The sequence below is a fragment of the Bubalus bubalis genome, chromosome 16 (genome assembly GCF_019923935.1).
Source record: "Bubalus bubalis isolate 160015118507 breed Murrah chromosome 16, NDDB_SH_1, whole genome shotgun sequence".
In the NCBI taxonomy this organism is placed as follows: Eukaryota; Metazoa; Chordata; class Mammalia; order Artiodactyla; family Bovidae; genus Bubalus; species Bubalus bubalis.
The window spans coordinates 52,322,645-52,611,002 of record NC_059172.1 but is presented as its reverse complement, the minus strand read 5'-3'; the positions used below and the strand labels follow the sequence as shown (position 1 = coordinate 52,611,002).

At 42.2% G+C, this 288,358-nt stretch overlaps 1 long non-coding RNA gene and 2 other non-coding genes across 4 annotated transcripts; 1 reads left to right on the top strand and 2 right to left on the bottom strand.

The window, feature by feature from the left end:
* Positions 1–44,594: 44,594 nt before the first annotated feature.
* Positions 44,595–44,666, bottom strand: TRNAC-ACA. The gene has a single exon. It is a non-coding gene; the product is annotated as a tRNA-Cys (tRNA).
* Positions 44,667–113,269: 68,603 nt separating this feature from the next.
* LOC112579768 lies at positions 113,270–113,376 on the top strand. The gene has a single exon (XR_003104102.1). It is a non-coding gene; the product is annotated as a U6 spliceosomal RNA (small nuclear RNA).
* Positions 113,377–129,548: 16,172 nt separating this feature from the next.
* LOC102414077 lies at positions 129,549–239,388 on the bottom strand. Of its 2 annotated transcripts, none has more exons than XR_006545362.2 (3): positions 238,595–239,386; positions 157,058–157,174; positions 129,549–132,304 (listed from the first exon to the last, which is right to left on the bottom strand). It is a non-coding gene; the product is annotated as an uncharacterized LOC102414077 (long non-coding RNA). The 2 variants fall into 2 exon arrangements; XR_006545363.2 differs by lacking the exon at positions 129,549–132,304 and adding an exon at positions 152,403–155,442 and having other exon boundaries at positions 238,595–239,388.
* Between the last annotated feature and the right edge of the window lie 48,970 nt (positions 239,389–288,358).

The window sequence follows — 288,358 nt, the reverse complement described above, 5'->3', positions numbered from 1 at the left end:
CTCTTTGCAAGCCCTGGACTATTGCCTGTCAGGCTCCTCTGACCATGGAATTTTCCAGGCAAGAATACTGGACTGGGTTGCTACTTCCTACTCCATTAGGTGTTAATAAATCTTTGCAAATTTGGAAGAGTCATTCATACTGAATTCTTTGTAAAATTTCAGCACTATTATAGACATAAGAAACTTTTAAAATCTCAATTAGAGAGGCTAGGTGACATTTGATGGAGTTAAATAGTATAGCAGACAAAGATCCAGAGTATATAACAAATGCCGAGGAATGATTGGTTAAGTACACTGAAAAATAAGAAATCATATTAACTTAAAATTCAAAGTTAACTCTGTCCTATAAATAGCATTGTCTTCCCATGAAGATAAATCCATTTATTAATTTAGAAATGCAAATAAGAAACCCTTTCAAAATTAAATATCAGTTCCCCCACTCTCCCCAAACTCTGGTGCTGAAGGGTGAATTGCTTTATCAAACACCATTCTTGGAATAATAATTTTTTCTGTTAAAAAAAAAATCTAAACTGTATCCTGGTGTTATAGCTTCATGAATATATTTTGATAATGAGAATTTGAGAATTTTAATAGAACAAGTTCATTTTATACCCATTTTCTCTATACCCTCATGCAGCAATGACTACTGAATATATATTTTAGACTCTAAAATTTAGAGTCTTTCTGAGGAAAACCTGAAGTTATTTTACTTTCTGCAGTTTCCTGTAAAATATCTAGTCCACTCTGAGCGAGTCCCAAGGGAATAATTAATAGCTACAGAACCATTCATTCATGAACATAGAAGAAGGGAAAAACACTGAATTTCATCATCCTGTAAAATATTTAATATCCTGTTTCTTGTGGCCAGTGTCCAGGGGCTTTGGGCTTTCCACTAGAATATTTTCTAGCCAGGTGAATCAAAGAATCATATCCCAGATGGTATGGGGAGGGAAGAGGGAGGAGGGTTCAGGATGGGGAACACATGTATACCTGTGGCGGATTCATTTTGATATTTGGCAAAACTAATACAATTATGTAAAGTTTAAAAATAAAATAAAATTTAAAAAAATAAATAAATTAAAAAAAAAGAAACTTTGAAAAGATGGACTACTTTGCATAATCTTTATTCTTAGGGTAATGGGTTTTTAAAACCCCCTTAAAAGAAATGACCTGATAGTCACCTACTGGTCACCCTGCAGTCCTAACATTGTTCCTATAGAGGGAATTTAGACTGCTCAGCATCCCCTGGATTCATGAATGTACTACCGGTCCCACTGGTAGCACACTTAATAGCAGGTTAAAGGGATGAAGTATAGAGATGTGATTTTGCCTTTATAAAACCTAAGCACTTACTCAGGGAAGGTTCAGGTTTAATTTGCTAGCAGCCTATCCATTCTAAGTCAACCACTTCAAAGGGGTATGTAAAACCAACCAAATAGATTATTTGCTTATAGGTAGATAAAGGCCTTGGGCAAACAATTATACATGCTACACACCAACGGGGACAGACTTCTTCTTTGGGGTATAATGTTCCATCCTTCTAGAATAAAGCTCGGATTTCTTGCCAGGCTGGAAGTCCAGATCTACAAACTGCCTTCCTCAATGCTTTGCAGAGCAAACACAAAGGAAACAGGCACAGACAACACCCTCGGGCTGTAGCATTTGCAGAGCTTGGTATTCTTTAAACAACGTCCATCTATATCTGGGCCTTCCTAATTCTGACATACAAAATTTCATTTGATAGAAGAAAGAGCTCTATCTACCCCTGAACTGTGTGGCTCTTAGGAGAAGACAGCATTTAGTGGAGGGGGGGCAGCGGTGGGAAGTATCCATTTGAACATCAAACTTTTTGCTGATGCTAACTCAGTAACTAACTACTTCATATTGACTGTTTTTGTTAAACAAGGCTTCAATATATATATATATATATATATATATATATATATATATATATCTATCTTAAGGGGATATATATATATATCTTGCCTGGAAAATCCCATGGATGGAGGAGCCTGGTAGGCCGCAGTCCATGGGGTCACTAAGAGTCGGACATTACTGAGCAACTTCACTCACATTTCACTTTCATGCATTGAAGAAGGAAATGGCAACCCACTCTAGTGTTCTTGCCTGGAGAATCCCATGGACAGAGGAGCCTGGTGGGCTGCCGTCTATGGGGTCGCACAGAGTCGGACACGACTGAAGCGACGCAGCAGCAGCAGCATATATATATCTTAAGGGGATTCTTGGTGCTATGTTTGACCAAAAGGGAATGCAAAAGTTTTAGAGTCATCCAAATCTGATCAACTTTTCACCCTGGGTTCTGTTTACAGACTCTTCAGCTCACATTGTTGGAATGAGACAAATATAGCCAGTTTTGCTTTGATCTGGAGTCAGTTTGGCTTTCCAATCCTGGCACAATGGTGACATTTAAGAGACAAAGGGATAAAATTATTTTCATTCCAGCCTTTTAAACATGGTGAAGAGTTATAAAACAGCTCTGGACAAATATGAAGCTGGACCTAAATGGGCCATTTCTTTTTTATAAAACAATTCTTTTTCTTACATGATTGGTCCCAAAGTATAAACAGTTAGGCACATTCAGGAACCTCGTTAATTTTATTTTTAAAGATAAAGACTGATTTGATGGCACTTGGAGCACGATGGGAGAAGAAGAACTTCTGTAAGGTAGAACCCAAAGCAGGGTGAAACTGGTCTTGTACAAAGTCTCTGTCACCTTCCAAAAGAGATCATGATAACTTTGAAAGCAATCAGGCAGGCTCATAGAAAACAAAACAAACCCTTATATATGTGTCTACTCACCGCTCAACAGTAAATCGTCTGAGTCACCCCAGTTTCTGCTGCCTCGCCTGCAAGCCCAGGTTCTTTGTTTGACAGCTTGAGAGGAGTTTGAAGACAGAAGGGATTGAGGATAACCCTATAGACTGATCACTGAAGAGCCTCATCCATTTGGGGACAAAAGGCCTCCTTCCTCCTCATCGGCCCCTCTTCCCATGTCTACCCCTCATAGCGGAAACTAAGGGAGAGGGAGGCAGAATCGAGGAATTGGGAGGGATTTGGATGGCAGACAAGCCGAGCCCGGGGTCTGTGAGATCGCCCACAGACACATACCTATAGACACAAGCTTGTGTGCGCTACCACCACAAGTTCGGATCTACGGGTTTGTGGCAACAGGCCTCAGCATCTTCTCTCGTGTGGGGGTCTGACATGTCTGAAAATGAAACGTTAACATCGTTAGTCCAACCAAAGACTCTGCCATTCCATCCTGTCGTGCCAGAAATGGAAAGACTTCGTCCTGCTCTTAAGAGGGCAAAAGTCGAGCAGCATCTTCTGTGTTCTCCCCCATACACTTCCCTCTCTTTTCCCTTTCCCTCACAGACACAATGGGCTTTGGGGTCAATCTCATCATTTTCCTGTTTCATATTATGGAAGGCTCATTCATTCAGACCTTAACACACAAACTGAACACAGTGACACATGGATAGCAGAATAAAGAAAAGTCTTTCAGTTATGGGGAGAGAAAGAGAGAAACACAGGCGAGCCCAAATGCAAGTTCATTCTTTCAAATACCTGTAATTACATGAAAAAAAGGGTGAAATTTTCCTTTCCTATGTGCTTTCCAGCAAACAGAAGTAGTAAACTTGCAAGCACCGCCAATAGGCTTGTAAGTATTTTCTGAAAATTATGCGACAAGATGTCCAGTTCTATTAATTCGGAAGATTCCTCTTCAGGAAAAGTTTATATTTCACCTTCACCCCACCCCCATTATTGGTCCAAACACCAACACTGAGCAAGTTTAGGCATACTTTCTAAAATCCGAACCAGAAAAGAAATTGTACAGAGGCTCCCTGCATAACTGTTCCAGGTTGTGGGAAGGAATATATTTCTAAGGACTTCTTATAAAAGGGTTTTGTCAGCGTAACATTCTTTCTTCAAAACCAATGTTCTACAAGTAAGAATGGGGCAGCCAAGACAATGATCTTTCATTAATGGCTCCTTTCGTGAATTTTATTGAGGCTATAGTCTTAAGCAAGGAGTATTTCAAGGACAAAGGATGGAAAGCAAAATCACCTCTCTTCTGAGAAGTTGGGAAAAACATATGCCTCCATCTCTTTGTAGGACCTAAAAAGAGATCTTTTCAATTTTTGTCAGCAATGTCTATAGATTTTGGTTCTCAAAGAAAAAAAATAGAACTTTGCCTTGATATATGAACATTTATTCCTATCTCAAGAATGTGGGAAGCTCTCCTAATAACAAAAAAGACAGATGAATTTGGGAATTATGCAGAGAAAAGAGGAGGCCCCTAGGCACACAATTTAAAAGGTAAAAGCAGGAAACCAACAGAGGGTCAAACAGGGATGAAGAGGCAACCATTCATAGACACTTCGTTGTCTGCCTGTTTAATCGTGGTGGAGCCGCGGGCATGACTGTGAAGGTTGCCAAGACGGGAGAATTTAGTCGCAGCTCCGTGGCTTGACTTTTAGATCCAAAGAAACAACAATCCCAAGTGGAAGCAAGCAGGATCCAAACCAGTCACTTCAAAAATGGTTTGGACTTTCTGTTATTTTAAAATGTTCATTTCCTTTATAAAATAAAAGATTTTAAAATAAACGCCAAGCCGCTTATTTTCCTTTGATCTCCCTGACAAGGGCATGGGGCCAAAGGTATTTGAGGATGGGCACTTTGAACACCGCTAAGGATGGCTGGAACGGGTGTGACACTGGAGCTCTTATTAAAATAAAAAGGAATAGGCTTAGGCTCGCAAAGTGATGAGAACGAATTGTTGTTATCATTTGTTAAAAATATAGCATGCAATACTCGTCAGCGATGGATGAAGATCTGTCAAAGTATTGCACTGAGTCATCCAAGAACTAATCACCTTTGTAAATGTTAGTTGTTAGTTTCAACTGGGGGCTTCTGTCTTTTTTTTTTGGAAAATATAGGACAGAGAAAAGTTATTTATTCCAAAGGCTTTGCAGTGTTAACTTTCAAATAATCTAGAGTTCTACTTTTAAAAAGTAAAAGAGAAATCAGAAGATGCTTAGGTTGCAGAAAAAAAAGAAAGTCAAATACCGATCAAGTAGAAGAATGGTTTATTTGGGAAGAGACATTTTCCTCCCAATATTAATTGAATACCTCCTTCAAGAACCTTCTTTGTGTTGAGCAGAAAAATAAGGGCTCTTTTCAGAGCAAAGTTTGGCCTGCTTTCTTAAGCAAGAATCTGCGGGGCTCTCAGAGATAGCAACAATTAAGTTGGGAAATGCAGGCTAATAGTTAAAAACAATGGTAAATGCAGGGTAAGGTAATTCATCAAGTAAATACATCATTTGTGTTATTAAACATATTTAAGTGGCACAAAGTCCTTCAACAGCATCGAAAACAATCTACTTATATCATGATAGCTGGGCTCAAATCTTTGTCACTGGACCTGCGTAAGCACAGTTTTATAAAATTCCAGACATATAAGATCACTCATCTAGGACTAAAGTTAAAACATCAACCATTATGCAATTATTATGTTACAAGGCATCAATTATTACGCAATTTTTAGAAGCCGTATCTTCCAGGAATTCAGAGCATACACTAGGCTTTTTGGAAGCAATCTTCCAAGAGTTCTAAGTACAATTACTGGAGATAGCCACAGAGTTTCAGAATGACACCTGATGGTTTCAAATGAGTTTTGCCTAAATTGTTGTCAAAAGAAATAAGCACTATTAAATAATAACTTTCAAAATATTTTTCTGAACTCCAAAGAACTGAACATTCTTTTCATTGAATATTATAAAGCTGGTTGCTATTGTCAGAAAAACAAAGCTTAAAATGCAGTTAATCTTCATAATTAAATCATTCAAGCATACTCTAAAAACTTGTAATAACTTGAGAAAATGGAAGGTTTGGGAGAAATTTTAGAAAAATGTAGTTACCTGAACAAAAGGAGCTTCTTATGAATCCAATGTTTTAACCCTGTTGCCATCTTGCTAGGCCAGCATCTTCAAACCATTCACCCGCGTCTGGAAAATAAAATTATTTTAAAAGGATCAAGATTCTTTGCTTGGTTTGTGGTTGGTTTCTTTTTGTCACCCAACTCTTTTACAAAGCTGAACTAGAATTAATGCCAAAATGAAAGTAAAAAGGAACACCAAAGACTGAAATAAAAGTAACTCTAGAAAAACACTGGGCTGCGTTATGTCTTCTTCATTTCCAGAACTACACATGATAGAAAGGTTCTGCAAATAAGTCACTTTCATATTTTTCCTGGAATTTCCCTGGCTACCGATGAAGCTTGAGAATGATTTTACCAGAAAAATGATCAAATAGAAATGGGACGTCTCAGAATACTCCCAAATTCTGATGTTTTATACCAAACTGCTCATTTGCTAAACATGATTAAGAGATAGTCTATCAATAATTAAGCACAGTTAAGGTATAATCAAGTTGGGCAATCATTACCTGGCATGATGTGGTGTCACTGAGACATCATTTTAACTTTTTGATTCTGAAATGATTCAGGAGTCATTATTTCTCTCTGCTGATGGGGCCGCTAAAATAGAAAAATATCTGATTGTGGTGGCTTCAGGAGTCTGTCCCCCTCCACCCCAGCAGGATTCTTGGCTTCCATTCCAACAGTTTTTCATTGGCCAGGTTTTAGATGCAGGGTTTGCTTTTCCTTCGTTGTTCCTTTACTAAAGGAAGGAAAACTCACTGAGCAGCTGCTTGTAAAAGGGAAAATGTACTTGAGTTTTGCCTGGCTGTGGACTTGAACACCAAATTCATGGTGATGTCAGCAGAATGACAGAAATGACCGACAGAAAGATTCCCTGCCCTCCACCCTCCTTCTGTTTAGGAGGGATCTCTCAAACAGAATCTTAGCAGATCTCCTTTGTCCTGGCGGAAAAGAGCAATTCAGCTGAAAAGAAAGAGCAATTTCAACCTGTTATGAAAGAAAGAGAGGGAGGGAGGGAGAGAGGAAGGAGACAAAGAGACAGAAAAAGAGAGAGAATTAGAAAGTGAGAGATGGAGAAAGAAGGAAGGGAGGGAGAGAAGGAGGAGGAAGAAACAGAGAAGGAGGAAGGGCAGGAGAAAGAGAGAGGGGGGAAGAAAGGTGGGGAGAGAGAGAGAGAAAGAGAGAGAGAGAGCTCAAGTCTACCCTTGGCATTAACTCAATGTAAGGAAGCAGGAGAGACAGCTACTCTTGGTCTCCCCGTGGCTTTCCAGTTCTCCTGATGTCTTTTCTCTCACCCTCTGCAGCCCTGGCTCTTTGTAGAAAGATCCAATCATCTCAACAAAAGAGGTGCATCCAGCAAGTGCTGCTCCAAGAGTAATTCGTGGGTGTCCCGTGTCCCAGCACCTTTTCTCCACCTGCAATCTGGCCACCAGGACACCAGCCTCCATGGTGGGAGTACCCCACGCAGAAGCTTCCGGCACCCCAGCCAGCCAGCTTAGGTAGAAGGAATCCTTGTCTCCTCAGGAAAAACTGACCAGAAAGGGAGGGAGGAGACTGGCAAAGCAACGCCATGGTTTTCACGTTCCTTTCGGGCAAAGGGAAAATTAGGAATTGCTATTTATAACCTTCCTACCAAACGCTTCCTGTATTAAAAAAAAAAAAAAAAAAAGAATATTTTAGGTACAATGCAAAATGAAAGTGTGGCTAGGTCAGCTAAGGAACAAAGACGTGAAAAATGGCGTGATAGGATAAAATAGATCGGACTAAAACAAAAGATGCCCTCAGATTATTGGAGTAGTGGACTTTTTTGGCAGCAAGGGGAGGGATCATTTAAAAACAATCTTAAGCCCACTAAGTGTTCATTTACAACAGATGTATAACAGGGACCAACTACTGAAGAGTGAGAAGTTGGAAGCAAATTTGCGTTTGACACACCCGAGGAAACAAAAGGGAGAGAGCCTGCCAGTAACAAGTTGTTTCGTGTGCAGCTGGCTGAGGAGAACGCTTTCACTTTTGAAAGCATTAGGTTTGCTCAGGATGGCAATTTCTCTTCCTCTTTAAAATGCAAGTAAGGATGCCAGCCTACAACTTCCTTTCTAGCTCTAGGTTAATAAAGCCAAAAGGCTTTTACAAGAATTAAAAATTTAAAAAACAGAGAAGACCCTGATTCTGGTATGGAAACATGAAGACATATTTTAAAAAATAATAATCAGATGTCTGTCATTTCTTGGGTATAAATGAATTATCTGCTGCACAAAGCTTTCTATATGCCAGGCTACTCTAACACACTTGCACGTTCAAAGCTACGTTTTGCTTTTGAGAAAGCAGACCACAATTGGATTAGAAAGTTACAAATTAAGTAGGGGTACAGGGCGGCTAGGGCAGGGGGAGACTGAAGTTTAGAGCACTTGGATGCTTCAAGAAAGGAGATAGGCGATAGGTAAAGAGTCAGTATTCCCTAGAACCTTGGCTGTAAAACAAGGAGATTCTTGTTTTGGGAAAAGTACAGAAAAGCCTGGAACCTCCACAGTGATGCTTACAAAGAGAAGAGACCAGCAGACACAAGAAACTAAGTTTAGCTGCAACAGGGACCTCTGCCGTACTCCAGGGCAGAGATGCCTCCAGGGGAGCCCCCAGCCTTCTCTCTGCACTGCACCCCAGGAGAGCTTAGTTTTTCTCATCCAGGACTCTTCACATCTACTGATCCCCACATTTCTCTCTTCTTTTGGAACAACAAAAATCAACCAAATATAATAGGATTTTATACAGTCTCCATCAAATTGAAGTTTGGAAAAAAAAAAAAAATTGCATCTGTATTACCTCAACTTTTCCCAAAATCAATCTGGTTTTGCCTTCTGGCCCTTGATCTACCCCCCCAACACACTCTTTCTCTCTCCTCCAAGCCTTTCTCTTTGCCCCCCTTACCCTTCCTCCTTCTTCTGTCTCTCTCTCTTTTTCTCTCTCTCTCTCACACACACACAGATACACAGACACACACACACACTGCTGCCTGGTCCAATCTGGTGCCTACTTAACAACAACAGAATGACAAGCAACATCTGTTTGTAAAAAAGCCAGAATCAAACCTTAACGGTTTTTTGGCTAGGATTCTTTTTTTTTTTCCTTATGTCCCCTGACTCTAAAAGGAGAAGGGTCAAGAAGAAGAAATATGAAGATTTATATTCAACACTGGCTCCAACGAGGCAGCAATCATACTTCCCGAGAGTTATTTCCAGGTAAAGCGCTTGTAGGGAAAACCACTGCAGTATTTATGGTCGTCTCCCCTGAAGCAAGCCTGGGTCACATAAAATCCAACATATCAGATTCCTAAAAGGCAGGGTTTTTTTCTCACAGCTTTATATTCATCTTCTAGTTAGAATTCCAGGATCTTGTATGTGTGTGTGTGTGTGTGTGTGTGTGTGTGTTGGGAGGTGACGAAAGACAGAAAGGGAAATGAACAAGACAGAAAAATTTTTTAAAAATAGTTGAGATGGAAGGAGTGGTGCTGTTTCTCCCTTAGTTTACAACATGCTGGTGTGTAAGCAGGCACATGTACACAGATGCCACACACGAGAGCAGGCACCAGGAGCGGGGGCTGCGGCAGAAACCCGCACAGCTGTGGCCATCAGAAACTGGTCCCATCCTCCCCCCACGGAGATGGAGACGAGAATTTCTGGAAAGCTACCAACAGTCCACAGAGTCACAAAACAGAGGATCAGAGCTACCTCGATGGGGGAGGAGGCGGGCGGCCAGGCGCTGCTGGTGAAGGAGAGAAAGGCTCTGCTCACCAACTCAAGGATTTCACCCTCAGGGAAGGGGAAGGGTGGTGGGGGGGTGGGTACTCAGAAACTCCACTCCCCTTTCACTCAGGGTTTGGAAGAAACCCACACACATTAAGGGAAAAATAAATTCAGACAAGTTGCTAAGGAGACTTGTGTAAACTCCAAGCACAGACATATTTCTTGGCCTTTCCCCCTGCACTCCATCTTGTATTCTGATCACGCTGCTCTGCGGCAACGTTGCACCAACCTTCTGCATTAATCTTGGCCTTCGCCGCGCACACTGGCAAAGCACACTGGTTGTATATATCATCATTTTTCAAGCTTAACAAGTGAAAAGGGTACGTGTGTGTGTGTGTGTGTGTGTGTGTGTGTGAGTAGTTGGAGGCAGAGAGTGGGTGGGGTAACTCAATTTGGAATTTTAAAAACATAGGTGTTGAACAAAGAAGAGTATTTACACTGTGTGTTTTGGGAGTGTGGGGAAAAGGGTAGGTAAAGCACCTAACTCTGGAAATTTCCCTTTGCCTGTGATTTCCATCCTCTCTCCACTCAGCTGGCCCTTTCCCACTGCCCACTCCCATCCCCAGTTAAAAGCCTGTATCTCGTGGCAGGGGTAAGCAGTGCCTGCATCACTGCAGACACGCAGAAGGGGCCCAGGCTTCTGCAGGAAAGAACGCATTCCCCAGCAGGGAACCCTGGTCCCTGCTTCCCTGCTCAGGAGGGCGTCCCGGAGAGATCAGCTTTTCAAAAACTAACTGGAACGATTCATGAAACCTCTACACCAAGCCTGTTTAGATTCTAAACCAGTTAGCATTTCAGAGGACAGACTCTGGCCCAATACCCATGCTCTGGAGCAGAGACCTTCTCCCACCCATAACGACACATCTTCGGCAGCAGCCAATAGATGTCAACATTTGATTTAGGGGAAAATTAACATTTTCTTTCAGGACAGAGATGTTTGTACTGTTGAAGCCAATATTTTCCTTTCTCAGTCTCCTGTATTAGAAATTTGAAAATCTTCTCTAGGACCTCGAAAGGGGAGAAAATAAATAGCCTAAATCATTGCTCAGGGTGCTAGGACATACCACAGTCAGGTCTGTGTGCCTGTGTGTGTGTGTATGTGTGTGTGCACGTTCTGGCCTCACTGTCACGAGATTAGGATGACACACACCAGAGAGCTGGAAGGGGCATATGTTGGACCCTTCCCAAATGAGAGAAATTCACAGCATCTGCCCACCAGCCACGAGAAAGGAGCTCCAGTAAGGGGCAACCAACCAGGCCTGCTGCTGTGTTCGTCACAATTCTCAGGAGAGGCCACAGGACAAGGGATTGCTAAGGGGATGGGAAAAGTTTCTGTGTTCAGTGCACAGGGCTGAGTGTGTGCCTTCATGCTCCAAGAAGGCTACATGGCTTCCTTCTCTCCCCTTTGCCAACCTGTATTTGGTTTTCACACTTCAAAGCTAAAGCAAGCTGTGCTGCCTCAGTTGAAATAAGACAGCCAGGCAACCCTGGAGCTAGCAAGATGGAAGGTTTGCTCCTGCCACTTGCAGAGAGAGACAGAGCCCCCCAACCAGCGCTGCCAGCCCATCCTTTACAACCGACCGCATGCGAGCAAGCCCTGCGTTTTAGGGAAGGGGAGATCCTTGGTGTCCTTTCTGACCTTTTCCCTACAAGGCACATCCTCAGATGTTTTGTGGCACTGAGCCATCGTGACTCAATCAACATGAAAAATGAACCTGGAGGGAAAGGAACAGGGTGGGCCTCTCCCAGTGGGCAACTGGGCAATTGCCCTGTGACCTGCTTGGCCTGGGGGCAGGGGAGTGTCACCTGCATTTTTTCATTCGTTCAGGAAGCTGCAGTAGCCCAGACCCCAGGAAATCCAGCTTTGTCGCTTGTTGGCTATTTGTCCTGCCTGCCAGGACTCAGAGGACTGTCTCGCCCTAATGTGAAGACACATTTGCCAGGACACTGCGATCCTAGAGCATCAACAAGAAGAAGAACTAATTTACAAAATCAATGCGACAACCAGTCCTGCGATGGAGGATCCTCTTCTGTCTAGATTGCCAAAATAGTGCTTTTCCTTTATAAGTTGGCTTACTGCTTTCTCAAATTCCCCCAAGAACAGAAAACACATTAGATACCTCTCATTTCAGCACCACCTGCCTTCCTCCAACCCTTCCAGTCCTTTGTGGAAAAAGGGAAAGATATCAGTAAACAAATGATCAACACAGCCAGGCTAGTCTGGAAGAAAGGTTATATCAGATGCACATGAAGCTGATTCAGATAGCATTCAGATTTTTAAAATATGGTTTTTTACGTCATCTTGGAAAATCTTTAAGGAGTCTGTTCTTTGAGAGGCAGAAAGAAAAACAGCCATGTTAACAGTGGCTGGCAAGCTAAAAGGCTGCCTAAAGACACATCTCAAAGTATAAAGTAATAAACTTAACATGGGTATAGGTACATGTTCATGTGTTCATATATAAACATACACATACCTATATACATACATATATATATGCGTATATACATATAGGCATACACACACACACATTTGCCCTCCAAATCTCCCACTTCTAGCCCTGAAGTCAAAGACCACATCTTTTTCACATTTTGCAAACTGACCTTCCCTTAGTCTACCCTGAAACTCAGTCTCATACCCCGCATGCAAGGTAAGGAAAAGAATGTTTGGCCTCTCCATCATATATGAGTTAAAGCCTCAAACTGCAAAATGCTTTACACATCAGTAAGTCTAGTTGGTATTGTCACTCCATATCATGGCAGAGAGCCGACAAAAAGGAAAGTTAAGTGTCTTCCCAAAGCTCATATATTATTGTAATGACAGCATCAGAAGATTCTCTAGGGCCCTAAACTAGCGAGAGGGTCGTGGGTCAGACTGAAGGAATTTTATGCTGTCCCTTCTCTCATTCTGCTTTGTTAGTCAGGCACTTGTATCACCTATAATCCCCCAATACAGGAGACCCTGGCCACATGTACTCCTGCAGTCGCCATCTTGATCAACACCAAAGACTAAGCCACCAAAAGTTCATAGTGGGGTTTAATGTCAGAGGTCAACTAAGGTTGAGAAAGGTCTCCAGCAGCCTGTTCTAGTCAAGCCAGTCCAACTGTGTGGTCCTATAACTCTGGCCAGGAGTGACAGATAACAGGTCTCAGGTTCCTGATTCTGCAAAATGGTTTTAGCCCATCTACACCGAGACTGAAGTCAATCTATCCACCACCCAGTGTGATTATTAGTGCTTGTTGAACTTCTATTTGTTTTCACACATGGGGCAGGATTGAGGAGAGGATGAGCTCAAGATTTGAAGAGTGGGCATCAAATGTACAGTGTCCTTGTGAAAAATGTTGACATGTTTTCTATATATTACCAAGGCAGGTGGTCATTAAAGAATAACTGTGAAAGTTCTAGGGTCTCTCAGGAGAATTCAAGATGGTTAAGATGCTTTTCTTGGGTAGGATTAATATCCATAATATAATCACATCTCTATGTTTCCTTCTCACATAAATAATTTATTTCTGACATTTAATATGGACCAGACATCACCTCATGGATGGCTCATAAAAGCATGATCATATTTCCTATTTCTTTCGGTGTGATATTTTTGGGGTGGCAGACAAGAATGGGTGGGGTAAATGGAAAGTTGAGTCTTGAATCCCATCTAAATGATTGGTAAACAGAAAAGGCTGGCAAGCGCCACAGATAGAGTCCAAAATCCCTTCTTGAAACATTTTAATGATGCCATGAAAAACTCAATATGCCACTTTTTTCTCTTACAAATGAAACTGCTTATGCCAACACAGACTGACTGGTAGAGGGTGTCTGGAGTACACACTGAGAGGGAGTCCGAAATCCTGCTTGATCTCAGCAGAAAAGAGTTTTTACGAGGGTAAGTTATCCATGCCATGGGAGAAGGAGGTGGATGATGAAACACACACTATGTATTTGCCACTCCTGACTGAGCCCCTAATCCTCTTGCATCCGCATTTCCTTGTCTTCCTCATGACAATGGGAGGAGTTATTCAGCAACCTCTATGAGACCAAGTTTTGAATTTCTGTAAAGTTTGTTATTATTATATTATTTCTGGACACTCTAGCTAATAAAGAAAGAAGTTCATGTTGAATTTCTATCCTGTATGTAATAGGTCTTACATATTTTATTCACACATTCAAAGTTACTAGAATAAGGTAGAAAAAAAAATGGCAAAACAGTTCCCATCCTCCACCCCCAATCACTGTGAGATACAAACCTCCTGACAAGTAAGTCTGCCGAAGACAAGGAAAATCATGACAAAGAAAAATTTCTGTGCAGACTGGGATGCCAAATCTATTTATCTTAATTTAGTTCTCCTCAAAAGTTACATGAGATGATGCATTTTGTAAGAAAGACCTCTCTCTGGGCAATGCAGCTGGTCCTGACTGGCATTACCATTTCTCCTGGGAAGCTTGGAAGGTTCCTAGTGCTAGGTGAGGACAAGTGGGGACAAGGATAAGACAATGATGAGATATGGTTATTTCCATCCTACCTTGTTGACTTTGCCAAGCTCCCTGCTGCTAGGACATTAGACATCTGTGATGAAACAGGACCTGAAATCAGGAGACTTGCCCTTTCTCCAGGACACTCAGCCACAGACAGAGTTCACAGACATGCTTAGCCCCTGAGGAGGCGCCATCATTGTAAACAAGGTCTCACTGTGTTTCATAGGTTCACTAACGGATGTCTATCCCTTCAAGAAGGCGAAACTTCTATGGTCCAAGTCGTTAAACTAAAAGTCACTTTCCAGAAATAGAAGTCTAAGGGGACCATAGTAGAGACTGTCACTCCTACTGATCTAGCTTTCTCTTTCAAACTTAACATTGTGGGCTATTAAATCCACCTTTCCAAGAAGCAGGGTGGGAATTTCCCATAGGGCAATTAAGTATTGATTCCAACCTGTGGGGAGCCAACTTTATTTTCACATTTCTGAGATGTGACAGAGGACATTTTCCTAGTCTCAACTCCGGGAACTCAGCCTCACAGCCTGTAAAAGTGGAGATCTTCCAGCCATGGGAGAGAGGTCATTGATCCTTTTTTGACTGAGCAACACAGACTCAGGGGTCCTCCCAAAGTCAGGCCATTACCTAGTCCATCACTCTGTCTCCATGGAGGACCACAGATGGGCTCGCTAAGTTCCTCCCCGCTTCAATACATTTGGCAAATTGACACAAAGGGTCAGGGCTGCCAGATGTTTTTCAGTGACCTGTGCACACGCAGTGAGGGATTAAGATCAAGTCACTGATGAGTTTTCCTTGTGGACCTGGAGCCCCAGCAAAAGTGGTGACCATAACAGTCAGGAGCCTCTTACCTTTGAGATCGGAATTTTCAAGGAGACCGAGAGGCTTGACCTCCAAAGGGAAGGCCCGGTTGGAGCTCAGAAATAAAATACAATAAAAACTCTGTCTGGGCCAGGTTTACACAGGATCCCCCGGGTAATGGAAAATTACGAGAAATTCCATCCGGGAGTTCAGCTGAGCATCTCGACGTCGGTTTGTGCACATCTGTAAGTCCTATTAGTGCTTATGAGATCGACATGCCTGTGGGTTGATTTGGAACTGCAGTTATGCCAAAGGAGCCATGAGGATCTGAGTGCGAGCATATGGCTTCCTCTACCCCCTGCTCCTTGCAGGGATGAGAGTAGGGGAGCACGAGATCCCGGGAACCCCTTGTCCTAAACAATCCCCCCAACCCTGGGCAGGAGCGTAAGGGTGCATCTCCCAGCCTCTGCTCAGTTCCCGTGAGTCTGTGCATAGAAATGTTGGTATGCTGCTGCTGAAACCCAGGGCTGGATTTTCTTCTTAGCTTGCTCACAGCCCCTCTAGATCCATGGCAGACAAAGGCACCACCAAATCCTCACTAAGCGAACATAAAAGCCCTGAGAAAGAGAAATGCTGGCTCCCTAACTGCCTTTCTTACAACATATGGCCTAATGCTAATGCTAATATGATGAAAGTCCTGCTTAAACATCTTAGCCAAGGGCTCCAACATGGCCTGGCTCCACTGTGCTTATTCTTTTTCTCGGTTAGATCTCTGCCTTTACTAGAGTCCCACTTCCCTGCACACACATACCTCACAAATGGGCTGTGCCAGATGGACTCTTAATCACAGTAATCAGCTGGGAAATTAAATGTTAGAAAATCCAGCTAGTCTCCTGAATTTTCCCACTCGAGATGAGGGCCTGAGCTACTGCAATGCCCCATAGGAAAACCACGCTGACTTTTCAAGGAAGGTCAATGTGACAGGCCCAGGGTGGGCTTTAGGCTTTGTGGCCCTTTCTGGGTTTTTCTTAGAGAACTACAGTTCACGTCAGTTTTGCCTGGGTTCAGATGGCTGCTATTAATACTTGTTATTTACAGAACACACACCTTGGAGGAACTCAAAACATTTACAGAAATTAACCAAGCTTTGCACCATCCCTGACAAGTAGGCAGGGACTAGACAGTACTTCCTTCATCTCAGAGAAAGAAACAGAGTTATTAAGAGGGCACGTTTCTTTGCCACACCACATAGACAAGACCCCACAGCCCACTCATTTCCAGGGCTCTGCTGAAGCTGCCAAATGAGGTGGGTGTTTGTTTATACTATGCTCACTAGCTTATTATTCTAGTATTTTTCTCAAGCACATTCACATAATCGTGCTGCAAGATTCCAGTGTGCAAATACCATGACTTTTTTTGGTGAATCTCCATACAGTGTGTATTGTAGGTTTCCTTTAGTAGGTGATCAATACATATGACTGACTGGTTTGCAATAAACCTGTACCTCCTTCTAGACTGGCTTTTCTCCCTCTGCCCAGAAGACTCTTAAATTCTGCTCAAACGTTATTCCCCAGATGACCCCGAGGCTCTATCAGTAGCTAGGTTTTAGGAGCCTTATAGTACCACCTCAGAGAAGGCAATGGCAACCCACTCCAGTACTCTTGCCTGGAAAATCCCATGGATGGAGGAGCCTGGTAGGCTGCAGTCCATGGGGTCGCTAAGAGTTGGAGATGACCGGGCGACTTCACTTTCACTTTTCACTTTCATGCACTGAAGGAGGAAATGGCAACCCACTCCAGTGTTCTTGCCTGGAGAATCCCAGGGACGGTGGGGCCGGGTGGGCTGCCATCTATGGGCTCACACAGAGTCGGACACGATTGAAGCGACTTAGCAGCAGCAGCATAGTACCACCTCGTCCAGCACTCACACCATTCTTCCATAATCATTAAAAGGTGTAATAGTGAAAAGAAAGTAACTCTGTGGTCTTTGAGACATACAAGCCTCAGTTTGAATCCTAATTCTGCTATTGTGAGACCTTGGACAAGTTACCCAACTTCCCTCATCTGTAAGATAGGGATAACATGACTTAGTTTAGAGTCTATTGTGACACTATTTGTAACAGGAGGCAATAGAAACAATTTAGTATCCATCAATAGAGGAATGGTTAAATATATGATGGTATGTCAATACTGTAGCTACTATAAAGATTAGTATATATAAGGAATAAAGAGAAATACTTGAAAGACATATTAAGGGTAAAGAACAGGTTTCAGAGAATATGCATGATTCTATATATATATATGAACAACTCCCAACTCAGTTTCTTATTACGGATAGGCTTACCTAAAGGTAAGGCATGAGCTAACTTCTATGAAGCATGAATAAACAACGGAAATAGTAGCTATGACTTCTGCTATAGATGGTTTCCTTGGAGGTGGAGCTGTGTTTTAATCTTTACAACTCTAGCGCCTGGCACATCAGAGGGGCTGATGGATTGAGTGAAAGAAAACTACTCAATGAGTGATGCTTTCAGGAATTCACTGTTGAGTCAGGAAAGAAGAGCCCTAATGTGAGTCACCAACAGTTTCATGTCTTATTTGGATTTTTTTTTTTTTAAATGTGGGAAGGCAGCCTACTCCTCTGGGAAGAAATTGGTCTGAGAGTCATAAGGCCTAGATTCCAGAGTCATGTTTCTTAAAGTGTGGTCTCAGGACCACCAGCTGCCAAATCACCCAACAGGCTTATTAATCATACAGATTTCTGGGCCCCACCCTTGATCTGAATCAGATTCCCTGAGATTGTGATTCAGGAATCTGTATTGTAACAATTTCCTTTTTATGTATAGATAAAAAAAATGATAAAGTCTGAGAATAATTGCTTCAGATCCTATCACGCCTTCCTTTTTGACTTTGGGCAAACCACTAACCTTTCCAGAACTCAACTCCTTCTGTACAGTGCAGAGGTTGCATGGCAAAGTCTTCTTGAAGTTGTAGAACTCTATGACCACGAATGATCCAATTCCCTGCCTTAAGGCAGTCCCGTCCGTCAGCCATATAAGATGGACTCTTCAGACCTGGTGTGAGCTGCCTTTGGGTCCCCAGGCTGGCATATGGATACTTTCAAATTCAGAAGTTGCTTATATTATTCATTCTTGTACCTTATATTCTTTAATTACTAAAACAAACTGGCAAGGACAGTCTCTCAGCATTGGTTCTTAATGATCAAAATTTACAATTTCTGAATCTTAATATATTTGTGTTAGAACTGTAATATATTAACATAATGCAATTACTGTAAGAATTAATATAACAAACACATATAAAAACACACACACGAGAAAGGGAAGCTGGTATAAAGACCCTGGAACAGATGCTAAAGCCAACGTTAGGAAATATTACTGAAGAGAGCCAAGAGAATATCTCTCTAGCCCTGGGTATGGATGGAAGAAGAGGAATGTGTCCAGTCATTTTCATGGAAATTGAAAGCCAAGAGCACAGATGGCTGAGTTGAAGAGGGACCCTCTAGCATGTTCTGTGGGTAGCAGGCCAAGATACGGCAAGTGATAGCATCCTCCAAGAAACCCCAAAGGTCTGTAGAAGACAAAATCCAAGACCAAATTAACCCCTCCTCAGTCTTCAGAGAGAGAAGGGCTTCTCTGAGTCATCAAGAAATGGCTCTACGTCTTAAAAAGGACATTCTGGAAGACAGTTTTGCTGAAGGCAATGTTGGAAGTCAGTGAACCTGGATGTAGGCTTTCTGCCTACATGCATCCTAAGTCGCTTCAGTCATGTCTGACTCTTTGTGACCCCAGGGATTGTAGCCCACCAGGCTCCTCCGTCCATGGGATTCTCCAGGCAAGAATACTGGAGTGGGCTGCCATGCCCTCCTCCAGGGGATCTTCCTGACCCAGAGATCAAGCCTGTGTCTCTTAGGTCTCCTGCCCTGGCAGGTGGGTTCATTGCACCACCGCCACCGGGGAAACCTGTCTGTGTTCTCTGCCCTCTTTATGAGTGCTATTGTCTGAGTTACTCAGAGCCCCAGAAGCCTTGCCTGTAAAATGGGGTTAATAAGATTTAGTCCATAAAGTTATTGGGAGAATTGAATGAAATAATACATGTAAAGTGCCTACCCCTGTGTCCAAGGCACATCAAGCGTGAGGTCAATGTTTAAAAGAAACCACTTTTCCTCAAGTGACAGCACAGAGGCCAACTGTCCTTTGAGCCTCTCTTGCCTTCCTCATAGGAGCCTGATAGCGTGTTGACTATTCTTTACCACTAGCGCCACCTGGGAAGCCCAGACACCAAATAAATATGCACTAAATGAACACAAGATCTAATGTTCCCAGCCATCGTAACAGAAACAGACTTAAAATTTTGTTTAAATGGTTGATAGTGTATGGATAGGAGAGATGGCTAAATGTGAAAATTCTCTGGAAATCTTAGGTCAGAGTTAAGTCACCTGGAAATGAGCTAGTCTCCAATAATTTAGACTGCTGGAGTTAGACATTTTTCACATTTCTATTTTTTTTAATTCACATTCTATCACCTCGAATGTATCAAGCTCCTTCCTGAAAACATTTCTAAGGGAAAAAGTTAAAATTCCTGAGTTCAAAGCTCCCATCTTTGGACCCCAAAAAGGGAAGGAGAAGAAACCCTTAGATTTGGTTGCTTTCTTCCCATTCCCATCCATTTCTCCTCACCTTTACTTTTCTTCTCATTCACCCTTAATTTCATTTTCAGATATGAGTCAGACACTTGTCTTCTGGCCTGCACCTTCCTAGAAGCAAGTTTCACACTTTGCATTGCCATGTGCCCAACCCTGGCATAGCATTGAGCACACAGAAGTACAGAAAAAATATCTGTTATGTAAATTACATACTGGCTAAAGGTATCAAGGAGATCTGTAACAGGGAGAAAAATTCATTGCTTTACCTCTATGAGATATCCTAGCCATTTCTACTGAACTCCATCATTTGCTATTACTAGGCATATATTATCCTATACATTTCATGTCTTTGTTCACTACCCCCATGAGCTGTGAGAGTCTTAAGATCAGAATAAAGTTCTCCTCTTCTGCATCCTCCCCCAAACAGCCACTTCAAGGCTCTGCTCTCAGTGGCTGGTGATTCATCAAGTATGGCTGCCTGACTCAGAACCAACATAATCAGTACTACCCACTCTGGACCTTCCAAGGAAGTAGGGACCATGTCTCACTCGTGCTGACATAGAGCCCAGTGCCTGACACATCAAAGACTCTCAATAAATATTGACTGAGGAAGGCAGAGAGGGAGTAAGAATGAATGATACTGAAGAGGGAAAAAACCCAAAGGATTCAGTGAAGCCAAACACGCAGCAAAATAAACTAACCTGTCTATTCATTCTATCTTACATTCGTTCAACAAACATTTACTGAATGTCTGGTTTGTGCTAGCCATGTACTTGGCACCAGTGACTTGCACATGAATTATATTTCAGTGGGAAAACAGGTCTAGATGGAACGTCCACTCTAGAGGTGAAGATGGATGGCATACCAGGGGTTGCATGTCTGTTTGTGTTGCCAATGGGCAAGGAGAGGTGCAGAGGAGGCGTGAAGGAGGTGGGGGTCATCAGGGAGAGGCCAGGAAACAGGAGACCAAAGACCAGACAACAAAATTCATCTTGCCCTGAAACGAGGAACTTCATGTAAAGACAAATGGGTTCCGGACGTTAGGCACTCTTTAAACCGATGGCTTAGCATGATGGCAAACCCTGGTACAGCAAGCAGACATCTTTATATACAGTGACGTGGACATGCGTCCAGCCAAGAAGCCCCAACGTTCCCATTTGACTGACTGATTTGACAGACTCAAATGCCTGAGCTCAAGTGTGGGCTGACCTCCTTGACCTTGGCATTAGCACATGAGCTGTTTGGGGATGTTTTAACAAGTACTGGGAAGTGGTAAGCTTTTGTTTCTCCTGATTTTCACAGAGATATCTATTAACTTACACCTGGCATTCAGTGTGCTATTCTGCACCAGGAAGCCGAACTCAGTGGAAGAAGAGTGTCAGGGAGAGAGGATGAGGAGGAAGGAATTTGAGAAATTAGCAGGGTGGGAGCATAGGTACTTCAACATTTAATGAAGCTACTTGAATAAGGAACCCAGAAATGGGTAATAATATTGAGTTAGAGTAAATTCAAACTCAAGTGCAATGACTCCAAACATCAACATGGGTTAAGAGGAAAACCAAAGTGCTCTGGTATGTGGTCACACAGTCTGACCTGTCTATCTGTGACTATCAAGCCATTCCCCTTCTACTTAATCACCTCCCACGACCATCTTGACCTGCCTAACACTGGAAGTGCAATCATAGACCCTGATCTCCACATCTGTGAGATGGAACCTTTGCTGTTGTATGAATAGGAAGGAGACTTACACTCACATAGGTGGGTATACAAATGAGTGAAGCTCTGTGTGGGTCTGTATAGAGAAGGAATTCAAGGAAGTAAAATGATAAATCTCCAAGTTGAATGCTCTTTATCACCAAGCTAGTCTTTGCACGCAATTTCCTGGGATTTTCTATCTGTTCTAAGGAGTTCTATGGAGAACCACAGAGGTTTGACAGCCAAGGTTTCTTTTCCTTCCTTTTTCTTCTTCTTTTTTTAAAATTTTGCCTGTGCTGGGTCTTCACTATGGCCTGTGGGCTTAGTTCTCCCTCAGCATGTGGGATCTTAGCTTCTCAACCAAGGATGGAACCCTCATCCCCTGTGCTGGCAGGGCAGATTCTTAACTACTGGACCACTAGGGAAGTGCCAACAGCCAAGGGTTTCAAATCCCATCTCACCACTTAGGTGGCAGCTCTGAATAAGTTAGTTCCTCATACTCATTTTTCTTCATCTAAAACTCACTGAATTGACGAGTACATACAATTCCTTAGCTCTTATAGGTGCCCAACAAATGCTGATTACTTTTTCTCATTCCCTAATAGAAATATAAGGCAAGGATCAATGCCTTGTTTGCTTAGATGTTTTGTAAGACACACACACATGCACACAACACATGGCATGTATGCTCAGCTGTGTCTGACTCTCTGCAACCTCATGGACTACAGTCCACCAGGCTCCTCTGTCCATGAAATTTTCCAGGCAAGAATACTGGGGCAGACTGCCATTTCTTCCTCCAGGGGATCTTTCTGACCCAGGGATGGAACTCACATCTCTGCATTTTCTGCATTGGCAGGAGGCAGATTCTTTACCACTGCACCACCTGGTAAGCCCTTGACGAGGATTAAAGAGCGGCATCAGTGGTGAAATGGGAAAACACACCTGAGATACGGTACTGACTATCAAAGGTGAAGACAGGGCTTAGGGTCGCAATAAAAGAAAGAAGAAAGAAAGACATGGTTCACTTGAGGGATGATTTCTTTATATTTCATTACTTTTTACTCTCTTGGCCTCCCAGTTTCTATGCTTCTCCCACCACTGGCTTCTGGATGCCAATGCCACAGACGTGAGTATGCCTCATGGGAAAACTGGAGACTGGAGGGAGCTCTTCTGGCCACATGCCCACCTTTCCCCAAACTTCCCAGGTGAGTCTGCCCCCTGGGACGGGATGCTCCAGAGACTTGTTGCTGAATGTGCTGCTGCACTTACATGGTATGAGCCCTCAGTCAGGCAGGCCAGTGCCATTCTGATGCTACTGGTTAGTTCTCTTATGAAAGGTAAGACTGACAGAAAGAGGAAAGAGAACACACCCACAAGACTGCAGAAAGCTCCTTCTGAATGGGTGTAACAGCAAAACTCACTGCTAACACACTAAATGGCAACTCACACTCACTCAACAGCCTCACACCCATCTTCTCTAAAATTTCTATCTGTCATAGGAAAGAGGTGCACAAGACACTTTCTTTTAATGGTTTATCAGTCAGCTGGGCTACAGAAATAAACGTCCATAAAGATATTATACAGAAACTACTGCCTTCTCCTTACTCAGTTAAGTTCAGTCATTCAGTCATGGACTGCAGCACACCAGGCCTCCCTGTCCATCACCAACTCCCGGAGCTTGCTCAAACTCATGTCCATCGAGTCGATAATGCCATCCAGCCATCTTATTCTCTGTTGTCCCCCTCTCCTCCTGCTTTCAATCTTTCCCAGCATTAGGGTCTTTTCCAATGAGTCAGTTCTTCACATCAAGTGGCCAAAGTATTGGAGATTAAGCATCAGTCCTTCCAATGTATATTCAGGACTGAATTCCTTTAGGATGGACTGGTTTGATCTCCTTGCAGTCCAAGGGACTCTCAAGAGTCTTCTCCAATAACACAGTTCAAAAGCATCAATTCTTCCTTTGATGTTCAGTTTTCTTTATGATACAACTCTCACATCCATACATGACTACTGGAAAAACCATAGCTTTGACTAGAAGGACCTTTGTTGGCAAAGTAATATCTCTGCTTTTTAATATGTTGTCTAGGTTGGTCATAGCTTTTCTTCCAAGGAGCAAGTAAGTGTCTTTTAATTTCATGGCTGCAGGCACCATCCACAGTAATTTTGGAGTCCAGAAAAATAAAGTCTGTCATTGTTTTCACTGTTTTCCCATCTATCTTCCATGAAGTGATGGGACCAGATGGCATCTTAGTTTTTTGAATGTTGAGTTTTAGGCCTACTTTTTCACTCTTCTCTTTCACTTTCATCTAGAGGCTCTTTAGTTCTTCTTCACCTTCTGCCGTAAGGGTGATGTCATCTGCATATCTGAGGTTATTGATATTTCTCCTGGCAATCTTGATTCCAGCTCATATTTCATACAGCTGGCATTTCACATTGTGTGCTCTACATATAACTTAAATAAGCAGGGTGACAACATACAGCATTGACATACTCCTTTCCCAATTTGGAACCAGTCTCTTGTTCAATGTCCAGTTCTAACTGTTGTTTATTGACCTGCATACAGATTTCTCAGGAAGCAGATAAGGTGGTCTGGTATTCCCATCTCTTTAAGAATTTTCCAGTTAGTTGTGATCCACAGAGTCAAAGACTTTAGTGTAGTCAATGAAGCAGAAGTAGACTTTTTCGGAATTCCCTTGTTTTTTCTATGATCCAACGTATGTTGGCAATTTGATCTCTGGTTCCTTTGCCTTTTCTAAATCCAGCCTGAACATATGGAAGTTCTTGGTTCATGTACTGTTAAAGCCTAGCTTGGAAAATTTTGAGCATTATTTGCTAGTGTGTAAAATGTGTATAGTTGTGTGGTAGTTTGAACATTCTTTGGCATTGCCTTTCTTTGGGATTGGAATGATATAAATATAAAATAAATAAGTTATACATATTATCGGAGAAGGCAATGGCACCCCACTCCAGTACTCTTGCCTGGAAAATCCCATGGACGGAGGAGCCTGGAAGGCTGCAGTCCATGGGGTCTCTAGGAGTCGGACATGACTGGGCGACTTCACTTTCACTTTTCACTTTCATGCATTGGAGAAGGAAATGGCAACCCGCTCCAGTGTTCTTGCCTGGAAAATCCCAGGGACGGTGGAGCCTGGTGGGCTGCCATCTATGGGGTCGCACAGAGTCGGACACGACTGAAGCGACTTAGCAGCAGTAGCAGCAGCATACATATTATAATAGAAATATAATATGAATCCATCCAAAAAATATTTATTAAGTAACTCCTGTGAACTAGGCAATGAGCTAGACCAACAAAAATGCATATATGCAGAAGGAATTTTTACACATTCTTGAGTAGTACTTATTGGTATAGTTGAGATACAGATCTCATGCATACAAAGTGAAGTCTGCTGTCTTCCAGGGCATCACATTTAGCTCTCATGATATTTACATAAACATAGTTTTTTCACTCTGTGCATTTGCTTTTCAAAAACTTTTTTTGACCAATATCAAAAAATTGTAATCTCTAGTATTAAAAAAAAAATCAGATCAGATCAGTCGCTCAGTCGTGTCCGACTCTTTGTGATCCCATGAATCGCAGCACACCAGGCCTCCCTGTCCGTCACCAACTCCCGGAGTTCACTCAGACTCACGTCCATCGAGTCAGTGATGCCATCCAGCCATCTCATCCTCTGTCGTCCCCTTCTCCTCCTGCCCCCAATCCCTCCCAGCATCAGAGTCTTTGCCAATGAGTCAACTCTTCGCATGAGGTGGCCAAAGTACTGGAGTTTCAGCTTTAGCATCATTCCTTCCAAAGAAATCCCAGGGCTGCTCTCCTTCACAATGGACTGGTTGGATCTCCTTGCAGTCCAAGGGACTCTCAAGAGTCTTCTCCAACACCACAATTCAAAAGCATCAATTCTTTGGCGCTCAGCCTTCTTCACAGTCCAACTCTCACATCCATACATGACCACAGGAAAAACCACAGCCTTGACTAGACGAACCTTTGCTGGCAAAGTAATGTCTCTGCTTTTGAATATGCTATCTAGGTTGGTCATAACTTTCCTTCCAAGGAGTAAGCGTCTTTTAATTTCATGGCTGCAGTCACCATCTGTAGTGATTTTGGAGCCCAGAAAAATAAAGTCTGACACTGTTTCCACCGTTTCCCCATCTATTTCCCATGAAGTGGTGGGACCGGATGCCATGATCTTCGTTTTCTGAATGTTGAGCTTTAAGCCCACTTTTTCACTCTCCACTTTCACTTCCATCAAGAGGCTTTTTAGTTCCTCTTCACTTTCTGCCATAAGGGTGGTGTCATCTGCATATCTGAGGTTATTGATATTTCTCCCGGCAATCTTGATTCCAGCTTGTGTTCCCCAATTAGGATGATTTTATGCTTGCTATAGAAATACAGATTTTTTTTAAAAAAGAGATGCTGAGACTAGATATTGTTGGCCTCAGATCCCGAATAGGAAAGCAGCACCTGATACCAGGACGATACGCATGTATGCTAAGTCGCTTCAGTCTTGTCCAACTCTTAGTGACCCTATAGACCACAGCCCTCCATGCTCCTCAGTCCATGGGATCCTCCAGGCAAGAATACTGGAGTGAGTTGCCATGTCCTCCTCCAGGGGATCTTCCCGACCCAGGGATCGAACCCATGTCTCTTATGGCTGTACTGGCAGGCAGGTTCTTTACCACTAGCACTACCTGGCAAGGCAAGTGTCCTCAAATAGAATCATTTTCCCCATAATTCCCACGGTGAGTCATGTTTGTGGGGGTCTTTAGAGACAAAGAATGGGAAGATGAGGGTGGATGAGAGAATGACTAGTGAAAGAACTAATGTTCTCATGCATACATCTCTTGCTTTTTGTTTGTTAAGATTTTCTGTTTCATTCATTCAGCAAACATCGAGCAGTACTTACTATGTGCTAGGAGATGAAGTAAGTGATTGCACATGATGTAAGGTAAGGAAAAGCGTCCCCTGCTAAAATATACATCATATACCCCTTTTGAAGAATTGTTAAAATTCATAAAATATGATTTTTCTAAAGATACTAACAAATGTAAAACGGGATTCCAGGGGTCTAATGCCTTTTTTTGCCCATAAGAGGTGGATTAGAGGATTGGAATGTGACATCTCTTAAGAGTGGTCCGTAGATCCTGCTGATGCTTATCAGGACTGTGAAATGCAGCTAATGACTCAGCGATTAGACAAACCCAGGAGATACCTTTTAAAATGGAGCAAGGTAGAAGACACATGGGATTGGGCACCACACCCCGTGCTCTAGAGATACGAATTCCACTTGACTCTTAACCACTGCTGCTGCTGCTGCTAAGTCGCTTCAGTCGCGTCCGACTCTGTGCGACCCCAGAGACGGCAGCCCACCAGGCTCCCCCGTCCCTGGGATTCTCCAGGCAAGAACACTGGAGTGGGCTGCCATTTCCTTCTCCAATGCATGAAAGTGAAAAGTGAAAGTGAAGACGCTCAGTCGTATCCAACTCTTCGCGACCCCATGGACTGCAGCCCACCAGGCTCCTCCGTCCATGGGCTTTTCCAGGCAAGAGTACTGGAGTGGGGTGCCACTGCCTTCTCCGTAACCACTGCTAGCCACTGTTGATTGAAAAGTAAACAAATGCCAGGTACAACACAAGATTTATATTGAATATATCCCTCCCTCAAATCCCACAATAGCATAACAAGGGAGGTGAAATTTTCCCCATTGAGTAAACAAGGATGTGAGGCACACAGAGGTGGAATTTCTAAGCACGCAGAGTCAGGAAACGTATAGCCAGGGTCTAAGCCAAAATCGAGGCTATCTGACTCCAAAGTTTGCCTGATGTTTCTAACCTCTGACCAAGTTCCATCTAAAATCCAAAGTTGGAAATTCAGTTAGAAGAAAACAAGAGATGCTTCCTTCATCTACAATAGTGACTCTTACTACTTGCTAGATCTCAGACTTCTATAATAATTTTATGAACACTGCTGTCCCTAGAAAGAGGTGTGTATGTTTACAATTGATGTGCATATACACATTTTAGGAGGATTTCTAGAGTCCTTAAAACAAAGGCTAAGAACCTGTGCCCTAAGAGTTGCAGGACCCAATAGGGATGTAGTGAGTAAAAATACCTCCTTGGCCAAACCAACAAATGCTATAGTATCATATAAGCAATTCCTTACAAACACAGAATTCACCCTGAATAACAGTTAACCATGACACAGACCTCATGTTATATTCACAAAGAACACAGATTAGCCGATTCTTGTTGGACTTTTGAGTAGGAGTGAGTCAGAGGAGTGTCTAAGGGAGCAGGAAAGAATGTTGCTAGAATGAATGTCAACCATACAGTTGGGCTGAGCCCCTTGGTCATGACCTTGAGGCTCAAGGAATTGGCGCAGGCAGTTCTGAACTGAGTAGCCATTTCACAGACAGCCCACAGCCCGGCAGGACACCACTCTCTAACTCTGCCATCATGACACTGCCATCTGCAGCAAGCGAGCTGAGATGTCTCAAGACCAAATTTATCACGCCCGAGATTCCATCCTTACATAAGAATCACCTGTCGCTGGTGCATAAATTTTAGCACCTAGCTGAGCCAAGGGTAATCAAGATTTAAAAGAAAGAGGCTGAATAAATATCAAGCAGATTTCCTCTCTGTGAGGCTGAGTTTTGAAAAAACCTTTGTGCCCTCATATGCCTCTCAAAGGAGACTGCCATTTTTCTACTTTCCGTCTGCCTTACTACTGTTGAGGGAAGGATGCTCTAAGAGCCATAGGCAATCTGTCTTCTTGGAGGTTCTGCTCAAGCTATGACCTCGGTTTGTTCCAACTTATGTCTGTCTTCACAAGTTTCAGCTTGCTCTCATCATCAGCTAAATTAACCATAAAGCAGAGCCTTGACTCACATTATCGAAGCCTGAAAGTAATCCGTACTAGCCTGGAGCTATGCATCACTGTTTCCAAGCGTGCAGACTTAAGAAGAAATGCAGGAGAGGCCCTTAAATTTATATAGCACTTTGGGTAATCTAGAAAATTCCTTCAGCTTCAGACCTTGAAGAGGAGGTTCAAGTGTGTTGTCTGAAAGCTAACAAAATGCCCCTGGAAGTGACAGAGGAAGTAGAGCGACGTAGGAGTATTGGCATTGGAATAACAATGAATGGTAGGACAGGGCACAAGGAGCAGGGGAGACTCCTGGACTTAAAAGGGGCCCAGGGACTTCCCTGGTGGTCCAGTGGTTGAGAATCCACCTTCCAATGCAGGGGACTCAGGCTCAATCCTTGGTCAGGGAACTAAGATTCCACATGCCGTGTTCCACATTCCACATTCCATAAGCCCTCACCGGGCAACTACTGAGCCTACCCGCTCTGGAGCCCGTTCTCCACAACAGGAGAAGCCCCTGCAAGCTGCAACTAGAGAAAGCCTGCACGCCGAAACAAAGACCCAGCATAGCCAAAATAAAAAATAAAATAAAAAATTTAAAGGGCCAAGAAAATTCCCTATAGCTCGATTTGGTGAAATTAGGAAAACTTAAATTAGGATTAACAAATATCTGGGAAGGTTTGAATCTGTGACCTGGGGGGCAGATCTCCCCTCCTCTGGGTTTCCATTTGTAAAATGTAGGAATAGGATGAAGGCTTCTTCCTGCGTAAGCATGTCGTGATGGAAGGTAGAAGAAAAGGCCTTTGAAGCCAACAGAATTACTCCTCTGTCCAGGGAAATATAAACAACAATAACTCCATCAGCCTTCAGCTCTGCTTTTGAATGAGTTCTTTGCTTCTGTCTGAGAGGCAAAGTAGTTCATTCCTTGGGGAAAAGTTGAATGTGGAATGGTAGACCATGCCCTTTTCACTCCAGTTTCATTATGTTATTTTGAATTATTATTAATACACAGAACACTCAATATAAGCTAACAAGATTTTACTAAGTGTCTGACATGTACCCAAGACTGCCATAGGCCCTCTGGGGTAGATAAAGAAAAACTTGGTGACATGTTCAGGGTCTTCGAGTATCTTAACATTTTCTTAGAGGTTTATATGTTTCATTTTATTTATTTGCTTGTTCACTTTTTTATGGCCATGCCGCATGGCATGAGGGACCTTCGCTCCCCAACCAGGGACGGAACCTGTGCCCTGTATAGTGGAAGCACAGCCCTAACCACTGGAACACCAGGGAATTCCTTACATGTTCCATTTTCAAAGCCAAGCAGAAAACAAGCCATTATGTTTTAAAAGTCTAACTTCTAAGATAAATATTACTTTTTTCTATTAATGTAAGCAATTGAGTTTGACTGAACTTGTTTTTATGCTTTTACTAATACATATTATTTATGTATTATTACATGTAATAATACATGTATTATTTATCTTGCTATTCATGTCTACAAGAAGCCTCACTTATAGATCTTACATTGGCTTAAATTCTGGTTGGATGCCTCTAGGTCAAACACAAATAAGAGTGTTTGAATTACCAAGCAAATGCATACTTGTACATTTTGAAGTTCCACTCAAAGAAATCTAAATGAATCATTTGAATCATTTAGGGAAACTACTCTAATTCCTGAGTGTGCACTTAGCCTAATATTTTTGCACATCTTTGAACACTGATGCTGCCTCAGTTAATGGACTATCATCCTTTGTTGTCTTATTTCTTTTTTGGATAGCAAATAGATGGTCAGTTATGTCATCTTCCCCAGACTATCTTGTTTTCCTTTGAAGACAAATCACTAATCCATTTATTGCAAATGGTAATCCTCTCAAAAATATGCCTTGGGTGCAAAACAGAACTTTTCAGGCAGTAAAAATGTTTCAAAGGAGGTCTTTCCAATGCAAATTATTTTTGTCATGACTTGAAAGTAATTTTCCGAACTGTTTTGTATGAATATGCCTTTGTATACTTTCAATTACATATATTTAAACATGTAAGAATGATGTAAAATGGCATATCCGTTAGTGGAACTTGCCAGTCACATTATATATTTCTAAGCAGTTTATTTAAAAATGTACCAAGAATTAAAGTATACTCTTACTTAAGAAATGATACATTGTATTACCAATTTTTTTTCTTCCAACAACCCCTAGCACTATTTTGGGAACTTAGGTGTTAAGAACTGGGTTGCCTATACTCCTTAGTCCATGAAATGATAAAGCACCTTTATGCCCACTGCCTTTATTGTGAGCCCCCTAAGATGTTCAGGGTGACCAACCACCCCAGTCTCCTTGGGGCTGAGGAAGTTCCTGAGACGTGGCGCTTGCCATGGGAAGGTCCCAGGAAGTGGGAAACTGGTGGATCATCCTGTGGATGTTATAACCCCTCTTCAAATTGCAGAAACTGAGGCACAGAGAAGCAGACTGCTCTGTCCACTTGCCCAGCAAACTAGAAGCAGATGTGGGACTCAGTCTCTGCATTCCAACAAGAGAACATTCACAACTAGGCGAATCCTGCTATTTCCTCTATACCTTACTTCTGCCTGGAACTGTAAGAAAACCAGCGTCATCTTTCATCTTTTTGTGTGCTACCATTCCAAAAGTGCTAGGATGAAATAGTGGGTACTAGCGAAGAGGGTCTTTTGTCAAAATCCCATATTATTTGGGAGAAACAGCATTGCAGCTTTGTGTTTTAAAGAGAATGACAGACAGACTGAGAAATTATGATGATCTTAAGAAGTTAAGAGGGGAGGAAATATTAGTATAATATCTAATTATATTATATAGTACTGTGTATCCCACCAACTACCTCTTGAGATCCCCAACTATCTCCGGTCCTGACTGGGTCATATGTGTAATTTCATGAAACAAATCAACTTAAAGGACTCTTAGAAAAAATGACCAGGTAGCCAGCTTTTGAATTGTAACACTGTAATAGCTAATACTGACTGAGGGCTGACTGTGTGCTAGGTGTGACGCTTAGAGCTTTGCATGAATTCAATCAATCCAGCCTCACAATAATCCCAAGAAGGAGCCACTAATATTCCCACTTTACAGATAAGAAAAATGAGGCTGAGAAAGGTCAGGTGATTCATCCAACATCACACAGCTGATAAAGGTTGGAGCTTGTATTTAAACGCAGGCAGTGTGACCCTGGAAGAACTGCTTTTAGCATCCACTATATCACTTTTAATAAAAGCATTAAACAGCACAGCTCCCAATGTCCAATCAATAAGACAGCTCTTTGTTAGGACAGACCTAAAACTAGCTGGACCACATATTCCTCAGATATACAGTAAGTACATTGGTCTAAAAACATGAGGCTTTCTGGTCATAGTTATTAAAGGATCTGAAGGAAGAGATTTAATCTATTGATTAATTCCACAGTAAGATAAATTGTCCTGCCAAGCTCCTGCTATTTATTCAGGACCCCTATTTCTCCTTCTGGAAATGTAAATAATACGTCCCGGGCTTCTGTGAGAAATGACTGGGTAAAACAATGGGCAAGCACCATGCAAGCTGTAAAGCGCTGTGCACAATTCTCCCGTATGTTAAGGAGCTTCCAAAATAGCAATTCCTTCCAATGCCCTTGCAAAGCAAATGAGACACAGCTGCTAGAATGCACTGCAAAGAGACAGAAATCCAGCTCTTTAAAACTTTCAAGGGGGGAAACACACACCATAAAATTACCCTGAAGATAAATTTTACAAGAAGCTCAGAAGTGTCATCAAGTTTTTCCGAGGTTAATTCTTAAAGAGTGCCAACGTCGCAAAGATCAAGCAAGCAGTTCTTCCATAGAAACCTGGGGAAAACGCTGCTTAATGACACTTGCATAATAGTTAGCAATATAAATTGTACTCACATGATGAGCAGAAGTGAGGAAGCCAAGTTAACGGGCTCTTCTGAGTCTTTTCCAAAGACAAGTCTGTAGGGGAAATAAAGGGAAGACTTGTTCTAAACCAAACAAAAGGAAGAATTCAAAAAAAAGAAAAAAGATTTACATTTTGTGTCTTTGGACTCTACAGATCAGTGATTTCCATACACTGTCTTTTTCTGGTAATAAAAATCAATCTACTAGTATGGTTTTTTTTAAAAAAAAGGAAAGTTAGAAGGATGAGGTGTTGGTAGAATGCTGTGAAGCGTTGAGCACTTGCCAAGGGGCTCCAACAATTAAACAATTTTGTTGAAAAAACTAATACAATCGGCATTCCCTGTAATCTCAGAACAAGATGGCACCACTAAAGAAGATGTCCAACAATACATTTGGGGGGCTATGATTTGATGGAAGGTGCTTGGGGGTGGGGAGAATTCAGGGATGAGTCATAGACTCCTAAAATGAAGTGGACTAAAGCTGGAGGCAACTGGGTTGAGTCTCTGCCCTTTTCCCTTTTTCTCTCCTTCTCTCAAGGGATTTCAGCCCTTCTGCAATCAGCCAAAAGGAACAAGTGAGCTGGCCTCTAGGCAGTGAGAAACTGTCAAAAAAGTGAAATCAAGTTTCACTTGTAATATAAAATATATACACTGTATAAACAAGTCTTGAGATGGGGAGGAGGAAAGACTTTCCCAGGACCCTCTCACCTGTAAGACTCATTCCTGCTGAATCCTGTCTCTGTTATAAAATGATGTACCAAGGTAGAAGGGTACCTAGGTTATCCAATTTGGAGGCTAAACAGAATTTTAAGTTCTTTGGGGAAAAAGAAAATCATGATTCCTCTTAGTAATTAATTTCTATCTTTGCATACCCTGTTAGCCACTAACTTTTGTGCAAAAACTAGTTTAAGTTGCTCTAACATGATCTTTGTGGACAAGGACAAGTGATTTAGTTTTGCCTATTGAAAAATATGCATCCTGCATATATTTTCACGTAGGTATTCTCATACTAAACTCCTAATGAAAACCCAGAAGTTTTCCTGTCCCTTCCCAAATGAGAACTTCTCATCCCCCACCAAGTTATAGAAAGGAAAAAAAAAAAAAAAAACAAAAACATTTTGATGTCCTGGTATCATTTTTCCTATCTCAGGTGCCCCAGTACAGACTGAGTAGAGAGTTTATAACTTCATATCTTAAAAATACGGAATTATGCACTTGAAATTTGTGGAAAGTAGATCATATGTGTTCTCAGTAGACACACACACAAGAGTTAACTATGTAAGGTGATGGCTGTTAATTGCCTTGAATTTGGTAATCATTTCACAATGTATATGTGCATCAAATCATCACGTTATACACTTTAAATATACACAGCTTTATTTGTCAGTTGCTGCTGCTAAGTCACTTCGGTCGTGTCCGACTCTGTGCGACCCCATAGATGGCAGCCCATCAGGCTCCCCCATCCCTGGGATTCTCCAGGCAAGAACACTGGAGTGGGTTGCCATTTCCTTCTCCAGTTAGTCCTCCATACAAATGGAAAAATAAATAAAAATCAATAGCTCCAAAAAAAAAGAATAAACAAAAAAAATTAGAAGGTTTAATAGCTAGAGATTTGACATTTCCTTACTAACTTCCCCCACACACACCACAAAATGTTGGTGTTGATTACTTTTTTGTTTTGGATTAAACTCTGGTGGCTCAGATGGTAAAGAATATGCCTGTAATGCAGGAGACCCAGGTTGGATTCCTGGGTCAGGAAGATCCCCTGGAGAAGGATATGGGAACCCACTCCAATATTCTTGCCTGGAGAATTCCATGGACAGAGGAACCTGGTGGTCTGCAGTCCACAGCATCACAAAGAGCTGGACATAGCTGAGTGACTAACACTTTCACTTTTCACTTTCAGGTGTAAAACACTGTATTTCACACATTCATTATCAAATGAATTTACAGAATTTACATAATATTCATGAACATAATTTTGTAAGTTACTCTGCCAGCAAAACTATTCCTCCTTCCTTAACAAATAGAGCTGCTCAGTGTTAATCAACAATTACCATGAAAAATTCTCCTTTGTTGTTAAAACCAAGATACCACCATTTGGTTCCTCTTGAACAAAGAAATTTATTGTTCTACCAGATTTTCTTTTGTTCTGAATAGAAAAAATTTTAAACTTGGTTGGATATTCTTTTGGGGTTTCTCATTCTTTCAATTTCAGTATTCCTCTTGGAAGAGAAAGGGAATGTTCTCTTTTTCATCAACCAGACCGATACTAGTTTGAGTATGAAATGCAGCCATGTCCAAATAAACTATGTTATAGCTTTCAGGAATGGGGGGAGCTTTTTCCCTCAGGGGACAGAAGGTGAGATTTTTCTTTTGTCTTTAACCATTTAATAATTTTAATTTCCCTGATGGCTCAGTTGGTAAAGCATCCACCTGCAATGCAGGAGACCCTGGTTCAATTCCTGTGTCAGGAAGATCTGCTGGAGAAGGGATAGGCTACCTACTCTAGTATTCTGGCCTAGAGAATTCCATGGACTGTATAGTCCATGGGGTGGCAAAGAGTCGGACACGACTGAGCGACTTTAAAAAAATTAATAACAGAGAGTAAACACTCCTTTTTTTTTTGGCCATACCTATGCTTACAGAACTTCTTGGATAGCGGATAGAACCTGGGCCCCCTGGGAAGCACCGAGTTTTAACCCTGGACCACCAAGGGAAGTCCTTGTTTTGGAACCATTTTTACATACACGTTTGGAAGTGTGTATGCTTCCAACTGAAGGCCATGAGATAGCAAAGTAAGCTGCCTCCTTGATTCTGATCTAGCTAGCAATAGGCACCTGGATTTCAGTTGGGTTTAGATGAACTATGCAATAACTTATATAGTAAGACTGGGAACTTAGGAATCAAACCACACTGTGATTTTGGTGGATTTTGCTCTTTTGGGAGCAGTTTAGTCGGTGAAGGCAATGGAACCCCACTCCAGTACTCTTGCCTGGAAAATCCCATGGACAGAGCAGCCTGTTTAGTAGGTGGGGTCAGTCTTTTAATTTACTTAAAATTTTACAGGGAGTTTTCCTGTGATAGCACTGAGTCATGTCTCCTCAATTGGTTCATCCTCACTAATATACCTTATGGTACAGGTCTATCATAAGGACCAAATAAAATGTATACGTTAGATGCTGCCTATAGTGCCCGTGGGCTTCCCTGGTGGCTCCAACGGTAAAGAATCTGTCCGCAATGAGGTAGACCCAGGTTCAATGCCTGGGTCAGAAGATACCCTGGAGAAGGGCATGGCAACCCACTGCAGCATTCTCGCCTGAAGAATTCCCATGGCACAGGAGCCTGGCAGGCTGTAGCCCACGAGGCCGCAAAGAGTTGCACACAACTGAGCGACCAAGCACACACAGCGCCTGGGACATAAAAGCTGAATGGCTGCTTCTTGAGCACTTGACCCCTATATGGTTCCATTGCTAAACACTTTTTCTTAATAATGTTCTTAATAATGTTAGGTTCTTAATAATGTTAGGCTACTATAATATTTTGTCATCCTCTTCCTGACCTCCCCCTGGAAAAAGAAGAAAAGCCACAGCTACATTTTGATATTTGGCAAAACTAATACAATTATGTAAAGTTTAAAAATAAAATAAAATTAAAAAAAAATAACAGTCAATTAGGGAACTGGGATATATACATTATTGATACTGTGTATAAAATAGTTTACTAATGAGAACCTACTATATAGCACAGGGAACTCTACTCAGTGTGGTAGAGTTGACCTAAATGAGAAGGAATTTCAAAAAAGAGGGGATATATAGAAACATATAGCTGATTCACTTTGCTGTACAGCAGAAACTAACACAACATTATAAAGCAACTATACTCTAATAAAAAGTAACAAACAAAAAAAACTGCAGCCAATACCTACAAAATGTAAAATGGGCCACACTGATAAGGCGGTAGAGATCATCCATAATGCTGATATGGAGAGCAAGAGATCATTGTGAAGGAAGTCTCATGGAAATTTCCTACCCACATACACCATCTGAAAAAAATGTTACAGATATTCATGCACACTGAACTGGCAAATAAAAATTTCTATACAAATAGCCCTAATTTTAAATCAATGTGAAGGTTAGCACAGCAACAAAGAATGCCTGCGCTTCAGACAGAGGCAGTCTCCAGGAGAAGAAGAGCCCCTACGTGAAAAGATATTACGTCTCTATTCAAAAACCTCAGTCAGTTCAGTTCATTTAGAAAAAGCCCCCAAAAGAAACATTTATAGCATACTTTTCATATTGTGTTTGGCTTTGCTTTATTTTCTGAACAAATATGTGTGGAAGCATATATGTGGGCTTTATTTTCTTTTGAATCCTTTTTGGTATTTTATGAGATAATGTTGGCTCTTTCCTTATGGAGAAAACTGAAACAATCAAAAGGGATTTTACCCAGTCTCAATACCACACTTGCCACCCCATCAGCACTACTCCCCCTAAAAATGCCTGTTACCACTGATGAAAATACCTGCTTTCCTGGACACCAAATCTTCTACCTGGATCTTAGGTATTATCACTGTTTGCCAACCCAATGAAACTGCTTAAGGAACCCTCTCTAGCTTGCCTAAAACATTAATCTGTCCCTCTTTACTGGATCATTTCCAGCAGCACACAATCATATTGTTGACTCTCCCAACCCCACACAAACACAAACACCACCACCGCCAAAACACCCTTAGCTGGACCCCACTTTCCTCACCTGCTTCCCGCCCATTTCTCTGCTTTCTTTGGCAGGAGCTTCAAAAGTTGTCTTTCTTCACCATTTCCAATTCTTCTACCATTCTCCCTTATGCTACTTAGACTAGACTTTAACCATCACCACTCCACCGAGCGTGTCCTTGTCACAGTTCTTCAGTTGTGAAACTCAACAGTAAGTTTGGAGTTTTCATCTCATTTGACCTATCTGCAGCATTTAACTCTATTTTTAAATCCCTTCTAACTGGTACATTTCCTTCTCTTGGCTTTTTAGGACACCATCCACTCCCAGTTTGTCTACTTGGATTGTCAGTCATTCTCAATCTCTCCTTCACTTGATAATCCCATTCAGCCTCACAACTTTCAATGCCATTATACTGGTGACCCCATCTTTAACCCAAACACATGCCACATACTCTCATAAGCCCCACATGTGCATAAGCAACAACCAACTCGACATCTCCCATCAGGTATCTAATGGTCATTTCAAACTCAGTATGCCCAAGTCAAGATCCCAACATTCCCCATAAACTTGATCTTCCTATAGCTTTTTACCTCTCAACTGACAGCAATTTCATCTTTGTAGCTTCCCAGGTCAAAACCTTAGTTTTTCTTCCTTTGACAGTCTTCATCCAATCTATCATGAAATCCAATTCAACTTCAGTTTCAAAATACACAGAGTACTGAACTGCTTCTCGCCATCTCTGCTGCTGCTGCTGCTGCTGCTAAGTTGCTTCAGTCGTGTCTGACTCTGTGCGACCCCATAGACAGCAGCCCACCAGGCTCCCCTGTCCCTGGGATTCTCCAGGCAAGAACACTGGAGTGGGTTGCCATTTCCCTCTCCAATGCATGAAAGTGAAAAATGAAAGTGAAGTCGTTCAGTCGTGTCCGACTCTTAGCGACCCCATGGACTGAAGCCCACAAGGCTCCTCCATCCATGGGATTTTCCAGGCAAGAGTACTGGAGTGGGGTGCCATTGCCTTCTCCGCTCACCATCTCTAGTGATCAATAAACCCATGGCCCAAGCCAGATCATCTCTTGCTATACATACTGCATAACCCTGTAATTGGCCTCTTAGCTCCTTCCTAGTCCTACTCACTATATTCTAAACACAACATCTGATCAGGTCCTTTTTTGAAAGTCAACATTTTGCAGTGACTCTTATTTCACTCAGATTAAAGCTAACATCTTTTTCAGTGACCTACCAGGCCTTATATGGTCTTGACCTTACCTCAATGTCACCTCTCCTATCTACCCCTATTTCCCCTCACACATTTGACTTCAGCCCCACTGCCCTCTTTGCTTTTCCTTAAATATGCCTGACATGCTCCTGCCCCTTGGCCTTCACACGGGCCATTCTTTCTTTCTGTCTAGGATACTCTTCCCTGGATAAATACATGCTTATAGTCCTATCTGTCTCAGGTCTTGGCTTACATGGCCCCTCTATTTAAAAATGCAGTGCACACACAACCCTCTGGGGCCAGTCCCTGAAGTCCTGAACCTCACTACTCTGCTTTATTTTCCTCCCTTCCACAGCATCTACTACCAGGAACTTAATATAGTGCTTTATGTATTAAGTTCACTGTCAGCCTCAGCTAGAATGTAGTGTCTGCAAGGGCAGGAATTTGAACAGATCTAGGTCATGTCTTTTCCTAAACATCTGATTTAAAATAGTGCCGGTGTATGTAGTCACTCAGTGGGTATCATATTGAATTGCAGTGCATTGGATGAAATAGGCTTCCAGTAAGAAAAAGAAATCCTGAATTGATAACATCATGTCTATAGGAAATAAGTGCTCAGCTTAAAATAGCTTGATAGAGAATTGTTGTCCAGGAACATGGTCCATTTTCTGGGAAAGAGAGTATGGAACCAAAAATGACAACCTGGGGAAAAAATGGAGACATGTCTTCCCTCTTTTGCTTTTAAAGATTCAGGTAATCTATTTTCAGATGACTCAAGAAGGAATTTGGAAAAGACCACATCAGTGTGTTCTAAAAAGTCATGAAGGAACTCGAAGTTTAACTTAAAAAAAAAAATCTGGCTGTAAGTTCACCATAGTTCTATTCAGACACTCTGACCCATGGATGTCCACCTAGGGTTTGTGCCATTGATAGCTATCTAGTCCCATTTTATTAAAGTGAAGTGAAGTCGCTCAGTCGTGTCCGACTCTTTGCGACCTCATGGACGGTAGCCTACCAGGCTCCTCCCCTCCATGGGATTCTCCAGGCAAGAGTACTAGAGTGGGTTGCCATTTCCTTCTCCAGGGGATCTTCCCGACCCAGGGATCGAACCCAGGTCTCCCTCATTCCAGGCAGATCCTTTAAGCTCTGAGCCACCAGGGAAGCCCAGCAATGCATGAGTATTTGCTTGTACCAGCCTTGACAATCATAAGGGAGATCAGCAAACACAGCAAGCTCAGTGTGAGGTCCTTGGGCCTGCAGCATTAGCAACACCAGGAAAGTTGTTAGAATTGCAAATTCTTGAGACCCATCCCACCTTAAATCTACTCTGTCAGAAACTTTGATGACAGTGCCCAACCACCTGTGAATTAACAACTCCTCAGATAATTATACGGTCTATTTTAGACATTTGCGGAAAGCTTTGGTTTAAGAAACATGGAGGAAACAAAATGAGAGACATCATAATTGTTCACCTGCAAGTTTACAAAGATATTTTTTATTTTTATTATTTTTTTTTCTTGCTTGGCCAGAGCTCCAAGCCCATATCTCCTTTGTTAGAAAGTGGGTTCCCCTATCTAGCAGGATGTTACATGGGATCCCTTGTTGGAGGATTAAATACTCTGTAATCCTTTGACTCATGACCCTGTGGTTCTGCAGGTAGGAAAGTTACCTGACTTTATGTCTGTTTATTTCTGTCTATTCCTGTGAGGATGTACCTCTGGCCTTTTTTTTTTATTTTTAAACCTGAAACACTGTATTAGTTTTGCCAAACATCAAAACGAATCCGCCACAGGTATACATACGCTCCCCATCCTGAACCCTCCTTCCTCCTCCCTCCCCATACCATCCCTCTGGGTCGTCCCAGTGCACCAGCCCCAAGCATCCAGTATCGTGCATCGAACCTGGACTGGCAACTCGTTTCATACATGATATTACACGTTTCAATGCCATTCTCCCAAATCTTCCCACCCTCTCCCTCTCCAACAGAGTCCATAAGACTGTTCTATACATCAGTGTCTCTTTTGCTATCTCGTACACAGGGTTATTGTTACCATCTTTCTAAATTCCATATATATGTGTTAGTACACTGTATTGGTGTTTTTCTTTCTGGCTTACTTCACTCTGTATAATAGGCTCCAGTTTCATCCACCTCATTACAAGTCAACATTAGAATACAGATTTCCTTCATTGATAAATGCAATACACTCCTAGGTCATCCAGCACCCAACACTAACATTTATGAAATACTCTTTCTGGGCATTCTGCTTCAGATTAACGAGAAAGTAGAATACTCACATATTCCAGGGGCCTAATTTAATGATTTCACAATGCTCTGAGCTACTTGGCTCTTAGCTCTTCCTGTTAAGCTTTATGAACCCAGATTGCAGCAAGCCATTTTTCAAATTAGCTTCAAGCTGACAATTTCATTTCAACAGTAAAGACGACCGCAATGGAATGTGAATTAAAGGGAAAAATAGATATTGAGGGTTGGAGAAATTTGTCAAAAATGACATACTAATTACAAATATTAATCCACAAGTAGGTCACCAAGAGTCCTTTTGCTTTGATCATTTGCTTGATAGAGGATTATGACACAGAGACCATCAGTTTGTAAAGTATTTATTTAAAGAATAGAACCCTGCCTGGTCTGTGAAATCCAAAACCAATATTCTGTAAAGTCCAAGTTCCTGTAACTCTCACATTCTCATTAGTTCTTTAAAAATAGATACATATCCCATTTTTCTGGATGATATAACAAAGCTCAGTGACCTATCCAAGGGTACACTGTTATGGACAAAGTCAAGACTAAGTCTTAGATGTCTGGATTTTCTTACAGATGCCAATTAAACATAAGAAATATGTGTTAAGTACCTGCTCTGTGCCAGACCATGGATAAGGGGAAGGCAATATAAAAATTTCTGACATAGTCCCTGCCATTAAAGAGCTCAATTCAAGAAACCCTGTCTCTTTGATCATTTAATACCCACCTTTGTAAGTTCTGGGCTTCCCTGGTGGCTCAGCTGGTAAAGAATCTGCCTGCAGTGTGGGAGACCTGGGTTCAATCCTTGGGTTGGGAAGATCCCCTAGAGAAGGGAATGGCTACCCACTCCAGTATTCTGGTCTGTAGAATTCCATGCACTGTATAGTCAATGGGGTTGCAAAGAGTCGGACACGACTGAGCGACTTTCACTTGGTATCTTCTAGCAAAGTCAATGGAATGGTAAAGATGGTTTATGTCAACACTAGAGAAATCTTGGACCAGCAACTGACTGAATCATGAGGTGTCCCAACACCTTACAGCAACCACACACTATTCAACCAAGGCACCATGTACATCTTGATGAAGGGTTTAAAAGTGCCCTGTCCTGTCCCATTAATAGTTCATGCCCAGAACAAAATAGGGACATACTATGTTGGAAAAAAAAATGATAAGCTTGCAGAAAGGCAGTGGGAATTGGAGTTCTAGGTCAGAGAAGATGGAAAGCTATCTATGAAGAAATCACATTTTACAATGAAAAAATAACATGATGCTCAGATATACCTTCAAACAAAGACATGTTAGAAGTGGTATATTCTCCTTCCATTATGTGTTTCATTATCTGAGGATAAGGTTGAGTTTGGGGGGTCTATATTTTTCAAAACACTACCAGTCCTGCTTAGAAAATGTTCAGATCAACTCAAGAAACTCATGTGACTGAGACTTGGAGACCTAAGTTCAGGTCTCCATTTTACCTCTGACTGGCTTTATAACTAAAAGGAAGATTTTTTTGTGTGGGGGGGATGGGGAATGAAAATAAGAGAACCTCAGATAATTTTTGAGGAACTTAAAGCTTTCCATAAAATATTAGAAGCTATACAAATATGAGGCCATATTTATGCATTCAGTCAATATTTATTCAAGCAGTTGTGATGCACTCTGAGTGGCACTAGGTCCTAGGGGTACCCAGGCAGATATAACAAGTGTTGGCATTTTTAATTCTAGTATTAGAATATCTGAAGAACACCCTCAGAACAGTAACCCAAAATGACACAAAGGAGGGAAAAAATTAGACGTTAAGACAATTTTTTAAATGAGTTGAGACTGCTTAAATAGAAAAATAAAAACACTAAGGGGTTAAGTGATAATTACCTTTAAAAAAGTTTACAATCTCATTTTAAGATGAACTTAGGCTAGACAATATGAAAGATAAAAAAGAAGAGTTGGCTTCGAATTATAGCAAAAAAAGAGGGGAGGTTTTGGAGAAGAGATTAGGAAGAGAGAACTTTTCTGGAACCCTGGAGCTAGCTATTGAATTCCTTTGCTGCTCTGCTTAAGATATTTTGGAAGTGATTAGCTAATTCTTTCTCAATGGGTTTAAAGATGTGACTAAAAGTGGGGTGATGGAATAGCCTTTTTTTTTTTTTTTTTTTGGAGTTCCACTTCTAAAGCTCTGTGAATGGTAACTAGGTGGATTAAAAGTCTGTTTTCTTCCATCTCCCTTATTTGGCTGATCTGTCTTCTTCCAGATTTGGAAACTCATAGACATCGCTATGAAATGTATCACAGACCGTGACTCAGTACGAAAAGGACAAGTGTATAAACTGCCTTACCAGTGAAAAATCCTTTGCTGTCCTCCCTGTCCTTTTTTTGGGACAAGACTTCAGTTTTTTCTCTCTGATTCATATCCTGGGGAAATCAAATCACAAAATGGCTATATTCAATAAAAAATATCTCCAACTCACCACACTTGCAGAATGTAAATTCTTTTTAATCCAGATGTTCATGATCTCTACCCACCCTCAAAAAAAAAAAAAAAAAGCCCTTTCTTTAGAAGACTTTGGTGCCATTTAAGAGAGAAAAGGGACTTCCCAAGTGACTCAGTGGTAAAGAATCTGCCTGTCAATGTAGGAGATGTGGGTTCAATCCCTGGGCCAGGAAGATCCCCTGGAGAAGGAAATGGCAACCCACTCCAGTATTCTTGCTTGAAAAATCCAATGGACAGAGGAGCCTGGCGGCCCATAGTACATAGGGTAGCAAAGAATCAGACATGACTAAAGTGACTTAGCATGCATGTGGGCTCCAACCTTTATGTTCTAGACACAGAGATAGTAAGCCCAAAAGAGGAGCTGATATCCTCATTCACATTCAGCTTCACATAAAGTATATTTAAAGCAATTCAGATGTACAGAGCACTACATATGAGACTCTGAAGATAATGTGAAACATATAAACATATTGTACCTACCATCAATAAACTCTAAATTCTAGTTGGCAGAGAAAACACATATATGAATGGACTAAGATCAGTTACAAAACAGAGGTGAAATGATATCCTATAAACTGAATAAATTCTGAACCCGTGCAGGGAAAGCAGTGATAGGAGGAGAAAGTTGATCAATGAAAGCACAGAAGAGAAACAAAATGAAGCACGTGATGAATGGAGTGGATCCCATTTCCATTATCTTCCTGTTTTGTTGATAGAAAGAAAAGATACTTTGGGGAGCCTATGGAGAGAAAACACAAACTTAGCACTTAGTAAAAAGGTTTCATTAAAGATATGGCTTATGATCACAGAACCATGGAAAGACTGAAGGATAGAAAAGGATTTTTCTGTGATTATAGCTAAAACTACTAGTTATTACTCTTTGCCTTGGAGGGTTCCATCGAATACTAACCATAATAGTTATAAATCAAACCCATTCATATTCTCTACAAAAAAAAAAGAAGGGCAGAGGGGAGGGAAGAAAGTCAATTTCAAGATTTTCAAGGGAACTTCCATGAGATCTATCCAGTCTAACAAAAAAGAAGAAAAAAAAATTTTCTGAATTAATCTTGGAAATAAGAGCTTTACGGGATGAAGGGACTAGAATGCCAATTGCTGGTTTCAGCTCCCCTCCCTGCAAACCGCTGTTGAAAAGAATCTTTGGAATGGTAGCAAGTATTCCCTGTTGACAAAGTTGTATCTAAGCTCTATTCAACTTTTCTCCAATCTAAGACATAGACTTCAGCCTTTAACGGGAAGATTCACTGAAGCTTCTCTGAGAATAGCATTTTCCAAACTGTACTAAAGAGGAACAAGAAGTATACAAGATGCTAATGAATATTACTAAATAAAACAGTACTACAGTCAAGTAACTTTGGGAAAGCTGAGTTCAATATTTTTTTTGCAGCCTTAGATACAAGCATGTATATTCTGTATCTTCATTGGGGACATACTCAGAATTTCTCAAACTGATTTGACCTTAGAATACCCTTTTATTTTGTGGAACTTGTAATCCTATCTCATAGGTCTAGTATTCCAAAAAGGAGCCACGTACTCTTTCCTTATGTAAGTTTTAGAAAGAAAGAAAGAAAGTGAAGTCGCTCGGCCGTGTCCGACTCTTTGCGGACCCGTGGACTGTAGCCTACCATGCTCCTCTGTCCATGGGGATTTTCCAGGCAAGAGTACTGGAGTGGGTTGCCATTTCCTTCTCCAGAGGATCTTCCCAATCCAGGGATCGAACCTGGGTCTCCTGCATTGTAGGCAGACGCTTTACCAACTGAGCCACCAGGGAAGTCCAAGTTTTAGAAAGGCGAGGTTAACTGAATAGAAGGTGGAGAAATAAAACTACCCGCTGGCCATGGCTTTGACCTTATGCCTGAGAGTGATGAGCCTTTACTTTCATGGTCTCTGGGTTCATCACTGAAGTGACAGTCTCTAATGCCTCGTTCTATGATTTTCAGGGCCACCCTCACAGCAACATGAAGGAGCGTTAGAATTACTCTCTCCTACAATCATCAGATCAGGGTTGGCTTTGGTGGTGAACTTAGGACACAAAGCAGGGGTTTCTTTCCATGCTGTGGTGGCTAAGAGCTCTGGAAAACTGAAGGAGCGCATGGAGTGAAAGATTTGGTAAAGAATCTGCCTGCAATGCAGGAGACCCTGGTTCGATCGCTGGGTCAGGAAGATCCCCTGGAAAAGGAAATGGCAACCCACTCCAGTATTCTCGCCTAGAGAATCCCATGGACAGAGGAGCCGGGCAGGCCACAGTCCACGGAGGCGCAAAGATTCGGACACAACTAAGTGACTCAGAGAGAGAGAGAGAGAGAGTTATGCCTAAACCGCTGGACAACTAAAATTTAGGGTTTCATCCTAGTCTCTGACATATACTCAAAGGTTCCACGTGCAGATTCCTTTAGTGGAGCCTGTTCTGTACCTACTGGCTGTACTTCCCTGCCTTCAGACCCTAAGATAGATTCGCCCAGAATAAATGGATCACACTCTTTCAGATCTTCTAGATAAGTGTAACTCCTTAAAATGCCATCATTATTTATGATGACTGAAAGAAGAGGAAACAGAGGCACCAAAGGGAAGGTTTCATCTCTTAGAGAAATACAGTTAGAAGGGGTCCCTAGGTAAACCTTCTGTCTACAGGAATATAGCTCACTTGGTAGAGAGAACACTTTACAGTCACTACATCCAAATGACTTAATTCCTACTCTATCACATGGCCAGCTGAGTCAGACTGCCCTATCCTCAGAGTCAGAAATGTATGAAATGCCAGTCAACTCATTAACATGTGATTCATTTTGCAATGACATTAACCACAATGTTTAGCCAGCAAGTAAAATTAACATAACTCTCAATGTGAATATTCTATCTTTCCATGTAACTGCATTTATTCATTTTTCATATTTCCAAATACTCTTGTCAATTAAGAACGCTCTGTTGTAACAAAAAACAGATTTAAAGAATAGCAAGTTTGTACTGTGCTTTATGGTTTATAAAGTACTTTCATTTGTGTGTCTTATTTTATCCTCAGTATAACTCTGAGAGATGAATCTGAGCATCTTCACTTTGTGATACAGAAATTAGAGATTTGAGGTATTACCACCAAACTCATAGCTGGCAGAGTGAGACTGAAACGCAGCCTGATTTCAGATTTAGCACTGTCGACTCCCCACGAAGTGACTCGGTTCCCACGCGTCCTGAAAGTAAAAGTGTTAGTTGCTCCGTCATGTCCGACTCTTTGTGACCCCATGGACTGGAGCCTGCCAGGCTTCTCTGTCCATAGGGATTCTCCAGGCAAGAATACTGGAGTGGGTTGCCATGTGCCCCTCCAGGGGGTCTTCCCAACCAAGGATCAAACCCAGGTCTCCCACATTCCAGGTGGATTCTTTACCATCTGAGCCACCAGGGAGGCCCAAGAGTCCTTCTCCAGGGGATCTTCCTGACCCAGGAGTCCTGAAGGATGACTCTTATAAGTTCATGATAATCTCACTTTTTTCTATACTCCTTGTGCAAAAATAAAATTAGTACTTTGTTGGAAACTGTCCAATTCTTCAATAATTTCGTGTATGTCTGCCTTATCTGTCCCACTCAAACATAAAGCCTGTGATTACACTGTACTTTCAGGGATCCCTGAAGAATGTCCCCTCCCTCTAGACTGTACAACCACATTCAATCCTATGCCACAGAACCCTGCACAGATCCGGGATAGGCCCTTTATACCTCTCGGAAACTCTCCCTGGCCTTCTCCACCCCCGTCCTCACTTAGGAAGGAGCCCCCCCTGTGTGCCCTGTGCTCCTACGGAGCAGTGTGGACATGCGTGGGGGACTCACACCGCCTCACTATACTCCAAGTGTCTGTTTATCATATGTTTCCCACTTGACCTTGATCCTCTTGAGAACAGCAATCTTGGGTTCCTTCTCTTTTGACCTCCCAGAACCTAATACACAGTAGGCTGTCAATCACTAATAAATAAATAATCTAATAAACAAAGTAACACAAAATGAATCAAGGCAGTTGGGGCCTTTGAGGAGCTCCCAGTCTCATGGGGAAGAGAAACCTATCAACAGACCACAGCAGGCAACATGAGGAGTCGTCCTTTCGAGGTACAGATGGGTTCAAGGCGCTCTGGGAACAGAGATAGGGAGGGGTGTTGCTACCCAGACAGTTAACCTCAGAGACAATGAAGCTGGGCAGAAGCTTCAAGAAGAGCAGAAGGGGCCCAGTCAACACGTGTGGAGCTGAGAGGAACATGGGTGACAAACGGGATGGCAGGCTTTCCAGGGGCTCCAGTTTGGGGCTGTACAGCAGCTCCTTCTCTGGGGGAGCTGCCCCTCTCTCCAACCAACCTCGTGGTTGGACTAGCAGCTGCCAGGCACATTAGTTTGTTCCCCTGGCCCAGAAGACTTCCCAGAGATTTTGCAAATTTCTTTGGGCTCACCAAGGAAGTAGATTTGAGAGAACAGAGCTGACTGAAGAGAGAAGTCAAGGACAAGTTGGAGGAAGGGTGTCTGGAAAGGGTTTGAATCCCTGGCTCGGGTTTTTTTCTGGAGTTTGAGAGACCCTTGACTTGGCTGAGGTTTGTCTTTCTACCTCAACTCAGTCGAGCCGGGTTTCTGTCACCTGCAAACACAAGAATCTGGATCGACACTCAGACCTTATGAAAATAGCCCAAAACATGCAGAATTAGGGGCCAAGTAGCTCCTTGATATTTTATTTCTCAGATGGGCCTTTTTCCAGCATCGAGTTCAACCTCCATATTTAAAGATGGGGACACAGGCTTGCACACTTTCCCCAAAGTCAGCCATCCAGCTCAACGCAGAAGCTGAATTCTCTCCCAGAGCAGAGTCACATCCACACAGACTGCTGCGTTGTTGCCACATGCTGGGCAATTAGCCTCAAGGTAAGAAGTGGTCACAGGGTTCATATTTGGTGAAAATATCAAAACGGACAAGGAGTTCATGACACGACTGTAAACTGATGCCATTATTGTTAAATTCTACACATATAAGTTAAATATAATTAATATATAAATAATTCTAATATAGTTAATTCTAATTATAGGATATAATTAATTCTATAAATATAAATTTTGTTTAGTTTTATAAATAGCCCCTGGCATACACCTGCCCTTGAGGTAGATGAGTATTTTGAGACAAGGCACACTCCTTGACCTCAAGCAGTTCACCAAGTAGAATGAGGAGTTGTACAGCTAACCAGAGCTCACAGACCCACAAATTAGCCATCTGGGAGAATATGTACTTGTTACTTTTGCAAGTGCTGGTAAATCTCCTTTGAACTAGTTATGAGCCAAACAAAAATGTCACCTCATCATTTCACAGCTGCATTGAAATTCATTTTCAATCAAAAATGGTATCATTCTGCTGGACCAACTGGATACAGCACTTGGTTTATAGAAAATGCGAAATAGCCTCCAAGACAACCATTTCCTCCCTCTAAGTATATTCAAAAGAATATGCTATAGGTTCTGAGGTCTAGTGTAGACTAGGAGGTTCAAAGATGTTTTGCCTGAGGCTAGGCAGTATCACTGCCCTGAAGGGAACTATACTATTCAGGATGGGCAGATTCTTATGTATTGTTAAAATAATGACTTCTAGAATTTATATTAAATTTCCAGACAGGCACATATCTGCCTGGAGGCAGATGCCAGTAACACCTAAGTCACCTTGAGTCCCTTCCAACTCTGTGATTCTGCAGCTGCTTATACTGGATTTCTCCAGGTCTGTGATGGGCTGAAGAGCTATTTCTGTCCTAGTTCTTTCCCTTATATAGGTCAAATCCCATTCCAATGAGTACCATAACAATAACCACCTCATGGCCGGGTTATTTTAGACAACCTGATAAAATGAGAATCAAGCGTGACCTCCAAGCCAGAGTTGGCTGTGACAGAATTTGACCTGGATATTTAAGCAAGGAGGCAGCCAGTGTCTTCAGTTTTAATGTTCATGGCACTGGGCTGCTACAGGACAGTCAGACAGAGGTACAGAAAAATCATCTGGGAGTTCAAACCGCAGAACTCGGATCCCTGAAAAAAGTGACCCCAGTTGCCCAATAGGCACCGCAAAATCAGAAAGTCTGGGGACTCAATGGCACAAGTTTCCATGTGAGAAGAGTCTCCATTTTCTGTTAACTCCAGCCAAAGAGTACCAGGGCAACTTGCGCATCCCATTTCAGGTCTCTAAATAAGCCCTCTTGTCATACTGGGTACTCCTAAACCTGAGCATTCTCTCTCTATTCTTTACTAGTAGGGGAAGATCCATGCTTCTTTCTGACCATGTTCTTTCTATGAACGCAATGCAAGCTCCCCGCCTCTGTAATGTTCCTTTTGCTGCTGCTGTTGTTGTTGAGTTGTCATGTCTGACTCTTTTGGTGCCCCCAGGCTCCTCTGTCCATGGGATTTCCCAGGCAAGAATACTAGTGTGGGTTGCCTTTTGCTTCTCCAGGGGATCTTACCGACCTACGGATCGAACCCGTGTCTCCTGCATCTCCTGCACTGGCAGGTGAATTCTCTACCACTGAGCCACCAGGGAAGCCCGTAATGTTCCTCTATAAGTAAATTCCCTGAGGACAGCAATGTGTTTGGCTCCCAGCTCTATTTAACATCTGAGTTGTCTTGCTGGAAAGTAAGCACTGCAAAAGCCGGAAATCTCATGCTCATAACAATGCTTGGCATATGTGTGTGTGCCTAGTCACTCAGTTGTATCTGATTCTTTGTGACTCCATGGACTGCAGCCTGCCAGGCTTCCTCTGCCCATGGGATTCTCCAGGCAAGAATACTGGCATATAGTAAGTCCTCGATAATTCATTTGCTGAATGAATGCATGAATGAATGATGAACAGGGCAGGACCCAATCCCAAGGCTGCTCCTCCTTTCCCAGAGCAGTTATGGGTCTTTCCTCTGACCTTTTTGTACTGTTTGTATCTCTATGATAACACACATGTTACACCTGTTTTCCTAGCTAAACTGGAAAATATTTTATGGAAGGAACTATGTTTTATAACTCCATGTCTTTGTGTCTAAAACAGTAAGAGTTCACTCAATATTTATTGCTTCAATGAGCGAAAAGAATGAATAAAAATGTTTCTCTTGTAACAATGAACACCAAGGATTTATGATTTAACATCATACCTCACATTCTGCCTGGACTCCAGAGCTTTCCAGAGTGAAGAAGCCGTGAGTCACTGGGCTTGGCGGGGAGGGGTGTTTGTTTGTGGAGGACTTGTTTCCCGACCTCGATGAATCACATGTATAATCACCCCAACTGCATCCTGTCTGGGGAAGTAACCAAAACCCCTATTTCTGGCCCCAATGGCTTTTTGGTTTTATGAGTAAATGCCACTGGCATGCCATTAAATAAATGCCCTTGGAAAGCCCTCAGCCAATGCTGTAACCTATGACAGCCAGGTTGTAGAGGAGCATTCCTGCAAATATAGCACAAGACAAAGGAGTTATGTTATTCACCTTGCCTGGATCACTGCTCTAGCTGCTAACTGATGGCCTTCCATGCAAGTTCTTTTCAAACATCTGTTACACTCTTTCCATAAATCACAGGTATGACCATGTAATTCTCCTGCAGAAAAATATGTGATGGTTCTCATCATCTATAGAATAGAGACCAAGCTTTTAAATCTGCAACTCCCTTTTAGATTCTGACTCTGACCTATTCTACCGGGCATACCTTCCTGGACACCCACATAACCATATGCTCCAAACAGGACAAAAGACTTCCTGATCACGCACAAATCCTATACTTTGCTCTATGACTTTGCTCCCTTTGTTTCTTCCTAGCATGCCCAACACGTTCCTTTTCCAAATGTCTAAAACTTACATACTCTTTAAGTCCCACCAAACGCCACCTCCTCCACAGTATCATCAGTGATTACTCAATAAGGAAGACAATGTCTTCTTGAGCATGTGCAGATTTTATCTCTGCTCCCTTTGCCTTAATTACAGTAAGTCCCCTACAACACGAATGAGTTCCATTCCAAGAGCATGTTCATAAGTCCAATTTGTCCATAGGGCAAACAAAGTTAGCCTAGGTACCCAACTAACACAATTGGCTACATAGTACTGTGCTGCAATACACAAATAATGTATAAAAAAACAAATGAACACATGAAAAATAAACATTTTTAATCTTGTAGTACAGTATCTTGGAAAGTACAGTACAATAGCTGGCTCTTCTTAGTAGTACCAGCTACATCAACGTTGCTTTTCTGTTTGCTTTTGGACACACTGGGCTTGAAATGAAGATGTTGTACTGCTATACTCTATACACTACTGCATGGTAAAGTACACAAGAGCACAACCACTCGCAGAGGATGCACACACGTGGCAATGTAAATCAGAAACGTGAACTCTCACATGATTAGATATGAGAATGCACATTTGCACCTTTGAAAGTTCACAAACTTAAAGGCTCCTATGTAGGAGGCTTACTGTATAGACACATATGTGTGGGTTCATTTCTCTAACAAATCATTTCCTGAAGAATATCCGAATCTTAGTCAATGTGATACTCTTTCAGCTCCTAGTGGTGCCTGCCAGAGAGGACACTCCAAATAAACACTGTTGAGCAGAAAAGCTGAATTAGATCAATTGTTTAAATCCTTATCTTTTCAATATCAGAAAAACAAACAACCCAATCAAAAAGTTGGCAGAAGACCTAATAGACATTTCTCCAAAGACTACAGATGGTCAACAAACACATGAAAAATGTTCATCATCTTTCATTATTCAGTTCAGTTAAGTTCAGTCGCTCAGTTGTGTCCGACTCTTTGCGACCCCATGAATCCCAGCACGCCAGGCCTCCCTGTCCATCACCAACTCCAGGAGTTCACTCAGACTCACGTCCATTGAGTCAGTGATGCCATCCAGCCATCTCATCCTCTGTCGTCCCCTTCTCCTCCTGCCCCCAATCCCTCCCAGCATCAGAGTCTTTGCCAATGAGTCAACTCTTCACATGAGGTGGCCAAAGTACTGGAGTTTCAGCTTTAGCATCAGTCCTTCCAATGAACACCCAGGACTGATCTCCTTTAGAATGGACTGATTGGATCTCCTTGCAGTCCAAGGGACTCTCAAGAGTCTTCTCCAACACCACAGTTCAAAAGCATCAATTCTTCAGCACTCAGCTTTCTTCACAGTCCAACTCTCACACCCATACATGACCACTGGAAAAACCATAGTCTTGACTAGACGGACCTTTGTTGGCAAAGTAATGTCTCTGCTTTTCAATATGCTATCTAGGTTGGTCATAACTTTTCTTCCAAGGAGTAAGTGTTTTTTAATTTCATGGCTGCAATCACCATCTGCAGTGATTTTGGAGCCCCCAAAAATAAAGTCTGACACCGTTTCCACTGTTTCCCCATCTAATTTCTTTATTAGAGAAATACAAATCAAAACTACAATGAGGCATCACCTCACACCAGTCAGAATGGCCATCACCAAAAAATCTACAACCAATAAATGCTGGAGAGGATGTGCAAAAAAGGGAACCATCTTTCACAGTTGCTGGGAATGTAAGTTGATGCATCCACTATGGAGAACCGTATGGAGATTTCTTTAAAAAAAACTAGGAATAAAACTACCATATGATCCAGCAATCCCACTACTGGGCATATACCCTGAGAAAATCATAATTGGAAAAGGCACATATACCCCAATGTTCATCACAGCGCTATTTACAATAGCTAAGACCAATTAAAATTGCCAACATCCACTGGATCATCGAAAAAGCAAGAGAGTTCCAGAAAAACATCTATTTCTGCTTTATTGACTACGCCAAAGCCTTTGACTGTGTGGATCACAATACACTGTGGAAAATTCTGAAAGAGATGGGAATACCAGACCACCTGACCTGCCTCTTGAGAAATTTGTATGCAGGTCAGGAAGCAACAGTTAGAACTGGACATGGAACAACAGACTGGTTCCAAATAAGAAAAGGAGTACGTCAAGGCTGTATATTGTCACCCTGCTTATTTAACTTCTATGCAGAGTACATCATGAGAAACACTGGGCTGGAAGAAGCACAAGCTGGAATCAAGATTGCCGGGAGAAATATCAATAACCTCAGATATGCAGATGACACCACCCTTATGGCAGAAAGTGAAGAGGAACTAAAAAGCCTTTTAATGAAAGTGAAAGAGGAGAGTGAAAAAGTTGGCTTAAAGCTCAACATTCAGAAAACAAAGATTATGGCATTTGGTCCCATCACTTCATGAGAAATGAAGTCTCCATCCTGAAGGAGAACAGTTCTGGGTATTCATTGGAGGGACTGATGCTGAAACTCCAATATTTTGGCCACCTCATGCAAAGAGTTGACTCTTTGCAAAAGACCCTTATGCTGGGAGGGATTGGGGGCAGGAGGAGAAGGGGACGACAGAGGATGAGATGGCTGGATGGCATCACTGACTCGATGGACCTGAGTCTGGGTGAACTCCGGGAGTTGGTAATGGACAGGGAGGCCTGGCGTGCTTCGATTCATGGGGTGGCAAAGAGTCAGACACGACTGAGTGACTGAACTGAACTGAACTGAAGACATGGAAGCCACCTAGATGTCCGTTGACAGTTGAATGGATAAAGAAGCTGCAGTACATATATACAATGGAATATTACTCAGCCATAAAAGGGATGAATTTGAGTCAATCTTACTGAGGTGAATGAACCTAGAGCCTGTTACACAGAGTGCAGTAAGTCAGGAAGAGAAAAACAAATATCATATAATAAAATATATATGGAATCTAGGTAAATGGTACTGATGAAGCTATTAGCAGGTTTCTGGAACATAGAGAACAGACTTCTGGACACATCAGGGGAAGGAGAAGGTGGGACAAATTCAGTGCTACAGAGAGAGTAGCACTGAAATATACATTACCATAAGCAAAATAGATAGCTCGTGAGACGTATAACACAGGGAGCTCAACCTGTAATAATCTAGAGGGGTGGGATGGGGTAAGGGGTAGGAGAGAGGCTCAAGAGGGAGCGGACATGTGTATACTTATGGATGATTCATCTTGTTGTATGGCAGAAACCAACACAACACTATAAAGTAATTATCCTCCAATTAAAAAAAAAATCCAAGACACACCCCCCCCCACCAAAAAAAAAATCCTTATCTTTGACTCAGAATCTTCAGGAAAGGTTTGACTTGGAATTTTTTTACTTTCATCTCTTTTGCTTTATACCTTATCTCCTTTCTAAGAAAATATAAGATTAAGAAAATCTTTGGTCTCTGCAAAGAACTTATTTTAGATCCACAGATCTCAAAGGCAAGATCCCAGCCTTCCTGCCTCCCATTCCCAGCACCTGTGGTCCACCTTGCTAGTATGCAGAATAAGCTCGGGGGAGAAAATATAATTTTGACCATAAACCAAGGAAAATAAAAAAAAATAATTGAGAGGTATCTGCCATTTCAAAAAGCGAACTTTACAAAAGATAGCGTATTCCACCAAGACTGCTGTTCCTGGCTGTTTCAGAATATCAGCACCCCAAGGGCCAATTTCAAGGCAGACACATTCCTTCAGTGTGGATAAGCGAGAGTTGGCGCAATAAAGCTTAGCTTTGTTTGACTGCAAAGCACTTTCCTCTCCTTTTTGTTTATTGGTACCATTCTGGACAGAGGAGCCTGACGGGCTATGATCCATGGGGTTGCAAAGAGTTGGACACAACTAAGCAACTGATACTTTCACTTCTTCCACATTCTGATTACGAGAATAGGGACATAGAATTGGAACAAGGTTAAAGTCAACCAGGTCAAGGTCAGATAAAGAAGGAACAGAATGTGAAGAATTTTGCTTCCTCAACCGTCTTTCAGCAGCAAGCACTTCTGGGGAGATGAAAAAGATGCATGGCCATCACTTCAGCCTGAGAGCCACCTCCATGGACCACTTCCCTCCAGGCTGCCATGAGGGCAGAGGCCAAGTCCCACCCACACCACATAATGGCTGGATGACCGCAGGAAAGTCTGCAATCTCTCATCCGCTAAGTTGCAAAATAATGCTGTCAGACTATAAACTGTAAAGCGCTGCTTCAATATTACTTGTTGGTATACATTCAGATAACTGCTTTTTTTTTTTTTTTTTTCATCATCCTGCACCTGGAGTTGGCAAACTTTTTCTGTAAAGGGCCAAATAAATATTTTAGGCTTTGTGGGCCATATGGCATCTACTGCAACTGTTCAGTTCTGAGTTGATAGCAGGAGAGCAACCACGGATAATATGCAAATGAACGGATGTGCTTTACTCCAATAAAACTTTATCTCAAAAACAGGTGGTGGACTGGATTTGGCTGATGGGCCATATTTGCAAATCCCAGGCCTGCATCCTTGAAGGAAATGGAACACCAGAGGTAGACAGAGGGGCTAAAATCTTTCCCAGTGCTAAGAACGATACTGTCAGTTTTTGTGAGCAACTGTCCTGAGACTCACATCTCTTTCAGTACTTTTTGAAATCAGAGTTTTAGTTGTGTGTATTCCCATTACCGTCTTCATCAACATCATTTTGTACCTAACTGAGAAATATTAGGGATTCCCAGGTGCTGCTAGTGGTAATGAACCTACCTGCCAATGCAGGAGACATAAGAGATATAAGTTTGGTCCCTGAGTTTGGAAGATCCTTTGGAGGAGGGCATGGCAACCCACTCCAATACTCCTGCTTGAAGAATCCCATGAACAGAAGAGTCTGGTGGGCTACCCTCCTTGGAGTTGCACAGAGTAGGACACAAATGAAGGGACCTAGCACAAGAAATATTACTGAGACCAGGCATAAAGGAACCCTAGCTTTCTACACCTACCACTTGACCACACTCTCTTCTAGGAAAGACAGCTCTGATTATTGTTAAAGAAAATATCAATCATACTTGTGGTGAAAGGTCGCTACATTTTTTTTTTTAACAAATTGGTCCTTTGAGCAAGATGAATTTTAATGGATTGGTTTATTAACCTAAAGGTTGAACTAGGCTGAGAGTAACTGAATGATTTGCTCATAATTAGTATTATTTATAATTATTTTACTTGGGAAAAAATATCACCTAAAATGTCAGGATGTTTTTTAATTGCTTCAAATGAGATTCAAAATAATTGACTTTGCAAATGTATTTAAAAAAACATTTAAAATTATCTGAAGCTGCTGAGAGTCTGTCTGGAAGAGGCAAGATATTGATATTCATTACTAGGAACAGGGCAGAAATTGATCCATGATTTTTTTTTAACCACGTGAATTGTGTATTGCGGTCACTCTGGGACTCTAAAGGAGCTGGAATGCTTGATAGGGTTTCTGTTCATTCCTCTTGCCCATTAAATCTGCTAAGTAAGTATGTTGCATCAATGTCAGTGTATGTCTTTTGCTCAAATATATCTTTGTGTATATTTTGTACTTAAAAAGGGAGTAAGTACATGCTTGAAAATAGAAGGAATATGTATGTGTTTGGTGGTTTTAGAAAAATACAGTCTATGCACACACTGCATGTATACATCTGATTTGTATGGGATACCAGTTTTTTGAAAGTAAGTGTATCACTTAGCATCTCTGTAAATATTTGACTCATCAGCCAATTGGTGGAGATGAAGAGGAGAGTACATTAACATCCAGGAAAAGATAGCTTTTAAAATAAAGTTACGAAAGGCAGGTAAATCCCTATTGAAAAACCTGCAGAATAGCAATGGTAATACCTTATAATGAGGTCACACTGTAGAGTTACAGACTTTTGTGGGGTCCAGGTATGATCTTAAGAGTGCCTTACATCTATCTTGGGTATCCCTACACGAAGGAGTACAGAAAGGAAGGGGAGCAGTGACTCCACCTGACAGATGCGGAAGAGATGGCTCAGTGAAATCAAAGGATTTGTCCTGGTCTACACTGCCTTCCTCGTACACCACATCATCTGGAAAACCCCAGGAAAGAGTGAATGTGTCCACAGGTATCAAAGCCAAGCTCGGCAGCCTTCATAGGTTGCTTGAACCAGCCTGACTCAGAATGCAGAACCCAACCTCCCATGTGAGGCATTTCTGTGAATAACAAGCAGACTGGAAAGAACGTTGTCAGGGAATATGATGATGGGATTATAAAAACAACCTCTTATTTGCTTCTTCCAAGTGTATTTGGTCTGATCATGTGCCTAAGGTATGGTATGACATTGACCCGGGCAGCACAGTGTCCAGGACACAGACAAATCACTTGTCCAGGGAGCCAAGCAGACACCATCAATCATTATCCGTGTGTTTGAAAAATAGAAAAATGCAGCCGAAGCTGCGAAAAGGAACATTTGAAGGTGGCTGGAAGCGAAAGAACACAAAGTTTCCCACTTATCTGTCAAAGATATACATATACACAGATACACATACGCACTTAGACACACACACACATGTTCACACAGGTTCTTTCAAAGCCCAGCAGGAAAATACCCCACTGAGAGTAGGAAGGGTACATTCACTGATTAATTACTATTAATGCCATCTCTTATTTAGCTAGCAATTATAATCTATTAAGAGCATTTATTCACATTATCGTACTTACTCAATCCTCAGAAAAATCCTATAAGGCTCATCAGTAATATATTATATTATTATCTCCCTTTATAGACAAGGAAAACGAAGACGCTGAGGTTCCTTGCTTAAGTGAATCTCACTAAGTGGCAGAATGAGAACTTGCCTCCTAGTCATTCTCGAGAGTAACTGTGGGCATTGGAAGCACAGAGGGAAAGCCCGAGACGGTGGTTCTAGGTGGAGAGAACCTGATCACACCATCAGGCGACGAATCCTCGGTTTAGGTAGAAAAGCCGGAGTAGGTGTGGCTCGATGACACACAACCCAAATGGTTAGAGAGACTCCCAGGTACACCTACTCACTTTGAAATTTCTCGTGCAACTGAGCCTTCGCTCTCAAACTCCCGGCCTCTGATGTCCTATAAAGTTTCTAGGGCAGCTGAGCTGGAACCAACTTCAAATAAAGTCTCTGAGTCAGCCCCCAAACCCTCCCTCTCCGGCTCCAAGGTCACCCTTTGGCATCATTTTTCTTCTGCACTCTTTTGGGGCTCCTCCCTCACTCTCCCTCAACCTCCCAGGTCCTGTCTGCACTGCTCGTCCCCCATCCCTCCTGTCCGTCCACTTTTCCCACCATCAGGGGCTCTGGGCCCCGGGCGCCCCTCTGTCAACCCCTCCCAGGTACCTACCTGGGCTTTGCAGCCCCAGGCGCATCTCAGCTGCCCCTCAGCTTCCACCGTTCTCTGTCTGAAGCTGCCTGATGCCGTCTGCCTCCATCCAGGGCCTGGGAGCCATGAAAGTCTTTAAGTTCTTTGTTACTTTTCCTCCTTAGCTGATGATGCTAGGTAAAGAACAAGAAACCAGGAAAGATGGCAGATCAGCTGTGGTTCTCACCCGCAGCCTCCAAAAGTGTCAGCTCAGGCCCCCACATTACAACAAAGGAATCTAACAGTTGGGTTCGGGGAAAATCAGCTAGAGGACAGGAGGAGAAAACTTCAGCGCTTCCCAAATTCCGCTGCCCTCCAGGGGCTCCCCCTTGTGGAAGATGCAGGGCATGGCAAGGCGGTACCCAGCCAGGCCAGGGCCTCCCAGAGGAGCAGGGAGAGGTGTGCACACACCCCAGGGGCGTGCCCCTGCCCGGGGCTGTGGAGACCCGTTCCAGCCACAAATAACAGTCCCAGCGTGAGCTGCAGGGTCGAGGTCCTCCGTAATTGACCAGAGAAACAGTCTGGGGAGACAGAGTTCCCAGTGTCTGGGGGTCTCTGATCCAGGTGAGTACGGCATGAGTCATGAGCTTGCACAGTTTATGCTCTGTGTGGACCTGGTGATCGGCCACCACTTGCCTCTGTTTCATGTCCAATTCCCTCACTGGCCCTAACGGATCATAAAGTCGGATATTCACATGGGGCTCTTCTGGGGAGAGGGGCGTGATGTCCGCCATCTGGGGAGAGGAGGATGGTCCAGACTCCTGGACTCGCACCAGTGTTGACACCTGGCCTTTTTGGAGTCCTGGCAACTTCCTGCTTCCCACCTTGATGGAAACAGACTGTTATGTTCAAACAGTGTCTTTCTCTGGAGAGATTCCATCTCATTCATTCCCACCTACCCTGGCAGTAGTGAAAGTGAAAGCATTAGTCTCTCAGTCTTGTCCGACACTTTTGCGACCCCATGGACTGTAGCCTGCCAGGCTCCTCTGTCCATGGGATTCTACAGGCAAGAATACTGGAGTGGGTTGCCATTCCCTTCTCCAGGGAATTCCTTCTTCTTCCTGACCCAGGGTTAGAACCCAGGTCTCCAGCATTGCAAGCAGACTCAATCATCCAAGCCACCAGGGAAGCCCCACCCTGGCAGGCAAGGAGGAAATCAAATATACCACTCTATCTGCAAACAGAATCGGAGGATCACGCACCCAAGAAAGGGATCCAGTGCCCTAGACAAGCCACTGGTGGAGTTAAGGGCCCGAGTCTCCCAGCTTCCTTGCCCTTCCCCCATTTAGACTGTGCTCAATCCCTGGAGATATGGGGATGGGGGGCGGGGGGTACTCCCAGACCTTCCTTGGTGCAGGGCAATAAGCTGTACCCTGAAGGAGTATTGATATTGATCGACTGGGCAATCATGAGGACAGTGTGCTGGGTGTGACACAGACAGGAGATGCAGAGCAAGCCTGCCGGAAAGACTGCATCATTATGTGATCATATCAGAGGCAGAGGATGCTCAAACGAGCATCCCAGTGGGCCTGCTGGGATGCTCGTTATCTGCTAGAACAGAGTAAGGAAACTACAGAATGACAACAGTTCCCGACCAGAGTTCACATGCCACCACCTGCTTGGAGACACACTGTCTCATTTCACCCTCATACCATTTCTGAGATGGAGTTGGGTTAGCCCCATCTTACAGATGAAGAAACTGAGTTCAGAGTGGTTAAGTGCCCATAAAATAAGTGACCACGATAGGGATCAAACCTAAATCTAGTTCAGCCTGGAGCTCTTTCCACCATATCGTATTGCCTCCATGACTCTTCTGGCTGTCCTGGCCAGGGGACTGGGGCCACCGCATACTACTTTCAGCAAGCCAAAACTCAGGCCAGTCCCCACTGATCTCTATTGAAACTCCACTACCTCCCTGATGTCGGTAGCAGCTCTGTGCTGAATCACGTGGAAAGACTGAACTGGGAGTAAAAATAGTAGACTTGGGGGTTCAGGAGGGAGGGGAAACATGTATGCCTATGGCTGATTCATGTTGATGTATGGTGGTTGTTGTTCAGTAGACAAGTCATGTCCGACTCGTTGTGACTCCATGGACTGCAGCATGCCAGCCTTCCCTGTCCTTCACTATCTCTCAGAGTTTGCTTAAACTCATGTCCATTAAAGTCAATGATGCCATCCAGCCATCTCATTCTCTGTTGCTCTCTTCTCCTCCTGCACTCTATCTTTCCCAGCATCAGGGTCTTTTCCAATGAGTCAGCTCTTCACATTGGGTGGCCAAAGTATTAGAGCTTCCAATTTTAGCATCAGTACTTCAATATTCAGGGTTGATTTCCTTTAGGATTGACTGATTTGATCTCCTTGCAGTCCAAGGGACTCTCAAGAGTCTTCTCCAACACCACAATTGGAAAGCATCAATTCTTCAGTGCTCAGCCTTCTTTATGGTCCACCTCTCACATCCATACATGACTACTGGAGAAAGAACAGCTTTGACTATAGGGACCTTTGTCAGCAAAGTGATGTTTCTGCTTTTTAAGAGACCATCACAATATTGTAAAGTAATTATCCTCCAATAAAAATAAGAAAATAAAAATTAAAAAATAAAAGTAAATGGCTTCTTCACTGGCTCCTTCTCCATAAGCAACCTTGACACTATAGGACTGAAGACAAAAACACACAAACACCCTGGACAAAAGAAAATGAAATGATGTGATGAAGGAGAAATGTCAACTCATAATACAGACTCATTAAATATTTCTCAGACCTATACTGGGCTCTGGACCGAATACAAAAAAGGCAACCAACCTTGAAGATGCTTCTTGTTGTTCAGTTGCCCAGTCGTGTCTGACTCTTTGTGAGCCCATGGACTGCAGCACACCAGGCCTCCCTGGTGTGAAGATGCTTACACATTGTTATAAACTGAAGTCAAGTAAAAAAAAAAAAAAACAGCACTACAAATTTGGAGAATTCATGGAAAGCTGCAAAAGCAAAACAAAAGATTCCTTTTCATGTAACTGGATCTCAACCTGAGGACCTTCAGTGACAGGTCTGCTATGAAGGATGGAATAAGAATCCAGAAATACTTCCGAAGGAGGAAATAACAGAGGGCCTGCAGCATGTGAAGGACACAGGGTCAGGAGCAGAACTGGGAAAACGACGGGGGTGGGAGGGAGACTCTCATTCCCCTTTGGGCTAGTCGGAGCATCCCCTTCTGCTCTGGACCCCCCAGCAGGCAAAATCAAGCACACTGATAACAGAACAGCCATAGTATAGAAGAGACCAGCAGTAATCTCAGGAGGATGCTGGAAAAGTGGAAATGTTTTTGCAGGTGAAGATACAACTCTGTACAGGAATTAACCGCCATCTTCGACTATCCAAATGGCTCTCAGGTAGAAAGTGATGGGATTTGCTCTAGGTTTGAGGGAATACGGTGGAACCAATGGGGAGAAACTCCAAAGAGAATGCTTTTGACTCACAAAAGAAAAATATTCTGCTACTTCAATCCAAAAGTAAAAGGATCTGCTCTGTCTGGAGAAGATCAGGAGGGTTCTGTTGTTGGAAGTTCCTTGGTCAAAGGATGGGCCCAGGCAGGAAGACCTCCTGGACAGAAATAACCCCAGGCATCCCTCTAGCTCTGAGAGTGTTGGGGTCTCTGAAAAACCTGACTGCCAAAAGGAGAAAGGACAAAAGAAATGCAGGAAATTCTCCCATAGAGCATGTAACTCCTATTGAGGGATCTCACACCCTAATATATTCAGTGATCACCTAAATCAAAAATGTGCTTAAGTCTTATCCTCTCTTCCTTGAACAGAATCATTTATTTCACTCTTTCAGGTAATTCCAATATTTAAGTACTTCCCAGGTGAGGCAAATACCATTGAGTACAGTGCAAAACACAAAGGAGAAGGCCACGTTGCCATACGCTCATCAGGTTATGGAGACTCTCAGGTTTTAAGAGAGATGTTTAGAAGCAGCTTGTCAAAGACCCACCGCCTCCACCCCCAACTCTACATGTCTGAATTTCTTCCTTATCTTCTCTGTTTGAGTGTTGCCTAATCTCTATTTGAAGGCTGCCTCCAAAGTTAATTTCATTGTTGGCCATTCTAATGGGGAAATGAACAAAAATATACACATGTAAAATGCATCAGTAAGACATAGAAACAAAGGAAAAGAAAATTGTTATGCATTATGTCAGAGTGTAAAGACAGAACCTAAAATTAATAAGGATTATAAAAAGCCAGATTATGGTAAATTTTAACAATATCACCTCCTATGCAAATAAATGTATTTACGAAACAGAAATACACCCACAGACAGAAAACAAACTTATGGTTACCAAAGGGGAAATTGTGGGGGAGGGGGATAAATTAGGAGGATGCAATTAATACATTATATATAAAATAGACAACCAAAAAGGACCTACTGTATAGCACACGGAACTATCTCAATATTTCACAATAACCTGTAATGGAAAAGAATCTGAAAAAGGACAGATATGTAGAACTGAAACACTAGCTATAACTTGAAATTAACCCAACATTGTAAATCCACTGTACTTCCATTCAAAAAATGAAAAACATAAAATAAAACTACCACCTCCAGTGTGAGTGTGTTATGACAGGCAGTGCTGATAAAAAGCATAGGTGAAATTGTTGCCTGTCATGGTATCTTCTGAGTGTAAGACTTCCTGCGCCAGGTGGGAAGAGGGAAGAATAGGGGCGCGAGAAATTAAAAAGGTGAAGCTTGCTAACAAAGAAGAAAGCAAGGTATGGGACTTTGAGAGATGCTTGTATGTGGTTTGTGTGTGGCTTGCTTGTATGATGAGGGCTGGGGCAGAGTCGTAAAATGAGGGCAAAGCTGGTGGGGGTGGCAGACGAGAGACACGATGCATTAAAGAACTGACCTCTGACTGAGAGGACAGAGGGCTTAAGTAGAGGAGGGGAAAAGACACAGAGTTTAAGGTTGGAGGAAAAGGGAGAGACAAGAGACCAATAAGAGAATTCAGAGGTAGGGAGAAGTGAGGAGAGACCCTCAAGGGAGGTCCAAGATGCCGGGGATGTTTCCAAAATCATCCTGGGTCTCGAGAGATGATGAGAGGTGGGTATAAGGGTAAATGTTGAGGGGTGTAGTAGGAACAAAGCCCTGAAAGATCTCCTGAGTGCAAAGAAGCAGAGAGGAAGCCAGACTCATCATAAGACTTAAGTTTCTTCCTGGCTGCAAAAGATTGTTAATCCATCAGAAAGATCTGAATCCGTCAGGTGTTGACTGAACACCTCCTATATGCTCACACATGTGACAGAAATAGAAATACAGGTGTTAGCCAAAAAAAAAAAAAAATCATGCTAAAGAATGTCCCGTAGTAATCTTAATTACCATCTGTCAACTAACAACCACTGATTTAGTGACAGCTACAGCTGGGGACCATGGTCAGCACAAGGTATACAGTTGGCTCATCAGGCCTATGGACTTCGAGATCACAAAGTTGGAGCGGGGGCAGGTGGCAGCCAAATGTAAAACGTCTACCAAGAAGTATAGGGGGATTTGAGAAAGTTAAAGTGTTAGTCGCCTGACTCTTTGGCAACCCCAAAGACTGTAGCTCACCAGGTTCCTCCGTCCATGGAATTCTCTAGGCAAGAATGCTGAAGTGGATTGCCATTCCTTTCTCCAGGGACTCTTCCTGACCCAGGGATCGAACCTGGGTCTTCTGCATTGCAGGCAGATTCTGTACTGTTTGAGCCATATGATGATGTACAAAATACGGTCTGTGCTCTTTTTACATTTTTAACAAAAAAAGAGATGCGAGGGGCCACCAGAAGCAGGCGGAGTCAGGTCATGGCAGGGTTCTTCCTGGCCTCAGAAGAGCTGAGAGCACCCCTGGCAACTGCTCAGGGTCCAGGGCAAGGTGGCAGATGCCGAGCCCAACAGAGGACCACTGGGGCACCAGGGAGGAGCTGGACTAGGTAAGAAATGGGGCTCTGCTCCTTGGGGAGATCAGGAGGTTCAGGGTGGAAGGAGGAAGCCATCCGCCCAAGCTCCTTGCACTCTGGATCCCACTCACCCTGCCTGATGAGGTATCACCTCACCATCATGTGGCCTCCGCCCATGGCTCAGTGAGAAAACCATCTCTAAGGAGCCTCTCCGATTTCCTGAATGTTCTGTCCGCCTTGCTTTTCCTGCTTGGGTTCACAGATGAGCCCATCACCCTCAACGCCTGTTTCGGGGAAGCGTTTGCATTTTCCTTGGCAAAGGTGCAGCTTGCTGAATTCTTTTAGGCCAGGCCAGTCACAACAAGCCCCTAAATTGCTGAGCCAGGCAGTTTCTTTGGGGATCTGCTTACATTCCCTCCCTGAAAAGGGCAGGGGCCCACCCCATGCAGTCTCTGCGCGCAGAATGCACACGCTCCACGTTTAAGGTGGTAGAGGCATGGGAGGCCTCGACCAAAGATGGGACGAGGTGCAACTGATTTTCATTTTGGTTTTACCTTGCTTGATTGGGTTTCATTCCACTTAAGAGGATGGACCAGATGGCTCAGAGTCAGCTCCCCTGAAGACTGTCTTGAGAAAGGACTAGGGAAGCTTTTAGTGCAAGCCCCATGGGATCCCAAGTTGGCAGAAGAATTCTTGTGTGTCAATACCCTCTCTCATTCCCGAGCTTCCACTCAGTTTAGGGTTCAATACTGCAGTTCCATTCTTGTCAGCTGTGGCTTTGGGAGGAAGATGAAGTCAGTCTATACATTGCTTGATTTTTCTTTATTATTTTTTTAATAATCATAGAGGGATGTTTGGGTAGAAATAATTCAATTCCATAAGGGATTACCCCAAAGTTTTGGGGTTTTTTTTCCTGATTTGGAAATTGTTACATTTGATGACTTTTCAATCAGCTTACTTTCCCATTTATTTTCTATCATGTGAACATTAGAAAGCGAAATGTTCCCCAGGTGTCCCTGAATGAGGGGAAAACCTTGAGGAGTATCTTCATGGGAGCCTGTCAAGCAGTCGCACAGCCAGTTTGGAATTAAAAATTATCTGTGAATAATTCACAAAGCATGTAATCCATGTGCAGATCATTGAGAACTGACTGTCTCTGAGAGGTGCCTGCAAGATTAGCCAGATAGCCCTGCAACAAGAAGAAGAAGATGATCACAGAATTGCATCCTCAATTCTTGGCATCAGTATATGGATAAAAAAGGTAACAGAGGTGTAGGTTCACGGTCAGAGTCTGAGGGTATTATTCAGATGGAAAAACAGAGTCTCTTGAAAAGTAAGATTTGGACACATTCTCACAGGAAAAGATGACCCATATGTATCCAGAAATACCTAGAGCAGTCATTCAGTACTGAGCTCTCCTACTCAGATGGAGTAGAGTTCCAGGATCCAACTTGTCATTTTCATTCTAAAGAAATCAAGGCAAGTCTCATTTGTAGATGGATAAATACCTTCTAGGGAACTTAGGTGGCTTCAACAAGTTTATCAAAAAACCTGGCATTATGAGCAGGAGGCTTGATACTTAAAACCCTCCTAGGAATGGGTTCATCCAAAGCACACCGCACTGTCTGACCCAGAAGCTTTCTAGCAATTTCCAGCCGCAGTGGGAATATGACAGGCAGAAGTAAACCCATGTCCATGCTTTGGAGGGAAATTCACAAACTGAAGGTTACCTGACCTAACAACATGGAAGCTTGGTTTTCCTATATTAGCTAATGAAGAGTAGATACTGACATTTCTAGCCAAGGGTGGTGGGGGGAGATACCTTAGGCTAAAAGCAGCCTCAATGTGGGAAGTCAAATGAAGTTGTGAGAAGAGTCAAATTTCTTGCTCTTAACTAATACAGCTGGATCCTTCAGAGATGCTCATCTTCAGGGGATTTCATAGGTCCTTGGCCAGAGACCAACCTGGATCCTAAGAGGAAACCCCCTGGGCTTTTTGTTTTTAAAGAAAGAGCTTTAGTCATCTGGGCTTTGCTTACTGAAAGAATATTCTTTCTTGTTCTGGAGTCAGGGTAAAGAATGTGGTGCCGGGTTATCTGAGAGGCCGGCAGGGAGATGCCATTGAGACAAGCCCAGCGGTCCCACACTGAACTCTTTCATCTTGAAGGCATATAGGATGCCATCTTCACCACCCTTCCCCATGCCCGCTGCCTTCAGGCTGCACGATAGCAATGAACACAGAACCCAACTGCCACTCATTTCCCATTTCAGCATTAAGGCCAAGGAAATCTGGTACCAGAGCCTTGGAATTATGAGTTGGAAAATGGTAACAAGCAGAGTGAACGTGTGAAGTCACTCACAACACTGAATGTCACACAGTGCTACTGGTCCTGCAGGATACTGCTATGGCACTTTCTGCTAAAAAACAAAAATGTTTCCCTCTCAGTTCTTTGAAGAATTCTCCCTGCTTCTGCATGCAGAGAGCCCTAGTAACTCACAGTAACCTGAGGGTCAGAGAGCATCACCTTTAAGAGTGGGGCCACAGCAATGGCAATGGAGTCATATGATCCCACTCACCCTATGTCAAGGCCATGGTTTACCCATAATGATAGGTTATAGGGGTAAGTTTACAAAGCAAATCGGCCACTGCTCCTCTCTCCCTGTTTCTCAGCAAGAAAAGTGCAGAAAGTTCAGTTACTCCCACTGGCCACTGGACAAATGCCCAAGTGCTCCCCGGGGAAATGGCATAGCGACTGTGTCACGGTGACTGTTCCTCCCTCCCAAGCCCCTCCTTCCTGGCTGCTTAGTTGCCAAGCTCTGTCCATTCTTTCTCCCTCTACTTCTTGAATCAGTCCTTTTCTTTGATTCTTGCTGCCATCATCCTTGGTCGACGGTCTCATTTTTTCTCTGCTGGACTTCTCCTCTGTCTTCCCATTTAGTTTCCCAATAACAGCTTCTACCAGCTGCAATGCATTTTACACATGCTCTCAGTTGAGTCTTCCTGATACGTGCCTCTCTGTTCACTCTTGGTGATGCTCTGTTGCCTACTGCTCACAGTCCAAACATGGTGATTCTGCACTGCTTACCAACCAAAATCCAACGGATGAAGGGACAGCTTTATTCATAGAGAGGAAACTGTCCAGAGACTCACATGTCACCCTATGAATAAAGGACTGAGACCCAGAAAGTTGCTCAAGCTTCAGTAGCTCATGTACTAGTGGTAAATTTCATTTGTCCTATTTCAATGGGTTTCTCTCCTCTACATCCGCCTTGTCACAATTAGAAAGTCCTTTCCTGTGTCTATCCTGAATTATGCCTCAAGCTCTTGAATTCTGCTCACTTTAACACTACTACATCTTTAAATAGTGAGTCCCATTCTCAGGAATGAGATGAGCACAGTAAAAAAACGAACAAAGGACTACTAAGAAAAACACTACAGAATGACCACAGCTTGAGTGGAGAAGATCTGGAACAGAATGGGGAGCTCATGGGCAACTGTGACTCTTGTTTGTTTGATACCCTGCATTTCAGGGCCACAAATGTCCACAGACTATTCTCTTGACTTTGAGGGGGATTTCTTTGCCATGCTTATGCTTCAGTTACTGAGAACACAAGTATTTATTATGTATCACCACAATTAGACCATAATGATACTCCATGGTGATGGGAATGGCTTCATGGAGAAATATATTTGGGTAAAGATCCTTGGGCATCAGAGCAATGCATAAAGATCATAGAAAGCAACTTGGAGAATAATGCATACAAAAATGACTCAGTTACTTCACACATCTTGACAGTATTGTCATTTCTGGGGCTGAATGCAACAGTGGCTAGGAGTGGATATCAACTCTTCACAGTGGGGGAAAGAGGGGAACACACCATATCACACACAATTGTGAAGATTCCAATTCTATACAGCTTCTTGTTATGTGTGAAAGATGGACATACAGGAATCTCCCTCTCCATAAGGCCTCTGACCCTTGCATTTCCCTTTTCCCAGAAGTAGCATGTACTGCAATAAGAGCCTAGGGGTGAAGAGTAATTTTTTCTTTAAAAAAAAAAAAGAGAGAGAGAGAGAGAGAAAATGAAGAAAAGAAACAAGCAAATACAGACTCTAAAGGACAATCTATTGTGCCTGATTATCAGTATACTGTGATACACGACTGGGAAGTTCTTCTCAAGATCTAAACTGCATTCTTTCTGCTCTTTTTGTCTGTTTGACCATAGATGGCTCTAGCCTCTCTGCCAGTACAGAAATACTCACAGCGCTTTCCAGCTGGCCATCTGGCTCAGCTAACAGGATTGTTCTAAAATCCATGGCTCTAATGTCTGTGCCTGAAAAGGGCCACTGAGCTTTGCTCCCTAAGATTGCCCTGGACCACATCACTCAAGCTAGGCAGCCCTGCCAGACGCGCGTGGATACAGATGGCGCCATGACCACTGCTTCTATCTACTAAGAAAAGAGTCAAAGCCAAATTGGTGCCTGAACTTCAGCCCACCCGGAGAGCACTGAAGGTTCGGCCACCTGGGATTAGGGTCTATCCCCTCATGAGAGCAGGACTCTTGGCCACAGCAGAGGGTCTCCCCGAAGCCAATCCTGGGCTCTAGTTTTCAGTCGTGTTTGCCTCACAAAACCATGTTATTTCCTGAGAGTGAGGGTAGGGCTCTTTAGCAAAACAATATGGAAAAATCTCAATTTTTTCCTTATACGTCCCTGTGTGTGTGTGTTAGTCGCTCAGTCATGTCTGACTCTTTTCGACCCCATGGACTGCAGCCTGCTAGGCTTCTCTGTCTATGGGATTCTCCAGGCAAAAATACTGGAGTGGATTGCCATTTCCTTTTGCAGAGGATCTTCCTGACCCAGGAGTTGAGCCCTGGTCTCCTGCAGCGCAGGCAGTTCTTTACCATTTGAGCTATAGGGAAGTCCCTAGCTTCTTCTATCTCAAAAAATAAAATGCTACTCTTGACTTTATTTTTAAAAAGAGAACAAAGGGGTGACAGTATAAACAAGATGAGACTTGAGAAAGCCCTTTTGCCAGAACCAGGCTTTGCTTACTTTTAGCTTTCCCTGAGGCAGCCGGCCCCCTGGAGCCTGGTGATTGCTCAAGGGGCCAAGCAAGAAGCGGCCTTAGGACTTTCATGTCTGGTGAGTGATGTCCTGAAGGCCATTCAATCTGTGTTCAGAATCACCAGGGTAAGTTCCTTAACATTCCTGACCTTGGTTTCCTCACCTGTGAAATGGGGATAATAATGGGGACATATCTCACGGGATTGTTGAGAAGACTTAACTCAATGGGATAAAACCTTTATTAACACAATGCCTGGCACCTAAGGTGGGACCATTTAATTGCCCTCTTGGTATTAATATTAGTAGAGTCACCTCTGAGGGCAAAATATTTAGCAAAGAGAGAGAGTGGAAAAGAGAGCTCCAGGAAGGGACCAAGGCACCACCGTTCCCATGGCCCTGGCCATGACCCCACTGTGCAGGGGTGAAGAACATTCTCCCATTCACCCGGGCCCCAGCTCGCTCCCAGATAACAGAATAGGCCAGCGGCAAAATAAAGACCTGCCTCCCACAAGATGGGCAGTGCGCCGAGCGGCGCCTGGACCCAGAGGAGATATCTCGGTCCAGCATTTCGATCGGGGCTCTGCCCAGCCAGCTCCTGGGGTGCACACAAAGACCCATTCAGGAGTTCTGAGAGTGAGCAGATGAGCGGAGGGGCCCTGGCAGGGGGTGGAGAGGCGATACAGCGCCTGGCACGGACCCTGTGGGGCCGCCTCGGGCGAGTGGGCGTGGAGGGCTCGGGTCCACAGCCGGGGCGGCACTCTTTGTCCTCCCTCATATGAGCCTGCAGACACCAGCTGCCATGGCTGGGGCTGAGTGACCTCCCTGGAGGAGGCTGGGAACCCCCACCCCCACCATGCCAGTCCCGTAAGCCGGGTATCCAGTGGAAACGGGCCATTACTAACTGGCCTGCCATTTCAAAAGCACTTCTTTCTGGGAAAAATGCCTCTCAGAGGTTCCCACCCTGGGGAAGTACTAGCTGCAGCACTGAAGTGACAGACAAGAGGCTAAATTAACACATGGCAGCCACCCATTATTCCCCAGGACTGAGGAAGTGGCTTCATGGTCGTCAGTCTCAGTTTTCCCATCTGTACAATGGGGCCTGGTAAAATAATCTGTTGGAATTCAAAGGGTAGCTGTTTAAATGAACTAATTTACAAAACACAAGAGAGTCACAGAAGTAAAGAAACTTAAGATGAAAAGAAGCTTAAGGTTACCAAGGTGGAAAGGGGCGGGGAGGAATAAATTGAGGGACTGAGACTGACATAAACACACCATTATATACAAAGTAGACAACTTAAAGAACCTACTATATAACACAAGGAATGCTAGTCAATACTTTGTAATGATCTCTATGGAAAAAGAATATTAAAAAAGTGGATATATGTATAACTGGCTCACTTTGCTGTATAACTGAAACTAACACAACATTGTAAATCAACTGTACTCCAGTAAAAATTAATTTAAAACACACGCACAAAGACCAAGGAGTAGCTGTTGAGAGAGCTCCTAGGTAGCAGCCTGTCCATTCTCGCCAATCCAGCAGGCAGGCTGTGGCCCCCTGGATCGCATGGAGAATGCCCACTCTAGGGCTCCTGTCTGCACAGCTCTGTGTGCAGCCCCCAGAGATGTCAAATCTGATGCATTCAGAGTGTACCAGCTCTGCAGTGCTCAGGATTTTGAAACACGGAGGCTGCTTAAAGGATCATGACACGTGGAGAAAATAAAATTCCCTCCTTTACCTTTACCATTCTAAAATTATGAAAGGCTATCCCAATAATGGAACAGAAAACTGAGCACTCTTTTGCCACCAGGGTTGTAAGACATTTCCTATGAGACAATACTGTTCTGCAAATGACTCAACTCAGAAGGACTGAAGGTATTTTCTGTGATCTACGGATGGTTCTACATCAATTAATCCAACTATTCACCTTTTTTAAAATGCACTGATTCCATTTTTCACTGAGATATCTCTCATCCAGTGGTAAAACACAGTACATATACCACCTCTTCCAGGAATCCCTGGCTATATAGCTTGAATCAGTGCCCCTTCATCATGCTCCCACAATGCCCCTGGCACACCTCTCTTGTGGCACTTAGGAAATGATTTGAAATTGTCTGCTTACATGTCTCAGTTTTCTCTGTGGTCAGGAATTATGTGTTACCAACCTTCTAGCACAGTGTTGGCAACATGTAAGAACTTAATAAACGTTTATTGAACTCAGTGGATGTGTATCTAGATTGCTGGCGTAAACCTCCATTCATAATTTATAAGAGTCTCCTGTAACCTTTGCTCTCGGGAAGTTCTATCTCTTATCTAATCCAACTCTCCCCTGCACACACATGTTGCTACTTTTTCTAACCTCAGCTGGAGACAACAGCTGGGGACCATCCTCATCCTTATCAGAGTACTAACAGAAATCACAGTTATCACTCATCACTTCTTTCTACCAAGTCAGACTTTTCTTTTTTCAGGTTTAAACCAGGAACGAACTATCAGAATCTCACATCTGACAGTTTTTACTTTAAATAGGAGAATAGAGAAGGACTTTTAAGAAGGATTTTGGCTGGAGAGAATCTGTGCGTTTCAACAAGCTTCTGGGAATCACCTACTATGTGCCAGGCTGTGTGAGAGAGAATAAACACTTGCCAAAGTCCTGACCATCAAGAGATCTGTAACCTAGAATAGGGAATAAATAGCAGCATTCCACTTTCTTTGGGGTGCCTTGATTAGAATTACCAAGTTTTGTGAGGATATAAGAAAGTCCAGAGTGGCTACAAACAAAACAAACAAAAAAAATGTTTCTGGTTCCTGAGCAGCTTGAGAGAAAACTAGTGGCTAAGTTAAGGAACACATTGGGGACAGGCTGGTGAGCCCATGAAAGGATCAGTACCCTGGGTGTGTTGATATTGTCACAGACATCCATTTGCATTTTCACCACTGGGCAGAGGCTGGCATCCACTGACCACATATTCAGCAAGCTGGCAGGAGCCCCTGATCACCAACCAACCCCCACACTGGCAGCCTCCTTTCTCCTGGCCATGGAGCTCAGGGTCTGCGTGACTTAGGGCAAGTCATCTGGGGACATTTGGGATTCTGATTGGGTGAGCCAGTGGAGGCAGCACAGATAAGACCAGGACAGAAATCTGGCAGCCTAAGTAACATCTGCTTGGGCTGTGGTTTTGGCTCTGGCTCCTGTGGGGAGCCTGGGACTGGAGCCCGGAAGGCTGCATTTGGAGCAGGTTACAGCAGGTGGCGCAGGAGAGCAGAAGCTAACCCTCTGTGGGGCCCAAAGAAAGCATGGGATTAACTCGACCCCAAAGAGGTGCAAGGGCCAAGAAAGGCCAAGCCGACCAGGCTCTCTGCATGGTGCCAAAAAAAGGGAGATTGTACAGATGGAACATACAGCCAGATATGGGCATTTCTCAGGTAAAGGTAAACCAACAGAGGTGCTCAGAGGTCTGAGTAAAATCCTTGAGTAGTCAGCACTTTTAGCAAATACGTAAAAGAAAGAGGAAAACAACATACAATATTAACTGAGGGGACAAGATAAACACTGCTAGAGTTGAAAAACTCAAACCACTCTGAACCCTTAGACTCTGAACCTTAGATGGGTAAAGTATAATTTCCCCAACAACCTTTCCCCACCACCAACAAAGCAAAACAGAACAAAACCACAACCCACTTAATTTGGTTGGTGAAGCTCTGGAAAGCAACATTTCCAAACATACACACAAAAAGGACATTTATTCCCATTTTAAAGCTGCTAGACGAAGCCACTTTCTCCACCTTCTTATCTCTGGGGGTCAATCGCTCAGTCATGTCTGACTCTTTATGACCCCATGGACTGTAGTCCACCAGTGTCCTTCTGTCCATGGGACTCTCTAGGCAAGAATACTGGAGTGGGTTGCCATTTGTCCTTCCATCCATGGGACTCTTTAGGCAAGAATACTGGAGTGGGTTTCCATTTTCCTTCTCTGACACAGGATCTTTCTGACACAGGGATCGAACCTGGGTCATATGCATTGCAGGCAGATTCTTTACTATCTGAGCCACAGGGAAGCCCACTATTGCTGGGTGAGTTACCCCTAAATCATACAGCTATGGGAAGAATATGGTGGAAAAGTCCTCCCATAGACACCTGAGGTTTCTCAGTTTCTCTGCCCCTAAGGGCAGAAAGCGTGGACCTGCTTGTTTAATTATGCAGCACCATAACTTGAAGAACTGTAATGGGGAAGTTCTAAATAGGAGGGGGGGATAAAATTGTCACATACATCGGTGTAGGACAGTCTCTCTCCTCTGAGACAGAACATTCAAAAGCAGTAGACTGTTGAGACAAGCAACAGAGAATTGACCTTCTATATTGAAGCAGTGTGGGTTAGCTTGGGGATAAGTCTTAGGGAATGCAAGGAATTTTACTTATTTTTCCATTTGGTTTAGTTTCATGCTGTTAATTTCTCTCGTGGGGAAGCAATCCTAGATATTTAAGGTCTGATGTTTTATAAATCAGTTCTCTGTGTTTATTTAACTACATGGACATATATGAAAAATTTTGCATTGAGAAACAAAATATTTGATGTATTTGTTCTTAATCTTTTGCAAAAAGCAGGGTCTGTTCTGCTGGGTTTACTGCTCAACTAGAGCAGTAGATGAGTCTGTTCTATAACCTGCCCCTTGTAACTTGATGGGGCCATAGCACAGACATCTCAATAGCAGAAAGCATAAGAGCTCAGCGACTTGTTGTTGTTGTTCAGTCACTAAGTTGTGTCCAACTCTTTACAACCCCATGCCAGGCTTCCCTGTCCTTCACTATCTCCCTGAGTTTGCTCAAACTCATGTCCATTGAGTCAGTGATGTCATCCAACCACCTCATCTTCTGTCACCCTCTTCTCCTCCTGCCCTTAATCTTTCCCAGCAGCAGTGTCTTTTCCAAGGAGTCAACTCTTCGTGTCAGGTGGCCGAAGTATTGGAACTTCAGCATCAGTCCTTCCAAAGAATATTCAGGGTTGATTTCCTTTCGGATTGACTGGTCTGATCTCCTTACTGTCCAAGGGACTCTCAAGAGTCTTATCCAGTAGCACAATTTCGAAAGCATCAATTCTTTGGCACTCAGCTCAGCAATTAGGCTTCATCAAATGGCCATGAGAACACAGAGGAAAGGAGATGAATTCCTTTGGGTGGGACCAGAAAGGCTTCATGGAGACAGATATTGGAGCTATTTTACCCTCTGTGCCTTGGACTTGCTTTGTTCTGCCTGGAATGTCCTTTATCAGCTCCCACCATCTTCCTTTTGTGAGTAATTTTTCACCTTCTTCAAGAATCAATAAAGATCCCATCTGAAGCCCTTCCCTAACCAGCACCTTGTGTCCTGTACAAATCTCATTCAAAGTACATGACATAGAAATGATGCTGCTGTCCTCGTCCCCGATAAAATCTCCTTGCTGTGCGGCAGACTTCTGCCCTTCTACTTCTTCATGTTTTCCCAGATCCCTTTCCCATCAACTCTGAAGTAGTGTTGCCAGATAAAAACAGAAGACCCAATTAAATTTAAATTTCAGATAAACAACAATTTTTAGTAGAAGTATATCCCCAATATTGTGTTGCTGCTATAGTTGCTAAATATAGCAGCCCCATTCCTGAGACCCCTGAGTTCATGACTGTACCCCTCTCCCCATCCCCTTGTGATGGGGGTTGGGGGTGAGCATTCAAAGTTGCAAGTGTACTTGCTCAGCATGACCTCTCTCCCCAGCCTACCTTCCAGAAGAAAGCAGGTACCCCTTGCACACTCACCTCTAGAATATTGGAAGAGTAAGGTCAACTTCAGACCCATTTTGTGTTTTTCACCTGTACTGACTGGATGTATTTATTCAATAGAAACGAAGTTTAAGTGTTTGTTCACTATAAAAACACTTGCTCAGTTGTTTTTAAGTAGGAGGGTTATCACTTGCTCTTCATTTAAATGTGCGTTCATGAACTGTATGAATTCTCTGACACTTTGAAATCTATTAAGTCCATGTTGACTTTCCAAGTATGGCCAATTGGATGTAGTGATATATATACCTTTTCCGTCTCTGTGCCTCTTTCAACCCATTCTGTCCTGGAAGAAGCAGGAAGATACAACTGGCAAAGTATGAACCTGCAGAAACACAGCCAACCCCATCATACCATGTCCATCACTGTGAAATTTCAAGTTCAACATGCCCTCTTTATTCCACTATTTTAGCAAATGGAACTTTTAAAAGCAAAAATAGCAACATCTTGGATTTCTCCAACAAAACCTTTCCACCAAGATTAACATTCTTTCCACTGACACTCCCATCTCCCAGGGAGAAAAACTGCAACAAGAATAATTTATGGCAGTGTTGCCCTACCTTTTCTGACGTCACCACACACAGGAAGTTATAACAACTATATAACTGGGATACATTGGAAAGACATCAGGAGATTCTATTTGAGACTTAGTAATAAAATTAATTAAATTTCATTATTTATGTTTTAAATTAGAAAATGTTACAGACGATATTAAATATGGACTTTCATAAACTCTCCCAGTAAAATAAATCATTTTCTTTCTAGAAACATCTAACATCTGCTTGTAAAATGTAATAACTAGGGAATTCCCTGGTGGTATACCAGTGCTTAGGACTCTGCGCTTTCACTGACAAGGGTCCAGGTTCAATCCCTGGTTGGGAACCATGATTCCACAAGCCTCGCAGTGCAGCCAAAAACAAAACAAAATTGCAAAGATTAAAATCACAAATGCCTCCTATGTCACAAAACAAAATATAAGAGCAAATGAAATTAGAAAAAAATCTAACATTTTATAGGACAAACAAAGCAAAGAACATCACTGATGGTTAAAAAAAAGTCATGACTAAAAACTAATCAAATCAGGACATTTTAACAGAATAATTAGAGGAAAATCAACTGTACTGAATAGCTTCGGACACAGTATGGGTGGTGGGGGTAGGAGGGGGCAGTGATTGCTATTCATAGAGTTTCAGACACCTAAATAGTCATTATAGAAGTCAGGAAGTTTACAGATGAAGCCATACAATGAATGCTCAAACAAACAGAATGAAAAATCTCTAAATAGTTAACAAAACTACTTTTAAATATTTTCCCACAATAAGAAATTTTCAACCATCTATATCTTGGGCAAATGCCTATAAACCATGCCAGCCACCCTGAGCCTGCCCACAGTGCCCCTGAGAACCTCCGCCTTAGAGAATGAAATCATTTTGATTCATTTCTAGCCCCCCATACAAAGGCAAAGTCAAGATGAACAGATACCAAAGAAGAGAAACAGTTTTGTCTTTTAACCAAAATAATATCTTCGTCAAATATTAAGGATTATGGAACACTGAAGTTCCCCTCAGAGGACCTAGGAGTTACCTTCCTTCCTTCAACAGCCTTGATACGTGCAAAGCACCAGTGAACCATTCCACTCCATCATATATCTGAAGCCACGTGAAATGCCAACACTGGCACAACCACTACAGAGAGAAAAACAATGCAAAAATCTCGGTCCTGTTTGGACGAGCTTACTTTGTGGAGACTGAGACCAACACGTAAACAGAGTACAAGATTCACTTCAGTTCAGTTCAGCCATGTCCAACTCTTTGTGACCCCATGGACTACAGCACACCAGGTTTCCCTGTCCATCACCAATTTCTGGAGCTCGTTCAAACTCATGTCCATTGAGTCAGTGATGCCGTCCAACCATCTCATCCTCTGTCATCCCCTTCTTCTGACTTCAATCTTTTCCGGCATCAGGATCTTTTCCAAAGAGTCAGCTCTTCGTAGCAGGTGGCCAAAGTATTGGACCTTCAGCATCAGTCCTTTCAATGAATATTCAGGATTGATTTCCTTTAGGATTGACTGGTTTGATCTCCTTATTGTCCAAGGGACTCTCAAGAGTCTTCTCCAACACCACAGTTCAAAAGCATCAATTCTTTGGTGCTCAGATTTCTTTACAGTCCAACTCTCACATCCATATATGACTACTGGAAAAAACATAGCTTTGACTAGACAGACCTTTGTCAATAAAGTAGTGTCTCTGCTTTTCAATATGCTGTCTAGGTTGGTCACAGCTTTTCTTCAAAGGAGCAAGCATCTTTGAATTTCATGGCTGCAGTCACCATCTGCAGTGATTTTGGAGCCCAAGAAAATAAAGCCTGTCACTGTTTCCAGTGTTTCCCCATCTATTTGCCATGAAATGATGGGACTGGATGCCATGAGCTTAGTTTTCTGAATGTTGAGCTTTAAGCCAACTTTTTCACTCTCCTCTTTCACGTTCATCAGGAGGCTCTTTAGTTCCTCTTTGCTTTAGGCCGTAAGGGTGGTATCATCTGCATATCTGAGGTTATTGATATTTCAGCAGTGGCCACAGGACTGCTTCATTTTGTACTCCAAGACCAAACTTGCCTGTTATTCCAGGTATCTCTTGACTTCCTACTTTTGCATTCCAGTCCCTTATAATGAAAAGGACATCTTTTTTTTGGTGTTAGTTCTAGAAGGTCTAAAATTAGACCTTCTAAGTCTTCAAGAACCATTCAACTTCAGCTTCTTTGGAATTAGTTGGTTAAGGCATAGACTTAAGATTCTTGTGATATTGAATGGTTTGCCTGGAAACAAATAGAGATCTTTCTGTCATTTTTGAGATTGCACCCAAAACTGCATTTTGGACCTTGTTGACTATGAGGACTACTCCATTTCCTCTAAGGGATTCTTGCCCACAGTAGTAGATATAATGGTCATCTGAATTACATTCACCCATTCCAGTCCATTTTAGTTCACTGATTTCCAAAATGTTGATGTTCACTCTTGCCATCTCCTGACTGACTACTTCCAATAAACTGTGGAAAATTCTGAAAGAGATGGGAATACCAGACCACCAGACCTGCCTCTTGAGAAACCTATATGCAGGTCAGGAAGCAACAGTTAGAACTGGACATGGAACAACAGACTGGTTCCAAATAGGAAAAGGAGTACGTCAAGGCTGTATGTTGTCACCCTGCTTATTTAACTTCTACGCAGAGTACATCATGAGAAACGCTGGGCTGGAAGAAGCACAAGCTGGAATCAAGATTGCCGAGAGAAATATCAATAACCTCAGATGTGCAGATGACACCACTCTTATGGCAGAAAATGAAGAAAAACTAAAAATCCTCTTGATGAAAGTGAAAGAGGAGAGTGAAAAGTTGGCTTAAAGCTCAACATTCAGAAAACGAAGATCATGGCATCTGGTCCCATCACTTCATGGGAAATGGATGGGGAAACAGTGGAAACAGTGTCAGACTTTATTTTTCTGGGCTCCAAAATCACTGCAGATGGTGACTGCAGCCATGAAATTAAAAGACACTTGCTCCTTGGAAGAAAAGCTATGACCAACCTAGATAGCATATTCAAAAGCAGAGACATTACTTTGCCAACAAAGGTCCATCTAGTCAAGGCTATGGTTTTTCCAGTGGTCATGTATGGATGTGAGAGTTGGACTGTGAAGAAAGTTGAGCGCTGAAGAATTGATGCTTTTGAACTGTGGTGTTGGAGAAGACTCTTGAGAGTCCCTTGGACTGCAAGGAGATCCAACCAGTCCATTCTAAAGGAGATCAGCCCTGGGTGTTCTTTGGAAGGACTGATGCTAAAGCTGAAACTCCAGTACTTTGGCCACCTCATGCGAAGAGTTGACTCATTGGCAAAGACTCTGATGCTGGGAGGGATTGGGGGCAGGAGGAAAAGGGGACGACAGAGGATGAGATGGTTGGATGGCATCACTGACTCGATGGACGTGAGTCTGGGTGAACTCCGGAGTTGGTGATGGACAGGGAGGCCCGGCGTGCTGCGATTCATGGGATCGCAAAGAGTCAGACAGACTGAGCAACTGAACTGAACTGAACTGAACTGAATTTACCTTGATTCATGGATCTAACATTGCAGGTTTCTATGCAATATTGCTTTTCACAGCATCAGACTTTACTCCCATCACCAGTCACATCCACAACTGGGTGTTGTTTTTGCTTTGGCTCAGCCTCTACCTTCTTTCTGGAGCTATTTCTCTACTTCTCTCCAGGAGCACACTGGGCACCTACTGACCTGGGGAGTTCGTTTTTCAGTGTCAGATCTTTTTGCCTCTTCATACTGTTCACGGGGTTCTCAAGGCAAGAATATGGAAGTGGTTTGCCATTCCCTTCTCCAGTGGACCACAGTTTGTCAGAACTCTCCACCGTGACCCATCAGTCTCAGGTGGCCCCACACATCATGGCTCATAGTTTCATTGAGTCAAACAAGGCTGTGGTCCGAATGATCAGTTTGGTTAGTTTTCTGTAACTGTGGTTTCCATTCTGTCTGTCCTCTGATGGATAAGGATAAGAGGCTTGTGGAAACTTCCTGATGAGAGAGAATGGCTGTGGGGGAATCTGGGTCTTGCTCTGAAGAGCATGGCCATGCTCAGTAAATCTTTAACCAATTATCTATTGATGGGTGGGGCTGTGTTCCTTCCCTGGTAGGGGTAATGGTGGTAATGGCAGCCCCCTTCAAAAGGGTTTTTAACAGGACTGTTGTATTCAGTGCCCCTGACCCCACAGCAAGCCACTGTTAATCTACGCCTCCGCCAAAGACTCCTGGACACTCATAGGCAAGTCCGGTTCAGTCTCTTGTGGAGTCAGGGCTCCTTTCTCCCAGGTCCTGGTACTGTTCTGTCTGTTCCCCCAGTCCTGTGGAGGTTCTGCAGTCAAATCCCACCGGCCTTCAAATTCCCTGGGGTTCTCAGATCCTTTGTTGGATCCCCAGGTTGGGAAATCTGTTGTGGGCCTTAGAACAGTGTGAGAACTTCTTTGACATAACTGTTCTCCAGTTTGTGGGCTGTCTGCTCGGTGGCTCTAAGGTGGGGCTCACACACTACGCCTCCCAGGCGTCGACTAAAAAGGACGCACAACTTGAAAGTTGCAAGCTAAGTTTTATTTGGGGCAAAATAAGGACTGCAGCCCGGGAGGCAGCATCTCAGATAGCTGCCACTCCAAAACGGCAGTGGGGGAAGGCCAATATATAAGGTTTTGGTGAAGAGGGGGTTCAGTATCATTAAGCACTCATTTTACGAAAGGTTTTTGTTAGTCATGAGGATCTGATGTCACCATGAAAGGATTTAGTGCTTCTCTAGATATGAGGAGATGCAAGGAGTGAGATCATAAAATCTGTTCCTAAAAACATCCAACTATCTAAAGACCTGTCTCACCAGATTCCCTGGAGCACAGAGTGCCTCCCTCTACCCTGAACTCCCTCAGGGGCTGTTGAAGATCAACAGCTATAGCAGCACAGGGTTCAGACTCTGTAGAGGCAGATGGCAAATGCCTTTGTTCAGTTGTTGGCAATGCTCTTGGCAAGTGCCAATTTGTAGTTGACACAGGTCTGCTGCAGCCAGAGCCCCTGTCCCCGTGGCAGGCCACTGCTGACCTGTGCCTCCCCAGGAGACACTCAGACACTCAAAGGCAGGTCTGGCCCAGTCTCCTGTGGGGTTCCTGGGTCCTGCTGTGCAGAAGGTTTTCTTTGAGCCCTCCGAGGGTCTCTGGCAGGTAGGGGTTATGATTCTAAACACAATTTTGCCCCTTCTACCATCTTGTTGGGGCTTCTGCTTTGACCTTGGACATGAGGTATCTTTTTTGGTGGGATCCAACATTCTCCTGTTCAGTGGTTAGTTGCAATTTTGGAGTTCTCACAGGGGAAGGTGGGAATGTCGATAATTCTTAAGATTCAGTGGTTCTTTCCTGCCCATCCTCACTTTATGCTATAACCAGACACATGCTTTTACAGAGCATCTGACTGCCTTTCCCCTGAATACTTCTCTTTGCTCCAAGAACCTACCTCAAGTTTGACTCTTGAGAGTGTTTTTCTCCTCCTGAAAAGTATGCTGCCTTTTCCCTTCTCGCGCTCAGCCAGCCCATATGGTTTCAGAGCTTGGGAAGAAGGGCCTAGCACCACCAGCTACCACCGGGTGCCTGTTACCTTTGCACATCTGGAATGTAAAACCCAGATGACTGGGGAGAGGGTAGAAGATGCACTCACAGTTTTTAGGACAAAAGGGTTTTCTCTATTCACCCCACTACCCAGGGCTCAGCAGGGTTTCCCTGAGCAAACAATTTTAAAATTGTCAGCTAAGCCTATGCCTCTCGAGAGCCTCTCTCCTCTAGCTCCATCCCTGGAAAGATCACAGTTTTTAGCCATGTGGTTTTCATGATTCTGTCATGGATGGCACATCCATCAAGGAGTCCCATCTGAGCCCCCAGCAAGGCAGAATAACTAATGTGCATAAATTAGCACCAGCATCTACTCCTTGGAGAAGTGCCAAAGCCGTTCTTTCCTACAGCAGATAACTGACCATCCCCATTTCCCATCAGCCTCTTTCTCCAACAATGAGCTGCCCACCCCACCCCAGATCTCGTGTTTAGTTTCATCAAGAGATTTCAAGTGCATTTCAATTGACCTTTGACATGGGAATGGCAACGACACAGAAGTTTTACTTCCATTATATAAGTGAGAAAAATAAAGCTCAGAGGAGTCATGTGACAAGTCCAAGTCACATAGCTAAAATCTGAAGGGCTGGTTGTCCAACCAAGGTCTTCTGATTCAATCCAGTATTCCAGGGCTCAGTTCATAACCAGTGACAGAGAAGGAGAGAAACATTTGAGAAGGCCAATACAGCAAAGCTCCTATATACAAACTAGTTCCATTCCTAGAGCTCGTTTGTAAGTCCAATTTCTTCAGAAGTCCAACAAAGTTAGCCTAGGTACCCAACTAACACAATCGGCTGTCATACTGTACTGTAGTAGGTTTACAACACTTTTCATGCAAATAACACATAGAAAACAAACACAAAAATAAAAACATTTTCAACCTTACAGTCTGGTACCTTGAAAAGCACAGTAGTACAGTACAACAGCTGGCATACAGGGGATGGCATTGACTGAACAGGCAAGAAGAGTTACCAACTGGAGGAGGAGGAGGAGGTGGGAGATGGTGGAGCTGAAGGATCATCAGCAATAGGAGATGGAGGGTAAGCTGCAAGCTGACTCACGCCTGACATTGACAGAATGAACGGTTGCATCTTTAAAAGTTCACAACTTGGAAGACTCGTATGTAGGGGACTTACCCTATCGAAATTGAAGGAACCCCCACGTCTTTTCCTGGTTTTGCAGCCCTCAAAATCCACAGTGCACTGGAAGTCCCTGACAAAGGATCCGTGGATATCTGTGTCACCTGTGCTGCACAACCGATTCTAAGTAAGACTGCACAGATGCACGCACACACTGACCCACATTTACATATGTGTAAACTTATCCTCTCAGTATTTAAAACTCTTTACCACATTCCACATTGATCTTCTCCAAGCAGTAAGTGCCTGGAATGTAGCGGAAGTTCAACTATCTATTGGTTGAATGAACAAATTAATGCTCTCCCTCTCATCCCTTTTTAAGTCTTAGAATGGTCCTTCTGTTTCAGCCAGTCCCATCTTCTCGCTGCCTTGCCACCCACACCAAAGTACTAAACAGGCTCAGTGTCAGAGGATGCTCTAAGTAACCAAACAGATCAGAACCAGACACAGATATTAGGTTGGTGCAAAAGTAACTACAGTTTTACATTGTTGAACTTTGCCGTTTGATACTGGAAAGCATTCTTAAATGTGGTTATGTTATACATCATTTTAATGTGCGTTTTTTGCCCTGTATTTTTTGCTAATGACTTATTACTTGTTGTTTATTTTATATTTTAGACTATAGAAATGATGTGAATATGTACACCTATGGCTGATTCATGTTGATGCTTGGCAGAAACCAACACAATTCTGCAAAGCAATTATCCTTCAATTAAAAATAAATAAAGTTTGAAAAGTGATGTTATATAAAACGCAAATTCAAGTGACTTTTTTATTTGAGTTCAAAATGGGTTGTAAAGCAGCAGAGGCAACTTGAAACATCAACAATGCATCTGGCCCAGGAACTGCTCAAGTTCAGTGCAGTGGCGGTTCAAGTTTCGCAAAGGAGACGAGAGCCTTGAAGATGAGGCGCTTAGTGGCTGGCCATCAGGAAGCTGACAACAACCAATTGAGAGCATGATTGAAGCTGATCCTCTTAGAACAACACAAGAAGTTGCTGAAGAACTCAACGTCAACCATTCTACGGTCATTCAGTATTTGAAGTAAATTGGAAAGGTGAAAAAGCTTGGTAAGTGGGTGCCTCATGACCTGACTGAAAATCAAAAAAGTCATCAACTTGAAGTATCATCTTTTCTTATTCTACACAACAACAACAAACCATTTCTTGATTGGATTGTGATGTGCGATGAAAATAGATTTTATACGGCAACCAGCAACGACCAGCTCAGTGGCTGGACTTAGAAGAATCTCCAAAGCACTTTCCCAAAGCCAAACTTGCCCCCAACAAAAGGTCATGGTCACTGTTTGTGGTCTACTGCCAGGCTGATCCACTACAGCTTTCTGAATCCTGGAGAAACCAATACATTTGAGAAGTATGCTCAGCAAATCAATGAGACACACCAAAAACTGCAAAGCCTGCAGCCATCATTAGTCGACAGAAAAGGCCCAATTCTTCTCCACGACACTGTCTGACCACTCGTCTCACAACCAGTGCTTCAGAAGTTGAACGAACTGGTCTACAAAGTTTTGCCTCATCTGCCATATTCACCTGACCTCTCGCCAACTGACTATCACTTCTTCAAGCATCTCGACAACATTTTGCAGGGAAAATGCTTCCACCACCAGCTGGATGCAGAAAATGCTTCTCCAGAGTTTGTTGAATCCTGCAGCATGGGTTTTTATGCTACAGGAACAAACATTTCTCGGTGGCAAAAATGTGTTGATTATAATGGTTCCTATTTTGATTAATGAAGATGTGTTTGAGCCTAGTTATAATGATTTAAAATTCACAGTCCAAAATAGCAATTATGTTTGCACCAACCTAATAAAACCATAGATCTCATTCTGTTGAAGAATGATTTACAAACTCTAGCTTCAGAAATGACTAGGGTAAATGACTATCTCAATTCTTTGGGACAGGTAATTCTTTAGTAAAGATTCAAATCTCATTTTATAGATAAGAGACACCAGGAAATTAAATGATGATTAGCCAAACCTCACCAAACTTGCAGGTGACAAAGGCAGAATTTGAATGCAGTTCTGACCATTGGGTTACTACATGTATACAGTGTTTGGCACGGTAACTGGCCTTCTGGTACTTCTTGAGGGTGTCTGGGACATGACATGGTAGTCGTGGTTCTTTATACTCAGCCTACAAGGCTCTTTCTCACATGGCCAGCTCCCACACCTCCTCCAAGGCTTTGCTCATCTTTTACCTGCCCACTGAGCCCTTCTCTGACCACCCAAAATTGCAATCCATCCTTTCCCTCACCTCCATCACTCTGGGTCCCCCACATTCTATTGGTTGGCCAAAAAGTTGGTTTGAGTTTTTCCAGAAGATGGTATAGAAAATCACAAACTTTTTGGCCAACCCAATACTTTGTTTTTTCATCATAGATCATATCTCTTTGCAACACATCATGTAATTTAATTATTTATTATGTTTATAGATATTCCCCATATAGGCTTTGCTCTGGTGTGAATTTGTCTTTTTTAATTCATTAAGAATACCATCAAGAACAGGGATGCTCAGCAAATATTTTCTAAACTGAAGAAGTAAATGAACAGCAAACAATCAGTATTTGTTGAATGGAACGAACTTACCCAAGCTACCTCATGAATGGATCCCACTTGTTAAATGCCCCCTGAATGCTGGGCCCAGTGACACAAATGATCTCACTGAATTAGCCCTTACATCCTTTGAACTAGATAATCAAATTCCCTGTTCTAAAGATATACATGCTCAGAGAAATTATTAAACAATTAGACAAAGATCACACCACTGGTAAGTGACCGAGGCAGAATGTGAACTCAGTTCTAACTCCAAGCTTGGAGGTCATTCCATCCCAATACAACACTTATCAATGTACTCATCACAAGGATATGAGCCACCCAGAAATATACTGCTTCTGCAAATGAAATATGGTGCTGTATGAAATTGGTAACTCTCAGTCATCCACAGTTAACACCGTCTCATTCAACACAGGTTAGACGTGAGAGCTCCCTCACCTGAGATGAAGCCGGCTGTTCTCTACTCTTGCAGAGCCCAGAAGCAAGGTCTGTTGCTCAATCCAGTCTGGTAATTTGCATTTCCAATCACTCAAAAATTTAATTAGTATCATGGCCTTAATCAGGTGCACTGCAAACACAGCTGATGTCATCAGAGCTTAATTAGTTTGAAGGAGAAGGAAAAGTTTTTAGTCTGTATACGTCTCCAGTGGTAGAAAGGTGAAGGGTCTCAGAGGTTTGTAGAAGAGGAAAGGAACCAACTTAAAATCCAGACTGTGTGATTAAAGACTTTAAAAAATATTACCTAGGAAAGCTTTCTGAAAATGTAACATCACTATGACAAAAATACGAAGGCAACAAAGTGCCAATGCCCTGCAATCCAGTTTTACAACACCTCAGTCAGCGCCACCCCCCAAATTTCCTCTCACCTGTTTGCAGTCCGTTTCTATGCTCCTACCCTGCCCATCCCATGCAGCCACCACTCTGCTTCTTGTCACCATAAACTTGCCTTTCCTGGACATTTTAAATAAACAGAATAACACAGTATGAATACCTCTGTGTCTGTCTTCTTACTCTTAGCATGTTTTTGAGTCTCACCTATGCAGTAGCACGCATCACTATTATATTTTTATTGTTGACTAGTACACCATTGTGTGATACACACCATTTTGTTTTTCCCTTCACTAACTCATGAACATGTGAACTGTTTCCACTTCAGGGGTATTATGATTTTGCTGAGGTGAAAATTCACATATAGTTCTTTAGGTGCACATGTATTTTCCTTTCTCTTGGGTAAATTCTTAGAGATGAAATAGAGAAGTCTCATATTAAATTTCCACTTCACGTTATAAGCCACTGCTGAACTGTTTTCCAAAGCAGCTGTTCCATTTCACATCCCCCCACAGCAACACATGAGAGCATTTCTTAAAATGCCTCAGACAGTAGAATTGAAAGTCTTCAACTTTTTATGTCTCATCTTTGAACTTCAGCCCTGAAAGAAAATTGTAAAATGCTCAAATCACACTGTAGACAGAAGGAATGATGGGAAATTAACTGCAATCAATGAGGTTTAGACAAGAGAATGGATTTGTAGCAAGTAAGTCTTCTCAGGGATAGGATTTTCAGAATTCATTTGCTAGGCAATTAAATTAATCAATTAAATAAAATAACTCCCCAGAAAGATCAGTTACAATTGCCACATAGACTGCTCACTTACCCAAATTTACCCTGCGGTTTATATAACAAAGACACTGGTTCATTTATTTCATTCTCCCTATTTTTATCTCCACATCTCGAAGGGAAGGAGGACTGTGGGCTTTGTACAGTTTTAGTATGTGTTAGTCAAACTGGATGGAGCCCACTCACATGTGAAAAACTCTAAGTCATTTCATCTTGCTCTCGATCGTCAAGGCTCTTGACAAGATTATACATTATCTTATCAAGATAATGTAAGATGACTGGCCAACTCTTGAGCTGCAAGTTTAGTCTGGGAAGAGACTGAGGCTCCGCATTATACAATTCATGGGTTCATTCATTCATTCTGGAAAACATCAATGTTTCTTGAGATACCAAGAGGATAAAGACCTGGGCTGTGCTTTTAAAGGAGCGACAGACTTGTCAACTAATATTACACTGGATTGTTATAAGTGCTTTCATCAACGAAAATACAGGTGGGAGGGAGCAGGCAGGCACAAAAAAGGAACAGGACAGAAAAGTCATCCCAGACGAGGTAATTCTTGAGCTATCCTATTAAAGCAGGTATTTGTCAGAGAGTCAGGAGTCGGGTAATGGGAGGTCATTCGAGCCAAATGCCAGAACACAAGCAAGGACCTGGTGCCCTGACACTGTGTGTTCAGAGACCTGTCCTCAGTGTGGCTGGACAGGGGGACCCTGGGGGATAAAACAGGAGGCAAGGCTGGTGATGGCTTTACTTGTCCCAGTAAAGAGACTAAGTCATCCTATAGAAAACAGGAGCTGACTGTAGGGTCTTATGTAGAATCTGACGCTATAAGATTTGAATTCTTCTTAGCTTATTTTTACTAGTAAAGAGGACAACTAGGAGACCAATTAAGAGAGGGTTAACGGAGCCAGGTTAGACATATGATCTAAGGCAATAGCAGCAGAAGTAGTTAGGAGGCCTAGGGAGAGGGGGAATGTTGAAAGGGCAGGATCTAGAGCAGGGTGTGCTGTGGACAGCAGTGATCCAAGGCCCACGATGAAAGGCTTACTTCCTAGGTCCCAGCCCCATGATTTACTGGACTTGATTTTGACCTACGAATCTTCATTTCGATAAGCACTCCAGGTGATTCTAACGCAGGGTGACTTGACGATACTTACCTCCAGTGTAAATACATCACACAGAGGAGCCTTGTGGAGAACCATTAATTCCAGAGCTACCACTGCACCAGTGAAACAGGGGTGGGGGTGGCTTCTGAGAATAGAATGCTGAACGCTGGGTGAGCTTTGCCATGGGTCCCTGCTAAATTGGCCCCTCACTCTTGTTTGATTCACTCTTAAGAAGAAAACTGCACTTCAAGGAAAAACAATTTAAAATGTGTCAACCTAGGCAACAAACTTTAATCAAAGCCTATTGGCCCATGTATAAGATTTCCAAGAGGCTAACTCATGCTCACCTAAAACGAATTTCTGTCTCACGACAAAGGTGAGGAACTTCACATTTCTGAGTTAGCTCCTGGTAGAAAATTTTTTAGTCTGCCTTCAGAATCTCCAATCTGTCTTTCCACCTATGCTACATCTCAGTATCAGGTATATCTCTGAGATACTGTGGGTTCAGTTCCAGAGCAATGCAATAACACCAATATCATAATAAAGAATGTCACAAAAATTCTTTTGTTTTCCAATACCTATAAAAGTTATGTTTATACTATACTATAATCTGTGGTATGCAATAGCATTATGTCAATAAAAACAATGTATATCCCTTGATTAAACAATACTTTCTTGCTAAAAATGCTGCCTATCACCTCACAACACAGGGCTGTAAAACCCTCCTATTTTTTTTAAAGCAACATCTGTGAAGCACAATGAAACGAGGTTTGCCTGTATTATCTCTTACACATCACAGACTCCAAAAGAGTAGAAACTAGATTTGTCCAAAATCATTTTGCTCTGGTATGCCTACGGAAAATAGGCACAAAATAAGTGCTTTGTGTTGATGAAGCTGCATCTATGTTGATGCTTTATTTGCATATTGCTATAAGTGCTGAATATATAATTTGCGTATTATGCCAATTTGAGAGAGTGGGGACTGTGCTGTGTTTTGTTGTGCACAATATCTTTAAACGCAGAAAACACCAGGGTAATAAATTAAACATTTTAATTAAGTGTTACGGCACACTATTCGTACACTTCTGTTACATGGTTCAGACAACTGTGTCAAATAATGTCCTCACTAAACTTCTACATGCATGACAAGCCTGGCTGAACATGGCGAGTCTACATCTCATTAATTATTTTATCATGTCCCCCAACCAGAATGATAAATACTAACAATATAGCCAACATTTACTGCACGATCATTTCATGCCAGATATCACACTCAGTGCTTTCATGAAAGATTACACTGAATGCTCTTGGCGACCTTAAGCAGTAGATACTATTATTAGCCCCATTTTACAGATGAGAAAATCAATGCTTAAAACAGTTAAGTATATAAAAAAGGTCAAAGCATGTGACAAGCAATCAAAGAGCAGGGATTTTAACTCAGGTGTAGCTGAACAGGCTCTAAAAATGAGCCTTGTTTCTCAAGTTTCCGTTCTATCTAAGCAATGAAACACGTGGATGTAATGTGATAGAAAATGAAGAAAAAAATCTAGAGCGTGGAAAATCCTACTTTACAACGGTAATCTCAGGAATTATCAGCTGGGAATTGACCCCAAGTCTCTTCTAGGGATGTGACGGTCTGTGCTTAACGTGCCACTCTCCAAGGAGACAAAAGCCCTTGTTTGTAGCATTTTGCAGACTTCCCTGCCATGCAGACCCTCACTCCCTCTGTCATTACTAAAGGTAGAGCTGGGGAGAAACATGCATTTTGTCCATTTCCTCCTAAGAGTCAGGTTTCTCATGGTCTCCAAACAAGCCTCAGAGACCTTGGACCAGGGAGAAAATACCTGCAGCTGTTCTGCTGGAGCACCCAGTGCATGGGGGAGGATGGAGGGTGCAGGAGCACCCAGTGCACGGGAGAGGATGGAGTGTGAGGTAGGCAACTGAGTGGGGGAATGCGAGCACCACCAGGCTATTTTAATTACAAAGTGGTGACAGCTGAATATATTCTCTGACTCTGCAGCTAATAGCTTCCTGACCTAGACCTCACTTGCTAGACCCACTCCCGAAACCAGACCACAGTTGTCCCCATGGGGCTTCTGTTACTGGCTGGCCGTCTCAACAGATGCAGGTCCAACCAAATCCATGTCGTCTATGAGTATGCAGATGGGGAGACAAAAGGGAAAATGCATATGAGATGAATCACAGTCCGCAGAGGGAGGAGTGGGTGTCTGCGGCTGCTTAGGAGGGACGACACCAAAGGTCACTGTCATGGAGTCCCTCAGCAGCACACGAGTAATTCTGTCCAGTTGCCGTTCATAGCTGAAACTTTTATCAATTCATCTGACACATTAAAAATATTCGATTGGCTGTCCTGTGAAGAGGGCAGTGTGTGTGTGTTGGATACAGTATGATTTTTGCAGTTAAACATGCCTGCAGCATTTCATCTGCTCCCAATACCATTTAATCCTCACAATTATTGTGCCCACTTTACAGCTGGGTGGCTCAGACAGTAAAGGATCTGCCTGCAATGCAGGAGACCCAGGTTCAGTCTCTGGGTCGGGAAGATCTCCTGGAGAAGGAAATGGCAAGCCACTCCAGTATTCTTGCCTGGAGAATTCCACAGACAGAGGAACCTGGTGGACTACAGTCCACAGGGTCGCAAAGCGTCAGACACGACTGAGCAACTAACACTACATACTATATAGCTAAGGAAACTGAGTCATAGGACATAAATGATAGTTTCTGAACTAAAACACACCCTTCCTAGAATATTTTCTTGGGTTATTGAATAGATAGCCCTTGAGTAGACAGCCCTTTATACTCACCGACTGTACAACTGGCGTTCAATTTGCCTTTTGCCTCAGGGGTCCCTATTATGTAAACTGTTTGGCTGCTTCACTGGCTTAAAACATAAATTGTCATGGGTAGAAATCATGGGCAGATCTCATGAAGCTAAGCTCCATGGAGATGCTCAGGTTTTTGAATTGATTAATAACACTGTATCCACTAATAGCATGCTGCTGCTGCTGCTGCTAAGTCACTTCAGTCGTGTCTGACTCTGTGCGACCCCAGAGACGGCAGCCCACCAGGCTGCCCCGTCCCTGGGATTCTCCAGGCAAGAACACTGGAGTGGGTTGCCATTTCCTTCTCCAATGCATGAAAGTGAAAAGTGAAAGTGAAGTCGCTCAGTCGTGTCTGACTCTTCACGACCCCATGGACTGCAGCCCACCAGGCTCCTCCGTCCATGGGATTTTTCCAGGCAAGAGTACTGGAGTGGGATGCCATTGCCTTCTCTGCTAATAGCATGAAGCTCTGGGAATTCTAGAACTGGGAGGAAGCGCCAATAGTTGTGAATGCTTACTACACAACAAGCCCTAAGCAAGGCATTTTACATATATGATTTTATTTAAAACAATATGGTTGATATTGTGACTTCCATTGTAAAGGTTTCTTAAAAGGCTCAGTGAAGTTAAGAAATTTGCTGACACCACATTATCAGGCTGCTGCAAAGCTGCCACTTAAATCCAGGACACACTGACTCCAAAGGACAACAGTGCTGCCCTGGAGGTCATCACGTCCATCCCACTGCATCTCGGAGAGAAGACACCTAAATAAAACTCCAGTGGATGGGGATTGTACCTCACTTGGAAAGTAATTGGGGATCATACCTTACTTGGAAAGTAATTCCAAATGTTCCTTCGGTAACATCTTCCAGGTTCTGTTAAGCCTAATATGCAGGAATGAGTTCTTCATGTCTGTCTTAATAATCCTCTCTGGCTTCCATTTCATGCCATTCCCTTTGTTTGGTTAGGCTAGAAGATGGAAAACAGCTGGGTACCATTTCCTAGACAATAATCCTTCTTGGACTGGAAAATTCCTATGACATGATCTCAACTTCCTTTTCTCTGATACAGAATATAGCCACACGCTGCTTAGAGTGAAGTCTGTCTTTCCTGATAGGCTTTCCTGCCCAGATGGAACAGCCCCTGTTGGCAGGGAACATGAGTGAGAGCCACCAGCACGACTGGGTGACCCAAGGGCAGATGCTCCTGGATCAAAGATTCATGCTGAAAGCAGCTGTCAGCAATGTCCATGGAGGAAAGAAAGATGCTGGGAACCTGTGTGCAGCCCCACCAGTTGCCCACGGTCACCTCAGGCCTCCAAACAGACTCAGAGCCAGGGCAGGAGGTGGGGATTATAGAAGGGGGGGGGGGGGGCAAGAAGCCACTAATCTGGGGAAACCATGGGTTGGCAGGCAGCTCCCAGCCCCTGGCACCTGGGGAATAAGGGCAACTGCTCAGAAAACATAATAATCCAGTGGAGACCAAAGGAAGGGAGCCTTTCAAATGACAGTGTTAAATGCTGGGAACCCAGTGGCTACGAAAGGCTTTGCCAAGTGTCAAGCTGGAAACAGAAAAGCTTTCCTGGGCCCTTGGATGCGAAGGCCAGGAAACAAGGAAGGGGAAGCCAGGAAGGAAAATAACAGCCACATGGAAAAGGGCCTGGCCTCCAGGCCGCCTCCTTCCCTATGGGCATGTGGTGTGGGGAAGGGCCATGGTGGGGCCAGCTACCCGAAAGGGATCAGGAGCAGCCTATTTCAAGAACAAAGCCTATGCCCTTTACCTGCAGATCAAAGTTGGCTCTTAATAAGATGTGCGTGCGGTTGGAAGGGGCAGAGACAGGAAGGCTGCCCCTTCGTTCTATTAAAAAGGGATTATGAGCTGACAGACCAGGTGAGCAGCGTGATCTGTGTACAGAAACCCGTCCTTTAGAAACTAGGACTGTGACTGAACGAAAGCCTTACGAGACACAATCAGCACCCATTCCCTGCAGCAGGGAAAGCATCAGGTCTGCGTTTGCGCGTGTGTGCAAGGGCGTGTGCAATTCTTCCTTGCTGTTGCTAAGATGGTTTCCCCCCTCTCTGGCCTCTCGCCCAATCAAAAGATAGCGGCTGCTCATTGGATGCCTGGCTTTATCGAATGACCGTGATGAGCTGGAGATGAGCCGCCTCATTGGTTCGTTCCTTTGGCCCATTGTCAGGGGAGAGCAAATCAGACACCTAATCAATATTTTGTGAAGTGGCACTAGACTCCTGGCTAAATTTGCATTAAATTTCTCCCTGTCTGTGTCTTTGCACTCAGATAGCATCATATTAACTTCAGAGGTAGAGGGAGAGGCAAGCAATCAAGCACTGCCGTCCTTCAGCCACTCTGGATGTATTCCTGAGTCTAGGCAAAAATCTTGGCATGCCAAACATGTGATAGAGGAATTAGTTATAAGCAAGATATAACTCTCCTGAGCAGAAACACATGATACTAGGCTGGATTAGTAGTGTCTTTTCTAGATGCAAATTGGATGTTATCTTCTTGCTTGCTTGCTTTCTTCTGTCCTATAGCCATTCAACAAATACTGAACACCTACCTACTGAGCCAGGTTCAGCGGTGGCCCTACTGGGCCACTCCATAGCAAAGCAGGACATTTGATGGCCCAGGTTTATCACATTCCAAACAAACTGCCTCTAAAGTAAACTGGGCTCCAATCATCATCCATGGAGTAAGAGAGGACCAAAATGCTGCCATTTGATGTCCTAGTGGGAGACACCAACGGCTCAGCAAGTAAAGAACGCACCTGCAATGCAGGAGACACAGGAGAGACGGGCTCCATTCCTGGGTCGGGAAGACCTCCTGGAGGAGGAAATGGCAATCCACTCCAGTATTCTTGCATGAAAAATCCCATGGACAGAGGAGCCTGGCGGACCACTGTCCAACAGGTTGCAAAGAGTCAGACATGACGGAGCGATTAAGCACATACACAATGGGAACCAGACATTCTGAATCAAAAGCTGATCTAAGAGAGAGGGGATATATGTACACAAATAGCTGATTCACACTGTTGTACAGAAGAAACTAATAACATTGTAAAGCAACTATACTCCAATTAAAAAAAAAAAAAAGTTGGTCTAGCAACCAGGATGTCTCCAGAATTCTACAGAAATCTCAGATAAAGTGTGGGTGATTTTGAGGAAGAGAAAAATGTGAGGTGACAATAGACTTCCTCTCTTTCACAGAGAATACAGAAGCAACCATGCAAGAAATCCCACATACCCTCCACCGCCACATGGCAACTCTCCTGTGCGCCTTCCCATCCTATGGAACAAAAAGACTGTGTCTCAGTCAAAACCAATCCTCTCATTTCCTGGCCTCATTCTCATCCACCAACTCAAGGAGCTCCTGTAATTCTCACCCTCAACTTGCTCTCTGATATCATCATGTTTTCCAAGTTTCCCTCTCTTTTGGTTGTTTTCATCATGGTAGAAATATGCTACAATATCCTCATCTTGAAAAATGAAGTTCACACAGAAAAATTCTTTCTGTATCCAAGGCAGATGTTCAGCTAGAACATGCCGGTACTGCTATCCCTGATTAAGAAAATACTGAGACACATTTGGATCTGCTGACAAGCACCCACTATCCTGAGCTTCCCAAGTATCCCCTCTTTGCCAACCAAACCTCTCCCCGGGGGCCTCCTGGACATTCCACAGTCCAGCAACAAAAGGGCTGAAGTCTCGATCAGCGGGCCCACCAGACTTTGCACCAGACTGACAGCCAGAATCCAATGTGATTCATCATTTATTAATATCATATCTGCTTAGACCTTACATTTTCTTCGAGTCTTTCTCCCTTCCACCTCCATTACTTTCTTGGCCTTCAGAGCAAAGAGGTCTATTCTCACAGTCTCTGTTTCTCTTCCCCTTTTGCTCTGAACACATTCCAATCAGGTCACCCATCCAATCTTTCCAGCATCACAGCTTTTGTCGAGGTCATCAATGGACCTTCACTTTGCCAAATCCAAAGATCGGTTCTCAAAAAAAACAAACCCGAAACCCCAAAGATCAGTTCTACATTTTCACCTTATTTGGCTTATTAGCAGCATTTGACAGAGTTAGCCACTTTCTCTCCTTAAATGCATCTTACATTTTTTTAACCACCTTTCTCATTTATGATGCACCAATTACTGAGTTCTCCTCTTTCCCATCAGTCTGTCTTTTTTTCTAGTTTGCACTTACTAATTGAAATATAGTTGGTTTACAATGTTCTATTAGTTTCTGGTGTACAGTAAAGTGACTCTTTTTCAGACTCTCTTCTCCTCTAGGTTATTATAGAATAATGCGTACAGTTCCCTATACTATACAGTAGGCTCCTTGTTGTTTATCTATTTTTATATATAGTACTGTGTACTTAAGTCCAAACACCTAATTTATCCCTCCCCACCCTTTCTGCTTTCATAACCATAAGTTTGTTTTCTATGTCTTCACCAGTCTGCCCTGTGTTCTCCTTTGCTGGTTCCTTCTCACCTCCTTGACCTGTAAACATTAACAGACTCCAGGGCTCAGTCTTGGGACTCCACCTTCTTTTCTCTATACATCAAGTCTCTGGTGATCTGTTCCTTTGACATGGAATACCATCTATACTCCAGTGACTGTCAAATTTCTACGTCCTGCTTCAGTATTTCCCCTGAAGTTTAGATTCAAACATCTAATTATCAACTCTGCATCTTCTCTACACTAATACATGCCCCACATTTAAGTCATACAAAACTATCCTTGATCTTCCCCTCAAAATGGTCCTATTCGCTTCTAGTCTTCTTCATCTCCATTCAGTGAAACGTCATTCTTTCCATCATTCAGTCCAAAATCCCTGAACTCAGGTTTGAGATATTTTGAGTTCTTTCTCTCACACCATACCACACCACCATCCACCAGCAAACTCTATAATTTCTACTATCAAATCATATGAAGAATCTGACCATGTATTACCACCTGCTACTACTGCCACTCAAGACAAAATCAGTATCATATTTCCCCTTTAGTATTGTAATGGCCATCCAAATCATCTTGTGTTCACCTTTGCCCCCTTAACCATCTCTTCTCCACATAGTCACAGAGGCAGAATATGTGCACATGCTCTTTGCAACCCTTTGTTTGGACTGTAGCCTACCAGGCTTCTCCATCCATGGGATTCTCCAAAATACTGGAGTGGGTTGCCATGCCCTCCTCCAGGGGGCCTTCCTGACCCAGGGATCAAACCCGTGTCTCTTACAACTCGTGCACTGGCAGACGGGTTCCTTACCACTAGAGCCACCCGGGCAAAGTCTCTGTGAATAGTCAGTTCATGATACTCTTCTGCTCAAAGTTTTCAAACAGCTTCTATCTCCTCCAGAATAAAATCTAAAGTCTACATGTAATATACTAAGCAGCAAAAGGAGCCCACAGTTTATTAGCTAGGTTCCAGCTTTAATCTACTATATGACCATATAGCAAATATGTTGTTAATCACAAGGAAGAATGGGCAAGGATATTAATTATTTATTATACAAATCTAAAAACAAACACCAGACAAAAAAAATGTGTGCAACTTAAATCTTATTGGTCAGTTATGAACATTAACTTTTTATTTAAGGACAACATACTTCCCTGCACATGCATTTCCATGATTTCATTTTGTCTCCACTGGTAACATAAGCTGACACTTGCTGTTTTCAGTTGTGTCCAACTCTCTGTGACCCCATGGACTGGAATGCACCAGGCTTCCCTGTCCTCCAATATCTTCGAGAGTTTGCTCAAACTCATGTCCATTGAGTCAGTGATGCCATCCAATCATCTCATCCTCTGTCACCCCCTTCTCTTCCTGCCTTCAATCTTTCCCAGCATGAGGGTCTTTTCCAAACAGTAGGCCCTTCGCATCGGTGGCCAAAGTATTGGAGCTTTAGCTTCAACATCAGTCCTTCCAATGAATATTCAGGGATGATTTCCTTTACAATTCAAAAGCATCAATTCTTCAGCGCTTAGCCTTCTTTATGGTCCAGTTCTCACACCTGTACATGACTACTGGAAAAACCATAGCTTTGACTAAAGACCTTTGTCAACAAAATGATGTCTCTGTTTTTTAATACGCTATCTAGTTTTGTCATAGCTTTTCTTTCAAGGAGTAAGCATATTTGAATTTCATGGCAGCAGTCACCATCTGCAGTGATTTTGGAGCCCAAGAAAATAAAGCGTGTCACTGTTCATTTTTTCCCCATCTGTTTGCCAAGAAGTGATGGGACCAGATGCCATGATTTGTTTTTTGAATGCTGAGTTTTAAGCCAGCTTTTTTGCCCTCCTCTATCGCCTTCATCAAGTGGCTCTTTAGTTTCCTTTGCTTTCTGCCATTAGGGTGGTATCATCTGTATATCTGATGTTGTTGATATTTCTCCCGGCAATCTTGATTCCAGCTTGTGCTTCATCCAGCCCGGCATTTCACATGATGGACTCTGCATATAAGTTAAATAAGCAGGGTGACAATATACAGCCTTTATGTACTCTTTTCCCAATTTGGGACCAGTCCGTTCGTTGCTCCATGTCCGGTTCTAACTGTTGCTACTTGAGCTGCATACAGGTTTCTCAGGAGGCAGGTAAGGTGGTCTGGTATTCCCATCTCTTTAAGAATTTTCCACAGTTTGTTGTGATCCACAAGGCTTTAGCATAGTCTGTGAAGCAGAAGTAGATGTTTTTCTGGAATTGTCTTGCTTTTTCTATGATCCATTGTGTGACCAGTATGAAAAACTGACAGTAAATCTATCTAGCTTCCAATGTATGCAGTGAACATTCAAAATATCTGTTGAATAAATAAATGTTTAGGTAATGGACTTATTTCCTACCTGTGATAGTATGGTGATAACGAGAACCAGGAACTGAGTATCTACTGTATAAAGTATGATATTTTATATATTTAAATTACATTTTTACGCCACCAACTTTATTCTCTCCATTTTAAAGATACAGTAGTAGTTTTGTGGCTCTGAAAAGTTGAATATCTTTTTCAAGGCATCATAATAAGGGGAAGGGTTTGCGATTTGAGCAATGATCTATATGGCTTCAATGCCTTGTGTGTTTGCCACGGCCATGTCATGATGAGTTGCTGTACATCTATGAGGCAACATTATCATATTCTCATCACACCCCCATAAAAGTGAGAGACGGACTCCTTGCTCTATGAGAAAGGAAAGTATAAAGTGTTAGTTGCTCAGTTGTGTCTGACTCTTTGGGACCCCATGGACTGTAGCCCGCCAGGCTCCTCTATCCATGGAATTCTCCAGGCAAGAATACTGGAGTGGGTTACCATTTCCTCCTCCAGGGGAATCTTCCTGACCCAGGGAGTGAACCTGGGTCTCATGGATTACAGGCAGATTCTTTACCATCTGAGCCACTACCAGGTTAGAGGGAAGGGACAGAGAGGACATGCTAATTTCAAACAAGCTTAAGATCAAGCAAGGAGATGAAAAGCCTAAACTTCTGCTCCCTTCTCCCAGTATATCCTCACTGGGGTCTTCTGCTATCTTACCTATACGTTTCTTAGCTAAGTAAATTGTACTCATTTACTCTTTGAGTTCCAGAACAGATTCCCTAGAGTCTATAGTTCCATAATTTTTATAGTTTTATTAATCACCTTTCTCATAAACAGTGCTTTAAACTGCCAATTTCCTAAGAATATAATACTATTTTCTTTTCTTTTCTTTTTTTCAGATATTCTTATGTGGACCATTTTTAAGTTTTTATTAAATTTGTTACAATATTGCTTCTGTTTTGTGTTTTTTGGTTTTTTGGCCACAAAGCATAAGGGATCTTAGCTCCCTGACCCGGAGCTGAAACCTACACCCCCTGCTTTGGAAGGCAAAGTCTGAATCCCTGGCCCATCAGGGAAGTCCCTGTAATACTATTTTCTAGAGATTCTCTGAAGCCCTTGGGAAGCTGAGTCTAATTTATCAATCTTCTAATGTCATATTTCAATCCAGCTATTTGCTATAATATGAAAAAGTCTAAATGAATTCAAAATTTGTGCACGTGAACTTGCATATTCTGAGACAATCCAATAAAAGACCATATTGAATGTGATAAAAATTCCCTAGATTTTTGAGAATCAAAATCTATTATTAACCATTAAATAATTATGATTTTTTTTCCCCAATTAGGGCTTCCCTGGTGGCTCAGACAGTAAAGAATCTGCAAGCAATGAGGGAGGCCTGGGTTTGACCCTTGGCTTGGGAAGATCCCCTGGAGGAGGGGATAGCAGCCCACTCCACTATTCCTGCCTGGAGAATCCCTATGGACAGAGGAGCCTGGTGGGCTATATATAGTCCATGGGGTCACAAAGAGTGGGACAAGACTAAGTGACACAGTCACAGCACAGCACCCCCCTATTAATACCTGACATGTCCCTTTTTGTCAGTAGCCTCTGTGTTGAATGATTCTTCTGTGCCCAAGAGGAAGAGCCCAAGAGGGGAACCCTGTGCGCAGCTTCAGCCAAAAGAAGACTGATCCACAAAGCCAGGTAACCCTGAAGCCCCAGCTGGCTAAGTGAATCAAAATGAGCATTTAGTGATTAGGAAAAGCATAGCTTTATTTCAATTCTCCAAGGAGAAAAATTCATACAAAGCTCTGCAATGGGGTCAACGGGGAACAAATAGAAGAAATGAACGGTCATTCAGTCATTCAACAAGTAGGCCTGCTGTCTTTATGGTGCTGTTGTCAGTGTTACAAAGAAACACCCTTTGTGAAATGCTCCATTGTATCTACAAGTTTTAAGTTACAGAGCCCCTTTGAACTCTGCGGCCAGGCACTTCTGCACTTGTATTCCTGTACATCCTGCTGGAGGACCCTGGAAAATCAGGGTTAGAGAAATAATAAAAATAAAGTAAGTATCCTTGTAAGTGGAGTCCATGGAAAGAATTTAAATGTATATAAACACAATGGAGAACATGAATACAGGCCAATCTCTTTTAAATGAAGTGCTAAGATTTTAGGGTGCTTAGAAGAAATACTTTGAGACAAAGGTTTAAGTCCAGTGGTTGCACAAGCTCTGTATTAATAAGTCCAGCTCATGGTTCAGGAACCCAAATAAATGCATTTCTCAAAAAGTAGGTTAATTCTGATTTGGCTGAAATTAATTCTGCAGCGGATTATTCAGAAATCAATCCATTTTCTTAAGACGCTCTAGAGATACACTAGATGCTATTGCATTAGTGCAGTATTGTTAAAATGCCTTCTTGTATTTTCCACACGTGTGATCCATGATCATGGAATTCCTGAGGGTCACATTAGAGCTGTTTTTCCAAAGATTTCTTATCCTCTAGAGTTTTATCAGTGCTGAATACAGAAAGAACTCTTGTAGGAAGTTCACAATCTAAATCAAATGGCCTCACAAATGGGAACACTTCTACAGACTGGAAAGAAATTACCAAGACAGCAAGAACCAAGTGCAGAGACAAGTTGGGGACCTACCAACTCATATGACTCAGAGTTGGAAAGAAGTTAGGTAGGTCCTGCCTGATGCTCTTGGCTCTTCCATGAAGGCTGCAAGACCCTGCAGAGGAAAAGTTTGAGGACCACTGATCTAGCCTACCTCCTCATTTCTCAGAGAAAGAAACCAAGACCAAGAAAAACAAAGCATCTCATCCAAAATCACATAACCAGTCGCTGCTGAGGGGGACTAGTTTCCTGATTCCCGAGATCCGCCTTTTCTCATACCAGACACCTCTCCATTTCAGAGCCTACTGCAGTCTCCCTACAGCAAGATTCCCTATCTATTTCAGGCAACAAGAGCAGGCCAGCTTGGGTTCAAGCCACCCAGGGCCATTTGTCAGTGCCAGTCTCCCACCAGGCCATGCCAACCCTGGCATCTGGTCCTGCTCCCTAGCACTTATGCTCTTTTGATTAAAGGGCTGACATACACAAACAAACCATAACTTACGCACGACATGGTGAGTGAGGAGAGGCCAAATGTGGACGAGTACTGACTCATAAGGTAAGAAGGAGTCAGTTTGCAAATTTCCAGTCTTGTTTGTCTCTGGTGACAGGTAACATAAATACTGCAAAGGCTACAAAGAGCCCTTTATAACTCTATACTCAAAATATTCCTCAACCCCATGGCAAGTTTAACAAAACTTACGTTATCCCATGTTGGTTAGGTGGGACTGCTTGCGGGCCAGTGGGTTATAGTTATTTTCAAATCTGAGTCAGGACTGACTGACTCAGTGAGAGCTGCCAGGGGCAGCATGAGGGAAGATTCTTAGCGCTCTTTGTGGAACACCGGAACCACCTACTGGCTCTGACTACCTGTGACTGTATACGACTTTATCAGCTCTCTTCTTAGGACAGTCCTCATTGCCAAGAGGCCCCACCAAGATAAGATCTGAAAGACCACCACCAGCAGCATAATCTGGGACGGGCACTGTCTTCCTCCACTATAATCTGGTTGTGGCTGTGCCATTGCACTAACAAGCTGTATTTCCAGGAATAATAAATAATCTGGGAATAGTGAATAATAAGTAATCGCTGCTCAAATTGAGGTCAAGTGCCTCATGTCACCTGGGAGCTTTGTTAAGTGGATGGAATCCCAAACCTCATCCCAGACGTGCTACATCAGAAACTGTATTCTAGCAAGACCTCCAGGTGACTGTATGCACATTGAATGTGGAAAGCACTGATCTAGAGAGGAAGACCTTGACTTTGGCTTCTCCATTAGCTCCATCTATAAAGTTCTGGTAAGGGAACTGCCTCTGGTTCTCTGGGCATTTAAATTGAGAAAGGATCCCAATAAAACCCAATGCTTCCTTAAAATGTATTTTTTTTTTTTCCTGCTCCAACAGGATGATCACTTCCATTTTTTTTCCCCTCTAAACACATGCAGGAGATCTGGGTTCGATCCCTGGGTTGGGAAGATCCCCTGGAGAAGGAAATGGCAACCCACTCCAGTACTCTCACCTGGAGAATCCCATGGATGGAGGAGCCTGGTAGGCTACAGTCCATGGGGTAACAAAGAGTTGGACACGACTGAGCGACTTCACGATTCACAAAACACAAAAACAAACAGATATGGTTTGGATCATCTGGAGGAGGAATATGTACCATGGAATGTGATAGCCAAGAGTAAATATTGATATTTGTCATTAAAGTACCTCAGCTTCATTTCTAGATATCCAGGTAGCCACCAAGTCCTTTACCTCTAAAAGATTTTAATCTGAGTCCTGCCTTCCATTGCTGTCCCTCTACTTTAACTCAGTTCCTACATCATCTGCAACAGGGGCATTAAAATAGTCTCTCAACTGCATTCCTGGTCTCCTTATGTAGTATTTTTGCTCCTGTCCATCGCATCCTCCAAACTGTCATCAGAAAGAATATTCTCAAAGGCAAACCTCATCATATTATCTTCTGGTTTAAAATCCTCTAATGATTCTGATAAAGTCAATACTTGCAAGTTTTCGAAGCAGGGTCTTTGATGACATTGCTTCCCAGACCTGCCCAATTCTATTTCTCCCACTTTTACACCCTTCTCCTTGTGCGTGTGCTCCATGCCTCTCCCTAAGCACAAGGCACCTCTCTGCTGGGAATACTCTTTCTTTCTCTGTCCATCAACCTGTTCTTATCTTTTAAGGTCATGTGATTCTTTTTATCCCCTCTGTGAGGCTCTTCTTGACCATGACTCTACCACTGATGGAGAGCTGATCAACCTTGGAGCTGGACGGCACTTCGTCTTTTATCTGTCTACTCCATCTATTATCAGCACTTCTACGGCATTGCAGTGTTTGTCAGCTTGTCTCTGTCCCTGCACTGCTCCATGAGCCAACAACTACGTCCCATTCTTCTTTGGTATCTTGAGGATCAAGTGCTATTGTCAACATACAGCAGGAATGCAATGACAGTCTGATGAATTACATGATTAACTGAATACGGTTACTGTGGGAAATAGTTATCACTTTATCTCTGGAAACTGTGAAAAATACACAGCAACCACAGATCTTGTGGAAATATTTTCAGTGGATTAATCTTCGAGGTTCTCCAATGATGGATATTAAGGAATTGAACTGGTATTAGTAGTAAAAATAGCTATTATGTTAGCTCTGCCACCACCTTAAAGGGAAATGAGCTATCTCAAATCATTTATTAAACATCTGTTTACCTGTATCATCTACGGATCAGCAGAATTAGAGCCTAAAGCAGAGCCAACAGTAAAGGTGGACATGAGCTACTCTCTCTGGCGGTCATAGAGCCCTATCCTTTTGGGCTGGATGCTGTTGTCAAAAGGAGAGCATGAACTAAACTGTAGCTAAACTGAGAGGTGAGCTAAACTGGAGAAGAGAGTTTTAGAAAGTGGGTCTCAGCCTCTGCTCCCCCATATGCCAGCACTGGGTTTATGGGATGTTATGCTTCAAGCGCAGCTCAATTCGTCTCCAAGATCAATGAGGTCCCCGAGCGGGAAGAATTCAGGAGCGCCAGCTCAGCATCATTGCTCAGAGTTCAAGCTACATCCCTACCCTGTCTTCCACCTCCCCCTCCTGCTACTGAGACCCAGAAGTCACCTCATCCTCCAGTTTTTGCTCATAAAAACAGTAATAATAATGCTACTTCACAGGTTAATATAGCCTGACTATGTGCCAGGCACCAGTCTGGGTATGTCATGTATTAACAAGTTTAACCTTCATTACAAACCAATTTACTAGGTGCTGAATTCTTTTACAGATGACAGTAGAGACCTAGAAAAATTTCTATCTATTGCTTGCTTCTTGGTTTCTCTTGATTAGGGACTCTCCATTGACTACAGATTGCATGAGTTAACTTCTTTGCATCTCCTCACCCCTCAGATAATATGCTCTAAACTTGGAGATGCATCTGCACATCCTCTGTTCCCAGGCCACATGCCTCCTGCCACCTCCCAGTCTGGCCATCCTATTTTACTGATTAATCTGCTAATTCTAGCCCTGTCCTAAGGACAGTTACAGGGTCATTTATTTTCCACTCTATTTAATATGGGTATTTAATGCTGTTGGAAGTAAACTCAGGGTGTGTCATATGGATAAAATGCTGCGTGATGACAGGCAGCCACGCTATATAATATCTAAATTAGGGAAAGAGGAAAGACATGGTGCTGTTTGTAAGAGGCACATGAAAAGCTGTTCAACAGTGCTAATTATCAGAGGAACGCAAATCTAACTACAATGAGATATCATCTCACATCAGTCAGAATGGCCACCATCAAATAATCCACAAACAACAAATGTTGGAGAGGGTATGGAGAGAAGGGAATCCTCCTCCACTGTTGGTGGGAATGTAAACTGGTGCAGCCACTATAACAAACAACATGGAGGCTCCTTAAAAAACTAAAAATAGAGCTTCCATATGATCCTGCAATCCTACTGCTGAGCATATATCCAAAGAAAACCATAATCGGAAAACATACATGTACCCCAATGTTCATAGCAGCACTATTTACAATAGCCAAGACACGGAAGTAACATAAATGTCCATTGACAAAGGAATGTAAAAAGAAGACGTGTGTGTGTGTGTATATATATATAATGGAATATTACTCAGCCACAAAAAGAAAATGAAATAATGCCACTTGCAGTAACATGGATGGACTTCAGTTGATTCAGTCGCTCAGTCATGTCCAACTCTTTGCGACCCAATGGACTGCAGCATACCAGGCTTCTCTTTCACCAACTCCTGAAGCTTACTCAAACTCATGTCCATGGAGTTGGTGATGCCATCCAATCATCTCACCCTCTGTCATCCCCTTCTCCTTCCTGCCTTCAATCTTTCCCAGCATCAGGGTCTTTCCTAATAAGTCAGTTCTTCACATCAGGTGGCCAAAGTATTGGAACTTCAGCTTCAGCACCAGTCTTTCCAATGAATATTCAGGATTGACTTACTTTAGGAGTGACTGGTTTGATCTCCTTTCTCTCCAAGGGACTCTCAAGAGTCTTCTCCAACACCACAGTTCAAGAGCATCAATTGTTTGGTGCTCAGCTCTCCTTATGGTCCAACTCTCACATCCATACATGACCACTGGAAAAACCATAGTTTTGACTAGACGGACCTTTGTCAGCAAAGTAATGTCTCTGCTTTTTAATATGCTGTCTAGGTTGGTCATAGCTTTTCTTTCAAGGAGCAAGCATCTTTGAATTTCATGGCTGCTATCACCATCTGCAGTGATTTGGATACCAGAAAAATAAAGTGTCATTGTTTTCATTGTTTCCCTATCTAGTTGCCATTAAGTGATGTGACTGAATGCCATGATCTTGTTTTTTGAATGCTGAGTTTTAAGCCAACTTTTTCACTCTCCTCTTTCACTTTCATCAAGAGGCTCTTTAGCTACTCTTCACTTTCTACCATAAGGGTGGTGTCATCTGCATATCTGAAGTTATTGATATTTCTCCTGGCAATCTTGATTCCAGCTTATGCTTCATCCAGCCCAAATTTCACATGATGTACTCTGCGTATAAATTAAATAAACAGGGTGACAGTATACAGCCATGACGTACTCCTTCCCCAGTTTGGAACCAGTCCATTGTTCCATGTTTGCTTCTAACTGTTGCTTCTTGACCTGTATACAGATTTCTCAAAAGGCAGGTAAGGTGGTCTGGTATTCTCATTTCTAAGAATTTTCCACCATTTGTTGTGATCAACACAGTCAAAGGCTTTAGCATAGTCAATGAAGCAGAAGTAGATGTTTTTCTGGAATTCTCTTGCTTTTTCGAGAATCCAGTGGATGTTGGCAATTCGATCTCAGGTTCCTCTGCCTTTTCTAAATCCAGCTTGAACATCTGGAAGTTCTCGGTTCATGTACCACTGAAGCCTAGCTTGGTGATTTTTGAACATTACTTTGCTAGCGTGTGAGATGAGTGCAATTGTGTGGCAGTTTGAACATTCTTTGACATTGCCTTTCTTTGGGATTGGAATGAAAACTGACCTTTTCCAGTCCTGTGGTCACTGCTGAGTTTTCCAAATTTGCTGGCATACTGAGTGCAGCACTTAAACAGCATCATCTTTTAGGATTTGAAATAGTTCAGCTGGAATTCCATCACCTCCATTAGCTTTGTTCGTAGTGATTCTTCCTAAGGCCCACTTGACTTTGCACTCCAGAATGTCTGCTGTAGGTGAGTGATCACACTATCGTGGTTATCTTTGTCATTGAGATCTTTTTTGTATAGTTCTGTATATTCTTGCCACCTCTTTTTAATATCTTCTGTTTCTATTAGCTCCATGCTGCTTTTGTCCTTTATTGTGCCCATCTTTGCATGAAATATTTCTTTGGTGTCTCTAATTGTTTTGAAAAGATCTCTAGTCTTTTCCATTCTATTGTTTTCCTTTATTTCTTTGCATTGGTCACATAGGAAGGCTTTCTTATCTCTCCTTGCTATTCTTTGGAACTTTGCATTCAGATGAATATATCTTTCCTTTCTCCGTTGCCTTTCACTTCTCTGGAGGGACTTAGAGATTGTCATACTGAGTGAAGTAAGTCAAACAGAGAAATAGAAATATCATATGATATCACATATGCAGATTCTCAAAAAATGATATTTTCAAAACAGAAATAGACTTAGAGAAAAATTTATGGTTACTTGGGGGGAAGGTTATAGTTAGAGAATATGGGACTGACATGTACACACTACTATATTTAAAATGGATAATCAACAAGAACATACTGTATAGCACAGGACTCTTCAATATTATGTAACAACCTGATTGGGAAAAGAATTTGAAAACTAATAGATACATGTATCAGTCCAGTTCAGTTGCTCAGTCGTGTCCCCATCTATTTCCCATGAAGGGATGGGAACGGATGCCATGATCTTCTTTTTCTGAATGTTGATACATGTATATGTATAACTAAATCACTTTGCTGTACAGCTGAAATTAACACATTGTTAATCAACTATACTCCAACATAAAAAGTGCTCACTTTGCTGACATTTCCCTAGACATATATCCAGGCTCCATAAACGCTGTCCATAATAAAACACAGGCTGTCCATTAACAAACTGAAGTAACTATGCATAATAAGACACAAGTCATTACTGCTCCATTACCAGGGAGGGGGCATTAGTGGAAACACCTGGAACAGATTTGGGATTTTTGTCCCTAACAAGCCTTTTCAATGAACTGTATGCTCACTTACTCTCATGCTTGTATAGTTCAGATAATAACAGCTCTCTGTTTCAGGCACAGATGTGAGGTCAATATCGCAAGAAGCTGTTTGCCAATAATTCTGCTTTCAGACAGGTGATGAGGTAGGAGAGAAGATTTGCAAAAGCAGAAGAGGGAACAGAAGCTGTCCACTGCCCTGGGTTTGGACCTGGTAAACAGCCTGTATTTCCAAACACATGTGCATAGGAGTGCATATCAATGTCCTCTGGAGGACTCTGAAAAACACAGATTAGATTTCACTGTGCTTCTGTATCTCTCTAAATCAGAACCTGCCTGCTATGGCCTGCAGATGTAGATAGAGATTTAAATAGGTAATTTTAAGAGGAGATTCTAATACATATTACTGATTAGGAAATATCACTAGAATTATTATCTAGGAAAAGCAAGAACACTAATAGCATATATATTTTGCTCCAGTAATATCAAGAAATATAAGCGAGATGTTGATAAACTAATCCAAAAGCCTCAGGAACACAGAAAGTGTTCTTAAATTTTGAGCATTCTGATCATGTTGCAATGGACTCTGTAAAAATCTCACCAATGATGACTCCTTCTCAAACAAATCTAATTTGAAAAACTAGGTAAGAAATGAATGTATAGCTGACTCTCATGTAAGAGAAACATAAAAAATTCTTAGGCAATAGAGAAATTAAGAGTATAAATATGAGTTTGAGAGAAGAATCATGGCAAGGTAGTTTAATTATCGAAAGTTTTTTTTTTTACTGATCTAGTACCTTTAAATTATAATTTAATTTACAAGTATTTGCTGAGCACAATTTGAGGAAGGGCTTAATTTGTCAACTCTAAACTGATGCTGCACTGTGTATGTCCAAATCCTCAAAGGCAAATTTTCCAAAGTCACAACACTGACCAGATGCTTCTTCTCTCCGGCTCCCCTGCCACTGACAGCAGTCGCCTGAATCCAGAACATCAGCAAAGACCAAGCCCTGACCCTGTGATGGACCGCTCAGGTCTCGTACAAGCAGGGCCTGCTCCAAACTGCCAGGCTTTGGGTCTTTTCTACCTGAGACAGGCCATTAAAAGAAATGAAAAGATGTCTTCTGGAGCTTAATTAAGGAAGTTAATTCTAGGCCCTATCACAGGCCCATTAACCTTTCTCTGTCCCTCAAATATCTTATGTAATGTCAAAAAGAAGCAAAGATGGGAAAAGGAGCTGTGTAATTAAACCTACTTAACCTTAAAATGGAAATGTGTCAAGGCATAGACACAATTGGTATAAAGCTCCTAACCTGTATTTATGACCTCAAAACCCAGAACCCACATGCCTCATTCTCCTATGCTTATTCTCAATTCTTTTGCCATGGTGTTGGAGAAACTGGCTAACTTACTTGTCATGTCTGACCTGAACCATGAGAAGTCAGTTCTGAAAATTCTGGAAGGGCAACCCTATCCTGGCCTAAAGAACAAAAAAACTGCTGATTTCTATAAAGATGTTTTGGGGGCACAGAACATTTCTAAAGTTCTCCAAGGAGATGGTTTTCTCTGACCCAGAACACTTTTCTTCCCTATCCTGGAAGAATGTGGCCAGGTTGGGGGTGAGTTTGATTCAAGTTTGAAGAGGACCTGACATACTTGCATTTTCTTTCCTGAAAGTACCTAGTTATGAATGTAGATTCTTCCAGAACATCAATGGAGTCTGAAAGGGTAGAGGCATTGTAAGAACTTGGCAGACCCTTGCAAAGGAAGTGTTTCCAGCACGTTCCTGCTCCACTAGGGAGAATGATGGGCTCTACTAAGGAACCATCTCGGGGCTGGGGAAAGCTGATAACAGTTGTATCTGTTGTGCTTAGTCACCTAACTTCCACTATGTCCCAGGCTCTGGGCATTTTCCACCAATCCAAAACCATTCTGAAATGCTACAAGTTCCAAAAATGACCAAGAGCAGTCTCTCTATTATGTGGCATCAGGACCATGCACACTACAATTATCCCTGATGACTCTGGATTCTCCAGGGACCTCTCAGTATAACTTCTAATATCAGGGTTGACAGAAAACACAGGACACCTGTATTTTTATTTACTGAGTCTGGCAACCCTGCCTAATGTCCAAATGGTAATCATCACCCACCACCATAAAACAGAACATTTTAGAAAGAACTTGGAACCAGATCTACTGCCTTGTTTTATTTATGAGAAGGTTGAGATCGTGGCAGAAAGTGAAGAAGAACTAAAGAGCCTCTCAATGAAAGTGAAAGAGGAGAGTGGAAAAGTTGGCTTAAAGCTCAACATTCAGAAAACTAAGATCATGGCATCCGGTCCCATCACTTCATGGCAAATAGATGGGGAAACAGTGGAAACAGGGTCTGACTTTATTTTGGGGGGCTCCAAAATCACTGAAGATGGTGACTGAAGCCATGAAATTAAAAGACACTTGCCCCTTGGAAGGAACGTTATGACCAACCTAGACAGCATATTAAAAAGCAGAGACATTCCTTTGCCAACAAAGGTCCATCTAGTCAAGGCTATGGTTTTTCCACTGGTCATGTATGGATGTGAGAGTTGGACTATAAAGAAAGCTGAGTACCAAAGAAATGATGCTTTTGAACTGTGGTGTTGGAGAAGACTCTTAAGAGTCCCTTGGACTGCAGGGAGATCCAACCAGTCCATCCTAAAGGAAATCAATCCTGAATATTCGTTGGAAGGACTGATGTTGAAACTGAAACTCCAATACTTTGGCCATCTGATGCGAAGAGCTGACTCATTTGAAAAGACCCTGATGCTGGGAAAGATTGAAGGCAGGAAGAGAAGGGGACGACAGAGGATGAGATGGTTGGATGGCATCACCGACTCAATGGACAGGAGTTGGAGTAAACTCCGGGAGCTGGTGATGGACAGGGAGGCCTGGCGTGCTGCAGTCCATGGGATCACAAAGAGTCGGACACAACTGAGCAACTGAACCGAACTAAGCTGAACTGAGATTCTGAGCTTTTTGGGATGGGGGGAGGGCTATTCGTTCTTAAGTCTCACAGCTACTTAGAGATGGTATTTGGACCAGAATCCAGACAGGTTTATACCCACTATCCATGCTGCTTCTCTAATAACAATGCAATATTTTTTTTTATTGTTGTAGTTGTGTTGTTTAACTAGACTTTGCAAAAATTTGTTCACAAATCTGAAATTTCTTGGAAAGAATCTGTTCAGGCCTCTCTACTACATTCTGTAGACAGACAGAAGATAAAAGAAGTGAACACACTCTGCCCTGATCTTTAGAGCTTTCATAGTATTAATTGGTAAAGTGCTAAGGAAAATAAAAAATTTTAAAAATCTTAATATAGGCAAAGGGTCAAAAATATTTTTAACTCAATTATAAAGATATTCTTTTTTAAATACTATTTAAAAAAAATTTTAAACCACTGTACGCCTTCATCAGTGTGAATAATTCATGCTGGCATTTCAGGCAAAGTGTCATAAAAACAGCCAAGTCTTAACCAGCCATATTTAACTGTTCTGCAAAATCAGTTAGGGGAGATTATTCAAAATCCAGCTGGAATATGCCACATATGTGCAAACATGATCCCTTCAGAACCTTCTTCGTACATTTTTGCCATGAAGAAGACATGGCGTAGGTACATATGAAGATGTGGGTGGCAGGAATAGCCTTTGCTACTATCAATATATTCAAGATAAAGCTGCTCCTCTCTGGCCATCATACGCACTACTGTGCACATCATATGCGTTATTTACCATGGGATTTCTCCAGGTCTTTTTCCTCTTAGGAATAACTGATTGTGTGAAGCAAGTGAAAGTGTTAGTTGCTCAGTGTCTAACACCCTGTGACCCCATGGACTGTAGCCTCTGTCTATGGGATTTCCAAGGCAAGAATACTAGAGTGGGTTGCCATTTTGCTCTCCAGGGGATCTTCCAGACCCAGGGATCAAATGTAGGTCTCCCGCACTACAGATAGATTCTCTCTCTCTCTCTCTCTCTTTTTTTCCTGCAGACAGATTCTCTACCAGGCTCAGGTGTAAAGAATCTGCCTGCAATGTGGGAGACACAGGTTTGATCCCTGGGTGGGAAAGATCCCGTGGAGAATGGAATGGCTACCCACTCCAGTATTCTAGCCTGGAGAATTTTATGGACAGAGGAGCCTGGCGGGCTACAGTCCATGGAGTCGAAAAAGAGTCAGACATGACTTAACAACTGATTGTGTACCTCAATAAAAACAGTCTTGGACTTTGAAATAACACAGGCAACACATAAATACTAATACGAATACTAATACAAGTGAGTTTAATCTAAGACACAGATAATAGTGATACTAATTCGGCTAGAAATTCAGATTTTATTCATGTTTTTAAAAAAAGAATTTACATTTTCAGGTGATCAGTCCCGTGGACTGAACTGTATCCTCCCAAATTTCATAGGATGAAGCCCTAATCCTAAGAGTATTTGGATACAGAGCCTTTAAAAAGGCAAACAGGATCAAACGAAGTAACAGCAGTAGAACCCTGACCCACCGGGACCAGTGTGCTTGTAAAAACAAGACAAGACGCCAGGGATACGTGTGCACAGAGAAAAGGCAGCATGAGGACACTGCAAGGCAGTGAACATCTGCAAGCCAGCGAGAGAGGCTTCAGAGGACCCAACCCCACCAGCACCTGCATCTTAGACTTCCAGCCCCCAGAAGTCTAAGAAGAGAATTTTCTGTTGTTTAAGCCACTCACTCTGGCTTTTGGTATGGAGGTTCCAGAAAACTAATACAGTCAGAATATCTCTTGTGAGCATCAACCAAATAACCATTGGAGTGCAAGACAGATGAAAGCAAGGATTCTATCTCATGCCTGCAAAACTCGCAAGACCTCATATAGCACCCAGCATATACCTGGTACTTAACAAACAGCTGACAAGATAGAAGAACAAGTGAATGGATTCAGACTGATGCCCCATAGAGCTCTATTGTTCATACAGTGAACCTCAATATGAGATTGGAAAAGCAGAGGCTTCAGAGCCAGACAGATTGGTTTCATTCTTTACTACCTGTGACCATGGGGAAGTTTCATAACCTTCCTGGGTCTCAGGTTCTCATCTGTGAAAAACAACAATAGTAGTCTTTTATCATTTGGTTGCTGTGAAGATTAACTGAGGTAATGTGCCTTGCATGTGACAAGCCCACGTAAAGTCGCGGCTGCTATGGCAGGGATGCTAAGGACGGTGAGCTTCACCTTTCCATTCATTTATTCATTCAACAACTATGCATTGAGCAACACCCTTTTGTGAGCCCAGTATCGTTCCCAGCATTGAGAATATAAAGGGTAATAAAAGAGTGGATCATATGTAGAGACATGGATGAACACAGGGTCTGTCATACAGACTGAAGTAGCTCAGGAAGAGAAAAACAAATATTGTGTATTAATGCATTATATGTGGAATCCAGAAAAATGGTACAGATGAACCTATTTGCAGGGCAGAAATAGAGATGCAGACGTAGAGAACAGGTATGTGGATATAGAGGGGGAAGAAGAGGGCGGGACAAATTGGGAGATTAGGACTGACATATATACACTATCATGTGTAAAGAGAGAGCTAGTGGGTAGCTGCTGTATAGCACAGGGAGCTCAGCTCAGTGCTATTGATGACCTAGAGGGATGGGATGGGGGAGGAAGGCTCAAGAGGGATGGGCTATATATACACACAGAGCTGATTCACTTTCTTGTACAGCAGAAACTAGCACATTATGAAGCAACTATACTCCAACTTAAAAAGAGACAATGTCTTAGCTCATGTGTGCCTTACATTCTAAAGAAAGGGATCAAAAATAACACGGAAAAATACAATAATTTCAGAGTGGTAAGTTCCACAAAGAAAATAAGACAGAATCATGTGATGATGACCGTGTACAAGAGTGCATGTGCAAGGGTGTAATTGGTGAAAGTCTCTCTGAGGAGGAGATGTTTAAGGCTGAGTCCCGGATGAGACGGAGAAATCAGTCTGAAGAGTGTCTGAGGGGATGAGGGAGCATTCCAGAGAGAACAGTGGTACCAGCGGATTCATGGAACAGAAGAAGGCTGGTGTGACTTCAGGTGGTGATCAAAATGGAGAGAGGGACAAGGTGAAGTCAGAAATATTAGCTGGAGCTGAATCATGCAGGAACTTTCAGGCCAAGGTGAGGGAGATGGGTTCTCTCTAAATGCAATGGGAAATCTCTGCAGAGTTTGAAGCAGCTATGTGACATGGTTTGATTTATACTCAAAACAATGTTCTGCTGCTCTGGGAAGGGGTGCTGGTGATAGGAAGCCATGAGTGTAAGCAGACAGGTGTTCAGGAGTCCTGCCCAGTGTCCAGGGGAGACACTGTAGTCTTGGCTTGGACTAAGGTGGTAGTCAAGGTGGAAAATGGCCGAATGGCACTGTTGTGAAGGCAGGTGGACAGGGCATCTGATGGACTGAATGTCGACACACACAAAAATGAGAGGGACAAGGATGAACCCAAAGATGAAACTCAGGAACTTAAGTAACCAAGTGGGATGGTGCCATTTATTGTGCGCAGTTGGGAGTAAGGAGAGGAGAGAATCAACCCTAACCCCAACTCTGTCTCTACCTATCAGTAGAGTTCATGCAAACTTCATGGCATAGCCAGCAAAAGCCTGTCTGTTGAGAAAAAACATTGGTATTTGGCATTCAATATTTCACATCAATCAGATTAATTATCAATTCATTGATCAATGCTAAGCCTTACACTGTAAGCGGCTGCATAAAAAATGATCTGACTGGTGCTCGCTTCGGCAGCACATATACTAAAATTGGAATGATACAGAGAAGATTAGCATGGCCCCTGCGCAAGGATGACATGCAAATTCGTGAAGCGTTCCATGTAAAAAAAAAAAAAAAATGATCTGACTGAAGCTTGGGTTTTTCACTGGGCTGTTGTTCTAGGCTTTGGTTTTCCTCCCTATGGAATGAAACTTTTGGTGTGTTCACTTTTAAGTATTTTCCAATTGAACCATATCATCTCTCCTCACTCTGAAGAAGCAAAACCAGAAACAGAGGCATCTCCTACAAGGACGGAAGAGCAGACAACGGCCAACACTTGGAAGTTATATTCCTTGTGTAGAGTTCAGGTTTCTCACTATTCCTCATTCCTCTCTTTGCTCTGCTCCTATCTCTTTTCGGCCTCAAATTCGCTGCATCATCTCCTGCACGTAGAGTCACGTGACTGCCACTGGCTGGCTTTAATTAGTGTGTGGTACTGAGCATCATTACGATGTTGGTGGTGTTAAATTCCCCTGTATTCAAATATCACAAGCTGAAGTCACAGCTCATGACAGCCACAAGGAAGCTAGCCTCGAACTAAACTGGGAGATAATTAAAACAGGCAGGAGTGGAGATTGTTCATACTGGCCTCCCTGCACTCTGACCCAACCACTCTCTTTCGGTGTCATGTCCTTCTTCCTTTGTCTTATTCATTTTCTCTCCAGCAAAGGTTATTCTGCAGCAGGCACCTAACAAGGATGACAATGTTATGGGTAAGAAACAAAGCAAGTAGAAGCACAAAATGTTTGCTCTGAGAAGCTGCCTCTGGTGGGTTTTAAATCATTGTGGAATAAAACCAGAATGAGTTGCCCAGAGAGGCAGCAAGCGTGATTTTTAAGATCAAAGACTTCATTAGTCTTCATATTGTGTCTACAGGAGAGGGAACAGTTTTCTTTCCATTTTACCAAAGAGAGAAGAGACACAAATAGTAGCTAACTGAAATTCACTGATAAATGGCAATGATGATATTCTTTACTTGGGCAAATGTCTCAGTAACAGGCAGCCACCAGACATATTCTTTCTCACTTATTTTGAAACTCACCTATCCATTAACCTCCACTGTCCCTGAAGCTTAAGTAAGTACAAACAGCTCTGATTAGCAAATGGAAAATTGCCTCTTATGTGACTCGGATAAATCTGTTAGCCTTGTTGGAAATCAGGGTAAGACTGAATTCCAAGAGATGCCATTGTGACAGCTATAGATAAAAAAAAAAAAAAAAAGGCTATAGATGGTTTTGTATCTAAGACCAAAGCAGATAAATTTGGAAAACTGGCCTATAACACATGGACTACTCCTCTTCCAGATGTAAACAGTTTCAGACAAAAGTAAAGAAGTAAGTTAACAGTAAAGAAGTAAGTAAGAAGAAAATCAATCAGGTGTGGCAACAGACAAAAAGTAAGGGAAGGGAGTGTCCAGGAAAGGTTCGATTTAAAATGAAGCATGGAAAATGAAGGGCAGCCCAGCTGAGAGGAAGAGAAGGAAAGAAAACAACAGGCGCAAAGGTCCTGGGGGCAGGGAAGAACTTAAAGTGCTCTGGGAAGTATCAGTGCTCTGCTCAGCCAGGGGAGGGCTGAGCATGCTGACTGAGGGGACCGAAGCCTGGAACGAGGTTGGGGAGGAGTCAGATGCCACTTGGTGTTTTAAGGCAGAGTAAGGAGTTAAAATGCTTTCTAAGACAAATTGCAAGTCATTAAAAGGAGGGGACATGGGTAAACCTATGGCTGATTCATGTTGATGTTTGGCAGAAACCAATGCAATACTGTAAAGCAATTATCCTTCAATTAAAAATAAACATTAAAAAATATTTTAGAAGGAAAAAAAAAAGATTTAAGCATGAAAAAGACGTGAGTTAGTTTGGTTTTTTAAAAAGCTCTTTCCAGATACTGGGCTATGGTTTGTCAGGGGTGGGACGGAAGGGCAGAATGGCAGCAGGGAGCTAGGTTAGAAGTCACTATAGTAACCTGGGCAGTAGATAATGATAGTTTGGGCTGGGATGATATTAAAGGAGAGGAGGAGGGGAAAACAGTTTGACGTACATTGTAGGAATATAATCAACAGACTGGATATTGGGAATGATGCAAAGACAGAAGAAATTAAGAGTAATGTCTAAGTTTATGGCCTGACCCCATAAGTAGCTTGCTATGTATGCCCTTTGTCTTTAGAAGCAGGACTGGGAGTGATGGAGGTTGGATGCATTGAGAAAGGGTGTGGAAGCAAGAAAAAGATCAAGAGCTCCATTTTGGATATTTTCACACTGAGATTCCTATAAGGGATCTAATTCAAGCCATCATCTATTGTTAGTTATTTAGCTACATACAAGAATCTGGAAGTCAAGTGAGAGGACAGGGATGAAGATACAAATCTGGAAACATCATCAGTGATCACATACACAGTCACTGGGTTGGGTGAGCTCACCTAGGCAGAGAGTAGCGACAAAGACAAGAAGTGACAGGGACCTCCCTGGTGGTTCAGTGAGTGAGAGTCTGCCTTCCAACGCCAGAGGGCAGGAGGGGGTGGTGAGTTTAATCTTGGTCCTTGTCAGGGAACTAAGATCCCCACGCTGCATGGTGCAGCCAAAAAACAAAACAAACAACAAAAAGCCACCCAAGATGACAAAGAGTTTGAATAGAGGAGGAGGCTCTTACCTACCCGAAAGGAAGAAAGGGTGATTGATTCAAGGCATAGCACCAACCCAAAGTGAAAGGAACTGAACCAGAGAGAACGTGTCTGCCACCCTGGAGCCTACCTAGAAAACCACTGCCCATCCTCATGAGGACTGCGTGGAATAATACATAGACAAGCATTTAGTGAACTGCAACTTACTATTGAAATAATATGCAGTAGAATTACTACCTTATTGTCTGGAATCCTGAATTTATTTATGTGTCTCCTGCTTTTCTTCTCACTAAAAGGTTAAAAACTCCAAAGGACAATAATATCATCATATCCATTGGTGCTTCTCCAGCACCTAGAACAAATCAGTGTCGACTGGCTGACTGTTACTCTATTTTCAAGGGAATAACTGGCCAATGTCTGCTTTGGGTTGGCTTCTGATAAACCACCACTCGGTCCGTCCTATCGCCTGCACTTCTGCATCAGTAGGGCAGACATCAGACCTCTTTAATCCTGATGAAAGGATGGAGCAGAAGCTCCTTTTCACAAATCGATGTGACCAGGAGAGATGCTCATCTTCAGGATGGATTTTTTTCCCTCTTAGCTTTGCCAAGAAGATTCAAAATCACACACAAGAATAAGAGAACTCAAACTAAAAGGAAACAAGGATTTAGCAGAAACTCTTGTAAGAGCTCTGGACTTCAGCATCCTTCTGAGTAGGAAACATCAATATGGCAGCCATCAAGGAGAGCAGAGCAAATGTGACTGGAGACTTTTGTGAGAAAAAGAAAATGAATTTTTCTACCTTTTCCTCTCTCACGTTATTCTTGCCAATTTTTCAAAGAAGCCCTTTTCTTCGATCTGTTTTGTTAAAACCAAACACAGTCTCAAGAAACAAAAAGAGACAAACACACTCACTTATATTAGAAATTCATAATCCCTTCTCACTGGGCTTCTAAATTTCCTTCTCCACATAACTGACTTCCAGGGAAGCCCAAGTAAGAAAAAAAATTAATCTTCACTGCTAAGTGGAAAGAGGTTTAGAGGTGGAGCCATCTCATTAGCAAACAGAACATACTTCTAAAACCTATATTGACACACTCAACTACCACCCACTCCAAACAAGAACAAAAACTCCAAGACAGCAGTCAACATCTGAACGGTCTAGAATTAGAACCGTAAGTGATATCAACCTGACATATTGGAAGTTGTCTAGATTATGTAATTAGAGAGAGTCCTGATTTGCTGGCTATGGGCCTTGAACAAATTATTTCTCTCTCTTTTTTTTTTAATCTTAAAGATAGACTTCCCTGGTGGGTCAGACAGTAAAGTGTCTGCCTACAATGCGGGAGACCCAGGTTTGATCCCTGGGTTGGGAAGATCCTCTGGAGAAGGAAATGGCAACCCACTCCATACTCTTGCCTGGAAAATCCCACGGACAGAGGAGCATGGTAGGCTGCAGTCCATGGGGTCGCAAAGAGTCGGACACGACTGAGCGACTACGCTCACTCAAAGACAAATAGACAGCACTGGCCCTGCATGGCTTTTACGAGGTTTGGATACAAAGCATAAAAGGCTGACACAAAGCATGGCAGGCGGTAAGAGACAGGAGACAGTCAGACAAAAGATGAACGCCTGCTTCCTAGTCTCAGGTGGCTGTAAGGACTCATGGAAAACAGGGAGATACAGTAATGACAACAGACACTATTTTTGAGCTTTCACTATGTGTTAAACACTGAGAGAAGTATTTTCATGAAAATTGAGACATTTCCCTCAAACCCAGTAGGAAGGGATGGAGCTGGAAGTCATACCAAGGCAATTGCATTCCAGAGTTCCTGGTCCTCCCTGCTACGACACGCTGCCTCATGGATACGGAGAAAACAAATACATGGAAACCAGGGTGCATGAGTTCCGGTGTTCGTTTCTCTCAAATTAAGATATTTGATACTGTGAAATCACCTGATTTCTTACTCAGTCTTCTCAATTTTAAAGTGGGGACATTAGATGCTACTGGATTGCTAAGATCATTCATGTCTCTAGTTCTACAGTCCTGTGGTCCCACGACTCTTTCCAGTTTTATTAAGACATCATTGCTGTATAAGATAGGTTAAGGTAGACAACATAATCATTTAATCTTTGTATATATATTGTGAAATGACCACCACAATAAGTTCAGTTAACATCCACCACCTCATACAGTTACCAATTTTGGGGGATGAGAATTTCTTAAGATCTAGTCTCATTAAATTTCAAATATACAATACAGTATTTATAACTATAGCTTCCATGGCCTACATTAAATCCCCAGGACTTCTTTATCTTATGACTGAAAGTCTGTACATTTTGATTGTGGCCTTCTAATCTATGCTGATTTTAATGAATTAAGGTCATTCAGCTTTTGAAAGTTGGTGAATCGCTTCGCTGACCGAACAGAAAGCATGAAAGTCTGTAAGATGAAACATGTCTCAGGTGAGTTTTGAAAAACCACTGGTTCTCCCATGAACCTCCAGAAATGAAAGGAAATGGCATTTTTCAGACATAACAATGAAACATTCTACAGTGCTTCTTGATCTCATGGTCTTGACAGAGTTTCCTGCTACACTCAGACATGAAACATTTCACAGTGTAAATGCCAAGAGAAAGCGATGGGTTTGCAGGGATGAGGATGGATCTAGAAAGCAAGGGAAGCCACAATCACAGCCCCTGGTTGCTAACCAGTCATTCCCCATGGCATCCATGGGAAAACAGGGCCAATACCTACCTAGGAAACACAGCAGTCGTGGGGCATAACCAGAGTTGGAAGTCAAACGTCTAACGCTAACCTGCTGATCACTTCCTTTGACTTTTCTGTTTAATGTCATCAAACAGGAATCAAACATCAGCTTTTGCTTTTTAATTCTTAACTGTAATTGTTTACTACTATTTTGACTACATTTTCTACAATTTTAGCAGCATCTTAACGAGATGCTACAATTTTAGCACACCTTAATGCATCTATGTACAATGAAAGATCAAAATGGATTGCAATATCAGAAATGACAGCTATAGTTTAACTGTATAAGATTAAGGAGAATCTGTGGTAAGCACAGCCTCCTTTTTTTGCAACACGGACAACTTACATGTAAGCATATGCCTTATGAATGTGACGATAAAGAAATTCCTTAGAAGAGTGAAATACATCATCCTGGAAAATAACGGTTTCTCCCATTCAAGGCAGTTAGAAAATGTTCACATTTTAACAAATCTGTGCAAACCACAAGAAACTTGTTTAAGGGACCATCATCCCACATTGAAACATCAGCTTTTCTTGATCAACACGATTAGGCCTCAAGTTTTCAGGTGTGAAATGATGGTGTCCCCCGACCCCTGTAAACAGTCATGATAAAGTCCCATCAGAACTGGCTGGCAGAGAAGCCCAGTTGAGATTCTAAATTGCTGAAGCATCGGAATTATATGGTGCTTTTATTATCTTGTGGAATGTGTGTCCCTGGGGTACTCCTTTGAGTTCAACTAAAATGACAGTTTAATTCTCTGTAAATGAGCACTAATTAAAATGCTGGGGGAAAGACTGTCATAACTGAATAATGAGAATAATGCAGCATACATTTGTTTAAAGGTTCCTGTAAGCTGAATTTAGGGATCAAAAATTGGTCTCTAGGAGCTCACAGGCAAAGCCAATTCCCTGAAAAGTCTTTGCTGTTCAGTGTGTGTATTCACTAAGCTGCGTCCTGAGTAGAAATTGTTTTCAAGCTGCTGTGAGAATCTTACTCTTACCTTTGCATTTGTCTTTAGCAAATGTCTGTGAACATGATCCTCAATCTTAGACTTTGTGAAATAAAGACTGGAGTGGAACCACGGTGTGGAAATCTCTGATTTCCTCTTAGGTATCTGTGCTTGCCTCTCTAGATTCAAGTCTCTAGGAGGGAGTACTCTTTGACATAATGACACTTTTACAAAACTGTAGAATCAGACAATGCTAAGACTCTAAAAGTGTTCAGAAGAAAGCAATGTGGCTTCGTGGAAATGGCACTGGGTTCGAATCTTAGCCTTGTCAGTAATTCTAAGACAGGATGTAAGTAACAGCCCAGATCCTCATCATTTAGTTAAGCATCTTTGGAGGATAAAATGAGGTAATGCATTTAAAAGTAACTTCTAGAAAAATGATATAGATGATCTTATTTGCAAAGAAGCAATATAGACACAGAGGTGTGGAATAAATGTATGGATACCAAGGGGGGAGGGACAAGTGAGATGAATTGGGAGATTGGAATTGACAAATATACACTGTTGTTTAGTCGCTAAGTCGTATTGGATTCTTCTGTGGCCCATCAGAGTACTCTGTCCATGGGATTTCCCAGGCAAGAATACTGCAGTAGGTTGCCATTTCCTTCTCCAAAGGATCTTCCCTACCCAGAGATCAAAGCACACCTCCTGCACTGGCAGGCAGATTCTTTACCACTGGGCCACCAGGGAAGCCCATATATTACTATGTATAAAATAGAAACTAATGAGAACCTACTATATAGCAAGGAAACTCTCTCTCAGTGTTCTGTGATGACCTAAGTGCGAAGGAAACCCCCAAAAGAGGGGAATATATGTATATGCATGGCTGATTCTCTTTGCTTTCAGCAGAAACTGACAGTGAAAAACTTCAATAAAAAATAAATTAAAATAAAATAAACATGAAAAAATAAAAGTAACTTCAAAAGACTATATATATATAAATGAAATAATGCTTTCACTTTAGCAATTGGTTGACTCTGGTATAAATGACGTAAGCCTTCTATTTCTTTTCCTAACTCAGATGACTGGTATATACATACTAACAAGTTAGAGCCATTTGGCCAAGCTCATTACACTGGTATATTATTAGGAAAATCTGAATTATCCTAAAACACAAAATATATCCTTCAACCCACACAATGTCCAATTTATATACTAGCCTCCACCCCCAGCTGCTGAGATAATTGGATTGACTTTCATGCTTCTCAGTTCCTACATTCCCCTTGGCTCTTCCATCCTAGTAATAGTTAATTTCAAAGGTTCAGGACTGTATTGAACCCAAGCTATTCAGTGAGTTTCTGTTCTGTCCTTAAAGATCTATGGGAAAAATAAATTCTATAACCTTCTTCTATGCCTAACAACTTTTACAGTGAGTAAATTCTGTACAGTCTGAATTCTTCAATTGTGGGAAAAAAAAAAAAGGTCCCCAGGGCCACCCATTGGGAGGCCTCCCATACACACACTAATCCAGCCCAGCTTAGCGGCCCTGACAGCACCAGCAGCGCTGCTGAGACGCCCCTTATGAATATGCAAAGACAATCTTTCACTTACAAAAGAAACTGATATAGCCATTACGGCCTGTGGTTAATCAGACCTCCATTCACTTTCCTCTGCTTTGAGAACTGTCATCAAGAAAACGTGTTGCTAAGCAAACTTACTGGTAAGGACCTGGTTCCCGTAAAAATGATTGCCCAGAGGCCAACTTGCTTAGAAGGAAGGAGCAGGATTTTTTCAGACTCTAATTTGATTTCCTATAAAATCTAAGCTCATCATTCAGTTAAAGGAAGATTGGAAAGTTGCTCATACATTACTCATTTTAACAAGTTAGAGTTTACACACACACACACAAATACACATGCACACACACTCACAACCACCAGGTCCTTCCACTTGCTTCTGTAACTGCTTTTTGGAAAACATCCAAGCTTAGGCCAAGGAAATGCATAATAGAGAAGCTGCTGACTTTCCAAGCATCTGGTGGATTCACAACTTGCATTGAGCCTTACATAATATATCATCAATATTCATTCTTTCAGAGACATCTATCTTAGTCATTTCCACCTCCCCCAGGAAACATGATCAAGAGGAAACATAAAGGACTTTACATCTCAGATTCTTAATGAAGAGGACACAGGACTAGAAATTCACTTCCCAGCTTTGCAATTCATTTTCAGTCAACCTTAAAAAATCACTTAAAATTATCTGTGCCAAGAATTCCATAACCCCCCAGTGAAGAATAACACTCTCTATATGACATCAAGATGAGGCTTTATGCCTGCCCACACAATAGCTTAGTAACTTCTGTAGGTATCTGGATTATCAGATTTCATCAAGGTTAACCAAAACCTCTGCTCTAGAATCTGGGTACTATTTCCTCCAGTAAGTGGTGGGTCAGAGGTCTCCATTTCCCATTCCAGGCAACAATTGCAGCTTTCCACTTGAAACATAATTCAAGGAGATGTGACAGACTCCTTGGCTAGGATTGTTGTTGTTGTTGTTCAGTCACTCAGTAGTGTCTGACTCTTTGTGACCCCACAGACCACAGCACACCAGGCTTCCCTGTCCTTCACCATCTCCTGGAGATTGCACAAAATCATGTCCATTGAGTCGATGATGTCATCCAATCATCTCATCCCCTGTCGCCCCCTTCTCTTCCTGCCTTCAATCTTTCCCAGCTTCAGGGTCTTTTCCAATAAGAAGGCTCTTCGCATTAGGTGGCCAAAGTATTGGAGCTTCAGCTTCAGCATCCGTCCTTCCAATGAATATTCAGGGTTGATCTCCTTTAGGATTGACTGGTGTGATCTTTTTGCAGGTCAAGGGACTCGCAAGTGTCTTCTCCAACACCACAGTTCAAAAGCATCAATTCTTCAGTGCTCAGTGTTCTGTATGTCCAATTTCACATCCATACATGACAACTGGAAACATCATAGCTTTGACTATACAGACCTTTGTTGACAAAGTGATGTCTTTGCTTTTCAATATGCTGTCTAGGTTTGTCATAGCTTTTCTTCCAAGGAGCAAGCATCTTTGAATTTCATGGCTGGAGTCACCATTCACAGTGATTTGGAGCCCAAGAAAAATTCTGCCACTCTTTCCATTTTTCTCCATCTAGGATTGGAATTTGGAATTCTTTGGAAGTGGAATTCTGACATAAATAACCAAATAGATTAACCGCTAAGCTACAACATTTTAGAAAAATTACTATACTAGAAAGTAGATATAGATTACAGATTTTTCATACAATATCAACATTTGATTGCTATAGTCACAATAATATTGCTTATAAACTTTTCCTAGTCTTTGTTTCTTATAATAAACGTGATTAGAGAATGATGTGTCGCCCCTCAAACTAGTTTGTTTTGGTATTAATACTGTTCGATATAAGATGAGTGATAACAAGCACTGAACTGCCCTCTAGGACCTTTAAGCTCCACTCAACTCTAAGCACCTTAAGGGCAGCAGCTGTGTAATATTAGCCTCTGGATCCCTGGCACAGTACTTGGTATGTGTGAGATTTTGATTCATCAGTTTGAGTTAAAAATTTTTGAATTGGCTAATGTGATATTTTCCATTATTTTGATGGTGGCCATAGTTTGGTGTTTCTCAGAATATGGTTCCATATCATCTGAGACTTGTTAAATGATGCAATTCCCAAGTCCCACTGGAGGTTTACGGAATCCCAGTGTCTCTTGGTGGGGACCAGGAACCTGTTAACAAATTCCCAGGTGGTTTTGGCCACATCTTGTTGAGAGAACCTCTGCTTTGCTTTTTGTTTTGTCTCCAAAGCATCATTTTGGACTTTGTTGGAACCCTTGAGTCAGCACAAAACAAATGATGGTTCCAATACATGAGGAAATACGTATATTTAGGTGCTTTTTCTTCTGTTTATTCAATTTATTCATCGGCTTGCAACTAGTCAAGTGGGACTTCTTAATAGCATGGGTCACGATTACTCCTTCAATCAACTCTTGGCGTGTAATGCTCCCATCCTTTTCTTAGAGCATTTGTGTAAGACCTTCACCTGCTCTGTCTATATCTTATGGAAAGGGTTCTTATGTGGGGCAGCTGTGGGTTTTTATAGTCTGCTATGAGTAAAATGTGAAAGAACACTCAAATGAATATGAATCTACTCTCCTGAAAGCCATGCTCCTTGGGTGTGCCATGGCATAGCTTTATGAAGAAGCCCTCCTCCAATAACAGCTGATATGAATCAGGTTCTCATAGCAGCCTTCAGTTAAGTTTTTGATCCAATCATCTCTGTTAGAACTGACATGTCTGGCACTTCTGTCAACACCGTACTTACAGCCTCTGTGACATGCCTGAAATTACTCAAGGGTAGTAAGCAATAGGATATCTTTTCTTCCTTCCATCTTGTATTCTGTTTCTCCCCTAAGCATCAAGAAAAATGCAAGATGAGATGCTTACTTCTACACAGGTGACAATGTAGCCATGAGAATTAGGAGTTAAATATAACTTGTTTTCTCAGAGGTTCAGAGAGTTAAAATCAAAGAAGGGAAAGGGGTATACGCTGAGTCCCCTGGCAAATTGGCCAGAAAACCAGCTTTTCCAAGACTACCTCTGGGCTTCTAGACATCTCTCGTGTTCTCCTTGAAGGGCCAAGGGCCCCCTCTGATGGTGCTGATCAGTCTCGCTGCCTCATGACCTGCATTCTATTCTGGCTGCGCTGGGAGCTGTTGATTTCATTTAATGATAACCACTGTTGTTAAACTGCTCTCTTTTAAATAAGACCCCTGATTCTGCAGTCACCTTGGCCCATTGTGCCCTAGACCACTACCAAATGTGCAAGGTACACGACTGGGGTGGAAATGAAAGAAAAGAGTTAAAAAAGAAGGATTCTACCTCCCCCAGCATTAGAGTGACTTCAGTAAGCCCCGCCCCCCCTGCAAATGTGATTATTTCTAGGTCTCTCATTGATATGAAAATTATTTCAGTTAATTTTCTTTTTCAGTTTTTAAAAAACGACATCCCTCAAAGAATAAAAGTAAAAACACTGGCCACGGGTTCTCTGACTCAGAGTCAGAGGCAGTGACCACCCCCAAGACCAAGGTTCCCTGCTCCCCACCAACCAGGGGCGTGGGACAAGAAGAGTGCAGGGGTTGCCTCTGCTAGTTGTCCTGGCCACCGTTGACACTACAGCTCCTGCCTGTCCACTCCCTGCCCAGCTGGGCCACAGTGCCCTAGAGCAGCTCCCTTCCAGACCCTCTGCTGGGTCCGACTCAGCCAGATCTGCCGGAGATGAAGACGAGCCCCCTCCAGCTATCCAATAAAATTGGCAATTACATCAGAGAAACCGAATTGGAGCGAGTGGCTGTCTCTGACTCAGCTGGCCCTGGGGAAACAGTGACTGCCAGCAGGTGGCTCAGAACAGCTCTGTAATATTCATTTCATGTTGCTTAAAGATGTGAAAAAGACCAAGCCAACCAGCTTCTGGTGTTTGACAAACCAGACTGCTGTTGGATCATATTTGAACAGACAGCTGTGTCTGAGTGTGCCAGGGAAAGACTTCCCAGGCAACTGAGTAAGGTCAGTATAAATTCCCTAGCCTAGTAAAAAGCTGGGATGTACGTTATCCTCTGAAAACCTAGTGGAAAGTTAAATGTGCTGCTGATTCTTTCATATGCACATTGATTCATTCAGACATCATTCATTCACTGGTCACTCAACAATTACTTCTGGAGCTCTAATCTGTGCCCATCTCTGTTGCTACAGCTGGGCACACGCTGTCCTGGCCACCACAAAGCCTGAAGGCTAGTGGTCAATTCTGCCCATACCTGTACTTTCTCATGCATCAGTCAGAACCTTTCCTGGACAACCTACTGGCTGAAATTCTTGCTAATAAAACAAGATTGTTCAAATTATTTTTTAACTACAAAATAAGCAGGAAAATGAAGCATGTATATCCTGAATTCTAAGTCAAATAGAGGTTTCTGTCTAACCCAGGGATGGAGCTAACATTGCCTAATATCTAATCTCATCCTCCCTCCATCCTTTTGCAAGAGCAAGCCTGTATAAAGCACCATATCTCTATAGTCAGAGAGAATTTAACTTAGATTCTGTCTAGAAATAAAACAAAGCAATAAAATCACAATCCTATAAAAGGCAATACTTTGTTTTCTGGATAAAGCCTTAACCTAGCAATAAATAAAGGCAAACAGTATCTGAATTCAACTGACCACTTTGTCCACTGAATGCAAAGGCACCCATCTTCCTATACATATTGATCACATACAGTTGGTCAGTCAGAGCCTTCCTAGTTCTCACTGCATATAATTCTTAACAGCTTATTTACTTGACTGTTTAGAGGACATCAGATCATAAACAAACTAGTAGGAGGGTGAGAGAAGCTTTTAAGTCAAACATGATGACAAGATAAGTGCAAGTTGATACTGTGCAAGAAGAACTGGCATTAGGCACACAGCTACTCTCAGCCATTAACCATGTCATACAACCTGAAACCCAACCTGTTTATACCCCTTCACTTGACAGATGAAGTAACCAAAATCCAAGAGAAGTCAAGTTTTAAGAAGACAAAATATATGCTACATTTTCTACAGATTTCCATTCACAAAGACTTTTAAATAAAATTCATATTTGCATGCATTTTCAAGTAATGTATTTCCAAATAGTACCTTACTGTAGAATGATGGTTTGTAAAGTTTGTTAAAGTTCTTAGATGTTTATCAAACCCTTCAATCCTCATAGTAACCCTGTGAGGCAAGTAGATAGGTGTTCATTTATTTTGTCATTGTTCGTTCATTTTTTTCATTTGTGTGTGTGTGTGTGTGTGTGTGTGTGTGTGTGTGTGTTTTCCATTGTACTGGATCTTCACTGCAGCATGCAGGCTTCTTGAGCTGTTGTGCATGAGCTGAGTTGCTCCTCGCCACATCAGATCTTAGTTCCCTGACCAGCGGTTGAACCCACATCCCCTGCATTAGAAGGCAGATTCTTAACCACAAAACAAGTGTCAGTCAATGAGCATTAGTGCAATAGCTTCCTATTCCAGGCATTGTGCTTGGCTATTATCCTGTTCTTGGCAGCCCCGAGCCACAGGTAGCCATTAAAATTAACAAAATCTACTAATACTATTATGTAAAGTTTAAAAATAAAATAAAATTTTAAAAAAATTAAATAAAATTAACAAAATCTAAACAAAACTACACTTTGAAGACTACATGATGGATATGGCGGCAAAGGAAATGAGGAGCATGAGGGTATCTGCCTGTCCTGGTCCAGAAGATGGCTCAGCATAACCCCTGCTCCACACTTAATCCCTTCTCTTGTTGGTCAATTTTGTTTTGCATCTTCGGGACATCCCATCCACCTAGCTGCAGGTAGCACACTGCCTAGGCAGCCAGGCAGGTGACTGTCTCTCCTTCCTTCAGTTATTTCCAGGATCCCCATATCCACAACTGGTAACCTATGCCAATGTTCTGCAAATGGTTTAAAAACTTCCTTTGCTGCTGTCAACTGAGAACGTTCCTATTGAAGCAACCTCATTCCCTTTCTCTTCTTTGCCTGGACCTTCAGTTTTCAGAGAGAGCATCAAGACAGTAAAACTCTCACTCCTCAAAGATGCACTGCGCCACCTTTCACCCCAGCTATGTCCACTGCTGCTGCCTTCCTCCAGAATAAACCTGCTAGCTGATGCACTTCCCCAGGGAACACTCATGTCTTTCTCTCCACCAGGAAATTACATGTTGAAAAGGAATAGTCTTTGGTAACTCAGAGCTTTGTGCAAGTTTAATTTCTTTTTTCTTTTTTCATCTTTATTGATTTTTTTTTTTTTTTTTTTTGCCTCGCCATGCAGCATGTGGGATCTTAGTTCCCTAACCAGGGATCAAACACATGCCCCCTGCATTGAAAGTGCAAAGTCTTAACCACTGAACCACCAGCAAAGTTCAAAGTTTAACTTTTTTAAAGACGAAAACAGAATCTGCATGCAAAAGAAGCATTGCCATAGCCTAGCAAGAAAAAAATAGAGAAACTAGGGTAGGTAGGATGTATTAAGCATCCCAGGGGTTAACCCTAAGGATAATTTAAGGATTTTAAAAGGATAAATGTTCTCTTGAAAGACATTTTTTAAAAAATAACATCCATGCAAAGAGGTGATTCTGTGAGCCAATCAGAAGATGCTTAAAGAAACTATGAAAATGACCATCCTAAGCTCAAAGGAAAATGTAGACTCTGTTGTCACCATCAAAGGCTTATTATAGATAAGGACACTGAGGAAGTACGGCAGCCTTAGCCAAAAGCTGAAACTGCCTAGCCCTGAAAGTGAGTTCCAAGGAGGTCCACAGCAGATGGAGCCCACAAGGGGTCATTCTGCCCTGGGTATACTTCAGTTCACCAAGCTGAAGCCTTCCTTTCTCCTTCCTATTGCCCAGCCACTGGTTTCCAGAATGTAAACCTGTTCCCTCTTAGTCTGCAGTCCTATTCCTAACCTAGGTGATTTGGGTGTGATCTACATATATGAAGTATGCATAATGCATACTATATAGAGGAAACACAACAAAACCTGGGAGTGGTACTGATGACACAGGGCATCAATGTCAGATAAATTTCTAGACCTGAAGCCAAGTCTGTAGACACACCCTAAACAAAGTCTAGAAATGCAAAGTTTGATTAAGTATGGATACTTAAAGTACTAAAACTTATCATTGAAGGAAATTTCCAAAGAAGACTGTAAATTAGTATAAACAGTATTAGCCACTGCAGTTAACAGTATATGTGAAATTTCTTAAATCCTATAATCACAACAAGGGTTCTTTGTCAACCTGAATTATGACTCTGTATGTAAATAAACTATTCTCTGGTAGGAAATAGTCAGGACCTAGAGATGTCTGTTATTCTGTGGTCTTTCTCGTTTCAACATTTCATCATTCTATCACTTTATACCATGTGTTTTGAAGATATATACAAAAGATATGCCATGCTTTCCCCCATAATAAAATGAAAACAAAATTCTCAAATTTGCAATTTGAGACAGATGGCTTGGTTATGCAGTACGAGCACCACTGTCCTAACTAGACTGTTGATTTCATTTGTGAAATTTGTCTCTGAACAATGAGAGGCAGCTCTTGGATTTATTTTTTTTAAGTTCTGAATAATCCCACTAGAGTATCAAATTATCAAACATCTTGGTCCCAGATAAAGTAAGATCAAAGACAAGTGCAACAGATACAACACACGCTTGTATCCCAGAGACCAGAGGCTAAGCATGCTTGTGCTTCAGGTCTTGTATTGTATCTGCTTCAAGACAAAAATGAAAGTAGTGTATCCCACATGAATTCCAGAAATGAGGCTAAAAAAGTCTCCAGCAGCCTCCAAAGAAGTCATTTCAGACACAGGATCTACTAGGTTTCCAGGTTGGAAGGAACATTCAATTGCTCTTGTAGTAGCAGAGAAGGAATTTATACCACCAGCACCTGCACACATCTCTCCTAAAAAGGTTCCCTTCTGGTGGCTGGAAGATGGTGACCAGGCTTTCTGCCAGCCTCACTTAACAGAGTCAAGAGAAGGCTGAGTGCCAAAGAACTGATGCTTTTGAATTGTGGTGCTGGAGGAGACTCTTGAGAGTCCCTTGCACAGTAAGGAGATCAAACCAGTCAATCTTAAAGTAAATCAACCCTGAATATTCATTGGAAGGACTGATGCTGAAGCTCCAATACTTTGGCCACCTGATGCAAAGAGCTGACTCACTGGAAAAGACCCTGATGCTGGAAAAGATTGAGGGCAGGAGAAGGGGCTGACAGAGGATGAGATGGTTGGATGGCATCACTGAGTCAGTGGACATGAGTTTGAGCAAACTTCAAGAGATAATGAAGGATGGGGAAGCCTGGTGTGCTGCAATCCACAGGGTCACAAAGAGTTGGACACGGCTGACCAACTGAAAAATAACAACAGTTCAAACAAACAAACAAACAAAAAAATATGCAATAGCCTCAACTCCGTAAGCTCAAAATAAACAAAAAATCTCTATAATGAACCATAATACACGTGGCATACATAATTCCTATATAGTCTGCCTAGAGGCGGTGAGCACAAGGTCCCTGGCAGCTCTATCCACTTGGCACAATAGATTTTTCGTGCTTTTGAAGCTGATATCCAGTAAATTGATTTCTTTTTACATTCTTTTTCAATAGTCCTTTACAGATAATGAATGCAAAACCAATGCCCTTGAAATGCCTTTATACATTCTTCCTTTAGCAAATTTTACCAATTATGATGTGATACAAATTCAAAAGGGATTTGGCAGAAATTCATGTGTTTTGGTTTCATCCAAGTCATTCACCAGAAATACACACCCATTTGGTATGTGGGGCTGGGGGGATTACACTAGTGTTAGAAGTCCTGAGTGTATTTATGGTGCCTCCAACCACTACCTGCACATTTCTCTAGCCTTTCCATGCCTCAGGTGCCTGAGCTAGAAAATGAAAATTAGCCTACCTCTCAAGCTCTTAGAGGTCTGAATACAATCATCCTTTTGCAAATTGTAACTTATGTAGTGGAATGCATGTTCCATTGGTTATAAAATTGAGACAACAGGTAAAGTCTCCCAAATGGACCTGGAAATGAGACATGTCTCATCAACCTCCAGAGTCAGGAATTTTTTTTTTCTTTTTTAAGTTCAGAGAGGTATGTTTGGTAACAAAGCAAATAATAGCTGAGCATTCACTATACACCAAGCTTCGACCTCCCCTGTGCATCGTCTCATGGATTCCTCCCAGGAACCTCCAAATTTTATAAGAAAGATGATGGAAGTTTAATGAGCCCAGCCTTTCTGCCCATGGTCACTTCCCAGTAGGCAGGTGAGCCAGCGTCCAAACCCTGCTTATTGGGACTCTGAGATCCATGCTCTCAACCACTCTAGAGCTGTTTGCTTACAGAGCCGTGGATTCATGAACCCAGCCCCCCAGTCTAACATCCACCCTCCCACCCTTCTGCATCCTCTCAGTGGTTGTCTCCAGCTCTACACTTTTTACTCTTGTTCTTCTCCCTTCCTGAATTAGTCCCCTCTGCTTCACTGAATTGTCTGCATCCTGTCTGGCCCACTGGAAGCCTTTATTACACGTCTTTAGTACACGTCTCTTTGCCTTTAGTACACGTCTCTATAACGAAATTCTATTTCACACTGATCACTCCCCATCACATTCATTGGTCAGTCAGGTCTTAGAACCATAATATACTTTGCTTGGCTTTCCTGTGAAGGTATAGAATATGTAAATATGTCTCTTTTCTCTTTCCACCAGTTTCCAAGACAGTAAGAGGTTAGAAGAAAACTTCTCAAATAATTACTGGGAAACATTAACGAAACCTGCCTTACTTGAGTCTAGCCTGGGGATCCCACTCCTGATACTATTCCACAGCAAAGAGCACCATAAACACTGCAGTGAGCTGGTGAGCAAGACAGGGCCCCTTCCTTCCCCAGTCTGCTCCGTTTATCAGAGAATACAAAGAAGCAACTCTGTTAGGGTAAGAGAAGCACAGGTACTGTAGGCGCACAAAGTAGCAGCAGCTACCCCGATCTATGGGGTGACAAGACAGATATTTGGTGAGTTTAGTACCTAGAATGAAATTTTAAGAATTATGTAGTAACAAGCAATGCATGTTAAAAGTATCACTTCTAATCCTCTCCCTCCCTGTGTGAAGCAGATGTTCTCTTTATTCTTTTCTACTGTTAAGAAAACTGGGGTGATGGAGAACAATGTGCCCAAGGTTAGTAGTCAATGGTAAGAAGATCAGACCCAGGCAACCTGGCTCTCAGAGACCACACCTCTCACCAGTAGCCTGTCCTGCTCATGTATTGAGTACATGAGTTGTTTAAGAGGGAGAGAAAGAATGATCCAGCCAAAGGCCCCATGGATATTAAGGACTTGTGGGGAGTTCAAGCAGTCTATGTGGATACACTGAAGGAGCTTGATATGGGCTCTAAAGTTGCAGGTGAGTCTCTGGTTACTCTGAGATGGACTTCTCCCAGTTGGGCCATAGGATAGTGACTGAACCCTGGAGCAGCCAGCCTCTCTCTGATGAGAGGTTTGTGGTTCTGCTCTACCTGGGAGCTGGGCCCCCAGGGACCATGGTCTGCTGTATCTCCCCTGCCTGCCTGCCCCAGGGGCCAGTGGAGTCCTCCGCACAAGCGGATCTCTGACTCTCCCTGCAACACCAGCCTGCCCCCAACCCATGGAATCAAAGGATCTCGTATGATCCCATGGGCCATTTTAATTCATCCCTCTGCTTCCAGACAGGATTTTGTTATGCTGTCAGTATATTTATTATACTTCTGAAATCCTAAGAAGATTTCATAACCTAGCATCTCCCATTTCCAAGTCAAATGGTCCTTTCCATGAAGATATGCTTACTTAGGTCTGTTCTAAACCCTTCACGCGAACAAGGCATGAACCCCCAGCTCTGCACCCTTGTGTGGTAGCAACAGATCATCGCTGAGGAGACGCCCTCCAATACCTGTGACGTAGCCACACTTGGACCGGGGTGTCAGGATTTGCCTCTTGGCTCTAGCTCTTGGGGGTTATGTGACATTAGGCAAATTCCTCAACCTTCTACAAATTCAGCTTTCCACCTGCAAAATGGGCACAATAATAACACCAACACATGGATTTGTTTTGAGGATTAAACATAGATAAAAAGCTGATTAATACATTGCCTAGCTTATCATACATGCTTATCAAAATTTAGCTTTAAAAACAAAGTGAAAAACTAATTTCACCTGCATCTTAGGTAAATATGTACACAACACAGGGACACATGACTCTCTGGTCAACTGTTTCAGGGTAAACAACAATAACAGCAAAAAATCAAATGCCTAAAAATAGGTACTATACTTTTAGTCTTATTTGCCTCAAGTAGGCAGAAGATTAGAAATCCACTTTTAAATGGCAGCTCTATATCGGTTATAAAAGTGTTAAATAAATCCAGAAAGGCGAAAAGGCAAGACAGCAGACAGGAACCATCCCACAGTTGCCATGACAACGAGGCAGGTTACCTGGACAAACATTTTTGGAAATCTCTTAAAAGAATAGCCAGAGATGTTTCCGTACATTTTGGGAAGGACAAAGTCTTCCTTTATCCCTGGCTAAAGACAAACATCCACTTGTTTGCTAAATATCTCCCAATTAGCGCAGGGCGAGATCTGAGCAGACCCGGGATGTGGTGCGCAGGCAGGTGGTGGGATGCAGGGGGACTTGGCAGGGGGCTGCAAGGTAAAGGCAGTATCGCTGGAAAATGCAAGATCAAACTGCCCAGGATCCCCATTGTTTCATTTCAAATGCCCATGGAGCATTCATTAAAAAGCAGCATTCTCATGCATGGAGACCCCCCCCCCCAATTGCAGCAGATTACACTTACAAGAAATTGAATTCCTAACCAAAAACACTTAGATTTTTATTAACAGTACTGACACGAAGACAGTGATAAAAAACTCTGGTGGGCAAGACTTTCTCTGAAAGTCATTTTTAATACGTAAAGGAATAGAGAGCTTCTGATCCACCACAGGCGCCTTCTCTCCAGCTCCTTGGGTGTCGCACATAGGTCGTGCGTCTCGGTGTGTATGTGTTTCCCTGCAACAAGCCGCAGTTTACACTTAACATAATAATCTTGCACACCTCGCTCTCATTTTTCAGTTAATCGATAGTATTTTTAAAGCAACAAATAGGGGCTATTTGTAATAGTATTTCCTTTAATTGCATATTTTTCAAACATGAGACTATTAGACTAGCTGCCTATGAAAGCGGTCATTCAATTCTCCTCTGAGGTGCCCCTTCATTCTGAAAGGGCCTCCCTCATCAAACTCAATAGCATCTCTTGGCTGCCTGAGAAAAAGCACTGGAGGGAAAAAAAAAAAAAAAAGAAGAAAGAAAGAAACCTATTTTCCAGATCAAAGTAATCCCTACTCCATTGCCATGGCTCCAGACGTCTCTTTCTTCTTTTCATTGACCAGACAAGGTTCTTCTCAGCAAACCTGCTTCATTTTTTTTTTTTTTTCGCCTGAATTTGTTTTCTCGTTGGGAAAAGTGGTCATTAAAGTATTAGTTTAGGTTGATTGGTTCTTCAGAGGCGGAAGAGGCTTCTGATGCTTTGTTATCTTTGACATGATCTCAAAATAGTGGCCTGATTATTATACAATATAGAAATAATAACTCAAGGCAGCAGGCTTGCCTTTGGAAACCCACGCAGGGTGTCGGGTGTATGATGATGCCCCTCACCTACTGGTATTTTCATGGATGCCTCCAGGGCCTGAGTGCCTGGCCATACCACTGGATGCTGCTCCAACTTCCCCACCCCATCCGGGCCATGGAGCCCCCCTTCCATGGACCAGAATTCTCCCCAAGTTGTCGAGGCTGCAAAACACTTGTCTCCATTGATATCGACCAGTGGTGCATTCAGTAAGAAGAATGGGGACAGGGAGAGAGCCAGCTTTGATGTCTCCAGGGGCAGGAAATCACTCAGATGATTCTTCCAGGGCCACTTGGCAGCAGGTAGAGGGTGTGACAGCTGGTGGGAAGGTCGGCAACTGGGATGTGACCGCTGAACCATATCGGGGAACTATGCTGCCCTTGCAAACAGAAAAGTTCATTCCTCTAGTCTGGTAGGGGGTAGGGATGAGGGAGAAAGATCAGAGGGCCTGGCACATTACCACCTGGGAACAAGAGAATTCAAAATTGTCCAACAATGACATGTCAGAAGCTTTCATTACTTTGCAAGACCAACTGGCCCAAGTCTTCAAGTCAATCTAACAAGAATGTATGACTGTCAACACCTAACAGGTGGGATTCATTGTGGTTAATCCATGAACCTTGAATCAGGACTTGAAGGCTATCTTTACCCATCTTTTAAAATAGTTTATAACATGTTTCTGTGAGAAATAATAATTACTACATACTCACTATGTGCCAAACACAGTGCATAACACTTGACATGTATTATCTTATTTTCTATTCACAACAACTCTACAGAATATTTACTCTTAAATGCCCTTTTTCCTTATTAAGAAATAGGCAGAGAGCACTGAAGTAACTTATCCAGAGTCATGCAGCTGGTAAGGAAGCCAAGATTCAAATCCAATCAGCCCAAACTCTAGAGCTCTATTAGCCACCACTTAGGAATTAAATGGAATAATATATAAAGTATTGATTCTGGTACCAGACACAGCAATATTACTGATCATTCATTTTACTTTGCCAACATCATTATTAAACTCCCTGTGTTGCTTTGTCCAAATGAAAAACAGTATATGACAATGCTTCAAGAAATGAAAGGGCTTTATGAAAGCAAACAAATTAAAAAATACGATGATAACTGGAGCTGGCCCACGGGAAAATTCACAATATTTCTCAATCCGAAAGTTCCACGGAGATGATGCACTTAAACAGGACTCACCCGGGCAATGAGGGGAATGAAGGGGGCATGGGAACGGGGGCTCGTTTCTAGAGATGGCTAGCCAAGGGTGTGGAGGAAAGGTCTAGACACTCTGGTATCATGCCTGCCTTAGCTGGGTGGAGGTACAGATGTGGGTGATGTTTCAGGGGTAGCCAGAGTTGGGGGGAAGGAGTAGATAATTCAGAGAGCCAACCACAGAACGCCCGAACACACACGCACCACCCTTCATGCTTGGAAAACAACACTCCCAGGGATGACATCTTGCCCACTCTTACCTCAACCCCCCAAGGAGTCAAATGTTACTGCTGCTGCTGCTGTTAAGTCGCTTCAGTCGTGTCCGACTCTGTGCAACCCCAGAGAGGGCAGCCCACCAGCCTCCCCCGTCCCTGGGATTCTCCAAGCAAGAACACTGGAGTGGGTTGCCATTTCCTTCTCCAATACGTGAAAGTGAAAAGTGAAAGTGAAGTCGCTCAGTCGTGTCTGACTCTTAGCGACCCCATGGATTGCAGCCTACCAGGCTCCTCCATCCATGGGATTTTCCAGGCAAGAGTACTGGAGTGGGGTGCCATTGCCTTCTCCTCAAATGTTACTTCCATCTGCAAATTCTTCAGGAGACTCAGAAATCTTCATTCAAAAGCCTCCTTCATTTCTTTATTGGATTAGTACTTACTGAGAACCTTCTACGTGCTGAGCACAGCTAGGCACAAAGGAAATGAATCAGGTTGATAGGTCCCTGACCTATCATCACAGATCTGACCCTATCACAGAGTGGGTAATGGGAGGAAGTCATCTAGACTCAAGGCTAGGGTGCTCTGTTGTCATGAGTGCTAGGGGCGGGCAGGGAACACCAGGGGTGGGAGGAGGTGGGGTGATGGCAAGCAGTGGGACCTGGGAAGTCTTTTCAGAGGAGCTGCCATTAGGGGTGAGGATGAAGGGTATTGTCACTAAGGTCCTTCATACTGAATTTGCTTCTGTCAAATCTGGCCGGCAGATTTCCCTGGCGACCCAGTGGTTAGGACTCCATCCTTTCATGCAAATGGCACAGGTTCAAACCTTGGTCAGGGAATTAAGATCCTGCAAGCCATGTGGTTCGGCCAAAAAAAAAAAAAAATTAAATTATAAAAACACACAAACTTTCTGGCCTGTTGTGTGTAAGAATAAATGTTTGAACACAGTGCTATCTCAGATGCTAGAGAGGGTGCATAAATGAAGTAAAAGATAGTATCCCTGTACCTCAAGAACATAAAATGTAACAGTGAAACCAAAGAAGTGTCAGTAAAATAATTATATAACCCAGGTGAATGCAAGGCAATGCAATCACAATTGTGGTTTTATGACTTTATAAAACTCCATAACTTCTCAAACTCCACATAGCAACACAGAGTGGGTATTCACCACAGAGCAGCGTTTGATGGCTATGGACTGCTTGCAGGGAGGCTGGGGAACATTCCTGAATGTGTCAGTCAGCTGGCACTTAGGGAACATCTACTAAGAGCACAGCAGCCAACAGTCATCACATTCTGCCACAGACCAGCTCTGCCACAAGCCCTTGAACTTGGGCAGGCCTCCTGACCTCTCAGAGACTAGCAAAATGAAGATAAAATGGCACCTATTTCTAGGGCTGAGGTGAGGATGAAATGACATAAAGCAAGAAAATGACTGAGCCCAAGTCTGCCAAGAGAAAACTCTCAGTGGCAATCATGAACTTAATGAAATGTTGATTATTTGTAACTGTTTATCTTTAAATAAATGTATATAAGAAATCATAATATTACTCATGAGCTTAGTGCCATGTCAATATAGCTAATTAACAATTTTAGAGTCTTACCATGTCCCAGGCACTTCATATGTGCTAACTCATTTGAATCTCATAACAATATTTTCAGAAAGGTATTGTTACATTTGTTTCAAGGGCAAGGAAGCATGCATAGAGAGCGAAGAGTAATTTATTTACGCAAGGTCACACAGCAGAACCAGGATTCAAACCCAGACAGTTTGGCTCAGGCTGCTTTCCCAACCACTCTGCAATGCTGTTCCTTGTCATCAGAAAGAAGATAGAGGCCTTCTAATGAATACTATAAACTGAGCTGGCCTAGGGTAAGACTCAGGAGAAACAAAAACCATAAAACTATGGGAGAAAGAGCTAATGAGAGCTGCCAAATCCAAATGGGAAAATCGAGGAGGAGCTAGCGAGAGTGAGAAGACGTAGCAGCTAAGAGAAGCAGCAGAATGCTGTGTCATAGAAACACAATGAAAGGAAGTTACCAAGCTAGCAGGTGAGTCACGTGTCACACACTACAGGGATGAAAGGAGGGTGAGCCGAGAGAACAACTAGGTGGCACAGTGAGGAGTGCAACCAAGGAAGCTCAGATCCCACCAAGGGTGGAGGATAAGGTCAAATCACAAGGGGTGGTGGAAGAGCGATGCTACTGCGTGCACACTCACCTTTCAAAAAGTTGGTAACAAAAGAAGGCAAGAGATGGGTGTTAGTTCAAAGGCACTTTTCCCCCTCCCAGACAATGTTGTACCTTGTTCATCAGAGTAGAACTTGTAAGCAGAGAAAGAATAGAGATGTGGGAGAGAGCTGTGGCCAATCTATGAACGAGGATAGAACCTAGAGAGCTTATCTGGCTCCAGTGGGAGCTCCAAGGTCAGCAAAGAGGAAGATACATCCTCCTCTGACTCAAGGAGAAGGACAGGAAGAGAGGTGAAGATTGGGAAAAGTCTGGATATGGAGGGAAGTTGAAACTCACTCAATCAGATGGTACCCACCTTCTTAGCAAGGAGGGTTCTAGGAAAGCAACCAAGGATGCTGCTAGAGGTCATTTAGATAAGTCATAATGGAAAATGCCATTGCCCTATTTTGGCTGCCTGGCAAACTCCTACTAATTCTTCTAGGCTCAAACCATCTCTCTAGCTCCCTAAGTGCCCAAGCAGAGATGGAGACTCTGTCACCTGCACTTGTTTACTTACTCCTGTCTGATGTATCAGTCACGATATGATCACTATCTTTATATATGTCTCTCTCCCCTTCTACACTTAAGACCTCCATGATAGAGCTGTGCATGCATGCTCAATCGTGTCTGACTCTTTGTGATCCCATGGACTATAGCTCTCCAGGCTCCTCTGTCCACGGGATTCTCCAGGCAAGAATACTGGAGTGGGTTGCCATTTCCTCCTCCAGGGCCATGATAGAGACCACATTTTAATTTCTCAAACATCTAACCAATACAAAATGGTATTTGGTAACTGTTGAACGAATAAAAAATTACTCCATAAGCCATACATAAAAGAATTGCAATTCAGATCCAGAAAGGCTGGGGAATAGCATTGTAGAACTAGCATCCTAAACGTCTGGGTTCATTTCAGATAGAAACAGTCTGCTCTTGGGCAATTACCCTAACTGCTCTGTATCTAATAACCCAGGGTCTGAAAAATGGGAACTGCAGTCCATGGAGCTGGGAGCTTCATTAGAGAATGCCAGTAAAGGGCTTTCTAAGTGGCAAAGCAGATGATTATAGAAAATGCTTCTGAAGGGAGAAGGATGACAAAAATGTGTCTCCAAGAGAATGTAGCAACTTCCTTCCAGGGTTTCCACCACACTGCACTCTAACACAAGCAGTTACAGAGGATGCAGGGCTCTCTCGGAGTCCCTGGCACTGCCAGTTCCTGAGGTTGTGTGCTCACTGAGTTCAGGAACTGCTGTGAAAGAGCATTTGTGAGGAAGTGCAAGAGCCCTGCCATGCGGTGCCTCCCAGCTCGGGGCCACCCTGCTCCCTGGATAACTTCATGTGCAGCTTTTCCTACTGTTCCGTCCTGTGGCTCCTGACTTCCCCCTTGAGAGAATCACCAGACCACTGAAATGCATTTGACCTTTGAAAATACATGTGCGCTCCTGGGAAGTACATGATCATTTGTCACTGCCATTCACCAAGTGTTAGCTAGATAAATAGATACCCAGTAAGCCCTGGAAGCAGCTACGAGCCCATGTGCACAAGGTGTGATACAATCTAGTCCAGCTGAGCTGCAAAAACAATATGACACTGACCAATAAGACATGTTAATGCGTGGGTATGGTCCGAGGCTTTATAAAACAACAAATTTATGACTGACATATTCTATACTCATTTCTAAGGCTGTAGAAATATAAGACATAATGTACTTCAGATGGCTGGTCCTAATATAGAGGAGCAACACTATGGGAAAAGTTTAGAGAGATGGTAATTCTAAATATCTGTTTTATAGGTCAGTTGGTAAAGAATCTGCCTGCAATGAAGGAGACCCCAGTTCGATTCCTGGGTGAGGAAGATCTGCTGGAGAAGGGATAGGCTACCCACTCCAGTATTCTTGGGCTTCCCTCGTGGCTCAGCTGATAAAGAATCCACCTGCAACACAGGAGACCTGGGTTCAATCCCTGGGTTGGTAAGATCCCCTGGAGAACAGAAAGGCTACCCATTCCAGTATTCTGACCTGGAGAACCCCATGGACTGTATAGTCAACAGGATCGCAAAGAGTTGGACATGACTGAGTGACTTGCACTTGCACTTTTTATACACATAAATACATGAGTGCAAACCTGCTTCTAGGGTTGATTTTGCTTAAGATATATTCATAATTGGCTGTCTCCCAGTACACACACTCCAGGTTAAATGTGCCTGTGATAAAAATGGGTAAAGATGGTCTGGGATTTTTAATTGTCAAGTTAATCACAAGGTATCCATACACTGGAGAACAGATCAGAGTTGAAAAGATCAGTAGGAGAAAAAAAATGGGATTAGAAGAGAGAAAAAGAACATAAAGCAGAAAGAGGGATAAGCAGCAGAAAATATTGGTAGCTGTGGGTTTCCGTCAGCGGTCCTGATTCCTTCCCATATTTTTCAACAATATTCATTCAAACATTCCCAGAGTAGGGGCATTTCAGATTTGAGGAGAGCCTTCAATGGCCACATACCTGATACTGAAGATCCTCTGACTTTCTAAAACTCTAGATTCTGTTTCTTATTAATAAAGCAGTTAACAATCAGTGGTTACTCCCCAACATTAAATGCAGAATATTTGCCACCACCATAATTAAAACTCTGGTTGGTATCTAATTAGCTAGTTGATCTCAGCATTAGTCACTCAGAGCTCTTTGCAAACTTACAATTAGTTGGGAGAGAGATAAAATGACAGGATTTATTTGTTATTGATATAACTTTGGGGTCCACACAAAGGCTGAATGCTCTTTAGTCAAGAACACTTTATGGAAGCACACTGGAAAGTTAGAGTCAGTGACTTTGAATACCACTTCTAACTGGAAAGTTGTATGATTAAATGACTTCACAAGAAAATCACCAATATGGACATCACTGCAACATCCCATCCCTGCTGGAAAGGCCTCTTGTTCATTACATAGAAGAAACTGTTGAAAATGGACAACTATACTCTCACTCAAACACCCTGTAGAGCTCCTTTATGATGTCTGGGCCCCCAAGGGACTGACTCTGCCATGAGGCTAAACTCCCCTGGCCCCAGCTCATCACTCAGACACATTTGTCTGCAGTGGGTCTTAGCTCGTGTCCTTTTCTGGCCAAAGTCAATGTGGATGTTTTAGAGCTCAGCATTATCTTAGAGATTTGAGGTCACCTATCCCATCAACAGTCAAACAGAGAACATAAAACTTCATTTAAAAGATTAAATTGTTTAATCAGTACATCACCAATGTTACAAACGTAAGTTAAAAGAGTTAGGAGGCATTTGTCTTTTTTGAGATCTAGGACTTAAGTCCAAGCACTGAACACGAAAAGATTCAAATCCAGAAGAAAAAAAAAAGAAGAGGGTGAAAGGAAAACCAGCACTTAAGAGAAAAAGTGGAGTGGAAAGGCTACATCGTGATTAAAATTTCCATTATGCAACTAATCAAGTGTGGGATATATCAGAGGCAACCGAAATAAAAACTAGAAACACTCACTCACATGTACCCTTAGAATCCAAGACCTCTAGAAAAATGTTATCCATTTTTAGACTTACAGAAACACAGGCTCAGGCTGCCGAGTGACCATTTTATGATTTTTAGAGAAGCAGAAAATAAAGTGATTATCTTAGGGGAGCTTATATGTATTACTTTTTGGTCTATGACTTTTAATATTTTATTAAAATACTATTTTAGAGTGAAGGAGCAACAAAACCATGACCAGAACTTAAGGGCGAAGTTCTGAAAACCAAGTTAAACTATGAAATCTCTTTTTTTTCTTAAAAAGCTTTCAAAGAGAGAAAACTAGTTTGTTAAATGGCAAAATATATCAAAATGTACAGTATTCATAGAGAGGCGTTTTGATCCAATTATCTCAACAACTGCCTCCATTTCTCCTGCCTGTTTATGCATTTAAATTCATGCTTCGTCAATTATTACTTTTGTTGTCTCCCAAACCAATCTCCAAATACTTGAATGCTTTTCTTTTATCCATCTTAATCTCTTGCCATGTCTACCATGGTTGGCAAGCATCTCAAAGAATCACTGAAATGCTTGGAAATCACACAAACCCAACTTCTGCTTTTCCTTAGGTAAGACAGATTACTTGGAGTGCCTCATACAAATGTCACTAGAGAAATTCTCCATTTGAAATCATTACTCTGTTCCCTCTTTCACTTGTATTGAAGTCTTTATAACTTTTCAAAGCATTTTTACAGTGACCACTGCATTTTAGTGTCTGTTTCTTGAACACATTTCAAAGAACATTACAACCACAAATCCTTCATCAATCACCTCACCCACCAATGAAAGTTATGTCTGGAGTCTTGGAGCCTTTCGGTAAACTGATAACTGGTCATTCTCACTCCAGGCAAGTAGGTGTCTATTCCAATTTACCTGGCTGGAACACAACAGTAGTCAGCACTCAAAAGAGACGGTGCTCAAGTGACAAGTTATATCAATTCAAACTGTAGAAGAATCCAGAAAGTCAAAATGCATGCCTTCTTAATCCTTGTAATGTTGAGAGTAGAGGTCAGTGTCCTTCAATGACTCCCCTCAAGTAATGTGTCCATGGTGTGTATGGCCTCTTCCCATCCTGACATGCCCTCATAATTTAACATTCCTGCTAAGGCAGAAATGAAAACTGAATGTTTCACTGGAGCTAGGTCATGCTGACAGTGATAGCAACTGACAGGAGATTAAAGGAAAGCAAAGATACTGTGCTGAAAATGTCTCATCAAGGTCACCCACTCATGATAAGGCAAGTGGAGAGTGAGAGAGAAAAACAGGCTTATCACTTGAGAATCAGCAGAGACAACTATGCTATCTAGTCATTCCTCTTCAATCCCATCTCCTCTAGCCTTCTACTCCCACGTATGCTTTCAAGCAAGTCCATTATTTTAAAACTACTAGACGCTATGCCTCCTATGGGCCTCCCTGCTGGCTCAGTGGCAAAGAATCCATCTGCAAGGCAGGAGATGTGGGTTCTATCCCTGGGTCGGAAACATGCCCTAGAGAAGGACATGGCAACCCACTCCAGGATTCTTGCCTGGAGAATCCCATGATCAGAGGAGCCTGGCAGGCTACAGTCCTTGGGGTCGCAAAAGAGCCAGACAGGACTGAGTGACTAAACAACAATGAACATGTCTCCTTAGCAATGCAAGGTACCACTGCTGAAATGGTACTGCCACCAACCTCCCCAGTCCTGTCAAGTGGAAGCAGGCTCTCCCCATGGCACCCAGCTCACCTTTTACTACCACATGACTTTCTCCCTGCAAACTGTGAACCTTCATGTGTTTGACACACGCCTTCCTCTGCTATCTTCCTGTATGTTGACAGAGCTAGCCAGCTACCTATGAAAATTCATGATGCTCCTGCTCTCATAGAGTTACTGCTGAGAAACTCCTAACCAAGCCACAGACTACATTTTCCAGGTCCATTTACAACTAGTGGCGGCCCCGTGACCTAATCTCAGCCAATGGAGAATGAGAAGGTATGCATTTCCCTTCAAGGCGTTTACAACACAACACGTCTCCATGCTGCCTTCTGCCTGCTGCCAGCTACATGCCGAGGCTGAGAAGGGCTCAGGAGCTGGCTGAGCTGTGTGATGGAAAGAACCTGGGTCTCTGGATCACTGCCCTGAAGAAAGCTACTGTCACCAAAAACAGAAGTCCATGTGCCTGATGCACAGCGAGGCCAAACTATACCAAAATGTTGGTCTGGAACAGAGAAAGGTTTACTGCAAGGCCCTGCAAGAAGATGGATGGCTCATACCTTGAAACCCCCAAATTCCCCGAAAACCTTCAGCAAAGCCCTTTTCTAGGAAAGGTGAGGGAGAGGCATGGTGAGTTGTTGCAAACGTCTTGACGTAGATCCTACGTTCTTGAGGTCAGGTCATGGTCAGGTAATGATGTGCCTATAAATCTCCACCAAACAAATGTTATCTTCTGTTCTAACAAGAAAGGGCCAGGTCTCAAGGCACGACTGTCATCCTCTGAGGTTCCAATCCTGGCTGAGAGGAGGCAGATCTCAGCTGGCAGCTCCCTCAAGGTCAGGTCCCCAGAACCTGCCCAGCTCTCATCACTGAGGGATCCAGGTGCCCATGACTCAACTGGCCCCCAGGCTCTTCAGGGTGCCCAGACAGTGGGGGGCAGACTGCATCCTGTGAGGACTGCTGCTGCCATCAGGTGATGGGAATGGCAGACAGGGTCCCCACCACCTCAAGGCCTGGGCCCCACCAGTGGGCAGCTTTGATGAGGGCTCTGGATTCTTGCAGGACACGTCCCTCAGTTTATTCCCTGGGCCCCCAGGTCACTCACTGACCTGAGGCCAGACGAGCTGGAGGCCCCCAGGAGAAGGCCAGGGTCTACCTCTTACCTCACTCTGCCTGATGACCATCACTCTGCTGACCACTGGCTGAATCACCCACTAATGGTCACTCATTGACAGTTGATTACTTGGGGAAGGAGTCCACTGTGGTGCTGACCAATGGCTGAGCAGGACCACTAACTGTCACTCATTGGCAGTTGGTTGCCTAGGGGAGGGGCCCACTGTGGCATGTACCAATGGCTGAGCAGGACCTTTAATTGTCACTCACTGATAGTTGGTTGTTTGGGGGAGGGGTCCACTGTGGCACTGACCAATGGCTGGGCACCACTAACAGTCACTCATTGACAATTGGTCGCTTGGAGGAGGGGGCCCCCTGTGGCATCGACCAATGGCTGAGCAGGACCACTAATAGGGTAGGGGCAGTCATTCATTGACAATTGGTCACTTGGGGAAGGGGCCCACTGTAGTGCTGACCAATGGCTGAGCAGGACCACTAACAGTCACTCACTGACAGTTGGTTGCTTGCGGGAGGGGTCCCCTGTGGCACCAACCAATGGCTGAGCAGCACCAGTAATGGTCCTGGGGTAATGGTTGCCTAGTAACAGGCTGCAAGGTAATGGTGCACAGCAATGGCTGTGTGTTAAGGGCTGTGCAGGGCCACACTCTACTGCACTAATACTGACTAGAAACAGTATACTGGATTACTACAAAAGAAAGAACTGTACTTCCACTTCTATAAAAACCATAGTTTTGTTTGTTATTAGAGAGCGCCCTAACTGATACATAAGTCTAATGCAGAGGGATACAAGACACTCAAAAGATAGTGAATAGGGCATTCACCCATTTGCCTATGAAAGAACCTGATTACACTGTACTTTACCAGGAAAGATTAACTATGGATTGCATCTTATATCATTATATGCAATAATTGTTATTATTAAAATCATCTCAGAATTCCATACGAAATAGACTGATGTTAGTAGAGTTTTATTCAATCTTATAGTTGTTTCTTCAAATTCATAGATACATATTTAAATTTTGTTGCTGTGGGAGAATGCTGAGGTTGTCATGGCAACAGATTTAAGCAACAGAGTATATGTGATGTACTGGGATGTCTGGTGCTAGCCATACCAGCAAAAACATAAAATAATTATATCCTACCAAAAGAACTATACTAAGGATAATGTGTGATGTCAACTATTTGTCTTTCACCTTTAAGGGACCATAACTTAACACACTGATTTGTTAACAATTTTGATAATATTGCCAGTCCTGGTAGAAAATGAAATTTAGACTGAGGATGAGATTGGTAGAGGATCATCACTCAACTTCCAGCCACCTAGAAAAATACACACATATACACACACACAGAGGAAGTCAGAGGAGAGAAAAGAGGTGGTGGGGAGAGAGAGAGAAACTGACAGAGAGAGGAGATTGGACCTGCACAAGTAAAATCTGATAAACTTAATGAATTTAGGGGACAATAGATTTAAAGTAAGCACTCAAATTAAACCCCTCCTGAGCAGAGGTTCTGGAGAAAAATTGTTCAGTAATTACCCCAGCTCTCTGATTTACTTCATCTTGCAAGCAGAACCTTTATTGATCCTCTCTATGTGGACCAGGGGCCTATTTCTCTGCTATATATTTGCTACTGATTTAAGTTATCATCACTCTCTTATGAAAATTAAACATTTCGAGCAGGGCTACTCTGAGTTCCCCAGGGTTACTATTACTCTTCTCGCTGAGTGACCTCAGGGCTTCAAAGAGTCCAGAAGTCGCCACTGTGAGATGGCACAAACAATAGGCGTCTTGTATTATCACACAGGATCCAGAATAAAAGAGAAAAATAATGGGCTTGAGTTCATGAGCTGTGGTAAGCTGGAGCAGGGAATTCTGATGGTCCAGGGAGACTGAGGGAGTATAATATTTGGAGCTGGTCTTTGGATGGGTAAAATAAAATAAAGAAAAAAATTTCACCTGGCTTCTCTTCTCACTAAAGCCCTAGAGATAATTCAGGAAAATCTTCAATTCTAAGAAAAAAGAAGGAAAGAAGACAGTACCCCTACTTTTAGTCTTTATTCTCCTTTCCTCCCCACTTATGCTACCATTTCAGTTTATATGCACTCATTAAATAATATCTTCTCAGAACTTTCTGGGTGGTCCAGTGGTTAAGACTTCGCCTTCCAATGCAGGAGGTGCAGGTTTGATCCCTGGTTGGGGAACTAAGATCCCACATGCCTCATGGCCAAAAAACCAAAACATAAAACAGAAGCAGTATTGTAACAGATTCAATAAAGGTTTTTAAAATGGCCTACATCAAAAAACATCCTTAAAAAATAATTTTATATAAAAAACATTTTCTTTCTCCCCTCCTAGCTTTATTCAGAAACTATCCTGACCAACTTCCTAGAGAACAAATCCAAGCTTCAAGAGCGCTTGCCAACTTGGGACAACCCGATTCATGCAAGAAAGAAAGCCTCACCCCCAAAAGAAGTTGTTACTATACTGCAAGGTGTGACACAGAGGAGGCAGGCTCTGGACCCCACCTGCAATGGCACAAGCCATTTCAAGGCAGAACGAAAAAGGCCTTTGCAAACATCAAGAGGAACTGAATTCAATCCAATGCCAGACAGTCTCGGGCAGCTTCTCCACTGCTTTTGGTGCAAAGCAGGGTCAAAGACATCTGACGTGGCTCAGCAGACAGAGGAGATCAATAATGCTAAAGAGGAGTGTCTGCAGTAAGAAGCAAATCATTGCAAACTTAGATAAAATGTCCTCCATGTGCAGGGCTCCTGATGGAAGCCCTACATCTGCCATATCGACCTTGTCACTGGGACACCCCTCCCTCCTTGGGAGCGGAGAATGAGAGAGAGGCAAGGGAAAAAAGAGCAGGAGCCAAGGTGGATACTGCACTGTGTTGTCTTTAACAGAGAAGCCCCAAAGACTGCAGTGCCCATCCGGCTAATCCAAGGTGTAAACACTGAGAATGTGAATTATTTTTAGAATGATGGGTATAAAATACATCTCAGCCTCAGAAGAGACTGGGAGGTAGCTAGATGAGGTTACTAACAGTAGGATAAACAGAAAGCAAACTTATTTTAATGACTGAAATGTATTGAGAACTTATTGCGTGAGCCAGATACAGTTGACTAATAAGGAAACTAAAGCTTGAAGACTGTCAGCAGTAAATCTAGGATTCAAACCAAGGTCTGCCTCGCTCCAATGTTAAAGTCACTTGCAAATACAACGTGTTTCAAAGCCATTCTCTTCTTCATGATCTTCATCATGTCTGGGTTACTGGCAAGCTCTTGACCTGTCTGTATTCACAGGAACAAGAACAAATATCTCTGAAGGTGACTGAGTTATTTAGGCAGAGAGTCAAGGCATAATATAATGGGTTATGAAGAAACGTAGAAAGCAAGGAGATTTCAGCCTAGTACTCTACCATTTGCTCCCCCTGACTGAGTCTGCTTAGAGAAAATTGGATTGTTGCATTATAGCAATAAGCTGGTAAATTCTACTGTGGGTTGCTCAAACCTCAACGTCTTTGTTGTTATTGTTGTTCAATATGTGGCCTATCACTGTGAGACACTGACAGGAGCAGGAATTACGTGGGAGGCAGAGAGTTGATTGTCTGGACATAAAAATATTCCATGTTGGGAGCACATTCTCAGGACCCTTTTGCCAAGGTAAATGATCCGAATCTCTTCAACCCTCTTGACCCATTTCACAGATGCTACACAAATAGCAAAAGATGGAAAAATTGTAAATAACTAATATCCATTTTGTTTTACTTGTGTTAATGGCCACCCACTCCAGTACTCTTGCCTGGAAAACCCCATGGACGGAGGAGCCTGGTGGGCTGCAGTCCATGGGGTGGCACAGAGTCGGACACGCTGAGCGACTTCACTTTGACTTTTCCCTTTCATGCATTGGAGAAGGAAAGGGCAACCCACTCCAGTGTTCTTGCCTGGAGAATCCCAGGGATGGCGGAGCCTGGTGGGCTGCCGTCTATGGGGTCGCACAGAGTCGGACACGACTGAAGTGACTTAGCAGCAGCAAAGATTAACTTTCCGATTTGTAAAGAAAACTAGGATTGACTGAGCAGGCACAGCACACATCCCCTGCGCCAGGTAATGGATGCACATGCTATCTCACTGACTTTTCACAATGACCTTTGAGGCACGACCTGCCTATCTAGCAGCTGACGGATGGTATATGCCTAGAGGCAGGACCTGTGGGTTGCACTGGGGGTTCCAGCCAAAATTCTTAAGACTTTCAAAATCAGTACTCTTTCCGCTATGCTCTTCCTTGGTTCTCTTTAATGATTTATGTCCCTGCCACACTTCTGGGTCATCATTCTAAACTCTGGAAGTCATAGTTCAACAGAGTAGAAGTATGTATTATTGAGTTGAAAAAAAAATGTACTGAAATAAATGTACATCCAAGAAGCAAATGCTTTGCTAAACTCCTAAACTACGTGGCTTAACTCTCCTTTGTCTCTTTCATCTCATATTGAAATATATAAGAATCATTCCAATTACTTGAGGCTTCGGGTAAGTCGATTCCAGATTTCCAGAGACTTAATGAGAAGTTTCTCAAGTCTGAAGGATCTTTCGTGGATAATGGCTCTTTGGGGAAAGGATCTCAGATGAGCAGATGCAATGCTTTCACAACTGTCCCACCCACGGGGAACACGGGGTTAAAGCAAAGTGCAGGAACCTAGGGGTCATGCACACCTGAGTGAGAACCGTGGCTTCACCCCCCCGGGGAAGCTGAGCAAGCCTCTTCCCTTCTCTGCACTTCAGTTTTCATCTTTAAAATCAGAATGATGCCATCAAGCTCAAAGTGGTATTGTGAGAACCAACGGAGATGATCTGTGCAGAAGGGCTGGCACGCAGACATACCCACTCCAACTAGAAACTAAACTTCCTGACAAACTTTTAGAAATGAAAAGCTCAGTTTCCTTCTCAATCCCTTCTTTTGTCCCTCAATTCCTTCTGATATGGCTGCTTATTGACATTGTTGCTTATTATGATTGAATAAGCTGGGTTAAGGGGAACCTCCCTGGTGGTCCAGTAGTTAAGACTCTGTGCTGCCTCTGCAGGGGGCACAGGCTCAGTCACCGGTTGGGGAACTAAGATCCCACATGCCACATGGCATAACTAAAAAAAAATTTTTTAAAGATGGGGTGAGGGCATGCAAGGTGCCTACTGCCGGGCCAGGGGAGAGTCTATCTAGGGAGGAAAGGAGGCATCCATTGTTTTGATTCTCATTTTCTGCAATGTTTACTGGCTGGAGGAAGAGGCAGTTTATAACCTTGCCATTTATAACCATGGCTACACTGGTGTTCATGGCCAGGAGGGTGGCATTTCAAACAAAGAGTAGCTGTCGATCATAAGGCCCATAATTACTTTATTATTATTTGTTGTGTTGTGTAACAGACCCGCACACCACGTCATTCGGAGTCTCTCACAACTGCCTGGCTCCCACAGATGGTGTCTCTGCTTTTATCCTGCCCTACTTTCCCAGAATCTCGACATCTCCAAGGCCATTTACTGCCTCCTGATTCTCTCGCACTCACCCTATTATGCTATTATCTTGCACCCAAGCACTGGCTGTTTAATTTTCCACCTTCTGCCACAATATTATGGGCCCTGTGTTGCAGTCGCTTAGAGAGTGTCTGTCTGCTTGCTGTTTGTGTACTCCGCTGGGGAAAAGGGAGGTGGGGAGCATCCTTTTGTGTACACATTATCAGAAGAGAGACAATGCCAAAGCATTTCAGGGAGCGGGGAGCATCTTGATGGGAATGCCACCAGCAGAGGCAGAGGTGCAGCACTCCAGCTAAAATAATTAAAACCTATGGTTTAAAGTCACCACGTACCCTGATGTGGACACAATCCAGACTGAAAGGGAACATTAGCAATTAGCAGGTAAATTATCTTTACATGCATTCCCCTTAAAAAAAATCACTTTGGAGTATTCACTTTCTAAAGCGGCTGCCTACACAGAAGTCTCTGCCTCTCTCACAGCTGTTTTTCTGTGTAGACAAATAGGAGAGAATGCGACGGTTGTTCAGACCCAGTGCCGGGTTCGAATTACAGCTTGATTTCCAGGCAAAGTTGTATCACCTGAATTACAGTCTTAATTCTGCAAACAATCTACCAAACTATTCAATGTCTTTGGGCTTCCACTTCCTCAACTATAACATGGGAATAACACTGCTTATCTTGCATAGTTTGGGGAAGATAACTAAAATATATATGAGCTCGGGAGATAATGCTTGGCATCAGAGTAATAAATCTTTGCTCATCCCCTCCTCCCTTCCTTAAAATGCCAATTGGTGATCAATTCACATATAATTTGATCGTGTAATTCCAATGGCTCATCTTTCCAGTTAAACTGGTCTCCATGGGGCTGGATCCATCCCATGTTATTCCATTCAGGGTCTCAGAATAAGGGCTCAACAAATATCAGTGGAATTAGGGACAAGTGGAATGATAAGCCTACAGAACAATTGGTGAGTTCAAAGGAAGAGAGGATACCAGTTTTTCAAACTAGATTTTTCAGCCATAACCTCAAAGGGTACCATTAATGATATAGTACCCTCTTCCAAAATGAGCTGTGTCTTCATTTTAGGTACAGGAAAGAGAGGGAGAGAGGGGAGGGGAAAAGAAAAGGAGAAAGAAAGAAGGAAGGAAGAAAAGCGGGAGAGAGAGAAGGAAGGAGGGACGGAAGGAGAGGAGGAAGACAGACAACCCCTGGGAGCTTCGCATATCAAAGAGCAACCTCTCACCACACATCCTAAGCACAGTGCTCGCAGAAGAAGAATTAGTTTACTACTAACTACTCCTAAAGATATTTAAGAAGGAAATGTGATTTGGGAAAAGAGGGAGGAGAGAGCCTCCAATCTCTAACTTCCACAGCTAAACAGAAATGACTTTCAAATTCTCTGCCATTTTAATATTATCAGTGTTATTCTTTACGTTCTGGTTTAAACCACAGGGAAAGCTGACAGGGCTTTCCTGGATGCCCAAGAGGATCGTAATCAGACATCATCTTTATTTACTGAGCACCTACTATGTGTTCACAGCTCAGCAGCCCAGAAACTAATTCAGAGCAACTTAGCCCCAGTGGGATAAACTTGGAGCCATGCATGATAAAGCTTGAATTAAACGTTTTTTCAGGAAGAAGGAACAGGCAAGCAGCCTCAGAAGGAAGGGAAAGGGCACCGGACCCCATTTGGGGAGGGACGTCTCGATCTCCCCTCAAAGGAAGTCTTCTGTGTGGAACCCAGGTGCTGCTGAGGGGGGCCTGGCGGGGCAGTGGGGGATGAAAGGCTTTCTGGAGGCCCTCTGACCCCAGCCGTCCCACGGGAAATGAGCCAGGAGGCTGCTGGCTGGCAGACAAGCAGGTGTGCCCTTAAGAAGCCATGGAGATTAGCTGGGGCTTATCCAAACCTCTGCAGGAGGCAAATCTCTCCTGGCTCCTCAGGAGACCCCAGCGCTGCTCTGGCATCAAAAAAGCCAGATGCAGAATGGACGTCAACTTGGCCTTTTGTGAACCCAGGCCCCGGCGCGGAAATCTGGACACCATCACACTCACCAGGGGCCCCAAGGAGGACGAAGTTCTGAAGAGTATGTTTAGAAAAATGAAGAGAGAGGAAAAGAAAGGACTGCAAGGCTGAGCACGGGTACATGATCCTCACTTGTGCTTGGATCTTTGCACCGCGATTGTTTTTTGTCCCACCCCGCGTGGCTCAGACAGTAAAGAATTTCTGCCTGCAATGCAGGAGACTGGGTTTCGAGCTCTAGGTCAGGAAGATCCCCTGGAGAAGGGAATGGCTACCCACTCCAGTATTCTTGCCTGGAGAATGCCATGGACAGAGGAGCCTGGCAGGCTACAGCCCATGGGGTCGTAAAGAGTCGGATGCAACGGAGCAACTAACACTTCGTCCCACCTACCTCCCCAAATGTAACCAAAAGTTACTTCTTTCTCTTGAAAATATGGTTTCTGGGGAAAATAGCTGGACTCCGCTCTTCAGCAAAAGTAAAAGCTATAAGACTCAAAGGTTGAGAGCTCTCCTTCTCAGGAGCCCTAAGGAAAGCAAATCAGCACTGTGAGCAGAGGAAGGAGGGGCCGAGGGGGCCCCCCATCAGTGAAAAATGCACCCACTTTACTCTATATCCAGGTTTAACGACGTGGGGAAGGCACTGGCTTCAGACCTAGCAGATGTGCACAGCAGTCCTGATTCTGCTGTGTATAAGCTGTGTGGCTCTGAACTAAGCACTTCATCTCTCATATCAATTTTGCCACCCTAAGAGGAGTCTCAGAGAAGGCAATGGCACCTCACTCCAGTACTCTTGCCTGGAAAATCCCATGGACGGAGGAGCCTGGTAAGCTGCAGTCCATGGGGTCGCTAGGAATCGGACACGACTGAGCAACTCCACTTTGACTTTTCACTTTCATGCATTGGAGAAGGAATGGCAACCCACTCCAGTGTTCTTGCCTGGAGAATCCCAGGGACGGGGGAGCCTGGTGGGCTGCCATCTATGGGGTCGCACAGAGTTGGACACGACTGACGCAACTTAGCAGCTTAGCAGCAGCAAGAGGAGTCTAACAGCGGCTACTTCATGGAACCATTTGAGCAGTAAACAGAATTATTTGTATAAACACACAGCACAGGACCCAGCACCTAGAACGTGCTCAGTAAAAGCCAGTTTCATCCCTTTTTCAACAACCCAATTCTCTATATAAAACAGCAGAGAATATTTCTCTACTTTTTCACACTTGTGGAAACCCATTCCTAGTGAGGGTAAGTCACGTTTTCAAAGTGTTCAGATGCAAATAGTGGAGGCAAGAACCCAGATCTCCCCAATGCCCTCGCTAGGCCTTGCTGTTTGATTGGCACCATGAAGATGACCCAATATCCAGATTCAGACAGGTCCAATGATGGCCTTGGCAGAGGCAGCCTCGGAGTGAGATCTTAGTGTGACACAGTCCGCCTCCTGCAGGATATTCACCGAGGACGCTGTAGTTGTGACTGCCCCTCACTCGGTGGAAACTGGCCAGGAAACACATAGGATGTATGGCATTTTGGACGTAGCATGGCGTTCATAGTTTTAGCCAATGGTATAAATAGGAGCTCTCATATCTTTTCAGCTGGCTGTGTCACACACAGATATAAACATGAGACAACTGGCTCTGGAATACTGAGTTGCAGAGATGATGTCCTTGATTCAGACCACACAACTATAATAGGAATTTTGTTTTCAACTCATCCTCTGCCCCTGTTGCCTACACAGGTGGCACAAGCAGGAAGCTAACTGCCAAGGTGGCACAGTGGCCCTCTCTACCTGACCCTCAGGTCATTTCTTGGGCAGGAAGGTGCTCAGGAAGAGGCTGGATGGTGGTGAATCTTGTCTTTGTTTCTTCCCAGAAGTGGCTGAATTTCGACTCTTTTTTGAAATGTTCTGCCGCCAGTACCTGGGCTTCCCAGGTGGCGCTAGTGGTAAAGAACTCACCTGCCAAGGTAGGAGATGGGGGTTTGATCCGTGTGTCAGGAAGATCCCGTGGAGGAGGGCACAGCAATCCATGTCAGTATTCTCATCTGGAGAATCCCACGGAGAGGGAAGCCTGGCAGGTTACAGCCCATAGGGTCACAAAGAGTTGGACACGACTGAAGCAACTCAGCACGCATCACACACTGCCAATACCTAAGCTTTCATCGTCATGTTAGGACTAGAAGGAGTGGTGGTTAAGAATACTCCTTGCAATGCAGGGGATGTGGGTTCAATCCCACATTCCAACCCCAACCAGGGATCCACAGGCCATAGGTCAACTAAGCCCTCGCGCCACAACTCCTGAGCCCACGCGCCACAGCTAGAGAGCCTGCAGGCCGCAATCAAAGACCCCGCGTGACGCAGAGAAGATTTCACGTGCTATCACCAAGACCCAAGAGCCAAATAAATAAATAAAACCAGGAGGAATCTTACACAAGCTCTCATTTTATAAATGAGAAAACTAAGGGAGAAACAGGGGTGTGGGAATAAGTCTCCGGAGGCCAATTAGCAACCCAGTGCCCACCTCCTTCACTGGCTGACGCAGGATTTTAGGGACCCACGTGGATGGCAGAACATGTGCGCTCAGTCATTCAGTCATGTCTGACTCTTTTCGACCCGATGGACTGTAGCCAGCCAGGCTCCTCTAAACATGGGATTCTCCAGGTGAGAATACTAGAATAGGTTGTCGTTTCCTCTTCCAGGAGATCTTCCTGACCCAAGGATCAAACTCATGTCTCCTGTGGCTCCTGCATTGGCAGGCAGGTTCTTTACCACTGCACCAAAGATGGTAGAACAGCTTGCCTAATTGTTTCATTGTGATGGAGCTCACCATGTACAGAGCTCATGAGAAAGGAACTAGAGGTCAAGTGTGATGAGAACACAATTAGTGTGACAAATATTCAAGCATAGTATTTGACATCCTCAAGGAAAAGTAAATAAATACAATACCAAAAAGCCTTCGAAACCGGTTTAACATTTTTATTTCAGAGATTTCCTTATGGGTCTCCAAGACAGTCTGTCATAATTGTTATTATTATGAAAATGGCAAATCACTATAAACATAGGCCTTAATTTAGTCTCATCATATCTGATAAAGTTGCTTCATTCAGCTATAATTTACTGAGCACCTATCATGTGTCAAGTATACCCTAAGCACTAAGAATATAAAAATGAACAACCACAGTCTCTGTGCTTAAGAAATTCACTGTACAGGAGGGGGTGAAAACGAGCACTACAGAAAGTGTATCGAAGACCTAAATATAAGACCGAAAACTATCAAACTCTTAGAAGAAAACATAGGAGGAAAGTTTCAAAACAGGATTTGGCAATTACTTCTTGGATATAATACAAAAAGCCAAACAGAAAAAGAAAACAAATTAATAGGACTCTATCAAAATGCAATACTTCTATGCATTAAATGACATGATAAACAGAGTGAAAAGGCAACCCACTGAACGGAGGAAAATATTTACAAATCACGTATCTGATAAGGGATCCAGAAGATATTGAGAACTTCAACAGCTCAATCACAAAACAAAGAACTCGATTCAGAAAAGGGCAATGGGCTTGAATAGGCATTTCTCCAAAAATGGCCCACAAATGGCCAATAAGCACAGGAAAAGATGCTCAACATCACTAACTGTCAGGGAAATGCGAATCAGAAGCACAGGGAGCTACTAGCTCACACCCTTTAGAGTGGCTACTATCAAAACATTGGAAGGCTTAAGTGTTAGAAAAGATGTGGGGAAAGCAGAACTCTTGCACACCGTTGGTGGAATGCAGACCGAAGCCAGTGTGGGAGATGGGTGGGGGCGCCTTCACCAACACTTAAAAATAGGATTGCCGTTTGATTTCACAGTTTCACTCTGGGTACATGCCCAGGAGAGCTGAAAGCAGGGTCCTGAAGAGATGCTTGTACATCCATGCTTATAGCAGAGTGTTTCAAGACAGCCAAAAGGTGAAGGTGAACCAAGTGTCCATCTGCAGATGAACAGATGAATAAAATGTGATATATACATACAATGCAGTACTACTCAACCTCCAGAGAGAAGGAAGTTCTGATACACGCTGCAGCATGGATGAACTTTTGAGGACGGCGTGCTAAGGGACAGAAGCCAGCCACCAAAAAAAAACAAACACTGTCTGACTCCAGTTCTATGAAGCACTTGGAGTACCTGTCATTTAGAGACAGAAAGCAGAATGGTGGTTCCAAGGGCAGGAGAGGGAGGGAGGGGTGGTACTTGATCCATAGGAGCAGAGTTTCATTTCTGTGAGATGAAAAGAGTTCTGTGGATGGACTGAGCTGATGATAACAAGGCAATGTGACTGTACTTAATACCAGTGAGCTGAACACAAAAATGGTTATGATGACGATTTTTATACTATATGTATTTTACCAAAATTAAAAAAAGAAAAATACAAGCACTGCAATCACTAGCATCAGCAAACTCACGAGGAGCCAATTTAAGCCTCTGGTGCCCCAGCCACACTGCAAGAGGTCAGGCCAGGAGAGGGCCCAATGGAAACCACTCAAAAGAACGTTAGGACTCCAACCGCTATGGAAACAGTATGGAGATTTCTTTAAAAATTAAAAATAGACCTACCATATAACCCAGCAATCCCACACCTGGACATATGCCCTGGGAAAACCATAATTGAAAAGATACATGCACCCCAATATTCACCATAGAACTGGATATCTACCATAGCCAGGACATGGAAGCAACCTAAGTGTCCATCAACATAGGACTGGATAAAGATGTGGTACATACATACAAAGGAATATTTCTCAGCCATAAAAAGGAATGAAATTGGGTCATTTGTAGAGACATGGATGGACCCGGAGAGCATCATACAAAATGAAGTCAGAAAGAGAAAAAAATACACACACACACATATATTTAACACATATATATGAAATCTAGAAAAATGGTATAAATGATCTTATTTGCAAAGCAGAAAGAGAGAGACAGATGTAGAGAACAAATATATTGATACCAAGCAGAAAAGAGAAGGGGGTAGTGGGAGGAATTGGGAGATTAGGATTGACACAAATACATGATTGATATTATGTATAAAACAGATAACTAATAAGGAGATACTGCATGGCACAGGGAACTCTACGTAATGCACTGTGGTGACCTAAATGGAAAGGAACTGCAAAAGGGAGGGGATACATGTAAATGTATGGCTGATTCATTCGGTTGAACATAGAAACTAACACAACATTGTAAAGCAACTCTACCCCAATAAAAATTAATTTAAGAAAAAGAAGGTTAAGACTCTCTGAAAGTGCTGAACACTGAGAGAGGAGGGGAGTCCATGGTCTGCTGCAGAGTCCTGCCAAGTCTTCCTTGCAGACAGTAAGCCTCACCAGAGGTTTATAAAACCAACCATGTGAAAGTTTTCCATTAACAGTCAGAAATCATTTCAACTGTCATCACCACAGAAGAGACATAGAAGGACAAACTAAAAAGTTTCAAATCATTAACTTTTGCTTTTGAGCGTTGAGGTTTTTGTGTCCTCAGATGCGGACAACAGGTCCTGAGGAGATCTCTAGTTCTTTTATTTTAGAAGCTTGCTGTTAAGGACTTACCGGTCCTTTCTAAGAAGTCCTCTAGGCTGTTGCTTCCCCTTCAGAAGGGAATTTTTCCTGGAGGGCCACAGTCCCAGAGAGACGAGACCAACAGGATGTGCGACACCAACATCTCTACTGAGAGGGAAGAAAAGAAAGACAAATTACCCGAGGCGAAGCTGAAATGGCTTCCCTGAAGAGTCAATATTTATAAACTTCATGCAACTTCACAGGTGCCCTAGAAAAGCCACTCCTCTATCCACAGTGGTTACTAAGCTCCCTTTCATCTCTTGTGTGGGCTGATTGCTGTGCTGAGATGAGGACATAGAGAAATAAGACGTGACCCCCGCCTCCAACAACTTGATATCCTCATGAGTGAAAAGTGAAAGTCACTCAGTCGTGCCCGACTCTTTGCAACCCCATGGACTGTAGCCTGCCAGGCTCCTCTGTCCATGTGATTCTCCAAGCAAGATACACTGGAGTGTATTGAACAGGGATTGAACCCAGGTCTTCCACATTGCAGGCAGATTCTTTACTGTCTGAGCCACCAGGGGAGTCCTCATGAGGAAGAATGCATTAAGTATGAATTACACTGTTACCATCCAGGATACATCTTCCCAGGTGGCTCAGTGGTAAAGAATCTACCTGTCAATGTAGGAGATGCAGGAGATGCAGGTTCCATCTCTGGGTCAGAAAGATCCCCTGGAGGAAGAAACGGCAACCCATTCCAGCATTCTTGCCTGGGACATCCCATGGACAGAGGAGCCTGGCAGGCTAGAGTTCATGGGGTCACAAAGAGTCAGACACGACTGAGCACACACACACACAACCCAGGATATACTGGGTTTTTGTCTGCATAAACTACAGGAAGGATGAGCACCTCTCCTCGTCCCACTGTCAGATGCGAAAGATAAACCTGAGAGAAACAAAAGGTTACTCGAGAAACGAGCACCACGTCCTGCATTTTGATTGCTGAGGTGGCTGTCTCAGATTCTTGTTCCCTAGTACCAAGCGTCCTTCTCCCTAGATGCCCAGTCTCTGTTTGGACTTGGTCAGAGCCCAGAGCTGAGGCTGACAGCACAGGATTCCCTCCCTTCCCCAGCCGGTCAGCCTCCCAGGAAGGAGACACTCCCTGTCCCTTTGGCCACAGAACGCGCAGCCATACCTTTGATCGGAAAGGCCAGCAGCCAGCGAGTGTAAATGGCACACCCATCAGCACCACCATTCAGACAGCGCTGTCTTCACGAATTAAATATGACACATCACAATGATGATTCCGAGGCTCAGACAGACCTCACTGCCTGACAGACTGGGTCAGCCGCCTTCCCAGCCTGTTTCAGACACCCAAACAAATTAACACATGTTCCGTGGTGATACAAAATTGCATTTCTGTGTGTGAGTGTGCGTTCCAAAGCCTCCGTGCAAGCACACGATTGTCAATTAAATATTTATCAAACTCCCGCTGACCTACGAGAGGCTCTGACCTACGAGAGGCATCATCCACTGGCTCTCAGAGCATCAGTATCAGCTGTTTTTAAAAGGCAGCTTCTCTTCTTGGTCAGTGGAACCTATTTAAACCTCAGTGAAGAGCCCTCACTATCTTTTGTACTGGATCCATCTACCAGGCTGAATGAGGCTTTTAGAACCAGCAAGAACCAGATGGCCCTCCAAGAGCATTTCTGAATGTTTGGATCTGAGTCATTTGTATGTGGATGTCTTCACAAAACAGCAATCTGGGTAACAGGCTCCAGGCTGAGTCCAGCTTTCCAGACAGCCCATCTTTGCCCACAATTGAGAAGACAAGCACAATATTGTAGGGTACCACAAAAATATTGCAGCGTTTCTTTATATGTGTAGCATCAAATACAGGAAGAGTCCCCATCAGGCTGTCACGACAATGTTAGTTCGCCACAACAACATCCCTTCCTGATAATTTTTCTTTCTCCCATTGCACCTATGATTTCTCCCCTGGCTCAGGCATAAAGCCAGCTTTGTAAATCAGCCAGCAGAGGGCACCTCAAAACTGGTGCAATAATCCAAATATCTGCAAATTCAGAGCCGAAAAAGATGTTAGACTAATCAAAATGGGCTCCAGCTTTATGATGTGCTGGGAGATCCTAGCCAGAAAGAGGAGAGCCGGGGAGGGAAGAGATGGAGCCAGAAATGTATTAGTTGATGGACCTGCTCATCTGAGGAAGAGGGAAGGCTTCAGAGAGAGTCCAGTATCAGAAATCCAAGGGGAGGGGTAAATCTAGTTCAAAAGTGGGAAATGATCAAAATGAAGGGGGTCAACCCAGCACTGCAGACTTCTCAGAATTTTCCCTAGAGAAGAGAAAACCTACGTTTTCATAAACACCTGTACATGGAAATTTATAGAAGCTCTATTTACAGCCACCCCAAACTGGGAGCCATCCGAATGTCCTTCTCCCAGTGAATGGATAAACCAAATGTGGTATATCCATACAGTGCAGAACCACTCAGCAATTTTAAAAGGAAAAGTTATTGATACATACAACAACACATGTGCTATGCATGCTAAGTCGCTTTCAGTCGTGTCCGACTCTTTGCAGCCCCGTGGACTGTAGCCCACCAGGTTCCTCTGTCCATGGGATTCTCCAGGTAAGAATACTGGAGTGGGTTGCCATTCCCTTCTCCAGGGGATCTTCCCAACCCAAGGTTCAAACCACATTTCTTATGTCGCCTGCATTGGCAAGCAGGTTCTTTACCACAAGTGCCACCTGGGAAGCCCTACAACAATATGGATGAACCTAAAAGGCATCACATGGAGTGAAAGAAACCATTCTCAAGAAGTTCCATTAGCATGATTCCATTTGTAAGACATGTTCAACATCTCAGCACTGCCAGGGGCTGAGGGGAGGGGAGGGGATGACTACAAAGGAAACAGCCCAAAACAATTTTCTGCAGTTGATATAACTGCTCTGTCCTGCTTTTGGTGATGATTACATGAATGTATACATGTGTTAAAATGCATTAAACTGTACAAGCCAGTCAGTTTCACTGTAGGTTAATTAAAAAATAAAAATTTTTTGGAGAAAAAAAACTGAGCCATAAAAGAAAACCAAAGGGGTAGAACTCGAGGGGCAGGATGAGATGCATAGATAAAGAGTGAGCTCTAGGGACTTCCCTGGCGGACCAGTGGTTAAGACTCCAAGCTTCCACTGCAGGGGGTGCGGGTTTTATCCCTGGTAGGGGAGCCAAGATCCTGTGTGCCACACCATGTGGCCAAAAAAAAAAAAAAAAAATCTTTTTTAAAGAGTGAGATCTAGTAATGTCTAGGTCCTTATCTAGAATGTAGGTAAAGTGCAGAGGGCCAGAGCAGAGTTGATCCCCAAGGACAGGCTGCTGGGGATCAGGTTCCCACTGCCGATAGGTTGAGGTGGGGTTTCCGCTGAACAGCAGCAACTCAAGCAGAAGGGAGCAGAGGAGCCAACTGGACGCACAAGGTGCTGACTGAGCACAGAGGCTGCCACTCAATGCTCCTGCAGCCCCAGGGGCTCTGCTCACCCTTAGGAGCCAACATCCATGGCAATGCAGAGCCACCCCAGGTCACTGCCCCACCCCACTCGCTGGTAAGGAGACTCACTGACTGTGGGCAGAGGTTTAGCTGAAAGGGCCAGTGATGAACAAAAGCTACACAGATCTGATCTAAGCCCCAATACACATATAAGAAATCTGACAGAGCAAAGCAACAGGAGTTCCCCAAGATCACACAGCTGGTGAGCATCCCCAGGGGCCCTGGACCCCAGCCCTGGACTCTTTCCCATCACCACTACATGACTCCCTCATCAGTCCTCTAGCCTGGGATGGCATTTCTTCTTATCTGTCCCAGGTAAGTGAGACCACGTTTTCCATTTAAAAGAGAGCAAAACACAGGTGGCTCCATAACTTTTCATGAAGACACGTGAAAAAACTCACTACCTCCCTGAGCCTCTTGATTTGTTGCTGTTACATTTATTCTTTTTTTCAGATGAAATATTCACTACCTCCTGTGTCTTGAGTTCCCTGTTTAGACCCATGCCACTAAATCCAAAGATTTCACTAGATGATTAAAAAGACCAAGTTCTTACCTATCAAATCACCTCTTATGTCCTAGCCACATTTTTCATTTTCATCAAGTACTGGAGAGCTCAGAAGAGGGATGACCGTCACAGTTCCCTTGGATTGAATGTTATGAGAGAAAAGTTTTGGTGGAAGCAGCTTTGGTCAAGGTTACTGGCCCAGCTCTGCTAATAACTGGATGTGAGATTTTAGGTATGACACTTCCTTTCTTGAGACTGAATTTCCTCCGCTATAAAGTGAGCTGGTTAGACTGGAAAATTATTAAGATGCTTTCCAGTCCTATAAAGTTATATATCATGTGTAGTCTTTGTGTGTGTGTTTGCCCAGTAGTGCTGGACTCTTTTCAGTACCATAGACTGTAGCCAGCCAGGCTCCTCTGTCCATGGATAACCCAGGCAAGAACACTGCAGTGGGTTGCCATTTCCTCCTCCAGGGGATCTTCCCACCACAGAGATCGAATCCACATCTCTTGCGTCTCCTGCATTGGCATGTGGATTCTTTACCAGTGTGCCACCTGGGAAGCCATTTAGTCTTAAGAATAGATGGCAAATAACTAAACTGATATACAAAAGAAAGGACACATTTCAATAATTCAATACATGTTTTTTGTGAGCCTACTGTCTTTTCAGGCTACACATTAGCTGGGAGGTATTTAACAACATATAAGAATGATAACTGCCTTTAAGGACATACAATCTCATGGAGCAAAACAAGAGTCTAGATTTAAAGGAGCCACTGTTTCACTTGTCCTCATGTGGGTCATTTGTTTAACCCCTCTGAACCTATTCCTTCATCTGTAAACTGTGAATAATAATGGCTCCTTCTAGGAGTGAAAAATAAATGACAGTATATTACGTTTTATTATTAAGTCATTTATATTACTGTCCTGCCCTCTCGAAACAGCATTTTTCTTTCTTACCCCATACTCTTTTTGCAAGTAACCTCCATTTTTAATCTCCTCATCGCTCGAAATTGAATTTTCTATTAATGCTTTGAGATGCAAATGAAAGTCCATTTTTTTCACAGAGATGTATCTGCCTGCTCCAGCCAACACAAATCTCCCTTGTCTCTGGTTTTCTGTTGCCTTTTGAAAAACACCAATGTGGTGTTTTCTGTTGCCGTATGATTGACTTGGGTGTCTGTAGTCTAAATTCTCCTAAACTCTAGCTTGGGCTTCCCTGGTGGCTCAGATGGTAAAGAATCCACTTGCAATGTAGGAGACCTGGGTTCAATCCCTGAGTTGGGAAAATCCTTGCAGGAGGGCATGGCAGCCCACTCCAGTATTCTTGCCTGGAGAATCCCCATGGACAGAGGAGCCTGGCAGGCTGCAGTCCAAGGGGTTGAACAGAGTCAGACATGACAGAGCAACTAAGAACACAAACTCCAGCCTACGTTACCAACTGCCTCCAGTGACCTCAAACTCTACATGTTTCAAGTAGAATCCATAATCTTTCAAGACCTTGCTTCTCTTCAGGGGTTCTTTTCAGTTCATAGTTTCTCAGTTGCTTATATGTAAGTATTTGTCATGTTTCGTCTCCATCACAGCCTCCTCCTAGCCATCGCATTAATTCCAACTCTCATGCATCTCACATCATCCTTTCTCATCTCCAGCGTCTCAGCCTTCCTGGAGCCTCTCTTGACTAGATTATGCAATAGTGGAGGGACGAATGTATCAACATCACCCAGCAAGCTTTTCAAAATACCCCTATTAACGTTTCCATCAGCCCATACAGTATCTGAAATTTTAGTTGAGGGAAAAGACAGACGACTAAGGGAAAAGCTAGGCTTGAGTCTCCTGCAAAAGTTTCCAGGTTATTCTGATACATTGCTCATCACTAATGAGAATCACTGTTTTAACCTTTCTCCTCCAATCCCTTCCCCCTCTACTCCCCTATACAGTCCATGGAATTCTCCAGGCCAGAATACTGGAGTGGGTAACCTTTCCCTTCACCAGGGGATCTTCCCAACCCAGGGATCGAACCCAGGTCTCCTGCATTGCAGGCAGATTCTTTACCAGCTGAGCCACAAGGGAAGCCCTCTCTCCTGCCCAAATTATTTTTCAAAACCTCCAATTATCATGGCTCTTTACTGCCTTTCAGAAACAAGCAAACAAACAAGACAGTCTTTAGCCTGGCTTTCACGTTCTGGTTCCAGGCTGCTTTCCTGACTGGGATTCCCCCACTCCTTCCATGCCCCATGTGTTCCAACCAAAACAAACTCAACCTTGTTCCTCTAGACTTACACACTTTCACACCCCAGGTCTCAATTCATGCCGCCTCATTTTCTTGGGATTCTCTTCTGCTCTCACCTCACTATCTTTGCCTGGGAAAATTCCACATGACTTTCAATGTTCAGACCTATGCCATCTCTTCCACAAAGTCATGACCAATTTTCACCCTCTTCCAGGCAGAATTAGTTCTTCCCTTCTCTATATCCCATCTCAATCTATCCACAGCGCTCATCCATTGAGTAACAGCTCAGGAAGGCCACCTTTTTGGACTCCCTCTGAAAGGATATAAGTACCTCCTCTAGTCCTCTTAGTAACTGTTTACACCTGTTTTATACTTACACCCAACTCTATTCCATGTGTTGGGGGGAGTGGTGGTTCATAACTTGTTCATCTACTAATACAGACCATGAACTCCTCAAAGACAGATGCCATCCTATCCTTCTTTGATCCCCAGCACAAGCAAGAGTATGGAATTTTACCGGGTGCTAAACAAATATTACTTCAGTCGAGATCCAGATTGGAGGGTCTGAGCTCCCAATGCAGGAGGCCCTGGTTCACTCCCTGGTTGGGGAGCTATATCCCACAGGCCGCAGCTAAGGCTCTGCATGCCACAACTAGGGCCCAGAACAGCCCGATAAATAAAAATATTTAAAAAGAAAAGATCCAGATTGGATATCGTCCCTTCAGTAAGCATTTGCAGGCTCTAAGAAGTAGCAGTGCCTTCCTTCTGCCACCACAGCATGCCGCCAATACCACCTTCTATTGTTATTTGCGAGTTCATAGCCTTACCTAAGACAGTGAGTGTATCAGGGGTGGGAACCATGTCTTCATCTTTGTCTGACCTCTGACATGTTGTACAGTGCCCAACAAATAGCTCTACCCACCAAGCTTCTGGAATAACTGAACTGAATTTACTGGCATTTCTTTCCAGGTGATAAGCTCTTCAAAGACCCTCACTGCATCTTTTATTACCCCTCTCACAAGTTCAATATCTCCTCCAGTCCTGGGTTGAGAGCAAACATTCAGCAAAATATTTGTCCACTGACGCATTCTTCTTGAATATTCCTGAATAAGTCGAGGCCTGCTTGAGAGGGTGCAGTGTCCCTATTGGTTGTGTCTCCAAGAAAGGAGGAAATCAGTCTTGCAGTGACCATCTCCTACTCTAATTGTCATCCTGTACACATCCTGGTATTTCATCATGGTTCATCATATCACTAGAAAGGTCACATCTGTCACTTTGCAATTCCCAGCTTATTTCCCTGGTCCAATACCAACCACCCCCCTTCTCTCCAGTTGTCCCAATGTGTTCATCAGAATGGAATGCACCATATTAACTTCAACCAGGAGTGAAAATAATGCCCACTGGTGTGATAAATTCTATTCCAACAAGGCTGAGGGTGGGATCACTGTTCAATGTATTCATAATACAGAGGCCAACTGGATAATGAAAAACATTCCTTTATCCACAACTGAACATTTTTGGAGTTTTGTTTTTAAAAACTAAAACATCACAATATTTATTTGAGGTTTGACAGAAAACAGCAAAATTCTGTAAAGCAATTATCCTTCAATGAAAAATAAATTAAAAAAAATAATAAACTCAATATCTCATTATTATTAAAACAATGAAGATACTGCATGGTATGTTTTATTTTAGGCAGTAAAAATAATCATGCTTTTAAAAAGCACTAATGTGATAAAAGTTCTCTCTTTCTCTACTGTTTAACACAAACATGGTCCTACAAGTTTATAAATTGCCCAACCATTTTGAATGCCTAGGCACAACTTAGCTACCACCATCATTCAAAATATTAAGTTAGGAACTGAACAACCAATGAGGAAATAGTTTTTCTGGAAGTTGGGAAGTTATATTACTTGAGTTAAATAAAAAGAACAAACTCAACATTGATCATAGCACATCAACTGAGAGTAGAGATGCCAAGCAAGGCTGCCACCATCATACATCACAATAGCAAAGATGTCAAAAAATTTTAGTTTCTTCCCGATAGGTCTACGAATGAAATTACTTGGAAACAGAAAGTAATGACTGTGACATGGGATACTGGTGAACTTTAATCCACATTTTATCACCGTATTTAAACATCCCCAGAGTCATACCTATTTTTAAATTCTATGATCTAGGATAGATAATTTTCTTTCTGCAGTGAGATCATTTGTGTTATTAGCTGCAATGCAGTATTTTAAGACTCCATCAAGAAGAATGAAAGGAAATCAGAAATTGAGGCAACAGTGTAGACTAGTCTTGTAAAATCTGACATTAGAAAAAAGATCGCTCTGGACTTGAATGATTCTGACTGATTATCCATACAACTGAAATTCACTGGTATAAGATGGAGTGATCTTGCATGTCCAAAATGACTAGTCCTAACACAAAAAGGGGAGGTCTTCGTTAAGGTCACCATGCTGCAGACTTGAGTTGTCATTTCAGATCATTTCTCAGATTTGCAGGAAGTGAAAAGAAATTAACATTTTGAGAAGTTTCAACACTTTTAGCATTATCCACCCTAATGTCCACTGGTCCTACTTTGTTAACACTTTATGTGCAAAGAAAGCTCAAAATTACTCTAGATGTCTCAAGTGGACCAAACAGTTGATTCTCTCTACCAGGAAATTGGTTCCTGAAACCAACCAAGTGCATCATATTGAAACAACTTTTCCTTTTGATTGTGAGCTTCTTAGCACAGTCTACATCAAGGATCCCACCAACCACCCCAGAACAGCCACTGAATTCCTCTACCATCTCAAGCATAACCTTGAAAAGTGATACATGCTGCCAGAGCCCCTGAACTGAGAAGCTAAGGTCTTTGTCTTGTGATGCAGCACGATGTCGTTTTTTAACCCTGGACAAGCCAAAGCTCTCTTTGGTCCTCAGTGCTTCCTTATGCATATTGTGCGTGTGTGGGGAGGGATGGGGGGCGTGGGAGAACAGTACAAAACTCTTCCAAAGTATGGAGATGAATTAGATTCTGACAGGCAAATGACATTAGCTTTTTGGGAAAAGATTTTGCAGCAGTAACAGTAACCTCTTTCCTCCAAGCGGTGGAAAAATTTTTCTATGAGTTCTTGATTTCTGTTTGGTGAGCTGGTTTCATGGGGGTCATGGCACTGGTGATTCCTGTTGGGCTTTTATTTCTACTTTGCGAGTGGCTGGGGCAAGGGTGGGACAAGAAAACCCAAAGGGATGGGGACTAGCAAAAGGGATTGAAGGGTAGAGAGGCATTACAAAATTGCTCCCTTTTTGAAGAACGGCTGATCTCAGGTTCCTCAGGTTCAACTATATACTTGATTTCCAATGTTAGGTTAATTTCTGCTGTACAGCAAAGTAATTCAGTTATGCATATGGATATGGGCTTCCCTGGTAGCTCAATGGTAAAAAATCCGCCTGCAATGCAGGAGACGTGGGTTCGAATCCTGGGTCAGGAAGATCCCCTGGGGAAAGCAGAAACCCACTCCAGTATTCTTGCCTGGAAAATCCCATGGACAGAGGAGCCTGGTGAGCTACAGTCCATGGGGTTGCAAAGAGTCAGACATGACTGAGCAACAGACACCTTCATTTTTTTTCCATTTTCATATATATATATATATATATACACACACACACACACACACACACACATATATATATATATATATATATATACACACAGAGACACACACATAAATACATATATATATACACACACATACACCCTTTTCATATTCTTTTCCATTATGGTCTATCACAGGACACTGAATACAGTCCCCTGCTTAGCTTCCTTTCTAATAGCCTCCCACAAACTTTTTTGCTGGCAGTTCTGGGGCAGGCATTTTTACATTTCCTCTTCCATCCTTCCAGACTGACACTTAGAGAAGTAAGTACAGGAGGAATTGTCTCCAAATCATCTCTTCCACAAAATTTCACATTAAATGAACATGGGGAAAAAATCCAATCCTGTGGTAATGTTCTCTTAGAACATTCTTGGGAGTTTTATGCTGTCCTTAAAACACCAACTGTCAAAACAAGATAATGGTTTTTCAAGGAAATCCCAAACATCCACAGTTAGCCTAGCAAGTTTATATAAATGGAAGAGTGTCTTCATGTCCCCTAGCTAAAAAAGAAAATCTGGGGAGAAAATAGAGCTTCATCGAAGCATCATTCCCTATCGATGAAATCCTCATTTTCCAGATTTGCTTATTTTAAAATCCAACTCCTTGAACATATAACACCACATCCAAGTGCTACCTCTTTGCTATTTTAACAAACCATTACGAGCTTTCTGTTTGCTTCCCCAAATATCACAAGAACAGTTTGTTGTGCTGGTTCATTAGCAAAACGAAGACTTTCTTCAGTGCTAATGTGTGTCACGTTTCTTAGGAGGACTAGGGAGTCTACATTGCAAAGGAAGTTAAATGAGCATTTTCTCTCTTAAAGGCCTTACACAGTTAAGTAGAGGACGGTGTGCTATTTATTTAAAAGTGACGCAGGGCTTTCCTGGTGGCTCAGTGGTAAAGAAACCACTTGCCAATGCAGGAGAGGTGGGTTCAATCCCTGGTCTGGAAGATCCCACGTGTCATGGAGCAACTAAGCCCATGCAGTACAACTACTGAGCCTATGCTCCAGAGCCCAGGAGCTGGAACCACTGAGCCCACGTACCACAAATACTGAAGCCCTAAGGCCCTAGAGCCCAGGCTCTGCAACAAGAGAAGCCACCGCAACGAGAAGCTGGTGCACTGCAACTAGAGTGTCCCCCGCTTGCCACAACAAGAGAAAAGCATGTATAGCAATGAAAGACCCAGCACAGCCAAAAATCAAAAGGTGTGTGTTGGGGGGTGGTAAAGGGAAGGCAGCTTCACTTTGTTCTCTCAGTTTGCAGGGAAGAAAACTCTGAAAAGGTTTACAAAGTGATGAACCCTGAAAGATGTGTCAACTGCTGAACTGTAGTGTCTCAATGGAGTATATGCTTCTGAAAAGGAAACTTTTAATGAACGAGGGGGTTGTAGGGGAGTTTCATATTTTGGACCATACGCTGCCATTTTAGTGGTTATTTTAAATCAGTGGGCAGGCATGTGGGTGAAGAGAAGTAGAAGAAGCTACATCCTACTTTAGCTGCCATATACACACCCCTGTGACCTTTTGCTTGATTCTTGTTAAGGTGTTCTAACATGCCAAAGATGCTATTTTCCCCCTGTAGTTTTTAAAGATGTTTGTATTTTTAGGACCCAGGAGATTTAAGGCACAGATAGTATTTTGACCACATTGTGTTCAATATGTAAAATATGAAAAGTGGGGTTTCCATTTTCAAGAAAAGCCCAGGTTGGGTCTTCTGCATGATTTGGAAGTTTAACATCAACTGGAGCGACTACAGACTATTGTGTGAAATATTTGGATTAATGGCTGAACTTGAACTGTGCCTTTAAAATATCTGGAGATTGACCTTGGCCACAAGCTTAGCTGTTCCTTTTAAGTTGATCCAGCAGGAATTAGCTATCTGTAGGGGGCACAGACTGAGAGATGGGGTGCCCTCCAAGTCTATTCTCCCATGGGGATGAGCATTCCTCCCAGCTCCATGGAGAACCACACAGTGCTGCAGGGCAAAAGGGACTGGTTTGTACAACTTCAGTCATTGAGACCCTGAGCCTTTCATGAACCTCTTTGTCTTTGGTATTTTCAAGTGGAAATGCTAGCCAGCCTTGCGATACTTGTCATTTTCCCTTCATTTCCCTATTTACCAAAGAAGAATTGGTCATAAGTTGGAGCTCACCATTTCTTTCTGTCCAAAACGCTCTGAACAAGTTAGCGACACCAGTTTCCCAGGACACAAAAGCGTTGGTAACATGTGTTTAAAATTTGACTTTGGAATCAATCCCAAGTGGACTGATCCTTGGAAAAGATATGCTTTATCACAGATAAATTCTCCTTGTTCACAATTCCTGGCCTGGAGTTGCTGTAGGTTCATGTAGATGTGTGCTGGAAATTAAACAGTGTGCTACCAGGGTGGCCGCAATTAAATTCAGACTTGCATTCAAACCATAGCCCGCGCTGCATTTCTTGGAGAAGTTAGATTTCTATAGACATTTCAGAATGTCTCTTCACAAAAGAAGGAGGCAGGGTGGCTGGGCCCGAGTCCCCTAAATCAAGGAAATGAAAATGGGCAGGAAGAGAATGTATTTGCAGGGTGCCAAAGTAGCTGTTCATAAGAGTGAAGGTCTCATACTTCCAATTTAGGGTGTTTTCTTATGGAACCCAGAAGGTATTCTACTCTGACATTCACATGCAGACTACAATCATTATTTGGAAAAGAAAGAAATCATGAGCTCATACTGCACGTCAACCCAACAGCATGTGTCATAAAATGGAATGGCTCCTCAAAAGAAAGAACAACCTCTTCTGCATGCAGATATACTCCCTTTGGACTTAAAATACATTTTGGAATTGAAATGCTGAATCGTAGCAAATTCTGACAACAGTCAGGAGTCCTGGGCTCAGGCCAGAAGTTAGATGGCTTGAAGGAAAAAAAAATCAACTTAGAATAACTTTTTTCTAGATAATTATAGATAGTATAGTATTTAGAAGGGAAAAAAACTATGGAGAACTAATATAGGTATGTGATTTTTCTAAGCTAAAATAAAGGCAAATGTGTTTTTTAGCAAAATTTTGTGAAAATGGAATTCAGATTTAATCTGCCTCCTGATTCCTTCTACATGGAATCAGTTTTCATCACTTTTATTTATTTGAAGAAATACAAATTATAGGAAGCTAAAATCCCTGGGAAAAAGTCCCAGGATTTTCATGCTATGTCAAATGCCCATTTGAAATACTTTGCTGAAAATCTATTTTGAGAGTGTAACTTTGTAACCTTTGACAGCTTTGTGAGTTATCAGAGGAGTTGGCCCAACTAGAAGGCAATCACTTGGGCATAAATATCACCCAAAAGAACAGCTATGGTTAGTTTAGGTGCAAAACAGCATAACCCCAAGATGTATAGCCATACAAATGATAAGTCGAAAACCAGTTTTTGTAATCTACATTGGAAAAGTTATTATGTACATTTCACATGCAAGCTTAAAAGACAATCACCAATTCAGGCTGAACTGATTTCAGCATCTGAGTAAATCCCAAACAGCAGATCTGGCCTGGCTTAAAATGTCCATCCAGTTGTGGAGCCGAAAAAAAAATAAACACGTGGAACGCCTGACAGAGACATGAGCCTTGTCTCGTGATTTTTTAAAACTGAAAATGCAGCCGGAAACACACACAACCACAGAAGTTCTTGTGAAGAAACTGCCTTTGGCATCTAGGCTGGAGCAAATGAGCTCCGAAGACCCCCGCCCCTCACTCTTCCACCAGAATCCCCCATTCTTGCTGTATTTCCTAATTTTGTGGACCGAATTGCTAAGCTGTTTCTTAAAACAGTGTGCAAAAGAAATAGCTACCCTCTGCTACTCTACGGACTCACAATTTTTTCCCTCCTCCTGGACACAGGCCACTAGTAAGGGAAAGACTCAGGAAAAAAAAAAAAAAAGCACAGCAGTGAAAGCAAAGAAACAATAGACAACGGTGGCTTTGACAAAGCCTTCCCTCAACCCTCTTTCTGCTCCTGCTGTGACTCTTGCTTTCAAGAGTAAGGGTGGCTGCCATCGGATGCAGGGACAATGCATGGAGGAATACAAGGCAGGGGGGAAAAAAGGAAATCAGATGAATTCAGAGCTAAGATGGCAGGGCTCTCACCTTTTCTTGGTTTGCGTGTGCACGTGTGTGTGTTTGTGAATACTCTGGATGGAGACATCCTGCCGAGAAGAAATAAAAAAGGGTGTCTGCATTGTTGGATGATTCTGAAGCCTTCTACATTTGTACATGCATTTCAGAACTATTTGCAGGGGTATACCTGCTGTCAGCCACCTCTCTCCCACCCCACCCCCATCCTCTTCTATGTCCTGCGGTCTCCATCGCACCTCTGTTAGTATGAAGACTTTCTGCCCATGTAAGTGAGAGTGTGCATTCCTTAGTGTTTGAATGAAGACCCATATCTGCATGCAATTCTAATCTGAGGAGCCCACAGTGGTTAGTAAGACTATCAATTAGTCAGCAATAGCAGAGACCCTCATTGCCTCTAAAGGAACAAAGGTAGAAAGACAAGCAAATACTCCAGCACCAGGATCTTGCTGGATCCTGGGAAATTGCTGGCTATGAATAACAGCATCTTTCCCTGTTTAACTCTCAAATCCATGTAACATGACAGGATATTAATGTATCCAGCTGCATAATTAGGCACAGAGTGTCTAAAGGCATACATGTTTCTTTGACACAACTGGGAATAAAATGTATTAAGCTGAACTAAAAGGAAATACCTGATTACAAATAAGAGTTTATGACACATTTGATCCATGCTCCATTTCAACGAACTGCCACTAGAACTTAACTCTTTGGTAGAGTTCTTTGTCCATTTCAGTGCCTTTTATGAAATAAACCAATAAAATAATGATGAAAGGAGGAGAAGGAAGTATTCAGTCATGAAAAAATATATAAGACTAATTCTCCACAATAGATGAAACTGATCTGGTTGAAATTTAAATCTGGATTTTGTTTAACATTGGGTGGGTTTCTTTTGGAGCATGTATATGTGTGTGTACATGTGTGTGCGTGAGTGTATTTTTTCTAATTGCACATCTTGTGAATATCAGCTTATATTGTATGTATCCTGCTAACCATCTGAAACAATACAAAGAATTCTTTTCTCTCATTTTGAAGAAACCTCAAAAAAAACTAATCTTTGGAAAAGCAACGCTTTGCCTTTCAGTTTTCAAGGCCATCAAAATATTGTTAATTTGAATATATATGAGGAAAGAGGGAGGAATAAGTAGCAGTTGCTCTTACTCACTTTTGCATAGGGATCACTGCAAAGGGAGTGGTGTACTTTGTTTCTGATGTGATCTATGATTTTAACTCTTCTTTTCTGGCCCATAAAAAGCTGCATTTCTTTCCTCAGCACTTGTTGTTAGAATTGAAATTATTTTCCAATAATTATGGGAGCTATCATGAAGGTTTACATATTTTCCTAACTCTGTAAATAAGACAAAAAGTCTCACCTGAAGACATACATTTATAGCCACACTGTGACAGGAGCTCCAAGAGTCCACCTGATTTCCCTGTGTTATGGATCCCTCTTCTTAGGACTATCAGTCTAAAGAGCCATTTCTGTTTTTCTTTCTTCCTGGACAAAATTATTTCAACAATCATGTTACCCCCTTTTAACCTGGGAGGCGACTACAGAAGCTGAGAAATTAGGAGATAACACTCAAACAGAAAACCCCACTGAGCTGCAGGAACAGGATGAAGAATCTAGCAAGCTCTGGAAATGAGGAGAGGTGGTAGAAATCAGGAGAAAGCAGGTCCCCATCAAAATACAGCAGAGGTAGAGAGGGAGGCTCATGAACCACCCCCCAAACACACACACACCACCACCCATCAAACCTTGTCACTTAAGACAGAAAAAAAAATCCTAACCATGTCGAGAGAGGGGAAGGGAAATGGTGCTAAATAGCTGGAGAGGTGACCCACCGTCCTGTTTGCTCCTTGGCTCTTGCCGAAGGGAGTAACAGCCACAGCAGTGACAACGGAGTTGAAATGTGCCAAGTGCAACCTCTGCCCCGTGCTCTCTGCCTCCCAAAAAGGCAAGAAAAGCATGGCTGGGACAGAGCACAACAGAAGGAGCAGGCACCGGCAGCGAGTCACGGACTCCATCAGCACCGGCTGGTCTCTGAAAGCCCTGCATCGGGGGTCCCGTTCACAGGCAGCGAAGAAGCAGAGACAATGGCAAATCAAAACCCTGGCAGGGCTTCTGGGATCATTTAATCTCTCACTCCAGCATCTAGACGGGGACAGCAAGGAACACAGGCGACAGCTCCTTCACACCGAGGCGCGAGCATATGCCTGCCTCTCTGAGGATATATTTTTAGACACAATATCGGGGTAAGGCAGTCTGTGCACTCAGCAGCGGTATTCACATCCGAACGTGGGAGCAGCCTCTTTCTCACTCTCAGAGGAGCTGAAGATCAGAGGAAGCAGCCCACGTTTCTCACCAAGCCAAAGGTCAGTGAAGAGGACCCCGAACCGCAATCCATTGTCTCTGCACTCAGACCATAAAATACATTTTCAAGATGTTCTCCAGAACGAGGTCATGCAGTGTGGCCATTTGCTCACTTCATATCTTTCCACGGATGCCTTATTCTACCATCCAAAAGTACAGCCGGGAGCAGCATTCGCACCTTGAGAAATACCACATCTGAATGCCACAAACTAAGGATGAAAAAATATTTGGCAGGACATGTATTATAAGTAACATGTCCTAAACTTCAAAACTTCTCCAAACAATGTTTATTAAAAGCAAGCAACGAGCCAAGTGATGTCTTCTGTCATGTCGACGTGCTCTGAATCTGAGTGTTCCTCCCGTTCACGTCAAGCTTCAAACATTTAAAATAATAAACAGGAGAGAAAAATAGCCCAGCTCATTAAAGCATAAGCAAGAAAGCAAGGAGACCAGCTCAGCCTTTGCAAACAAATCAGACATAATCTGATATGCTTTTGTTTGAGCCTGGGAATTTTTCGTTCACATAGAGGATTAAAATATTTTAAAAGATTCCTTATTAAATATGTATGTGGACATATCTGTACATGTATAAAATTCCCAAGTTAATTTAAATTTATGGGAGAAATTCAAGGGATTGCAGGTCCAACAACCCCAAAAGAAAATAACCCTAAAAAACAATCTCTAACCACATAACCAGTCTCTGAAGTTTCACACACCACAAAAATGAGATGGTTGCAATGGTGATGAATGAAAATAATGTTTCACAACCACAATATTCCAAATAAAAGTACTTAAAACAAAGAGCAAAATGTCCACTTCCTTACTTTTTGAGTCAAAATTTGTTTCTGTCAGAATTGGGGTTTTTTGTAAATGTTATATATATATAGTATCTATAAAAGGGAGGTACAAAATGGATTCTTGTCATCTCTACAAATATGCAACCTGAGTGTTGGTTTTCCTTTAAGAGTAGAAACAGTTTATAATTTCACATTGTAAATCTCACTAGGACTGAGTGCTCTCACAAGCACTGACAAAGAAAGAATTCACGTCAGACCAAAAGGCTGATGGTCAGTCTCCTACAGCATTCTTCCAACAGATTCGGGCCAAAATGAATATAGAATCCTAAGCTGAACCATCCATCACATTTTCCTAGTCTTTCAATTAATGACACTGCAATCAGATCGATAGGATGTAATAAGAAAAGAGCTTTGTATTTCTATACCTATTAATTCGCTGAGTAACTCCAGCAGTAAAACGTGACTTGAAAGGAAAAACACTCAAGGAAAATGAATTCTCTTAGCATGCTGAACGATTCCCTGACCCAAAACTGAACACTGATGTTTCTACCTTCCAACCAGGGTTACTAGCATCCAAAATTAGTCTACTTGGTCAGAAGCAAGCTTAATCTTTTTTCTAAAGAGTCTCTGCAGTATTCTCACAAGGCCACAGGTTGGTCTAGTTAAATTGGTCGTTTCGGGGAGTTTTAGAACAAACATCCTTGAAATGCAAGACAGAGGCAGGGCAGCCATCGCTCTCTGCTGCTTAGTCCAACCAAACTGCTAAATTTGTGGTCCTAGTTTTTGAGGGCATTCTGTAGAAAGGAATTAGGGTTAGGAAGAGGGAGACAGGGAAAGAATGATGAGAATGCTAATGATGGTCGGCATTATTAATCCCAAATTCCAAATCACTGCCTCGGTTGGAGACAATGTGAACAGCACCAGACAGGAATAAAAAACGGTGTCTGACCCTCTCAGTTTATCACCGCAGACAGAGGACTCAAGTATGAGTCCTCCGTGGGAAGGAGGCAAAGAAAGCCTGTCCTAGGATGTTCTCCAGATTCACGTGCATGTCCACATCACGGGGTTACTAGGGGTGAGCAGTGACTCCCTGAACTCAGGAGCGGAGAGTGAAATCACAGTTCCCAGGGCCTGGGGGTCAGGGAAATGGGAAGACGTGAGTCAAAGGGTACAAACCTCTAGTTATAAGACAAGTAAGTTCTGAGGATCTGATGTGCAACATGGTAACTATAGTCAACAGTACTGTACTGCATGATGGAAATTTGCTGAGAGAGTAGACCTAATTGGTCTTACAGACAAAAATGGCAAATATGTGAGGCGATGGATATGTTGGTTGACTGTGGTAACCACTTTATAATGTATGGATATATCAAATCATCACATTAAGCACCTTAAATACATACAATTTGTATTTGTCAGTTACACCTCAATAAACCTGGGGCAGGGGGAGGAGAGCAGAAATCAGTGACTTCAGTCCTAAGAAGTAGACTCTACAGAAGAAAGGTTACTATGGCATTGAATCAATATTGATTCAATATGGCACTGAATCTCACTACTGATGTAGTGAGAGGAGCACAGGTTTTGTTGCCAGACAAACCAGAGTTTGAATCTCAGTTGTATTATAGTAAGTATCTCTGAACCTTGGAGTGGTATTGGTACAATAGAGATTCTACCGCTTACCTCCAGGGCTGCTATGATGTTGAATGAGATAATGTACCTAATGGCACAGACTAGCTAACTCTTTCTCCTCCCGGTTCTCAGACTGCTGCATGTAAAATAGCAATAAAAATGTAAGCTTACTGCAGCTTCCCTGGTGGTCCTATGGTTAAGAATCCACCTTGCAAGGCAGGGTAGGTTTGATCCCTGGTTGGGGAACCAAGATCCCACCTGACACGGGGCAACCAAGCCCATGTGCCACAACTACCAAGCCCATACGCTCTAGAGTCCATGCTCTCTGGAGCCCATATGCTACAGTGAAAGATCCACATGATGTAATAAAGACTCAGGCAGCCAAATAAATAATCTAAAGGTTTAAAATATATATACATAAGCTTACTGTACAGATTAAATGAAATAATGCATATAGGACATTCTATAAACTGTTCAGCATAACAGAAGGGTATTGTTGTTGTCATAAAACAAGAATGTTTTTAAAAATAAACACGTTATTTAGCATAAGACACAGAGGATGAGGAATATGGTCCAGCATCTCCTTGTGTGCTGCTGCTGCTGCTAAGTCGCTTCAGTCGTGTCCGACTCTGTGCGACCCCATGGACTGCAGCCTACCACGCTTCTCCGTCCATGGGATTCTCCAGGCAAGAACACTGGAGTGGGTTGCCATTTCCTTCTCCAATGCATGAAAGTGGAAAGTGAAAGTGAAGTCGCTCAGTCGTGTCTGACTCTTAGTGACCCCATGGACTGCAGCCTACCAGCCTCCTCCGTCCATGGGATTTTCTGGGCATCAGTACTGGAGTGGGGTGCCATTGCCTTCTCCCTCCTTGTGTGCACAATTATGTATTTCAAATCCACAGGGGAGATCTCAGCAGTTGCTTTCTACAGGAGAAGGTGTGTCATGAATGGTCATCACCAACCAGTCTTCTAGAACCTCCTCTCTTCATTGCAGATGGCATTGTTAGAGGGTGGAAAACAGGATTTTTAAATTCCCAGATGAAATTATAAGAAATCATCTACCAAAGTTTCAGAGACACCTCTGCTAAGACGTAAAACTATCAGGGTCCCCTGTGTTTGTAATTAAATGAAAAGGCACCTAGTTGTTCATTTAAGAAACACTTGTATGTCAGTAAGATATCCATAAAGAGCAGAATAGGTAGGAGGGCTAGGAAACAGTGTTTGCCCTCAGAGAGCTTAGAGTCTAGAAAAGGCAACGTTTAAATCATAAAATGAAAAGAATTACAAATCATTGAGTGAGAAAAATACTACAGGTCTCGGAGTAAACTTTTGTGGTAATTGGTATTTGACATCTGAAATATTACAACTATTTTTAAAGGAACCCTTTTTATTACTTTGTCATGACAATTCTTAACTATGAAACAAGATGATAGATGAGAGAGATTAAAACGCTGCAAAATAACAAGCTTTATGAAGACATCAAGTTCATCATTTAGGCATGGTTTTGGATAGGAAACACTGGGAGGCATACAGAAACCAAAATGTACTAATTCCATAGCCACAGTTAACTGCAGAGGATGTCTGCTGATTTTTGGAACAAAAACAATAGAAGCTATCATGCATATATCACTTACACTGCCAAGATAAGTGCTTTATATGTCATAATAATCCACTTAAAGCCTCCAGGCATCCCTTTGAGGTACATTCATTCTATTGTTATCATCACTCCTTACAGATGAATAAACTAGAACACAGAGAGGTCAAGTGACCCGCCCAAGATCACACAGCTAGCACAAAGCAGAATCAAGCAACCAGCTGCACGCCTGAGCCCACACTGTTGACCATTACAGTCAATCACCTCTCCTCCTTTTCCCCCCTTAGATCCTCATCAATTCTGATTTTCACTACAAAGTGGGATGGAGTGGACAACAAGTTAAATCAGCCATGGGTAAACCCTGAGAGAAAAAAAGAGATGGCATCTACATAGTCAAGTAACACCTACAGCCAAAACCAAAACATTGACAGTGTGAAGCTGCTACAAAGCCAGTCTTCTGTTTATCCTCTAGTCAGTTCCCAAGTTCATTCATTCACACCCTCAAGCATTATCACTGAGCATGACCCACCAGACAGAGTGGGTCCCTAGCCCAACAGAGCTTACAGGCTGTCACAATGACAATACACGGAGATGAGGGCTTTGTTAGAAAATCTAGAACTGAAAAGCTGGATACTTGCTTTGCATCTAGGATAGCTCTTAGGAGAGCAGGTTTGTGAGATTAGGTATGTCTGGATCCAGAAATTTCTCAGAGAAGTATTTTCATCTGGTTTAATGCTAACCACAATCACTCTTTTTAATTTCTGTGTGTATTTTCTCTGGCCCTGTGTGATACATGCTGATGTAAGCTGCTCACCAGGACCCCCTTTCAACTGCCCTGGAGACAGACATCCCCTGTGTGCAAACAACCTGCTCTAGCCCAGATCCTACAAGGAAAGAAAGGAAGACACCTTCCTGTCTTCCTCTCTCGCCTCAACTGGAACAGATGCTCAAAAAAAATTTTTTTTTCAAGTAAGGCAGGGACACACATTTTAATAATGTTTATTACTTTTCCTGATCATAACAGTAACACAGAACACAGTCACTATCAAAATTTTAGAAAGAAATAAAAATGTAAAGGTGACAATTAAAATTATCCGTGATGATAGTAATTAAAGATAACCTCTTTTGGTATTTTAATAGAGTTCACTCTAATCTTTTACATATGTAGGTGTTTATATATTAATATTTGGCTTTTTTTTACAGCACTTGGATCAAAATGTAAATAAACTGACGCTCTTACTTTAACACCACATCAGAAGCCCTTTTGGTGTTTAAATATCCTTCAAAAACATATAAAAATACTATGTTATATTCTATTCTGCAGGATATGCTATTTAACTACTTTCCCAATATTAGGCATTTAGATGTATTTAGGATTTGTATTATATAAAAGGGTGTAAAAACCATCTTATTATGTAACTATGTGGCTACTTTTCTTAGTACAGATTAGGAATAGGGTTATTTGATCAAAGTGTTTTTATTAATGTCTTGCTAGATTGCTTTTTAGAAAGCTTCTGACAATTTACATATTTAACTACTGGAGGAAGTTATTTCTCTATAATCTCACCAGCCTTTAATTTTATTTATTTTAGGATCTACTTTTTAGTAGTGCTGTTTAATTTGCATGTATTTGAATTCTAGTGAGACTGGACTGATATTTTAAGAATTTATTCATCATTTATTCTTTATTAATTATCTGTTTATCTTTTTTCATTTCCTTACTGTGACACTATTGTTTTTCCTACTGATTTGCATGATTCATAATATATATGTGTATTTTATAGACACATAGATATACATATATAGCTTTTGTCAACTATTGGAAATATATTTTCTAAGATGTTTATCAATTTTTTTGGTTTGCAGAACTTTTATATTCTATATGCAAATTTATTGGTATCTTCCCTTGTGATATCATCAGATGTTTTTATATTTTGAAGCACCTTTCATTCAAAATTATTCACCTATATTGTCTTCAAGTTGTTTTACATGAAACATCTTTGCATGTAATATTATTAAGCTTCAGTTGGTGCATTTTGTGAGATAAGGATATAACAGGAAGGTTTTCTTTTGTCTTCAATTGGCGATTTCCCTACCTTTCATCCTGATCTCCACTGATACTTTAAGTATAATAAAATATATATATTCAAACTTGTTTCAGGACCACCTATTCCATTCAGATGTTTATATTTAAATTCTTTCTAATGTATGAAACTATCAAAGCATTTTCTATTTCATCATCTCGGGAAAGAGTTCTGCCATCAGAGTGACAAAAATACCCTATTATTAAGGATTGGGCCAATCACATTGCTGATGTTAGGTGAAAAGACTGCTGCTAAAACCAGCTGGGTCTCTGGATGAGCTTTGGTGACCAAAAAGCTGAAATTGAATTCAGAGGAGTTGAGATTAAGGCAGAAGACTCCACCTTACGGCAACAGGGGAAGGCAGGAGTCATAGGGGTTAATCAAATAAAAATCTGCAGGAGAAAGTCAAGACCCAGGTACTGACAAGAGCACTTAGAAATTAAAGTTTGAAGAGATCAGCCAAGTTTGAGCCCATCCGTATAGACCCAGATGAAGAGGGGAGCCAGAGCATCTTGAAGAAAAGACAGACCCTGCAAGGGGATGGGGGTGGGGAGGGGACTCAGCTCATCTCCCGAGCAAGCATAAGAATGACACAAGGCTCAGAACCAAGAAGCACAAGTTCATCTGGGCATCTAGTTTGCAGAAACTTAAGTACTGTGTGTGTGTGTGTGCATGTGCGTGTGTGTCCGTCAGTCATGTCCAATTCTTTGTGACCCCATGGACAACAGCCCACCAGGCTCTTCTGTCCATGGAATTCTCCAGGCAAGAATACTGGAGTGGGTAGCCAGTCCCTTCTGCAGGGGATCTTCATGACCCAGGGACCAAAGCCAGGTCTCCTGCATTGCAGGTAGATTCTTTACCATCTGAGCCACGAGGGAAGCCCAGCTACACTTTAGATTTCCCCAAAGAAATATGTGATGAATTAGTTATATAAAACTGTGCTGGGCCATTTAAATTTCTTTACTTTTCACTGGTAGAAAGACAGAGTTTGGTCCAAAATTAAAGAGAGGGATACCCACCCCAGGTCACCTTCTCCCTTTGCAGTGCTCACATAAGTTCAGGTGGGAAGGCTGAAAACTGGAACAGCTCATTTACCAGCAGTGTGCTAATGTTGGAAACATGGAGGGTTCCAACCAGGGAAAACAGGTCAATTGACAATGCAAGGTCATCAAAAGAAAGAACACTTCCTCTTTTTAAGGTAGAGGGGGAAAGAAGGCTATGGCATATGGCAGAAAAACTTGTTGGCTTTCTGCTGCTATTGCTGGTACACAATTAGTCCTTCCATGCTACCACATTGAATGGTCCACACGTGGCATTTCTGGGACAGGGTAGGGATCAAGGTGCAGTGGCTGGAAACATGGCCTTTAGAGGAAAGCCAATCAATGCTTGAGTCTAACTGTGCCAATAACTAGCTGTGTAATCTTGAGTCAGTTCCCTAACCTCTCTGAGCCTCAGTGCCTTCACCTGTAGTATGGGCAGAGTAGCTGTATTCACCCCATAGGGTTGTTATAGCAATAAATAAGAAAACACACTTGGACAATATATATGGATCTGTTACATGGGGAGCATTAGAATATTAACCTATGTTAGGAGACAGGAAAGGGAATGCGCGGTGGAAGATTGAATCTGGGCCCAAATGCCAACTCTATTGTTTGTTCTTTTTAAAATTATTTATTTTTATTTTTACTTTTGGCTATGCTGAGTCTTTGTTACTGCACAGGCTTCCTCTAATTGTGGCAAGAGGGGGCTTCTATCCAGTTGTGGTGCACAGGCTTCTCATTGTGGTGGCTTCTCTCTAGTTGTGAGCACAGCTGTGTGGTGTGTGGGCTCAGTAGTTGTGGCAAATGGCTTAGTCGCTTGCAGCGTGTGGAATTTTCCTGGACCAGGGATTGAACCTGTGTCCCCCGCATTGCAGGGCATATTCTAAGCCACTGGACCACCAGGGAAGCCCCCTCTGTTGTTTTGTTCTGATGCCTCCCTCATCCCTCCTCTACCAAATGGGTATTTGATTACAACTTTACCTACTCCAAGTGCTTAGTCACTCAGTCGTGTACAATTCTTTGTGACCCCATGGACTGTAGCCCGCCAGGCCCCTCCGTCCATGAGATTCTCCAGGCAAGAATACTGGAGTGGGTTGCCATGCCCTCCTCCAGGGGATCTTCCCAACCCAAGGATCGAACCCAGGCCTCCTGCATTGTGGGCAGATTCTTTACCAGCTGAGCCACCAGAGAAGTTTAAGAATACTGGAATGGGTAGCCTATCCCTTCTCCAGGGGATCTTCCCAACCCAGGAATCAAACTGGGGTCTCCTCCACTGCAAGTGGATTCTTGACCAGCTGAGCATCCAGGGAAGCTATCTACTCCACAGGGTTGTTTTGAAGATTCAGTGAAATGATACACATACAAACTTAAACAGTTGTGCCATCTATAAAAAATTAGCCATTATTGTTATTGTTTTAAGTACTCAGAATGCATGGCAGAATTTGAAAACATAAAAGGAAATTTCTTTTCCTCTGGAAATATGAAGATTAAAGGCAAAAGAAGAAGAGGGTGGCAGAGGATGAGATATTTGGATGACATCACTCACTCAATGGAGATGAGAATGAGCAAACTCCAGGAAATAGTAAAGGACAGGGAAGCCTAGTGTGCTGCAGTCCATGAGGTCACAAAGAGTCAGACACGACTTCAATGAAAATCAACAACACACCTGATTTTCCCAGCTGACTTCCCCATCCTCAATGGAAAATCTGCACTGCAATAAAATGGATTCTAGTGGCAACACGAGAGTATCCAGCCTGTAGTCACAGAAAGGGTAATACCTCTAAAACAGCTGGGATGGCAGTTCCAAGGGTCTGCTGAGTTAATTCAGAGGGCACAAGGACGACATTTCTCTAGACTGCCACAGCAGGCTTCTTTCTCAACTGCTTTATTTGAGGTTCTGTGGGCGATTTCAGAGCCAGCAGCCTGTAAATCTCTCTGCCTGTGATAGTCATCCCAAGGTGTCCTAATTCCCAGGATCATACATCTCTACCCACTCATGCCTTTATTTTTAAATTCATTCCTCCCACCATCAGACATTTCTTTCTGCACCTAGGCTAGGGGCTGGAGTGTAGAGTAGTGAACAAGACATACTATGTTCCTGACTCCTGGATCTCTCCTCCTAATGGGAGACTCAAAAGCTTATCTGGTAACCACACAGGTAAATACATCGTCAGAAATCACGACTGGAGTAGCACAGTTGAGAAGAGGAAAGAGATTGTGTGGATTTAGGGACAATCTTCCTGAGGAAGTATAACTGAAGCTGACATCATGATATAAAAGATGTAACACCAGCTTAGAGTATGAAATTTTCATGAACATTGGCTGGAAGGAAGCAGTCCATGAGGCTGATGAAATTACCGGTACTGACCTTTGGAAATTATACTGTAAATAATGGGTCCCATGCTCTGAAGTGCGAAAACCCTGACTATCTTAGTCTACCAGCCCTTCGTTGGAGGGAATAAAGGTAGAAAGAAACATCAATCTAGTACTGCCCACCAGTAGGGAAGAAGAGCAAGGCAGGCATTCATCGAGCTTTGTCCATGGAAACAAGTCCTCCTATGGCACCTAAGCTGCACCTCATAGACAGGGTCCTGTTTGGAGAACAGCTAGCACAAAGCTCTTCCAATGTGAGTAATAGAAGTCTTGGTGGTGGGTGCAGGATGGAGAGTATGGGTTATAAGGTTGATGGGATGATCCCTACATCTTGCACAGGAGCAGTCACTAAGGAAAAAAGAAATGGAACTCTAAATTCCTATACAGTCTACACAAAAGGCCAGATGTTTCTCCCAAAACCTCACTTTCTACCAACTTAAATCCACTCCTCAAAATCAAGACTGGCCTTGTTCCATGATGCTTTCCTCTTTCCCACAGTCTGTGGCATCACCCTGCTCCACCTGCCACCCCAGGATCCTACTTCCACTGCACTGGGCTGCACTGTTCTCTAGACATTTCATGAATTATTGTCTTGCCTCTGCAATGTGATATACTCCTCAAGGATTAGGCTTGTTCCTTTATTTCTTTTGTATTCCCCACAGTGCTGCATTTAGCACTGTGCCCACTCTAGGCACTTAACGTATCAATACCTGTTGGATAAATGAATGACTTAATTAACCCACATATCTGGAAGATTCAGTAGGTTAAAGAAAAAGAGAAGGAAGTGTTCTGAGAGTAACAACATGGAGCCATTCTCTTCTAGGTAGGGCTGGGTAATCATTTCAGAAGTATGCTTAATACTGTATATTAGTTCCTATCTGAAGGAAGGACATAGGGTACAATAGTGGAGATTTTCATCTGTGGCTTCCCCCAAATCTGTCTGCAATCCAGGAGACACAGGTTTGATCTCTGGGTCAGGAAGATCCCCTGGAGAAGTAAATGGCAACCCACTCCAGTACTCTTGCCTGGGAAATCCCACAGACAGAGGAGTCTGGTGGGCTACAGTCCATGGGGTCACAAAAGAGTTGGACACAGCTTAACAGCTAAACAAAAGCAACAACAAGACGAGCAGCTGAAGGACTTCTCAGCTAGCGACATGTAATGGACAAGAAAGACCTCACAAAGTCCCTTCTATGTACAATTCTGATTCTATAGCTTCTGATTTGTTACCATCTTAACCCCAAGGGTCCATGTTGTGAGTATGAGCCAGTTCTTAGAACAACAGTCCCTGAACCATCTTACTTGAAAGATACCCTGCATATGTCAGACCCCTCTTAGCTCTGGGATGGAAGACCATCACCTCCACCACCATAACCAGTGCCTTAACTACCACCACCATCATAACTACCACCGTCTCAACCACCACCGTCTCAACCAACACCTCCACCATAACTACCACCACCATCATAACTACCACCGTCTCAACCACCACCGTCTCAACCAACACCTCCACCATAACTACCACCACCATCATAACTACCACCGTCTCAACCAACACCTCCACCATAACTACCACCATCTCCATCCCTGCCACCACCACTGCCAAATCGAAGCATATTCTCAGAGGACCCCGGAATGCAACCACTGTTTTACATTCATTAGTGCTAGACTGACAAGCGGAAGAAGAGACTGTTGCCTTAAAATACTTGTTTAAAAACAAAACGAGGAAGATTCAGGCCGTAGTGCAACACGGGTTTACTCTCTTCATGTCTTCATGGATCTTGCATGTGGTGATCTTTTTTTTTAAGAAAGGCTTGGAGGGTTGCAGTGATTTTGCTGTGGTTTTACCATTATAATCAATCAAGTCTCAGCTCTGGCTTCCCATTAGGATTAAAGGGCTCCTTTCTACTTACTTCTAACAAACTTTAATAAGAAACATAGGAACATATGTTCCTATGCAACATATTGCGCTTCTCTGACAGCTCAGCTGGTAAAGAATCTGCACAGGAGACTCTGGTTTGATTCCTGGGTCAGGAAGATCTCCTAGAGAAGAGACAGGTTACCCACTTAAGTATTCTTGGGCTTCCCTGGTGGCTCAGCTGGTAAAGAATCTGCCTGCAATGTGGGAGACCTGGGTTTGATCCCTGGGTTGGGAAGATCCCCTGAAGAAGGGAAAGGCTACCCACTCCAGTATTCTGGCCTGGAGAATTACATGGACTATATAGTCCAAGGAGTTACAAAGAGTCAGACACAACTGAGCGACTTCACTTCACTTCACAGGAACATAAAGTTTGCCTCTCTGAAGATACCAAGAGCCTATCAAATCTGATGTCACTGCTCTGAAGACACTGAAACAAAAGTCCAGGCCCCGCCCCCCCCAACCAGTCATCTCCCGGGGCCCAGAAGCAGCACAGCCACAGGACAGGATGCTCGGAGCCTCCTCGGTGCATAAAGCATCCATCGCTCCCAAGACTTGAGCCCCAGCACAAAGGGCCTGGTTTGCTCTCACCCAGCAGCACCGCGTGCCTTCTCACAGGCCTCGGTTACACTCCGTGACCTCCTCGGTCGGTGTATTCTTTGCTGCCTCCTCTCGCTATAAAATGGCTCAGCCAGCACAGCGTGGAAGACCCACCAAGTTTTCATTTTAAATGTTGCCTCTCTCTTCAGAGTCCTGGATGAGTTTTTTTTTTTTTTTAACTTTACAATATTGTATTGGTTTTGCCATATATCAACATGAATCCGCCACAGGTATACACGTGTTCCCCATCCTGAACCCTCCTCTGTCCTCCCTCCCCATACCATCCCTCTGGGTCATCCCAGTGCACCAGCCAGTTTTCTGGCAGGCAAGTGAGATGCTTCCAAGTCAGCAGAAGGCACCATCTTCATACATCACATCACCTACAGGCAGCAAAAACTACACACAGTCTTCCCATCAAGAAACTGCACCGCAAGTCCCAAGACGGTTGGGAATTATTTGGACTTTTCTTGTCCCTCTTACTCCTCACAAACCTAAAACCCCAGTCAGAGCCCAAGGAAATCAATTCACTGATGAAGGAAGAAAATTGTTCAGAGACAGATTCCATCACCCACCCCCCACCCAGCAGAAACTGCAACATAAATCACCAGTAATGGTATGAAGAGGTGGTGAAAAGCCCTGTGAACTTCTTAATCCATTATGCATTCAGCCCAGAATAATGACCCCTCATTTATTTTAGCTGCATCACTCTTCAGTGGGGATGCCCTTAATCTCAGTAGGAAGATTTCACAATCCTTTTCTGTTGTTCATCTTGCTTGCCTTTAAGCTAGGGAATCTGACTTATTCTCTATCTGGTGAGTTATCAACTCAAACATTTCCCCCTGTGTAACCCTCTGCCCCATCTTGCATTTTTCACCTCTTCCTACCATCTCAGCTTTAGCCTGCCCCTCTCGCTCATTCAGCGATCTTTAATTTCTCCTCTGCCTGTCTGGTTGCTTATGTTTGGAGGCAGACAATAGAGGTGATATAGGCCATTATTCATGAGTAGCTTCAAGAGTAACGTGAGAAATGCCTCATCTCCTGACCCCTCTTAGCATAAGAATTGCTGATAAAACTCTGAACTGAAAAGAGAAGCTCTTCTGAGAAAAATATCCAGAGAGCTACCCATTCTGGAATAGCTTTCTGGAGAAAGGAACTTGGGGGATGGGGGTTAATTTATATATATATATATATAACATGCCTCACACAAAAAAAGAATATTGACCATAATTAAGATGGTCCATTTTCCACCATCCCTAACAGCATCTGGGAATGGAGACACACAGTCAAGAATAACATGGCAGCGTCGTGATCACCAACAGTTTAAGCAGTTCGTCTCCAGTCCTCATGAACTATGGGTCTTTCCCATGTAGCCCAGTAGACTCTTCTGTTTTTTCTCTCCTCATTTTTATTTGGTTCAGTCTCAGAAAAGCAGTGATATGGCAGAGGTTAGCAGTGGTGAGGAGGAAGCCTCCATCACCTCCTGGCTGTCTCATCACCCTCAGTGAAGTGCCTGGACCTCTGGTTCTCAGAGGAGCTTCATTCAACAATCTCATTCATGGGGTGAAACTCCCTGGTCTCTGCACACATGGGGAAAACAAAACGACTTCTCACTCCCATTCTCCCTGGGCCGTCTCTGCCATAGCCGAAGCTACAAGTCCTTCACACTTCCCTGATACTGCTCACCCAGTCCCTCTGTCATTCTAGGATTCTCTCCAGAACTCCTGACAGATACTTTCAAAGTCCCCCAAGACTTCTTTCAAAGACCTCCAGGAAACTAAAACTCAACATTGCTAAAAAAGAACTATTAATATCATCATTGAGTGCCCTTTTCTCCCATGCTAATACATGACATCTTATGGCTTCTGCCAACAATGGCCAACCATCCACTCTATCACCCAAGCCAGAAACCTGGGAGTCCGTTCTACTTCCTTCCTCTAACAACTTCTCCACTCCCAATAACCAATCCTCCCAAATATCTCCAAAATAGCACATCAACCTAGAGGCAATTTTCCAAGGTTGCAGTCTGATTCTGTATCCAAAGTCTCTCTTGCCTAAAAGGTAGTAGTAAAAAAAAGAAAGAAAGCATTTGACTTCCCAAACAGATTTTTCAAGGGGCAATGTGGGGTTTGCAGAAATAGCATCTGAAATCATTTCAAGCCCAGCACTTTGCACACAGTAACCTAGTCACCAATGAAGTCTAAACTCCACGATGTGTCAGAACCATAGCAATCCTGTTTGTATCTGGCTCAGTGGTAAAGAATCTACCTGCAAGGCAGGAGACACAGGTTTGATCCTTGGGTGGGGAAGATGCCCTGGAGAAGAAAATTTGGCAACCCACTCCAGTATTCTTGCCTGGGAAATTCCATGGACAGAGGAGCCTGGTGGACTATATAATCCATGGAGTCGCAAAAGAGTCAGACACAACTTAGTGACTGACAAGTCACAACAACAAACAAGTCTCCTAAGGTACTTCCCAACATAGCTCAGAATTGTGCAATTCATATCTAGACCAAATAAAATAATTTTATTAAAAAAAAAACAAACCTGCTTCCAGTAACTGCACTCTCCAATTCTTCTCCACATAAACACCAGAACACTCTTAAAATAAGAGAACATGCCATTTTTCAGTGGTTCAAAATCATGAAATGTTATTCTGTTGCCTTCAAGATAAATGGCCATCCCCTTATGTGATACAGAGCCCCTTTGCCATATGACTTCTACCCTCTTCCCCAGACTCCACTTCTGTCCACCCCTCAGACCTTTGCTGGGCTTCAGGCATACAGAGGTACTTGCATTCCTGGGTATGCTATGTTCTCTCACATTCTTTCCTCTGTACACACCATTCCCACTATTTGTAATGCCCTTCCTTTCTCCAGCGTTTTGTATAGCAAATACCACCTCATCACTCAGAACTCTCAGCTCAAATATAACTTTGCCAAATTCCCCCTGGCACCTGGATGCTTCCTTCTTTATTCACACCAAAGCATCTTGCACCTGCTTTCATTATTCGCTTACAATAACATTTGTTAGGGACTTCTCCGGTGGTCTAGTGGGTGAGACTTCACCTTCCAAGGCAGGGGGTGTGGGTTTGATCCCTGGTCAGGGAGCTAAGACTCCACATGCCCCACAGCCAAAAAACCAGAACATAAACAACCGAAGCAATAATGTAACAAATTCAATAAAGACTTTAAAAATGGGCCACATTAAAAAAAAATCTTTAAAAAATAAAATAACCTTTGTTAAAAGCCTGGCTCGCTGTTTTTAACATTTCTATCTCACACAATACACATGAGTTCTCTGCACTCACGTGCAGGGCCATGCTTATATTTGAGCCTCCACAGTGCCTAAAGCAGAGTAGGTAGGACATATTGAGTGGGTACACTGAGTACCCACAGACCCAAGATCTAGGCCAACAGTCCATTGTTTGCCCAGAAGAAATTTTCCTTTCAGTTTCTCTCCCAGACCTTGAAAAACAGGAGAATGTAGGAGTAAGAGCACTTCTCTTTGAGTTAAGCACTGAGGTTCTAGACCTGCTCTGTCAGCAGGAATGTGTAGACCTGGAGGAAGCCACCAAAAAATAGCTGGCACATGCTCAGCACTGATTACACTGGTGGACTCCCAGCTCACCACATTATGTGCATCAACTTATTTCTTCCCCATGGCCTGTTGAGATAGACACTAATATTATGCACATTTTTCAGATAAAGCTAAATAACTCAAACCTATGCTTGATGCTGCCTCCCTCCGTTCATCTGAGTTACTGAGAGAGAAAATGAGACACAGTGCACAGTGGATAATGGGGCTTTATAAGCCACTGAGAGCTACTCAAACTTAGGACAAGTAGAGAAAGCACTGAAGGTTGTCTAAGTGTAATTGATGCTTTGTGATTACAGTGAAAAATAAGAAATAAAGATCTTATAAGATGAAGATCCAGCTCATACCCCTGAATTAAGGAAGACTGAGTGGAAGCAGACCCCCAGATCAGAGGTGAATTATAAAAACACAGACTAAGGAATGCAATGTGTCCAGCCCCTTCTCATTTTGCAAAAAAGGAAAACCAACATCCAAAGTTGCAGAACACCATATGCAAAACCATACGTGATCAATGCACTTCTCTTTCATATCCATACATATTTGGACATTGTAGATAGGCCAGGACTCGAGTTGATACTATGCTATTTTTCGACCCACCTTATAGAAAGAGAATAGGAAAGTGGGCGGATAAGACCAGTGAATCTGAGTATTCCCTTAACAGAGCAGTCACTAAGTCATGTCCAACTCTTCACAATCCCATGGATGGTAGCCTGCCAGGCTCCTCTGTGCATGGGACTTCCCAGGCAAGAATACTGGAGTACTTCAGAACTGCCATTAAACTCTCAACATGCTCCTGACATCTCTTCTCCTCATGCTGCTGCTGCTGCTAAGTTGCTTCAGTCGTGTCCGACTCTGTGTGACCCCATAGACGGCAGCCCACCAGGCTCCCCCGTCCCTGGGATTCTCCAGGCAAGAACACTGGAGTGGGTTGCCATTTCCTTCTCCGTTTCTCCTCATAGGCATTTTTAATAACCAGGTCTGCCTTTACAAGGTATCCAACAGTCCACATTCAACAGAGGCAACATATAAAAATCAGAAACAACATGTATCCACAAAACTGAGCTTAATAAGAAGCATCCAGATGTACTAGAGAGAGCAAAGGCTTTTGAGTAACACAGATGTGAGTAGAAATTCTAAGTCTACCACTGACTCTTTGGTAACTGAACAAACTACTCTTCTGAGCTTCAGTTTTCTTACTTATAAAGTGAACAAAATGATGTCTTACCACTGAAGAGATAAAATCATAGCCACTGTGTTCAATAAATGTTGGCTTCTCTTCTATTCATTACAGCCTGCTGATACAAGACTTGGCCAATTTTCCAACTCACAATATAACTTTACTTCTCTACTTTTAAGAAGTGGAAATGTTGTCTGGTGTAACTACACATAACTGCAGATATATCAAAGACACAAACCATGTTTCTCCTCTCTCCTAGCACAAGTATCAATGCTCCATCTAGGCAACCTGAATGTGCTTGGCACATCCTTATTTTATTTTACATTATTTTAGTAGTAACAGATTTTAATTTACTATCCTCAGATTACAAAATATTGATATACCTGAGAAAGTGGAAGACCTACATAATTAATAAGTTGTATCTCATTAATACATATTAAAATCTATAGGCTGAAAACAGAAAATAAGCCCATCTTTACTGAATGATAGATTTAGTGTGTGTTTACTATGGTAAGATCCCCTGCATAATTCTTCAGAAGTGTAGGGACGATGATCAAATGTGATAAATAGTAATTAACATCTGTTTAACACACTTTGATGCCAGATTCTGTGAAACATAGTAAGAGTTTGGATCTGCAATCAGATCAACATGGATTCAAATTTCACCCCATTAAATACTTGGGCAAGTCTCTTCTCTTTAGATACAGAATTTCCTTATCTGTAGACTGGGCAGAAGGTGGCACCTGCCTTAAAGATATATAAGAATTACATTGAGGTTTGACAGAAAACAACAAAATTCGGTAAAGCAATTATCCTTCACTAAAAAAATAAATTAAAAAAAAAAGGTATATGAGAAGTACATAATCAATATATAAAGCAGTTAGCACCAGGCCTGACTTTAAACCACTGTTCAATAGAGAAGAAAAATGTCAAAGGAAGAGACATAAACTTGATTCTGTTCAAAGAGTTGTGGTTTTGTCATCCTTCAGCTGCACTACCTTGCTAGCTGGTGTATAGGACTATATCGCTTTGCATGGGAGTTTCTCAAGAAGTTGACTTGTTCACATGTCCTACATTTGTCAATTGACATCATTTGTCTGGGAAATTCCCAAGTCTCAGTCTCTTTCTTTCGGAAGAATGACACCTTGTCCCAATCACACCTTAGCAAAAGAGGTTCTGAAGACTTCACTGTGTATCCAAGGCGCCATTAATGAATGCACTTTCCTTTTGTATCCATACATATCTAGACGACTTCCTCTGTGTTCTTATCTGAAGCAGCTATAGATTTGTAAATACTGCACTCAAGTAGGCATTAGATCTGGAGCTCCAATTTTGGCCCTCTGCTCACTTTAACTTTGGTATAGAGCCTCATTTTCCTCATATGAAAATGAATATAATATCATCCAGACAATGGAATATCATTCAGCGCTGAAAAGAAAGGAGCTACTAGGGACGGGGGAGCCTGGTTGGCTGCCGTCTATGGGGTTGCACAGAGTCAAACACGACTGAAGTGACTTAGCAGCAGCAGCAGCAGCATAGGGCTTCCCTGGTGGCTAAGCAGTAATGAATCTGCCTGCCAATGCAGGAGACACAAGCTCAGAGATCAGAGAAAAGAGATCAGCTCTTCCCTGATCCAGGAAGAGCTCACGTGCTGCAGAGCAACTGGGCCTATGCACCACAACTATTGAACCTGTGCTCTAGAGCCTAGGAACCGCAACTGCTGAAGCCCCCACGCCCTAGAGCCCTTGCTCCACAACAAGAGACACCACTGCAATGAGAAGCCCATGCACCACAACCAGAGCAAGCCTGAGCTGCAATGAAGACCCCAAACAGTCAAAATACATAAATAAATAAAATTATTTTAAAAAAGAAAAGAAAGGAGCTATTAAGCCATGAAAAAAAACATGGAAGAAACTTCAGTGTACATTTCTACGTGAAAGAAGCCAATCTAAAAAAGGCTTCATACTATCGCATTACACTTACATGACATCCTGAAAGAGGCAAAACTATGGAGAAAGTAAAAAGATCAGTGGTTTCCAGCAGCTGTAGTGAGGGGTTAGGAAGGGATGAATAGGTCGAACACAGAGAATATTTAGGGCAGTGAAAATACCCTGTTTGATACCATAGTGGTGGACACATGTCATTACACATTTGTCCAAACCCAAAGAATTTACAACACCAAGAGCAGACCTTAAGGTAAATGATAGACTCTGGTATGTCCATGTAGGCTCTTCAATTGTAACAAACACCCCACTCTGGTGGAGGATGTTGATAGTGAAAGAGACTGTGTTTGGTGAGGAGAGGATGGATATGGGAACTCTGTATTTTGTGCTCAGTTTTGTTGTAAACAAAAAAGTGCTCTAAAAAATAGTCTCTTTCTTAATGGGTATAATATTATTACACAGGACTGTTATGAAAAAGATAAAAGAAGATAAAGCACGAAAACCTGCTTCAGAGAGCATCTAGAACCATGTGTGTGCTCACTAAACTTGAACCACCTCTAAATGTCCCTGCAGGTATACACATCTATGTAGCTAGATTGCAAATTCCAAGACATCACATGTGACCAAAGCCTTCTGGAAAACATCTAGCAGAAATCTAAAAAGAATCAGTTAGTATAAGGATAATGATTTATTCTATGGTTTTGTAGGCTACATTGTATACATTCATTACCTTCTTAATTTATGCTTCCTTAAAGAAACTTGTACTCTTCCTGGAATTGATAAAATGTTTAAACTATTTCATTTGTTACCAGGGCACATATAGACACTCACATTAAAATCAAATGAGGTAGAGCTAGGCACTTGCTTTAGGCATAGACTTAAGATGGAGTCAAAATCTCTGTCATTAAGATAAATTATATTTAAAATGGATACCCAACAAGGACCTACTGCATAGCACAGGGAACTGCTCAATGTTATGTGGCAGTCTGGATGGGAGGGGAGTTTGGGGGAGAATGAATACATGTATATTTATGGCTGAGTCCCTTTGCTGTCCACCTGAAACTATCACACATTGCTAACTGGTATCAGTTCAGTTCAGTTCAGTCGCTCAGTTGTGTCCGACTCTTTGCGACACCATGAATCACAGCACGCCAGGCCTCCCTGTCCATTACCAACTCCTGGAGTTCACCCAAACTCATGTCCATCAAGTCGGTGATGCCATCCAGCCATCTCATCCTCTGTCGTCCTCTTCTCCTCCTGGCCCCAATCCCTCCCAGCATCAGAGTCTTTGCCAATGAGTCAACTCTTCGCATGAGGTGGCCAAAGTATTGGAGTTTCAGCTTTAACATCAGCCTTTCCAATGAGCACCCAGGACTGATCTCCTTTAAAATGGACTGATTGGATCTCCTTGCAGTCCAAGGGACTCTCAAGAGTCTTCTCCAACACCACAGTTCAAAAGCATCAGTTCTTCGGTGCTCAGCTTTCTTCACAGTCCAACTCTCATATCCATACATGACCATTGGAAAAACCATAGCCTTGACTAGACGGACCTTTGTTGGCAAAGTAATGTCTCTGCTTTTTAATATGCTATCTAGGTTGGTTATAACTTCATACTCCAATATAAAATAAAAAGTTTTTAAAAAGACAAATAATATTTCATGCATGCATGCATAGTCGTGTCTCTTTGCGACCCCATGGACTGTAGCCCACCAGGCTCCTCTGTCCATGGAATTCTCCAGGCAAGAATACTGAAGTGAGAAGCCATTTCCTACTCCATGAGATCTTCCCAACTCAGGGATCTAACCTGCATCTCCTGCGTCTCCTACACTGGCAGGCAGATTCTTTACCACTGCGCCATCTGGAAAGCCCAAATAATATTTAATGCAGCACTATAAAAATAAAATTAATGCCAGAAAATCCATGATGAACATGGTACATTTTTTTAAAGACAGGATCAACCAGTGTTATAGATTTTGTTTTTGGACTTAGGCTCCAAAATATGGTTTGGTATGGTACTGCAGTGACACCCAGACACCCGCCTCAGATATCCCACAAGTGTAAAACTTACGCTCTTCTTATTCAGGCACTTCAGTTGCATGAATATCACCAGATGCATTGCTGGCCCTTCATTTTGAATACCAGTCACCTCCACAATAACGTTCAGAACTGCTCTTTCATCTTCACAGGCATGTCTATTCGAGGACATGTCTCAGATCATGACTTTAATAAAACACTAAACACCAAGAAGCACAAAGCTATCTATATCCAATTTCTAACTCTGACCGTCATTCTCTCCCCATAACAAGGTGGAAGAGTTTACTGGCCTTTGTCATCTTCATCACAAACAAGAAAATATACTCAACCTGGTAACACTTCCTGGGTCTTCTGCTTGGCCAAAGGGTCCAAGGGCTTAGCCGAGTATTAGCATCAAAGTAAAATGAATGGCAGGTGTTCATGGTTCTGCTGTTTACTTTCTAAAGCACAGAGGCAGCAGCAAGACACAGGGAATAAGTAGTTTTGAGTGTAAATATGTGTGGGGGTGGGGTTTGAGGGGAAAGAGCTTGAAACATGATCTCACATTTCAGGATGATCCCTAGTCTCAGTTGTCAACAAACAAACCCCGTGGGGACAATGAGCTGGCTCCCCCTCTTTCCTGCAGAGATGACATTCAAGAGACATTTCCTGAGCACCTGTTATGTGCAAGGCACCAGACTTCAAACCGTTCAGAATGCAAAGAGAAAGTACCTATGTATAAGATGTAGATCTGGCTTTCTTTAGCACTGCAACCTTACATCAAAGATAAAATATAACCAGAACCCTCTTACGGTGTATAGTACTTTCACACAAATACCATTTTCACACTTGATGTCTACCATACTCTAACAAAGGTAAATGGGGAGCTATCACCAGTCCCATTTCAAAGATGAATAAGTCATTTTTGTCAATGCTGAAACTAGAACTAGAACCCAGGTGTTCTAGGTTCTCAAGGTAATGTAGGCATGTGACAAGTTCAAAGTGGGTGGTATAAACCTACATGTTTAGAGGAAGATTAGACATTGTGGGATCATTTCTGAATCCCAAGGGTGAAAAAAGAAGAGTGAGGGCAAGCAGAAGGATGTGGGGAGGGCTCTAATGCTGACAACGGAAATGAAGAAGGCAGACATTTCAAACAAGAGCCTGGCTGGGTACATACGGACCACGGTAAACAGTGCAGGTGGTTACAACAGAAAGCCTTTGCCTTGGAGGTAGTGTTAGATAAAGCAGAAAAATTAGTTGAGGAACAGATTTTGAAGTGTTAAATACATGGCTAAGGAGTTTGAACTTTATTGGGTAGAAAAAAAAGAGATTAAAGTTTTAGACTGAAGAGTGGTATAAATAGCACTTTAAGAAAGATTAATCCGTTTACAGATTGCATGGAGAGTGTTTTGGTGGAGAGGAAACTCTGGATCCAGGAAACATGTTCCAAGGCCATTTCAAGGATCTAAGTAATAAGATCCTGGCCTAATGATGGAAATGGAGAAAAATCAAAGGCAGTTGATTTCAGAAAACCTGGTTTCAATTCTCTTTCACCGTATTCGTTCCAAAATGGACTGGGGAAAATTAATTCTGACATGTCATTCGATGTACATTTGTATTAATCAAATTTTAGAATGAATTGCTTGCCAGACACTATATTAAGCATCAAGATACTGAGGTGAAAAAAGACAAGTCCTTGCCTCTGAAAGGGTCATGAGGAGCTGAGAAAGAGCCACCACCTGCCCTGCGGGAAAGTCAGGGAAGGTTTATAGAAGGATTGAGAGCTTGGGCTGAGTCTTGAAGGATGAGCAGAAACTGTTTGGCAAGGGGTAAAAAAAAAGGAGTCAGTAGATTTAGTCAAGAAGGAAAGAGAGAGAATATACAGACATTAAGGCAGAAATGGCACAGTGAGTTTTAAGAATTTCAAGTAATTTGGTAGGACCAGAGTAGTGGTGAATTCTACCTTGGGAAGAAAGTATTTTCTGTTGCTTTTGGACGGAATATTCTATTATGCTAGGCCCTGTTGGCCTAATGTGTTGTTTAAGACCAGTGCTTCCTTTATGGCTTTAATTTTCTGTTTGGGTGATCAACCCATTGATGTAAATGAAGTATTAAAGTCTTCTGCTATTATTGTATTGCTCTCTATTTTTCCCTTTAATTCAATTAATGTTTGCTTCATACCTGTAGGTGTTCCTATGTTGGGTGTATAAATATGCACAAATGTAAAAACTTCTGGATGGATTAACCCCTTTATCATTATGTAATGCCTTTCTGTACCTCTTATTTCCGTTTTTGTGTTAAAGTCTGTTGTGTCTGATACACATGTGGCTACTCCAGTTTTCTTTGGTTTCCACTTGCATGGAACTTTTCCCATCCCTTCACACTCACTCTGTGGATCTCCTTACATCTTAAGTGTCTCTCTTGTAGGCAGCATATAGATAGGTTCTGTTTTTTCATTCATTCAGCAATTCTGTCTTTTGATTGAAGAATTTAGTCCATTTAAAGTAATTATTGATAGATATGTGCTTATTGCTCTTTTATTAACTGTTTCCTCTTTTGTAGTTCCTCTCTATTCCTTTCTTCTTCTCTTGCTCTCTTCTTTGTGGTTCGATTACTTTCTTTAGTAGTAGGCTTATATTCCATTCTCTTTACCTTTGATGTACTTACTGTAGGTTTTTGCTCTGTGGTTACCATGAAGCTTACATGTAACAACTTAAAGCTATAACAGTCTATTTTAATAAGTTGATAACAACTTAAGTTTGATCCCATTTTCAAGCTCAACGTTTTTAATCTCCTCTTCCAAGTTTTATATTTTTGATGTCTCATCTTATATCTTTTGACCTTATGAGGGTTGGTTTCATGTCATTTATTTATCCAAAAAAGTTTTCCTCAATAGTTGCAGCAGAAGTAGAAGCAGCAAAGATCAACTCCAGTCACTGAATAGTGGAATCCAAATAAACCTAGAAGGTTACAGCCCTTGAGTCTACTGGGATCCTCCCCGACCGTATTCTCCATTTCTCCCAGTACCTCCTTCACACACCTTGGCCTTATACAGAAACCACAGCCTGGATTCGGGTGTCTAAGGATGTGTTGCATTTTATTATTCTCTTCTGTTCCTTTTCCTTCACGTCCCCTTTATTTTCTCCCTTCTTTGCTTCCTTCCCTCCTCCCCTGCTTCCTTCCTTTCTTCCTTCTCTCCTGCCCATGTTCACTATGTCATGTGATTTTTTCCCCAAAATACAATGATAAATGGCATTTCCTTACATATGTACCATTTTTTCAAGCACTTGACACATTTCAAAGTATTTCCTGGGTTTTCTCACTTGATCTTTTATATCAGTCCCCACGAAATAAAACAGAGCAGCCATTTTTACAACTAATAAACAGAAAACCCAAGGAGGTCACACAATGAGTCAGCAACAAAGCTAGGAAAAGGGCACCTGTCACTCATAATCTACTCATTAGTCATTAATCTACTCATATTGAGACCTGTGTTGTGATCTCTTGTGAACTCTTACACAGACTCTGTCTAGGTCAGAGTTCTACACCAGTGATCCTCACTAGCAACAGGTGCTCCTAAACCACCAGCACTGGGAGGTTAGCTGGGTGGGATGTAGGCTTTTCATAATGGTTTCTAGGAAGTGCTAAGAGAATGCATGAAAAAGTACAAGGTGCTTCTTAGAGAACACTAGACTTTTCATTTCTATGTTAATTCCCTGGTGAGACCAGCCACAGGAAATGCTAAGTGCCCTCTTGTATCAAGCATCTCTCATGAAGACAGAGGTTCTCTATTTCCCCCCATTGTTCCTACCATACATTCTATTATAGCATGTATAATACTTCAGTTCATTTACTGGTGTACATGTCGATCTTGAACAGCTAATTCTTAGCTCTTAAATACTGATTTAACCCACCATCCCACATATTATAAGCACCTAGACCCACATACCACATGCGCCTAGAGAGTGTGTACTGAATGAATGGATGGGCTTCCCTGGTGGCTCAAATGGTAAAGAATCCGCCTGCAATGCAGGAGACCTGGGTTCGATCCTTGGGTCAGGAAGATCCCCTGGAGAAGAGAATGGCTACCCACTCCAGTATTCTTGCCTGGAGAATCCCATGGATGGACAGAGGAGCCTGGAAGGCTAGTCCATGGGGTCACAAAGACCTGGACACAACTGAGCAACTAACATTTTCACTTTTTCATGTCTATCTTGAATACCTAACTCGTAGCTCTTAAATATTGATTTATCCCACCATTTCACATAGTGCAAGCACCTAGACCTACACACTATAGACACCTAGACAGTATGGATTGAATGAATGGAGTAATTAATTAATGCTCTAATGTACTATATCATACCTCCTCCAAGATATAGCAGGAACTCAGAAGCAGAAGGAAGGTTAGTGAGTTGAATGCAGTTTCTTCTTCCCTTTGGGCCCTGATGTCTAGACTGAGTGAGATGCGGACTGATGTTCACCATCAGACTTAGTAAGGGACTCACCAGGACGATACGAGAGGAGGGTTTAATGTTTGGCTCCTCATTGATATGGAGACAAAGGGGCAAGGGGGATTGTTCTTAGTATAACATATTATTATCTAAATTTACTCAGAACATAAATTATTCTCTCAAATAGCTCTCAATGCTTCAAAAATGTGCAGAGTAACAGGTTTTCACTTACTAGTTAGAATGCTTAAAAATGTTTAAGTACATTCTTTGGTCTGAAAGAATTAGCAATGCTTCTAAAGGAAATTAACTTCTTTTAGAAAAACATCTTTTATGCGGTGGGGGGTGGGGGGAATCTGTCTGTACACTTAAGCCAATGTTTATGAAAAATCCTCATGCTAAGAGTAACTCCTAAAGCAGAGAGAACAGAGAATGGTACTTGGTTCTAAGGCTTTGCCATTGAATCCTTCAGCCTCCTATCATTTCTGCTGGCTCTCAATTCAAGGATTTGAAATACAGAGAAAGAGGCCAGTGTCCAGAAAGACACTTTCCATGTAAATAAGTGCAGTTTCCTTCCACTCTCAACACAACCAACTATCTGACTTACAAGAGACACAGGCTGGAAGCTGGAGAGAAGGGTGCTGTAACTCCCTAAGACAGTCCTGAAACAAATAGGAAGCAGAGAGATGAATGCTGGAGAATGCAAATGAGGCTGCCTGTGTGTTGAAGCCCTGGGAGAAGAGGAAGGGATATGAATTATAAAAAATTTTTGCTTAATGTGCAAATCTCTCCAGATGAGGCAGCCCTGAGACATTTCCACAAGCTCGTGAAGGGGGAAAAAAAATTTTAAAGCAACTTGCGTGGAAATTCCCAAGAGAATACTTGAGCTTATTGAATTCCAATCTGTTTCTTTAAGAACTTTTTCCACAAACACAGGCCTGGGAGCTGAGCAGTACGTGCATGGAGGGCCCTTCTTCCAAGGGCTCAGAGACCTCCGTGTTCCATACCCAAGCCAAGAAAAACACAGACTGGGAAAAATGATCACCTCAAAGGGGCTGCTTTCCATCATCTGCAACTTCATATCAGGGAAACGTGCATGCACAAAATCCCAGGGACCCAGCTGTACTGACATCTTCCCTGGCAGAGTCCCTTAAAGCACAAGCAACAGAATCAAAAGGAAACAAGTGGGACTGTATCAAACTAAAGAGCTTCTGGACAGCAAAAGAAACCACCAACAAAGTGAAAAAAACATATATCGGATAATGGGTTAATATCCAAAACATATAAAGAACTCATACCACTCAACAGCAAAAACAACAAACAGCCCAGATAAAAATGAACAAAGGACCTGGATAGATGTTTCTCCAAAGAAGATATACCAAAGGCCAATGGGTACATGAAAAGATGCTCGGCATCACTAGCCATTCGGGAAGCACAGATGAAAACGACAGCGAGTTATCATCCCCATGCTTGTTAGAATGGTTATCATAAAAACGAAAAGAGGTAAAAAAAAGATGGTGAGGATGTGGAGAAAGGGGAACTCCTGTAGACTGTTAGTGAGATTGCAAGTTGACACAGAGCCTATAGAGCAAACTGTCTGGAGGCTCCTCAAAAAGTTAAAGACAGAACTACCATATGATCCAGTAATTCCGCTGCTGGAAATATATTCAAGTGAAAACACTAACTCGAAAAGATATCTGCACTCTTATGTTCACAGTAGCATTATTTATAATAGCTAAGACATGGAAACAACACAGGTGTTCCTCAATGAATGAAAGGATCAGGAAGTTGATATATATAGAGAGAGAGAGAGAAAAGAGAGAGAGAGAGACTCCCAGGTGGCTCCATGCAAAAGAATCCACCTGCCAATGCAGGAAACACGGCTTCAATTCCTGGGTCAGCAAGATCCCCTCGGGAAGGAAATGGCAACCCATGCCAGTATTCTTGTCTGGGAAACCCCGTGGACAGAGGAGCCTGGCAGGCTACAGTCCATGGGGTCACAAAGAGTTGCAAACAACTGAGTGACTAAACAACAACAGATATATAATGAAATATTATTCAGCCATCAAAAAATGAGGAAATCCTACCATTTGTGACAACATGAATGGGCCTTGGAGGCATTATGCTAAGTGAAACCAAACCCAAAACTCACAGAAAAAGAGATCAGACTTGTGGTTACCACAGGTGGTTGGAAGGGGAATCAAAAAAGGTGGCCAAAAGTTACACACTTCCAGTTATAAGAGAAATAATTACAAGGGATGTAACATACAACATGATGACTGTAGCTAATAGTGCTACAAGATGTACAGAAAATTTATTGAGAGTAAATACGAAGTTTTCATCATGAAGGGAAAATTATTCTCTTCTTTTTTTTTATTGTATCTTTATGAGAAGATAGATGTTAGATGAACATATTGTCATAATCATCTCACAATATTTTTAAATCAAATCATCATGCTGTATGCCTTAAATCAATATAATGATATATGCCAATTATTTCTAAATAAAACTGAAAAAAAGGAAAAATAATCTAGGTAAGAACACAACACTTTGCTATACTATTTTCATGATGCCCATGAGCTGAGTTTTGGTCTCATTTTAATAGCCTTTTACAGAGTGAAATTTAAAAAGTCACTTTATTTGATGTGAGCTTAGGTTCAATGTGCATCTTTCCTTAGATAAGCATAGCTTCAAAAAGTTCACACAAATGGATAAAGAAGATATGGTATATGGACACATACACACACACACACACACGCACACACACAGAGGAGTACTACTCAGTCATAAAAAAGGATGAAATTTTGCCATCTGCAACAACATGGGTGAACTTAGAAGATCTGATGCTTAGTGAAATGAATCAGGCAGACAAAAACACATACTATGTGTTATCACTCATATATGGAATCAAAAAGATAGAACTAGTAAACAGGACAGAAAAGAAACAGACTCAGACACAGTGAACAAACTACTGGTTACCAGTAGGGAGCAGGAAGTGAGGAGGAACAAGATGGGGCAGGGGTTTAAGAGGTACAAACTACTATGCGTAAAATAAATAAGCTACGAAGATATACTGTATGGCACAGGGAATAGAGTCAGTACTTTATAATAACTATAAATGGAGTATCTTTAAAAAATGTGAATCACTATGTCACATACCTGAAATGTATATAACAGCATGAGCCAAAAAAGTTCACACAGTTGAAACTGTTCATACCAAATGAACAGACCTTCTTACAAACCTACATTTATAGCTATTATTCTTTATTTCACACAGAACACTGCAAACAGAGTGAGACCCAAAAGAAAAGCTTTAAAAATAAAAAGATATTCACTGTAAATAAATCCTCAGGTCCACAGGAAAATACTAAATTAATGTTCTTTAGGAGGTCAGAGGATATGTAAGAAAAAAAGAACAATTTTATAAGGGACATAAAAAATTGATTGCCAAAGGATTATTTGAAATATCCCCTGAATTCATCAGAACATCTTCTTTGTGGTGATACTATCCTTTTTAAAAACAGTCAAGTAAAATTCCATTCATTTGGGTCACACTCTTTCAAATTAAGGATAATTCAAACCAGACAGCTCAACTTACTTTTCTACTGCCAATTCTCTTTTTAAAAAAAGATGAAGCTTCTGCATAGCAAATGAAGCCATCAACAAAAGAAAAGAAAGCAAATCATAAAATTGGAGAAAAGTATTTGCAAGCCACATACTCAATAAAGAATATCCAAAATATACAAGGAACTCATATAACTCAATACCAAAAACCCAATTTTAGAATGGACAAATGTCCAGAATAGATGTTTTTCCAGGGAAGATATATAAATGGTCAACAGATACATAAAAAGGTGCTTGACATTATTAATTATGAGTGAAATGCAAATCAAACTCACAATAAAATATCACCTCATACCTGTAAGACTGGCTCTCACTACAAAGACAGAATTAGAATGTAAACTAGTATAGCCATTATGGAAAACAGTATGGAGATCACTCAAAAAATTAAAAACAGACTACCATATGATATAGCAATCTCAGTTCAGAATATATATTCATAATAAACAAAATCATTATCTCAAAGAGAGATATGTATTTCTGTGCTCACTGCAATATTATTCACAACAGCCAAGGTATGGAAATAATCCAAGTGTCTGTTGATTAATGAGTAAAGAGAATATGATACACACATACACAATGAGATACTGTTCAGCCTTAAAAAGGAAGGAAACTGTCATCTGCAACCACATGGATGAACATGGAGGCCATTAAGCCAGACAGAGAGAGGAAATGCTACATGGGATTACTTACATATGGAATTTTTTTTTTTTAAGTTGAACTCATAGAAGCAGAGAATAGAATGGTGGCTGCTAGGAAGGTGAGGAAAATAGGGAGAAGCTGGTAAAAGGGTATGAGCTTTCAGCTATAAGAGAAATGATGTCCAGGGATTTCCCTGGTGGTCCAGTGGCTAAAACTTTGTGCTCCAATGCAGGGGGCCCAGGTTCAATCCCTGGTCAGGGAACTAGATCCCACATGGCACAGAAGAGTTTGCTTATTGCAATTAAAGACCCTGTGTGCCACAACTAAGGCCTGGTGCAGCCAAATAAATAATAAATAAATAGGAACAAGGTCCAATGATCTCATGTATAACAGGACTATAGTTGATAATACTGAATGTTATAATAGAAATTTGATAAGCAATTAAAACTTCTGTTCTCACACCCAGAACAAAAAGGTAAATCTGTGAGGTGATGGATGTGCTAACTTGATGATAGGAATCTTTTCACGGCATCTATGTATATCAAATCATCAGGCTGCATACTTTAAATATATTACAATTTCATTTGTCAACTGTACTTAATTTCTTTAAGTCAATTAGTATCAACAAGGAGAAAATAAAACCATAATTGGGATAAAGCACTTTAACAGCAGTCCCTTATATACAAATAAATGTCATGTAAAGATTTTTTAAATCAATTCATGAAAAGCTATACAAAAAGGGCAGTATTTTGTTCATTTTAAATTCAGCGTAACATTTCCTTCTCCAGGATCTTCCCCACCCAGGGTTCGAACCCACCTCTCTTGTGTCTTCTGCACAATGATTTCTCCAAGGTCTAAAGATATTTGTGAGGCATAACATATGGTGATATTCTCCCTTAAACCAGGAAAACTGATGCCATAGTATTATTTACTTCTCAGAGTCTTTATATTCAATTACAGTTAAACAAGGAAAATAGGGCAGGGAGAAGCATGATATTAGTCAGAAAAATGTTTTTGGAGTCTATTTTTCATTTACTAACTGAATTTGATAACCCATGGGTGGCCCAGTGGTAAAGATTCCACCTGCCAATACAGGTGACTCAGGTTCAATCCCTGGGTTGGGAAGATCCCCTGAAATAGGAAATGGCAATCCACTCCAGTATTCTTGCCTGGGAAATCCGATGGACAGAGAAGCCTGGTGGGCTACAGTCCATGGGCACTGCAAAAGAGCCAGACACAACTTAGTGACTGAACAACAGCAAATTGGCAATAACCATTTAATCTCTCTGTGCTTCAGCTTCCTTACCTATGATGTGAGCAATAATTATACCGGATTCACAATGGAATGTGGAGAGTAAATGGAATGTAGGGAGTATCATGTCTACTACATTATCTGCCACAGAGGAAGTATTAGTAAATAATACTTTCCTTTCATACAGAAATCCAGAAGCCCCAAGAATGTAAAAACATTCATCTCTGCCTGTGACAGGTAGCAAATTAAGCCTTCTCATAAAGAGAGAGGCATTTTCAGAACGTTTGTCATTAATACAGTCAGAAGAATTAAAACTCCACAAGGAATACAGAAAAACAACTCTTCTGTTTTTGGCCCAGAACGTTGGCACTTCTTTTCAATCTCTCTACTTGACTGTTGGTTCCTAAAGGTCTGGCACAGGGTTCTATCTTCACGTCCCCTGCTGTCCTTGCAGAATCCTTGCATATAACATATGTTATGGGAATATCTGTTGAGCTGAATTTATCTTAGGATTCCTGTGTCCATTAAGACTTAAGATTGTTTTGAACTAATATGGTATTTGGATACAAAATGGTCAACGTCCATGACCCCAGATGGGTTAGTAGACCAGATGCTGCACAAGAAAAATATTTGACATCTGTGAATTCCAACTAAGATATTCATATTTCTCGGTACTGTCGAAATACCCTTGTGTATAAATAGAAAAATGGCTAGTGTTCTGAAGGCATGTTGGACATTTCCTCTTTGGTCTTGCCCTAGCTCACAGTCAGCACTCTATTCACTGACGACAAAAAGACTGCAACTAATTTGTTACAGAATTCTGAGCTACCAACCACTTTAAAGAGTCTTAAAACCTGTGTTTTTCCCTTGGCCTTTCAAGCACCCACTTCCACCGGAAAGAGCTTCTGCCCTTAACCAAACAAGTACCTTTTCTTTTTCAAGTATCATCAAAACTCATATTAATGAAAATTTGATGATGTTTGAAGATCGTTCATTGATTCAATATAGATTCCAGTGACTACTGCAAGCAAGGTAATGTTCTAGATGTTAAGGATTACTGTAGTATGAATAAACCCACACACACACACACACACACACACACCATGCCCTTTTGCAGCGTACATTCTACAAGGCAAGACCAAACAGTAAATAAGTGCAATAGGTAGTAAATTTGACAGTGAGAAATGCTTAGAGGAAAAAGGGGGCGGGGGGAGATCAGGAGACCAGAGAGGAAGTGAGGTCTTGTAAAAGCAAAGTACACCAAGAAGTAGCAAAAACACTGGACATATATACATACATATATATACTCCCTGGGAGAAGGCAATGGCACCCGACTCCAGTACTCTTACCTGGAAAAACCCATGGGCGGAGGAGCCTGGTAGGCTGCAGTCCATGGGGTCGCTAAGAGTCGGACACGACTAAGCAACTTCACTTTCACTTTTCACTTTCATGCATTGGAGAAGGAAATGGCAACCCACTCCAGTGTTCTTGCCTGGAGAATCCCAGGGACGGGGGAGCCTGGGATGTCACGTCAACTGACATGGGAATCCCAGGGATGGGGGAGCCTGAGATTCATGTCACCTGACATGAATCTGGATAAACTGTGGGAGATAGTGAGGGACAAGGAGGCCTGGCATGCTGCAGTCCATGGGGTCACAAAGAGTCAGACAGGACTTAGCACTGAACAACAACAAAAAATCCATACGTATTATATACAATGTGTAGAGAGTATTCTATTTAATCATTTATATGATACACACAGAATACATATGAATATATAGGATACTTTATACAATATGCACATATATAATAACCCCACAGTGGTTATCATAATAACTATTGTTATTTCTATTAAAATCTTTCCAGGAAATGGAACAATTAAGCTTAGATACAAAGCCTATGCAGAAGTCTAGCTAAGGATAATAACTAACACTGAGCATCAAGCATTCTACAGAGTAATTCCATGGCATCAGAGTAATCTTTACAAGACTAGGGTGTTCCTGTTTTCTTTTAACCTATACAGATTCAAAAAGCCAGCACAATGACGTCATTATCCCAATCACAAAGTTAGCATGCAGAGTTAGACATGGCTCCAAGAGCCAGGTTCATGATACTAAATTGTCCTTTGCCCCAAGCACAGTATTATTTGACTGATTTAGGTAAACATCTCCAAGAAATATGTTTCTTATTTTCCATCAGATACAGTATTTTTTTAACATTTTAAAATTTATTTTCAAATGAGTGCCTGTAGACTTACCATATCCTTTTATTTTATACTTTTTTTTAAAAAACTTTTCATCTTCTATTGGAGTATAGCCAGTTAACAATGCTGTGATAGTTTCATGTAGACAGCAAAGGGACTCAGTCCTTTGAATGGATATACATGTATCCATTTTCCCCCAAACTCCCCTCCCATCCAGGTTGCCACATAACATTGAGCAGAGTTGCCTATGCTATACAGTAGGTCCTTGTTGGTTATCTGTTTTAAATATAGCAGTGTGTACACGTCCATCCCAAACTCCCTAACCCTTCTCCCCGTCCTTCCCCCCGGGAACCGTAAGTTAGTTCTCTAAGTCTATGAGTCTGATTCTGTTTTATAAATAAGTTCATTTGCAGATACAGTATATTTTTGATGCTCCACTTTTGGAGACATCTACTAAACTGCATCCTATCACTTCACTCTAAATTACAGTAAATTACATGTACATCTTTCCGGAGTGAAAGCACACAGGATGCTACAGCTCTGACTTCTTCCTCAGGCTCATCTGTTTACAAAGGGGGGAAAAAAGCCACTGTTATTTATAAAGACAAGGCAAACCTGAAGAGTAAGTGAATCGTGAGCTTCAGAGGAAAAAAAATATTAATATAAGGCTAATCAGGCTAAGTTTATTGGCAAAGATTTGGGGGCCACTGTAAGCTAAGACAGAGGATGAGATGGTTGGATGGCATCACCGACTTGATGGACACAAGTGTGAGCAGGTTCTGGGAGTTGGTGATGGACAGGGAAGCCTGGCATGCTGCAGTCCATGGGGTCGCAAAGAGTCAGATACGACTCAGCAACTGAACTGACTGATAAGCCAAAACTCTGTCCTCTGCTCCCTGAGCACCTGAAATCCTGGACTGCCAACTCACAAGCAAACGCTGTGGTCCTAGGGAGGAGTGAGTGAAATGACGTGGACAAACTCACCCTCCAGCAGCAGAGAACAACAAAGCAGAATATTTAAATTCCTGCTATGTTCAGGTAATTTAATGACATTTTAATTATTTATGTCCTGCTTTATTCCAGGAACAGTAAGATGAACTAGATGTGGGAGAAAAAAAAAGAGGAAGAAAAATAAGACTAATACCATAAAACAGAAACAGGAGTGGAGCTAATACAAAAATACATTCTAAAAAGACCTATGGATTTGCAGGGGACATGGGGAGAGGCAGGTGCAAATTTAGCTCAAGCGGAGAGGTGGGTACAAATTTAGCTCAAAACTGGCCAGCAGTCCATCAAAGAGGAAAACTTGATCAGTAATACAATCCATGGTATTCAGAAGAAAAAGGCCTCAGTCTTCATATAAGAAATTGTTATTAAATAACCTTCCCTCTCCCCACAAATCAGTGCTTTCCAACTGTGTTTGAAGGCAGAAGAGGGGTGAGCTCTCTTCTTCACAAAGTAGGTGACAGGATGAGTGAAAAGAACATGGGTTCCTCCTCTCCAGATGATCCTGGCTGTTATGAGGGTTATGTGACCCCATATTTGTAGAGTGCTTGGTAGTACCTGACCAATGGTAGAGACTTTGTTAACAATGGTGGCCACTGTTAAGCAGATGAAGATGGAGAAGATGAAGATGCAGGGCAGTGTAGGGAGGAAAGCAAACCACTCGAGACTCAGTACTAGCTCATTACTCAAGTAATCTTGGTGAAGTTATCACATCTCTGAGCCTCATCTATAAAGCCAGATAATGTGATCTATTTCACAGGTTTACTGTGAGAATTAAATGAGATAATACATGTGCAAAATTTTTTACATGAAGGTACTTTTGCAGGGTGGAGAAGGAAATGGCAACCCGCTCCAGTATTCTTGCCTGGAAATCCCATAGACAAAGGATCCTGGTGGGCTACAGTCCATGGGGTCGCTGAGGGTTGGACACGACTGAGCAGCTGAACATTTTCAAAGTAGGGAACCATTGATAAGCACACGCTCTATGCCAGCTCACAGAGCCTCACAACTGACCCACAGGGGAGGTGTTCTTTTGATGATGATGAAAAGCAGCTGAGGAAGATCATTTACCCCTTGCCCTTTCTGCTCTAGTCCCATCCTCTGTCATCTGAAGCCCTTCACACATATTACTTCCTCTGTTTTCAACAATCTTCTTCCACTTCTACCTTTAACCTGTAAGAACTTACTCACCATTCAGGGCTCAGCCCAGACTGCCCATCTCCCAGAAGTCTTCCCTGCCCCTCCTGACCATGCTCCACAAATTCCAGAACCACCCTATTCATCTCTGGTGGCAACTCTGCCTTTTAATATTCTGTTTCCTTGTCCAGGCCCTTCCACTGGACTATAAACTCCTTGAGGGCAGAGAATGCATTTCTCCTTTATTACTATAGCTACAATGCAGCCATGTAATAGCACATAGAAAGCACTCAGTAAATATTCATTGAATTGCGAGATCATGCAAGTGGATTCAAAACAGAGAAGACTGGTCACATGGTTCTTCCTTTTTTCGTAGGGAGCCATGACACTGAATTGAGTGCCATTCTTTCTTGCACTTAAATCACAGTGTCCACATTCTCAACTGGAATTATCAAGGGCTAGGCATTATGGCTAAATCTATGTTCATTCAGGTTTCAAAGCCATCTTCTAGAAAACTTAGCAACATAAAAAACATGAGTTTAGACATGAACTTTTCATCCAAGAGCATTTAGAAGGGTGCAATAAATCAGTTCAACAAACATTTATCTTGAAAGAAGTCCTTTTTCTCTAAGCTTTTTACAACTTTGTACAGCTCAAAAGAAATGTAATCCCTTATACTGTCCCCTTATTGGTTCATAAATCATTAATATGCTGGTTCAAATAAGCTTTATAAGATAAAAAAAAAAATCACCCTCTCACTGAAGTTGTTGAAAGCAGATTTTCCTCTTAAATATGGAGGTCATCTTTTACAGAAGAGAAACCTAAATCTATTATAATACTGTTGCCTGTGAAACTGAACTATCAAATTTGACTAAATACATTTTCCTATTATTTATCTGTATTTGCAGGATATACCTAAGATTGCATTCGACCACTCTAAACCACTCAGCAAGTCAGATATATCAAAGCTTTCAGACAATAGTGAAAGTTTCAGTGAAGAGTCGAAAGGGAGTCCATGTTTTGGTCATCTACAGCAACAATGAGCTGTTGAACGGAAAAATTAAATCACTAGGGCTACTCAGGGCAGCTCACACCCAAAATAAGACCTTTATTCACAGCCTTATAAATAACCTCTGCATCACAAGTACTGCCAGGATTGAATAAAGAGATTTTAAAAGAAGGCTGTTGATAGATAATAAGCTATTATCCTCCAAGACTTGGCGAACTGGCTGTTGGCCAAACTTGTATTTGGATACTCCTGGAAAGATAGAATATGACAGTTAATTGGTTTATGTGAGAAAAGCCAAATATCTTAAAAACATAGCCCATGCCAGTAAAGTGCTGCTGGAAGAATATTTTCTGAGAAAGTCAACATGTCAACAACATCAGCCAGACGTATGAATAGTATCTTCAATAACAGCTAATGAGGTATCTCCTCTGGGTCTTCTCACCTTCTACTTACTAGCCATGAACACGTCTATCTTCTTCCACTGAATCAAACTTGCGGGTCCCCCAAAAGTCACTGCAGTGGGTGGTTAAGATATCTAATCTATTTCTATAATAAATTCCCCCACGTGTTATTTCCAAATCATGCTAAGTTGATGTACCTTACATGGACATAATCAGTAAAAGATGCCGGTGTCAAATAATTTGATTCCATAGTTTTTAGCTAAGATTTCATGGAGGCTGTGACTGTCCTCTGTCACACAGCAAAGGATAGTAGCAGACCTAGGTACAAAATTCAGGTTTGTCGATCCTTATCAAGGACTCCATCCACTGATAGAATGCTGAGATTCTATGCCTGTTTTATATGAATCAGGAGCTAAATCACTATTCTGAAGCTGCATTTATATACATAAACACAAACATACACACACCCCTCTAAAGAGTATCTACAGTTGGATTCAGGATCAATGTATACACTTTCTTGAATCCACCCAAAAGGAGTGGAATGAAATGTCACCTGAATGGGAGGTGCTGTGGAAGAAGTTTCTAGAAGAAAAAGAAGGGATTATTACCTGAAAGTTTGGTGCTCAAATTGCACAGGAGAAACAAAGGTAAAGTAAGAGGAAAACTCAGATCTTACAGTGAATAGGCTCGCTCAGAAGAGGGAGGTGTGTGCACCACAGGCATGGGCAATCAGATGAGTGGAAAAGAGGATTAGGCCGTGGCTGGGGCATGGTGAGTGGCTGAGGACCTAAAACGACGAGTTCTGGACATGAGGTGGGGTGTTCCCTTGAGTGAAGTCCCTTGCATTTCGCTGCTACTGCAGGATTCCCTAACGCAGGAAAGCTGGTGAGAACACACTCGTTGCTCCTGCCATGAAGAGCCTCCCTTTGTGGGCACATCTTGTTGCTGTGATTCTGTGATGAACGGCATGGCCCCCGAATCAACAAGCCCCAGCTGGAGGAGCTCCTGCCTCCAGTTGAGAGCTCAGGCTTTCCGTTCTCACTGAGCCCCACTTCCCCGTCTACTGAACACATCAATACCCAGACTCCACGGAGGCCAAGGCCAAACACCAAGTCTAAGAATCACAGGCAGGACGGAGTTGAAGACTGCCAAGTCAGGCCTTTGGAGATGGGCTGAGATCAGGTCCAAGCAGCCTGGCGGGCTACAGTCCCTGGGGTTGCCCAGAGTAAGACACGACGTAGGACCGATGAGGACAAAAGGCAGCGGACAACAGCGCATAAGGGTGTGTTTGCGATGGGTGCTTAGGCTGGATGAAAGGGAGCGACGGCAAAGGTGTGCTGCGGGGAGCAGGGAGTGAGCGGACTGGGAGGCATGTCGAGAATGCAAAAAGGAAAAAAATTATAGTCATTTTACTGTACGGTTTCCAGAGGAATGAGGACATCCAGTAAAGCTGCCTGTTATAGTTATCTTCTGACTTGCAAATTTGCAATAGGATAATGTTTTCCCAGTTTGAAGAATATTCTTATTCGTTCAGAGAAACAAGATAATATCCTTAATTTTCTATACTTCCAGTGGCCCCAGTTATTTCCAGGAAAAAAAAAATAGATAAATAAATAAAATCCTAAATTAACCCAAGGAGACATCCTAGGATTTCTGTCATTGGTAGCTATTCCCTTTCAAAGGCATGTGTTCCCCTGATGAATCATGAGCCCTATAATACCCAAGCACTTTCTTTCTCTAAATCCTTCCTGTCTCATCTGCAAAGCTAAGGCACTGGCTCCAAAGACAGCTTGGTTCTATTCTACTTTAACAAGCCATAAATCCAGGAATATACTTGGGTTCAGCCCGAGTACATCTTTACGTAGGCATTTTATCTATCTTACTACAATAACAAGAACACACCCTAGATAGGAAAACTATGTTGAAAAAAAACAAGGCTCTGTCAGCACAATGTATGGGCGTGGTGAAAAAAGGCAATTAGACTGTGTGCAAGTCAAAAATAAATGATTTAAAAAAAAAAAAAGCAGTTTCTGATAAACAGTTAAAGCTCATAGAATGTGGTTAAGAAAGATGGCATATAAAATATTTCATAGATTCAGATCTGTTGTAGCATGAGCCAGAGAGGATGGGGGAAAAATAAGAAAGTAAGAGATGCTTTTAGAATGACTATACAGGAAAACATTGCAAATGACTGTACAGCTATTGTTCTGACCCTATATTTTCACTTAGGTGTTTTTACAATTTTCTTAACTCCACATTATTTGGCCAAATCTCTTTACTTCTCATCTCTCTCACCCCAAAATAAAATTTTGCATTACTCTAGAATGTGCGGTTTGCATTTGAGGAAATCTTGAGTCATCAAATGATCAGATTAGAGTCAAACAAGACAAGAAAGAAACGTCCCTCCTAATTACTTCCACTCTGCTGTGTGCTCAGTCATGTCTGACTCTTTGCAACCCCACGCATGGACTGTAGCTTCTCTGTCCATGGGATTTTCCAAGCAAGAATACTGGGGTGTGTTGCTATTTCCTTCTCCAGAGGATCTCTTCCACCCAGGTATTGAACCTGCGTCTCTTGTGTCTCCTGCTTGGCAGATGGATTCTTTACCACCAGCACCATCTGGGCAGCCCAATATTTCCACTCTAAATGTGTAAAAAGGATAGCTGCAAAGAACATCAAGACTTTCATAACCTCCACCATTCTCTCAAAAATTTCTCATCACTTATTTCATAGCTGGAAAATGGACAGAAACTACTTCTCATCCCCATTATATGGCTGAAGAATCACAAGTTGAAAGAAGTCAAGTAACTTGTCACACAGCTGAAAACAGGAACTCAATCCTCTGGCTCTAGGTTTCTCTAAGACTCTGCTGCCTGGCTTGACTCTTGTTTGGAGCAAAATGCTAGGCAACAAAGCTCCCACAGGCAGTGTGTTGGCAGAACCTGCTCTGGCTGGGGGTGAATGTGTTGAACCCCAATTGCTCAGAATAGCTCAAAGCACCTTGGAAGGAGTGCTGGTTTCTAAAGACATTCCCACTTGGGGAGTGCTCCTGCTTCTACTCAGCCCATCTGTCATTATGAATCTTGGGTAACACATCAGAGATTGTGCAATATATGGAAACATATTGAACATATTATATATGTCAGAGATGTCTTCTCTCATATTTCCATTAAAAGCTCCTAGCTATGCCAAAACTTTCTCATTCCCAAATGAAGTTCATTTCAATAAATGAGATAATGGATGAAACTTAAAGAGGTAGAGTTGGAAAGGAGAAGGGGGACTTGTCCCCCCACACAAATAATACTACAGGCATCCCAGAAGAAAGGATATATTTCTCTGATGATATGCCATCTTTTAAGGCCTAAAACCTGTAACATACAACTTTCAATTCACTTTCCCTAACTACTTCTTCTAACCTAGATAACAAAGATCAGAGACCAAAAAGTGAACAGAAGTGAGTCTACGTGGTATGCATATGCATAGACAGAAAGCGTACGGGTGTTTCATTGGCGCTAATGGTAAAGAATCTGGCTGCAATCCAGGAGACATGGATTCAATCCCTGGGTCAGGAAGATCCCCTGGAGGAGAAAATGGCAACCCACTCTAGTATTCTTGCCTGGAGAATGCCTTGGACAGAGGAGCCTGGTAGGCTACAGTCCATATGGTCACAAAGAGTTGCAAATGAGCGACCTGGCAAGCATGCATGTGTGGGTCTGGGTGGTGGGGGCCAGGGAGGAGGTAGGGGGGTGTCCTCTCTATTGGGAGAAATGTAATGATTCTGAAAGTGTTCATTTCCAAGTCTTTTTTAGACTAAAAATGAATGGCTTCAGAGTTTTATGGTATACATTCCCAAAGATATGGGAATACTAGGCCACTTTACCTGCTTTCTGGGAAACCTGTATGCAGCTCAAGAGGCAATTTATAACCAGACATAAAACAACAGACTGGTTCAAAATTGGGAAAGAGTATGTCAAGGTTGTATATTGTCACCCTGCTTATTTAATTCATATACAGAGTACGTCATGTGAAATGCTGGGCTGGATGAATCATAAGCTGGAATCAAGACTGCCAGGAGAAATATCAACCTCCTCAGATATGCAGAAGATATCACTCTAATGGCAGAAGGTGAAGAGGAACTAAAGAGCCTCTTGAAGAAGGTGAAAGAGGAGAATGAAAAGAAGGCTTAAAACTCAACATTCAGAAAACTAAGATCATAGCATCTTGTCCCATCACTTCATGGCAAATAGATGTGGAAAAAATAGAGGCAGTGACAGACTTTATTTAAAATCACTGCAGTTGGCGACTATAGCCATGAAATTAAAAGACACTTGCCCCTTGGAAGAAAAGCTATGACCAACCTAGACAGCACATTAAAAAGCAGAGGTATCACTTTGCCATCAAAGGCCCATACAGTGAAAGCTATTATTTTTTCCAGTAGTCATATGAGAGTCGGACCATGAAGAAGGCTGAGGGCCAAAGAATTGATGCCTTTGAACTGTGGTGTTGGATAAGACTCTTGAGAGTCCCTTGGACAGCAAGGAGATCAAACCAGTCAATCCTAAAGGTAATCAACCCTGGATATTCATTGGAAGGACTGATGCTGAAGCTGAAATTCCAGTACTCTGGCCATTTGATGGGAAGAGCCAACTCATTGGAAAAGACCCTGAAGGCAAGAGAAGAAGGGGACAACAGAGAATGAGATGGATGGCATCATCGACTCAATAAATGGGAGTTTAAGCAAACTCTAGGAGATGGTGAAGGTCAGGGAAGCCTGGCGTGCTGCAGTCCATGGGGTTGTAAAGAGTCAGACACAACTTAGCAACTGAACAACATAAGCTTTTATTTCATCTTCAAAACAGACCATATGGAAATGGCATCATACTACCCATTTTACAGATTAGAAAATGGATTTCAAGGAAGTTCAGAAACTTGCTCAAGTTAAAACATCTGCTCAGTGACTAGGGAAGAACTCAATACCAGTTCCTTCCAGTTCTCAGACCTGGCTTTCACCACCCCCTGTCTCCTCTCCACATTCTCCTGGTCCACCTCTGGTGTCTGGAACATGCTTTCTCCCTAATGTACATATTCCTGAGAAGGGATGGGCAGGGGGAGCTTTCTCCTTTCTGCCCAGCAAATTTACCACCTTCAGCAATTCCTTCCAAATTAGAAGAAGGGAGGCATACATAAAGCCAAGACCTAAGAGGGGAAATATTAATATTTCATGTGTGCTTTTTTTACAATGCCACTTCCTGGGAAATATTAACTCTCTCTCAAATGCTATCCAGGGTTTGGCATATGTGTGGAGGCTCAACACAACGTAGAATCATGGAGGAAGGAAACATCTGACAGTGCGTCCCAAGGACAGAGTGTGTTAGGATGGAGGGCAGACCCCAGACCTCCTGTCTCTAATCACCAGGGAACCTTTCCCACTGAGCTGTAAATTCCAGCCTTCTCAGTCGTCTGATGCAAAGAAAAGCCATAAGCAGGAATCTGCAGCACTGTATGAGGGCAGCCACACTCCCCACTCGCCCTCAAGATCTTATCCTCTGATAGGTCAAAGAGCAGAAATTCTGCCTGATTGCTGAGCCCAGGGATCCTGTCTCATTCATTCCTGGTCCCTGGTCCCCTGCCTACAATACTTACAGTTGACATTAAAACTGACTGTAAGGGACTTTCCTGGTGGTCCAGTGGTGAAGAATCTGCCTGCCAATGCAGGGGACAAGCCCTGGTCTGGAAAGATCCCACATGCCACAGAGCATGCACACCACGACCACTGAGCCCGTGCTCTAGAGCCCATGCTCTGCAACGAGAAGCCGCTGCAGTGACAGATCTGTGCACCACAACAAAAGCATCCCCCACTCGCTGCAACTAGAGAAAGCACGTGCGTAGCAACCAAGACCCAGCAGAGCCATAAATAGATAAATAAAATTTTTAAAGCTGATCATGAGAGAATTATAATTTAACTTTGTTGACAGAAGTATTTCTACTTAAGACGAACTTGGTCATGTCCGTCACCTGGTGTCAACTAGGTCTCTGACCTGGAGGCCATCGCACAAAGACGCTCTCAAACTAATGTAGAGATCTAGACCATTCAAGATGAACAGAAACATACGGGTCTTGAAAACCAAATACCCTGGGTAGGTCTTGTTTGTATCTTGATTCAAGTAAACTCTCTATAAAGCCATTTGGGGGCAGGTGGGGAATTTTGACTATAAATGGGATGTATCAAAAAAATTATTGCTTTGGATAATGTGGTTGTATAAGAAAGCAAACTTTCAAAATTTCTAATCTAACATTTAATGGTTTCAAATGTCATGTTTTCTGGGATTTACTTTAAAATACTACCCCCCAAAAGAAGAGCTAAAATCTAAATATTGGGTACATGAGGGGTCACTACACCGTTCTCTTTACTTTTATGCCTATTTGTAATTTTTCTTATCAATTTTATGAGTGCAAATCAATCATTGAGACATGACATGGTTCTGCTTTTACTTGCAAAAGTGCTATTTTCATGTATGATCCAGAACTGATGTATACATATTCTCACGTATTCTCTAAGAAGAGAGCTGCATTTTGAATATTTTATAGGCAAGTTTTTTTGAAGTGGATCATTTAGATATTCTGAACTAAAAGTGTTTTTAGCACAGGCTAAAGTAAAATATAAAACACGTACAATCCCAGGTCAGGGCTGCCTATTGCAATCGTTGTTCATGTCAGTGAACATCATGGATGAATTCAGACCAGGTGGACGACAAAAAATTCACTCTATCAAACACACACACAGTTCAGTTCAGTTCAGTCGCTCAGTCATGTCCGACTCTTTGCGACCCCATGAATCGCAGCACGCCAGGCCTCCCTGTCCATCACCAACTTCCAGAATTCACTCAGACTCACATCCATCGAGTCAGTGATGCCATCCAGCCATCTCATCCTCTGTCGTCCCCTTCTCCTCTTGCCCCCAATCCCTCCCAGTATCAGAGTCTTTTCCAATGAGTCAACTCTTCGCATGAGGTGGCCAAAGTACTGGACTTTCAGCTTTAGCATCATTCCTTTCAAAGAAATCCCAGGGCTGATCTCCTTCAGAATGGACTGGTTGGATCTCCTTGCAGTCCAAGGGACTCTCAAGAGTCTTCTCCAACACCACAGTTCAAAAGCATCAATTCTTCGGCGCTCAGCTTTCTTCACAGTCCAACTCTCCCATCCATACATGACCACTGGAAAAACCATACACGCACATACACAATGTCCTGATCACACACCACTCACCCAGAAAACTCTTTGTCATCATCAGCCACTAGAACTGTGTGTAGTGCCTTCATTTAACAAGCATTTAGGATACTTATATTGAAGCAGACACTCTTCTATGCCCTTCCAAAATCTTAACTCATGACTAAGAACAATCTTTGACGGAGGTGCTATTATTATTTCTCCTATTACAGATGAAGACACTGAAGGACAGTGGGGCTAAATAGCACAGTTTTAAGTGGCAGAGCTGGGATGTGAATCTATACACTTCAACTTCCAGAGTCTGCTCTTAACCACCATGACATGGATCCTCACTATTATAGCCATTAAATCAAAACAGTCATTGATGTGGTACTTTTTAAATAATCATGAAAAAATAGATTATCCATCCTTAGGAACTTTTAATAATTTTTTCAACATCCTTGAACATAACACAAGCAGCATTTGAATCAAACGTCCTAAGACAATTGAGATCACAACGTGCCCAGGTGTGACTTTTCTCCAGGGCTCACCAGCTCCAGAACCACCTTCAACCTTCCCTCCTACCCCTTTCTCTTCAGGCTGCTTCCATCTCCCTTTCCTGCCCGTGAACTCCTGTTTTGAAAGCCAGCCCCATCACCCTTACCTCTGAAGACGTGACCGCAGCTTAGACTGGAGTCTTATTCTCTGCTTCCTCCGTCTTTCTGTAGTTCTGTTCCTCCATTATATCACACCTCACATGGCACTGAAGGTGGTTTTTTCACCCTTATCTCACAGTAGATTAGGATATTGGTAGGAAAAAGACTGTCCTCACCTTAATTGTCACTGACACCTAGTCAGTCTCCTGGCATGAAACAGTCCTTAATAAATGCTTGTTCACTGTATCTGACAGCAGTGATCCCCAACCTTTTTGGCACCAGGGACCATTTTTGTGGAAGACAATTTTCCTGAGGACCAGGGCAGGGGCGTGGGAATTATTCAAGCACATTACATTGATTATGCACTTTATTTGTATTACTGTTACATCAACTCCTCCTCAGATCATCAGGCATTAGATTCTGGAGGCTGGGAACCCCTGTTCAGGACCTCAGGGTCACCTCGTACCCTGTTGATACCTCGGCTCCAACACTTGAGGACCTCAACTAGAACTCCCTGTGGCATCTCTTCTTCACAATCAGGCCAAGCTCTTCAGGGGCAGGGAGGATGCCACCTCCATTTCGCTTCTCATCACACCCACCACAGTTCCTTGTTGATGTTCAAGGATAAATAGTTATCGCCATTAACCATCATTCTTATGTAGACAGATGGAAATGCCAATGGCTGAAGTTCTAGCGAATGGAACGACAGACAGACCAATTATTTGTGATATCCCTCTCCCTCAGAATGAGACACCTGGCTCAAAAATGGGGATGCCCAGCCTTTGGGAAGTGATTTCTAGCCACCTCAGCGTCTCTGCCTCCTTTGGTTGTGGCTGCTGCCCACCGGAATTCCTTCAGTTAAGGTGAAAAGCTACAAGTATAAAAAGTATACTTGTTTGTTATGAGAACGCAACCACATAAAAACCACAGAAGGGACTTCCTTGGGAGCACAGTGGATGGGAATCCTCCTGTCAATGCAGAGGACGTGGGTTCAATCCCAGGCCCAGGAAGATTCCACATACCACAGGGCCACTAAGCCCATGGCCACAACTACTGAGCCTGCTTGCCTAAAGCCTGTGCTCCACAAAAAGAGAAGTTTCACAATGAGAAGCCTGCACCCCACAACAAAGAGTAGCCCCCTCTCGCCACAACCTGGGAGAGCAAAGCAATGTAGACCCAGTGCAACCAGAAATAAAAATAAATAAAATCATTTTTACATTTTTAAAAAATAAAGTTCATATTCATTAAAAAAAAGGAAAAAAGCAAGCACAGAAAATTACTTTGGAGGATGACAGCACGAAAAAACTAAGACTGTGTGTGGAAACCCCTTCAAGCACAGCAACAATGTAAGACGGGCTCCAGCCAAACACGGCCAAATCCTAACCTCAGTCTAAAATCAACAGTCTTGGCATTTCTTGGCTCATAGGTAGTTCTGAGGTCAAGGTACAGCAAAACATAAAGCAAAATAGGGAGGATGGGATCATAATTCACTGATGCTATCTTAATTCCAGAATGAATGGTAGGTTTGAGAGAACACACATTAACCCCTTTCCTGCAGATAAACACTAGAACCTTCTAACATCCCCCCATTCCTGAAAAAATAAAAGGGTTACTTTATAAAGAGAAAGCCCCAAAGACAAAACTTACAGCAATTTATATCAGAGCTTCAGTGTGTAATAAATAATTCAGAACTACTTCTAATTTTTAAATATTTGTTAAAATATCATCTACTATGACTACATGCTGTCCAATACTGTAGCTATAAGACACATGAAATATAGCTAGTTCAAATTGAGATGGTTGTATAAGATATTGTCAGTATAAAAGACACATCAGAATTCATCATTTTGGTAACACAACTATACTTCAATAAAATTAAAATAGTAAAAATATTGAGTATACAGTTCAAAAAAAGAGAATGGTATCACAACTGCCATGAAAAAAAAAAAATGAGTTTCATGGATAACAGAGTGACCAATAATGGTGAATGGGGCAGTTCAAATAAAGATTTTTTAACCACAAAAAAAAAAAAAAAAAAAGAATTCATCAGTTTGGTTTTTAAAATGTCAAATATCTCATTAACTTTTATACTGATTAGACATGGAAGTAATAAACTTTTGAATATGCTGGATTAAGTAAAATATATTATCAAAATTAATTTCACCTCTTTATTTTCACTTTTTTAACATAGTTACCATAAACTTTAAAATTATAAATGGCTCATGGTGTGGTTTGTATTCTATGTCTGTTGGGTAGCATTACTTTAGACCATAAGACAACAGAAACCCAGTAAGACATAGCTCATGCTATAAATCAAATTGTCTTCCTCAAAACCCACGTGCAGCTACTAGAAAAGTCTTGGAGCAGCTTTAAGTATGTGTGGTGCAATTCACCACAGCAGAAACTGAAACTCAAAGCCAAGTCTAAATGGAATGAAGTTGATATAGGGGAGGAGAAACATAGATAATACAAAAGAACAGAAAATTCCAAAACCGTAACTTTTTGACTCTAGAAATTGGAGATATGAAGTCCACTGGAAACCCATGCTCAGACCCCACCTTCCCTTAGCTCAACTCTATACACACAGCTCCCTGAGAAGATCCCCCAAACCATCTTTCCACTCAACTGTCCTCATGAGAATAGAGCGTGATAATGGGAGACAGACATTCCCTCTGCTATGACAGTGAGGTAGTTACTGAAGATCATTAAAATCTGATGCAAATTTCCAGGTGCTCTCTATGGAAAGAATGGTGGTCTTTGGCCCTTTCAGAAGAGTAGGTATAATTTATTTCTTATTTCCATTAGGAGCATGAGAAGGGAGACCCCATGGGGAATAATACTTACAAGATAGCGATTTTCTTTTTCCCCCAACTTCCAAGATGTGGAGGAAAATTCATTGGTGAGTATTTATTAGCTAATGGTGAAAGAGCACTTCAAAAGTGAAAATGGCTCTGAGAGGCACTGAGTTATCCTGCTTGCAGAAACTGGAGACCCAGAAGAAAGGGCACTCTATAAACTATTCCCTGCAGTTGGCTCCGTCTCTCATGAGCCTCTCAGATTCCTTTGTCCCTCCCACGATAATAACTTGTCTTCATGGCCATAGCCAAGAACACATTCTTTGTTTGGTTACATAAGCTTCTAAAAATAGCGATTTATCATGGAAATACTAAATGACCCTTGAAGATAGTGTTTTGATGGGCTATTAAGTTATTGCAGTGTCTGTTTTCTGTAATATATTATAATTAAAGAGAAAAAAATCTTTTTTGATGCTTTTCAAACCTTAAGAAAAGTAGATCAGTTTCATGCCTTGGGCATTTTTAATCTTAAAAAAAAAAAAAACACGAAGAAAGGTTTCCCGTGGTCAAAGAAGTTTTACCCCAAACATGGAGATGAATATTCTCCTCGTTACTGAGGTCTAATGAAAAAGAGGAGGCTCATTCTAACTGTAATTTATTTTTTTTCTGTCTGTCTAGCTAGCTAGATTGATAAGTGAATTCAAAGTAAAAGAATCGGAGACTTTAGCTGACAGACTATTTAAAGTAACCCAAATAATGCATTCCTTATTTCTTAAACCTAGAAATTTAAAACTGAAAGAATCCCAAGAAAAGATCTCGTTCATATCTCCCTAAGACCAGAGAAGTTAAGACGCTTGCCAAGGTTACACAGCAGGGCCAGCTGTCATCTGTCCCAGATCACCTATTAATTGTCATTCTCCTGGACAGCAGGTGAATGAGTGAGTCAGGAAGTGAATGAAAGAAGTGACTCAAACAGAAACTGAGTCTTCACGGAGGGACAGAAAACCAAGGTCTTAAGATGGAACTACAAAAGGCAAAAAAAAAAAAAAAAAAAAAAAAAAATGTAAGGAAATAAAACAGACTGTCTTCACAGACTCAGCAAATGACCAAGGGTACATAAATTATGGTCAGGAAGTCTTCCTAGACAGTCAACTTATTTAGGTGGCTTTCTTCTTCCATAGCATTTTTTAAAACTGCACATAAAATTAACCATTTTAAATTCAGTGATATTTGGTACATTCACTGTACTGTGTAACCATCACCTCTATCTCATTCTAAAACATTGTTATCATCTCCAAAGAAAATCTCATACCACTCTGTTACCTCTCAGCCCCTGGCAACCACCAATCTGCTTTTGCTTCTGCAGATTCACCCATTCTGGACATTTCGTACATATGGAACCATATAATAGGGAAGCTTCGGAGACTGACTTCCACTTAGTATAATATTCTCACGGTTTATCCACACTGGTAGCGTGTATCACTGTCACGTTTCTTTTTATGGTTGAATAACATTTCACTGTAAGGGCTTCTCTAGTGGCTTAGCAGTAAGAATCCACCTGCCAGTGCAGGAGATGTGGTTTGATCCCTGGGTCAGGAAGATCTGGAGAAGGAAATAGCAACCCACTCCAGTATTCTTGCCCGGGAAACCCATGGACAGAGGAGCCTGGGGGCTTCAGTCTGTGGGGTCACAAAGAGTCAGACACAACTGAGAGAAAAAATAATGACGATTCCATCATATGTATATACCAGTTCAGTCAACTCCTTTGTGCACCTAAAGCATCCACGGTGATTTATGAGCTCCCTACTATCAATGAACATACTCTTAAGAGTCCTCACTCCGAAGCCAGTCATCATCTGTTCAACAAAATGGAAAGCTCTCTGAATATTGCGTGAAGTCAGGATAACAACTCTCTTCGTACAAGCTGTAGTTTTCTCTTTTTAATTTTTAATTAATTTTTAATTTTTAATCTCTAATTAATTTTTACTGGAGTACAGTTGCTTTACAACGCTGTTAGTTTCTACTGTAAAGTGAATCTGCTATCTGTATACATATGTACCCTCTCTTCTGGATTTCCTTCCCATTTAGGACACCAAAGACCCTTAAGTAGAATTCCCTGAGCTATACAGTAAGTTCTCACTAGTTATCTATTTTATACATGGTATCAATAGTGTATATATGTCAACCCCAAGCTCCCAATTCATCCCACCCTCCCCAAACTGTTTTTTTTTTTCTTCCTATGATGCATTTCTAACAATAACCACCCTGGGAATTGAGTTCTATTATCAACATCTTTATTTTGTAGGTGAGGAAACTGAGAAATAAAGAGCATAAGTAGCTGTCCAGTGTCACAGCTGGCAAATGACAGAACCAGGATGGGACCCTTCCCTTTCCGTCCACCCCAGCATCAGCATTCATCCAGCTACTCACACTAACCCAGTCACTACTCACAACATTGAGTATAAAATAGGTCTACAAAATACATTTGGAAGAAAGGTTCTCATATTCAGGACAAGAAAGGCCTCAAGTCACAACTAAGTTTAGCTCTAAATATACATTTGTCAGTCAGCCCTTGTAATTCACAAAGCATTTTCCCAAATACACAATTGTATAAACGGTTTGTAGAGTCTCATATTAGTCTACCAACTAGCTAATCCATCACATGGTAGAACTCCATTGAGTTATCAGACTTAAAATGTATGTGTTCTTAATTTTTATTAGAAAAACCATTCCAAGTTGAGAATGGAGGTGTCTGAAATTCAGCCTCCCCTTGCAGCAGTGGTTCTCTCTGCATCCTGCCCAGCCCACCCCACCCCACTGTGCTCCAATACCTGTGCAAACTCCAAGAGAAGTGAGATGGAATTCCACTGATGAGATTTAAACTAAAGATCTTCCCAGGCAAACCTCCAAAGATAAACAGAAGCGGATATGAGGGTTGCATGAGCTCTCAAAGCAAAGTGGCAGGATATTTAGAAAATATGAGGAGAGGTAACGCCAAGAAAGGACAAAGCTTATAGTTCATATTTAGTAGTGAACTGTAGTCTAGTCAAAGCTATGGGTTTTCCAGTAGTCATGTATGGATGTGAGAGCTGGACTATAAACAAAGTTGAGCACCAAAAAGTTGATGCTTTTGAACTGTGGTGTTGGAGAAGACTCTTGAGAGTCTCTTGGACTGCAGGGAGATCAAACCAGTCAATCCTAAAGGAAATCAGTCCTGAATATTCATTGGAAGGACTGATGCTGAAGCTGTAGCTCCAATATTTTGACCACCTGATGTGAAGAGCTGACTCATTGGAAAAGACCCTGATGCTGGGAAAGATTGAAGGCAGGAGGAGTAGGGAACAACAGAGGATGAGATGGTTGGATGGCATCACTAACTCTATGAACATGAGTTTGAACAAGCTCTGGGAGTTGGTGATGGACACAGGGAGGCCTGGTGTGCTGCAGTCCATGGGGTTGCAAAGAGTCGGACACGACTGACCGACTGAACTGAAGTGAACTGAGTGAGCTGTAGGCTGCTTCCAAATCATAGCCCCACAGAGACTAATGCTAAATAATGATACTCTAGATGCCATAATGCCATTTCACCACCATGATCACACAGATAATGGAGACAATACTGATTGCACATTTTTTTTTTTTTTAATCACTGTGCAGCACACGGGATCTTGTGTCCCTAACCAGGGCTCAAATCCATGCCACCTGCAATGCAAGCACGCAGTCGTAACCACTGGACCTCCAGGGAAGCCCCTGTGTATACATTTTGAGAACTCAAAATAATAGAGGGTAAATTCTTTCCTGTACCATGCTTTCGAGTTTACAAAACACTTCACCACCCATTGTTACCTGAGGTCCACATGACAACCTGGTGAGTTAGGATCGATATTAACATATCCATTCTACCCTTGCAGAAATTGATCATGAGAGTTTAAACTCTCTAGCCACGCAGCACACAATTTAATTTGTGGAAACAGGACTCAAAATTCAGTCTTTTTGAATCACCCTAGGTCAGTCTGCAAAAAGGAAAAGAGTAGAAATAAAAATTGCTCCAGGCGAGAGAAACAGCAAAATATATCACACAATGTTGATGTAGAAGCAAGTATGATCTTCTTCTGAGCATTTCTTACTTTCTGCCTTACTCATCCCTTCTCAAATCCTGAGTCCTGAGATGAAGGTTACCTCAGAGATAGCAGGAATATAGTTTGCTGACTACAAAGAAAATGTACACATTTCTTTTCAAAGTCCTGATCTTTTCAAACCAAAATAACTTCAGTTATTACAGGGATGTTCACAGTAATATTTAATTCCTACACATTGGATGCGAAAGTGTTTTAGTCACCCAGTCATGTCCAACTCTTTGAGACCCCATGGACTGTAGCCCACCAGGCTCCTCTGTCCAAGGGATTCTCCAGGCAAGAATTCTGAAGTGGGTTGCCTTTCCCTTCTCCAGGGGATCTTCCTGACCCAGGGATTGAACCCAGGTCTCCTGCATTGCAGGCAGATTCTTTACCGTCTGAGCCACCAGGGGGGGCACTTTTATTTATCCATAAGACGATCCCTTCTTCATGACAGACACTCAGGATATAAATCTTTTCCATAATACTGTCATGCTTTGTTTCTAAAAATCAAATAAATCTTTAAGGAGGCTCTGAGGCTCTGTTAGACTCTGAGGTGGCACACAGTTTATCTGGCTACAGGGAAGATGAAATGGGCTACTCTTCTCCCAGAGTTAGACAGTTCCAGTTAGAGTAGGTCCAGGTTGTGAAAGTCCCGCCAATCCACCAACCCCGCCATCCTGCTCTCCTACTAACATCCCAGAAGCCCCTCCATACATCATACCAGGAAAACGGAGTGGGTCGCAGAGTGCCCGGGATGTATAAGCGTGAACTCCACTAGCCAGCCTCACAAATAACTGCTATTCTAATGCTCAGCCCAGAGTGCACTATAATGGTCGGTGGTACATAGAGTGGTAATGACGACTTGTTTTATTTTACTCCCTGTAAAGGATGACAAAGAATCTGTATATGAGTTGGGGTGGGACTGGAGACTGCTATATGGGAAGAAGGGAGAAAATATTCACCAGTGATTTTTGCCCTGCTTCTTAAGGCTTTTTTACACTTCAGATGGACTGACCTTAGGCATAAAACATATGAGTGGAAGCTTAGAAGGGTACATGTTTGGTTTAATTCAAATTCATTCCATCAATACCTTTCTAAGAGGGGGGGCAAATTTTGATTCATGTGCCTCTTACTCTCCAGCTTCTGCTTTTCAGGGGGTGGTCTTGGTAGAAAAAAGTGACCCCACATTTCTGGGGTGTTGTGTACTGCAACCTGAATCTGGAGCCAGAAACCCTAGACTCTGCATTTGCTGTTTATTAGCCATGTGATCTTAGCTGGGCTAAAAGGCCAGCATTTCTACAACTATGAGAATAATAATTGTTATGGAAATGAAATAAAGTATATTAAAAAAATTTTGAAAACTTTAAAACACCCTTCACATGTAACACATCCACTCACTTCACAAACGTGTCTCCATCTAGGTGAAAGTAATAAATAACCAACATCCTTCCTTGTATAAGTTTATAACTAGAATTTCTAAGAAGATATAAGCTATCTTCATGAGGAAGAAAAAAATGAAGCGGGCATTCAAACAGTTATCTAGCAAAATCAGACCATGGAAAGGGTAACTCAGTCTGTTCTAGGCACGGAGGGGAAGGGAGGTTTATGTTAACGTGGTTCGATTTAATATTGCGCATGTCAGTCACCGTAATCACGGTGCCAGGACTGACACAGGAATGCCCTGCTGTTGAAAATCTCATAAAGAAGAGAATAGGACTTCACCAGTCGCCCCCCAACCACCCCCGCAGAAGAGTTTTCCATCATTTCGTTAAAAGAGAAAAAAAAAAAAAAAAAACCTACCACATCCTGCTCAATAGGGTGACTGGCTCCTGAACAGGCAAGAGATTATTTCCAAACACATTCTTCCCTTGCTCTTCCATCCCCATGGGGCCCTGCTATCATTCCCGGCCTCCTGAAACCCCGTGGCTGCAGCCTCCATCTTACTGAGCAGATTTTCAAGCAAAGTCTCCTTGTTGCTGTGCCTGCCTTCTGGAGCTGCGGGCCTGCCTGTCGGGGGGTCCAGGGCTGAATTTATTTCCCACATCTTGGACGCGCTGCTCTCTCGCCACCCTCCCTCTTTCCCCTCAAGCCCACGCTCCCCTCCCTCGCTCCCCTCCCCCCTCATTCCTAAATCCTACAGCCATGACAGAAATAAATTAGCTAGAGGTACAGGTCACACCTTGGAGAGCAGTAAACGTTCTGTGGGAAATCAATAGAGAAGATGGGATTCTCAAACAGCTGAAGCAGAAGGAATGATGCATTGATGGCTATACATAAACCAAACAAAGGAGCCCAAGAGCAGCCTGCCAGGGAGGGGCGGGTGCTCTGTGGGTTCATTCATCCCAACACCTGAACCCAAAACAGCACCGCAGAAAAGACGCATCCCAGACACCTGTGCATCTGGAGCTTTTTGCCTCAGGGATGCTAAAGGTTGCTTTGCCAGTATTTGTGAAAATTAGAAACGATGTCCAGATCGTGAATGCTAGTGCTGGGGGCCTCCTGGATGGCCCTAAGCAGAGTGTGTGAGATCTGTATCTATTCCAGGAAGACATCTCTCTGGCCGCTGACAGCAAAGCCAGGGAGGGATCACCTAGATCGTTAACTAAGGAAATAATTCCTAAAGCCTGAAGGGTGATGCAACGGAATAAGCTTTAGGCTGTCTCGGACCTGGGTTCCAGTCCTGGCTTCACCACTCGGCAGCAAAAGGATCTTAAGAAAGTCGCTTTTATAAAATGCCAACATGAGATCTACCTTACAGGCAACTAAGAGGATTAACTGGATAATACACATAAATAGGCATAGAATGGTGCTAGTTATTTTTCCTCCCTCCCTCAGCCTGATTATTGAGTAGCTTTTCCACTGCTCTTGAGTTCTCCAAGTCTTCTCACCACAGATCGCTCACAAAGGTGAGGGCTGATGAAAATTTAATCTGAGAGAAAGTTCAGGGTCCACCAAAAATAGGAAGGTCAGAAGGGCTTTTGGTATCTCCACGTATCAGCTACCAAATGCCACCCCAAATAAATAGCCTATGTTAAAGTGACATGCTTGCTATGTGAACACAGTGTCAAAACAAAACCCTATGCCTAAGCACCTCATGGAGAGAAATTCTGGAATTTCCATTGCTCTGTTCCAAGAGCCTATTTTTCTCCTGTATCTGTTCCCTTGTTTTTTTTTTTTTTTACTTCCACAAACTGCATTTATTGAATGATATTACTCTCTTTTTCTTCTCAGTTTGAGCCTAACCTTCTTCCTCATATGCAGCTGAATTTTAGTAATGAAGCACTTTCAGTGTCTCAGCCCTCACAATTATCTAATAGACTGAATTTTTTATATTCTCAATTTTGTAATTGCACTAAAATACCTTCCCCTTGCAGCTCAGTTGGTAAGGAATGGGCCTGCAATGCAGGAGACCCAGGTTCAATCCCTCGGTCGGGAAGATTCTCTAGAAAAGAAAATGGCAACCACTCCAGTATTCTTGCCTGGAGAATCCCATGGACAGAGGAGCCTGGCGGGCTACAGTCCATGGGGTTGCAAAGAGTTGGACACGACTCAGTGACTAAACTACCACCACCACACATAATACAAATGCTACCATCTTTACCGGTTTTTAATATACAGCTTAGTAACACTAAGCACATTGACATTACTGTGCAACCATCACCACAATCCATCTCTAAAAATTTCCATCTTCCCCAACTGAAGCTCTTGTGCCCATTAAAGAAAATCTGGCCGTTCTCCCCTAATCGAGCCGCTGGCAACCACCATTCTACTTTGTCTCTATGCACTTGACTTTGGCAGGGACCTCCTGTAAGCGGAATCATGTAACAGAAGCATACCCCGTTTTCTTAGTTTTATTGTGTTTCCATTTACTGGGCCTCACAGATACATTGTGTTATTTATAAATTGAGGGTTTGTAACAACGGTGCCTTGAGTAAGTCTGTTGGCACTATTTTTCCAACAGCATTTATTCACTTAATGCCTCTGTCACATTTTGGTGATTCTCACAGTATTTCACTTTTTGCTTATGATCATATTCAATATTTGTTACAGTGATCTGCGATCAGAGATCTCTGACGTTACTACTATAATTGGAGGTGCCACCAAGCGCACCTAAATAAGAGGCAAATTTAACCAATAAACCTCCTATCCCTTCTGACCGCATCACCAACCGGTTCCCAATCTCACTCTGTCTTGTCGTGTGTGTTTGTGTGAGTCACTCAGTCATGTCCAGTTATTTGTGACCCTTTGGACTATAGCCTTCCAGGCTCCTCTGTCCACGGAATTCTCCAGGCAAGAATACTGGAGTGGGTTGTCATTTCCTTCTCCAGGGGATCTTCCCGGCCCAGGAATCAAACCTGGGTCTCCTGCACTGCAGGCAGATTTTTTACTGTCTGAGCCACCGGGAAAGCTCCTATTTCCCGAGACACAACAATAGTGAAATTAGGCCAGTTGATAACCCTAGAGTGGGCCCTAAGTGTTCACAGAAGAGCTGCACGTCTCTCACTTTAAATCAAAAACTAGAACTGATTAAGTTTCGTGAGGAAAACATGTCGAAAGCTAAGCGCCTGAGCTCCCCCGGTGGCTCAGTGATAAAGAATTGGCCTGCCAATGCACAGGACGTGGGTTTGCTCCCTGATCCAGGGAGATCCCACATGCTGAGGAGCAGCTAAGCCTGTGCACCACAACCACTGAGCCTGTGCTCTGGAGCCTGGAAGCCATAATCACTGAGCCCATGCGCCCCAACTACTGAAGTCCAAGTGCCCCAGAGCCTGTGCTCCCACAAGAGAAGCCACTGCAAGGAGAAGCTCATGCATTGCAACCAGAGAGTAGCCCCTGCACGCCACAACCACACAGCAATGAAGACCCAAATGAATCAGCCAAAACTAAATAAATAAAATTATTAAAAAAAAAAAAAAAGCTAAGCCCCTTGTGCCCAAGTTAGCCACGTTGCAAATGCAAAGTAAACATTCTTGAAGGAAATTAAAAGTGCTACTAAAGTGAACAACAAATGATAAGAAAGTGAAACAGCTTTATGGCTGGTTTAAAGAAAGTTTTAGTGGTTTGGATAGAATATCAAACCCTTCACAACATTCCTTTAAGCCAAAGCCTCATCCAGAGAAAGGCCCTAATTCTCTTCAATTTTATGAAGGCTGAGAGAATTGAGGATGCTGCAGAAGAAAAATTTGATGATAGCAAAGTGTGATTCATGAGGTTTAAGGCAAAAAGCCAACTCCATAATCTCAAAGTATTTTACAAAATGAAGCAACAAATGGTCATATAAAAACTGGAGCAAGTGATCCAAAAGATCTAGCTAAGGCAATAAAGATGGCTACAATACACAACAGATTTTCAGTGCGGACAAAACAGCCTTCTCTTGGAAGATGCCATCTAGGACTTTCATAGCTACAGAGGAGAAGTCAATGCCTGGCATTAAAGCTTCAAAGGACAGGCTGATTCTCTTGTTAGGGATGAATTCAGTTGGTGACCTTAAGTTGAAGCCAGTGCTCATTCACTATTCTGAAAATCCTAGGACCCTAAGAATTATGTCAATTCCACTCTGCCTGTGCTTTTTAAATGAAACAAAGAAGACTGGATGAGAGAATGTGTTTGTATCATCATTTACTGAAAACTTTAAGCCCACGGTTGAGAACTACTGCTCGGGAAAAATATTCCTTTTGAAATATTACTGCTTACTGACTACGCACCTGGTCACCCCAGAGCTCTGAGGGAGATGTACAATGAGATTGATGTTGTTTTCATGTCTGTTCATACAACATCCATTCTGCAGCCCATGGGTCAAGGAGTCATTTTGACTTTCAAGTCTTATTATATAAGAAATACATTTCATAAAGCTATAGCTGCAATAGATAGTAATTCCTCTGATGGATCTGGGAAAAGTAAATTGAATACCTTTTGGAATGGAAAAAATGCCATAAAGAGCCTCTGTAATTTATGGGAAGAGGTCAAAATATCAACACTAATAGGAGTTTAGAAGAAGTTGATTCCAACCCTCCTGGATAACTTTGAGGGGATCAAGACTTCAGTGAAGGAAGTAATTGAAGATGTGGTAGAAAGAGCAGGAGAACTAGAATCAGATGTGGAGCCTGAGGATGTGAACGAATTGCTGTAATCTGACAATAACATTTTCAGGGATGATGAGCTGCTTCCTGTGGATGAGCAAAAAAATAAAAATGGATGCTTAAGATGATATCTACTCCTGGTACAGATGTGGTGAAGACTGTTGAAATGACAACAAAGGATTTAAAATATTATATAAATTTAGATGCTAAAATAGCTGCAGGGTTTGAGAGAACTGACTCCAATTTTGAAAGGAGTTCTACTGTGGGTAAAATGGTATCAAACAGCATTGCATTCTACGTGCAGTACTGATGGAAGGAAGAGTCAGTCTACGTGACATGCTTCACTGTTGTCTTAACTTTAATAAATTCCCGCAGTCACCGCAATCTTCAGAACTATACCCTGATCACTTAGCAGCCATCAACGGTTTCCACCAGCAAAAAAGATTATGACTGACTGGACAATCAGATGCTGCTTAGCATTTTTTAGAAATATTTTTAATTAAGATATGCACACTGTTTTTAGACATAATGCTATCTCACAGTTAATAAACTATAGTATAGTATAAAAACTTTCATATGCTCTAGGAAACCAAAAAATTTGTGACTTGCTTTATTGCTATCATGACTTTACTGCAGTGGTCTGGAACCTAATATCCAGTATCACTGAGGTATACCCATATTTGTCTTTCTATGTCTGATTTGTTTCACTTAACATAATGTCTTCAAGGTTCATCCATGCAGTAGCATGTGTCAGAATTTCCACCTTTTTTTTAGATTGAATAATATTCTATTGTGTGTATATACTGTTTTTTGTTTATCCATTCATCTGTTGATGTCACTTGGGTTGCCTCCACCATTTGGCTCCTGTGAATAAAACTGCTGTGAACATGGCTATACAAATATCTCTTTGAGATCCTGCTTTTACTTATTTTGCTTACACACTCAGAAGTGGAGTTGCTGTATCATATGGTAATTCTAGAGCTGCCCTAGTGGCTCAACGGCAAAGAACCTGCCTGCCAATGCAGGAGACGTGGGTTTAATCCCTGGGTTGGGAAGATCCCCTGAAAAGGAAATGGCAACCCACTCCAGTATTCTTGTCTGGAAAATCCCATGACAGAAGAGCCTGGCAGGCTACAGTCCATGGGATCGCAAAAGAGTCAGTTATGACTGAGTGATTAAACAACAACAACAATGGTAATTCTATGTTTGACTTTTTGAGAAACTGCTATACTGTTTTCCATAGCAGCTGAACCATTTCACATTTCTACCAAAAGTGAGCATGGTTCCAGTTTCTCCACATCCTTGCCAACACTTGTCATTTTTTTAAAGTAGCCATCCTAATGGATGTAGTGGTTCTATCTTCTCAGAGAGTTTGGGGGAAATATGCATGTGTCAACAATTTGTCTGGTACGCTGACTTGTTGTTAATTTCTAGTTTGCATACAGGAACTTCTTATGCTCAAACAAATGTTGCTCTGGCTACATTTTCTATATAGTCGTCCTGTCCTTTCAAAGTCTTTTGTCTTCCACTAATTTAGGAAATGTAAAGTTAATTTGGGCAATTAAAGAGACTTCAGGGGAAGGAAACGAAATGTCCATCAATAGATGAATGGACAAAGAAAATGTGAGATACACACACACACGGAATACAACTCAGCCATAAAAAAGAATGAATTTTCACCATTTGCGACAACAGGGATGGACCTAGAGGGTATTATACTAAGTGAAGTAAGACAAAGTAAATACCAGATGATTTCACTTACATGAGTAATCTAAAAAACAAAAAATAAATGAACAAAGAAAACAGAAAGAGACTCATAGATACAGAGAACAATGATTTCCAGAGAAGAGAGGGGTTGGGGTACGGGTGAAATAAGTGCAGCGGAATAAGAGGCACAAAGTTCTAGTTACAAAATAATTCATGAGAAAGTAATTGAAATGGTAACAAACGGTAACTAGACTTGGCATGCTGATCATATCACAATGTATATAAATGTCAAATCGCTATGTTGTACACCTGAAATTAATGCAATGTTGTATGTCAACTCTATTTCATTGTTGTTTAAAAAAATAGTCTTTAGTCCTCTGATTCAAAGCAGTTTGTCTAGCTCTGTTAATCATGCCACCTACCATTTAAGTAAGTGAGGTAGAAAGGCTTTTTAGAAGCAAAAAAGTGAAACACTAGAAATCTGAGATAACAGCCAGGGGATAGGTGTAAAGCAGATGCTTGCGTAGCAGCCTACATTTTTCTAAATCACTTTAACCGTTGATCTTCCCACCTGAAGGAATTCCTGCTTACATTCCACTTTTCAGATGTGAAAACTGAGGCCCTGTGAAGTGAAATAACTGACTCAAAGTCACACAGCTGAAAGATTTCAGGGTCAGGACCCAAATCCCAGTCATGCCACTCCAATCCTGTTTTTAAACTACATGATACTACCTAATAATGACTGAGATCTTCATTTCTGAAGCTGCAAAATTTTAAGGATCTAACTATAGGCAGGGGGTGGGGGATAATTTCTATCTGTTGTTCAACAGCTCCCCAAAGGCAGGCAGTGCATACAACATGAAGCACTACCTCTTCCTGGGACCAGACTTGCCCAACTCTGGACAACTCATGTGATGGATCCAGAATTAGACAAGAAACAGGTATCCTCCATCTAAGAAGCTTGGAGAAGTACTACTCAATAGCCAAGTCTACTGGACCACAGTCATCTTTTTTCCCCCTAAAATGCTTTGTGGGCACTTTCCGATTACACAAGACAAAGTGTGCCCAGTTGTTCAGTTACATGAACCCTTTTTGCAGTGTGCAGCTGGCCCTGGGTATCCACAGGGTATCAGTTCCAGGAACCCCCACCTTCCCACAGGTACCAAAATCCACACGTGGAGACTTCTTTGTTGGTCCAGTGGCTGAGACTCTACACTCCCAATGCAGGGGGCATGGGTTTATTCCCTGGTAGGAGAACTAAGACCCTGCATGTAGCAACTACGAGTTCACATGCTGCAACTAAAGTGTCCTTGCAAGCTGCTTAAGACCCAGCACAGCCACGTATCTAACTAAATATTTTTTTTTTTAAATCCACACGTTTAAGCTTTATGTACAATAGGCTGGTATAGTTGACCTTGGCAGACAATCCCTGGTTGGTTGAAACCAAGGATGCCGAACATGCAGATACAGAGGACCAACCATATACTTCTCCCCTCAGGGCAGATTTCCTCCTCTTTAAGCTTCCCATGGATATTGTGAACTGTGAAGACTGTTGGTAAAATAAAATCTAGTGTTGGGTATATAACAGATGCTCAAGAAATTGAGACCCAGCTACGCAATCCCCTGGGAGTCACCTTCCCTTCCCAGCAAGGACAAGTGGCTGAAGGTCATGGCGAGGCATCTGAAGGAGAACACAACTAAAGAACTTAAGAGGATTACACCTCTCCTCATCCTCCACTGCTCCCACAGCTTGTTTCATGCTTCTGCTTCTCCATACCTGTTTTGTTAGTCTGTGCTTCCCTTTACAGGCACCATCTATTCAGCTAGACTGAACATGTTCTGAGGGAAATAGCCCTGCCCTCCACTGCATTTTGCAGCCCTGTGATGGTGGACCTGGAGCTTCCCAGGCTCAGCAGTAAAGAATCTGCCTGCAATGCAGGTGATGCAGGGGGCATGGGTTCGATCCCTGGCTCAGGAAGAATCCCTGGAGAAGAAAATGGCAACCCACTTCAGTATTCTTGCCTGGTTCTGGCAGGCTACAGTCCGTGGGGTTGCAAAACGTTGGGCACAAATGAGCAAGCATGCATGCCATGATGGTGGATTTACATTTCTCTATCCAGAGAATACTCAATGAGAAAGCATTGGCTCGGTCAGAAACAAGCCCTTGAGTTCTCTAGGGGGATCTTGATAACACAATGCCAAGGGTAACCCCAGGAGCTTCAGGGTCCAGATCATCCATCAGTGTAAACAGCCAAGTTGGTGCTGTTCAGAAGGGCCAAGAAAAACAAACTCATGACAATCCTATGGCTTGCCTGTATGTATGCCTTCCCTCATTTGTCTATACCTACCAGACCCATGGTCTGAGAATAACTCAAACTATCCATTCTCCCCTTCATAGAAGATTCCTCCCATGCTAGGAGCCTGCATTTGAAGGCCCTCAGAGATAACTAGATGTTACCCAACAGCACTGGTCCTCTTAGACAATGACCTCCCTCCAGCCTGTCCCTGAACAGAGACCAAGGAGACCCCTGCTCTTATCTCAGTTATCTCCTTGGGCCATTCAGCATAGTTTGAGTTTTTAGTCAATATGCCTAACTCATCTGATGATGCTAACTCACCATCACAACCATCCTGAAGATCTAGGAGTTGGGCTAAGAGCTGATTGAAAGTGAAAGGGCTAGCTGTTCAGTCCTATCTGACTCTTTGCAACACTATGGACTTTAGCCCACAAGACTCCTCTACCCGTGGAATTTTCCAAGTGAGAATACTGGAGTGGGTTGCCATTTCCTTCTCCTGGGGATCTTTCCAACCCAGGAATCGAACCCAGGTATCCTGCACTGCAAGCAGATTTTTTACCTTCTGAGCCACCAGGGATTAGGAATCCCAATCAGAAGAGTTGACACTTAGCTGGGGTAACACAGAACACGAACAACAATGAAAGCATGCACCGTTCAAAACACGGGAAGGTTTACTCTGCATGAAGCATCATCTCATATAATCCTCATGGCCAACCCTGTGCTAGATACCCCCAATCTACATACAAGGAAACAGAGACACAAAGAAACTCAGAAAAGTCCGTGCACACTGAGCCCATGTGACACAAACTAAGCCCCTGCACCGCAACTACTGAGCCCTAGAGTCTGTGCTTCACAGGGTGCCACCGCAACGAGAAGCCTGTGAACCGCAACTAGAGGAAGCCCCACAAGCAACAAAAACCCAGCACAGACAAAAATAAATAAATAGGATAATTTAAAAGGCCACGTGCTTTGTCGTTACTCCATATGGCATATACCTAGAGGTCCCACAGTCAGGATTGAAAGCTAGCTCCCCAATGCCCTGAATGTGACTGTGGGTGATGTACATAACTTTTCCAGCCTGAATTTTCTCCTTCACTGTGGGACTAACGATAAAGTTCCCGGCACTACCACTCATCTTACATTCATGAGTCATGGAACTCCTCCTATTGTATTATCCCTACACCTCAGGAAGCCCAGAGGGTCCCATCTGTATTCAGGTGGGTCTAGAACTTCAGATCCTGAGTTGGGCAACCTGAACTCCCATCCTCTTCCTGACCTCAGGTAGCAAGTCATTCAATCTTTTGATGTTCATCATTTGTCAAAGGAAAATGTCAACACTGGCCTGATCTCTTGTAATGAGTAGTGTTGAAGGTAAGATAAAAGGAAAGAGGCAAAAGATCCCTGAAAGATTTGCAAGCACTTCTCCAAGTTAAGAAACCATCCTATAAGGGATTCAGTTAGAGAAATTGTTGCACAAAATAACTACCATCATCTAAAATGTCAAAGTGAGTGGGGAAACTGACTCCAAGATACAGAAACTCAGCCCAGACTGCTCTTGATTATTGCATAGGTAGAGTCTTGAACTGGAGCTTGACGGCTCTGGCTGCTGGTTCTAACTCGGCCACTGCTCTGGATGAGCCACTAGGCTTCACTGTGAAATAAGGATATGAAGCTTGCCTTCCCCAAGCCCAGAAGGTAGGGTGTGGGCAGGATACAGAAACATTCATAGCATTTGAGACAAGAAAACCTCTAGAAAGTCAATTATATGCATTTTTTTCAATGTGATGTCAGACTTTTTCTTTTTTCCTCCCACTCACTTTCCCTTGTCACAGTCTAAATTTTATCCAGATGTGAACATGAAGAGGCCTGTTTTTGTTTGTTCTCTGCCTCTATGCGTACCCTTTCATTTTCCTTTGTGCCTCAATAGGTTTCCATACTATTCTTTAGAACACAGGCCATGACAAGGGGAACAAAGTTGCAGAGGGATGCAGGGGAGTCAGGAAAAAAAAGAGGTATAGAATGCTCCAGAATGTGTGTTTCCTCTCTCTTAACACAGACAGAGGCAAGACAGTGAGAGGGTCCTTGAGTCCAGACAAATGCCATCAGCCATGCAAAGCCTCCCAGGCAGCACTGTCCCAGAGCCCATAGTGCAAGTGGCGTGCACACGTACACACACACACACACACACACACACACATTCATGGAAAACTGTGCTCTCCCATCCCAGAAAGGATTTGTTGTTTCAATTAAACCCATCAAGATCTACACCACATGTTAGGAAAGAAAGGAAAAACCAAATCAAGCCTGAATTACTTTGGCCATCTCCTTGGGGATCGATCTATATCAAATAAACCACCATCTATGCATTGGAGAGGCTTTTACTTATGAAAAACAGAGGCAGGTGCAGAATGGCAGCAATGGTACTAAATCAAAACCCCGAGAGCAGAAGAAAGTGGACTGAGATGCATCCACTTAGCTCCTCTACTTATGTCGAAATCGCAGGATGGGGAGCAAGCAGATCACGGCCCTGGTGGGGTCTGGCTTCTTCGTCCTCGTCTCCCTGAGGTCCCTTCCCTCCGAGTTTGCTCACTGCTTCAGCTGCCCAGTGAGAACAGATGGACAGAAGTTAAAAGAACAAGGTCAGCCCCTCAGCTAAAGTCTTATTTCACATGCTGCCCCACCTCTATCATCCCTTCCTGGGACATAAAGATGGAGAATGAAGGGCAGAGGTGTGAATGCATTTGATTTCCTATGAAACTGTGGTCTTTTCATTTACATCCCCTGAATAGCTGGCTAGTCTGATTTACACATTGATAATATGTGATGCTTTGTATTCCAGCAAATATTTAATCCCTGACTGATCAATAATCCCTGTCTGGCTGTTCTTTTCTTGAAAAGAAATAAATCCCCTTTTTACTCTTAAAATTCTTGAATAAAATTAAGCTGCCTTAGCCCAGGATGCACTGTTCCTACGTGAAGCCATGTGGTTTCATAACCTCAGTCCTCGGATGTTTTAAAGGGGCTGCCTTTGCCAACTTGCTATTTCTGAGATCCCAGCAGCTTTCTAATCTGACTTTTCTGTGTCATCCGTTGATATTCAAGTCTGATCTTCCCTTTTTTAATTAAGAAAGTAAAATTATTAACCAAAATCAGTGAGTATATAGCAGGCAATATTTTTGCATTTACTTCTTATTTTCACCAAGAAGGTCTTGATTTTAATTCCTTCATAACAAACCTGTTTCTGCCTTTCTAAATACTCTTTCCCTCCAAAACTATATTTTAAAAGAAAAAAAGTTCCACTCCTACACTAATTCTAAAATAAAATCTGTACTCCTTTCCCCTTTTCTCAGCATTAGAGTTGAACATTACAAAAAATGCACATTAAACATAGAAAGAGGTGGCTCTCCTCTCTCTAAAGGGCTCCCAGTGCAGCCTCAAAGCCCACCAAAAGTTCCAAAAACAACAGCAACGGAAAACAAACTCTCTTTCATCTTTGGCAGCAACAAAAGCAATAACTTTCACCAAACCAACCCACGCCAAGAATTAATATAATACAGAACACATCCACATTCAGACCATTATGGCTACATCAGCTTACCACAATATTTGTTTGAAAAACACATAATTTGCGGTAGAGAGAGAGAACCTCTAATACAAAAAAGAGGTTCTTTCAAATGCAAATGAACCAAAAGACATATCTTCCCTGTGTTTGGAAAATCGCTCCAACATATGAAAAACATACTTTTTGTGTGGAAAAAAAATTTTTTTTGATGTACACCCACTTAGTTGAAAAGGCAATTAAATTTGCTGTAGATTACCTTAACAGTTGAGAAAAGTTTAACTTCTGGCTCCAGAAGTCCTAAGGACTTTATTAGCAGACCTAAGTAGTCTTCTGTTCCCAGGTAGCAAAGTTTCTTTTCTTCTCCACTGAAATGCTCGTGTGAACACTGAAGGATATTGTATTACTGAACTGATCGGAAAAAGATATTGTTTCCAATCCTCTGGCAGGAAGAAAAGAGAGAGAAAAGAAAGAGAAAGAAAGAAAGGGAAGAGAGAGAGAGAGAAAAGCAGGGCAAAATGCAGTCTAATCGAGCATTCTTCCTCGTGGAAAAAAAAAAAAAGTAAATCCAGGATTCTGGACCGGGTTCAAACATAGCTTGACAGGCTACAGGAGAATTTACACTGAGCATGCTTAGCCCCGCACGGCTTGCATGAGACACACTTAATGAATATTACTTCCTTCCCACTGGCTATTCCTGCTGGAAGTCCACACCCACTCCGCTTTCAGAAGTCAGGAATTTAGCTCCAGCCAAAGTCCAGAACACACGCTTATGCGGAGACAAGGCCTCACCGATCCATAAACTTTCAGGTTATGACCTGCAGGTCAGTTTGACAAATAGAACATGAAGGTGAATTTTTTTTTCTGCCCTTGGTTGTGTTCCCAGCTTTGTGCCTGTCCTAAACTGCAGTTCCCCTGGAGAAAAGAGAAATTGCTTTTTTTCTAAAGAACACCACGTCTTAAACGCCAGCGTAAAGGCCTTTCCGATGAAGCTTCCAAACCCAGATTAGAATAAAGGTCATCTGTATATCAGAACACACTGTGTCAATGCTTGGACTTTCAGGAATTTTTTTTTTTTTTAATTTTTACCCCAAATGTATTCTTTCTGATAACTTATACACCATGTCTTTCTAAAATGCTATACACCAGTAGACAATGTTAAAATATGTTCAAAATTCAGATTTAATCTGTCCTGCTGCCCAGGTCATACTTAAAAAAAAAAAAAAAGGTTTTAATTTCAAACAATGCTTTCCCTTTCTCTAAATCCCTTTGTCATGTTTAATGATAGGAGGCCTGAGATTCTGAAAAAATGTAAAAATGAACTATTTCTCTGACAGTCCAAGAAGGCAGGATTTTTACCCTGCAAATGAAAAGGGTTGAAGAGAAAGAACTTAATATAGACAGCATAGTAATGAAAGGGTATTTTATATTTAAAGTAATCATAATAATAAAATATCTTTTGTTTTTCTTCTGATATTTTCAGGGTACCATTCATGGGTTTCCATGCTTTATCAAATTACAAATTATAAATATGATTAAATACTCATTTGGAATTAAAGTACTTATTTGCCTAGACACACACACATACACACCAATTTGTGTTTGAAAAGAAATGACGTCACAGAGGATGAAAAGCAACAGAAATTTCCTAAGTGTACAGGGAAATATGATGCACCCAGCCTCTAATACAAAGCCTGCCTAACTAGCATTGATTTCATGGATTAACACAGGGGCTTCTGTATACCTTACAAGTAAACCCATTGCTTCTTCATACCTGTAACATTTTTAGCAGCCACTGAACTGCTAGGACATATTTCCTTACATAAGAGCCTTGCAGCATAAACTATCTGCTTGCCTGCTGTTGAATGAATAAAATTTCCTCAGACACATTTTCCTTCCTGTAATTATGAAGTCTGGAGTGAGTACAGACTCACTATGAGGGATGACGGGGGTGTTTTATTTGTTTTAGGCTTTGCCTAAGGGAAAAATAAGATTTAGCCCCCTGTTCCAAGTGTGTTTATCTGTCCCCTGTTACAGAGCAAACTAAGTTTCCAGCATGGACTTCCCTGCTGGCTTGATGGTAAAGAATCTGCCTGCAAGGCAGGAGACGTGGGTTCGATCTCTGCGTCGGGAAGATCCCCCTGGAAAAGGAAATGGCAACCCACTCCAGTATTCTTGCCTGGGAAATCACATGGACAGAGGAGCCTGGCGGGCTACAGTCCATGTGGTCACAAAAAGTCAAGACAGGACTTAGCGACCAAACAGCAAAGTTCGCAGCAGTTAGATGAAGCCCAGGAGAAATGGAACTTCAAAATATGTAATAGGGCTTCCCTGGTGGCTCAGTGGTAAAGAATCTGCCTGCCAATGCAGGAGACATGGGTTTGATCCCTCATCCAGGAAGACTCCACATGCTGTGGAGCAACTAAGCCTGTGAGCCACAACTGTTGAGGCTTTGCCCAAGGGAAAAATAAGGTTTAGCCCCCTGCTCCAAGTGTGTTTATTTGTCCTGGTACAGAGAAAACTAAGTTTCCAGCACAGGCTGCCACGTTGAGCCTGTGCTCTAGAGCCTACGAGCCACAATGTGCCACTTCTGAAGCCTGCACACCCCAGAGCCTGCGCCGCAACGAGAAGCCGCCGCAACGAGAAGCCCACACACCGCAACTAGAGAGGAGCCCCTGCTCTTCCTAACTAGAGGACAGCCAGTGTAGCAACAAAGACTCAGCGCAGCTAAAAATGAATAATTTTTTAAATAAAAAAGATGAAATAATCTCATCGCCTGCCATACAGTAAAACAGGAAGGACACTTGTTCATTTGACCGAAAGAGATAAGACTAGTGATCAGAGAGGCCCCACAACACAGAGACGAGGGACCCTCGATCGAGGCGGGTGCTCTGACCTTAGACAGCCAGGCCTCCCTGCCATCATGGTACAGTGGGTTTGTTTATTTGTTTGTCTTCTGCCATGAGAATGAGCACTCATCTTGAATTTAAGGGTGCTGTTGACGGAAACAGTCATGCCTTTTTCAGCTCGAATTTTAAGACAATTTTATGCAAGGCTATGATGGTTTTTACAATGGCAGCACACTCATCCATTTAATTGAAAGAACATTTACTGAGCCCCTACTCTGACACTCATCTGAGCCCTAGAAATTGGGTAGTGGCTGAGATGGACATGGTTCCTCCCTTGGGGGAGCTCATGGTGAAAGTATAAATAAATAACCATGTAAACAAATATGAATGCAAGCAAAGGGAAGGAATCAAAGGGAAATGACGAGAAAGAATAAGCTACGAAAACCATGGTAGGCGGGTGGGTGGGTGGGTGTGGGTGGGTCAGGGCTTGAAGCCACAAAATCAGGAAAATGTGAGGCATATTTGGAAAACTAATTATTTGCCAATCTAATGTGTGTTAAAAAAGAAGGGTGGTACCTTTAGCAGAAATCAGGAAATCTGGAGAAAGAAAATCATGTCTAATATACGGTTAGCTCAAATATTTACTGAATTGAGCATGTTGAGTTTAAGGGTTATAAGGATATCCAGCCTACACTATTATTTTATTCAGAAACTATGTGTAACTATTAGTAGGAACCTGATTACAGTTTCTTAAGGACCCACAGGTTTGTTTTTCCTCTCATTTAAAAGAAATTCAGAGGTTGACAGTCCGAAACTTGGCCACTCAAGTCTTTGTAATTTTTTGGTCTATCATCCTTAATGCACACTGTTCCTGCTTTGGTTTGCTTTATAGTCCAACATAGCTGCTGGAACTCCAACCATCACATCTGCTTTCCAGAATTTAGAAAGAAGCACAGGTGAGGTAAAAAGTAAAAATGACTACTGTAAAAAACTACCTCAAATTTAGTGACTTAAAAAATATAAACACATTACCAAGTTTTATGAGCTAAAAATCTGACTTGGTCTCTTTCGGATATCATTAAAGTGTCAGAAGGGCAGCATTTCCTTCTAGCCTATAGGAGGGAACCTATTTCCTTGTCTTTTCCATCTTCTGGAGGCCACTGCATTCCTTGGTTTGGGGCCCCTTCCTCTACTTCTATAAGAAGGAGGTTGAGTCCTTCTTATGTTGCATTACTCTGAACTCTTCCCTCTCTTTTACTTTTTGGGATCCATGAAATTACATTGGGTGTACCTGGATAATCTAGAATGGAGCTGATAAGCAACACTCTATCTGCAACTTTAATCCTTCTCTTCCATGTAAGGTAATATATTCAAAGGCCCAGGGATTAGGACCTGGACATCTTTGGGGAACATAAGCCTGCTTTGTACACTTGCCTTCAGCTGATTTACCTATCTTCAGCTGATTTACCTACCTCAATATAGATTTCCCAAAAGCTTTATCCAGTGTCTCTCTCTTACATCAGTGGCCCCTTCTTTGACAATATTGCAGCCTTTCCTAAGGAATGAGGAAGGCTAGATGTTGGATAGGCAATCAGCAGCTTCTGACACAAATATCTAGCATTTGAGGCCAGAACCAAGCTTGGATTATTGCAAAAGCATCTTAATCAGTTCGCCTTGTTCTAGGCTGTATGGTATGTGAGCTACTGCAAGTTTAATCTTTCTAAATCACATGTGATTAAGACCATTGGTGTTTTTAAATCTCCATCACTTACCTACTTTCTATGAGACAAGCCAAGTGCCTTAGCTAGATGCACAGGGCTTTTCATATGCTAACCCTCATTTATCTTTTGAGATTAATTTCCACCACTTGCTCTAACTCCAACAACCCTTCAGCTCCTCAGGAACCTACAATTTGTTGGTCCTGCCACTTTTTCACTATCCTTACCCCAGCTTATCTCTTGACCAAGGCATGGGCAACCATCAGAGTTCTCTCGCTGTGCACATCCTCAGTTTTCCTGATCCTCTCTCAAGTCATCACACTCACAGAGCAGAGGGGATGCTGTGGTGGCCTGGAAGAGTCAGTTCTGAGGGCCCCCAGAACAATACCCAAGCCAGCGGGTGAGGGGGGATTTGCTGCTGAGGGCTCACAGATGAGTCTCTCCCTGAGTACTGTCCTCAGCCAATGGAGCCACTTCACCAAGGCTAGACCGCATCCCTTGAGACAGCCCACATCCTGATCAGTCCCCAAGCAGGTGCAGAAGCCAGGCCCCCTGGCTTCATTTGGAACAACACAGCTAGTTCTCTGGCAGTAGCACCGCACTTCTACCTCCCTCTGCCCCATCCTACTACCCTCACTCCTTTACAGCTATTTCTCCCAAGAGCATCCCCAAAGCTCCCTACATACACGTATCTACCTCCAAGTGTGTTTCAAGAAACTAAACCTAGAGTTAGAGTTACCATATGATCCAGCAATCCCAGTCCTGGGCATATATCCGGAGAAAAACATGGAAGGATACATGTACCCCAATGTTTATGGCAGCACTGTTTACAATACCCAAGACATGGAAGCAACCTAAATGTCAATTGACAAAGGAATGAATAAAGAAGATGCTCTGTGTGCGTGTGTGTACATATACATACATACACATATGGCTGTCCTGGTGGCTCAGTCAGTAAAGAATCTGCCTGTAATACAAGAGACATAAAAGACATGGGTTCGATCCCTGGGTCAGGAAGATCCCCTAGAAAAGGAAATGGCAACCCCACTCCAGTATTCTTGCCTGGAGAATCCCATGGACAGAGGAGCCTGGCAGACTACAGTCCATGGGGTCGCAAAGAGTTGGACACAACTGAGTGACCAACACACACACAAAAAACATATATATTATACATACACACACATAAACACACAATGGAATATTATTACTCAGCTATAAAAAAGAATGAAATAATGCCCTATGCACCAAATGGATGGATTGGAGATTATGATACTAAGTCAGACGGAGAAAGACAAATACCATGATATTGCTTATATACAGAATCTAAAAAAAGTGATACAAATGAACTTATTTACAAAACAGAAACAGACTCACAGACTTAGAGAACAGATATATAGTTACTGAAGGAAAGGTGGGGGGAGGGATAGATTGGGAGTATGAGACTGACATATACACACTGCTATATTCAAAATAACCAGCAAGGACCCACTGTATCACACAGGCAACTCTTCTCAGTATTATGCAATAGCCTAAATTGTTAAAGAATTTGAAGAAGAATACATGTTTATGTGTAACTGTATCACTTTGCTGTACACCTGAACCTAACACAACACTGTTAATCAACTATATTCTAATATTAAATTTTTAAAAAAATTTTAAGAAATTCTGACCAAAGACAATTGGTCCCATGAGTTCTCAGAAACAGACTCTAAAACAAATTTTGGAGCCAGATCACCCACCAGCTAGCTGGCAGTGAAGACCCCATCACCGGGGTGAGAGGGATGAGTGGCTCCTGGCATGCTCCCATGGTACAATTGTTGTAACTTCCACCAGCGGTAAACTGGATAAGTTGCTGGTGTAATGAAATGCACTAGGAAGGATATCTCAGGAACATGAAAGACACAGACCATGAAGTTGAATAGCTGTTGTTGGGGGTTACTGATGCGAGGAATGACAGTGAAAGGCTGTGGGTGATTAATCATCAATTAAAGGTTAAGTGTGAAAGTCAGTAGGCCTCTTCAGATGTATTTAAAGAGAACTTCTCTTTTGCAGCTGGAGAAACAGAAAGCTGAGGACTAGGGCAACTTAATGATAGCTGCACCAGAATTCCAGAGGAGGTTGAATTCTCAGCCCCTGGGGAACTGCTACTCCACAATTAGGAAGGAATGGAACCCTGAGTCTGGGGATAGGGACACGTACAGTGATGAACTTGAAAATCTAGAATCTCTAGATATCTATGGACTTCCTAGACCTGCAGCAGTGGCCCACTCTTCCTTGTTAAAAGCTGGCATTTATGCCTTTATAAGGACATTTATGCCTTTTTTAGGTCTTGGTTTTACAAAAGAATATGTACCACCCCATTGAAAAAGACTCTGATGCTGGGAGGGATTGGGGGCAGGAAGAGAAGGGGACGACAGAGGATGAGATGGCTGGATGGCATCACTGACTCGATGGACGTGAGTCTGAGTGAACTCCGGGAGTTGGTGATGGACAGGGAGGCCTGGCGTGCTGCAATTCACGGGGTCGCAAAGAGCTGGACACGACTGAGCGACTGAACTGAATGTACCACCTCTTGAAGGACTGCCATGGAGATGACTGGTAAAAGATGGTTCTCACTAATCCTTAGGGAAAGATGATGTGCAGCCAACAAAGAAGTTGCTTAATTCATAGAACCAAAAGAAATCAAGCATGGATCCTAGCAAACTGAAGGTAGTCACTCCAATCAAGAGTCAAAATCTTTTGGACAAATCCAGAACCCATTGCTTGAAATACAGGTTGATTTCCCATGAAGAAAATGTATGGAATAAAGCAAGTATTTTGTTTTTCAGTCGCTCAGTTATGTCCAACTCTTTGCAACCCCATGGACTGCAGCACACCAGGCTTTCCTGTCCTTCATCATCTTCCAGAGCTTGCACAAAGTCATGTCCATTGAGTCAGTGATGCCATCCAACCATCTAGTCCTCTGTCATCCCCTTCTCCTCCTGCCTTCAATCTTTCCCAGCATCAGGGTCTTTTCCAATGAATCGGCTCTTCAGGTGGCCATTGGAGCTTCAGCATCAGTCCTTCCAATGAATATTCAAGGTTGATTTCTTTTAGGAATGACTGAGTTGATCTCCTTGCTGCCAGCAAGTATATGTGAAAATAATTTTCCAATCCTTCCAGAGAAACCAAAGTGAAAGAAAGTCATTTACTAAGAAGATGGGAGTAATGAGGCATTTTGAGGACACTGAAATCTGATATCCCCAAGGCCACTCTATGGGGGGGGGGGGGTTGAGGACCAGGTAATACATGGAGTCTTGTCCCAGCTCCAAATTACAATGGGTCCACTTATTCAAAGACGCACCCAGTGGTCATTTCTCTGATACCTGAATGTGCAATCAGAATGGACATACTTGATAAATGACAGGATCCACATATGGTTCCTTGGACTGTGGAATAAGATCTATCAACTGAGAAATCCAAGCAGAATCCTCTAAATCTTACCCTCTGGCTAAGATAATAAATCAAAATAGTGTTTTATCCCAGGAGGCAATGTTAGAGATAACTTACCCTAAAGACCTGAAGAATGCAAGGGTGATGGTCCCCATCATATCACATTTCATGCACCATTCTGACTCCTACTAAAACCAGATGGATTGTGATGTATGACGATGATATTCAGCAAATCTGACCAAATAGTAACCCTGGTTGCAGCTACTTTTCCAGATGTTGGATCTTTGCTGGTTACACAGCCTTAAGCACATGGTATTTGGATACCCACTTACTTCACAAATGTGCTCTTTTCCTTCTCTATTAAAAGTAGACTCAGAAAGAGTTTGAATCTATGTGCAATGGAGAAAAGAACACAGATACAAGTTTGCCCCAAGGTGACCCTTCCCCTTAATACTGTGTAAAAGCACCTGAACACTTTGGACTCTTCACAGAATATCACATTATTCCACTATATTGATGACATCTCGTTAGTCCAACTGGGTGGATAAGAACTAGCAAGTAATTATTAAGACGTATATGACAGAAATCCAACTTTCAAAGAATGAGGGGACCACCATTCTTACAAAGAATTTGGGTTGAAACACCCTGTCTATATTAGAGCTCATATTATCGTATCATGTACCTTCCACTACGAGGAAGGAAAAAATGCCTGATAAACCTCTCCACATTCTAGAGGCAGCATATTCCACTCTTGGGATGCTTCTCTGACCCAATTACTGAGCAATATAAAGTCTTTCAGCTCCAAGTAAGGCCTAGAACAGGAATCAAGACCACACTGCAGGAAGCCAACCACCTGGGCCATATGACCCAGCAGAGTCATGGACTGTCCATCATAAGGACTTTACACCAAACTTGGATAAAAGAATCACAGCACAAACTCTTAGGCATCTAGAGCAAGGCTATGCTTTTTCTAACAAATAACTGTAATTTATTTGACACAATGTTTCTTGCATTGCTACTGGACCCTGGTTGAGATAAAGAATTTGACCATTGAACATTAAGAGGCCATGTGGCCAGAACTATCATTATGGGCTAGATCCTGCTAGCCATCTGGAGAGATCTATGTTTTATAAGGTCCAGAGGACCCAATGGCAATTTGCTGTTAAGATGGAAGTGGTCTACCAGGATCAGGCATGAGCAGGACTGCAAGCAGGTACAAGCAGAATAAGCAGAGAGCCCCGCCCCCAGTGTTATCCCCACAATTGCACCAACACCTGTCTCTAAGCTCATACCTATGACTACATGGGGTGCAGGATCACTCTGGCAGGGGATGAAAAAGTTGAAGTTTGGATCATGGCTGCATCAGTTCAGTATGATGTTACAAGATAAATGAGGGCCACCGATGTATTATAGCCTCACTCAAAGGTGACACCTAAGACAGAGGTGAGAGGAAGTCCTCTCAATGTGTAGACTTCAGAGGGAGAAGTTGTTCATCTACTTTGTATGGAGAAAGAAGTGGCCTGAGATGAGAATACACATGACCCGAGGGCAGTGATAATGAACGTGGCTTGTTGGGCAGAACCTAGGAAATTGGGAAGATTGCGGACAGGAGGCCAGGGGAAGTGATGTGTGAATGGAAGTATGCGCCACTGTGCTGATCAGTCATGTCCAACTCTTTGTTATCCCGTGGACTATAGCCCACCAGGTTCCTCTGTCCACGGAATTTCCCAGGCAAGAATACTGGAGTGGGTTGCCATTTCCTACCCCAGGGGAATATTCCCAACCTGGGGATTGAACCCGCATCTCTTGTATCTCCTGCATTGGCAGTTGGATTCTTTACCACTGTGCCACCTGGGAAGCCCCAAATGGAAGTATGGAAGGATCACAAAGTAAGGAAGTCTTTATTCCTGGCTATGCCCACAAGAGGGCACCCACCATGGAATAAGCAATAAACAACTAAATGGACTGAATAATTCTCCCAGCCACTGTTAGTAGTCATCCCAGGGCCAGCATAACAGGCTTCTGAATAGAGTAGCTACGGTAATAGTTAGAGGCTATTCGTGAACCCGCCAGCATGAAACACCAGTCAGCTATGCCAATCTAGCTACCGAGGCTCCCTACTGATGCTGCCAAATGCTCAACTTGCTAGCAACAGAGACTAATATAAGAGGCAGCCGCTGATGCGGCCCTATCACTAGAGGAGACCACTAAGACATTGGTGCTAAGTTTACTGCACTGAATCTCTACCATGCTAAAAGGAACAGCAATTCACTTTCACAGGAAATCCAAACCCAATGTGGGTTTTCCTTTCCTGCCCAAAAGACCTTGACCAGCACTACTAACCAAGAGCATTCGGAATGTTTGATCCACCAGCATGAAATGCCATATGACATTGACTGTACCACGAAACTTTATTTAAAGCAGATGTGGCAGAGAGCACCTGAACTTAAGATCCCATTATATACTGCACCACTCCCTATAAAACTGGTTAGGCAATACAAAGACCTTTCAGAAGTGCAGAATTGGCACCAGCTTGGAGATGATACTCTGAAAGGATGAGGTGCTATCCCCTAAAACACAGTGCACACCTTAACTCGGTGATGACTTTATGATCCCATGTCCTCAGTATGTAAAATGCATGGGTCTGGGAACCAGGTGGCCTGCTTCCTAGCGTCCCAGCAATCCACTTGGGAACAGGAGCATCCTGTTGTCACATCAGTGTCCCACAGGTTTACAGTTCCTCAATCGCAAAATGGAAATCAATAAAGACACATATTGCACGCATGCGTGCTTAGTTGTCCAGTCGTGTCCAAGTCTTTCCAACCCCATGGGCTGTAGCCCGCCAGGCTCCTCTGTCCATAGGATTCTCCAGGCAAGAATACTGGAGTAGATAGCCATTCCTTCTCCAGGGGATCTTCCCATCCCAGGGATTGAACCTGGGTCTCCAGGGTCTCCTGCATTGCAGGTGGATTCTATACAGACTAAGCCAAACTTTAAACGACGTCTGCCACTTGGCCACTTTGAGGTCCCTGTACCATGGTACTAGCAGTTGAAGAAAGGTGTCACCAACCTGGTAGAACTTAACCCTGACCATTAGAAGACACGATGGCTCTTCCATAAGGGGGGGAGTGAAAACTGGGTTTGGCAACTAGGTAATCCACTGTGGCATCTCTTGGTACTTCTCTACCCAATTTTGATGGTAAATGGACAAATGCAACAGCCAAATCCTGAGAATGGGTTGGTCACCACGGGCTCAGACACCTCAGGTATAAAAACTAGGTGAGCCATCTAGATATGCAGAGGTGCCAGCCAAAGAAAGAGAGAATCCAGAATGGGTACAGAATACAGAGATGATGCTTATCAGGCACAGCCTGCAAGCCAGTTACAGAGGTGGGATTAGTCCCACTAACCTTCTTGGAAGCATGCCTGGGAAAAGGAGACCAATCAGAAACTCGGAGGAGCTCTTCCTAGAAGGGGTAAACTTCATACACCAGCAAGCAGAGCCCAGGGTGAACTGTAGTGGACTGTGTGGTCTTGCAAGTGTCCCCTCCCCAGAGGACTGAGGCACTGTTACCTCAGCTCCTAGGAATAGTGATGGCTTTCCTCTCACAGCCAAGTCCCTCTTGCAGAATTCCCTTCACCCGAAGGAAGTCTCCTTGCCCAAGACAGTACCTCTTCCCCAGGGGAATCCCATATCTAAGTATCTACAAAGGGATGCAAACCACCCCCGTTACCTCAATCTGGACAACTCTGAAGGCATTCCAGCCCCGTAACTCCTTACAGAATTGCTGAGACTCTGTTGCACGTGTGTTGGCCAGTCACCCTCTCCTTCCTCTGGTCAGCTCCTCCTTCCCTCTCTTCTTCACAGATGTTGTCTCTGAGCGTGCTCCTCCATAAACTTCCAGCACACAAATCTCCACCTCAGAGTCTGTTTTCTGGAAACCCAATCTAATCTGGCAAAATCAAAACCCTGGCTAAGTTCAACTCTTAACTTACTCCATGCTTGAACCCATGCAACTGAAAATAGCTGGAGAGAAAATACACAAGCAAGCCAATTAGTCTCATTTTACATTCAGGCTCACTCAACCTTGTATGGGTCAGTCCTTAACTCTCCTCAGAAATCATTCTTTTCTTCCCTAACTCATTTTTTTTTTTTTTTACTCTCCAGGACAACTATTTCAGATTTTTTTTTTCTCTGATTTCTAGCACCTCCTTCCCCACCTTCACTCTCAGCTAGTCAATCTTGCATTCTACTATAATTTTTCAAATGAAGCAATTAGAATAGAATTTTAAATTCCTCCAACTCCATATCTACCTACCTACCAGAAGCAGAGTGAATATACTCCACTTTCTGTTATTATTTTCTATGAGCTCCCCATACTCATTTCACCAATGCACTCTTTATTTTCTCTTGCTCCACCAAATCTCTTTCCTGTGTCATCAAACTTTTTCGTTCCATTAGATCAACTGCAATATCATAAAACATGCTGATAAATTTCTATGACTAAAAAAAAAATTCCTTCCTTAATCCAGTTTCCCCCTTCAACTTATTTTTCTCCTTTCCTCACAGTATGATTTTTTGAGAGAATTTTACTAGGATATAATTCACATACCTGGAGAAGGAAATGGCAACCCACTCCAGTGTTCTTGCCTGGAGAATCCCAGGGACGGGGGAGCCTGGTGGGCTGCCATCTATGGGGTCGCACAGAGTCAGACACGACTGAAGTGACTTAGCAGCACCAGCAATTCACATACCATACAGTTCACTCATTTACAAGATACAATTCAATAGTTTTAGTATTCAGAGTTGCAGTTTTTAGCACAATCTAATTTTACAACATTTTTATCAGCCCCAAAGAAACCTCCTATCAATTAGCAGGTCATTCCCTATCCATCCCTGTCTCCTACCCTCTAGACCCAGGCAACCATTAGTCTTTTTGTCTCTATAGATTTGACTATTCTGGACTTTTCACATACATGGAAATTAATATGTGATCTGGTGACTGGATTCTTTCATTTAGCTTAATGTTTTCAAGGTTCATCCATGTCATATCATGTATCAGTGATGCATTCCTTTTAATTTCCAAATAGTACTGTGTTTTATGTATTCATTCATTAGTTGATGGGTGTTTGGGTCACTTCTGCTTTTTTGGTTATTATGAATAAAGCTGCTATGAACATTCATGCATACATTTTTGTGTTGATGTATGTTTTTATTTCTCTTGAGTACACACTAGGAATGGAATTATTTATTGGGTCATATGGTAACTATGTTTAATTTTTTGAGGAACTGCCAGACTGTTTTCCCAAGTAGTGGCACCATTTCACATTCCCACCAGCAATGTATGAAGCTTTCAATGTCTCCAAATCCTTTCCATGCCAATTCATGTTATTATCTGTCATGTTTATTACAGCCATCCTAGTGGGTGAAAAGCGGTAGCTCATGGCAGCTTTGATGCATTTTCCTGATGGCTAACGATGTTGAGCACCTTTCTTTCTTAAACACACTCCAATCAAGTTTTTGTCCCCATCACTCCACTGGAACAGAAAGCTACAAATGACCTACACGTTGCTATATCCAAAGGCCATTTTTCAAGTCCTCAACTTTGTTTACCCATCAGCTGCTTTTGATGTAAGTGAAAACTCTCCTTGAAACACTTCATATTCGTAGCTTTCAGGACAGTACATTATCTTTCTTTTCTTCTTCATTTCTGGCTGCCCCTATTTATTTGTTTCCCTGGTTTCTCCTCATCTCTCTTACTCCTTAATGTATAACTTCTTAGAGCTATCCCCCCATTGCTCATTTCTAGAATGTCTTCTATTTATACTTACTGACAAAAAATGTCATCTCCGATCTATATTACATAACCTCTTCAAGATTCATGACCTTAAATACTATCTATATAATTAGGATGACTCTCTATCTGGTAATGATGACTCTCAATATTATTTCTGGAGAAGGCAATGGCAACCCACTCCAGTACTCTTGCCTGGAAAATCCCATGGACGGGGGAGCCTGGTAGGCTGCATTCCATGGGGTCACTAAGAGTCAGACACGACTGAGTGACTTCACTTTCACTTGTCACTTTCATGCACTGGAGAAGGAAATGGCAACCCACTCCAGTGTTCTTGCCTGGAGAATCCCAAGGACAGGGGAGCCTGGTGGGCTGCCACCTATGGGATCACACAGAGTCGGACACGACTGAAGCGACTTAGCAGCACCAGCAGCAATATTATCTCTTCAGCCTGGATCTTGGATCTCTCCCAACATACCCAAAACTACCTATTTAATATCACCTCTTAGATATTACAGTTTAACATGCCCTCAAACTGAGCTCCTGTTGTTTTTCCCCAAACCCACTCCTTTCCTTTCTCTGTTTATGGCAACTTACTCAGGCTTTAAAACTTGGAGCTGTTCTTGATTCTTCCTTCTCTTGCACCTCATGCCAAAATGTTATGAATTTATGTGGCTCACTGTCATAATAAGTCTAAGATTTGACCACTTCTCACCACCTCCTCTACCTCTACTGCAGTTCCAGTCAATATCAACTCTCGCCTGGACTGTCAAAATAGCCTCCTAATCATTCTCCTTGACTCCTTGCAGTCATTTCTTAAATAACAGCCAGAGTGGTGCTGTTAGGACCTAAGAATGCCTTTCTGCTCTGTCCAGACCCCTCTGATGGCTATCCATCTGCTCGTGGTAAAAACCAAAGTCCTTACTGTGACCCACAATGCTCCAAATTCTTTGCCTCCTCCTTGCCTCTCTAACCTCACTTCCTCCTAGCCCCTACTCCATCTTTTCATTCTTGTCCCTCTTACCTCCTTTGTGACCCTCAAAGACTCCATGCTTTCCCCTAGCAGAGGCCTTTGCTCTTTAGGTTTCCTCTACTCAAAGCATTCCTACCTCTGATAATCTCATATGATTCGCTCCCTCTCTTCCTTCAGACCTTTATCCAGAGGCCACCTTCTCGGGTAGCCTTTCCTGGTCTCCCATCTAAAACGTTAATCTCATTTCATTTAGTTTATGCTTTCCAATTTCTCTATCTTTTTGTTGTTGTTCTTTCTCAACCCTTTATCAAGCCTAATACAAGAACTTTTGTATACACACATATATAAATAGTATGCATAATATATATTTGAAAACTTTAAATTTTGGCCTAACTAAAAAATTTATGACATTTTTATTTCATTTGTTTGACTTAGTATGGAGAGAATGCTAGATTTCTAATCTACATTCACTCAAAACTTTTATATAGTTCCATATATTTTGGCATCTGGTATTACTGCTAAAAGTCCAGAAAGTTTATCTTAGTGATTTTTTTTAATTGAATGAGGCTTGAAAATTTTAATCTAATTCTGAGAATATAAATAAATACTATGCAGCAAAAAAAAAAAAAAAAAAAGAAAACCCAGGAAATTAACATGTGATACATTATTAACTAAAGTTATTGAAATTTCACAAAATTTTATGCTAGTGTTCATTTTTTTGTTTCATACCTCATTCAAGACTCCACACTGTATTCAACCGCATTGAACAGCTTCAGCTACAGGCAACAAATTCTGGTAAATTCTCTTTTCATTTTTATTCTATTACAACTACTTTCTAATTTTCCTTTTTATGGCTTCTTAGATACAATCACCATTTAAAAGTGGACATTTAGTTTCCAAACACATGGGTTTTTGAAGTATCTTTGATACTAATCTCTCCTTTTTATATTAGTTTCTTATTTAAAAGCTTTCTTCTCTGCAGTCACTCTCTGTGGTCTGCCATCCCTCTAACTTTACTGAGGTTTTCAATGGCTAAGTCAAAGATCTCTCTTGGTAAATGTCACAATGCACTTGAAAATATGTGGGTTATTTTCAAATATCTTTTGATCTTGACATCTAACATAATTCCACAGTAATAAGACAACAGACTCTGTATGATTTCAACACTTTTAGACCATGAAGTTTTTGCACCTTGTTTTATGTCTTTGGATATGTTTCAGTGTCTCCAAGTTCATATTCTATGGGAATTCGAACAGAATTTGCATCCTACTATTGTGTGAAAATTGCATAAATCTTAATTCTGTTGAATTGGTTCACAGTGCTTTCCAGGCCTATTATGTTCTTTTACTTTTCTGTATATTCATTTTTGAGAGTTTGCTACTGAAACTCTAACTAAAACTCTTAATTATCTACTTAAAAAATAATTATAATATATAGAGGTTGTTGTTTATTTAGTTGCTTAGCTGTATCCAACTCTTTGCCACCCTATGGACTATAGCCCACCAGACTTCTCTGTCCATGGGATGTCCCAGGCAAGAATACTAGAGTAGGCTGCCATCTCCTCCAGGGGATCTTCTTGACCCTGTAATATCTAACCTGTGTCTCTTACATCTCCCATGCTGGCAAGCAGGTTCTTTCACCATTAAGCCACCAGGGAAGCCCTAAAAATATAGAGGAACTATATGTAATTTTCTTCTGTATTTTCCAAGTCTCTTGTAAATGTGTTATCTACTTTCATAATTTAAAAAGTAAAAAACAAAGAGAAAAAATTGTAAAGCAACTATACTCCAATAAAAATTAATTTTAAAAAAGACCAAATAAATAAAAGGTTACTCTTCCTCCAAATGTTTCACATGTTTCATGTCTGCTTTACTCTTGCTGTTTATCACTTATCATATAGAACTTACTATATGTTTTAATTATTCATCTTATTTGTTTTCTGTCTCCCCAACGAGACTGTAAATTCTGTAAGCATGAAGACTGCTTGTTCACTGATCTACTCCATACAATCAGAAAAGCACCTGATCCATAGTAGGTGCCCAGTAGATATTTGTTCAGTGAATACCTTTCCCACATTTTCCCTCCCTAAAACATTCTTCCTCCTCTTCTCTACTCAGACAGTTACCCATTCAGATATCAAAGATTACCTTCTCTCTGCAGCTTCCCCAGCTTTGCTGACTTCTCTTCCCCATCAGAGTTCATTGCTCCCTCCTAGTGCTCGTTTTAACGAGCATGTTATATTTAACCTCTGCCATAATAATCGAGACACTATTTTGCAACCTTCAGTATCTAATGTTCCCACATAATGAGTTTCTTCAATGCAGAAGCATCACTTTTTAATTTTTTTTTTCCATCACCCTGGAGCCTAGCCCATAGTAAAATTAAATAAAAGTACTGAATGAATCACCAAACATATCCTCTTTGCTTTTCAGTCCCTCATTCCCCTTTTCATCACCGCTCACCACTGTCCAAACGCCAGCCAGTTCCCCTGCTCTCAAATTACCCATGACCCATACTTTGGACCAGATCTTAGAGAGACAGTTGATTCCCAGTTCCTATGTTCCCCCTTCTACCCTCCTACCCCTGGTCAGAACTTTATTCTCTCAGAGCTCTGCTAAATAAGATACCAGGTTGGCCAAAAAGTTCATTTGGGTTTTTCGGTAAGATATTTGGCCAATCCAATACTGTGACAAACTCACCAATGCCAAGATGTTAATAAGATTTAATGGATTGACAACTTAATATTATCAAAGTTGCTACACATGTTTTAATTCAGGAAATGAAGTAACAAGTGCTGAGGAAGGAAATTAGGGGGTGGGAGACATGCAGGTCTTTTGAAGGTGCTGCTTGCTGGTGGCCTGACCACTATGATTTGACAGGTTTTGAAGCCAGGTGTCCTTTGAGTGCTATTAGTCATTCACCTATGGGTGAATTAGCTTATCATATTATTTCCTAAGAACAGAGAGGTTATTCTTGAGAATAGAGAAGAGTGGGAACTCGCTGGACATCTGAAGGGGAGAGAGGGCAGCTACACCCAAGCGATGACATAGGAGAGCTGGGTGATGTCACCATCAAAGACAGACCTGGGAGATCTCTGGTCCCCTTCCAGCCACTCCACTCTGCTCTCAATAGGACCAATCCCAGAGAGAAGCTATGACTCAAATCATCCAATGCAGTAACAGCCCCACACAATACGAACCCTATGAAAATGCTCTGGAAATCAGAGAGCAGTATTAATTCAGCAACAAACATTCCCTGAGCCCAGAAAGGTAGAAGCATCTCATATTCTGAGTACGGAGGGTTGAAAGTCAAAGTGTCAGTCACTCAGTCATGTCCGATTCTTTGTAATCCCATTGACTGTAGCCCACCAGGCTCCTGTCCATGGGGTTTCCCAGGCAAGAATACTGGAATGGGTAGCCATTCCCTTCTCCAGGGGATCTTCCCAACCCAAGGATCAGACCTGGGTTTTCTGCATTTCAGGCAGACTCTTTACCATCTGAGCCACCAGGGAAGCCCACTGAGAGTTAGCTCTGTGAAACAACTGGGCGGCAAAGTTACAAAAGTGAGTAAAGAAAATCCCTGCTCTGAAAAGAACTGGAAGTCTAAGAAGTGAAAAATTACCACAACCCAGTCAGATGAGTGCTGGAGAAAAGATGTATAAACACACAATGGTACAGAGGTAGCCTTCAGCTCTGGTTATATGAGAAACAGTCTCTTAATAAGTAACACTGGAGATAGGTCTTCAATGATGAGTAGGAGTTTTCTGGGCAAACAGAAAATGGTTGAAAGAATAGCATATAAAAAGCACAGATTCATGAAACAGCCTGTCTTGGGGGAAAATATTAGTCATATGATATGACTGGATTAAAGGCTCTGAGAATGTGGTGGTAGATAAGATTCAGAGATAGTAAGGGATCAGGTTATAAAGGATCTTGAAGCCATACTAAATTCAGACTTTCTCTTTTAAATGATGATAAGCTATTTAGGAATTTTATGCAATGGACTAACATGTTCAGAATTTCATTTCTGGAAGATCACTCTAGCTGTAGTGTGGAGAATGGATTGGAAAGTGAGGAATATTGGACTTAAAAAGATCACTCTATGGGCAACTGGAGTAGAGTCTGAGTTAGATAACAATAGAAGAGATGGACAAGAATGAGAAGATGCAAGATATATAGGAGACAGTCAAAAAAATCTCAATACTAAGTTGGCTCTGATGGGAAGGAGTCATGAATGATATGGTCATTTGTTTTGATTGATCTAATAGATTTGCTGATGTGAGTAACAAAACGCTGAGAAAGATTTTTTTTGTGGGACAGTTATATACACGCGCTGGGGCATATTGAGTTTGACACTTCTGACGTAAAACATCAAGATAGAGGTTTGGAAGGCAAATGGGATGTGGATGGTCAATCAAAAGACAGATCCAGTTTGAAGATGTAAACTTCAAAATCACATCAATACATGGTTCTGATGGAAACCCAATTGTCCTATGGAAATTATGTTAAGAGACAACCATAGTATGTCCAAATGTGAAGACTGGTAGAAAGGGGGAGCAGGCAGATTATCTGGAGATATGCAAACTATTAGATATAAATTGACAAACAACAAGGTCTTACTGTACAATGCAGGGAACTGTATTCACTATCCTGTGATAAATCATAATGGAAAAGATTATAAAAACAAATGTGTATATATATGTATACATATATATATAAAACTGAATCACCTTGTTGTATAGCAGAAATCAACAAAACATTGCAAATCAACTGTTTTTCAATAAAAAAATTTTTTAAAGATTATCCTGAGATAGAAGAAGAAAATACAGAGAATGGTTCTAATGAAAGAGTGTCAAACACATAGCAAGGTCAAAAAAAGAGATCTTATAAGTCTAAAAATGGCCATTGGTTTATAACAACATAGAGGCCATTGGCACCCTTGGTGGCCACACTGAAGAGTAACCAAGAGGGAAGCAGGCAGAGTCAGCAAGCTTAACTGTACTGCCCTGACTCGAGTTTTCCATCTCTTTTTCCTCTGCGTAACCCTGAAAGGGTAGCTTATGTTTTGTCTTATATGAATCCCCAAACAGGCCACATTTGACAGACCAGGCATGGACATCTGATCCAAGGGCAGCTAATTCTAAACCCTCAGAACACTTGAGTCAATCATATTTTCTCTTCTAAGACTTTGAGCAAGAATATATCATAAAAATTTATTAGTGGGTCAAAGAAGAAAAGCTGAAGAAAGGCTATCATTTAGAGGCCAGAAGAGCCACAATGGGTCACACATAGAACAAAGTTATAGAATACAGAGGGTGAGAGAGTTGGATGGCATCACCGACTCAATGGACATGAGTTTGAGCAAACTCCAGGACATAGTGAAGGACAAGGAAGTCTGGTGTGCTGCAGTCCATGGGGTTGCAAAGAGTAGGACACAACTTAGCGACTGAACAAACAATGGAATACTGAATGCTTAAGCAAGCTAAGGAATTCTTTGGTAGAGAGAAAAATGGACTCCAGCAGCAGAGAGAAGTGGGGTCACTCAAGAGAAAGAAGTCACTGGTCTCTACAACTCCTCAACTCCAGACAGCTTTCTGTTTCCAGCGCAAACACATGCCCATTAAGTTCCTTTATTCCTTGAGTAAGTCTGAGTTGAGTGTCTCTCTTCTTTGCAACCAGAAGAGCCTGACCAAAGTTATTTTAAAGGAGCTTTGTCTGTGAAGTGAAATAAAAATGTAAGGCAACAGAACAGGAGTTGTATAAAACAAAGGCCACTTGAGTTCTTTAAAATGGAATAAAGAAAAAATAATAATAATAAATAAAAATGGAATGAAGAGATGTCAGTAAGCTACTTTGAGGAACTCAACCAGTAATCGCCTACTGATTTGTTCCTAAAGTTCTCTGGATTGGGAATGGGGCTGATGTTTGCCCAACTCATTCAGTTATTTAACAAGTCTTCATTTCCTTACCTATGAAGTAGTGATGTAAACCTTGACCTACTTATCTCATAGGATGGACAATCGTATTGAAAGAGTAGGTATATTAAAAAGTGAAAATATAAAATGCTAATAAAAAAAATCATGAGTCATATCAATTACAGGAACAATTGTCTGCATTCTCTTTTTAGTAACATCAGCTGAAGATTTACTGAGCAGTCCTACATCCACCCCATCCCACCTACCTGCCACTTCTTTCTCTTATAGTACTTACTCTGCCATTACTGTCTTTTATTTCTGGCCGAGTTTCACTAATATCCAATAACTGAATAATCAACACATCTCACCTTGAAACACTCTAACATGTTTGTTTGACTGAAAAAAAAAAAGTTATTCCAGCTATGCTAGGCAAGAGAGTCCTTTAGAAATGGTAAATATTAGGTGGTAAATGGCCACAGTAGTGCCAGCTGTAAGCACCGGTGGTAGCGGCTGCCATGTCTACACTATAGAAAATTACATTTGGCCATGGGAAATTGAACTCAACTCTTACATCCCTATACCTCACACAGAACTCTATGTTGACTCTTTTATTTTTTAAACCAGGGTTTTTTCATGCCACAATACCATTTTTAATATAATTGGGGAGTATCATAAACCTAATTCATTAGCAGACAGACAAGAATAACCTCGTTAGAACACAGTCTCCTAGACTGCACTGTCCTCTACTCCCTGTCCATGAAGGTCAAAAGTTAGTTCAGAAGAAACACCAGTGTACTGTGAAAACCTCTGCAAGAGTGGCAGCACTTGGGATTCTATTAGAACAGCGGATCCATTTTGCCGCTTAATATGAAGATGAACGACGCTTTTCAAAGGTTGAGAACATTTTCTTGAACCTTTCTCTTGGTCAACACTGAGAGTCCATCTGTTGGTTCAGATTACTTGATGATGCAGCCTGTAAATAGGGCCTGTATAAACCAAAGAACAGTAGCATGGCTAACAGAGCAGAATGGCTGAGAGGCCAGCCACCTTTGGCCCCTGCTTGGCTGGATACCTGGGTGTTCTGGGCATCCCCAGGTCTTCTGACCGGCTGATGGAGGGGAGAATAAAGCAGAACGTTCAACACCTAACCCAGTGCTTTAAAGGTACCTAGACAGCGCCCAGTACTTCCTCTTCTGTGTAGGTCTTGAAGGAATCTTTTACCCTGGGCTTGCTGAGTAACCCTCTCTTGCTAAGGATGAGGTAAAAGAGATGGATATAAAGGCTTCTTTCTGCTCTGTATTTACCTGTCAATTGAGAAGGTTGTAAAGACGGCTCCTGCGACCACGGGTACCCAGAATCCCACGACACTATTCTCCCCACTTCTGTCAGTGTTTGAAATTATCCATAATAAAAAATTAAACTTGAAAGAAAAGGCAGTTAATATACTATTTAACTTTAGGGTTTGGGGAAGAGGGATCTCCCCCAAATGTTTTCCACCCCCTCCTAGTCAATGCTTTTCACTTCACAGTTGGAGATAAGATTGGAAATACAAACACAAATACGGATGAACAGTGACTAAAATTTGCATTCAGATGGAAACTATTGAAAGCACATCCTTTCCCAGGAGGGAGCAGCAGGGTATGGGGCACCTGAAGGGAGAGTGAGGGGGAGAACAGGACATGGAGATGAGAAACTGGGCGTTTCACAGTCATATTTTATTGACTTCACAGTATGGCCATCTCTCAGCCTCAGAAGATTCTTTGCGGGGGCAACCGGTACTGACTGAGAACCCCTCTTCTCCCATGAGCTTGCAATCCTGCCCCGTCCCTGCCACAGTCAGCCTGGGCTTCAGAGACAAAGTCCTTCGCTGGCTTTTGACCCCTGCCCCCTTAATAATATTAGACCATAAGTTGCTTAGCAGAGAGCAGTTGCCATGACGACGACATCCCCATCTCTGTAGCAGTGCCAGCTCCGAGACCCAGGGGCTCGGGCACATGGCAACAGGACAGCTTGCGAGGAACAATGGAGGGAGCCGACGGCAGATCCTTTTCATGCCTAATTACCCATGAGCACATGGCACAATGGCTTATTTAACTCCGCCTTGGCTCGGAATGGAGACAGGTTCTTGTTCCAGTTGGAAAGGATTCCAGCCCTGGCCCTTGCCTCCATGTCAGCGAGGGGCAGGGGGACAAGACGAGTGAGTTATTGAAATGCACAGATCTTGTCTTCTTAATTATTTTGCATTTGGCTATCTTTCCTTGTCCCAGAAGCTAATTATTCCCAGTCAGGAAAATCGTTCCACTGAAGGTTAAGCTGCAAGCTGAACCACCGGTGACGACTGGTGTTGGGAGCCACTGTTCCCTAGGCCTTGTGAGGCAGTAGACTACCATTCTTTCTCAGAACTGACCCAGACAGGCAGAGGGGAGAATGATTTATTAAACCCTCAGGATGTATAAGGTAACCTTCCTGGCTTCTATCTCACTGTTCCAGGAATCCTAGAATAGAATTCAGGCCTCACCCCGTGGAATGCTACAGACTGTGGAGAAGCAGTCCTGCCAGGACCAGGCTGTAAGGGGAGCCCAGGAAGAGGAGATGGAATGGAGCTAGGGGCAAAGAGAGTCTCCACTCTATGCAGGCTCAAGACTGCCGTTTCCTCTACATGGAAAGTTCACAACTAACTCCCCAGTGCATTAAAGATGATGGGTGAGCAAAGGAGGCCGTTGTCTCACAGAAATTAGGAGGATGAATGGCTTTCAGAGATTCATGCAACTGGTTCTCTGCCATAAAAACCAAATACATGAGATAATCAATTAGCAAAACTACACCTGTCAACTCAGATAACTGCTTTAAACATCAGTTTGGATCTCTGCTCCAGCTCTGTTCCTTATCACTTTTCTTTCAACCTCAAGAGGTTCTTTGCAGGGGGTGGGAGGTGGGGCAACCGGTGCTTACTGAGGTCCCTTCTTGTCCCATGAGCTTGCATGTTATTCTTTACCTCAAATAATCACAGGAAGAGAGACAAAGGCTTTCCGGGTCTCCTACCTGGATCAGGAAAGCCCAGTGGGCCCCACTGTCCTCCTTCTGCGTATTTTCACCTCAGCACTGAATGCACTAAAGTATAAGAGTTTAGAAACCATTATTTTGGGAAAACCCAGAGCACACTCTCCTCCTTCAGATAATAAGAAATGCACTGGTGATGGGGTCACCACCATCTTTGAGAAGCTCAGAGGTGGCTATCCTCCACAGAACAGAACTGACAGGAGATAACAGTCATGAAATTGAACATCATGATATTAAGTGAAGTTTCAAGTGAGATTCAGGGTAAGATAAGGCTTCACTGCAGGTCCAGCCTCTAGTTCAAATTCTGATTCAATTTCAGATTCAATTCAAATTCAGATTCAATTGCTATTCAGGACTAGATTCAATGGTATTGATACTTGATACTAGAGATACTAGACATGGATAAAGATGTTGTGTAGAACTATAGGCGACACTAGAACACTGAGCAGACTGTGAATGTGGAGGGAAACCATGTCTCCTGCAGCAGAGATGACTGCTGACTGCCGTTTGAAAAGAAGCACATGAGTAAATGAAAGACAACGGGATACCAAGTATCTGTGTGATGAGGGCTGCCCATCAGAAGCTGGGTATTACCTGATCACTGAGAGAGAAATTCCTGTGCAATGGAAATTCTGCATCAGGCCCGCAGGGATTCAGAAGGCACCAATAAATGATATGAGTAAGTGGACAGACTTCCATGCCCCTTCCCATTTCTCCTTCAATTCACACCTGTGAAGAAGGACACATAGCTCAAATATGACCCAGCAACGCCACCAGTGAGCATATATCCCGATAATTCAAAATGACACATGTAGTCTAATATTCAGTGCAGCCCTATTTTAACAACAGCCAGGACACGGAAGAAACCCAGATATGCATCGACTGATGAGTGGATAAAGAAGCTGTGTTGAACTGAAAGTTGCTCAGTCGTGTCCAACTCTTTGTGACCCCATGGACTATACAGTTAATGGAATTCTCTAGGCCAGAATACTGGAGTGGGTAGCCTATCCCTTCTCCAGGGGATCTTCCCAACCCAGGAATCGAACCAGGGTCTCCTGCATTGCAGGCAGATTCTTTACCAACTGAGCTATCAGGGAAGCCCAATGGTATTAATACTTATATGCAATAGAATATTATTCAGTCCTAAAAAGAAATGTAATTGGGTCATTTGCGCTGACGTGGACAAACCTGGAGTCTGTTATACCGAGTGAAGTAAGTCAGAAAGAGAAAAACAAGTAACATATATTAATGCATATATATGAAATCTAGAAAAATGGCACTGACAAACCTATTTACAAGGCATGAAAGAGACAACAGATGTAGGGAATGGACTCATGGACACAGTAGGGGAAGGGGAAAGAAGGACAAATTGAAAGGCTAGCACTGACATACATACACTGCCAGGTGTGAAATAGACAGCTAGTGGGAAGCTGCTGTTACAACACAGGGAACTCAACTCAGTGCTCCGATGACCTAGGTGGGGGGATGTGGGCAGAGTGGGGATCAAGAGAGAGGGATATATGTATACTTATAGCTGATTCACACTGTTGAATAGCAGAAACTAACACAACATTGTAAAACAATCATACCCCAATCTAAAAAAATAAACAAAAACCTAGTTTAAAAATGGGGCTACACCATATGTGGACAGCTGACACTTTTCAGCCTCATTCAGGAGAAGCACTAAGGACATTGGTAAAGGATAATTCCCCTAGAAATCAGAACTTCAAAGCAGCAATCCAGGCCATACACTTCATATGGAGGATGGTGTGAGGTCTGGATACGTACATGAACTCCTGAGAAGTGGCCAGTTGCTTGGCTGAAAGGGACACCAGTAGAATATGTGTGTATTTCTTGTGGCTGCTGTTACAGACTACCACAAACTTGATAGCTTAAGGCCATAGACATTCATTCTCTCACAGTTCTGGAGGCCTGAAGTCTGAGACCACTATTACTGGATTGACAGAAACGTGTTGGAGGCTTGAAAGGAAAATCCATCCCTCTCTTCTTCCAGCTTCTGATGACTACTGGCACTCCTGGGCTTGTGGCCACATCACTGAAGCCTGGTCTCCATCTTCACACGCTCTGCTCCTTAGTTTTTATCAAATTCCTCTACCTCTTTCTTATAAAGACACATGTGTTTTTAAGACCCACACAGATAACCTCTGGATCTCAGGATCCTTTATCTAGTCAGATCTGCAAAAACTACTTTTCCAAATAAGATCATACTTCTCGATTTCAGAAATGAAGGCCAGATCCCTTCAGCAGCTCCTATTAATCCACCACAATTTGGAACGAGCAGGTCCTAGAAAGAGATTTGTGAGTGGACCTATGTGAGTGAGCACAAAAATTATGAGAGAACAGGCTTTTGGACATGACTAGTGGGGGTGGAGAGTGAAAACGCTGGCTTAAAGCTCAACATTCAGAAAATGAAGATCATGGCATCTGGTCCCATCACTTCATGGGAAGTAGATGGGGAAACAGTGTCAGACTTTATTTTCCTGGGCTCCAAAATCACTGCAGATGATGACTGCAGCCATGAAATTAAAAGACGCTTATTCCTTGGAAGAAAAGTTATGACCAACCTAGATAGCATATTCAAAAGCAGAGACATTACTTTGCCAACAAAAGTCCGTCTAGTCAAGGCTATGGTTTTTCCAGTGGTCATGTATGGATGTGAGAGTTGGACTGTGAAGAAAGCTGAGCAGCGAAGAATTGATGCTTTTAAAGTGTGGTGTTGGAGAAGACTCTTGAGAGTCCCTTGGACTGCAAGGAGATCCAACCAGTCCTTTCTGAAGATCAGCCCTGGAAGGAATGATGCTAAAGCTGAAACTCCAGTACTTTGGCCACCTCATGCGAAGAGTTGACTCATTGGAAAAGACTCTGATGCTGGGAGGGATTGGGGGCAGGAGGAGAAAGGGATGACAGAGGATGAGATGGCTGGATGGCATCACTGACTCAATGGACGTTGAGTCGGAGTGAACTCCGGGAGTTGGTGATGGACAGGGAGGCCTGGCGTGCTGCGATTCATGGGGTCGCAAAGAGTCAGACTGAGCAACTGAACTGAGGAGGGTGGTGACAGGGAAGGGGAGGGTGGGACGAATTGGGAGAGCAGCACAAACATGTATACACTACCGTGTGTAAAACAAAGCTAGTGTGAATAGCACTAGGAGTTCCACTCAGTGCTCTGTGATAACCTGGAGCGGTAGGATGAGGCGGGTGGTGGGAGGGAGGCTCCAGAGGGAGGGGATATATGTATACATACATGGCTGATTCACATCATTATACAGCAAAAACTACAGAATATTGTAAAGCAATTATACTACAATTATAAAGTAAATTTTAAAATAATTGAGAATTCTTCTGTCTCGTGTTACCATTAGCCAAACAGAAAAATGTTCTCAGTCCCCAGGGAGACAGCATGCCCTGCAATAGATGTCAGTCAGCCTCTCAGTTTGGCTTAGTACCAACTCAGGGGTGGCCATGGTGGCAAAGGTGGAGTATCACATAGTCACAACAGTGTGGGCTCCCTCCCACAAGGGTTCTTGATCCTGCACAGCCTGCCAGCTGCAGAGACCAATTCTAACCACCTGATAAGGTACCATTCCTCTAGGACACTGCTTCTCAATCTATCTACGGTGAGCAATCAGGTCTGCTGTTCTTAAACCTCTAAACAAAATATTTTTCTATGGCACAATGAAATTAATTACTAGAAAAATGATTAGATATTTGAATGTGGCACCAACAAATTATTTTTTTAATTTCTAAGCCCTTCCTCTCAATTTCTATACTATTCCCAGATTGGTAAAAGACACATCACAGGTTTCATGGACTTCATTTCGAGTAGCATTGCCTTATAAACACCCACTCCAGTGTTCCTGCCTGGAGAATCCCAGGGACAGGGGAGCCTGGTGGGCTGCCATCTATGGGGTCGCACAGAGTTGGACACGACTGAAGCGACTTAGCAGCAGCAGCAGACCTATAAACAGGCCAGCACTGATTGTTAGATCAGTTCCATTAGGTCTTTTCTACTCTGAAAGGAGCAGTAGTTCTTCTCTATTCAGGGTTATTTCTATTCAGAAAATGGGTTTTCATTCCCTGCTCCTGTGCATGTTGCTTCCACCAGTACCACAATCCAGATGTCTACTCCACTGATGTGGTACAACACTCAAGACTGCCTCAGACCAACAGAAATATGTTACAGTCAAGGAGGTGCAACACTGGACACATCATCACAGGATCCACTGTACCGTGCACCCCATCGCACACAGCCAGCCAGCCAATTAGCTTGATGGCCCGTGACTCTAAAAGCTGGAATACGTGAATCCGGGAACCCAAGGAGAGTAGTAAGACTGAATTCTCTCAGAATCACTCCCAGTGATTGCAAAATGTATGCTTCCCCGTTTCTGCATCATCAGACTCTGCCAGGTTAAAGGTCCTGGCTCTTTGGAGAGAACGCTTCCACCAGTTTTACTAAGATGAAAGCAAGAGCAGCCAGACAGCCACTTATCTCTCCTCACCTCAATGGAGTAGAGGTCAAAGAAAAGACCTGCTGGACTCCTGGCGGTAATTAAACCTGATTACTATGAGAAATGAGGATTGCTGCTCCACAGTTGAGAGCAGGGAGTCTGAGGGACTGCCTGGAAGCTAGGGAAGCTCTGAGGTTTCTCTCTGTTTTCATGTTCAGTGACTAGAGCAAATCAGCAACTGCAGTGACCAGAACTCAAATGGTCAAGGTAACAGCGTGCCAAGCCCACAGGAGTGGAAACCTAGATTTCCCCACCGGACAGCTGAAGGGGTGACTGATAGAAAGGAAAGCCTAAATGGAGTGGAAGAGAGAAGAGATGGTGATCAAAAATGGCCTGGGGACCAACTGCTGCTTATTTCCACGATCTTCTTGACCTAAGTCTTATGCCAGATTGCTGCCACCGGCCACTATTCTGACGAGCTCTTTGTGATTAGCTCAGCTTTTACCAGCTCTCTGAAAATAAGTGAAAATACTCTCTTCTCACGAAAATGAGGTGCCACACTGTAACTGAGAACCAGATGTGAGAGAAGGACCCAACGGGACACTTCAATGGTGCAAGTGTAACACTGTCAGTGACTTATTTTGCACCATCCTCTCAACTGTATCCGTTTTCAGGAGCCCTTTAACACCTGTTCCACCCCGGTTGCCACTGTAACAACAGACTTTCTGTGGACATCAGTTTACTAAATTCCAAGCAGCAGACACCTCGCTAACATAGCCTCATATTGGCACATCTTCTGCCTCATTCCTCTTTTTCTTCCTCCTCCTTCCTGTGATTATATTCCTTAATGAAGGGGTAGCTCATAAGCCTTCCTCTCACCCTATGTTTTCTGCAAAGACCCAGGCTAAGGTATTAGCCAGAGGTCCTATGACTTGACGAGTCTGTGCTGTTACTACCTTTCTGCCTAGGGTGGGTCACCAATTATTGATACTATAAATAGTAAGGTATATCCTTCCTGCTAAAATGGAACACCTTTCTTTATTTCAGCTTATCCAACAGTTAAAAGAATTTCTGCTGCTGCTGCTGCTGCTAAGTCGCTTCAGTCGCGTCCGACTCTGTGTGACCCCAGAGACGGCAGCCCACCAGGCTCCCCCGTCCTTGGGATTCTCCAGGCAAGAACACTGGAGTGGGTTGCCATTTCCTTCTCCAATGCATGAAAGTAAAAAGTGAAAGTGAAGTCGCTCAGTCGCGTCTGACTCTTAGCGACCCCATGGACTGCGGCCCACCAGGCTCCTCCATCCATGGGATTTTCCAGGCAAGAGTACTGGAGTGGGGTGCCATTGCCTTACTCCTAAAGAATTTCTAGATAGACTAAAATATCAAAGTCAGGTAAAAAGAGTTGAAGGAGGCAGAGAGCAGTCACAAAGATCAAGGGCTTGGTGTAGAAGAGAGGAAAAGGAAAAAGTTCTCTGTCATCAGAATAATACAAAGAATATGAATCTCAATTTGGTGCCACCAAGCTGCTGAGCAGGCAGGCAATCTCTGCTTCATATGTGACTTTTCAATAGCATTAATAAGCACGTGAGCATGCTCATTGCTCAGTCATGTCTAACTCTCTGTGACCCCATGGTCACAAAGAGTAGGTTGTCATTTCCTACTCCAGCTGATCTTCCCAACCCAGGGATCAAACCCATGTCTCTTGCATCTCCTGCATTGACAGCTGGATTTATCTCCCACTGTGTCACCTGGGAAGCCTATACTTTACTCATTTCTTCAGTGAGAACTGCCATTGTGTCACAATGAGAAAAGTATTAATAAATGCTGATTAAGTGTTCTTTATTAGATTGTGAAAGTACACCATTTTTCAGGAAAACAAGCAAAAAAAGTGAAAATAAACAAAAAGAAAAGAAAAAAATCCTAAAAAAACTTGAAAATGTATTGTGTATTAGTTGAAAGGACTGACTACATGTCAGATGAATAAGTTACCTTAAAATTTTTTCTTAACTTACATAACCATGCCCTAGCAATTCTTTAAATTATAAAGAAAAATATTCTCTCCATGTGGGAAAAATAAAATCAATTTAAAACTCGGTGAATTCTCTCAGATCTCTGCAATTCTAAACACCAATATAGTATCTATAAAAACTAAAGAGAAAAATATTTTGACATAAAAATAGTTTTCCGTCCAAAATACTTTTCCCATGTAAAGCATAGAAGACAGCAGCTAAGATCTTAGTCCAATTCATATCTCCCATCCTGATCAAACGCCAAGTCTGAAGCAAACCATAGTATTCTATCCTTCTGACTATAGTAACTGGATATATATTCAGAGACATATGATTTAAACTCTGTCAGCTAGAATCTTCCCTTGGAATTATACTCACTAAAGTTGGAAGGAAGAAAAAGAAACTCCTGCTTCTTCAGTCATGAAACTAAAATGATAAAAACTTAAAGGTTGCTGGGACCAATGTTCCCACCAAATGGGAAAAAAAAAGCATTCTTTCTAGATATAGACTGGGACTTCCCTGGTGGCTCAGATGGTAAAGCGTCTGCCTACAATGTGGGAGACCAGGTTCAATCCCTGGGTTGGGAAGATCCTCTGGAGAAGGAAATGGCAACGCACTCCAGTACTCTTGCCTGGAAAATCCCATGGACAGAAGAGCATGGTAGGCTGCAGTCCATGGGGTCGCAAAGAGGTGGACACAACTGAGCGACTTCACTTTCACTTTTCATTAGATATAGATAGTTATGCATATATGTTACATATATTTGTGTGTGATGTATATGTATATGTTACAGACAGAGATACAAAGAAACCAAGTAGAGAGAAACATAGATGAGGCAAAAAAAAAAAAAAGACAGCATCTAGACAGTGGTTGGATATCTGGTTCCAATTCCCACTTTAGTAAGATGTGCCTGTCCTGAAATCTCTACCTTCTATTCTAGAGGTTCAACAATATTTTGTCAACAAACCTCTTCAATTTTTCCTTCTGTTTGTTTTTTCCTACGTTAAATTGAGTTTTTTCAATAACAAGCTTTTTCATAGAGATTTGCTACCAGGTTTAGGGCATTACAAATGGCAGACACTAAAATATGAAATTGCCTATGTCAAAATCAGGCAGTGCACCTCTAATACAAGATGACTAGCTCATTTTATTTTTTCACTTCCCAACTTTACTTCCAAATAATAATCTTGGTTGAAAAGCCATATTTTGCTATAAAATTGTTCATATTATTTGTTCCACTGCTAATTTTCTTTCATATTTGCATTTAAGTTTTATAATAGCAATCTTTGTTACATAGCAAAGTTGCAGATTTCATGTGTCCTTTCGGCATCTTGAGGATTAAATAATGCTCCCTCCGAAGCTGCTGTTTTGGGAGCTTTGTCTCTGATGACTGTGGAGCTAAAGAGATGAGCATTAGTTCAAGGGAGCTGGATCTGAAATCAGAAGGGAACAGCAAGACAGAGATGACAGCTTTATTAAGAGACCCTTTTTCTGCTTGTGGCCACTGATCCAAGATCATGGCAGGCCACAGAGCCGTGCAACCTGAGGAACTGCAAAAGCTGCCTGCTCCACACTTCAGTGCAAAGAAGAGAACAATATATGAAGCCCCTGAGAGGTAGGCTGAAGGCAGAGAAATAAGGGACAGGGGGGAGGGGAGGTAACAGAACTGATTTCTCAGACATCTTTCAAAAATTTCCTTCCTTAGACTCTGTAAACAAAGTAACAATTCCCATCCCACCCCCTTTGTAAAATGCATTCAGATGTCTCTGGTGGTCCAATGGTTACGAATCGCCTGTCAATGCAGGACACACAGGTTCGATCCCTGGTCCAGGAAGATTCCACATGCCTCAGGGCAGCTATTAATAAGCCCATGCACCACAACCACTGAAGTGCCCGCACCTGGAGCCCGTGCTCCACAACAAGAGAGGTCACCGCAGTAAGAAACCTGCACACTTCAACGAAGAGTAGCATCCGCCTGCAGCAACTAGAAAAAGCCTGTACACAGCAACAAAGACCCAGTGCAGACAAAAATTAATTAACTAAATGCGACCGACTGAGGAGTCATGAGAGAACAGAGGTCAAGTTTGCTTTGTCCACCAGGCCAGTTCATTATTAATATTTCATGGTGCAGAGGCCTATTACTAAGGAAGAGAAATCACAGAGAAGGGGTCTAAATTCAAAGATCATGATTTGAAAAAAATTTAGTGTTTGTTACTAGCTAACATATAAACTTAAGAACAAAAAAAGTTCTTGTTTAAATTTTACATGTTTTAACAAAGTCAATCCAAATCAGGCAACCAAAAGTTTATTTTCTTTCTACTTCCCATATTTCCTACAGGTAAAATCAGTTTTTAAAAAATAGTAATTTTTACTCTTTTTATATAAGATGATTGATTTATTTTGGTGTTAGTTACCCACCTCTCACCTCTACTTCCAAATAATGTCAATATAATCCAGGTTAAAAAGCCATATTCTTGAAAAAAATTGTTTTTACAATATATTTCATTTCTAAATTTTATACTTGATTTTTCATAATGGTATTTATAACAATTACTGGTAAACCTGCATTCAATTGGTTTTGGTGGTTACTGTATAGATTTTTAATTCTTTAATGTTTTCTTGAGACATAACTTAAAGCATACAAATATTGTGTTCAGTCTCTAAGAACTGCCCACCCCTGCATGGCAACTACTATTCTGACTTTTTATCATGAGAGATTAGTTGGTCTGTTTTTTTTTTAATTTACATAAATATAACCATATAACATATATTCTTCCCCTCCCCAGATTCTTTCACTTAATGTTAAGTCTAAAAGATTCATTCATATCATATGCAGTCTTAGTCATGATTTCATTGCCATGCAATATTCTATTGTGTGACTACACGACAACCTATTTATCCATTCGGCTACGGATAGAGAGCTGAATTGTTTGCAGGTTTTGACTATGGTAAAAACTCTTACAAACGGCTATGGATAAACATAAGCACTCATTTCTTTGGGGTATATATTCACTAGTGTATAACAGAATGGGTGTGTGTGGCTTTATTAGATTCTGCCAAACACTCTTCCTGTGCACTGGTAACAATTCACTCACCTTCAAGGGGTTAGACTTCCATTAACTTCACATCTTCACCAACACTTAGTATTGTTACTTTTGTGAATTTCACTATCCTTACTTTAATTAATTTTATGGAGGTGCAGCTCCCCTGTCCCATGCCTCCTCCCAGGTTATACCCCTACCCAGGCATGGTAACTACAATTTTGACCTTTTGTCGTGAGAGATTAGTTGGTCTGGTTTGAAATTCACATAAATAGAACCATACAATATATACTCTTTTCCCCCGCTCTGGATTCTTTCTGCACCTCCTTGTAATTTTTTTTTTTTTTAAGAAATTAACATCCTGTTGATTCTTCTTTAAGTATTTATTTTCTTTTTGACTGCATCAGGTCCTAGTTGCTGCACATGGGCTCTTCACTGCAGTATGCAGGCTTAGTTGCCCTGCAGCACGTGGGATCTTAGTTCAATGATCAGGGATGGAACCCCCAACTCCTGCGTGGGAAGCCCAATTCTTAACCACTGGACCACCAGGAAGTCCCTACCTTCTTGTGATTTTGTGTTTCTAAAATGCAGAGTACCTTTTCATATGCTTATAAACCACTTGGGTATCTTTTCTGGTGAAAAGGTTTGCTGGAGGCTTTTCCTGGGAGAGAAAGGTCATCCACATTGAAGAGACAGGGAGCTGTCCCTGAGCTGCGCCAAATCACTGAGCTGAGATATATGGTTTTCTCTCTATTTGACTTGGGGTTCACTGACCTTCTTGGCACTTGACAATTTTTAAATCTAACTTGGACTTTTGGAGAGCAATTATTACTTCAGATATTTTTTTCTGCCCCCAATTTTCTCTACTGTCAGGTACAGTTATAGGATATATATATATATATATACATGCAGGAGAAAAATTCAAGAAGTGGCAAATTGGCCATTGCAACTAAATGATAGGCTATATGACAGTTTGTGGTCAGAGATAAGGAAGGATATAGAAGTTTGGACCATATGACAGAAGACTCTGCGTAGATCTCTCATCCCCATTTCCCTGTGCTAGTCCGCTGTTTTGTTTTTTTTTTTCTCAATACTATTTATTAAGTACTTTCTACATGTAATGCAATATACTAGGATATTTAGGGAATGCAAAGAATAAGGAAGGACCTATATCTCTAGAAGGTGATAACCCAGATGAGATGTTAAGGGAATCAGTCAGTTCAGTCATTCAGTTGTGTCCAACTGTTTGCGACCCCATGGACTACAGCATGCCAGGCTTCCCTGTCCATCACCAACTCCCAGAGCTTACTCAAACTCATGTCCATCGACTCAGTGATGCCATCCAACCATCTCATCCTCTGTCATTCCCTTCTCCTCCCAGCTTCAATCCTTCCCAGCATCAGGGTCTTTCCAAATGAGTCAATTCTTCGCATCAGGTGGCCAGTGTTGGAGTTTCAGCTTCAGCATCAGTCCTTCCAATGAATATTCAGGACTGATTTCCTTCAGAACTGACTGGTTGGATCTCCTTGCAGTCCAAGGGACAATTAAGAGTCTTCTCCAACACCACAGTTCAAAAGCATCAATTCTTCACGACTCAGTCTTCTTTACAGTCCAATTCTCACATCCACACATGACTACTGGAAAAACCATAGCTTTGACTAGACAGACCTTTGTTGGCAAAACAATGTCTCTGCTTTTTAATATGCTGTCTAAGTTGGTCATAGCTTTTCTTCCAAGGAGCAAGTGTCTTTTAATTTCATAGCTGCAGTCACCATCTGCAGTGATTTTGGAGCCCAAGAAAATAAAGTCTCTCACTGTTTCCATTGTTTCCCCATCTATTTGCCATCAAGTGATGGGACCAGATGCCATGATCTTAGTTTTCTGAATGTTGAGTTTTAAGCCAGCTTTTTCACTCTCCTCTTTCAGTTTCATCAAGAGGCTTTTTAGTTCCTCTTCACTTTCTGCCATAAGGGTGGTATTATCTGCATATCTGAGGTTATTGATATTTCACCTGGCAATCTTGATTCCAGCTTGTGCTTCATCCAGCCTGGCATTTCACATGATGTACTCTGCATATAAGTTAAATATACGCAGTGACAATATACAGCCTTGATGTACTCCTTTCCCGATTTGGAACCAGTCTTTTGTTCCATGTCCAGTTCTAACTGTTGCTTCTTGACCTGCGTACAGATTTCTCAGGAGGCAGGTCAGGCCCTCTGGTATTTCCATCTCTTTAAGAATTTTCCACAATTTGTTGTGATCTACACAGTCAAAGGCTTTGGCATAGTCAATAAAGCAGAAGTAGATGTTTTTCTGAAACTCTCTTGCTTTTTTGATGATCCAACAGATGCTGGCAACTAGATCTCTGATTCCTCTGCCTTTTCTAAATCCAGCTTGAACATCTGGAAGTTCACAGTTCACGTACTGTTGAAGCCTGGCTTGAAGAATTTTGAGCATTACTCTGCTGGCATGTGAGATGAGTGCAACTGTGCAGTAGTTTGAGTATTCTTCGGCATTGCCTTTCTTTGGAATTGGAATGAAAACTGACCTTTTCCAGTCCTATGGCCACTGCTGAGTTTTCCAAATTTGTTGGCATATTGAGTGCAGCACTTTCACAGCATCATCTTTTAGGATTTGAAATACAGCAAATGAATGAACCCATAGACAAAGCCCTACGGTGGGACTACAGTCCTCTGCAAACCCAATTTCTCATTAATCCAAAGAGACCAGGCACAAAGGCAAGTAAACATTTCCAAAAATGAGAGAATTTTAAACAATGTTAGGATATTAAAAAATCAGAGTCTGTACATAGAAAACACACTTAGGGTTATCAAAGGACTGGAGGAAGAGGAACAAATTAGGAGTTTGGGATTAAAATATACAAACTACTATATATAAAATAGATAACCAACAAGGAACTATACACAGTATCTTGTAATAACCTATAATGGAAGAGAATGTAAAAAAAGAATATATGTATGTATGTATACATAACTGAATCACTCTGCTGAAACTAACACACTGTAAATCAACTATATTTCAGTAAAAATTTTTTAAAAAATCAGAGTCTTCAGATCTCATGTTCTACTTATCCCTTCACTGCCTCACAATAAAACCCAACTGCTAATCAAAATTTGTGGAATTTCAAATCTGGCACAATATTTTGATCTAGCAAAGGAAGGGGTTACTCCTACCTCAATCTCCAATCTAACGGAGAAATTGTTTACTTAAATCATGAACACACATCTTCACCAGAATGCAGTGAGAATGAATTAGTAACAGAAAAATCTAAACTGCAGGCTCTCTTCTCTGAAAAGTTTACATAGACCCCTCCCTCATGACGTGACTATGCTGAAGTCTGCGTCATTTAGAGAGTCCCAGGGCACAAGCCATTCAAATGTGACGTCTGTATTTTAGAGGAGAATGTCTTTAAGCGAAGTTTACCAATCCAGCCTCGGAAAAGTAAACTTGGCAAACCCAGCCCTCCTTGGCATTAAACAGATGTCAGCTTCCCCATGTAAACGGCCCCCATGACTCAGCCTCAAGCTGCAAGACGAGGACGCACTAAAGCCGTTAGCATTCACTCCAGCCAGCCAGCAGTCCACCTACTCACACGGCTGGCTGGTCACTCTGCTTGTCAGATCAAGACCCACGACCTTCCCCAGCCAACTTCTCCAATCCTTTCTTGTTCCAGAATTATACCTGCTACAACTTTCTGCTAATTCTGTTCTCTGCATCTGGCATATATGTACTCAAGACATCACTGAGAAGGGTGGATCCTGCAGTTTGAAAGGACTTCCATTCTCTCTGTATCTAAGTAAGTATCAAAGTTAGACCAGAGTTCTGGATCCATTCTTCTCTCACGCAGTCAGGCAGGAAGATCAACCCCATGTCTTCACCAGCGCTCTTGATCCTATGCTCCTTCTCTTTAAATCCTAGGTGATACCTAAGTATTTGCTGTATATCGGATATGTGTGTGTGTGTGTGTGTGTGTGTGTATAGGTTCTTGGCTAGTCCATCTCCAACCCCTTCCAACAAGCCCTCTGGCAGGTATATGCCACTGTGATCTTCTCCATGTCTAGAGGTTTAATGTAGAGCATAATGACTAGGTGAAGTGAAGTGAAGCTCGCTCAGTCGTGTCCAACTCTTTGCGACCCCATGGACTGTAGCCTACCATGCTCCTCCATCCATGGGATTCTCCAGGCAAGAATACTGGAGTGGGTTGCCATTTCCTTCTCCAAGAGATCTTCCCAACCCAGGGATTGAACCCAGGTCTCCCACATTGCAGGCAGATGCTTTACCATCTGAGCCACCAGGGAAGCATTAATAATAACTGCATTGAATACTGGGAATTTTCTGAGAGTAGATTTCAGGGGCTCTCTGCACACACACATGCACACTAGTAATTATGTGAGAAGGTAGGTTAATTCGAGTGATTGTAGCAGTCATTTATATGTATATGTGTGTATCAAAATATGTCATACACCGTCAACATATACAATTTTAATAAATAAACAAAATTTCCAAATGATAACAATGTGAAGCCAAACTTGAGAATCACTGCAATAATGGGTCACAATGTGAGGTGTGAAAATCACTACTCTAAAAAAAAAAAGAAAATCACTACTCTGCTGAAAACCTACTGAAGTCTGTAGGTTACTGCATAGTATTGTGTCCATGTTAATTTTTTGGTTTTATTTATTATGTTATGGTTATATGATATTGATATTTGAAGAATCTAGGTGACCATTATACGGGAGCTTTACACTATTTCTGAAACCTTTCTGTAAGTTCAAAATTATTTCAAAATAAAAATGTTTCAAAAAAATCCTTAAATTAATAAAGATATATATAACTTAGATGCTCAATAGGAAGTGAACAAAAATCTAAACAGGTGTTTCTTAAAGAAGGATATCTGAATGGCCAGTGTATCTATGAAGACACACTTAACTTCATTTGGCACCAGGAAAATAAACATTAAAACAACAATGAATGGCTACTGCACATCTCACAAGAAAGATTAAATAAAGAAGATAGAAAATGCCAAGTGATGGTGAGGAAGTGAAGCGACTGGAACCCTGAAACCTGCTTACTGGTGGGAATACAAGTTAGCACAACCAATTGGGGAAAACTTCCACATCAGTAAGAGTTACACACACACACACAAACCCTAGACACAGAAATTCTAGCCCCATTCTAACAGAAATGGGTATCTATTCCATAAAAGACATCTTCAAGAACATTCACTCACTTGGTAGCTTTTGTAATAGCTACCAATAGCTTGCTTTTAGCATCTTTACTCAAGCAGATCACTCTTACTGAAATATCCTTCCATCATCCACATGCCTGGCCTGATAAAGCATCTCTCTTTTAAACAGATAAGAAAATATGCAGCAATTTACACAGTGCAGTCCTAGGTGAAAATTTTTGTCCTGGAGTAATTATTAAAAAATATCTAGGCTCCTTCTATTTAGGATATTTCCTACTTTTTTTTTTACAATCATCTTTATCACACTTAATTGAAGAAAAAGTTTCATATTGACTGTTTTCCCAAGTCTTTCCAAAGCACTCAACTTAGTTTTCATAGAAACATCTCATGTAACATATAATTAAATTATATCTATAGGAGAGAACACAATGGCGGAGGAGTAGGTGGACGTGGAGTACCTCTCTCTCCACAGATACATCAGGAATACACCTTCAGACACAGAAGTGCATGCAGAACACCAGCTGAGAGCAGACAGGAGTACCTGACCAGAGGGAAAGAAAATACAGAACCACACAAAACTCAGTAGGTCGAAGGAACTAGGGGGAAAAACAGGAGAATTAGTAGGACTGGACCTGCCCTCGGCGGGTCAGGGAACTGAAGCAGGGGTCTGATCCCCACATCAGGGCAACTGAGTCAGAAGAGAAACATTTAAGGCTGAGAGTGAAACAGCTGGTCTGTGGCAGCCTAAATGGAATGAGAATCAGGCAGTCCTTGCCACAGCCATACATACCCCAGACAGGGATGCAGGTCCCCGGCAAGGCACAGGAGCTGGAAGCTGGAAGCTAGAGTTTAGGGACTGTGGAGCAATCCCAGGGCAAGGGCTGCTGTTGACTGCAGAGAGACAGATCAGGGGGATGTGAGGGAGAAGAATGTGGTGGGAAATGCCTGTGGAAGAAAGTCAGGCAGCCCTGGAAGCAAGGCGATACTGCTGAGTCACATGTAGTGGGTGGAGCCACCACCCTAGCCTCTTGCTCCCCACGCGCCAGCATCAGCAGCTGAACAACAGAGAGGCTGGCACATCAAACGCCTGATCCACTGAACTACAGAGCAGGACCCCACCTAGGGTGCTCCTTTAAGTGTCTTATGCACTGATCTACAGAGTAGGACTCCAGCCAGAAGAGCCACTCTATGTGCCTGACATGCTGAACAACAGAGAAGGACCCCAGACAAGGGAGCCCTTTAAGTGTCTGAAAGGGCAGAGCTATGGAGCAAGACTGGCCAAAGAGGCCTTCTGACTGCCAGCTACAAGAGGTTCAAAAAAAGACTCTGAAAAGGCCATAACTTCTGGGGCAGAGGCAGTCTATACCCCTGCACATTTTGGGCCAAACCAGCAAGCCAAGCAGCTCTGCCACCTTCATGCTCAACTCTCACGGGGGCACTGCTGCACAAGGCAAAAAATATATATATATTCCGTCTATGTGCACAGGGTTGCTTCAGTCATGTCCAACTCTTTGTGGTCCTGTAGACTGTGGCCTGCCAGGCTTCTCTGTTAGGGGAGGTTCTCCAGGCAAGAATACTGGAGTATACTGGCCAACACTGGTTGCCATACTCTACAGCACTGTACTTCCTGCTGCCCTAGCCGCCAACTCCCCTGAGTACCTGATGCGGCCAGAACCCCTGAGACCCAAGCAGCTGCACCACCTCCACCCCTGGCCCTCACAGGAGCAAACCCAAGTTCTCCAGGGCAGCCTCAGGAGCAAACGCCATTGGACGACCCTCGTGCAGAGGTGGAAATAAAACCACAATTGAAACCCAGGGGCAGTGTGGCTAAGGAAGAAGACCCAAAACCTTCCCACCAGCTGTGCAAGCTGCAGATTAAATCCACATGATCAACTAGGCAGACTCTGTGTCTATGGAATATATAAAAGGGCATTGAGAGCTCCCACAAAAGAAAATGCACTAGTTTTGATAGCTGTGGACAATGGAAGCAAGAACACACAGGAGTAGGACCAGATTAGAATCTGAGCTGCCCCCACAGCAGGTCCAGAGATCAGCACAGTGTTGGAGGACATCCTAGGGAGGCGAGGTGGACTGTGACTCCCAGTGAGGGAAAGACTCTGACAGCAGTGCCTCAAAAAAAACATTTATTATTCTTATGTTTTGACTTGTTCTGTAGATTCTTTTGGATTTTTTCCCCCCCTCTGCTGTAGTTGTTGATTTTATTGGCACTATGAAAGCTAATTAAGCTTTTGAGCTTTTTTTTTTCTCAGTCACTTTTTTTATTGTTGCCTAATTAACTAACAAAGACTTAGATGAGTTCAAGAATAAACATACAGGGACAACACAATTACTGAAATTAAAAATACTCTGGAAGGAATCAATAGCAGAATACCTGACCCAGAAGAATGAATCGGTGATCTGGAAGATAAAACGGTGGAAATAACTTCTGAAGAGCAGAATAAAGTAAAAAGAATGAAAAGAACTGAGGATATAGTCTCAGAGACCTCTGGAACAATACAAAATGCACCAACATTCGAATTATAGGGGTCCCAGAAGAAGAAGAGAAAAAGAGTATGAGAAAATTTTTGAAGTGATTATAGTTGAAAATTTCCTCAACATGGAAAAGGAAATAGTCAATCAAGTCCAAGAGACACAAAGAGTCCCATATAGGATAAACCCAAGGAGAAACAAGCCAAGACACATACTAATCAAAAGAACAAAGACTAGACACAAAGAAAGAATATTAAAAGCAGCAAAAGAGAAGCAACTAGTAACATACAAGGGAAACCCTATACATTTAACTGCTCATCTTTCAGCGAAATTCTTCAGGCCAGAAGGGAATGGCAGGATATATTTAAAGTAGTGAAAGGAGAAAATCTATAAGCAACATTACTGTACCCAGCAAGGATTTCATTCAAAATTGATGGAGAAATAAAAAGCTTTTCAGACAAGCAAAAGTTAGGAGAATTCAGTACCACCAAACTAGCTTTACAACAAATGTTAAAGAGACTTACACAGTCAAGAAATACAAGAGAAGGGAAAAGATCTACAAAATCAACCCCAAACAATTAAGAAAATGGCAATAGAAACATTTATATCAATAATTACTTTAAATGTAAATAGATTAAATGCTCCAACCAAAAGACACAGACTGGCTGAATGGATACAAAAACAAGACCCATATATATGCTGTCTACAAGAAACCCACTTTAGACCTAAAGACACATATAGACTAAAAGTGAGAGGATGGAAAAATATATTCCATGCAAATGGGAAGCAAAAGAAAGCTGGATTAGCAATTCTCATATCAGACAAAATAGACCTTAAAATAAAGATTACAAGAAGTAAAGAAGGACACTACATAATGACCAAGGGATTGATCCAAGAGGAAGACATAGCAATTGTAAGTACCTATGCACCCAACATAGGAGCACCTCAATACATAAGACAAACACTAACAGACATAAAAGGAGAAATTAACAGTAACACAATAATAGTAGGAGACTTTAACACCCCACTCACACCAATGGACAGATCATCAAAACAGAAAATTAATAAGGAAGCACAAGTCTTAAATGATACATTAGATGAGATGGATCTCATTGATATCCTCAGGTCATTTCATCCAAATGCAGAAGAATACACCCTCTTCTCAACTGTACATGGAACATTCTCCAGGATAGACCACATTTTGGGTCACAAATCAAACTTCAGTAAATTTAAGAAAGTTGAAATAGTATAAAGCATCTTCTCCGACTACAAAGTTATGAGACTAGATATCAATTACAAGAAAAAATTGTAAGAAACACAAGCACATGGAGAGTAAACATTTCTAAATAACCAACAGGTTACCAAAGAAATCAAAAGGGAAATCAAAAAATTTCTAGAAATAAATGACAATGAAAACACAACTCAAAACCTATGGGATACAGCAAAAGCAGTTCTAAGAGGGAAGTTTATAGCACAATCCTACCTCAAGAAACAAGAAAAACATTGAATAGACAACCTAACTTTACACCCAAAACAAGTGGAAAAAGAAGAACCAAAAAACCCCAAATTTAGTAGAAGGAAAGAAATCATAAAGATCTGAGCAGAAATAAATGAAAACAAAATGAAAGAAACAATAGTGACGATTAGTAAAACTAAAAGCTGGTTCTTTGAGAAGATAAATAAAATTGACAAACCTTTGGCCAGACTCATCAAGAAAAAAAGGGAGAAGAATCAAATCAACAAAATTAAAAATGAAAAAGGAGAGGTTACAACAGACAATGCAGAAATACAAAAGATTATAAGAAACTATTATGAACAACCATATGGCAATAAAATGGATAACCTGGAAGAAATGGACAGATTCTTAGAAAAGTTCAATCTTCCAAGATTGAACCAGGAAGAAATAGAAATTATGAACAACCCAGTTACAAGCACTGAAATTGAAGCTGTGATCAAAAATCTCCCAAAAGACAAAAGCCCAAGACCAGATGGGCTTCACAGGAGAATTCTATCAAACATTTAGAGAAGAGCTAATGCCTATCCTTCTAAAACTCTTTCAAGATATTGCAGAGGAGGAACACTTCCAAACACATTCTATGAGGCCCCATCACCTGATACCAAAACCAGATAAAGACAACACAAAAAAAGAAAACTACAGGCCAATATCAGTGCTCCTATGTTGATGAACATAGATGCAAAAATCCTCAACAAAAACTTTAGCAAATAGAATTCAGCAACACATCAAAAAGCTCATACACCATGATCAAGTTGGGTTTATTCCAGGGATGCAAGGATTCTTCAATATACGCAAATCAATCCATGTGATACACCATATTAACAAAGTGAAAGATAAAAACCATATGATCATCTCAATAGATGCAGTAAAAGCCTTTGACAAAATTCAGCACCCATTTATGATTAAAGCTCTTCAAAAAGTAAGCAGAGAAGGAACCTACCTCAACTTAGTAAAGGCCATATATGATAAGCCTACAGGAAACATTATTCTCAATGGTGAAAAACTGAAAGCATTCCCCTTAAGATTAGGAACAAGACAAGGGTGCCCACTTCCCCCACTATTATTCAACAGAGTTCTGGAAGTCCTAGCTACAACAGTCAGAGAAGAAAAAGAAATAAAAGGAATCCAGATTGGAAAAGAAGAAGTAAAGCTCTCACTGTTTGCAGATAACATGATACCGCACATAGAAAATCCTAAAGATAGTATCAGAAAATTGCTAGAACTAATCAGGGAATTTAGCAAAGTTCAGTTCAGTTCAGTTCAGTTGCTCAGTCATGTCCAACTCTTTGCGACCCCATGAATCGCAGCACGCCAGGCCTCCCTGTCCATCACCAACTCCCGGAGTTCACTCAGACTCACGTCCATTGAGTCAGTGATGCCATCCAGCCATCTCATCCTCTGTCGTCTCTTTCTCCTCCTGCCCCCAATCCCTCCCAGCACCAGAGACTTTTCCAATGAGTCAACTCTTCGCATGAGGTTAGCAAAGTTACAGGATACAAAATCAATACACAGAAATCACTTGCATTTTTATATACTAACAATGAAAAATCAGATACAGAAATTAAGGAATCAATCCTATTCACCATTGCAACAAAAAGAATTAAATATCTAGGAATAAACTTACCTAAGGAGACAAAAGAACTGTACACAGAAAATTATAAGACACTGATGAAAGAAATTAAAGATGGCACAAGCAGATGGAGAGATATTTCACGTTCCTGGGTAGGAAGAATCAATATTTTGAAAATGACCACACTACCAAACACAATGTACAGATTCAATGTAATCCCTATCAAATTGCCAATGACATTTTTCAAAGAACTAGAACAAAAAATTTCACAATTTATATGGAAACACAAAAGACCCCAAATAGCCAAAGGAGTCTTGAGAAAGAAGAATGGAGCTAGAGGAATCAATCTTTCTGACTTCAGATTATACTACAAAGCTACAGTCATCAAGAGAGTATGGTACTGGCACAAAAACAGAAATATAGACCAATGGAACAAGATGGAAAGCCCAGAAATAAACCCATGCACCTATGGGTATCTTATTTTTGACAAAGGAGGCAAGAACATATAATGGGGCAAAAACAGCCTCTTCAATAAATGGTGCTGGGAAAACTGGACAGCTACATGTAAAAGAATGAAATCAGAACATTTCCTAACACCATACACAAAAATAAACTCAAAATGGATTAAAGATCTAAATGTAAGACCAGAAACTATAAAACTCTTGGAGGAAAACATAGGCAGAACACTCGATGACATAAAGCAAAACAAGATCCTCTATGAGCCACCTCCTAGAGTAATGGAAATAAAAACAAAAGTAAACAAGTGGGACCTGATTAAATTTAAAAGCTTTTGCACAGCAAAGGAAACTATAGGCAAGGTGAATAGACAACCTTCAGAATGGGAGAAAATAATAGCAAATGAAACAACTGATAAAGGATTAATTTCCAAAATATACAAGCAGCTCATACAACTCAATATAAGAAAAACAAACAACCTGATCAAAAAGTGGGAAAAAGACCTCAACAGACGTTTCTCCAAAGAAGACATACAGATGGCTAACAAACACATGAAAAGATGCTCAACATCACTCATTATTAGAAAAATGCAAATCAAAACTACAATGGGATATCACCTCACACCAGTTAGAATCAGTTCAGTTCAGTTCAGTCACTCAGTCATGTCAGAGTCTTTGTGATCCCCATGGGCTGCAGCACGCCAGGCCTCCCTATCCATCACCAACTCCTGGAGTTTATTCAAACTCATGTATTGAGTCAGTGATGCAATCTCATCCTCTGTCATCCCCTTCTCCTCCCACCTTCAATATTTCCCAGCATCAGGGTCTTTTCAAATGAGTCAGTTCTTTGCATCAGGTGGCCAAAGTACTGGAGTTTCAGCTTCAGCATCAGTCCTTCCAATGAATATTCAGGACTGATTTCCTTTATGATGGACTGCTTGGATCTCCTTGCAGTCCAAGGGACTGGCCATCATCAAAAAGTTTACAGAAAATAAATGCTGGTGAGGGTGTGGAGAAAAGGGAACACTCTTCTACTATTGGTGAGAAAGTAAATTGATACAGCCACTATGGAAAATGGTATGGAGATTCCTTAAAACCTAGGAATAAAACCACCATATGACCCAGCAATCCCACTCCTAGGCATATACCCTGAACAAACCAAAATTGAAAAAGACACACGTATTGCATTATTCACTGAAGCACTATTTGCAATAGCTAGAACATGGAAGAAGGAAACGGCAACCCACTTCAGTGTTCTTGCCTGGAGAATCCCAGGGATGGGGGAGGCTGGTGGGCTGCCGTCTATGGGGTCGCACAGAGTCGGACAGGACTAAAGCGACTTAGCAGCAGCAGCAGAACATGGAAGCAACCTAGATGTCCATCGATAGATGAATGGATAAAGAAGTTGTGGTACATATACACAATGGAATATTCAGCCATAAAAAGGAGTGCCTTTGAGTCAGTTCTGATGAGGTGGATGAACCTAGAACCTATTAAACAGAGTGAAGTGAGTCAGAAAGAGAAAGATAAATATCATCTTCTAACACATATATACGGAATCTAGAAAAATGGTACTGAAGAATTTACTTACAGGGCAGCAATAGAGAAACAGACATAGAGAACAGACTTATGGATGTGGGGAGAGGGGAGGAGAGGGTGGGATGCATGGAGAGAGTAACATGGAAACTTATAAAATATAAAATCTTATAAAATAGATAGCCAACAGGAATTTGCTGTATGGCTAAGAAACTCAAATAGGGGCTCTGTATCAACCTAGAAGGGTGGGATGGGAATGGAGATGGGAGGGAAGTCCAAAAGGGAGGGGATATATGTATACCTATGGCTGATTCAGGTTGAGGATTGACAGAAAACAGCAAAATTCTATAAAGCAATTATCCTTCAATTAAAAAAATAAAAGTTGCACTCAAAAAAAACTTCTATCTATAGAATAACAAGTAAAATGGGCAGAAGCAAACTTGGTAACAAACACCACTGGCTCCTGGATACTCAGCAGATGGAGAAGTGAGCTGGCTGTACTGTATCAGATGTGCACTGGTTTCACGCAGTATGTATTATAGAGAATGGGAGCCTTGTGGCACCCCACTCCAGTACTCTTGCCTGGAAAATCCCATGGACGGAGGAGCCTGGTAGGCTGCAGTCCATGGGGTCGTTAAGAGTCGGGCATGACTGAGAGACTTCACTTTCACTTTTCACTTTCATGCACTGGAGAAGGAAATGGCAACCCACTCCAGTGTTCTTGCCTGGAGAATCCCAGGGACAGAGGAGCCTAGTGGGCTGCCATCTGTGGGGTCACACAGAGTCGGACACGACTGAAGCAACTTAGCAGTTAATCTGTGGTCAGTTAATTGGAGGTTAGATAAAAGAATTTCTATCATGTATATATATATATATATATATATATATATTTCTATCATCTATATTTTATGTATACGTGTGTATGTATATATACACAAATAGCTACCAAACACATCAGGTATAAAATGGTGGCTCAGCGGTAAAGAATCTGCCTGCCAATGAAGCCAACGCGAGAGATGCAAGATCATTCCCTGGGTTGAGAAGATCCCCCGGAGGAGGAAGTGGCAATCCACTGCTGTATTCTTGCCTGGAAAACTCCATGGGGTCGTAAATACTCAGACACAACTGAGCATGCACGAACGAATGAACCAAACACATCAAGTATAAAATTAAATATAACATTAACAATGGGAAGAAAAAGCCGCTTCTGTTGGCTTAGCTTACAGCAAGACTCTTGGCCTCCTTCACACTGAGCATGGATTTAGTCACGAGATGGAAAAGACTTCAGGTTAAACTACATTGTCTCTTGCGTAACCTTAAGTCAGCAATTAACTTCAGAGTCATTTCACTTCCTTACACAGCCAGATTCTTGGTCCAAAACCAGCAAGTAAAGCCCATCACAAAATAGCACCCACAGTTTTCCGCTCACCCACCACCCTCCATAAGTTCAATGTTGGCACAGCTGCAGAAATCTGCCACTGGATGATCAACCAGACCCTTGATGGAGGTCCAGGGGGAAAGGAAGGAAACCTAATGGAATTAGAAGAGTAATAGAGTAGACTGAAGCCAAAGATGACATCAGGCTTCGTGGTAGGCTAGGAGGTAAAGGGAATGTACTGCAAGAAAGGATGTTCTTAATTTACATCGTCTTGGGAAGATTCATCTAGCATGATGCTAAAATCCTTGGCAAGTGTTCCACATGAAATTTAGAGAAACCCTTTCCATTAAATTGCCTCTCCACATGATGCATTTAGAAGAAATCCCAGGGATGTAATTTTTACCATCTAACTGTCCAATTATCCAACAGAGGAGAGAGCTGCCCTGTTTTCTTGAATGTGGCAATACCCACTGCGGCCCAGTCAAGCCCATTAGGAACAAACTGACCCAAAATGTCTCAAAGAGGAAAATTAGATCAAAGTGATCTTCCATCCTAACTGCCTTTCAATAATGTTATGGAATTAAAAGTCTTACAAAGAATGGAATTCAATTACCTCGTCCCTCTTACTGTCTTCCTAAAGTGACACTGACTGAATGGTTTCATAAGCCCTAGGACAGAGGCATATCACTCAACTCTGGTTGGAACGAAAATTCTTTACATATGATTATTTCAGTAGAGCAATATCCTTTTTAATTGCTTTTAACTGGTCCAGAAAGTCCCAAAGCCTGGTCAATCTCCTTGCCCATCATGAATGGAGGGAGTGTGGAAGCAACAGAGGGCAGATGTGTGGTTAGAAGAGGCTGGAAAGGACAAAGCAATGTGACAGGGAACAGGTCTCTTTCCCCAAACCTGTTTCTATCAGAATTCACAAAATTCCACCACTACCATCACAAAATTACCCACTACCCACACCCCCAACACACAGACCCAGGTAAGCTGTAGCTCAGCTGCCTCACCCAGTACCTACCCATCTGCTGGGGACTCTCATCACATCCTTTGGTAAAGGCTTCGCCTACATGAAACATTCCTGTTCTGCATCTCATAACCTTGGAGCTGGGGGTTGTGAATTCCAAACTTATTTTCATATCACAATAGTTTTCAAACTAAAAAAAAAAAAAAAAAACACACACACAGCCAAACTCCTCTTTTCCCAAATTAGAAAGATAATGGCAAGTTCTAGGTGCCAAGGTGAATTCTCTGTGTAGTAATTTCACTGCTTCTCCCTTTACTTTGTTCTTCTTGGCCCCTCTCCATCCCTGCCCTCCACATAGGCCCCACCTAAAACAGGTAACTGATCTCCTTAGACAATACTTTGTGGGGCTTGCATAAAGATGAGGACTGACTTAAGAAAAGCATGATGGGCTGTGGACAGTGGAGCATCATAAACTCTAAGAAATCAAAAAACAAAAAAAAGAAAAGCATGATGACAGTCATCTCTCTATGGGCTTGCTTTCTGGGGTGGCCTTTTTTTTCTTGCATACTTGGCTTACAATTACAGTAAGCAACTACAAGTCTCCTGCAATGTGTTACTTTGGTTTTATTGCTAACTTTCACGCTTTCCCATTGTGATAAAGACAAGCAGGTTGTTTTCTCCCTTGTTCATCCTTTTTAAAAAATGAGTATTTTGTTGAAAAATGGAGCAAAAACTAATTTTTATCCCTAATTACAAGAAAACTAGATTAACAACACTTTTAGATAGGAGGAAATGTACACATTGAAATATACATACATACACTCACTTCAAAACCCCTTCACACATTCAGACACGTTACATACTGATCCTCAGTTACAGCAAACTTTAATATGTTTCAACATTTTCCCTAGTTTGCATAGTAATTCCAAGTGGATTTCTTAAATTTGAAATTGGACTTCCTCAATGGTCTGTTTCTGAAGTTTTTGACAATTTCAGAAGGTATGGAAACCATGGCAATATTTCTTCTGTTACAGTTTCTTTCCTTAAAAGGAGTCATCTGTGGGAGAGAGAGAGGGTGAGATGATTTGGGAGAATGGCATTGAAACATGTATAATATCATATATGAAACAAGTCGCCAGTCCAGGTTCGATACACGATACTGGATGCTTGGGGCTGGTGCACTGGGACGACCCAGAGGGATGGTACCGGGAGGGAGGAGGGAGGAGGGTTCAGGATGGGGAACACGTGTATACCTGTGGCGGATTCATGTTGCTATATGGCAAAACCAATATAATATTGTAAAGTTAAAAAATAAAATAAAAACAAAAAAGGAGTCATCTGATAACCAGAGGCTGGCTGGCTCTCCTGCACTCTCTCCTTTCTCTCTCTCTCTCTACCTGCCACGTTCCTGTATACTACCTAGGTTTCTACCTTCTTCCTTTGAAAGAATAAAAATTGCTTCTCTTCATCATTTACTTGCAGAAAGAGAGGAAGCACAGACCCATAGTGTGCATCGGTATCAACAAGATGACACAAGTCCGTCTTTTGTAATCAAAAAAGCTTAACTCCCCTTTACAACAGACACCTCTCCTTCCACCTAACGGGTAAATGCTTTTGGGTCTAAAGGCAATGGCAAGCC